Below are 288,358 nucleotides of genomic sequence, written 5' to 3'. Positions count from 1 at the left end.
CTCAGCAGACAACAAATTTAACCATTTTCCCTTAGTCTGAACTCCTCAGAAGGGACACTGGGAGGTAGTTTATCCTCACTCTCTTTCACACACACACACTCCAAAAAATAATTCAAGATGCACATATGTTCATTCTGCATGGTGAAAATGTGGTCTGGTTGAGCTGTTTGCTTCTTCATTTTCAGTACAAAAAGCTGATACATGATTTTTTCAAAGCAAGTCATGTTAACATCAGCAGCAGCAATAGCAGCATCAACTTTTGTTGAGTATGTAATATATGTCAGGTCCTGTTCTAATTGCTTTGCATGTCATTTAAACCTCACAACAATCCTTATAATGTAGATATGTTACTCTCCCCATTTCATTGAGAAGAAAGTTGAAGTGTACAGAAAGACTAAAGAACTTTTCTAGAGCAAACAAATGTGTAGAGAAATCCTTTCTCCTAACTTGAATGCTGCTAGTTATTGTTACCTAATGTGTCTTGGTTAAACCTAGAGGGAAAGGGGTGGAGGACATTGGTACAGGGTGATTTTCTCTCCCTTTTGTTAGTCCACTGCCCATAAGATTATATTTTATCTGGAAAGTGATAGCATCCAAAGGCATGAGAACTTAAGAGTTATTATTACCTAGGCTTTATTGTCAGAGCTACATGTGAGTTGAAAACATTTGCACATCCTACACCTGGCTTTTAGATATGTTCTTCCACAGATGACTCTCTGTGTGTATAATGGTTGTTTCATCTGTTGAAATATGATCCAATAATCATGATCCCTGTCCTACCATCAATCATGAGTCCTGCTTTTGAAGCACCTTCTATCCAGAAAAATGGTAAAGAAGGAACATTTTGAACAAATTGACAGCATCCTCAGAGAGTAAGCATGATGGAAAGTTTAGTAGGTCACCTGTTTGGAAGGATAGTGACCAGGGAGAATTTGTAGTAACTTGTGGCTCCATTGACGAAGTCAATTTCAAGAGCCATGTGAAACCAAAGAAAGACTGAAGAGAATATAGTGGGGTTTTCTTCTCCCTTTCCTTCCACCACCCTTTTCAAGTCTAAACTTGAACCTCTTGTCCACCGACTAGCATCACTTTTGCCATAGCCCTCAGTGATGCTGATGGAGAAATGCAGATTAAGCATATGATGGCTTTCAGTGAATAAGAAGTTAATGAACAATGGACTAAAGTAGATTTATTATTATTCTACAGTAGACATTATTATTATAGCAATGGAAGAACTCCTATCATTGATGTAAAGGCAGTCACCACCAGAAGTTCTAAGAAATGGGAAAGGGAAGAATAGGTGTCATATGGGGGCATTTTGGAGACATTAAAGTTGTCCTGCATAACACAGCAGTGATGGATACAGGTCATTGTATATTTTGTCATAACTTACAAAATTGTGTGGGAAAAAGTATAAACTGTAATGTAAACGTAGTCCATGGTTAGTAGCAATGATTCAATATGTGTTCATCAATTATAACAAAGGTACCACACTAATGAAAGATGTCATTAATGTGGAAAAGTGTGGGAGGTGGAGGGAGTGGGACATACGGGAATCCCTTGTATTTTTTATGTAACATTTCTGTAAGTAAAACTTCTTTAAAAATAAAAATAAATTAATTTTTTTAAAAACAAGCTAATGTGAAAGCAGAAGAAATATAGGCAAAGGCAGAAGAAGAGTTTAACATCAAAAAAGGTCATCTTGTGCAAACCCAAAGACAGAGGATTATGAAATACTATGAGAAGAAAGAAAACTAGATTGAGCAGCACAGGAAAATTCAGATGTCCAATTGGATGAATCACGCATGACTTAAAGTACCCAGAACCAGAGAAGACCTTATCACAGACCTACTAAATGAAGCAAATCAGAGACTCAGCAAGGTGGTAAAAGATACACCAGGTGCTAACTGTAGTTGGGTGGAGTGGTCTATCAGGGTTTGTACCAGTTGCTGAAGCCCTCAATGATTATTCATTGTAGGAAACAGGATTGCCCTCTGTTAAAGGCTGCAGTGAAATAAGTAATTCCTATGTACAAAATCACCACTAAAGATATCTTTATGCTCAAATTGATCAAGAGGTCTACCTACCTGAGGATATAGCCAGTGGTTTTAAGATCTATAATAGAGATTGTAAAATAAAGGTTTTGAATATTCTAGAAAGCCAACTATATCTTATAGCCTAGCAGATGATGTCTGAAGTATGGGGAGACTTGTTTGGTACAAATGCCAAATGGAAGTTTTTGGACTAAGCCTTTCTACTGGATCATATGAATGTATCTGATATTTGAAGAAATAAAATCAGCTAAATAAACCCCTCTTTGATTTTCTAGTATTGTTCTGTACATATCAGTGGAATGTCCTTCTTTAGCTAATGCCCTTGGCCTAAATGTAAACAGAGGGAGGAAATTTCCCATAAAATGATCAGGAGCCTGCTTCTAGTTCACTTAAAAGTAATACAACTCTCAGTTTGTTCTAGCATAAAGGGATCAGATAATGGTTGCACAAAAATCCCTGAGTATTCCACTATTCTCTAGCTCTTTAATCTTGCCTAAAGAGTGATGTGTCTGGTATTCTCTGCTTTAAGTCTAAAACAAATGTGGGGCATGAATTCCTTCCAGGTTTTGTTGCTCCACTGTTAACTGTTTGGTCCTAGAAGTTTTCTTCATCAGTAAATGTGATTTAAAATCTAAGCAGTGAAAAGCTTTGTTTATTTTTAAACAAAAGAATTTGGGGGGAAGGGAGAAAAAAAGAAAATATGGCAAGCAAAGTTGTGAAAAAAATCTTGATATCAAGAATGTAAATGATGTGGGCTATGGGCAAGAGGCTCTTTGTCTCTTTGGAGATAACTTTAACCTGAGCTGTCTGTCCTGACTTGTGGGTGTGCGATGGTGAGAGGCTGCAGCCCTGCCCTTGGTAACCATGGCAATGACTCCAGTCCCAGGAAACAGTTTATCAGTGCAAACTCTATAAACTTTAAAAATTCAGGGAAAATGCAAACCAAATGTGCTAAAATCTTATCTAGAATGTGTAAAGTCCATGCTAAAAGCTCACCTAGGATGTGGAAGATAATATGCTAATTCAAGCCTATTGAGAACTGAAACAAAAGGACCATTTGGCCTTTCCACTCTGTATAAAAGGAACTCAAAAATCTTGTTCCAGGGTTTGAAACAGAGAGCTCCCGAGTCCGGCTGGCCATCAATAAATCATTTTCCCTTCCCCAAATCATTCTTGACTCCTGGCCTTTCTATAAGCAAATAATTGAACCTCTCTCAAATTCTACAACATTTTTGGGGGCTTGTCCAGGATTGCAAATGAAGGCCAGAGACAGTAGCATTTTGCTGCCCCTTGCAAGTTCCCAAGGAATCTGGGAGGACTCAGGTGAAACCCAAATCTGGGTGCCCCTGGATTAAGTTTAATCCAGAAAAGATGTGGGCTCCACCAGAATCTTCCCAACAAAAATTGAGGGCAATGGAAGGTCTGAAGAGAAAGATTCTGGGAATGAAAAAGAACTCCAAACATGAAAGAAGGTAAGACTCCCCAAGTGAGCACAGTCTGGAGAACCCTAGCTTAAATTGCTAGGAAGGGAGGCTGATCACCTCCCAGGAGAACCCTAGTAGCCCCAGAAAATTCAGGGGAAGCCGTTGTCTCTAGGTCTGGAAAAAGGAGAAAAACTGGGAAAAAGCCTGGTGTTTTGGATTTGTCTAACTGTATGTTAGAATCTGATACTGGTCTTATATCCACCGAAGGAGTGGAGGCTTGATTATAATAGGAAGGACTGTTTATAGGTTCGAGTACTAATGCCTTGGAAATTGGTCTGGATTTTTTTAAAAAAACTTGGTTACAGGAATAGATTGGCTTTTCTAGTGAAGTTTGGTCTGGGTGTAAAGTTAAACAGTGAAAAAAGTCTAGGTGGAATCTTTTGTTATGGTGCTGAATTGTGAATGAATTGTCTTTATACCAGATGTTAATGTCAAGTGTTCTCTCTAAGGTTTGTGATGGCTGCAAGGGCAGCCATGCTGAAAAACATATGTAAAGAACTTATGGGTCAGATTAGTGACCCTTGTGCTTCTGTCTGTGTCAGCTCAACGCTGGTGTTGGAGTTGTACGGTTATGTAAAGTGGTGGAATTTAGTTAAGCTGGAACCCTCCCTTGCCATCGGCAAGGGGGTGAATTGATTATAGGGCAAAACTGTGGAGTCTGGATGTTTGCAGAGTCTGGATGTTTGTGCATGCTCTGCTGTCTCGTCTGAGTCTGCACCTTTTCCAGGGCTTGGAGGCCATCTGTGTCTGTGCCACACACCCGGGTGTGTTAGGGCTGCCCCAGTCAGGGTGACTGGGTCCCCAAGAGGGATGCCGAATTTGAGTAGGTTCTGTCTGCCCATTTTGGCAGAAAGCTGGAAAGGGGGGAGCATCTTGCCCCTTTCCAGTGAGTCCACACCTCCTATTCATAAGCCACATTCCTATTTGATTGTTGTGCACCTGACTGCCTGGAAGGGGAAGTTGAAGGGGTTGAAAAGCAGAATCAAAATAAATCCAGTAAAGTTCCCTCCCTAGGGTGTCAAGGTCAAAATACATTTTCATTCTGCTCAGGTTCTTTACTTTTCTGAATCTCTCTCTCTGTAAGACTGTAGAAATACTTTGGAATATTTTAGAACTGTAAACTCGTCTGAAGAAAGGAGACTATTGCTTGAAACAATAGACTTCTAATCACTTGATAGCCTTTTCAATGGTCTGGCTGGGAAATTCAGGGTTGTGAGACTACTGAGGAAAAAGAAGAAATGGAATGAAATGCCATTTTGAAATCTATATTTGGCTTTTGTCAGTTGCTGGCACCTAAGAATTCATGGTAAAAAGGTAAAAACGTAGTTTAAAATGAATCTTTAAATGCCAATACTCTCTTGCTGGTGAATTAAATGCACAACTTGCAGATGAGAATTTGTTCCATTACTAAGAAAAGGCAGGATTTCACAGAATTGTTACTAATAAAATTCTTGTAGCTTAATTTATAAAGGTATCCAATTCACCTAAAGGTTAAAAAATTAATAAAAAACTGTAACTAAGAGTTAAGATCATTTATAGATGCATTTATATTATAAAACAACAGAGAGATAATAACTGAAATTATAACTGGGTGAATTTAGCCTGAAACTATTACTGTAAGTGTAAATTCTAAACTAACCTTACCTTCGTTTATGGTTTCTTCAAGCCTAGCCTCACCCCTTGCCTTTGCCTATGGTTATTTCATAACATCTCCTGTCTTACTGGTGTTAGTAACCCTGCTTTCTCTCATGAATCCAAGTGTAAACTAAATTGCTGCCTGGTGGAATTCTTAGCCCTTGGTGTTAAACGACCACTGGAGTTTTATTATCTTCAAGGAATGGGGGGAAAAGGAAGTCTCCTGCCTTGACTGTCAGTGTTCTTAAAAGTGGCAATTCATGAGAGAAACCAGTCTCCTGGAGGCTTCAAATAGCCTCGGTAAATATACATAGAATTAATCTTGTTGCTTATCAAAATTCTGCTAAATTCAAGGTAAAATATAAGGTTCTGAAACAAAAGAAAATGGTGCTACAGCATTTGGAACATTTTGGTTACAAGCCATTAGTTAAGAAACAAAATTCTTGTGCAAAACTGCAGTCTTAGTGTAAATTAAGAAAAGTTTCAGGAGTCTTTGAAATGTTTTGCAGTCACACTTATTTTGTAAAAAATGGAAGTTTTAAGTAACTAAAGTTATGTTTTTGTGTTAAACTATTCATGTCTGCCTATTTGCTCAAATTGTTGAGGTTAAATATGCAGTTATATAAGTAATATATATATCTGGAACCCAAATTAAGCTAAGCAGTATATAAAATAATGCAAATTATAAGTAACATCAATGAGTTGTGTTTCTGTGTCTAACTATTTGTGCCTGCCCATTTGCTCAGTGTATGTCTTCATACATCAGGATGATAATATCAAATTAGCAAGTGAAAATTCCTAAGAGAGCTCTTTTAAAATTGTTAAAAATTAAATATGCAGTTATATATGTGAATAAATATTCCTGGAGCCCAAATTAGACTAAGCAGGATGAAAAAGTCATATGAAAATCTGATTATAGGAACTATTGGGAAAGGGCCTGCTCTTTGCAAGAGCTTTGAAGGCAAGACTAGGTGTGGCAGATTAAACCTATCTACTAGGCTTGGGAATTAAGAATCAGTTTGCCCTATAATTTCCGAGTTTAAATCTTTTGTCAGCCATAAAATAAAGGTAATTACTGGCTTTTTTGACAAATTTCAGTAAGTAAAGAAAAGTCTATAAAAACTATGGAGAGATCTTTCCTGGATTATGATTAAACAAATTAGGTAATTGTGTTGTGTTTTGAAACCTGGTAGTCAGTATGCTTTTAAAAATTATTCATTTTCATAACTTAAACAAAAAAATTTTTTTAGCTTCCTGTAAAGAAAAAAGAACATTTCTTGCATAAACTATAATGGTTTCAATTTTATTTAGCTTGAGTGTAATCTCCCATAGTTAACTCATAAACTAAATTAACATTATATGTACAAAATCTTTAGAGTAATAAAAATTGAAAGTTTATGTTAATAAAATTAAGCTAAAGAAAAGATTGTAGATATGCTCTCTTAAGTAAATAAAGTAAATTTCTTTGGTTAGTAATTGTAATTTAATAAGTTTATTTAGGCGGCTGACTTGGCCCAGTGGTTAGGGCATCCGTCTACCACATGGGAGGTCCATGCTTCAAACCCTGGGCCCCTTGACACATGTGGAGCTGGCCCATATGCAGTGCTGATGCATGCAAGGAGTGCCGTGCCATGCAGGGGCATCCCCATGTAGGGGTGCCCCATGCACAAGGAGTGTGCCCCATAAGGAGAGCTGCCCAGTGCAAAAAAATGTGCAGCCTGCCCAGGAATGGTGCCGCACACATGGAGAGCTGACACAAGATGACACAACAAAAAGAAACAGAGATTCTCGTGCTGCTGACAACAACAAAGGTGGACAAAGAAGACACAGCAAGTAGACATAGAGAACAGACAACCAGGGCGGAAGGGGAGAGAAATAAATAAATAAATAAATCTTTTAAAAAATAAGTTTATTTAAACATAAGGTAACTAGTCAATATGGTTGTAGTCAATTTTAAAGAGTTTGTAAAATATCTTCCAAACTGAAAATATTTGAATAGTTTTAGTTCTAGAAGTCATTGTTAACTAAAATCTTGGATTGGTATTGGTGGCAAAGAATAACTCTTGATAATAAAACCTGTTTGAAGGCCATTGCAAGGTGCATATTTAAGTAAGTGGTAATAAAAAGTTTTCTTGATTCTATTGGGAATCTTTTGTTTTAAAATTAACAATGAAATATAGTTTTTTCCCTCTATTACTGAAGTAAAATACCTCCTATTATCTTAATGGTAAAATTGGATAAGTAAACAGTCAATTGATATATGATGTGTTGCATTAAATTGTTTAAAATATATATAAAAACAAGGAATAAACTTTAACATTGTCAAACTCTTTTGCGCATTCAAACCAGCCCTTGACTAAATTACAGGTTGCCTCTCCATGTCAGTTATTGGCTAGGCTAGTCACTGACCTGTCAATTAGAAATATTTGATATATCAGGCTATGGGTATGCTCCTGAAGTCGATGGAGACTACATTGCAGTTTCAAGCTCCTGCAGCAGCCAATGATGAATCGTTACAGCCAAGTGAACAATGGATATCATCTCCAGACTGGCACTGTTCCATAGTGCCAGAGAGCAGTATGCACCAGGCTGGTAGAATACTGGAAACTCTCTCTAGGATCAACGATGCTGCGACTTGCTCACTGTGAAGAACATGCTAAGTGGAGCCACAATACCAGGATACTGTAGGTAAAACTTAAACACAATTGGCATTATGGCCTGCTCCCATGGAGAGATAACATGTAAAGTATTACAATCCTGAAATTTAAAACTATAAATTGCAACTCAGAATCCTAATACATTAATTAATATTAAAGTTCTGTACTTTTATCCTTACTATATATATGCCTAATAATTATAATGTTATCTTTTCTATTCTGGATCAGGTACAAAAGTATATTAGACATGTTAAATTCCTGGTATCTTTATTTTCTAAATAATTAATAAACATGTCTATAAAATAAGGTAATGGTCTTAGCCAGGCCCAGCCAACTTACTATTCTAGTGTACTCTACTGTGTAGCAAAAATGAGGCTTGCTTGCTAATAATGGGTCACCTATTAAACAGCCAAAATTATCAGAAATTGTACAATTTAAACTAAAATGTAAAAAAAAAACCTTTATTCTGTAGTTCTGATCCACTCTCACAGCTGAAAACTAAGAAAATTTCCATCTTAGTGCACTAATCCTGAATGAAACTAACTGTCCAAAAGGTGCCAGTTCACCAGGAGAATCTAACAAAACACATGAGTGCCAATTATTAAACAGCCTGAAATGCATCTTCAAAACAAAGCTAAGTATCTATGGCAATTTATCTATAAAAATAACTTAGAGAGAGAATATATATATATATACTGTTCCCATCAGCTTTTAAAAAGGGGTGCCATCTTTATAAGCACCTAAGCTTGTCTACCTCTCTAATCCAACGTCCTCTTTTAAAAATGGGTATTCCAAATTTTATATTAAGTTTGTTTCTTTCAGAATGAACATCTTATTAGCCATATGAAAACTTCATCAAACTTCGTACAGTTAAAATAAAATAAGAGTTTTACAACTTGTTAGCCAATGACTACAGCCCATGGCCAGCAGGAAGCAGTTACAGAAAAGTGATCATCTCCCTTCAGCACCCCTTTAAGATTAAAGGTGTAAATTCTTTTAGGGTAAAACAAAATTAATAGATGGATCTGGATCCTAACTGAAAATCCACGTGAGCGCCGGTGGCCCCAGGATGACTGCAGGGGGCGCCCCGCTCCAGGATTCTGCTGTCCAGAATGAAAACTTCTAAACTTCTAAAAACAAAATCCTGGATGCTACACTAATAATTGATAAGTAACATAATCAATCAAAACAACACAAACAGCCATCCACCTCATAGTTCCAACAATAATTATGCCAAAGCCTAGCAAGTTAAGCTTTGGCATAAGGGGGGAAATGATGTGGGCTGTGGGTGGGAGGCTCTTTGCCTCTTTGGAGATAACCTTAACCTAAGCTGTCTGTCCTGACTTGTGGGTGTGCGATGGTGAGAGGCTGCAGCCCTGCCCTTGGTAACTATGGCAATGACTCCAGTCCCAGGAAACAGTTTATCAATGCAAACTCTATAAACTTTAAATATTCAGGGAAAATGCAAACCAAATGTGCTAAAAGCTTATCTAGAATGTATGAAGTCCATGCTGTAAGGTCACCTAGGATGTGGAAGATATATGCTAATTCAAGCCTATTGAGAACTGAAACAAAAGGATCATTTGGTCTTTCCTCTTTATAAAAGGAACTCAAAAATCTTGTTCCACGGGGCTTAGGTTTGAAACAGAAAGTTCCCAAGTCCAGCCGGCCATCAATAAATCATTTATCCTTCCCAAAATCATTCCTGAGTTCTGGCCTTTCTATACGCAAATAATTGAACCTCTCTCAAATTCTACATTAGAGGGAAGGCTTGGAAGAGGAAATTAAAAGACTGGGAGAGTATTCAGAGGAGAACATATGTATCTCTGAATTCATGGGATATGCAGGACCTTATATTTATGAAAGAGAGAAGACTGACAGAAAATGATAAACAATTAAGAAACAATTATTTTCCTCAGACTGGGATGTTTTATAGTTGAAAGACACTAATGTGGCTCTTTGGTCTGAATTAATCAATTATATTATTGCCTTTGAATTCCTCTCCTTGTAGGTAAACGACAGCTTGTTATATAAAAAACAGCTGCATTTTACCCATACTTTCCATATATCAAATTCTGGCTAAGCCCTTTACTTGTATTATCTCATGTTTTCCTAAAAACAATTCTACAAAGTACAATCCCTAAATAATGGAAAAATTGAGCCCTGTGGAGATATTGACATGTCTGCTTGACTCCAAAGCACATATGATTTCCCAGTCTTGTTATATTTACCAATGTACAAATCTTTTCATCCTTTAACTTAAGAAACTAGTATGACTGGTAGGCGGGTAACACTCTGATGAGTCTGCTTACAAAGGTTCTTTGTAGTCATTCTATGATTCCTCCTGACTCTATTATGAAATTCACAAAAAATCTGAATGGATATTGTCATTTTTCTCTCCCCACATTAAATTTCTTGCCTGGTTGACCCTGAAGGAGCAATACTGACTGTTTTTACTTATCATTTCTCTCAGTAGAAAAACATCTGAATAGCAAATCAGTAAACACACCAAAAACAGGAAGAGGGAAGGGAAGCAAAATATACTTTTCAACTATTAAGTCCTACTAGGCACTTTATACATGAATTTACCCATGGTTCCAAATTAACTACAAAATAATATATAAGCACAGATCCACAATATCTGAGAGCTACACAGCCCCAGGTAATATCAACAACATAGGGTAAAAATTTACTTTTCTTCTAAGGTACAAAGCTGCAACGTTCTTTTTAAAAATCCTTTTTTTTAAATAGGAGGCCCTCGTGGAGGCAGAATCCCTAGGGTTCCACCACTTAGATCCTATTTTTAAATTTTTTTAAGGCCTTTACAGCAGGCACCAGTGAGAATTACAGCATGTTTTTAAATTTTGCTAAAATACACATGACATAAAATTTATCATAAATGAAATTTAGTACATTACAGTGTTGAATAACTATCACCATGATCCAGTTTTAGAACATTTTCATCATCCCAAAGAAAACTCCATACCAATTAAGCAGTCACTCCCTATTCTGTCCTCTCTCTAGGCCTTGGCAACCACTAACCTGCATTCTGTCTCTATAGATTTATGTATTCTGTTTATTTCATATAAATGCAATCATAATGTATGTGACTTCAATCACATAGAATAATGTTTTTGAGGTTCATCCATGTTGTAGGATGTATCAGTACTTCATTCCTTTTTATGGGGGAATAATATTCCATTGTATGGGCATACTACTTTTTAAAAATATACTCATCAGTTGATGGACACTTAAGTTGTTTTCACTTTTTGGCAACTATGACTAATGTTGCTATGATCATTTTGATACAAATTGAAACAACTGTGTTCAATTCTTTGGGGTATATTCCCAAGAGTTATGACATATATTAAAAGGTATTTTCCTTGTCCATCTTGCTGGGAAACTGGATAAGTTTCTGTAACATCTCACCTTCTGGATAGTTACCATTACGGCTCCAATGGGATAATCCAGCACATCTTTTAAGAAGGTAATCTATAAGTCACAGTTTAAAGCAATATTAAAACTATGACTATCAATATCCAATACCTTCTAAATGTTATTCTGGTCTTACCAGTTCCATGAAACTTCTTCCCATAGTAGTAGCATATACCCCACTTATAGACAGACTATTTTTTTTCTTTTTCTTTTTCTTATTTTTTAAAATATTACATTAAAAAAATATGAGGTCCCATTCAAACCCACCCCCCACTCCCCCCACAGCAACACTCTCTCCCATCATCATGACACATCCATTGCACCCAGTAAGTACATCTCTGAGCATCACTGCACCCCATAGTCAATGGTCCACATCATAGCCCACACTCTCCCACATTCCATCCAGTGAGCCCTGGGGGGATCTACAATGTCCCATAATTGACCGTGAAGTACCATCCAGGACAACTCCACGTCGCGAAAACGCCTCCCCATCTCATCTCTTCCTCCCATTCCCCGCACCCAGCAGCCACCATGGTCACCCTTCCCACACCAATGCCACATTTTCTCTGTGGACATTGGATTGGTTGTGTCCATTGCACATCTATGTCAAGTGGGGGCTTAGATTCCACATGGATACTGGATACACTCCTCCTGCTTTCAGTTGTAGACACTCTAGGCTCCATGGTGTGGTGGTTGACCTTCTTCAACTCCATGTTAGCTGAGCGGGGTAAGTCCAATAAATCAGAGTGTAGGAGCTGAAGTCTGTTGAGGCTCTGGGCCTGGGTATCATATTGTCAGTTCAGAAATTCAAATCCCCTAAATATATCTTAAACCCCAGCACCAACTACAATTCCAGTAAAGTAGTATGCAAGTCTTGTGAAAAGAGATCCCCTCTGAGTCCAGTCCCATCACGCAGAAACACCAGCTCCAAAGAAGGGCCATCTGCCATGGCAGTGAAACCCATCTGCAATGACCATAGAACCCGTGGGTCTCTTTATCCCTCAAAAGAACCAATACCTGGGGTTGTATCTACTTTATCTGTCTCTTAGACTCTGCTCAGTTGTGCATAAGGGCATTCCTTCTGACAGCCTCCAGACTCTTTTTTAGAGACTCGTAGCCTTATAAACTCATTTCTCCTTTCCATTTCCCCCTTACATTAGGTCAAGCAGCATTTTGAAGTCATGTTATTATATGTAGACAGGGATATTCTGCTGATCCGCATTGAACCTTTAATTCAAGGTCATTTTCTAGTTGCATCTTCAGCTGGTATGTGGTAGTGATCCCTCGGTGCCAGGGAGGCTCATCCCCAGGTGTCATGTCCCACACTGGGGGGAATGCACTGCATCTACATGCTGAGTTTGGCTTTGAGAGTGGCCACATTTGAGTAACATGAAGGCTGTCAGGAGGAAACTCCCAGGCACAATGCTACTCTAAGCCTTGTTCTTATTGCAGGTGTATAGGCTCACAAGCATAGCCATTAGTAGCAGGAGCCCACTGTTGGGCCCTCATTCCTTTCTGGTTCTTACCATTGCACCAGGGGGACTGCTGCTGCTCCCCCAGGGACCACGACAGAGACCCCCCGGGCAGTAACCCAGTACCCCCCCAGCTGTTTTTTTTAATTGTTTCCACTATTAGTATATCTAAACATTACTAAGTACCCTGGACATATGCCCTGTATAACTCCCTGTCAACCATATGTAGCCTGTCAATAACATCCCATATCAGTATTCCTCCGCCGCCATTGTTGAACCACTCTGTGATCCAAAACTTCCTGTAAAGTGAATCCCAATATAATGTCAGTTTCCCTTACTAATAAAATGGAATATAGCGATGAGTTTAAAGGTTAGATCTAGAGTACATATTGATTTGGAAAAATTTCTACATCCTATCTTTTTCTTTTCTTTTTTTTCTAATTATTGAGCTTCTCTTCACAAGAGTCTTAGATCACAGTAATTCATACATACAATATACAGTACTCCCACAGATCCACCATATAACCTTTTCCCTTTCACAGCGATAATCTTTTAACTTATTCATATCATATTTCCTGAAACTGATGTACAGATTCCAAAACAATAGCTTTCAAACAAGGTGACATCTGTGCTTACAATGTGGTCCATACTTTAGGATGTAGTTTTCTAAATTTTTTGGTTATCCTATGTTTTGCATTATGGTTTACATTATTAGTCTGTCGTCCCCTATATGTTTTTGGTGTAATATTACATGTTTTATATTCATCCTCGTGTACTCTCGTGAAACTCCTCTCTTGCCCCCACATTTACCTTGGTTCCATCCATTCAACATCCATTTTCCCCTCCCCTTGGGGCCCACAGCGCCAGCCAATCTCCATTTCCCCGAGAAGCCACGTCCAGAGATACTTGCAGCAGTGTTCAGGGCCTGACTTTCTCAACTGCCCTAATGCCCTGGGAGCCACCCTTTCTCACGAGAGATACAGTTCTCTCTATTTAATGGCATTAGTCCTCCCCAGGATGTGGGTCCACCCCAACTCTCACTTCTTGGGTCTCTACCTAATGGTACAACCCACCCTGGCAAAATGAGCCTTCAGCTATTCCCCCGGTAGACTGACTATTTTTATTCAAATATATCATACATGCATGCCTATCATTTCAGACCAGAAGCTATTCCTTCCAGGGCCAGTGCTGTGACTGTAATTTCTCATACGCCCTCAGCTGTACATAGATTAGTGTCTTGCACAAAATATTAGATAAGAATGTAAATTCCTGTCTTGGCTTCATAACTCACCAGCTGTGTTACCTTGAGCAAATTTTTAGTTTAAGATGGCTATGTCTTGATTTCCTCATTCATAAACTAGGGATAATAATAGTACCTATATCATCAGGTTATTGCATGGATCAAATGACTAAATATATATATATAAGGCATTTAGAATAGCACCTGACACATGATAAGTGCTCAAAAATATTTGCTATTAGTATTATTATTAATAGTAGTAGTCTTTAGGGTTAGATAGAACTAGGTTCAAATGCCTTCTTTGTCACCTACTAATTCTACCTGTATCTCCCATGTCTGTGTTATGTCATTGTCAACTCTCTCAAACTCAGGTGGAAAATTCAGTTCAACTTAGGACCCTTCCTCTAATTCTGTACAAATTGACATCCCAGCACTGCTGGAAGGTGAGAAAATTAAAGCATCTAGGGCACAAACTTTCAGGAGGTACTCACTCTTATGGTTGTGCAAGTCCAGGGCTGGTGGTCCTTGAGAGTGAGTGCCTCGGAGAATTTATACTCTAGGTTCCTCACTTGCCTTACCCTAGCCCTGAGTTTGCATCCCAGTGTCATAGTAGTGGTGGCTCCCTATATTCAGCCCCTTTCCTAACTATGATGCTAAGCCAAGAAGCTACTTAAAATCTGGGTTAGCTAATTATTAGCTATTACTTGAGGCAGGTTGATAAACTATGAGCCTCACTTTCCTCCTTTGAAAGGAAGGTGCCTGATACATAGTGCTCAATAAATGGTGTTAATGATGCTATTATTGTCATTGAAATTTCTAAGAATACATTTCTTGCTCACATCTTCAGTGTTTCCTCACTTCTGTCCTGCTCCTCTGCTTACTTCTTGGTATCTTTTTTATGCTAGACACATATATTTGTGGCTCTTGTAAAATGGAGAGCTGTGGCTAAAAGGCCTAAGAAACTTCATCTAGAAATGTGAGACATTTCAGGCCTGGCCCTTACTTGTTAAGCAGTAAAAGGGAACCTGTGTGTATTCCCTATCCACCAAATGCTTTCCTTTGCTTAGCGGGCAAAGTCTGCCTCCACCTCTTCATAAAGATAGTCTGCTCTTCTATGATTGCATTGGCTTACTGGCTGTCTCCATATCACGGACATCTTTTCAATGTACAGATTTGGCCTGGAATGGACTTCAGATCCGTAATTATGGGACTAGTGATAATACAAACATAGGAATTCGCCACTCTCCACCCACAACTTTGCCCCAACACACACATACACCAATTCTTTGTGTGCCTGGAACTACAATATAACCCCCTGAAAATTCCAGTGGAAATAGTTCCTAGGCTGGATGCTTCAATCCTCCCACCTTGTGTTAGTGGCATATGGATTAGGCTTTTATTTTAATTTTGAATAAGAGAAGATAGAGACTGAGATGAGGAAAGGTAAGATGTAGAATGGATATTATCTGATGCTAAAAATGGATTGTAAATGAGAGAGAGAGAGAGAGAGAGAGAGAGAGAGAGAGAGAGAGAGAGAGAGAGAGAGAGAGATATGCCAGGGGGCAAGGCCAGGTAGTACCAATGAAGAAAGGGAAACTCCACTGTGGCAGGCATAAGGGTAAATCTGCTAAATTGTCAGCTCTTTCAGAGCCTGGAAGGCAGTCCTACTTACATAACTCAAGACTATGCTGGTTCACCGTGCATTATTTCTGGAGTTTTCTAAGATATCTTAAAGGCCACATCACAAACCTGCTGCAGGTTTATCTCAGTTGATGTCAGTTATGGGTGCTGAATCAAATGGAGATATAAGAGAGGTAACGCATCCCTGACCACTGCTCTTTCTTACAGGTTTTACTTTGAGGACATGGATTTTGATCCTGCTCCCATAAAGATAATGAAATAAAGAATGGAACTATAAGGGAAGTTAATAGGGAGGGAGGGGTCCTGAGTCAAATTACAATTTGTCTCAATATCCTCTGAGTTCTCCAAATGGGATCACCTAACTCTTGATTATTTTGGACAAACTAAGAGGGCAAAGAAGGTGGAGGAAAGATAGAACTTAGATATCACTGGAACCAAGTTGTTATCCATCCATCCTGGACCTCCTCTTGATGACACTGGTAGAAAACAGGAAGTACATGCCAGCTTGACCAGTCTGAGAGGCTCACTCCTTCTCTTGTGCCTTGTCCCATGTCTGCAGCCTCTTGTTAATGCCCATTCCTCAAAGTACAAGGGCCTTCCAAGGACATGAATCTCAGTGTTTATCCCATACTTGGGGTGACTATGTAGAACAGGCAGAGTCAGAGGAGAATTGCAGCAGGCCAAGGGTGAGTGGGGGAGAAATGTAAGATAAATAACTACCCTAAATCTTCCAAATCCTCCTGCTTTTCTATCTTCCTCTCCCTCTCCCTCTCTTCTCTCTCCTTTCTCTTTTTACATATAGTACACACAGTTAGATTATTTACAATCCTTGGTTTATGGTACATTATCATCACTGACATAATAGTACCCTTATTTCTTTATTTACAAGCCCAATATTGTTTGATTTATGTTTTAAATGTAACATTCCTTGTAATCTATTAACTTTAATTAAAAAAAAATAAACAAGCCCAATATAATGAATATGTAAAAAACTATCACTAATGAAAGAACTTGAGCATTCCCAACAAACTTAGTCTACTTGTGTGCTCTTACTCTGTCTTATCCTCTTGCCTCTTTTTTTGCCAGAGGTAACAAATACCTTTCACTCTGTGTTTATTATTTCTATGATATATTTTCATTTTACTACTTAGGTATGTATGCACCAGCACTTTGGTCACCCAACCATGTACCTAGCTGTATGAACAGAGGCAGATTTTTAAATGTATTTTAGTTTTAGTTTCATTTTCCAAGTAAGAATAAGAATAAGAATCTTAGAGTGTTATTGGGAGGATTCAGTGACTTAATGCATATACAGCACTTAAAGAAACACTTGGCCTATTAAGTGTAGTGGTACTACTACACTGCTTTACCCTCTGTTCCTTGGAATACCCCTTTCTTTCTTTGCCAGCTCATATACCACCTTCTCCAGGAAGACTGTCCTAATTCCCACAGTTGAAACCAGTTATTAAGTTTCTCTACATTCCCACTATACCTATTCGTATCTTCATTCTGGTGCATGTTTTGAATCTGTGCTAGTAACAAATACGATTGTTTTAAAAGAGTGATTCTTAATATTATCGACTTATTAAAATCATCTGGGAAATTTTTAAGAGTCCTGATCCAAGCCTTGTGGGCTAGACCAATCAAATGAGAATTTCAGACATCAGTATTTTTCAAAGCTCTCCGGGTGATTCTAATATGCAGCAAAGGTTAAGAACTATGATTCAGAGCAGGAGTGGGAAAACTATGGCTCACAAGTCAAATCCAGCCCACTGCCTGATTTTGAAAAATAGTTTTATTAGAACATAGCTGCATAAATTTATTTATACATTGACTATGGATAATATCACATTACAATGGCAGAGTTAAGTAGTTATGACAGATACCATATGGTCATCAAAGCGCAAAACTTTTACTATCTGTATCATTATAAAAAAGTTTCTTAATCCCCGCTTTAGAGGATAATCTTTCTGAATATAGGGACTGTATTAGTTACCCAAAAGAGATGCTGACGCAAAGTACCAGAAATCTGTTGGCTTTTATAAAGGGTATTTATCTAGTGTAAAATCTTACAGTTACAAGGCCCTGAAGAGTCTAAATCAAGGTACCATAAGAAGTATTTCCTCACCAAATGTCTGTTGCCACATGTTGAAGTAAGATGGCAGGTAATGTATGTGAGGGTTCAGCCTTCCTCTTCCTCTTAAGGCTCCATGAGCCCAGCTTCTTCCAGTCTTGTCTGTAGGCTGGAGGATTCGTTTCTCAACTGCTCTGATATCTTCACAAGGTCATCTGTAGACTATCAGGCAAATGGCTCATCTCTCTTCGAAGGATCAAAATTCATTCATCTTCCATACCTGTGGAGCTCTCTCTATTCCTCTGTGCATTTCTTCTTCTGAGTATCTTGTCTACTTCTGTGTTCTTCTTGATTGAATGTCCATTTATATAGCCCACAATGGGGGCAGGACACAAACTGAGTTGCCCTAATGATGTGGTCAAATCAAAATCCTAATCTCAACATAATTTAATTTAATCAAAGGCATCTCAGCTGAATCTAATATAGTAATAAGGTATCACACCCAGAAGAACAGACCTGTTTACAAATATAATCCAATATCTCTTTTGGAATTCATAAGTAATATCAAACTTCTAAAAGGACCATGTCTTATTCATCTGCACATTCCCTACATGTGTTTTGTATAGTTGCTTAATATGTGCTCAAAGAATAGATCAAAGTCAGGTGGAAAATCCTATCTGCTGAAATTCAAGTCTGAAGTTTGTTTTTCCACTAGTGCTGAAAACAATCAGAATTTTGAAGTGCATGAATTCCATTCTATTCATTGGTAAGGAGAAAATGACCTAGAGAGGGCACTGGAAACAAGAAGTTAGGAAAAGTAGTTTGTCTAGCTCCCTGCATTGATTCTCAGAGCAAAGCACTGGCTTCCTGACCACTGTAATCTGGCTCTCTTCTCTTTCAAGATATATAATTGGCTTCCATACCTCCCAAGTCCCTCCAGTTTGAAAAACACTTGAACTAGGTGACCTTTGTAAATTTCTTCTATATTTTACACTTGCATTTCTTCTGTCTTCCTCTTAATGAGTAATGCTTTAAATATTTATGGCACAATGGTTCAAAGAAGAGACTTTACCCCCTCTTGATGTAGAGGAGAACTGGACATAACCATCCCAGGATCCACAGGATGGAGGAATAGAGTATGGATTAGAGTGGACTTACTAGTGTTCTGCTGGGGAACTATTGTGATTAGTAAGGGAAGAAATTGTAGTAGTGATGTGGAGAGGGTGGCCACAGTGGCTGCTGATGGTAGGGAGACAGAAGAAGAGATATAGTGTGGGGGCATTTTCAGGATTTGAAGTTGTCCTGGATGGTGTTGCAGGGACAGATGCTGGACATTGTGTGTCCTGCCATGGCCCACTGGGTGGACTGGGGGAGAGTGTGGACTACAATGTGGACCACTGTCCATGTGGTGCAGCGGTGCTCCAGAAAGTATTTGCCAGGTGCAGTGGATGTGCCGCGATGATGGAAGAGGTTGTTGATGTGGGAGGGGTGGGGTGGGTGGGGTGGGAAGTATATGGGGACCTCATATTTTTTAAATGTAACATTAAAAGAAAATAAAGAAGAAAAAAATTAAATTAAAATAAGAAGAGGCTTTAGAGTCAGTCAAATATGGATGTGAATCTTGGCTGTATGGCCATGGTCATACTGCTTGATAGCTCTGAACCTTTGTGTCTGCATGCACAAAATGGGCATAACACTACATATCTCATAGTGTTGTTCAAGGTAGCAAATGAGATAATGCATGTAAAACACATTACTGAGGAAATAACAGGCACTCAAAAAAAGGTACCTATTAACGTCTTCATCATAGCTATCATAGTAATCAAAGTTTTCATATTCCATAACATGTTATAAATTCCTTAAAGGTAGGAGCCATGTTCTAGCTATTTCTGAACCTCCACCAGACCTGGCATATAGAGGATTCTCAATATGTATTGTTTGCTTAAATAGTATCCTAGCCATCACTCCATGTAAAACTCATGGCAGGGATGCAGATGACAAGATCTATCCCCTCTCACACTCTCTGCTGCCTGTATCCCAAGGCATCCGGCGTTAATCAAGGTCATATATCAAAAATAGGCACTGACATATGTGGTGATTTAACCAATCTCTCGACCATCAAAAATTAATTAGTCTAAATTTTCCAAATGAATATTAACTTTATTAAAATTCCGACCTTGTGACAAATACACAGTGTATTTGTCTTCCACAAGAAAGGAATTGACACTATAGTGGTATTTCCAAGACGCTTGTCTCAACAAGTCTAAATTGCTAATAAAGAAATCTACAGGGATGTGAAAGGACTGACTCCCAGTCTTTGAAAGGAAAAGAGAACAAAAAGGCATCTTGAAGCTGGAAACCATTTTTCCTGTTTCAATACTGAAGTGTGCTCAGGGACTGCTTTGTCAGCCTGGGAATACTGCACTGTGTTTTAGAAATGTAACTGTTTATATTAATAAAATGACACTGTTCAGAGGCTCCCCAGCCAGAAGGACTAGAGTTGGCTATTTTCTACCAATTTATTTAAAATTACCCTCAGGAGGATAAATGCGGTAGACACCTCAGCCCCTGAGAGATCACTGTGGGAGCAGAGTCAATATCTTTGTCAGTTCAACAGCAATCAGCTCTAAATCCAAGGCCCTGATTAAAGGTCAGGTCTCTGGGTACTCAAGATCAACAATAAAACCCTCCCGTTTCATGCCAACTTTACTTAAATAACATGCACATACACTTTTCCTATCCCCCTTGATCCCTCCACCTTTTTTATACTTTTACCACTTATAACTTTGTGCATTGTCTATCCAAAATCATAGATTTATAATAACTCTTCCTTCATGCTTTGGCATTTTAGCACCTATATGAAGTAAGAATGGAGTTATGTAACAAACAATATACTACCATTGTACAGGCATCTAAAATTATCCATATGATGACTTTTACCTTAAGTTTTCTTATTTATGTTGCTCTGAACTGCTTTCTAGTGTTTTTTCCTTTCAGTCTGAAGAACCCCTTTCAGCATAACTTGTAGGACAAGTCTCATGACAACAAACTCCTTCAGCTTTTGTTTATCTGAAAATTCCAATCTTTTCCCTCATTTTTGAAAGGCAGTCTCTCCATATATAAAATTTTGGATTTGAAATGTTTTCCTTTAGGTACTTTAAGTATTTCAACTCACTGTCTCCTCGCCTCCATGGTTTTTGAAGAGAAATTGGCACTTAATCTAATTAGGACTCCCTGGCACACAAACATATTGCTTTTCTTTTACAGCTTTCAGAATTCTCTCCTTTCCTATGTGTTCAACAGTTTGTCCAGTATGTATTGGAGCATGTTTCTCTTCAAGTTTATCCTTTTTGTTGCTCTCTGGGATTCTTATAAGTGCCTATCCAAGACATTGGTTAAGTTTCTGGTTTTCTTTCATTATTACTTTGATGTGTCTTTCTCTCTTCTCCTTGTAGAACTCCCATAATTCTTATGTAGGTATACCAGATCATATCCTACAGGTCTCTTTGTCTATTTTTGCTTCTTATAATTATTTTTCTTTCTGCTCCTCAGCCTGACTCATTTAAGTAGTCTCCTCTTTGAATTCACTGATTCTTTCTTCTGCCAGATTCAATATGCTATTGATACCTTCCTTGGAATCTGATCTTCAGCTCCAGTAGATTTGTTTGGTTCCTTTAAAAATAACTTTATATTTTTATTGAGAATCTTTTATTGTTCATTAATTTTTTTCTTATATCCTTTAGTTATTTCTCTGTATTTCCCTTCATCTTCTTGAACATATTGAAGATTATTTTTTAATAATTTTGTTTGGTATGTCCACAGGATGTTATTCTTCATTGGTGTTTTCTGGACTTTTATCCCTTTCCTTTGGGTAGCCATGATTACCTGTTTCTCTGTTTGTCTTGTAATATTTTGTTCAGCAGTTTACATTTTAATATTTTAAAATGTTATCTCTGGGATTTATTCCCTGAGATGTCTGTTTCTTGAGTTTGCATCCAGCTAGTGATATGATATTTTCTTGAATGTCAGGAACAAAGTAAACCAAGCAAACCTAAGCAAAAGAGCACCTTTCATTGTCTTTGCAAATTGGCATTGCATTGGCTGGTGCACTCCTTCAGAGATCAGCCATCCTATCAAGAGGGGCAGTCCACAGGGAATGTTATGTACAGGGTCCTCACTGTCTTTTCTGGGCCTGTGTCTTGTACTGGACTGGTGTTTTCTAGAGGCCTTAAGAATTCCCTGTTTACAGGAATTTGAATACTCTTTCTATTCCCTAGGAAACAGACCTCCTCCCTCTTCCTGTTACATCATTGCAGGACTGAAAGTACATAAGTTCTTTGCTCTGTGTCACCCAACTCAGCTGTGACTTTCTGGGCTTTCACTGTACCAAGTTGCTTTGGCTTGGAAAGCAAGTTCTTGGAAAGGAGTCAGTCCAAATAGGAGTTTCCCAAAATCAGTATTTCCCAGCCAAAACAAGGCTATGGATTCACAAAAAGAGTGCTGGCTGGCTCCAAATTGCTCTGAAAAGAAGATGAAGAAGGGGCAAGGAAGGACGTCAGGAGACTCTCCCACAGCTCCTCAAAGCTTGCTTTCTTGATTCAGCACCTGCCCAGAAAATTCTGCCTTTCAACTCTCCTCTCTAGGTCTGAGGAAGCATACTGTCTGTAAGTCTATTCTGCCAAGTTTGTCCAGGGTGGGTTCAAGCAATGGATGTCCTCTGTGACAGATCCCCAGCAGTCTGAAGTAGGGAATCAAAAGCAGTGATCAGAATGTAGCCAGATTGCTCTAGGTTCTTGCCTATGTTACATAAATGAATTTAAGAACATGCTAGATTATACAAAGTAATTTCTCTGATGATGATGGAGTAAAACTGGAAACCAGAAAGGGCCAGAGAACCAGATTAGGCACGAAGATATGGAAGTTAAAAAACACACTCTTATACAAATGGCGGGTCAAGGAGGAAATTTCTAAAGAATTCAATAACTACATTGAAATGAAAGAAAATGACAGCAGAACATATCAAAACCTATGGGATGCAGCAACAGCTGTACTGAGAGAGAAATTCATTGCCATAAATGAATATATCAAACATGAAGAAAGAGATAAGATTGAAGAACTAATCATACACATGGAGGAATGGAGGAATTAGAAAAACAAACTAACTCCAAAAGAAGTAGAAAGAAGGAAATAACAAAGATTGAAGCAGAGCTAAATGAAATAGACAATAAGAAAGATTTAGAAAAATAAAAACCAAAAGCTGGTTCTTTGATAAGATCAATAAAATTGACAAACCCTTAGCTAGACTAATGAAGAAAAAAAAAGAGAAAATGTGCAAATACACAAAATAAGAAGGAAGGAAGGAAGAGGTTAACACCACTGACCACACATAAATAAAAAGTATCATAAGAGTATACTTTGAAAAATTATATGCCAAAAAGAAGGGTAATTACTAGGAAATGGAAAAATTCTTTGAAACACACAAGTAACCTATATTGACAAAACAAGAAATTGATGAACCCAGCAGAATAATCACAAGTAAAGAGATATAATTAGTCATCAAAAACCTCCCAAATAAGAAGAACCCAGGACTAAATAGCTTCACAAGTGGATTCTACCAAATATTCCAGAAAGAACTATCACCAATCCTGCTTAAACTTTTCCAAAGAATAGAAATAGAAGGAACATTGTCTAACTCAGTCTATGATGCCAAAATTATCCTAATACCAAAGTCAAACAAACACACCACAAGAAAGGAAAATTACAAACCAATCTCACTAATGAAACTAGATGTTAAAATTCTCAACAAAATAATTGCTAATCATATTCAACAACACATCAAATGAATTATACACAATGACCAAGTGGGTTTCTTCCTGTGTATGGAAGGCTGGTTCAACATAAGAAATTTAATCCATGTAATACACCACATAAACAGGTTGAAAGAAAAAAAAATCACATAATCTTCTCAATAGACACAGTAAAACATTCAACAAATTAGAGCACACTTTCCTTATAAAAACACTGCAATTGCTAGGAATAGAAGGAAACTTTCTGAACATGATAAAGGGTATATATGAAAAACCCATCACTAAAATCATATACAATGGTGAAATCCTAAAAGCATTCCCTCTAAGACTGGGAACAAGATAAGGATGCTCACTAACACTGTTCCTATTTAACATTGTGTTATAAGCACTTACTAGAGCACTGAGGTAAGAAAAAAATATAAAAGGCATCCAAATTTGAAAGGAAGAAGTAAAAATTTTACTACTTACGAATGACATGATCCTATACATAGAAAGCCCTGAGAAATCTACAACAAAAACTTATATATGAGTTCAGTGAAGTCGCAGGTTGTAAGATCAATGCACAAAAATCAGTAGCATTTCTGTATGCCAGTAATGAGGAATCTGAGGAGGAAATCAATAAAAAAAAATAACATTTACAATAGTCTAAAAAATAAAATCCCTAGCAATAAATTTAACTAAAGATGTAAATGACTTATACACTGAAAACTATACAACACTATTAAAGGAAATCAAAGAAGACTTAAATAAATGGAAGAATAGTCCCTGTTCATGGATAAGAAGAGTAAATATCATTAAGATGTCTATCCTACCCAATCTAATCTATAGATTTAATGCAATCCCAATAAAAATCAACACAGCATTTTTTTTACCAAATTGGAAACATTAATGATGAAATTTATTTGTAAGGGCAAGCAGCCCTGAATAGGCAAAGACATTGAAAAAGAAAAGTGAAATTGGAGGAATCACACTGATTTTAAAATGTACTACAGTGGTTAAAACTGCATCATATTCACACAAGGATAGACCTACCATCCAATGGAACCAAAATGAGAGTTCTGATATAGATCCTTGCATATACAGTCATCTGATATTCAACAAGGCAACCAAGCCCAATAAACTGGGAGAGACTGGCTTCTTCAACAAATGGTTCTTGGAGAACTGGATATCCAAATCTAAAATAATGAGAATGGAACATCATCTCAAACTTTATGCAAAAATCAACTCAAGGTGCATCAAAGATCTCAATATATGAGCTAAGACCATAAAGACCTTGGAAGATAATTTGGGGAAGCATCTACAGGATCTTGTAATAGGAAATAGCTTCATGAACTTCATACCCAAAGAACAAACAGCAAAAGAAAAAATAGATAAATGGGACCTCCTCAAAATTAAAACCTTTTACACCTCAAAAGAGTTTGTCAAGAAAGTGAAAAGATAATCTACTCAATGGGAGAAAATATTTGGTAACTATATATCTGATAGGAGCCTAATATCCAGCATATGAAATGAAATCTTATATCTCAAAAATAAAAAGACAAACAACACATTTTTAAAATGTGCAAGTGATTTGAACAGATACTTCTCCAAAGAAGAAATACGACTGGCTAAAATGCACATAAAAAGAAGAACATCACTAGCTATTAGGGAGTTACTACATTGAGATTCCATCTTACACCCATTAGGCTGGTGGCCATTAAAAATACAGCAGACTCCAATTGTTGGAGAGGATATTGATGAATGGGAACCCTCGTCCACTGCTGGTGGGCATGTAGAATGATCCAGCCATTGTGTATGACAGTTTGGCTGTTCCATAGAAAACAAACTATAGGACTGATATGACCCAGCAATTCCACTGCTGGCTATATACCCAAAAGAAGTGAAAGCAAGGACATGAATGCCAGTAGTCACCAGTGTTCGTACTTGCATGATCCACCTTTGCCAAATTTGGAATCAGCCCAAATGCCCATTAACAGATGAATGGATAAACAAAATGTGGTATATATATATATATATATATATATATATATATATATATATATATATATATACAATGGAATATTATTCAGCTGTAAGAAGGAATACAGTACTAACATATGCGATAACATGGATAAACCTTGAGGACCTTTTGTTGAGTGAAGCGAGCCAGGCATTGAAAGACAAATATTACATAGCCTCTATGATATGAATTAAGCAACCTGAGCAGTTTCAGAGAGCTAGAGTCTGGAAGATAGGTTTACAGGAAATAGAAAGGGAGAAGAAGTTTGTTAGCCAACACCCATAAGGGTGAAATTTATGATAAGGTGGAAATGAGTAGTTGTGCAGTGAAGGGATATGACAGGGGTGTAGGGATACTATTGGATTGGATGATGCAACTTGACAGGGTGTAAGGTGTGGAGGAAGGTTGGGATGGTCCATGGAACTTGAGGGAAGGTTTGGGGAGAGAGCAGTTGAATACTGGGGAATTGCGGGTATGTGGTTGAAAATACAATGTTGAGAAGGCTCTTTTGGCACTATGACAAGGAAGAGTTACTGGTTTAGGGTGTTGGATGTAGGGGCATTTGGGAAAGGGCACACCTGGGCCAATCTTCTACAGAATGTGAGAGTGAACTTTTTATTATAGTGTGTCGTATGAGTGGGGGGAGATGCACATAAGGAGTGGTAAGTTGGCACTGGGGTTTCATGTATACCCAGGGGACCTGAATCTCTGGACTGACCATGTGATAGCCAGGTCCTGAGCCTCAACAGACTTGCAACTCCTACACTCTGATTTATTGGACTTTCCCCACTCAGCTAACATGGAGGTGAAGAAGGTCAACCACCACACCAGGGAGCCAAGAATGCCTACAACTGAAAGCAGGAGAATTGCTTCCACCATCCATGTGGAATCTAAGCTCCCTCTTGATATAGATGTGGAGTGAACACAACCATTCTAAGGTCCACAGGATGGAGGAATAGAGTATGGATTAGAGTGGACTTACTGATATTTTATTCATGAACCATTGTGATTAGTAATCGAAGAAAATGTGACATTGGTGTGGAAAAAGTGGCCATGGTGGCTGCTGCAGGTAGGAAGTGGGAGGAAGAGGTATATGTGGGGGCATTTTTGGTACTTGGAGTTGTACTGGGTGGTGCTGCAGGGACAGTTACCAGACATTGTATGTCCTCCCATGGCCCATTGGGTGGACTGTGGGAGAGTGTGGGCTATGGTGTGGACCATCCACCATGTGGTGCAGCAGTGCTCAGAGATGTATTCACCAAGTGCAATGAATGTCTCATAATGATGGAGGAGATTGTTGTTATGGGGGGGAGGAGTGGGGTGAGGGGGATGGGGGGTATATGGGGACCTCATATTTTTTGAATGTAGCATTTAAAAAAATAAATAAAGACAAAAAAAAATAAAAAAAGAGTGGTAAGGAGTTGGACTCCCATCCTGGGGAGGTCGGGATGGTATCAAACAGAAGGGGGGGGTGTCTCTTGAGAGCATGTGCAGTTCCTAACAGTGGATGACAGACTAGTGTGTCAAATCCTCAGTGTTGTTGCAAGTATCTATGAATCTTGTCCTCCAAGGAGTAAAGCCTCTTGGTCGCTGTGGGCTGTGTGTGGAGGGGAAGGGTGGAATAGAATAGATGGAAGAGGGGGTATTTAGGGGGCAGTGGAAGTGTTCTACATGATCTTGCATGATGGATACAGGCCATGTTAAATTTCATTAAAAATTTATAAAAGTGTATGGGCTAAAATGCAAACCATAATGTAAACCATTAACAATGGTTAGTATCTATGTTTCAGTATTTGTGCATCAGTTGTAACAAATGTATCATCCACATGTAGAAAGATTATTAATACAGGAAAGGGAGAAAGGGGGGAAGATGTTGGGTATATGGACATCCCCTATATTCTGTATGTGACTTTACTGTGACCTAAAACTTTTTTGAAGACAACAGAAAAAAAGTACAACATTGAGAAAGAAAAGGAATAAAATGCCACTATACATACATGACAACAGATATTACAGAGATGAAAGGCAAAAGGTGAAAAAAATTTTAAAATATTTTTCATTATTTTTTTACTTTATTCTAGGATGTCCTTTTTTTTATCTGTCATTCTTTTTTCATTTTTATAATCTTTTTTAAAGATACATAGATCACATAAAATGTTACATTAAAAAATATAAGGTTTCCATATACTCCCCACTCCTCCCACATTGTCAACTTCTTTCATTAGTGTGGTAGACTCATTGCATTTGATTAGTACATTTTGGAACATTGCTACATAGCACGGATTATAGTTTATGTTGTAGTTTACACTCTCTCCAAGTCCATTCAGTGGGTTATGATAGGATATATAATATATTCCAATGTTTTACTTTATTTTAGTTTTAGTTTTCCTAAATTATTATATATTTTATTTCTTATGTTTAAACCTATCATTATTATTTCATTTTCCTATTAATTCTCTTTGGTAGTATTATTGGCTTCATTTTTGAAAAATTTTGGATCACAGAAAGTGTACAACTATGGCATGGAAGGATCATTGTTGTGGGCTGTCAGTGATGGGAGTTTTATTGGAGGAATTGCATCTGGGCATACATATAAGGTATATAAATATGTTCAAATATTCATGGTGCTTTGCCACAGTGAGTAGAGATTCACACAACAACAGAAATAATATTGAATTACCGTCCTGGGGAGTGCTACCACATTCTCCAATAGAATAGCAACAATCCTCCAAGGACAGGTTTAATGACTAGTGAAGAAGGATGGTCCAGTGATGGACCCTTGATAGTGACTACTATGCTCTTTGCTCTTGAAATTGTAACTTATCCTAGTGTTTTAGGGTGCCTAGTGTTATAGGGTGCCTAAGAGTTACCTCCTAAGAGCCTCCATGTTGCCCAAATGGGGCCTGTCTCCTACCAAACTCAGCAAATAAATGCATTACTTTTCTCCTAGCATGGGGCATAAGCCACCCTGGCACCAAGGGCTGGTGATGCAACTGCAAAAAGTCCTTGCATAAAAGTGGGAAAGGGTAAAGATAAATGAGTTTATATAGGTAAGAGACTCCAAAGTGAGTCAGGAGGTCATCAGAGAGGTAACACTTATGAGCATCTCAGCAGGTTTTCATAGGCTGCCAAAGTAGGTACTACCCCAAATAGTGGGATTTCTGAGGGATCTGGAGGCACCCAGGCCCTACAGTCATGGCAGATAACTCTGGAGTTTGCTACCTTGGCAGTGGGCCCTACTTTGGAGTTTGTGCTCCTGAGTGTGACAGAGTTGGACTCAGATGTGACTTCTCTACACATGCCTCTTCTGTCCCTTTTATTTGAACCTATACTTGGTGCTGGAGTTGGTAGGTATTCATCCAAGATACTTGAATCTCTGGGTTGTCCATGTGCCAGCTGGGCTCAGAGCCTCAGCAGAGTTGCAACACTTACTCTCCAGTTCATTGGACTCACCCAGAACAATCAACAAGGTGGTGAGGATGGACAACCACCACACCAAGGAACCAAAAGTGTCTAGAACTGCAAGCAAGAGAATACCATCCATCAGCCATATGGGATCAAAGACCCTTCTCAATTATAGATAGAGTGGGATTCACCAGCCCAGAATCCTCAGGATTGGGGAATAAAATATGGAATAGAATGAGCTTACTGGTATTCTACTATAGATTTATTGTGATTCTAGCAATTGAAGAAATTAAATCATTCATGTGGAGACAGTAGTCACTGGTGGTGGTGAAGGCAGAGAAAGAGAAAAAGAGTTGTAATATGGGGAGATTTTCAGGGCTTGAAATTGTTCTGAATAACATTGCAATGACAGATACAAGTCTTTGTATATTCTGCCATAACCTACAGAATTGAGTGGGAGAGAGTGTAAATTACAATGTAATCTATAATCCATGCTTAGTGGCAATGCTCCAAAATGTGTTCATCGATTGCAATGAATGTACCACACTAATGAAAGAAGTTGTTAATATGGGGAAATGTGGGAGGTGTGGGGTGTTGGGCATATGGGAATCCCTTATATTATATTTTTTATGTAACATTTTCTGTCATCTAAGTATCTTATAAATATAAATAAAATTATATTTAAAACAAAAAAGTGAATATATTGGTTTAGTCAGGTCGGTAGTTTATTAAGAAAATGGGAGAAGAGAAGAGAAATGGGGGAAAATAACAGATTAGGATCCCTGCATGTAGGTGTAGGCTGCTCCAGGCAGAGCTATACATTTGGCTTGTGTGGTTACTTTTTAAAGCATTAATTATTCCTGGGGAAGAGGTCTCAGTTGTTTGGTGTTTGGTGTTTTGGTTGATTATCACACCCATCAGTTCCCCAGGTGGGGCCCAATGATAAGGTCCCTTGAGAGTATCTGGGGATTTTCCTTGACCCTGGACAAAATCTCATTCTAAATGGGGTTCTCTTGGCCAGGTCCTTCCAGGAACCTCCTTGGTGGCAATCTTTCTCTCAGGGGGTTCCCAGGTGAGATTCCATTGCCATGTGTTTCATTGCTATGATTTTCTGCCAGGTTTTAGACTAATCTCCCCATTCCCTAAACTAACCTTCCTCAAGAGATCAGGCCATACACCCCTAAATCTTGGGTAACTAGGTCCTTATGTCCCACTCTTGCACCAGCAAGTTGTGTCATTACATCACTACTGTTTCCTGTGTGTTTAGACAATGGGCAAATGTAACTGCTGACCAGAGAGGGAAATTCACTGATATTTACTGCAGTATACCAACATCTTCTTCCTATTCTTACCTGGATGCTGACAGAGATCTAGTTGGACTCAGACAGTTCCTCCCTGAACTGTTTTGATGGAAGAATTGGCTCTTGGAGTTTCCTGTTTTTGTCATCTTCTTTATGTTCTCTTAATTTTAATTTTTGATTTGTTATTTATAAGCAAAGTCTGATGCAACAATGATTCATATGTTGTGGACTTAGAGCATCAGCTCACTCATGCTGTCTCCTCCCATGACATTCCCACCTCCCTGGAATAGGTTCTTGACTGCCCACACTCTTACACCCTAGTGTGCCACACTATGCCTGGCCCTTTTTTTTCCCACCACTTAATAGTGAATATTGCCTCCTTCTGACTCCAGTGGGGGTATGACAGGGGCATGTGGAAGGTTAGAGACAGTGGTATACACCCTGCAGTATCTCAGAGAAGGGCATCCCACCTTGAGGTGGCAATACCATGGCATGTTTGGTAGGCGACTCAACAGGGGCAAGTCTTTCTCCTACCCAGATACACAGAACATCCTGGCTTAACGTTCTGCAATCCCTTGAGGTTTACTATCCACTGCACATATGGGGTATATTGGAAGGGTAGCTTCGATTTTGTAAAATATATACATACTGTATTAGTCAACTAAAAGAGTGCTGATGCAAAATTCCAGAAATCTTTTGACTTTTATAAATGGTATTTATTGAGGTGTCTGGACATCGATTTGGAGGGAAGGTAACAGAGAGGATTCGTCTGTGAAATATACACGGAGATCCCAGCTACCTGCAGAGGATTCCCTTCTTGGGTAGGCGGAGACGAGGCATCTAGCCCCGCTCGGTGGGGCTGAGCCAGGCCGGGCCGGGCCGCGGTAGCGTTTGGAGCCGGGCGGGGCCGGTGCAGGCCCCGGCTGCGGGCCGTGGTAGCGCTTGGAGCCGGGCGGGGCCGGTGCAGGCCCCGGCTGCGGGCCGAGGTAGCGCTTGGAGCCGGGCGGGGCCGGTGCAGGCCCCGGCTGCGGGCCGCGGTAGCGCTTGGAGCCGGGCGGGGCCGGTGCAGGCCCCGGCTGCGGGCCGCGGTAGCGCTTGGAGCCGGGCGGGGCCGGTGCAGGCCCCGGCTGCGGGCCGCGGTAGCGCTTGGAGCCGGGCGGGGCCGGTGCAGGCCCCGGCTGCGGGCCGCGGTAGCGCTTGGAGCCGGGCGGGGCCGGTGCAGGCCCCGGCTGCGGGCCGCGGAAGCGCTTGGAGCCGGGCGGGGCCGGTTCAGGCCCCGGCTGCGGGCCGCGGTAGCGTTTGGAGCCGGGCGGGCCCGGGTCAGGCCGCGGCGGGTACGGAGCCGGGCAGGGCCGGTCCAGGCCGCGGTGGCGGGAGGTGGATGCCGGAGCCGGCTGGGCCGCTGTAGCGAGCGGAGCTGGGCGGAGCCAGGCCAGGCCAAGGCGGCGTGAGGAGCCGGGCAGAGCCGGTCCAAGCCTCCGCGGCGGGCGGAGCCGGGCCTGCGGAGGGGTTTCTGTTTTTTTTTGGTTTTTTTTGTTTGTTTGTTTGTTTGTTTGTTTTTTTTAATTTTACTTAAATTTTTTTTTTTGTTTTTTTTTTTGAGCATCTGCAGTACTGGGGAGTTCGTGGGCCCTGGGCGGCCTATTGGGGGTTTGTGGGAAGGGAGGTGCTTGCAGACCCATTTGGGCAGACAGACGGGGGGGTTTTAGGGCAAAGCGGGGGGAAGTTGTTGTTTTAGATAGTGTTGCAATTGTGACACGTGTGTACCTGTATCTCTCTTCTCCCTATCCGTTCCCCACCGTTTGCCCATCCTCTTTTTCTTTCTTCCTTTCTTCTTGCCTTTCTTTTTTCTCTATTATAATTAGTTTGTTTTTTTTTGTTTGTTTTTTTTTTCGGTTTTCTCTTTCCCTCTTGTCCCTCATCTTCCACTTATTTTTACTTTAATTCAAGTATACAATAGGTGCTACAGGGAACACCTCACATTTGCTGGGTTTTCCCATCCTCCACTGCCTCATTTCTGTGTGAACTGATTTAGGCTACCTACACTATCCCCCTTCCCCTGCATCTTGATATCCACTATCATCTACTGTCTCTCCTATATTCCACCCCCCACCTCCCGTTCTTTGATCCACAAAGTGTCTAACTCTTAATTTCTAATACCTTTGTTCTGTTTTCTGTCTATTATCCACTCTTGAAACTATTACCTTTCTTTTCTTTTTCCCTCTCTCATGAAAACAATAGCTGTGTAGTTCATACCATATTCCTACCAAATTCAGTCATCAACTTCATAAAAGGTACTCTACCTACAGCTATAACTCTATACAATCTACATGAATCTAACCTCCATCCTTCCAGATCTCATATTCCTGCTTTATTAACATACATCACCAAAACAACTTTACACTTTTCCCTTGCTTACACAATTGCCTTTCCCCAACACTAATACTTTCCTCTAAAGTGAACTTAACCAACAACAAGTAACTAGAATAAGAAGAAAAAAGTGACAAAGAGAAGATATAACACCTGTGCAAAAATAACAACTAATTAACCTCCAAGAGCAGACAAAGAAGCTAAGGAACTGATTAAATTCGTCAAAATAAAGAGATGACCAGAAAGCAACAAAAATCTACGAACCAAACCAATAATCAGGAAAACATGGCTGAATCCAATCAACAAACCAATAATCACGAAGGGGAGCAAAACTTGGCACAAGCAATGAAAGATCTCAGAACATTTATCACCGACAAATTTGATGCAGTAATGAAAGAGGTTAACAACATGAAGACATCACTTGGAGGGGAAATTGCAGACATACGCAAAAACATAACAGATATGATGGGAATGAACACCACAGTTCAAGAAATCAAAAATACACTTGCAGCAAATATTAGCAGACTAGAAGAGACAGAGCAGAGAATTAGTGATGTGGAAGACAGTACATCAGAAATCAAACAGATAGTAGAAGGGGTCAATAAGAAGATAGAAAAAATCCAATTAGGATTTAGGGACCTGAATGACAATGCAAAACGCTCAAACATACGTATTATAGGCATTCCAGAAGGTGAAGAGAAGGGAAAGGGGTCAGAAAGAGTGTTGCAGGAAATAATGACTGAAAACTTCCCAAATCTACTGAAAGAGACAGATGTACATATCCAAGAAGCACAGTGCACTCCACAAGTCATAAACCCCAACAGGCCCACCCCAAGACATATACTTGTCAAATTATCCAATGCTCAAGACAAAGAGAAGATCCTAAAAGCAGCAAGAGAAAAGAAAACCATCACATACAAGGGAAGCTCAATTAGATTAAGTGCTGATTTCTCTTCTGAAACCATGGAGGCAAGAAGACAGTGGTATGATATAGTCAAGGTACTAAAGGAAAAAAATTTCCAACCAAGAATACTCTATCCAGCTAAACTAGCATTCAAACATGATGGAGAGTTCAAAATATTCGCAGACAAACAGAAACTGAAAGAGTATACCAACAAGAAACCTCCCCTTCAAGAAATTCTAAAGGGAGTTCTGCAGGAAGAAAGGAAAAAACAGGAAAGGCAAAGTTGGAGGAGAGTATAAGACCAACAACAACAACAAAAAAGACAAAAAAAAATATACAAACAAAATATGACAAACACAAATCCAATCAAAATATGGCTAACACAAATAATTCCTTGATAGTAATAACACTGAATGTCAATGGATTAAACTCACCTATCAAAAGATTCAGACTGGGACACTGGATAAGGAAATATGACCCATCCATATGCTGTCTACAAGAGACACATCTTAGACCCAGAGACGCATGGAGATTGAAAGTGAAAGGCTGGAAAACAATCATACAAGCTAACAATAACCAAAAAAAGGCAGGAGTAGCTATATTAATATCAGACAAAATAGACTTTAAATATGAAACAATTGTGAGAGACAAAGAAGGATACTACATTTTAGTCAAAGGGAAAATCTGTCAAGAAGATCGAACAATCATAAATATCTATGCCCCTAACAAGGGTGCCTCTAAATACGTCAGGCAAACGCTGGAAAAACTAAGTGAAAGAATAGATACATCTACAATTATAGTGGGGGATTTTAATACACCACTATCAATTCTGGACAGAACATCTCAAAAGAGAATCACCAAAGAAACAAAACATCTGAATAGTATATTAGAGGAGCTCGATCTAATAGACATATATAGATCGCTACACCCAAACACAGCAGGATATACATTTTTCTCAAGCGCACATGGATCATTCTCCAAGATAGATCATATGCTAGGCCACAAAGAAAGGCTGAACGAATTCAGAAAGATTGAAATCATACAAAACATTATCTCTGACCACAGTGGAGTCAAGCTGGAGATTTGCAAGGGAAAGAAGCCCAGATTTCACACCACGATTTGGAAATTAAACAACACACTCTTAGAAAAACAGTGGGTCAAAGAGGAAATCTCAAAAGAAATCAATGACTACCTTGAAACAAATGATAATGATAACACAACATACCAAAATTTATGGGATGCAGCAAAAGCAGTACTGAGAGGGAAGTTTATAGCCATAAATTCATATATCAAAAAAGAAGAAAGAGCAAAAATTGAAGAACTAACTGCACATTTGAAGGAATTAGAAAAACAACAACAAAGTAACCCAACAGGAAGAAGAAGGAAGGAAATAACAAAGATAAGAGCAGAACTAAATGAAATAGAAAATAAGAAAGCACTTGAACAGATAAACAAGACCAAGAGCTGGTTTTTTGAGAAGATTAACAAAATTGACAAACCTTTAGCAACACTAACAAAGAAAAAAAGAGAGAAGATGCAAATACACAAAATAAGAAATGAGAAAGGCGATATCACCACTGACCCCACAGAAATAAAGACTATCATAAGAGGATATTTTGAAAAACTATATTCCAACAAAAATGACAATCTAGAGGAAATGGACAAATTCCTAGAAACACATAAACAGCCCATATTGACAAAAGAAGAAATTGATGATCTTAACAAACCAATCACAAGCAGAGAGATAGAATCAGTTATTAAAAATCTCCCAACTAAGAAGAGCCCAGGGCCAGATGGCTTCACAGGTGAATTCTATAAAACATTCCGGAAAGAACTGACACCAATCCTGCTGAAACTATTCCAAACCATCGAAACAGAAAGAACATTACCCAACTCCTTCTATGATGCCAACATTACCCTAGTACCAAAGCCAAACAAAGACATCACAAGAAAGGAAAATTACAGACCAATTTCTCTAATGAACCTAGACGCAAAAATACTTAACAAAATACTTGCTAATCGTATTCAACAACACATTAAACGAATTATACACCACGACCAAGTGGGATTCATCCCAGGTATGCAAGGATGGTTCAACATAAGAAAATCAATCAACGTAATACACCATATAAACAGATTGAAGGAAAAAAATCACATGATTATATCTATTGATGCAGAAAAAGCATTTGACAAAATACAGCACCCTTTCTTGATAAAAACACTCCAAATGATTGGAATACAAGGAAATTTTTTGAACATGATAAAGAGTATATATGAAAAACCTAAAGCCAATATTGTTTACAATGGAGAAATCCTAGACTCCTTCCCTCTAAACTCAGGAACAAGACAAGGATGCCCACTGTCGCCGCTCCTATTTAACATTGTCTTAGAAGTACTTGCTCGAGCACTGAGGCAAGAACCAGAAATAAAAGGCATTCAAATTGGAAAGGAAGAAGTCAAAATTTCATTATTTGCAGATGACATGATCCTATACATAGAAAACCCTGAGAGATCTACAACGAAGATTCTAGAACTCATAAATGAGTTTAGTAAAGTCGCAGGTTATAAGATCAATGCGCAAAAATCAGTAGCATTTCTGTACACCAATAATGAGCAAGATCAGGAGGAAATCAAGAAACAAATACCATTCACAATAGTAAATAAAAAAATCAAATACTTAGGAATAAATTTAACTAAAGAGGTAAAGAACTTATACACTGAGAACTATACAAGATTGTTCAAGGAAATCAAAGAAGACCTAAATAAATGGAAGACTATTCCTTGTTCATGGATAGGAAGACTGAACATTATTAAGATGTCTATCCTACCAAAATTGATCTACACATTCAATGCAATCCCAATAAAAATCAATGCAGCCTTCTTTAAGGAACTAGAAAAACTAACTATGAAATTTATTTGGAAAGGAAAGAGACCCCGAATAGCCAAAGACATACTGAAAAAGAAAAACGAAATTGGAGGAATCACACTACCTGACTTCAAAACATACTATAAAGCTACGGTGGTGAAAACAGCATGGTATTGGCATAAGGAGAGACATATAGACCAATGGAATCGAATTGAAAGCTCTGATATAGAACCTCACATATACAACCACATAATATTCGATAAAGCCACCAAACCCTCTCAACTGGGAGAGAGTGGCCTATTCAACAAATGGTGTCTGGAGAACTGGATAGCCATATGTAGAAGAATGAAAGAGGATTACCATCTCACACCTTATACAAAGATCAACTCAAGATGGATCAAAGACCTAAATATAAAAGCCAAGACCATAAAAACCTTAGAAAGCAGTGTAGGGAAACATCTACAGGACCTTGTAATAGGTAATGGATTTATGAATATCTCACCAAAAGCACGAGCAGCAAAAGAACTAATAGATAAATGGGACTTCCTCAAAATTAAAGCCTTCTGCACCTCAAAGGAGTTTGTCAAGAAAGTAAAAAGGGAGCCCACACAGTGGGAGAAAATATTTGGCAATCAGATATCTGATAAGAAACTTATAACTTGCATATATAAAGAACTCCTACATCTTGAAAATAAAAAGATAAACAATCCATTTAAAAAATGGGAAAAAGACTTAAACAGACACTTCTCCGAAGAAGAAATACAAATGGCAAGAAAGCACATGAAAAAATGTTCCAAATCTCTAGCTATCAGGGAAATGCAAATCAAAACCACAATGAGATACCATCTTACACCCATAAGGCAGCTATGAAAAAAACAGAAGAATACAAGTGCTGGAGAGGATGTGAAGGAAGGGGAACACTCATCCACTGCTGGTGGGAATGCAGAAGGATCCAACCATTCTGGAGAACAGTATGGCGGTTTCTCAAAAATCTAGCCATAGATTTGCCATATGACCCAGCAATACCACTGCTGGGAATATACCCAGCAGAACTGAAAACAAGAACACAAACCAATATATGTACACCAATGTTCATAGCAGCATTGTTCACTATTGCCAAAAGTTGGAATCAACCCAAATGCCCATCAACAGACGAGTGGATCAATAAAATGTGGTATATACACACAATGGAATACTACTCGGCTGTAAGAACAAACACACTACAAACACATGTGATAACATGGATGAATCTTGAGAACCTTATGTTGAGTGAAGCAACCCAGACATTGAAGGACAAATACTACATGACCTCAATGATATGAAATAAACAAGCTGCCCTAGATAGCAAGAGACTGAACGATAGGCTTGCAGGAAATTGGAGGGTGGAGGAAGGATATGAGCCGATGTCTGCAGGGGTGGAATTTAAGACGAGATGGTGGTAAGTATGAACACAAAGAAGAGATAAAAGGGGGGCAAGGGGTTGCCTTTGCTTGGGGCTTTGCGGGTTTGAGGGTGGCTGGGGAGGGACGGGTGGGTAACGTTGCCCAAAAGTGGGGGGAGGGAGGGGTAGCATACGAACCAGGAGAGGGTCAGGTGTTGGTGGAGAGTAAAATGCCGAGAAAATCATATCAAAATATAATAAAGAGGGTTACCTGTTTAGAATGCTCGGAGGGGAGGGTCTGATGCAGGACGGGCTCCTGGGGAATGTCTAAATGCTCATTCTGCCAGAGTGGGTGACACCATGGGGTAGAAACCCAAGTAGTGAGAGTGGGGGTGGACCCATATCCTGGGGAGGACTAATGCCATCCAATAGAGGGAACTGTATCCCTCGAGAGAAAGGGTGGCTCCCAGGGCATTGGGGCAGTTGAGCAAGTTAGGCCCTGAACACTATTCCATCTATCTCTGGAAGTGGCTCCTCAGGAAACGGAGGTTGGCTATCACTGAGGGCACTAAGGTGGAAGGGAAAATGGACGTTAAATGTGTGGAACCAAAGTAAATGGGGGGTAAGAGAGGAGTTTCTTGAGAGTACACAAGGATGGATATAAAACATGTAATATTACACCATAACATATAGGAGATGACGGACTGATAATGTAAACCATAATGTAAAACATAGGATAACTAAAAATGTAAAGAACTGTGTATCCTAAAGTATGCACCATAATGTAAATACAGATGTCACCTTGTTAGAAAGCTAATGTCTCAGACTCTGTACATCACTTTAAGTAAATATGATATGAATAGGGCGTAAGAGTATCACTGTGGAAGGGAAAAGGTTTTCTGGTGGATATGTGGGAGTGCTGTATATTATATATATACATTGCTGTGGTCTAGGACTCCTGTGAAGAAAAGCTGAATAATTAGGGGGGGGGGGAAAAGAAAAAAATAGGATGTGGAATTTTTTCAAGTCAACATTCTTTATCTAAGTTCTTTATCTAACTTTATCCAAGTTCTTTATCTATCCTTTAAACTCATTGCTATATGCCATTCCCTAGTAAGGGACCATGACATTATATTGGGCTTCAAATTTCGGGGAGTTCTGGATCACAGAGTGTTTCAACAATGGCAATGGAGGGATACTGGTATGGGATACCAATGACAGATGATATATGACTGACAGGGAGCTGTACAGAACATATGTCCAGGGTGCATGGTAATGTTTGGATATACTCATAGTGGCAACAATTAAAAACCACAGTAGGGGGGGTACTGGGTTCCCGGCCAGTGGTGCTCTGTCGTGGTCCCTAGGGGAGCAGCGACAGTCTCCCAGGTACAGTGGTGGGGACCGGGAGGGAGTGAGGGTTCAACAGTGAGCCCCTGATACTAATGACTATGCTTGTGAGCTGATAAACCCAAAATAATAACAAGGCCTAGAGCAACTTTGTGCCTGGGAATTTCCTTCTATCAGCCTTCATGTTACTCAAATGTGGCCAGTCTCGAAGCCAAACTCAGCATGTAAATGCAATGCCTTCCCCCCAGCGTGGGACATGACACCCGGGGATGAGCCTCCCTGGCAACGAGGGACCACTATCAACTACCAACTGATGATGCAACTGGAAAATGACCTTATACGGAAGGTTCAAAGCGGATCAGCAGAATATCCATGTCTACATAAAATACCATGACTTTAAAATGCTGTTTGACCTAAAGTAAGGGGGAAATGGAAAGGAGAAATGAGTTTATATGGCTACGAGTTTCTAAAAAAGAGTCTGGAGGCTGGCAGAAGGTTTGCCCTCATGCACAACTGAGCAGAGTCAGAGAGACAGATAAAGCAGATACAACCCCCAGATATTGGTTCCTTTGAGGGCTAAAGAGACCCATGGGAGTTATGGTCATGGCTGATGGGGTTAACTACCAGGGCAGATGGCCCCTCTTTGGAAATGGTGTTTATGTGTGATGAATCTGGACTCAGATGGGATCTCCCTTCATAAGACTTTCATGCTAATGTGCTGGAGGTGCAGTTAATGTTGGGGTTTAAGATATATTTAGGGGATTTGAATCTCTGGACTGACAATGTGATAGCCAGATCCTGAGCCTCAACAGACTCCAGCACCTACAATCTGATTTATTGGACTTACCACACTCAGCTAAGATGGAGGTGAAGAAGGACAACCACCACACCATGGAGCCTAGAGTGATTACAACTGAAAATGGGAGGATTGCATCCAGCATCCAGGTGGAATCTGAGCCTCCTCTTGACATAAAGGTGCAATGGACACAACCAATCCAGTGTCCACATAGAAGAGGTGGCATTGGATTGGGAAAAGTGGACATAATGGACAAAGGGTATGGGGAAAGGCAGGAAGAGATGAGAGGTGGAGGCATCTTCGGGACATGGAGCTGCCCTGGATGGTGCTTCAGAGGTAATCACCGGACATTGTAAATCCTCACAGGGCCTACATGATGGAATAGAGGAGAGTATGGGACATGATGTGAACCAATGTATATGAGGTGCAGAGGTGCCCAAAGATGTACTTACCAAATCCAATGGATGTGTCATGATGATGGGAACGAGTGTTGTTGGGGGGGGGGGAGAGGGGGGGTGGGGGGGGTGGGGTTGAATGGGACCTCACATATATATTTTTAATGTAATATTATTACAAAGTCAATAAAAAATAAAAAAATTAAAAAAAAAAAAACAAAAAAAAAAAAAATAGTATTTATTTGCGGTAGAAGCTTAGAGTCACAAGGCCAAAAGGAGTGGTACTTCCCCCACCAAAGTCTATTAACACATGTTGGAACAAGATGGCTGCCAGTCTTTGTGAGGGTTCAGGCTTCCTCTTCTTACTAAGGCTCCTAAGGTTCTGCAGTCCCAGCTTCTTCTGATCTCAGCTGTAGGCTAGCATAAGGCTTGTCTCTCTCCCTGGAACTCCTTTTTTTGCAGGTTTTCTCAGCTGTTAAGGGTTCTGGTCAATTCAGCTACAAACTGTCAGGTGAATGGCCTGGCTATCTCCCCAGGGCTCAAGTGTAGAAAACTATGCTTCTGTGTTCTACTTCTCCATGTTTTTACTTCCCTGTCTTTGATTGAGCATCCATTTATATAGCACAAAAAGAGGGGTGGAGGATCAAACCAAGTCACCCTATTGACTTGGTCAAATAAAAGCCCTAATCTCGATTTAATAAAGTAAAAGTGAAACCTCTGAATTGAATACAAACTATTATGCCCAGAAGAACAGACCAGTTTACAAACACAAATCCAATATTTATTTTTGTAGTACATAAAAAATAGCAAACTGCCACATGTAATAAGAAACAAACACCAGAGTATGAGAGAAGAAGGGAGAACAATTAGGGATCACAGGACCTGAGAAACAATATAGTGGTGAAACATAGTGTCTAGTTCTGTAGATTTTTCTTTTTGCTTCCTATATCCATGATTTCGTCCTAAAGAAGACAGCAATTTGGAAGCAAAAACCCTGAAAAGCCAACAGACACAGACAAAACAAGGGGAAACAAAATCCTAGAACCTCTAGCCAAAGGAACAGGAAAGAGGTAACATAGTAAAATATAAAACTTTTAGACAATAACTTTTCTACTCCTGCTAAATATGACAGAAAATACTATGTCCTCACCTACAGCCATAGCAGCAAAGACCAAGAGAGGAGTAATGCCAGGAAATGTGGAGAGTGGAGAGCCTAGACTTCCACTCAAAACCAGCAGTAATTAGACCCTCCTTCTCCCCATTAGGGTGCTGTCAGAGAAGGTCATAAGCCAGGGCATTTTCTACTACTCAGTGGTTACAAATTCCCCCCCCCCCCCATCAGTGTCAGTGTCAATCTTCCCTCTCCCAATCTGGGTAGTGTTAGCAGAAGCCTAGTGGGAAGACTGAACTCCTTCACATGCCCAGTACTTATGAGGCAACCTCCTCTCAAGGATGGATTAAAAGAGCAAACCTGGACGTTTACCCCTACCTGACTATTATGGAACAGCACCCTAATTCCCCATTGATGCAGTACCTGAGAAGGCCTGCCGAAAAGGAAGATTCTAACAGGGTCAAGACAATCCCAGCATAATACCTAAAAATGTTCCAAGATCATTTGTCCTACCAAGATCCAAGAAAATCTCAAATAGAAAGAGAAAAAAATCATTTGTTGCCAATATTGAGAATCTAAAGGATTTTAAAGCAGCCACCATAAAAGTGGATCAACCATACAAATATGCTTGAAACAGATGAAAAAAATAGAAAAAGCAAAGAAATAGAAAGTCTTAGCAATGAAAGAGAAGATATAAACAAGATCAAGTTGGATATTTTAGATCTAAATAGTCACTAACCCATATAGAAAAGTTGGACTCAACAGCATTATGGAAGGAAGAGAAGGAAAAAAAAATCAGTGAACCAGAAGACAGAACAGCAATTACCCCACCTGAACAAAAGTAAAACATATAATGAAGAAGAATGAACTACTGAGCCTCAGCAAAGTGTGGGACTATAATAAAATGTCTAACATTCATGTAATCAGAGTTCCTGAAATGTAGGAGAAAGAGGCAGGACTGAAAAAATAATTGAAGGAACAATGACTGAAAGCTTCCCCAAATTTGTCAAGGACATGAATGTACAGGTTCAAGGGCCAAGTTACCTTCACCAGGAAGTCCCAAGAAACAAACACAGGGCTTCACATATGGTAGATGGGAGCCTAACCATTTGAGCCACTTACACTTCCCCTAATTATCTTTTCTTAAAAAATATATTTGAAAAAATGTCTGGCTAAATGAAGTTCTTTTCTAGAAGCTTTTTATTTTTAATAGATTTTCTTTTTATTTTCTTCTTTATTTTTTAAAATGTTACACTGAAAATGTATGAGGTCCCCACAACCTCTTTCATCATCATGGCACATTCATTGCAATTGGTGAATACATTTTGGAGCACTGCTGCAACACATGGAGAGTGCTTTACATTTTAGTTTACACTTTGCCCCAGGCCACCCAGTGGGCCATGGCAGGACATACAATGTCCAGCATCTGTCCCTACAGTACTAATCAGGACAAATACAAGTCCTGAATATGCCCCCACATCATATCTCTTCTTCCATCTCCCTACCCTCAGCAGCTACTGTGGCCACTTTCTCCACATAAATGCTACAATTTCTTCCCTTACTAATCACAATAGTTCCATAGTAGAATATTAGTAAGTCCACTCTAATCCATTCTTTATTCCTCCATCTTGTGGACTCTGGGATGGTTATGTCAACTCCACCTCTATAAAGAGAGGTGCTTAGATTCCATATGCATGATGGATGCAGTTCTCCTGCTTGCAGTTGTAGGCACTCTTGGCTCCCTGGTGTGGTGGTTTACCTTTTTCACCTCCCTGTTAACTGGCCAGGGTAAGTCCAATAAACAAGAGGATGGGAGTTGCAAGTCTGCTGAGGCTCAGGGACTGGCTGTCACATGGAAAGTCCAGAGATACAGTTCTCCTGAGTATACATTAATCCAAGTGTCAACCACAGGTCGAGTAAAAGTAACAGAAGAGGCATGTGTAGAAAAGTCATACGTGAGTCCAACACCATCACACTCAGGAACAGAAACTCCAAAGTAGGGCCAACTGACATGACACTGAGCTCCAGAGCCATCTGCCATGACTGTAGAACCTGTGGGTCTCTGTAGCCCTCAGGAGAACCAGCACCTGGGCTTCTATCTACTTTGGCTGTCTCTGTCACCCTGCTGAGGCATGCATAAGCATTTCCCCTCTCAAGACCTCCCAACTCTTTGGAAGTGTTCCAGAGGATCATGCAAAGATGGATAAGGGATATGTTAATTTACACCAAAAATGTGTAAAAGTCTATAGGCTAAAATGTAAATCATAATGTAAAACATAAGATAACTAAAAATTTAGAAAATTGTATAGTCTACAATATAAACCACAATGTAAATGCAAGTGCAACCTTGTTTGAAAGCTATTGTCTCAATAACTGTACATCAGTTGAAGTAAATATAGTATGAATATTTAAAAAGATTATTGCTGGGGAAGGGACAAAGTGTCTGATGTTGGACTTGTGGGAGTACTACATATTGCATATGTGAATTACTGTGATCTAAATCTTTTGTAAAGACAAGCTTAATAATTAAAAAAAAAAAGAAAAAGAAAGGACGTAGACACTGAGGAAGAGATGGAAGAAGTTACCTTGCCAATGTGCATACAGAGCAACAGTTACAGAAGAGATGGAAGGCAAAACATCAAAAACAACGCTTTTTCATTTTTAAATTTTTTGATACCCCAATTTTTTACTTTAATTTTTCTAAATTAGTACGTATTCTATATCTAACCACTAAACCCATAACTATATTCCATTTTACTATTATTGGCACCTGGCAATATATTGGGCTTCATTTTCAGGAAGGTTTTGGACCACAAAGGGGTTTGATGGTGGTGATGGGGGAAGAATATTGGTGTGGGGTGTTATTGGTGGAGGGCGCATGGTTGGGAGGGAATTCTCCAGGGAATATGTGTGGGGTGCATAAAATGTTTGGATATTTTCATAGTGATTACAGTTGGGAATGACAGCTGGGGAGTGCTGAGTTCCTGGTGAGGGGAGCTCTGTCACTTCCCCTAATGGAACAGCAACAATCCCCCAAGTGCAGTGGCTAAGACCAGTAAGGAACGATGGTCCAACAATGAGCCCTTGATACTAATGACTATGTTTGTGAGCCAGTGTGCCTGAAATAAGAACTAGGCCTAGAGCTGCAGGGTGCCTAAGATTTACCTCCTGAGAGCCTCTGTGTTGCTCAAATGTGGCAGTCTTGAAGTCAAACTCAGCATGTCAATGCATTTCCTTCCACCCAGCATGGGACTTGACTCTGGGGATGAGCCTCCCTGGCACTGATGGATTACTACCAAGTACCAGCTGGTGATGTGACTGGAGAAAAACCTTGAATAAAAGGGTCAACTCAGATCAGCAGAATATCTCAGGTTACATGTAATATCAGGAGTTAAAAATGCTTTTTGACCTTGAAATAAAGGGGGAACTGGAAAGGACAAATGAGTTCAGATAGCTATGAGTCTCCAAAAAAGAGTCGGGAGGTCATCTGAGGGGTGGCCCTTATGCACACCTCAGCAGAGTCCCAGAGACAGCTAAAGTAGATACAACCCCAAGTATTGGTTCTTCTGAGGGCTACAGAGACCCACAGGTTCTATGGTCATGGCAGATGGAGTTCAGTGCCATGTCAGTTGACCCTACTTTGGAGTTTGTGCTCCTGAGTGTGATGGAGTTGGACTCAGATGTGATCTTTGTTCACAAGCCTCTCCTGTTACTTTTACTGGACCTGTGGTTGGTGCCAGGGGTTAGTGTAAACTCAGGGGACATGAATCTCTGGGCTGTCCACGTGATAGCCAGGCCATGAGCCTCTGGTTTATTGGACTTATCCCAGCCAGCTAACATGGAGGTGAAGAAGGTCAACCACCACACCAGGGAGCCAAGAGTGCCTAAAACTGGAAACAGGAGAATTGCATTCATCATCCAAGTGGAATCTAGGCACCCTCTCAATACCGAGTGGACATAACTATCCCAGGGTCCACAGAAAGGAGGAATAGAGTATGGAATAAAGTGGACTCACTGGAGTTCTGCTGGCGAACTATTGTGCTTAGTAAGGGAAGAAATTGTAGCATTGATGTGGAGAAAGTGGCCACGGTGGCTGCTGATGTTTGGGAGAGGGAAAAAGAGATATGGTGTGGGGGCATTTTCAGGATTTGGAGTTGTCCTGGGTGGTGCTGCAGGGATGGATGCTGTATGTTGTGTGTCCTGCCATGTCCCACTGAGTGGACTGGGTGAGAGTTTGGACTACAATGTCCATGTGGTGCAGCAGTTCTCCAGAATGTATTTGCCAGGTGCAGTGGATGTGCCACGATGATGGAAGAGGTTGTTGATGTGGGAGGGATGGGGTGGGTGAGGTGGGGGGTATATGGGGACCTCATATTTTTTTAATGTAACATTTCAAAGCAAATAAAGAAAAAACGAAAGAGTGAGAACAAGGAAAAGACACAGATTGGTTGAATGTATAAAAGGACATGATCTAACTTGACGCTGGTTAGGAGAGACTCATCTTAAACACAAGGACATGGATAGGTTAAAAGTGAAAGGTTGGAAAAAGATATTCTATGCAAATAGAAGGACTGAATTAGCTTTATTTTTATCAGAAAAATTGACTTTAAATGCATAATTGTTATTTATAAGAGGCAGTGAAAGTCACTATATATTCATAAAGGGGCAAACTACCAGAAGAAATAATAATAAATACTTATTTACTAAAGTTGGAGGCAACTAATATATGAGGCAATTACTGGCAAAACTGAAGGGAGACAGACATCTCAAGCACAATAAACGTAGATTCTAATACATCACTTTCATCAATAGATAAAACATATAAACAAAAGATCAATAAGAACACAGGGAAAAGACAAATGGAACCTTCTCAAAAAAAGAATGTGTCCATCAAAGGAATTCTTAGATAAAATGAAAAGACAACCTACTCAACAGAATACAATATTGGAAACCACATATTCAATAAGAGTTTCATATACAGAATATATAAAGAAATCCTACAACTCCACAATAAAATGACAACCCAATTAAAATGGGCAAAATATTTTAATAAACATTTCTCCAAAGAGGAAATACAAATGAATTAAAAATTTATGAAAATACACTCAACTTCATTAGCTATTAGGGAATTCACATAAAAACTACAAAGACACAATATTCCTAGCAGCATTACTGACAATTGTGAAAAGATAAAAGCCATCCAAGTGTCCATCAACCAGTAGATGGATAAACACAATGTGGTATACACATATGATGGAATAATATTCAGCAGTACAAAGGAAATAATTCCTGATGCAGGTGATAAACATTGATGAACTTTGGGGACATTATGTTGAGTGAAATAAGTCAGACACAAAAGGACAAATATTATGTGACCTCACTGTTAAGAACTAATAATATAAGCAAACTTGTAGAGTTAGAGTCTAGAATATAGTTTACCAGGAGATAGACTGGGGTTAGAGACAGGGGAATTGATGCTTACATTGTGTAGAATTTTTATTAAGGCTGTTGGTAAAAATTGGCAAATGGACAGTGGTGATGGAAGTATGTTATTATGAGTGTAATTAACACTTATACTTAACTATACATTTGAATGTGGTTATAAAAGGACATTTTAGGATGTATACATTATTAGAATAAAAATTAAAATATAAGGCATAGGACAGTATAACACCATGAACCCTATTGTAAACTATTGATTATAGCTAATATTATGTCAGGAATGTTCTTTCATGAATTACAACAAATATGCATAATTAATACAAGATGGTAATAATAAGGTGGTTTATGGCAAAATGTACCTAATGTAAATAATTGATAATAATTGGAATGATTTTAATAATCAATTCTAACAAAAGTAAAGTTTAAAAATAATACAGTTATACAAAAAAGTGCTATCATCATTTGTAACAAATTTTCCACACTCAATGCAAGGTGTTTGTTGTGAGGTGTTGTATGGGAATTGTATATATTATAAATGATTGTTTTGTAAATGCACAACTTCTCTAATAAAAAATATATTTTATTGTAAAAGAAAACTTTTCTGAAGACAAACTTAACTAAAAAAATGGAATGGTGTAGACACTGAGTAATAAATGGAAGAAATTTTCTTGCCACTGTACGTGCAGGGCAACACCTATAGAAGTGATGAAAGGCAAAATGTCAAAAGCAAAACTTTTTCAATTTTTCATTTTTTTGATACCCCAATTTACTTTTAATTTATTTAATTTTTCTAAATTACAATGTATTTTATATCTAACCTTTAAAGTCTTCACTATATTCCATTTTTTTCTTAGTGGAACCTGGCAATATATTAGGCTTCATTTTTAAACAGTTTTGGACCACAGAAAGATTCAACTATGGCAGGGGAGGAACACAGGTGTGGGGTGTTATTGATAGGGGGCACAGGGCTGAGAGGGAGTTCTCCAGGGCATTTATACAGGGTACATAAAAATATTTGGATATTTTCATAGTGGTTTCAGTTAAAAATGACAACGAAGGGAGTGCTGAGTTCCTAGCCAGGGGAGCTCTATCACATTCCTCAATGGAACAGCAACAATCTCCCAAGTGCAATGGCAAAGACCAATAAAGATGGATGGTCCAACAATGAGTTCTTGATACTGATGGCTGTGATTATGAGCCTGTGCACCTGAAATATGAACTAGGCCTAGAGCTGCAGGGTGCCTAAGAGTTATCCCCTGAAAGCCTCCATGTTGCCCAAATGTGGTCACTCTCTAAGCAAAATTCAGCATGTAAATGGATTACCTCCCCCCAGCATGGGACATGACTCCTGGGGATGAGCCTCTCTGGTGCTGAGGGATTACTACCAAGCACCAACTGATGATGTAACTAGAAATAGTCCTTCAATAAAAGCATCAACTCAGACCAGCAGAATATCAGCCTATATGTAATATCAGGAGTAAAAAATTGTTTTATGACTTTGGATAAAAGGGGGAAATGGAAATGACAAATGAGTTTATATGGCTATGAGTCTCTAAATAAAGTTCTTGAAGAGAAAGTAAATTATAAAATAAGGACTCAATATTAGTAAGGAAGAAATATTATACAACATGGGAGAGTAAATTTATCATTTCAGCTATATTGATCACAGTGAGAGAAGTATCTCTTCTTTAGAGAAGAATGCCAAGTAATACATGTAGAAGGAATAATAACATTAGAAAGTCAGCATTTTATTACTGTTAGTATAACAACAAATGCAAGCATGAATCATCATTGGAAGCTAAAACCATTGGATAAAAAGTGGTTGGGAATAGACAGTCAAATGGTCTTAGGATCAGAACCCACAGTTTAACTTTAATTATAAAGAGGAAGATTTTACCTTTACAGTGTAGATATCTGGTGCACTTCAACTTAACCATAGAATCAAACCCAGCATTACCAATATAGGAAGAAACTGATATCAGAGGACTGTTGACATAAAACAGTGGAAAATCCACAACATCAACTATGTAGTAGCATTTTTATTTTTAATTTTTGCATTTATGCTTTTTGAAATATTTTTATTTTATCTGTTCAATATATAGTATTCTTTCTCAAAATATTTAATGTAAATCTAATCATGGAGAAAATACCAGAAAAGTTTAGATTATGGGATATTCTGCATGACAACTGACCTGGACTTTTGAAACTATCAAAGTTATGAAAACAAGCTAGTATCCAAAAAGCACAGGGCTATTTGAAACTAAAAGGAATAATGAGACTTAACTCAAATGCAATGGGTGGTCTTTTACTGACCCTTAAATCATTTAAAAAAAGATATTAAAGAAAATTTTGGAAGAAATGGGAAAATTTTAAAAATGGACAGGATAATAGATGATAATATTGAACTACTTGTACATTTCCTAAGTGTGATAATGATCCTGTAACCATATAGAATAATTCATTATTCTTCAAAGATACTTGCTGAAGTGTTTAGAACTGAAATATCATAATGCTTAAAACTTGTGAAGAAAGAGTGAGTGAATTCAAGCATATGCAAGAGAACATGCATATATGGCAAAAATGATAAAATAGGAAGTTCTGGGAAAATGGCATCAGAGCAGGCAGGCAGAGCACAATTTTCTCAAAAAAATAAGGGAGATAAGGCCAAAAGCTGTTTGAGAAACCTGCTTTCGGGGTCAGCAGACCAGAACAATGCTGTGCAATTCCCAGGAGTGTGAGGGAAAGAGAGATGAAGAACCTAAAACAGAAACATGAGTTACCAAAAACCCATGGCAATTGCAAAGGGGTCCCATCCCCAACCTTCAAGATATTTAGCCTGAATAAAAACCCTGGCTCACTGCACCCCACTGGAGAGGGAAGCAGACATCTTCCTCCCTTTCAGCTGTTTCAAGTAAAGAGGGAGAGTGAATCAGAGGGTTTCTTTTCAGTGAATTCACCCAACAAAGCCTGCATTGAATTTCTGCATTGGCCAGATCAGAAACACTGGAAAGTGGAGGTTGAAAGAAAGACCTCTGTGGAAAGGTTACCTCTTGAGCACTATCTGCTGGTTGGCCAGGATCACAAGGAAAAAACTGCTTTTAGTTCTTGCATTATCCCCATTCCTTGATGAAAATCTGTACCCCATTTTTGAGTCTGTGCCCCAATTTTGATAACATAATCTGCTAAATTTTAAAATTTAGAATATGCAGAAACAAATATCAAAGAAGAGCTGTGGAAAAAAAAACACTAGTCAAGAGAGGGAAACTGACCATCAGAGTAAATTCACCAACATATTCAGATGTCTAGATATTGGGAAAAAATTAAAGGCCATACTAGAAAACAGGAAGAGATAGGCCAGTCAAAGAAACAAACTACATATCCTGACAGGAAATAGGTACAAGAAAACTAATCAATGATAATCACACAGTTTTCTTAAATTAATTCAAAGAATTGAAAGAAAATATGACTAAAGAGATAGAGGATATTAAGAAGATACTGGGTGAGGATAAAGAATAATGTGAAAGCCTGCAAAGAAAAGGAATAGAGCTTATGGGATTGAAAGAAACAATGGATGAAAATAAAAATGCATTAGAGGCATATAAAATCAGATTTGAATTGCTTGAACACAGAATTAGTTATTCTGGGGACAGAACATTTGAACTGGAAAATGAAGGAGAACAAAAACAGAAAAGAATGGAAAAAAATGGAACAAGGTATCAAGGAAGTGAATGATAAGGTGAAATAAATGCAAATATACGTTAATGATATCCCAAAAGGAGAAATGAATGGAAAGGTACAGAAAGAATATGTGACGGAACAATGAGCAAAATCTTCCCAACCCTTATGAAAGACATAAATATTCATATCCAAGAAGGGGAATAGATGTAAATCAAGTGGGTGAGTGCCTGCTTCCCATGTACATGGTCCCAGGATTGATCCCTGGTACTTCTTAAAAACAAACAAATGAAAATTCAACTCTCATTGGGGAGCAGATGCAGCTCAGTCTTTGAGTGCCTACTTCCCATAATAAGATCCTGGGTTCATTATCCAATAACTCCTGAAAAAATAGCCAACAAGGATAACACACCCCAAACAGAATAAATATGAGTAGACCTATGCTGAAACACCTAATCTTCAGAAAGACAAATATCAGAGATAAAATGACAATTTTGAAAGCAGCAAGAGAAAAGCAAAGGGTCAAATACAAAGGAATCTCAATAAGATTAACTGCTGACCTCACATCAAAAACGGTGGAGGTAAGAAAGTGGTATGATATATTTAAGGAATGAAAGAGAAAAACTGCCAACCAAGAATTCTATATCTGGCAAAACTTTCCTTCAAATAGAGGGTGTACTTAAAGTCTTCACAGATGAACAAAAACAGTGAGTTACCAAAAGGTCAGAATTACAAGAGATACTAAAGGGAATGCTGCAGCCTGAAAGGAAAAAACAATGGTGAGACACAGAAAAATGTATAAATGAAGATTATTAGGAAGCATAAATTATTAGGTAAAAAGACATAAAATAGTAAGATATGACAAAGGAAAGACAAAGACAAAATGGATGAAGTAATGCCTTTACAATAATAATTTTGTACAATAATCACTAGAAATCCCCAATCAAAAGACATAGACTGATATAATTGATTTAAAAATAAGTCACCTATATTTTGTCTACAAGGGACTCACCTAAAGTTAAGGACAAAACTATGTTGAAAATGAAAGGTTGGAAAGAGATAATCTATATAAAGTGTAGTCAAAAAATAGCTGGAGTAGAGATAGTTATATCACACAAAATAGATTTTAAAGGTAAAACTGTTATAAGGGATGAATAATGTCATTATATATTAATGAAATGGGTAATTCACCAAGTAGAAATAACTATGATAAATATTTATGCACCTAAACTGGATGCCCTATGATACATGAGCATACAGTGAAAAAACGGAAGGAAGAAATAAATATCTCTACAATAACAGGTGGAGACTTCAATACAATTGTCTCAATACTGGATGGAACATGAAGACAGAGGGTAAATAAACAGAGCTCAAATAATAAGATAAATGACCTAGATCTAACTGACATTTATAAAACATTACATCTCAAAACAGCAGGTTATACACTCTTTTTTATTCTTTTAATTTTTATTTTTTAAAGATACGTAGATTACATAAATGATACATAGAAAAATACATGGGGTTCCCATATGCCCTACTCCCCACACTTTCTTTCTCACATTAACAACATCCCTCATTAATGTGGTACATTCACTGCAATTGACACACCCATTTTGGAGCATTACCACTAAGTATGGATTACAGTTTACATTGTAGTTTACACTCTCCCATACAATTTTCTTAAATTATGACAACATGTATAATGGCCTCTGCCTGTCATTGCAGTGTCATTCAGGACAATTCCCAAGTATTGAAAATGCCCCTATATTATACCTGTTTCCTTTTTCACTGCCCTCAGGACCTCCAGTGGCCAAAGCGTCCACATCAGTGATATAGTTGTTGTTTTTTTTCCATTGCATAACAGTCTATAGTAGAATACCAGTAAGTCTAATTTAGTTCACAGTTTGTTCCACAATTCTGAGGATTCTGGGATGGTAATGTCCACTCCACCTCTAATTGAGAGGGGGCTTCTATTCCATAGAGCTGATAGAAGGATCTGTCTTGCTTGCAGTTGTAGATGCTCTCAGTTCCATGGTATGGTGACTGTCCATCAACACTCTTTGTTAGTTGTCCTGGGAGAGACAAATTAACCAGAGTAGGTATTGCAACTCCCATGAGATTCAGGGTCCATTTGGCACATAGAAAGCACAAATATTTAAGGTTTTTGGATGTACATCTACCAACTTTAGTACTAATTATAGATTCAAATAGAGGGACAAAAAAGCCATGTGTAGGGAAACCACAACCAAGTCCAAGTCTGTCACACTGAGGAGCATAAATTCCAAAGTAGAGCCTACTGGCAAGGCACTTAACTCCTGAGCTATCTGCTCTGACTATAGTGTCTGGATGCCTCCAGAGTACTCAGGAACCCTGTTATTTGGGGTAAAATCTACTTTGGTTTTCAATGAGATCCTGCTGAGACATGTGTAAGCATAACCTCTGGCATGACCCCCTGACTCACTTTGAAGTCTCTTAGCCATAAAAACTCCTTTGTCTTTACTTTCCCCCCCTTTTGGTCAAGGTCTTTTTGCAAATGCATTGCTAGTTGGTGATTGGTTCTAATCCTTCAGTGCCAAGAAGGCTCAACCCCAGGAGCCATGTCCCATAGTGGGGAGAAGATAATGTATTTCTATTGAGCTCAACTTAGAGATAGGCCACACTATAATACTAGCCTAAGTTTCAGTTTCAGGAGTTAAGGTTCATAAGCACAGTCATCGCTATCAAGGGGTCATCAATGGACCTTTAACCTTCACCAGTCATTGCCCCTGTACTCAGGGGATTCTTGCTTTTCCAATAGAGAATGTGGCAGAACTCCCTATGATAGGAATTTTTTGTTCTTTCAGTTATTGTGTGAATCTACACTAACCTTAATAATGCTCCATGAACATTTGAACACATTTATGTGTCTTATATGTATGATCAGGTGAGTTTCCTCCCATGTATCCCACATCAGTGATACCCACACCAATGATCCTCCCCTGCCACAGTTGTAACCCATCTGTGATCCAAAATCCTTCAAAAATGAAGCTAATAAAATAGAAAAATAAACTTAATAAGAAAATGAAATAATAATGATAGTTTCAAAAATAAGTAAAAAATACAAGAAAAATGTTAAAAGGAAAATTTTTTTTAAAATCTGGGTAATAGAAATAATGAAAAAATATTTTTAAAGTTTTGTGACATTGTGCCTTTCATCAATGTTAGATCTATATTCTTGTATGTACTGTGACATTTTCTTCCATTTATTACTCCAGTGTCTTACTTTTTTCAGTTTGTTCTCAAAGAAGTTTTAGATTACAGGAAAGTCACATACCAAGTACAATGAACTCCCATATACCCAAAATCCTCCCCCTTTCCCCTTTTCCCCTATTAATAACATTGTGTATGTGGATAGTATGCTTGTTACAACTGATGTACAAATATTGAAACATAGCTACTAACCATGATCAATGGTTTACATTATGGACCATACACTTTTACAATTTTTGATGAATTTTAACATGGCCTGTATTCATCACAGAAGATCAAGTAGAACACTTCCATTGCCCAAAGCCCCTTTTTCCATCTATTCCATTCCTCCTTCCCTCTCCTCTGAGGATGCAAGGCAATCATCAGGTTTCACTCCTTGAAGGAAAAGATAATAATTACTTGCAACAGCACAGAGGGCTTGACACTCTGGCCTGTCCTCCCCAATTAGGCACCACCCATGCCCTTGAAAGAACCCCTCCGTTCTATTTGAGAACATCACAGGCCTCCCTACGATGGGAGTCCACCACCTTCCTGCTCACTTTGTATGTCTTCACTCTGATATAACACACTTTGACAGGCAGAACACTGACATGCCCTAGAAGCCTGCCCCAGGTGCACCCTGCCCTGAAGGCCCCCACATCCAACAACCTAAACCAGTAACCTTCCCCTGTCATATTTACCAAAAAAGCATTCCCAACCTTGTAGTTTCAACCACATACCCACCAATCCCCAGTGTTAATCTGCTCCCTCACCCTACCATCCCCCCAGTTCCATGTACAGTCCATCCCCAAATCCCCACCCTACAACCCTGAAAAACCAGCACCACCCAACCCAATATTATCACTGCACCACTGTCATGCCCTTTATCTACACAACTACACAATTAAAGTTTATCATAAATTTCGTTCATATGAGCATTGGCTCACAACCTTCTTCCTCTTTGTATTTCCTGTAAACCTAACTTCCTGACTCTAGCTCTATGAATCTACTCAATTTACTTAATTCATATCAGTGATGTCATGTAATATTTTTCCTTTAGTACCTGGCTTGCTTCACTCAACATAAGGTCCTCAAGATTCATTCATGTTATCCATTGTGTTAATACTGTATTCCTTCTTAGAGCTGAGTAATATTCCATTGTATGTATATACCACAATTTATTTATCCATTCATCCGTTGAGGGGTCTTTAGGTTGATTCAAACTTTTGGCAGCAGAGAGCAATGCCCCTATGAACATTGGTGTCTGTATATTTGTTCATGCCCTTGCTTTTAGTTCTCTGGGCATAAACCCAGGTGTGAAATTGCTGTGTCATATGGCAGTACTATAGTGAGTTTTCTGAGGAACCACCATAATGTCCTCCACAATGGTTGCAGCATTATACATTCACAACAGCAGTGGATGAGGGTTCCCATTCCTCCATATCCTCTCCAACATTTGTAGCCCTTTGTTTTTTTAATAGTTAATGGATGTATCTCGTAGTTTTAAATTGCATTTCCCTAATAGCTAGTGATCTTGAGCATCTTTTCATGTGCATTTTAGTCATTTGTATTTCTTCTTTAGAGAAGTGTGTTTTCAAATCCCTTAACCATTTTTATGTGGATTGTTTGTCTTTTTATTTTTGAGCTGTAAGATATCTTTATATATGCTGGATATTAGGCCCCTATCAGATATAAGGTTACCAAATATTTTCTCTGATTGAGTAGGCTCCCTTTTCACTTTCTTGAGAAACTTCTTTGAGGTGCAAAAGTTTTTAATTTTGAGTTTTAATTTTGAGAATTTTATTTGTTTTTCTTTCATTGCTCGTGCTTTGGTTGTAAAGATCATGAAACCATTTCCTGCAACAGTATCCTGTAGATGCTTCCCTATATTACCTTGATATTTGATCTATCTTGAGTTACTTTTTATATCAGATGTGAAATGTTATTCTTCTCTCATTCTTTTGGATATAGATACCACGTTCTCCAAGCATCATTGGTTGTAAGAGGGCTTTCTCTCCCAGTTGAATGGGCTTAGTGGCCTTGTTGAATATCAGTTGATTGTATATGTAAGAATATATATCACTCTGAATTCAGTTACATTCATCAGTATGTCTATCCTTGTGCCAATACCATGCATTTTTTAACCACTGTAGTTTGGTAGTATATTTTTTAAAAAGAGTTATTTTTTCATCCCCCCCCTTCCCTTCCTCCCATCTTGCTGTTTTTGCTGTCTGTGTTGTCTTCTCTTCTCATTTTCTCTCCTCTGGGATTCACTGGGATTTGATTCTGGAAACCTCTGATGGGGAGAGAGATTCCTGTCAATTGTGACACCTCAGTTCCTGGTTTCTGCTGTGTTAACCTTGACTCTCCCCTTCTCTCTCTTTTGATGCATCATCATCTTGCTGCGTGACTCACTTGCATGGGGCACTGGCTCACCACATGGGAACTTGTGTGGGCACTCATGCGGGCAGTGGCTTGCCATGCAGGCATACTTTCTCTTCTTTTTTACCAGGAGGCCCCAGGAATCAAACCCAGGTCCTTCCATATGGTAGGAGGAAGCTCTATCATTTGAGCCACATCTGCTTCCCTGTAGTAGGTTTTAAAGTCAGGTAGTGTGTACAAATACTTACCCCCAACTTATCATAGATTTCACCCATGTAGGTGTCAGCTCACAAATTTTCTCCAATTTCATTTTTCTTTGCAATCTGTCTTTTGTTTTTCAAGGCTTCTGACCCCTCCAAATAAATTTCATAGTTAGTTTATCCAATTCAGTAAAACAAAAATTGCTGTGGTGATTTTTATTGGGGTTGCCTTAAATTTGTAGATCAGTTTGGGTGGGATAGATATCTTAATGATGTTTAATTTTCTTATCCATGAACAAGGAATATTATTTCATTTATTTAGGTCTTCTTTGATTTCCTTAACAATATTGTGTGGTTTTCTACACACAAAACATTTACATCTTTAGTTAAATTTATTCCTAGGTATTTCCTTCATTTAGTTTCTATTGTAAATGGGATATTTTTCTTGATTTCTTCCTCAGATTGTTCATTATTTGTGGGCAGAAATGCTACTGATTTTGCACATTTTTGATCTTATAAAATGTGACTTTACTGAAATCATTTATAAGCTCTAGAAGCTTTGTTGTAGCTTTCTTGGGACTTTCTAGGTATAGGATCATGTCATCTGCAAATAGTGAAATTTGTACTTCTGCCTTTTCTAATTTGGATACCTTTTATATCTTTTTCTTGCCTAAGTTCTTGCACAAGTACTTTTAACACAATGTTAAAAAGAAGTGGTGAAAACAGGTGTCTTTGTCTTGTTCCAGGTCTTAGAGGGAAAGCTTTTATGACTTCACCATTGTATATGTTGTTAGGTGTGGGTTTTCCATACATGCTTTTTCATCATGTTGAGGAAGTTTCCTTTTATTCCTACAATTTGTAATATTTTTATCAGGAAATGTTGCCGAATTTTGTCAAATGATTTTTCTGCATCAATGGAGATGATCATGAAATTTTTTTCTTTTGATCTGTTAATGTGGTGTATTACATTGATTGCTTTTTTATGATGAACCATCCTTGCATAACTGAGATGAAACACACTTGGTCATGGTGCATAATTCTTTGATGTGTTGTTGGAAATGATTAGTAAGTATTTTGTTGAGATTTTATCATCTATATTCATTAGAAATATTAGTCTATAGTCTTCTCTTTTTTGTGGTGTCTTTGTTTGGCTTTGGTATTAGGATGATCTTGGCATCATAGAATGAGCTAGGCAATGTTCCCTTCACTTGTACTTTTTGGAAGCATTTAAGCAGGATTGGTGTTTGTTCTTTGCATAATGTTTGGTAGAATTCACCTGTGAAGCCATCTAGTCCTTGGCTCTTAGGTAGGAAGATTTCGATGGCTACTTCTATCTTGTTCCTTATAATTTGTCTGTTAAGTTCATCAGTTTCTCTTTTGTCAGTGTAGGCTGCTTGTGTGTTCCTAGAAATTTGTCCATTTCCTCTAAATTATCCATCTTGTAGGCATATAATTTTTCAAAGTATTCTCTTGTGATATTCTTTATTTCTGTGGTTTCAGTGGTGTTATACCATTCCTCATTTCTTATGTTACGTATTTGCATCCTCTCTTTTTTTCTTCGTTAGTCTAGCTAAGGATTTGTCCATTTTATTTTCTCTAAGAACCACATTTTTTTTTAAAATTTTTTTTATTGCTTTCTTATTGTGGATTTTCTTTTAGTTCTGCTCTAACCTTAGTAATTTCTTTCTTTCTACTTCGTTTTGCATTATTTTGTTTTTTCTAATTGCTCCAGGTGTGAGGTTAGGTATATTGTTTTAGCTCTTCTTTTTAATTTAGGTATTTAGGGCTAAGAATTTCCCTCTCAGTAGATCTCTTGCTGCATCTCATAGGTTTTGATATGCTTTGTCATCATTTTCATTCATTTCAGGGTAACTACAGATTTCTTTTGAGATTTTCTCCTTGACCCACTGTTTGTCTAAGAATGTATTGATTAACTCCCTTATCTTTGTGCCTAATATGGTTCTATGTCTTTTACTGATTTCCAGCTTCATTCAATTGTAGGCAGAGAAATTACTTTGTGTTATTTCAACTTTTTTCATTCATTCAGAGTTGTTCTGTGGCCTATCATGTGATCTATCTTAGAAAATGATCCATGTCCACTTGAGAAAAAATTTTATCCTGCTTTATTTGGGAGTAATGAAATGTAAATGTTTATTAGTTCCAGATGCTCTAATGTATTATTCAAAGTCTTTATTTCTTTATTGAATCTCAGTCATGATGTTCTGTCTAATGTCAATAATTGTATACTGTAATCTCCCAATATAATTGTACAGACATCTATTTCTCCACTTAGTATTTAAAGTGTCTGCCTCATATATTTTGAAGAACCCTGGTTAGGTGCATAAAAGTTTATGATTGCTCTCTTTTCTTGATAAATTACCCCTTTTATTAATATACAGTGTGTTTCTTTATGTCTTACAATAGTTTTGCATTTAAAGTATATTTTGTCCAATGTAAGTATAGCTACTCCTGTGGGGTATTTGTTGTTGTTGTTGTTGTTGTTGTTATTTGCTTGTAAAATTATTTTCCACCCACTCACTTTCAACCACCTTGCATCCCTGGGTTTAGGTGGGTTTCTTGTAGACTGCATGTAGATGGTTCATATTTCTTTATCCATTCTGCCGATCTGTGTCTCTCAACTGGTGAGTTTGATCAATTAACATTCAATGTTAATTCTGTCAAGCAATTACTTACATTAGCCATATTTTCCTCTTTTTTTTTGTTTATGTATACCATATGTTGACTTTATTTCTCTTTTAATCATTTTAGTTGTTCTTACACTCTCCTCCAACTCTCTCTATAGTACTTTTTTCTTTTCAACCTACAGAACTCCCTTTAGTGATTCTTGAAGGGCAAGTGTTCACGGGCATACTCTCTTAAATTCTGTTTATCTGTGAATATTTAAACTTTCCCATATTTTTGAATGCCAGGTTTTCTGAATAAAGAATTATTGACCAAAGTTTTATTTTTCTTTTAGTACCTTAATTATATCATACAGTTGCGTTCTTGCCTCCATGGTTTCAGATGAGATATCAACACTTAATCTTATTGAACTTCCTTTGTATGTGATGGCTCTCTTTTCTCTTGCTGCTTGCAGTATTCTCTCTTTGTCTAGAGCGTTGGGCAATTTGATAAGTACCTGTCTTGGAGTAGACCTTTTAGGATTTATACTGTTTGCGGTGTGCTGCATTTCCTGGACATGTACATCCATCTACCTCAATTGGTTGGAAAATTTTCAGCCATTATTTCCTCCAACACTCCTTCTGTCCCCTTTGCTTCTCTTCTCCCTCTGGGATGCCTGTAATGTGTATGATTGTGAGCTTCATGTTGTCATTCAAATCCCTAAGTTCCTGAGGAATTTTTTCTATCTTTTATCTAGCTGTTCTACTCTCTGTTTAATTTCAGATGTACTGTCTTCCATAATGCTAATAACTTCCCCTGCCTGTTCAAATCTGCTGTTATGTGCTTCCAGGGTATTTTTGATTTCTTACATTGCAGCATTCATCACCATCATATCTGTGATCTTTTTATGTATGCTTACAATTTCTTCAGTGTATTCTCCCAGTGTCTTCTTAATATCCATAATCTTTTCATTTACCTCATTAAGTTAATTCATGATATTTGTTTGGACATCTCTGATTAGTTCTTCCATGTTCTGCCTCTACTCCTGGGTTTTAATTTGTCCATTTTACTGGACCATGCCCTTCTGTTTCTTACTATGGCTTGTAATTTTTTTATTTGTGTAGGCTTCTGCTTATCTTGAAGTATTTATTCAATTGATTAGCTTCTCTCTCTTTTCTATGGCTTTATTTTGTTGTTTGTGTGTGTGTGGTAAGATTTCATCTTGACACTTTGTTCTGCTTATTCTATTTACTTGTTGTAGTCTATGTTCCCTTGAAAAAATTTGGTACCAGAGAAAAGGAAATAGGAAGAGAAAAAGAATAATAGTAAAAGATAAGATAGGAACCCTGCAAGAACTAGGAAATTGAATCCTTAACATGTGTAAGAAGCACAGAGAGATAATATTAGATAAGTGGAATAGAAATCCTGAAACAAGAAGGAGAATAGGGAAAAATATATAGAATGAATTACAAGGCTGGAATGATGAGAAGAGGGGAAAAGAAAAAAGAAAAGAGAAAGAACAAAAGAAGTTTAAAAAAAGAAAACAGGGAAAAAAGAAAGAGAGATTAAAACAAGACAAATTGAAGACCAAACCAAAGAAAGTTAGAAAGAAATAAAAACTATAGAAAATGGAAGATATAAAAAAGTAGAGAAAAGAAATAGCATAGGTGGAGAAAATGGTAAATGGAAGATGAAAAGAAAAGATCAAACAAATAGAGAAACAAAAAAGGGGACAACAACCACCTAGAAACAAGACAGCAACAATTCACTTAAAAAGAGGAGATAAAATGAAAAAAAGATTAAAAAAACAAAAACAAATACAAACAAGGAAAAACAGCTTTTTCTCTCTTAGATCTTTTTAGACCCTAAGGATCTTCTCATGCTGCTGGGGTTCATCTATCGATCACCCAGCAGCCTGCCTCTGCAGGTTTTGAAACAAGTTTTAGTGTATAAAGTAAAGAAAATTTAAATGGAAACTTTTTTGTTTTTTTTAAAAAAGTAGGATCTCCAAGAAAAGCTAAAACAAAGAGAATGTCTACATGTTCCCTTGTCATAAAGTTTCAGCTGGATCCGGTGGATCACTTTTCTACGTGCCAGGAATTGAACCTCTTTTATATGAGGGAGGAAAATTTCCACTGAGCTAATGTTTTTCCTTAAGTTAATTTGCCTTTTGGAAGGCTATCTGCCCCTTTTCCCTTGGGCAGGTTAGATTCTCTGCAGTCCACTGGAGACCTGCTGATCAGCATCCTGTCTCTTCCTCCTCTCTGGTGTAATTCATCTCTGTGCCTATGAAGTTGGGCTTGATAGTCTGCCTATGGAGATACACTTCCCCTCTCCCTGTAGAGTCGGGATCCCTTCTGATAGTCAAGGGTGGCCCTGATGGTTAAATTCACCTCAAATAAACAACTCTCCACAGTCCCAGATCTCTCTTCCTCCCAGGGAATCTGCTGTCACACTCCGTTCAGAAAAGGGAGCCAGTGGCTCCACCCGTGCTATCTACAATGAGGAAGGGCTATATGTGCCACTTCCAGCCACAGGGGTGCATGACCCACAATTTTCCCCTGGCTTTCCTACCTGTCCAGTACCCTCCTAGATGACTCAGAGAACCTTCCCATTCAAGGTATACCCAAAGGAGCTGGAGGGGAGGAAGACCTATGCACTCTCTCTTCAATTAGATAAAATTCACCAAAAGTTCTACCCTCACCTAATATCTCAGAAATGGGGGAGAGGAGCCCTTCTCAGCAGGCAGGGAAGATGGAGTAACTCATAGCCCTTTTTCATTTCAGCATCTTAATTTCTTTGTACCTCATTCTCCTGAGACCCTTGAAGCAGTGTCCTTGTCCACTGTACTCCAAAGCCAGTCCCCAAGGCAGCCTCAGGCTTCCCCTCCATTATTTTAGAGAGACCTGTGTCCTATGCCTAACCCATCAGCCATGTTCCCACAATCCCGATATACATCCTTTTCAAGCAGGCACAGATCTTTCTCCAGGGTGCACCATATGTTGCAGCACAAGACAGGTGTCAAATTTTAAAATATTGAAATTGTACAAAAAATTTTCTCTGATCATATTGAAATGAAGCTAGAAATCAATAATGTTCATAAAAAGGGAAACATAAATATATGCAGGTTAATAAGTTGAAGAAATCACACTGTTAAATAATCAGTGGGTCAATGAAGAAATTGCAGTACAATTCAGTAAATTTCTTGAGAAGAATGAAAATGAGAGCACAACACATCAACACCTATGAGACACTATGAAGGCATTAATGAGAGGGAAAATTATAGCCATCAATGTTTATATTTAAAAAGAATAAAGAACTAAAATTAAAGATATATCTGTACACCTAGAGGAACTAGTAAAATATTGGCGAACTATTCACAAACAAAGCCAAAGGAAAGAAATAGTGAAGATCAGAGCAGAAATAAATGAAATTGAGAACAAAAACAAGAGAATTACCAAAATGAAAAGTTGGTTCTTTAAGAAGATCAACAAAATCAATAAATCCTTAGCTAGATTTACAAAGAAAAATAAAAAGAAAGAAGATGTAAATAAATAAAATCAGAAAAGAGAGCTGAGGCATTACTACTGACTCTGCAAAAGTAAGAGAGATAATAAGGAGATACTATGAAAAACTGTATGCAAAAAAAATAAACAATGTAGACCAGATAGACAAATTCCTAGAAACATATGAACCACCTATACTGATCCTAGATTAAATAGAAGGTTTCATCAAACCAATCACAATTAAAGAGATTGAAACTATCCTCAAAAACCTCTCAAAGATGATAATCCCATTATCAGATGGTTTCACAGGTGGATTCTACCAGTCATTCAAAGATGATATAATACCAATTTTGCTCACAATCTACCAAAAAATTGAAACTCAAAGAATGCTACCAAACTCATTCTATGAAGCTAACATGACCTTAATACTAAAACCAGATAAAGGTACTCTAAAAAGGAAAATTACGCACCAATAACTCTAAACAGTATATATGCAAAAACTCTCAACAAAATAATTGTAAACTGAATCCAAAAGTACAATGAAAGAATTACATACCACTCTCCAGTGTGGTTTATCTCAGGTATGAGTGGGTGGTTCAAACAGGAAAATCAATTAGTGTAATAAACCACATTAATAAATTGAAGAACAAAAACCACATGATCCTCTCAAATGATGCAGAAAAGACAACTGACAAAATACATCATCATTTCCTGATAAAAACCCACCAAAAATCAGAATAGAAGGAAGCTTTCTCAATATGGAAAATTGCATATATGTAAAGCCTACAGGCAACACTGTACTCAAAAGTGAAAGAATGAAAGCTTTCCCACTGAGATTAGGAATAAGACAAAAATGCCCACTGTCACCATTTCTATTCAGTATTGTGCTAGAGGTTTATTATAGGTTGAGCAATTAGGGTAAATAAAGAAATAAAAGATACGCGAAAAGAAAATGAAGAATTAAAACTTTCACTATTCTCTGATATGATCCTATACCTAGAATCTTCTGAAAAATCCACAATGAAGTTACTAGAACTAATAGGTGAGTTCACCAAAATGGCAGGATACAAGATTAATATGCAAAAATCAATAATGTTTCTATACACTAATGAAGTGCAATCTGAGGAGGAATCCAGAAAAAATATTCCATATATAATAGCAACAAAAATAATCAAATATGTAGGAAAAAATTAGGATATATAGGACCTGTTTTCAGAAAACTACAAAACATTGCTAAAAGAAACAAAAGAAAATTTAAATAAACAGAAGTACATTCTGTGTTCATGGACTGGAAGATTAAGTATCATTAAAATGATAATTCTACCCAAACGAATTTACAGACACCACATAAACCCAACAAAAATTCCAATAGCAGGAGTGGGGTATATGGGAACCTCATGTTTCTTTTTGAAGATTTATTTTTATTTATTTCTCTCCCCTTCCCACCTCCCCCGATGTCTGTTCTCTGTGTCTAGTTGCTGCATCTTCTTTGTCTGCTTCTGTTGTCAGTGGCACAAGAATCTGTGTTTCTTTTTGCTGAGTCATCTTGTTGTGTCAGTTCTCTGTGTGTGCGGCACCATTCCTGGGCAGGCTGAACTTTCTTTCGCACTGGGTGGCTCTCCTTATGGGGCACACTCCTTGCACGTGGGGCTCCCCTAACCTGGGACACCCCTGCGTAGCAGGGCACTCATTGTGCGCATCAGCACTGCACATAGGCAAGCTCCACAAGGGTCAAGGAGGCCCAGGGTTTGAACCGCAGACCTCCCATGTGGTAGACGGATGCCCTAACCACTGGGCCAAGTCCGCCGCCTCATATTTTTTAATGTAACATTTTGTTTGATCTATGTATCTTAAAAAAAAATCCCTCATCCAAAAAAATAAACAAACAAACAAATAAATAAATGCCAATAGACTTTTTTTTTTTTAGGTAGAAAAGGAAAATCCAATTATTAAATTTATTTTGAAGTGTAAGGGTCCCCTAATAGCCAGAAATGTTTTAATAAAGTAGAATGAAGTTGGAGAACTCTCACTTCCTTATTTTAAAGCATATTACTTAGCTACAGAAATAAAAACAGCATGACACTGGCCTAAATTCAGATGGATTTATAAAATGACCCAAATTGAGAAGTCTGAAATAGATGCTCATATCTATGATCAAGTGACTTTGACAAGGCTGTCAAGTTCTCTCAGCTGCAGTAGAACAGTCTATTAAACAAATGGTGCTGGGAGAACTGTATATCCAAATAAAAGAAAGAGGACCCCTACCTCACATCTTATACAAAAATTAACTGATCTTAAAATGAAGCAAGGACTTAAATATGAAAAGAACAGCCATGAAACTCCTAGAAGAAAATGTGGGAAAACATCTTTAAGACCTTGTGGTAGGTGGAATTTTCTTAAACCTTACACTTAACACACTAACAACAAAAGAAAAAAAAATTGATAAATGGGACCCCCTCAAAATCAAATAATTTTGTACATCCAAGGTCTTTTTCAAAAGGATGGAAAGGCAGCCCACTCAAAGGGAAAAAATATTTGGAAATAATATATCCAATAATGGCTTATTAGCCATGATATATAAAGATACACTACAACTCAATATTTAAAAGGTGAACTACCAGATTTTAAAATGGGTAAAAGAATTAAGAAGTCATTTGTCCAAAGAGGAAATACAAATGGTGAAAAAACATATGAAAATATGTTCAACATCACTAGTATTTATGGAAATGCAAATCAAAGCTACAATGTGAAATCATTTCACACATATTTGAATCACCACTATTAAAAAATTAGAAAACTACAAGTGTTGGAGAGGTTGTGGAGAGATAGGAATATTTATTCACTTTTGGTGGGAATGTAGAATGGTACAGCCACTGTGAGGGACTCTTTCACACTTCCTAAGGGAGTTGAATATAGACTTGCTATTTGACCTGGCCATACCACTACTAGGTATAGACCCAGAAGAACTGAGAACAGTGACACAAACAGACATCTGCACACAGATGTTCACAGTGGCATTATTCACAATTGTTAAAAGATAGAAACAACTCAGGTGTCCATCAGCCAGTGAATGGATAAAGAACCTGTGTTGTATACACATGATGGAATATTATACAGCTGTAAGAAGAAATGAAGTTGTGAAGCATATGACAGCATGAATGAACCTAGAGGACATTATGTTGCATGAAGCAAGCCAGACACAAAAGGACAAATGCTGTATGATAGTGCTATTATGATTTAAATATATTGTGCAAACCCATGGAGTTATTAGAATAAGTTACTAGAAATTAGAATGATGGTAGAGAATGGAAAGCCGAAGGTTAATCTGTGCAGAGTTAGTAAAAAGATAGTTTGTAAAGCTTTGGAAATTAATAGAAATGTTGACAACACATCATAGCGTTTGTAACTAGCAGAGCTATTATATTGGTATGGCAGTGAATGGAAATTGAAATGGAAAGTGTAAGATGATGTATATTACTAGAAGGAAAGCTAAAAAATGTAACATGAAACTGTATAACAGTGAAATCTCATGTGAAATACAAATATGGGTAATATTGCATATGTAAGACAGTACAGAATATAGATACAAATAAACTAGAGATATGAAAATAGAAGAATAGATACGTACAGTAAGGGAAACCACAAGATTAAGTGGTGATGAGATTTTTTGTTTGTTGTTTTTTAGTGTTAGTATTGTGATAATGAAAATGCTCTAACAATGATGGAAGTGATGAATGCATAATGATGCAATTATAGCAAATACCATTGATTCTACCTTTTGGATGGATTTATGCCTTATCAATATATATCAATAAAAAAGATTTGTTAAAAATGATAAAATTGTTGAATCTGCATAAAGCTTATTTTAGGTTGAAAATTGTCACTCATGAAGATACGTTCAAGTACTAATCCCCAGTATCTATGATTATGATGTTATTTGGAAAATAGATTTTTCCTGATATAATTAAGGATTTTTATATAATATCACATTGGATGTATAATGAGCCCTACACCCATGACTAGTGTCCTTACAAGAGGAGGAGAGGGCTCAAATGGAGGAAGACCATATGAAGATGAAGTAAGATTTGTTCAGCCACAAACCAAGGAATGCCAGGAACCATCAGCAACTGGAAGAATCAAGGAAGAATTTTCCCTTTGAACCTTCAGAGTAAGTGTGGCCCTGATGAAACATTTTATTTTCTGTTTTTTAATAACATATGTTTATTTGTTTTTAAAAGATACATAGATCACATAAAATGTTACATTTAAAACTATAGGGGGTTCCCACATGTCCCACTCCTCACAACCCCCACTTTTCCCACATCAACAACTTCTTTCATTAGTGTGGAACATTCACTGCACTTGATAAACATCTTTTGGAGCATTGTTACATAGCATGGATTATAGTTTACATTGTAGTCTACACTCTCTCCCAGTCCATTCAATGGGTGATGGCAGGATATATAATATCCTGCATCTGTCCCTGCAATATCATTCAGGACAATTCCAAGTCCAGATGAAACTTTGATATGCACTTCTGTTCTCAAGAACTGTGAGAGAATAAATTCCTGTTGTTTTAAGCCAAAAGGTTTGTGGTTATTGGTTATGGCAGTCCCAGGAAACTAATACAAGTGTCAAGAGTTTCCATTGTTCTTTCAATTTTTTGTAGGCTTGAAATTTTTTAAAATAAAATAAATTGGGGGAAACAGACTTGGCCCAGTGGTTAGGGCGTTCGTCTACCACATGGGAAGTCCACGGTTCAAACCCTGGGCCTCCTTGACACGTGTGGAGCTGACCCAAGCGCAGTGCTGATGTGTACAAGGAGTGCCATGCCACGCAGGGGTGTCCTCCGCATAGGGGAGTCCCACGTGCAAGGAGTGCACCCCATAAGGAGAGCTGCCCAGCATGAAAGAAAGTGCAGCCTGCCCAAGAATGACACCACACACATGGAGAGTTGACACAACAAGATGACTCAGCAAAAAGAAACACAGATTCCCATGCTGCTGACAATAACAGAAGTGGACAAAGTAGAAGACGCAGCAAATAGAGTACAGACAACTGGGGGGTAGGGGAAATAAAATATAAATAAATAAATCTCTTAAAAATAAATTAAATAAATTGGGAAAAACATACTATGAAAGGTCAAGAGAGAGACTGCAGATGAAAGAAAATTTCGCATTTTAGTACCTTTAACAGCACTTTCATCTTGCTTTTTAAAGAAGAGGCTCTGCATCTTCATTTTGCATTCCTCACAAATTATGTAGCCAATACTACTGGTCAGTGGGCTGTGGTGTTAGGATGGATCTCTTTATACTTCTGTATGTGGTCTGTATTGGCTAGCACAGACATTATTATGTTAGTACAATGGCTAAGGGCTGCAGGGGAAGTGGGAAAAGCTTGATAGAGGATCTTGAGGAACTTGTGAGTTTAAATTAAGTTTGGAATCAAATAAAATATCCTCTTGTATTGCATGATTTGTCTGGTTCTTGTCTCCTGAAACACACTGTTTGAGCTTTAGGTCCCAAGACCTTGCTTTCTATTTTTTTTTTTTTGACTCCCTTACACCTCAAGGTACAGTGCTAGGCACAGGTTTGGTTAGGTGTTTAATGATAACTTGAATTGGAAATGTGGTTGGCTGCAGGGTGCATAGGGAACATAAGAAACAGAGTAAATTTGAGTGTCTTTAATAACCTAAATTTCCTTGGCACTAAAATGAAACAGAAGCACATCCTGAAATTGAGTCCCTTGTCCTTGGGGATTAGGTAAAGGAAGAGAAGTACAAATGCATCTCTAGGTGGGAAAGAGAGAAACTGTATGTTTTAGTTCACTATTGACATCTGTCCACATGTAGCCTCCAAGTGGGGCCACCTCTGCAATAGCCCCAGTAGTGGATGAAAGCAGATTCCATGATGGGGGACTGGGAGTATGATGAAAATAATCTATTCTGTGTATCAAATTAAATACTCATTCTCATCCAAAGATTTTTGTGCTGTTCTTTCTATCACATCTTACACGGTGTGGAACTATGTATATTTCAACAAGTCCTCTAAATATAGCTCTCAAATATCTGTAGTACATATTCTGCCATTATTTTTTTAATTTAGCAAATATATAATACTTATTATGTACCCAGCAGTATACTAAGTTCTTAATAAATGTTAATCCCTTTGGTTTTCATCACAAAGAGGTTAACCAAATGAGGAAAGGTCATCCAGCCAATGAGAGGTAAAGATGGTATTTGAATCCAGACTGTCTGCCTACAGAGTCCTTGTTCTTGGCTGCTACACTTTGCTGACTTGCCATGTATTTATGATGGCTTTTGACCCTAAAATTCATCTGTGTTTGAAGCTAGTTAGTCATGTTTGCTAAGAAAATCCTTTCATAAAGAAAGTCACATTAGAGATAATTTTTGTATTTTGAAACCCAAAGAGCCCTAATACAATGATTTTCCCTGTAGAAATGGCATTTTCCATAGGGCAGATGTGCAGGTATTGATGATGGGAAAGGTCCTGAGTCACAATCTGCCCCCTAAACCTAAGCAGCTATCTCACGATTTGCTTACTAACAAATGACAGAATTTATGGTCTAGAATTTTTTGGATTAGACTGATTCTGCTAAGTAGGTCAAGGGAAAGCTCATCAATCTAAGAGGCAATAAAGATTCTCCTGGCAGAGATGATGGAATTAACTTATTAGAATGATGACGGAAGAGGTATATAGCACATATGATCATTGTTCTTTTTTCAATGTAGCTTAAATGTGGGAACAATTTTATAAAAATTTTATAAAATCCTACATAATGGGTCTTTTATAAAAGGATTTTATTAGCTCACATGACTAAACTACTTCAGACAGAGCTAGAATAAGGGGATCAAGAAACCATCACCAAGATATGGTTTCTTCTTTCCAACCCCTAAGCTCTGCCTTCTTTGGATATCTCCATTCTTAGATGGGCATTCTTACCCAAAAGATGACTGTTCAGCAACAATCAACAATAATTCTTCTAAATCCCATTTAACAGAAAAAATTAAGTGAGAGTACTTGACCCAACATTCTCAATATAGCCATAAAATTAACTCTTATTGGATTATTTTAGGACATATGCCCACCCCTGGAGCAGACAGAGTAGCCAGGAAAGGCTGTGTTTATTGGCTTAGGCCTGAGTTCCAGGGCTGGAGGAAAAATGTGCCCCCAGAAAGATGGATGGAAATGGAGAAGAATCTGGATCTGCATTTAAAATTTAGGGACCTTTGCATAACTGGAAAGTTTCCTGAGAAGGCAAACATCAAATGCTCCCAACAACCATACCTGGTCAATCTATTAGAGTTGTTTGCTGCTGAATATATGCGTTTTGCTAAAGAAGTAAAATAACATTTATTTAGTCTGTGAGAAATGTCCTTGGCAAACCTCTATATGGAAAACTACGTCATTGCATTATTTTATAATCTATATAGAACTAATTTAGAAGAGTAAACAAAGAATGTGGATAAGCAGACCATCTAAGAGGAGTAATATAAATAGTGAGATGACCCAGGGTTTGGTCTGATGTAATACATTAATATGTTGTGGATCAAGGGTCATTAAGCTTTTTCTTTTTTTTAATAAATTTTTTTATTCTTTAAAGATAAATTGAACATACAAAATGTTAAATTAAAAGTATGAAAAGATCCCATATACCCCAATTCCCCACCCACCCACTCCTCCCACATCACCAAATTCTTTCATCAGTGTGGCACATTCATTGCATTTGATGAATACCATTTGGAGCACTGCTACACAGCATGGATTATAGTTTATGCTATAGTTTGCACTCTCTCCCATTCCATTCAGTGGGTTACGGCAGGATATATAATTTCCTGCTTCTGTCATGGCAATATCATTCAGGACAACGCCTAATATGTGATATGCCCCCATATTACACCTCTTCTTCCCTCTCCCTGCCCTCAGCAACTCCCATAGCCACTGTCTACACATCAATGATATAGTTTCTTCCAATGCAAGAGTCACAATAATTCTGTAGTAGAATACCAGTAAGTCCACTCTAATCCATATGGTATTCCTCCATGCTGAGGACACTGGAAAGGTGATGCCAACTCTGCCTCTAACTCGAGAGGAGCCTAGATCCCACTTGACTGATGGATGGAATTCTGCTACTTGCAGTTATAGACTCTCTCAGTTCCTTGGTGTGGTGAATGACCATTCCCACCTTCTTCTGGGTCCAAATCTCCAACAGGGAGGGTGTCATTCGAGAGCATGGGTGGCTCCCAATTGAGAAGGACAGACTAGTGTTTCAAGCACTCAGTATTGTTGCAAGTATCAAGCAATCTTGTCCTTCAAGCATTTAAGTATGCCTGTCACTGTGGAATCTGAGGGGAGAGGGTGAAAAGAAAAGAACAGTTGGAAGTAGGGGTAACTAGGGGGCAATGGAGGTGTTATACATGATCCTGCAACAATGGATACAGGCCATGTTAAACTACAAAAAAATTTATAAAATTGTATAGTCTAAAATGTAAACCATAATGGAACCATGGTTAGTAGCTATGTTTCAATATCTGTACATCAGTTGCAGAAAATGTAACATCCACATGTAAAAAGATCACTGCTGGGGAAGGTAGAAAAGGGTTTGATGTTGGGTATATGGGAATCCCCTATATTGTATATGTGACTTTACTGTAATCTAAAACTTTTTTGAAAACATAAAATAAAATAATATAGACACTGAGGAAGAAATGGAAGAGATTGCCTTGCCACTATACATACAGGGCAACATGTATTACAGTGATGAAAGGCAAAACATCAAAAAAATTTATGATATTTTTCATTTTTTAATACCACAATTTAATTTTTACTTTAGCTTTTCTAAATCATAACGTATTCAATTTCTAATCTTTAAACCTATCATTACTATTTAATTTTCCTATTAATTTAATTTAGCTATATATCAGCCTTCATTTTTTAAGAAGTTTTGGATGACAGAGGGGTTCAAATATCGCAGTGGAGGAGCGCTGAAGAGCATGTCATTGATGGGGTATGCATGGATGGGAGGGAGCTCTCCAGGGCATGCATATAGGGTATATAATTATGTTCAGATGTTCATTGGGTATTGACATAATGGGTAGAGCTTCACTTGACAATTGTGTTAGCACTGAGTTCCCACTCTAGGGAACTCTGTCATAATGCCCAGTGGAGCAGCAACAATCTCCTAAGTGCAAGGGCAAAGACCAGTGAAGAAGGAAGGTCCAATGATGGGATCTTTATACCGATGACTATGCTTAGGGAGTCCATATACTTGGTGTCTCCATCCTGCAACACACTTTCTGACGGACATGTATACAAAGCACTTTTTTGTTGAACTCAGTTACCCGCTGGGGTAAGGACGACAGAGATAAACACACTCCAGAAACCGGTTCAAGACACGAATATACTTTATTGTGCAGCATCAGCAGCTTATATAGAATGAATGGTGGGGTGTCGGTTAGCTATTGGCACTAGCGCAGTGTAGCTTGTGTGTAATTTTTTAATTGGATAGTCTGCTAACAGACTGAGGCAGGAGGGTGGCGCTTGATCGCTTCCACTCTCTGCCGGTGTGCCATCTTTAGGGTGTGCTTTGGGATGTTAATAATTGGGTGAGGTTGAGGAATTGTTGGTTCCAGGGGCTGAGTAGATGGGTTTTGAGTTGCTGCCAGGCAAGTGAAACATTAGTAACAGGAATTGGGGTAACGCATATGGATGGAACCCGCTGGTTGCAGTGGGTATGAGTAAACTGCCAAAGCATATATGTTTCTTCTTCTAAGAGATCTATTTGTTGCTGGAGGTTAAGTAAGGCACCATGGATATGATTAATAATGAGAGACTGTATGTCAAACGTGGTGGCTATTTTTTCAGCTAGCTGGTTTAGAGTGGTTGCAATGTCATTGGTTTGGAGGAAGGCTGCCACGCCTGTGACTATGCTGGCTAGGCTGGTGATGGTGGCCATAATTACAGCGACAACAAGGCCAATGGCTCTTCTGGAGTGGATTTGTTTGTGAGTTATGATATTAAAGGGACCTTCCCAGTCAGTAGCATTTATAGGCACCCACAGTAATGTGGGGATGTGCACGGGGATAGCATAGGGGAATGCTGAGCTGTTCCAGTAGTTGGTGATATCGCAGTTGCTGGAGGAGTTATAGCACTGAAAGGATTCATTGGTGCTAACAATAAACAGAAAAGATAGGGTGAAGCTTACTAGCATAGTATAATGCGAGTGTTTATGGCTAATTATGTTAAGATTTCCCTCCCAAGTTCCATTCAAAGCCTTATTTAATGTTTTCCATGTTCCGTTGGTTAAGGTAGAGTTTATAGTGATGAAGGGACGCAAGTCCATGCAGGCATTTTCACCACAAAGTGTCCATCATCCAAAAATTGTTCTTAGTACTAATCGAGGATTGCGACTCGCATAGGGTAGCGTGTCTCTCTTTATGTCTGGGCCTGTGGCCCAGAGAGTTGGTGTAATTTTGCTGTATGGAGGTTTCATGGGGATGCAATTGGCCCAGGGTGGAAGCTCAGATACTTTGGTGGAAGGAATTCTGTGGAATTGGTATGGGCAATACCCAATGCGGGCTGAGTGACCTTGATGTGCTGGAATGGCGGTTGGTCCAGTTCATATTGGTGACAGGAAAATGAACGGTGAGACTAATAAAAGAGCCATTTTGTTCATTATAGCTTCTTTTGCTATTTTTATTTTCTACAAAGTCCCCAAGAGAGATGGATAGAAGTTGAACCCAGTCTTTATCTCTTTTGGTGGTTCTGTTTTGCATGGTAAACTTGAGGAGATGTTCTAAAGAGCTGTTCAGTGAACCGTTCCATTTTTTCGATATTACAGGTTTGCTGAGACATGGCAAGCCCAGGGTGCAGTCAGTGGCAAATGCAGCTGGAAACTGTGGAGCATCTGTGTCTATGGGCATGAGAAGATGCGGATGTCGTACTGCAGTCCAAAGTTGCTGCCCGTGAGCTTGACTTGAGTTAGTTGATATGATGGCACACTTAAGCAGGAATAGTTGGCCAGGTGAGCATGGGCTAGGAACAATTTCTTGGGCTTGTTGGCAGAGCGTTTTAATATCTCCCCAGGTAATAGGATGTGCCGGTGACCCTCGAACTTGCCGTCGACGTGGTCGTCTCATTGGGCCGCCTCCGCTGGATTGGTCATAAATGGAGAGGTGTGCAATTTCTTCACGGGTTTCACGTACAGCTGGTGATTCCATCCATGGTGCTGGAACAGGAGGCACTGTTATTGTAGCCATTGGGGCACTGATCGGCTGGGATGGGTTAGACGAGTATGCTGGGCAGCCAAATGGATTGTTCTGCATTTTCTGGAAAAACACAAGCAAACCCTCGCCCTTGTGTTAAGAGGGGATGAGGTCCTTTCCATAGGTTGGATAGGGGGTCTTTCCAGTGCACTAACGGTAAAGGGGTGGGGGCTGTGCACAAACCTCCCCCATGTATTGCAGCCAGAGAGAGACCCGTAGAGTTGAAAGAAAAATAATTCATTGTTATTAGAGCTTCAGTGAGTATGCTATTTGTTGGTATTTTTCCTGAGTATTCCTCTTTTTGTTTTTTAATTTGGTTTTTGAGAGTAGTGTTGGTGTGCTCTACAATGGCCTGGCCCTGTGGGTTTTAGGGAATGCCAGTGGTGTGTATGATATGCCATTGAGTGCAAAATTGTTGAAACGTAGAAGACGTGTAACAAGGGCCATTGTCTGTTTTAATGGTACATGGCACAACCATGTGTAAAATAGCTTGTAGGATTGCAGTAATGGCATGTCGTGCACGTTCACCCACGAGAGCGGTGGCATAGGTGTAATGAGAAAATGTATCTATTATTACATGCACATATTTTTGCTTACCAAAAAATGGGATGTGTGTGATATCTACTTGCCAGATAGCATTGGGGCATAATCCTAGAGGATTTACTCCTTGGGGCTGGAGCGGTCCAAGTGGTAGTAAGGGACCGCAGGTACTGCATGTACATGTTAGATGTTTACATTGTTGTTGTGTTAAGGACGGGAATAGGCAGTGGAGTGATTGGGCTGACATTTGGAATTTAGAGTGTAGTATGCACGCTTGATCAATGAGGGAGGTAGCAAGTATGAGAATGGCATCTGCTTGTTGATTACCATGCATAAGGTGTCCAGGGAGGTTAGTGTGTGCTGGAATATGTTGTATGTACCAGGGATATTTTCTATTTTCTAGCAGCATTTGTGTGAAGCATAATGTATTATCTAATGGTGTGTTTTTAACATTTAAGACAGCAAGGGGCAACGCGTGTACAATTTGCACTGCATAGGCACTGTCAGTGAATATATTTAATGGAATGTTTTGGTTGTGGAAAAAGGCGAGACAGATTGCGAACAGCTCGCCATGCTGTATTGAGCCATTGTGAGGACTTTAATTTATTTTGTCAGGTTGGCCTTTTTGTTTTAAAAGTGTGACACTGTGGGTTTTATTAGTGTCTGTGAACATTATTGGAGCTTCTGGGATAGGTTTGGAACATGACATAGTGAACCGTCGATTTGTACATGGCAATAAGTCAAGGCCAACAAGTTTATGTTTGGGGAGATGGTTATCTAATTGCCCTGTAAAATTTTGTAATAGAAGTTGCATTTCTAGATTGGTTTGAATGAGGTGTTCGATGTGTTCTTGTGTGAAAGGGAGAATAATGGAATCTGGCTCTATGCCATATAGGCATTTTGCAGTGGCTCATAATTTTCTGCCTAACATACAGATTGCTGTGATGTGCAATGTTACTTTGCCTAGACGACTTTATGATAGATGAACCCAGTATAAAGGCTCTTCTTGGTAGAAGACTCCAGTTGGTGTTCCTCTAGTGGCTAATACAATGGCTGATAATGATAGTGAGGGATTATATTGAGCCAATTTCATATGTTGTAATTGCGAATTGAATTCTCGCAAGCATGCTGTAGCATCAGGAGTAAGAGTTCTTATACTAGTTGGGTTACTGTTCCCCTCAAGGAGGTTGAAGAGAGGCTTTAGCTGGTGAGATGTGATAGATAGGTGTGGCTGAAGCCAATTGATATCTCCACAAAGCTTTTGCAGCTCGGCAAGTGAGCACGTAGTGGGAATATGAATGGTTGGAGCAATGGGTTGTATTTTTTCATATATTTGATACCCTAAGAAACTAAACGGAGGTACGGTTTGAATTTTTTCAGGAGCAATTTGAAGTCCTAATTGTTCTAAATTATTTAGGAGGGATTTAAAACATGCAAATAAATGGTTTTTATTTGTATGAACTATAAGGATATCATCCATATAATGGATGATTTGACAGTACTGTTGTAAGGGAAGAGTGGCATGCCCTACATAATATTGACAAATAGTGGGGCTGTTTTTCATTCCTTGTGGTAAAACTGTCCATTGATAACACTGAGTTGGTAATGCATTATTAATGGCAGGAACTGTAAAGGCCAAGTAAGGTCTGTCTTTGGGGTGTAAAGGAATGGAAAAGAAACAATCTTTTATGTCTGTGATGAAGATATAACTTCCTTGACGAATGGCTGATGGATGCGGGAGCCCTGGTTGTAGGGAGCCCATTTTTGTCATATTGTTATTAATGGCATGTAGATCGTGCAGGAACTGCCATTTGCCAGTAGTCTTTTTTTGTATAACAAATACAAGAGAATTGTGTGGGCTATTGGTAGGCTCTGCTTTTGCTCTAGTTGCTGTTCTACAAGGTGCTTTAAATGCATTAATTTTTCTCGAGGCAATGGCCACTGATCCACCCATATAGGATTTTGCGTATCCCATTGGAGAGGGATAGGCTTTGGTTTTTTAACATTAAATAAGGGTGGAGCAGTGGCTTCTAGATTTGGGGAGAGTGATCTGTGGTTAATATTGCCCCCAGTTGTGGCAGTATGTCACATCCCCATAGGGTGTTTTGTAGGTTAGGAAGAACTAGCAGGTTGAAGGTGCCAGTATGGCCATCTTGATCTTCCCATTTAAGGGGAGTGCTTACTTGCTTAGGGTTTTTAAACCTTCTACTCGTTGTATGATGGGTCCTAGGACTAGGGGCCATTCGGGTTTGACATCTTTTGCACTCAAGACTGAGATGTCTGCCCTGGTGTCAAGTTGTCCAGTGATTTCTTTTCCTTGTATATTTAATGTAAGCCATGCTTTGTTTTGAGTTATGGGAATGGTCCAATACATTCTGGGATGACTGTCCTCTCTTACTGGCAGGGCTGAGAGGTGCCCCTCTGGGAGTTTAAAGGTAGCAAGAGCTTGCCCATTATATCAGTTTTTGATCTACAGTCTCGTTTCCAATGAAACCCTTTTTTGCAATGCGGACATTTTGTGGAAGGCCGCTTTGCTGGGTTTAATGTAGCTGCTTTTTGTCTGGGCAATCTTTGGCAAAATGCCCCGGAACTTGACAGTTAAAGCATGACCGGACTTTGACATTACAGCTATATTGAGATGCTGAGCTAAAGCCTCAGCTAAGACATTAGCCAAAGCCGATCCTATGTCACCACAAGCAAGAGCCCAATCTTCTGGGGTACCATTTCACAAGGGAACTATTGCCCCCTGGCATTCACCATTAGCACCTTCCCATATCAAGTTTGAAATTAAAGCTTCTGTGGCAGCCGCATGAGTTACTTTCCTCTCTACTGCTTCTTTTACCCTTCCATAAAGGTCTGAAATACCCTCATTAGCTCCCTGTATTAGTTTTGCCATTTGTATTGGCTTCCCTTGGGGGTTTATTTGTTGGAATGCCCTTTGTGCACAAAGGTGGCATTGGTCAAAGTATTGCGCGTGTCCGGCGGTTTGTGCAGCCAGAGAAGCATATTGCCCCTCCCCTTGTAATGCCTCAGACGGAATTTGCACATTATTAGCGGCATTACATGTTCCTAATATTTCCGCTTCATCATAATATAGGGCTTTCCAATGTATATAGTCTCCAGTAGGCAATATAGCCCTTGCTAGATTTTTCCAATCTGTGGGGCAATTTAAATTCACACTAATGTTTTCTAGTAACATTTGTGCATAAGGACTATTAAGTCCATCCTCTTGTACTGCCTTTCTGAGCGTGCTAATAGTTTTCTGATCAGGGGGGTACCATGTGGCGGGTCTAGTTGCAGTGGGATTTGGGTTGACAGGATATATTTGCGGCCATGGAGCAACATTAGGATTTTTGTTATGGATGTCACAGAGTTGAGTGTAGAAGGCAAGCCAAGGCTTGGCTTTACCGGATCTAAGGGGTGGTCTTGCGGTGAGACCGCCATGGCTGCAGGGGGCACTGAGGGATGCCCTTCTGCAAGATCTATGAAGGGCTTTTGCAAAGGGAAATTTTGTAAAGGGAGATTTTCTATATTACTTGTTTCACTTAAAGGAGATTATTTCTCTTTCTCCTGTGATGAAAGAGGGGAAGTTTCTGTTAAGGAGGAAGCAGGATCTTGAGAAGAAGAAACTGTCTTAGTGGGAGAAGGGGGAGCAGGGAAGTCCCCACAAGCAGGTGTCTCTTAAATCAGCCTGAAAATGATGTAGAGATTGGTAGAGAGGTGGGGGTTCCTCCTTAACATCTGGGGGATAGGAAGACAGTAGGGGGCTAGTCTCCACTGCGATGATATCCAGCAGTAGGGGATCCAGTTCATCCGGCGGTGCACCCATTAGGCAAGCATGGATCACCAAGAGGGCTGGAATTAGCCCCAGGGGAAAGATTTCCCTTCATGGAATTTAGCGGATTGCACTCATTTCAGCAACTTTTCCCATGTTTGTGTATCCCAAAGAGATGCGGTGGATAGCCAGGAATTAAATCTTACAATAATATCCCAATATTGATTGAGCTCCTTTTCTGACACTTTTATTCATCTGCTTGCCAGGAGAGCATGGAGCGCCCTAGCTTGGGGGGTCCCTGTGGAGAATGGCAGATTACCCATGGCGAGGGTCACTCACCTGATTTGTACGCTTGGCATCGATGCAGCAGGTCCCTGTTCGGGGCGCCACTTGTTGATCTTGGTTACCCACTGGGGTGAGGACGATGGAGATAAACACACTCTAGACCGGTTCAAGACACGAATATACTTTATTGCGCAGCCTCAGTGGCTTATATAGAACGAATGGCGGGGTGTCGCTTAGGTATTGGCGTTAGCGCAGTGTAGCTTGTGTGTAATTTTTTAATTGGATAGTCTGCTAACAGACGGAGGCAGGAGGGTGGCGCTTGATTGCTTGCGCTCTCTGCCGGTGAGCCATCTTTAGGGTGTGCCCTAAAGCATGTACGCCTGAGAGTTCGCTCATTTGGCAATGTGCAGCACAGCGAGACTGAAGGTTTCAGCAGCTTTACCCACACCTTTTTATAAAACAAGGTATTATCTTTTATAGTTATTTTTCCAGTAATGAATACAAAAGGATCCCTGACACATGCTTTCAAGTGATAGGTTTGATTTAATTGTAGATATTGACTTGTTTGAGTGTAATTACCAATCTGTTAATAAGTAAGGGCAATTCCAAGAAATGCTTTCCACTAGTTTTTATGTATATTAAGATTATAGGTGTCATTAATCCAAGGGGTTGGTAACCATTTTCCTTTACATTTCCAAATAGTAAAGTTGTTAGTATATACCACTTGTTCACCCAAGAATAGAGATTCTGAAAAAAGATATTTCATATTACTAACTCTTTGACCCTTGTTGTTAAGTCCTTACCATATTAATCTGCCGTTATATTCTTTGGGGGTCTCCATAGGAGCACTTTCCCACACTATTCCATGAGAATCATTAAAAACGACAGATCCTCTTCCTATATGGCATTCCTGGTATCCCTCTTTCTCTTCAGATTCTCTTGGTGGACAATTATAACTTTGCTTTATAGTTACAAAAGAATTATATGAGGGAAACAAAGTTATTAATAATTTGGTACCATTATTTTTCATGATAACCACAGTCCGATTTTTTGTTTGCATGCAAGGGGAACTTTTTCCAATACATAATGGTCTATGATCAAAAGGAAGAGTAAGATTATAAATTTCTTTCCCTTCTTCCTCAGGTTTTAAGGGTATTTCTGTCATCTATAGGCCCAGGAAACACATGTGTTTTATTCAAAACTGTAGGAAATGATGGGTCTCTCCATGTTACAGCACGTATTAGAGGTGGGTTAGGAATATATGCCAAATAAGTAGGATTTTAACCTGTATGACCCAGAGTTACCATTAATATGATCAGAGGAGAAATCATTGTTAACATTCTCTTTCTTCTCCTCTATATGCGGTTTAATCCATCGAGGTAGCAGCCAAATTTGTTCTCCATCTTCTGTCACGACAAGAGCATATCCTCACCCCCATATATTAACCTTTCCCTTTTGCCAAGTGTTAATTAGTACATCTTTCTAATATATTGGCTGATTCAGCTGAGTCACACAATACCTTTTCTTTACTGTTATTCAATGCATTATGCCCTTCAGCAGGCATTATTGAATCATAAACATTAAGGAAATTTAAAGTGAATAAAGCTTTTGCCAATTGGTCCTTTGGTACTACAATGCCATCATCCTTTCTGTCTTGCTTTTAGTATTTGCAATCCACACCTGGATAGGGATGGCAGTCTCTAGAGTGACCAAACACTATTGAGTTAAGTCTTTCACTTTAAGCAGGGCCTCTCATGCGGCACACAGTTGCTTTTTTGTATTTTGCTTTTGGCCTCTTTTCAGAATTGTGATTAAAACCCAAGGGTTACTTGTTTAGAATTTTGCTTTTGTCACAAAATCCACCCAAAGCCAATATTGGTGCTTGCTACATCCAATTCATAGGCTAAGTTAATGCCCACAATTTACTTTCCTTTTATTATTATTTAAAGCAGCTTGCTGGAGGTTTTCCTATTTCCATGAAGGACTTTTACCAATTAATAAATACAATGGTTTTAATATTTGAGCTAAATGAGGGATGAAAGATTTTTAGCACTTCAACAATATTACAATATTACAAACTATTAACATGAGAAGACATTGCACTCCATTAACTACAACAGAGGGCATAGTTTTATCCCACCCAACCAAACCACATTTAGGAATTTGACAGAGCAGCAGGGATTTTGTAGCCTGTCCCAATTGTTTGCCTAGTTCAGGCTCTTAAGATAAGATACTATTGTCTCTGATGTTTCTTTTCATTCTGAAAAAAAGGATTACTGGTTACCATAATGTTATCAGTAGAATTTCAGCCAAAAATTTTTTCTACTCAGCTTGATTATTATCACCATGCCAGGACAGATGGTTGGGCTATGCTCACAGCCTTGGGGAAGCACAGCAAAAGTCCATTGTTGGATTTTTCATAGGTAGGAGAATGCAGGCTGGCTTGACTTGCCTAAGGAAATACTAAAGGAAGTCTTAGCAAGTTTTAAAACAAAGTGATAGTAACATAGCTGGACATTAACTTCTTGCAACAAACTAGCAATATTTGGGATTGCTGCATACTACAGTGTTGTTACTGTAATTTATGGTGAGAGGTTGTTTCTGTGACACATACTTTTTTATTAATTAAAATAAAATTAACCATATTGTACATTTGCTTAATATTATGTTGAAATATTGGTAAAATTATACACTTGTAAGCATTCATATGAACCTTTTACTCATACAACTTTAACAGAGGGTTAAAAAATTCTGTTAATTTTATAACACTTTTAAACACTTTCCATTCAACTTATAACATTTTAAATGAACTCAACTATTTTATTACCTTAATTTTTCATTCAAGATAAAAAAAAAACAATTTTTTTGTAACCAGTTTGAAATAGAAAGCTACTTTTTAGGATTTGATTTTGAGAAAGCAGGTTTGAACACTATTTTCCTTTAAAAGACATAAGACTTTTCCTTCTTGGAATGTAAGGGTAAGGGCCACATTGGGAAAATAGGAATAGAGCTACATTGGGAAAATAGGAATTGCAAGTGCCTGGGAAAATAGGAATTGCAAGTGCCTTCAGATAAAATTTTTAAAGCTTCCCAGCTGATAAGAAGGGAGGAAGCAGCTGCAGAGGAACCAGTTGATAAAACGGGAGCTTCCCACCTGATAAGGGAAGAAGCAGCTGCAGAGGAATTGGTAGATAAAATGGAACCTTGCACATAGGAAGGGGTTTTACAAAGGCAGATATTCTATTCTCTGCTAACTGCTTACCAGTAGACCCCCTTCTTAAAAGACTATATATATACCCCTTCCCCTAGACTTGGGGCTGCTCTCTCCTCTGTGCAGGTAGAGGCAGATGCCGTGCAGCTAATAGAGGCTCTCTAATTGGCTTCCAACCCTGAGTTTGAGTGTGATCGTTATCTGTGAGCTACAACAGGAACACTGAAGAAATGATGAGGTTAAAGCACAAAAACCTTTTTTGATAAAACAGGCTTTCTTTGTATACTGATTATTCAGGAAACTTTTACCAAAACAGACTAATGACTTGAGAGACTTTGAGAAAGAACTAAGTTTTTAACTTTGATACATACTACTTGATAATAAATCTTTAAAAACTTTATAGATAGAGCCATCAAATTTTATTTAACTTTAATCATAAAAATTTCTTTTCCACAAACCTTCTACACCTTCAGTACTCACCTAGGTTTTGTCCCACACTCTACTCTTTCCCAATAATCATTTTATCTTAGGACAAAATCATCTCCTGTTTCCTTAACAATAAAAACACATTCCATATATCCCATATACTAAGTTACCAGGCAAACGTCTTACAACATATAACTGCCATCAACACTAAACAAGCATGTTAAAATAATAAACTTTTCTTCACGTTAAATACTTAGTGGCATGCAATACCAGGAACAGTCTGCTAGAAGCAAGTTGGCAGGTGAGGCTGACTGCCAACAAGTTTTACTGTTATAAAATTACATTTTACTATTATTATTATCAATTCAGGTTTTGTTAAATAATGACTTTTTGGAATTTCCATTTAAATACCTTAATTTAAACAATGCTTCATTAAACTTCTTATAATTATTTATAACCATATAGAATATAATTATATTATTTTAAGACAAATTTTACCTTCACAGAACACATTTTCTTACCCAACGTTACTACAATACCCTTTATAACTTACCACATGCATTCAAGTTCTGTTCTGCAAGTTTTTTTCTGATTTTATGAAGACCAGCTGTCTTATTTTAGGACAAAATACATTTTTTTAAACAAACTTATCAACTTTTAATTAACACTTCTACAAAATTTTACCTTTAAAAATATTTATTCAAGTTTTCTGTTCTTTATTTTGTGAGGAAAAATAAACTTCTTTTCAATTTAGGCAAGAACCATTTTTTATGAAGAGACATAGCAATTTCATTAATTGAGACATAATTTTTATCATTGCTGAGATCTTATTCACCTTTAAATTTATGTATTAATGTAAGCACTTATTTAATATTTGGCCATTTGAATAGAGCTCTTTTAAAAAATTTATTTATAAATTTATATTACCATCCTGAGGTATCAAAATATACACTGACATTGAACAACCAGACAAAAACACAAAACAATTAAACACACCAATATAAACATAAAGTTTACAATTGACTCATCATCAATGCTTTTGTATTAAAGCAAACAATTCTAGTAACTTTTTACAGGCACCACATTAACTTTCAATAAAATTTTTAACACTTGCGAATATGCTTCCACACATCCCATTTGATTACCCATTACCCTGATGACTTCGGGGAAATGTTACTTACTTAATCTTGAAGACTCGAGTCACACTGCTTTGGATGTCATTCACGACCCTCATAGGAGTCCTTTCCACGGTTCCTGATACTGATTTGGAAGACTCAATGACTTCTTCGGGTCCCACGTTGGGTGACAGATGTTGGAGATTTGGACCCGAAGGGTATCGGGAATGAAAAAAAGAGAAAAAGGAGAGTGAAAGAAAGAGAAAGAAAATAAGAAAGAAAAAGAAAGAAAGAATGAGAGAGCTAGGATCAGGGGGTCTGTGAGTAGAGACTCATCAGACAACTTTATTGTTTACAAGGGACTCTCTATATACCCCAGTCTACAGGACAACAAGCAGCAATATGCAGTTATCTATCAGCATTACTCATAGTCCAAGGAATTTTAAAAAAACCTTATCTCAAGGTACAAAGTCTAAGTGTTCTATTTACTACAAAAGGTATGTGCTCATCTTTTCTTTCAGCCTTTAACAGCTTCATCCCATTTGCCAGGAACTCTTAATTACTGCATTCCTTAGGTTGCGAGCTGGAGACAGCAGTCTCTCCTTGTGAGGCCACTGTGCCTCAGTTTCCAACAACTCCCCTCTGTTTGAGAATAGCAGGCCTCACCAGGATAGGGATATAACACCTTCTTGATCATTTTATGGGTTTCTGCCCACTGACATAACACACTGTGGCATGATGAGCACTCACACACTCCTTAGATGCCTGCCCCATGTACATCCTGTGACAAATGCCACCTATCAAACACCTTAAAGGTCTGGATAAGAAATACTTTTGATTTTGTGGACCAAATGTGTCAAAGCATAAAAGCAAGTTAGTGCCTGCCTAATATTAAAGTTGTAAAAAAAAAAAAAAAGTTTAGAAGGATCATGTATACAGATTCTAACCTAGGGCCCAAACTACAACTGGGGAAGACAGTGTTGGGCTGCTAATGAGTCTCTGGCAAGGACTAATAAATATAAACATCTCTCTATTCTCAAAGTCTATAAAATACATTGTTTAAATATCTTGACTTGAAATGATAGCTATTCCTCTCCTCTCTCTTTCCTTCTCCTTATTCATCTATCTCCTTATTTATTTGTATCTTCTCTTGTCAGAAAATTAATTATAAGTGTCTCATAAAAATACACATAATAAAAGCAAGAAACCATGGAATTAAAATGCATAAGAACAATCAGTCAAAGGGGGAAATATATGTAGGAAATTAAGTTGGAATGAGAACTAAGGTTTTGATGCAAAATTCAAGCCCAGAACTATATTATGTTTGCTAGATTTAGATAATAAATTTACTTCTAAGCTTTTTAGTAAATGGTATATAAATGAAAGGGCTCAATGCCTGACACATAATTCGTGGTTAATTAAAGACAGCTATTATTATTATTATTGCTATTATTATTAAGATGAGCCAATGAGGAAAACCTCATGAGGCATTTGTCTGAGAAGGAAGAAAAGATGAGCTTTAATCTAGATTTAAGGACAACCATATATTACAAAGTATTCAAATTACATTTTTAAGGTAATGAGCTTTATGACATAAATTATGACTCAGGAAAAGAGAATTGTAGCTTTCAGGGAAGAGCAAATAGTGATTCTTCTCTCAATATACTGATAAATTCCAAAAAGGCAATAAAATTTTTTTATAGTATGACCATTAAAAAGGCATTAGAAATAAAAGAAGAAAGTTATCTTCTTTCTTCAAATGCATTATGTGTCCACAAGTGGAATTCTAGCTCCATGACTTCTTAGAGGGATACTTCTTAAACTCTTTTAAGTTTACAGTTTTTTGACCTGTAAAATGGAAATGCTAATAGTACCTTTCTCATGGGACTATTGCAAAGGTTAAGCACTTAAAGCAGTTAGCCTAGTCCTTGGCATATAGTAAGTGCTCAGTGACTGTTATTATTTGAAACCTCTAAAATCATGAGACTATCAATGTCAACACAGACTTTTTTTCAGATACAGGAACATTTGAATGTTGAATAAATGCCTTTAAACTATACAGAGGTGAAGTTAATGCAAGTAAAGGGAAGTCTAATTTTAATGATATATAGTAAATATATGGTTTCCATTGTTCCATAAGGTAGTATAGACAATAAACAAATAGGTTTTAAAAATAACTCATAGATTATAGAATCATCATAGGTAATTAAGAAAACTGGATACATGACAGCTAATGTGAAAGAGAATTTTCATGGCTAATGCAAAAGAGAACTAAATTACCTTCCCACAAGTCTCAAATTCAGATTACTGGGCTGGAAGTTCCCTTAGGTTGTTATAGCTGGGACAGTTCTCAAGTTGAAATAGCTTACTCACTTCCATCTGGATTAATGAAACCCTTATTTTCATTTCAATTTTCCCATGATGATGCCAGATAACTATATCAAAAAACTTGACAGAAAATTATTATATATCAGAGAACACAGTTATTCTGTTCTCTTTGATTTGTACAACTACTGTTAATATCACTGAACTATTGTTCAAAAAAACTCAATAGCATGCAGAACAATTCCAATATCCCCAAAAAGTGGAGCAAAGTATAAATTATAATGTAAACTATAGACCATGGTTAGTAACAAGGCTTCCATATGTGTTCATCAATTGTAAAAAATGTAGTTAATGGGGAAATATATGGGAGGGGAGGGGGTAGAGCTTATGTAAATCCCTATATATATTTTTAGGCACTGGGGCTGGGACTTGAACTCTGGACCTCTAATGTGGGAAGCCAGAGCTCAACCACTGAGCCACATTGACTCGCCCCTCTTATATTTTTTATGTGACATTTATGTAAACTAAAACTTATTTTAAAAAATGGAGCTAAATAAAATACATGATTTTAAAGGCAAGAAAGGCTCAATAGCTTTGCATGAATAGCTAAAGATACATGAAACTTTTGTTATAACCATAAGTTTTTGTTAGAATTCTGATTCAACAATCAAGATCCTACCCAATTATTATTGTTATAATAATAATGGTAATAATAATAGCTGTCATTTATTAACCCAATTTCACAGACACATTATATTTTTAGATATATCAAGGAATTTTCCCATGTCTTTAGAAACAAATGAAATTTCAAAGTCCTGAAGACAACAATTTGCTCTGTGCATCCCCTTATAAACTGCTATCCAGAACATAAATTTTGGTCAGTCACTATGTGAATACATGTTCTTAGAATGGCTTCTCTGAACTGAATGGCCTTGGGAGATGTAATTGGCTCAGTCAGGATAGTATGTGGATTAAAGTTTTTCCCCTGTCTATCAAAGATCAAGAGAATATGGCATCAAAAGGACATGGTTTCAAATCCTTGATCTGCCACTTAGCTGTGTGACTTTAGAGCACATAAGTTAACTGCATTGATCCTACATTACATCATTTTTCAAATTGTATTTATAATACTTACTTCATAAAGTTGTGGTGAGCATTAAATGCCAGAAATGGACATTCCATTATTTTAGTAATTTTCTAGTTAAGTGAATATCATTAACAAATTAAAACACTCAGCACAATGCCTGGGTTAAAGTAGGTATTCACGGACTATCCATACATGCTCCTCCACTACGTTACTCTGAAGCAAATGGAATTGGTTAAATACAGTCATAACTGGCTAATCTGTGCGGGCAGATAAGAGAACCATAGCCAAGTAGAGTTAGTATTACAAATCAATGGGAGTGGTGGAGCAAGATTGCATCTGAATGAGTGCACCCTCATCATCTCTCCTGCGAAAAACTGGCTGAATGGGAACAGAATCCTGCCTGAGTGAGCAGTTTGGGGAACCCAAAAAGAAGAAAGTTTCTGGACATTGACATGGACAGAGCATGAAAAAGGGAGTGCTTGCTTAAGTTGCTGCAAGCAGTGTTTCTTTTTTGCTCTACTTCCTCATCCTCTATTTCCCCTTTTCTGTGTGTACACATTTTGGCTACCAACGCTCTCTCTTCCTTTAACATCTATCTATCTTCCATCATCTATTGTTTCTCTTATATTCCACCTCTTTTTAGCACCCAATTTTTCTGACTTTATTTCTAATACATCTATTCTATTTTCTCTCTTTTATTCACTCTTCATGTTATGGTCCTTTCTTTTCTCTTTTCCTCTCTCCTGACCACACTGGCCTTTTAATTCATACTACATTAGTCTCCATATTCAGTTTACCATCTCATTGTATGTACTTAACATTTTTTTTATAACTCTACACAGTTACATGAGTTTAATATCCATTCTCCTAGGTCTCACATGGTTCTTCTGTTAACATTCACTATCAATACTACTATTATAATTTTTCTTTTCTTCACTCTTTTGCTTTCACCTGCCCAAATATTTTCCTTCAAGGGAACTTAGACAAAAACAAGGAAATAGAATAAGAAGAATAAAGTGTCAAAGAGAAGACTTAACACACACACACAAACAGCACCTAAATAAACCCCAAGACTAGACAGAGAAGCTAATCAACTAAACAAATCCATCAATGTAAAATGATGACTAGACAGCAACAAAAAATTACAAACCAAACCAATAATCAGGAAAACATGCCCCAATCCAATGAAGAAACTAAAAACCAGGAAGAGGAGCAGAACATTGAACAACAAATCAAAGCTCTCAAAACATATATCATGAATCAATTTAATGAAGTGAAGGGAGAGAATAAGGATATTAAGAAAACACTTAGCATACAGAAGAAATTGTAAACATACACAAAGAGATAATGAATATGATGGTGATGAGGGGCACAATCCAAGAAATCAAAAAGTACATTCTCAGCAAAGAACAGCAGATTTGAAGAGGCAGAGGGAAGAATTAGTGACATGGAAGACAGTACATCTGAGATCAAACAGATACAAGAATTGATCAATAATAAGAAGAGAAAATCCAGCAGGGACTTAAGGACCTGAATAACAATGCAAAACATCCAATCAAATGCATTATATGAATCCCGGAAGTAGAAGAGAAGGGAAAGGGACAGAACGGGGGTTGGAGGAAATAATAGCAGAAAATTTCCCAAACGTATTGAGGGAGATGGAAGTACAAGTCCAAGAGGCAAAATGTACCCCCAAACAACATAAATCATGACAGACCTACCAAAGGCATATACTTGTCAAATTATCCAAAGCTCAAGACAAAGAGAAAATACTGAAGGCAGCAAGAGAAAAGACAACCATCACATACAAGGGAAGCTAAGTAAGATTAATTGTTGATTTCTCATCTGAAACAATGGAGCCAAGAAGGCAGTGGTATGAAATAATCACGCTACTAAAAGAAAAAAAAATCCAGCCAAGAATAGTCTATCCAGCAAAGCTGGCATTCAAAAATGATGGAGAGTTCAAAATACTCACTGATAAACAGAAACTAAGAGAAAATGCCAACAAGAAATCTGCCCTTCAAAAAAAAATAAAAGGAGTTCTGCAGAAGGAAAGAAAAACACAAGAGAGAAAGAGTTGGATGACAGTGGAGTAACAACTAAAAAGACAAAAAGAGAAAAAAAAAACACCAACATGCAACATATACTAATCCAAAGAATATATGGCTAATGAAAGTAATTACTTGAGAGTAATAATACTGAATGTCAATGGATTGAACTCACCTGTTAAGAGACACACATTAGAAGAATGGTTAAGAAAATATGACCCATCAATATGCTGCATACAAGAAACCCATTTTAGACCAAGGTATTCAAGGAGGTTGAAAGCAAACTGCTGGAAAACAATGTTACAGGCAAACAATAACCAAGAAAGGGCAGGAGTAGTTATATTAATATCAGATCAAATAGACTTTAAATGCAAAACTATTATGAGAGACAAAGATAGACACTACATATTAGTAAAAGAAGTAAACTTTCAAGAAGAAAGAACAATCATAGTCATTTATGTTCCCAGCCAGAGTGCCTCAAATATGTGAGACAAACACTGGAAAAACTAAGTGAAGGAATACATGTCTCTACAATTATAGTGGGGGATGTCAATATACTGCTATCATCATTGGACAGAATATCTCAACAGAGAATCTATAAAGAAACAAAGGTTTTGCACAATATATTAGAGGATATGGAACTAATAGACATATACAGAACACTGTGTCCAAATACAGTAGGATATACATTCTTCTCAAGCACACATGGATCATTATCCAAGATAGACCATATGCTAGGCCATAGAGAAAGTCTCAATGAACTCAAAAAGACTGAAATCATACGAAAAATTTATCTGACCAAAGTGGAATAAAACTTGAAATCTGCAAGGGCCAGAGATCCAGATTAGACACCAAGATATGGAATTTAAACAACACACTATTAGACAAACAGTGGGGCAAGGAGGAAATCTCAAAAGAAATCAGTAACTACCTTGAATCTAAAGAAAATAACCACACATCAAAACTTATGTGACATAGCAAAAACTGTACTGAGAGGGAAATTCATAATCATAAATTCATATATCAAAAAATAAGAAAAAGCTAAAATTGAAGACCTGATTGCACACTTTGAAGAATTATTAAAAAAACAAACAAACAGAAATTAACCCCAAAGGAAGAAGAAAGAAAGAAACAACAAAGATCAGAGCAGAAGTAAATGAAATAAAAAATTAGAAAGTGGTAGAAAAATTAAACAAAACAAAGATCTGGTTCTTTGAGAAGATCAATGAAACCGACATGCCTGTAGCTACACTAACAAAGAAAAAAAGAAAGAAGATGCAAATAAAAAAAAATAAGAAAAGAGAAAGGGGATATCATCACTGACCCCCCTGAAATAAGGCTATCATAAGCAGATACTTTTAAAAACTATATGCCAACAAGGACAATTTAGAGGAAATGGACAAATTCCTAGAAACACATAAGCAGTCTACTTTGATGAAAGAAGAAATTGATGATCTCAAAAAACAATCACAAGTAAATACACAGAATCAGTCAGTAAAAGCCACACAATGAGGCAAAGAAAATGTGGCATTGGTGTGGAGAAAGTGGTCATGGTGGCTGCTGGGGCTAGGGAGTGGGAGGATGAGACGTGATGAGGGGGCATTTTTGGGGATTGGAGTGGTCCTGGGTGGTGCTGCAGGGACAGTTACTGGACACTATATGTCCTCCCATGGCCCACTGGGTGGACTGTGGAAGAGTGTGGGCTATGGTGTGGACCATTGACCATGAGGTGCAGCAGTGCTCAGAGATGAATTCACCAAGTGCAATGAATGTCTCATGATGATGGAGGAGGTTGTTGTTATGGGGGGAGGAGTGGGGTGAGGGGGTTGGGGGGTATATGGGGACATCATATTTTTTAATGTAACATTAAAAATATAAATAAAGACCAAAAAAAAAAAAGAACACACACACACACACAACGAAGAAGAGCCCTGGGCCAGATGACTTCACAGTTGAATTCTACCAAATTTTACTGAAAGAACTAACACCAAATTTGCTTAAACTCATTCAAAATATCAAAATAAAAGGAACATTGCCTAACTCATTCTATGATGCCAAAATTACCCTAATACAAAACCCAAACAAAGATACCACAGGAAAGGAAAATTACAGGCCAATCTCTGTTTGGACCAAGGTGTAAAAATCCTCAACAAAAGACTTGCTAATCATATTCAACAACACATTAAACAAATTATACATCAGGTTTTATTCCTGGTATGCAAGGATGGTTCAAAATAAGAAAACCCTTTATTGTAATACACCACATAAAGGGATCAAAGGGAAAATAATCACATGATCATATATATAGATGCATAAAAATCTTTTGACAATATGCAGCACACTTTCTTAAAAAAAACACTGCAAAAGATATGAATAGAAGGAAACCTTTTGAACATGATAAAGAGTATATATGAAAACCCACAGCTAATATCAGTATTATTTACAATGGTGAAGTCATAAGCCTTTCCCTCTAAGATCAGGAACAAGATGAGGATGCCTATCATCACCCCTCCTATTTAACACTGTGTTAGAAATACTTGCTTATGCACTGTGGCAAGAATCACATATAAAAGGCACCCAAATTTGAAAGAAAGAAGTAAAAATTTCACTATTTGCAGACATGATTCTATACATAGAAAGCCCTGAGAAATCTACAACAAGATTCTAGAACTTATAAATTAGTTCAGTAAAGTTGCACAAAATCTGTAGCTTTTCTGAACTCTAATAATGAACAATTTGAGGAGGAAATCAAGACAGAAAGACCATTTACAATAATAAATTAAAAAGTCAAATACCTAGGAATTAATTTAACTAAAGGTATAAAAGACTTATATACAGAAAACTACACAACATGATTGAAGGAAATCAAAGAAGACTTAAATAAATGGAAGAATATTCCCTGTTCATGGAGAGGAAGACTATTATTAAAATATCTATCCTAAACAATCTGATCTACAAATTTAATGTAATCCCAACAAAGATCAACACAGCATTTTTTAATGAACTAGAGAAACTAATTATGAAATTTATTTGGAAAGGAAAGAGGCCCTGACAAGCCAAAGACGTATTGAAAAAGAAAAACGAAATTGGAGGACTCACACTACCTGATTTCAAAACATACTACAAAGCTACAGTGCTGCAAATGGCATGGTATTGGCACAAGGGTAGACATACTGATCATTGGAACCTAAATGAGTGTTTTGATATAGAACCTCAAATATACAGTAATCTGATATTTGAGAAGGCCACTAAGCCTACTCAACTGGGACAGAATGTCCTCTTCAACAAATGGTGCTTGCGGAACTGGATATCCATATACAAAAGAATGAAAGAGGATTACCATCTTACACCTTATACAAAAATCAACTCAGGATGGATCAAAGACCTAAATGTAAGAACCAACACTATAAAGACCTTAGAAAACAATGTAGGAAAGCATCTACAGGACCTTGTAATAAGAAACACCTTCATGAAATTCCCACCCAATGCATGAGTATCAAAAGATGAAATAGATAAATGTGACTTCCTAAAAATTAAAGCCTTTTGCACCTCAAATAGATTTGTCAAGAAAGTTAAAAAAACAGCCTACCAATGGGAGAAAATGTTTGGTAAACATATACCTGACAGGAGATTAATATCCTGCATATATAAAGAAATCCTATATCTCAAAAATCAAAAGACAAAATACCCATTTTAAAAATGGGCAAGAGATTTGAACAGATGCTTCTCCAAAGAGGAAATACAAATGGCTAAAAAGCACATGAAAAGATGTTTAACATCACTAGCTATTAGGGAAATGGAAATGAAAACTACAATGAGATATCATCTTACTCTCATTAGACTAGTGTCTATTGAAAAAAAAAACATAAGTCTACAAGTGTTGGAGAGGATGTGGAGGAATGGGAACACTCATTCACTGCTGCTGGGAATGCAGGAGGATCCAGTCACTCTGGAGGAGAGTTTTGTGGTTTCTCAAAAAAACTACCTACAGATTTTCCATATGACCCAGCAATTCCACTGCTGGGTATATATCCAGAAGAACTGAAAACAAGGACACAAACTCATATAAACACATAAATGTTCATAGTGGCATTATTCACTATTGCCAAAAGGTAGAATCAACCCAAATGCCCATCAACAGATGAATGGATAAACAAAATGTGGCATATACATAAAATGGAACACTACTCAGCTATAAGAAGGAATACAGTACAAACAAATGGGATAACGTGGATGAATCTTGAGGACCTTATGTTGATTGAAGCAAGCCATGCATTGAAGGACAAATGCTACATGAAGTTTCTGATATGAAATAAGCAAACCAAGCTTTCTCAGAAAGAAAGAGACTTTGTGATAGGTTTACAGGAAATAGAGTGGTGAAAGAAAGGTTGTGAGCTGATGCCCACATGGGTGAAATCTTTGATAAAATGGAGGTAATTAGTTATACAGGGAAGGGATAAGATGGGGGGATAAGGATTCTATTGGTTGGGGCTTTGCAGGCTTGAGAGGAGCTAGGGTTGGGATGATGGGTCAGATGGCCCAAGGAATTGGGGGGAGGATTGGGGGGAACATGATAGATTTTTGGGTATGTGGTTGAAACAATAATGTTGAGAAAACTCTTTAGAAAATATAATAAGGGGGAAGCAGCTGTGGCTCAATCAGATAAACTCCTGTCTCATATGGGAGGCCCTCAGTTCACATCCTTGCACTTCCTTGTGAATGCAGGCTTGCCCACATGCTGTGGAGTACTGCCTGGCCTGCAGACTCTGGGGAGCATCATTCGGCCTGCAAGGACTGTGGAGCACCGTCTGATTCACAGGTGCTATGGAGCACTGTCTGGGCCACAGATGCCATGGAGAGCTGACTCAGCAAAAAAAAAAAAAAGGTGATGCAACAAAAGAAGGGAGACAAGCAAGAACACAGAAGAGCTGACAGTGAATGAACACAGAGAACAGACAGCAAGCAAGCTGCAAGGGAGGAGGGGAAAATAAATAAATACAGACACAGAAGAAGGTACAGCAAAATGGAGACAGAGAGCAGACAACGCACAGAAACGCAAAAGAGGGGATAAAAATTTTAAAAATATATAATAAGGAAGGCTTGGGTTCCCTGTTTCAGGTGCTTAATGGGGGGCATCTGGCAGTGGGGCAGGCTTCTAGGGAATGCATGAGTGCTCATCTTCTCATAGCATGTTAATATCATTGGGTGGAGACCCATACAATGAGCAGGAAGTTGTACCAACATCCTGGGGGGGCCTGATGTTCTCAAAAAGAGGTAATTGTGTCTCTCAAAAGAATTGTTGGCTCCCAGTGGCGGAGAACAGTCTAGTGTGTCAACCACTCAGCATTGTTAAAAATATCTGTGACTCTGGTCTTTCAAGCAGTGAAGCTTGGTTGTCACTGTGGGCCCTGAGGGGAGGTGGAAGGCGGAATAGAATAAATGGAAGCACAGTAACTGAGAGGCAATGGAAGTATTCTACAAGATCATGCAATGATGGATATAGGACATGTTAAATTTCACCAAAAATGTCTATACGCTAAAATGTAAACTATAATGTAAACCATAATGTAAATAAAAATTTAGAAAATTGTACACTTGTAAACCAAAATGGAATCACGTTTGATAGCTATGTTTCAATATCTGTACATCAGCTGCAGCAAATATAACATGAACATGTAAAATGATCATTGCTGGGAAAGGGGCAAAAAGGTTTGATGTTGGATATATGGGAGTCCTCTGTATTGTATATGTGACTTTACTGTTATCTAAACCTTTTTTGAAGACAAAATTAAAATTTAGATAAAAAATGAATGTCAACACTGAGGAAGATATGAGAGAAATTTCCTTTCCACTGTACATATGGGGCAATGCCTATTACAGTGATGAAAGGCAAAACATAAAAAAATTAAGTTTTATGGTATTTTTCATTTTTTAGTACCATAATTTATTTTAACTTTGTTTTAGCTTTTATAAGTTAGTATGTATTCTAGTTCTAATCTTTAAACCTACCGTTACTATTTCATTTTCCTATTAATTGAATTTGGCAATATGATAGGCTTCAGTTTTTAAGTAGTGTTGGACCACAGAGAGATTCAACTATGGCAGGGGAGGAGCACTGCTGTAGGGTGTTATTGATGGGGGACACATGGTTGGGAGGGAGTTCTCCAGGGCATGTATATAAGTATATAAAAATGTGCAAATATTCTTTGGGTATTTTCTTAGTAGTTACAGTTACAGATGACAACTGAGAGAATGCTGAGTTCCCAGCCAGAGGAGCTCTGTCATATTCCCCAATGGAATGGCAACAATCCCCCAAGTGCAAGGGCAAGGATTAGTGAAGAATGATGGTCCAATGATGAACCCTTGATACTTATAATTTTGCTTATGAGTCTGTGTTACTGAAATTTCAACTGGCCTAGAGCTGCAGGGTGCCTAAGAGTTACCCTCTGAGGTCCTCCATGTTGCTCAAATATGGCCAGTCTCTAAGTCAAGTTCAGCATGTAAATGCATTACATTCCCCCATTGTGGGACATGACTCCCATGGATGATCCTCCCTGGCTCTGAGGGATTACTACCAATCACTAGTTGGTGATGCAACTAGAAAAATATCTTGAATAAAAGGGGGATAATGGTAAAGACAATTGAGTTTATATGGCTAAGAATCTTCAAAAAAGAGTCAAGGTTCATGAGAGGGGTTTTATTAATGAATGTCTCAGCAGGATCCAAGAGTCAGCCAAATTATATACAACCTCATGTACTGCTGCTCCTGAGGACTACAAAGACACACAGGTTCTACAGTCATGGCAGATGGCTCTGGAGTTCAATGCCTTGTCATTGGGTCTTACTTTGTAATTTGTGCTCATGAGTGTGATGGAGTTGGACTCAGATGTGACCTTTCTATACATCCTTCTTCTGTCACTTTTAGTGAAACTATGACTGATGCTGTGGTTGGTGTATACTCAGGGGACTTGAATCTCTGGATTTTCTATGTGCTGGCTGGGTCCTGAACCTCAGCAGATTTGTACCTCCTACTCTCCAGTTCATTGGTCTTACCCAGGTTAGCTAACGGGGAGTTGAAAGTGGTCAATCACCACAACAGGGAACCAAGAGTGCCTACAACTGCAAGCAGGAGAGTCACATCGATCAGCCATGTGGGATCTAGGCCCCCTATTGATTTGTAGGTGGACTGGATGTCACCATCCGAAGGTCCACAGGATGGAGGAATGTAATGTGGATAGGAATGGACTTGCTAGTATTCTTCTGTAGAGCTGTTGTGACTCTGGCAGTTGAAGAAATTGTGTCATTAGTGTGGAGAGGGTGGTCCTGGTGGTGAGGGCAGGGAGATGAAAGAAGAGATGTGCTGTGGGGGTATTTTTGGGACTTGGAGTTGTCCCAAATGACATTGCAGGGACAGATGCTGGACATTATATATCCTACTATAATCCACTGAGTGTACTGATGGAGAGTCTAAACCACAATGTAAACTATAATCCCTGCAGTTCAGCAGTACTCCAAATGTATTCACCAAATGCAATAAATGTGTCACAATGCTGAAAGAGGTTGTTGATGTGGGAGGAGTGAGGTGGGATGAGGTGTGGGGTATATGGGAACCTCTTATGTTTCTTAATGTAACTTTATTTGTGATTCATATATCTTTTTTTAAAAAGGCAAGTCTTTTTTTGTAAATTCAAAAAAAAAAAAAAAGAAATCAATGAGCAGGAAGGAAGTTCAAATGACCCAAGAATCAATTCCAATACCAGGAGTTGTTACAAATAATTTAGTGTATGAAATGCTCAAAGCTATAGTGGAGGTCAGTGACTGGATATCACTGAGTTGTCTCTTTTGGGCATAATATCTGACTTTGTAGACATTTATTCCTTTTCTTATATATCCACAAAATCAGATTTTATGACCAAAAAGTATGACTCTTTGGGACTTAGGTACAGCTGAAATTCTACATGGTCCTCCCCTAGGTTTTTCTGAAGTTAATGGAGTTGGTAGAATACAGTCATAATTGCCTAGACAATTGTAGACAGATAAGAGAACCATAGTCATGTAGAGTCAGTACTAGAAATCATTGAACAGGAAGCAGATTCAAATGGACCCAACATTCAAATCCAATATGAGGAGATGATACAAAGAATTTAGTCCACAAAGTTCTCAAAGCTATTAGTGGAGATCCGTGACTGGACATCATGGTCTGGGTATCAAGATACATTCACTAAAATAGTTCTACTGACTGCTTAATCATGTAACTCACTCCTAGGACATTTGCTTTTCAAATATAGCAATGATTCTGGCCTCAAGGGAGTTTGATGGTTCATATAATTATATTCCCTTGAATGTTTTCCCATTCTCTTGGTCAAGTGAAGTATGGAGCTTCATTGGAGGCAGTGAAACATGGCCACCAATGTAGGGTGTTGTACAGATTTAATACAAGCGTCCAGAACCCTCTCAAGGGCTTGAGGTGTTAGATGTTGCCAAGATACTGGTAGAAATTCTATATATCCTAGATCTTCTATTTTTCTTCAGAAATTTTTATGGTAGCCAAGCTGTTGGATTGTATTACTTAGGGCACATGAAGTCCTTGATAGGAAATATCTCAAAGAGGGGCCTGCTCAAATGGGAAGTGATACTGGTAGAAATTCTATATATCCTAGATCTTCTATTTTTCTTCAGAAATTTTTATTGTAGCCAAGCTGTTGGATTGTATTACTTAGGGCACATGAAGTCCTTGATAGGAAATATCTCAAAGAGGGGCCTGCTCAAATGGGAGGTGAATGGAAGGTACCATAGTATTACCTGTTCTGGGACACTATGAAGTCTGAAGATTTCTTAGTGGAAGAAGCTAATATGTTTGCAAATAGAGAATACAAACAGGAAATAAAGTGATGCATCTTTGTGAAGAAGGCCACAATTATAAATTGTGACCCTAGGATTAGGAAATACTGATGGTTATGCCAACTCACTTCTGTTGCTGTTCCAGGATATAAAGAATTGGTAAGGAAAGTGATTGGAGGCCACTAGGTTAGTCCTTTATTTAAAATTGATCTTGACAGCTCAGATTACCTACACATAATCCCAGTCACTACAAGCTGAAACAGATCTTCCTGGAAGAGGATCTCATATAATCTCAGCACCTCAGAGGGGATTCCTTGGAAAAACTGAAATGTGTACTCAGGTTTTCCTTTTGTGGGGGCATGTGGAGTAAGGAGGAAGCAAGGCAAGCAGTTGATAAAGGGAACTCTTGTGGATGCAAATAAAGGGTGGCACTGTGGTTAGCAAGAACTGTTTGGTGAAAAGGGTCTGTTTTTAAATGCTATAGGATGAGGGAAGTAAGGTCCTAGTTGAGCTTAAGTGTTGTCAATATTAGTACAACTCTGCAAGGACAAGGACAAAGTGCAATGGCATTTCATGTTCTGAGAGACATTGATGGCTGCTTTGGATTGTGGAATGACTGCTCATTCTTCAGGAGATCTCTGATGGGGACATACATCATTACAAATATGCAAGTAACAGAGGACTGGTAATAACCAGAAAACACTGATCATCATTGGCTCATTGGATATCCTTAACATTTTAGGGAGTTGTGCCTTTCCAGTACAGTGTTACTTTAGTTCAGAAGCATAAGGAATCCATACACAGAACTAATGTGTGCCAAGGGCCTCCTGACAAAAGAAAACTCCCACCTCTTGAATTTTGTGCACAGGTGATATTCATGTATGTGTCCCAGGATTTTTCAGATGTGATGACTTAGAAAATTGTCTGCCAGTCATTGCTTTTCAAGATCTTCAACCATAGGAGTTCCCCTAGAGGTGGCCCATAAGAGTAGAGCTCAACAACAGTGATTAGTATTCCTTAATATTGAGCACATTGAGGGCCAAAGAATCGGGAAATATGGCAGGCCCTTCCCCTCAGTGTTTAGGTGATATTTATTTGTCCAGGTTCCCTATCAAAGGAAGGAAGAGCATGTTGTAGAGTAATTACTATGGGATACTTACTTCTTCCAACTCTCGCTAAATACTTGTCAGAGATTTCTATCCTAGCCCATCTTGACGTGGCTCTGAGACATGTTGGAAACTTAAGGAGAGTTGTTGTGGAAGAGGAGAATAAGCTGAAATTGGTAGGGATAGGGTGAAGAATGCAGCTGAATGAAGGGATAGTCTTCAAGGAAGGGACCCACCAATTCCAAGCACAGTGTTCAAAGGGTCATAGTGAACTCGTGTCCAATTTGGTTTGTTGATAACCAAGAGGTTTGTTGTATAGGGTAAACAGAAATCTTTAAATGACAGTAAAATACATAGTTGTGGGGAAGAGTGGTACATTTGTGGTTCCCGAAAGGCTGGTTTGGGTTGAAGCTAGACTGCTGCCAGCAGGTGGGATTAAACAGAACAAGACATACACCCTAGAAGGGAAAGTTTGAGAAGATATGGGAAAGGCATTAGGACTTCAGAAAAGGATCCCAAACCAACAGGAAATTAGGATGTGAACCAAGAAACGTTAGGGTGAAAGGCCTGGGCTCAATTTTTTTTTTTTTTTTATGATTAATGACCAGTTATATGGACCATTCTTTATTTTTTTTCTTTTTTGTCTTTATTTATTTTTTTAATATTACATTCAAAAGTATGGGGTCCCCATATACCCCCCACCTCCCTCACCCCACTCCTCCCTCCATAGCAACAATCTCCTCCATCATCATGAGACATTCATTGCATTTGGTGAATACATCTCTGAGCACCACTGCACATCATGGTCAATGATCCACATCATAGGCCACACTCTCCCATGTTCCACCCAATGGGCCATGGGAGGACATACAATGTCCAGTTACTGTCCCTGCAGCATCACCCAGGACAACTCCAAGTCCCAAAAACGCCTCCACATCTCATCTCTTCCTCCCATTCCCCACCGCCAGCAGCCACCATAGCCTCAATTCTAGGCACAGAAGATGTAGGATATGGGCCAAAAAACTCAACCCAGATCCCATTCATTGGTGGGGAAGGAGTTACTAATGCATTGTTAGGCTTGTTTTCATTGGATAGACTGACAAAATTTTGCCTACAGACATCCTATACTTTTGGCGCATTGGTACCAATGGCAGAGAGTGCCCATGAAGTGTTTTCAACATTGTGGGGTTAGGATTAGTGTAAGGGGTTAGCTATTTCCAACAACCTAAGGTCTGTTTTTTTTTTTTTAATTCTGAGATGCACATGAGTTCATGACTATCTGTAAAGTAGTATCTGGATTTTAAAAGTTGGTGCAGGATATAAATTAGTAAGGCTGGTAGTGATAGGAATGCAAGTTTGAAAAGTGACTTTTCTGGACTCCACTTACTAGCAAGCTGAGTTATTTAGCTTTGATGGAGCTCAAGAATGCTTGGTGAAGCAATCTCTTGTGAATTGGTCAGCCCGGCTACAGTATAAGCACAACTGCATTTTTTGCTGGTGGGCTCACTTGGCTGTGGTGAGAGGCAACTGGCCTTCCTGCAACAATATAGTTTATTCCTTTGGTGGTGTACTTGTAGGGCTGGAGAAGTATTGGTGGTAGATCAGGAAAGTCAATTGTGGGAGCTGGATCTCTGAGTGTAGAAGCTGTGGCCTGTCACTATGTTTCTTGTTCAACTGAATGCACTGAATGATCAGATCTGGAAGTTGTCCAAATGTGTACCACTCATTTTGTCACAGATTGGACCAACCAGTACCTCTCAGAACTGATTTCTCATAGTGGTTTCAAATTTTCAGCAAGGAACTCGAAAAAGTAACATACTGCAGAGATGAGTCATCACCTTTGTCAATCTTAGTACTTACTAAATGGAACATTTCCTATTTTGGGGGCTTACCAAATGACTGGTGAAAATCAAGAATGAAGTTAACATATTGCTTCACCAGTATACTCTCTGGTCAGGTCCAGATAAGTCCCCACAACTCTTCAACTCCTGAGATAGGTAATCAAAAATAACTTTACCTGGACATCATCTGTAGGACTGGGGATCTTGAGAACTGTCAAGTAAGTAGTGCCTGGAATGCCTACTGAGAAATGGGCATGGTCATCATGAAACTGAGTAAGATGCTCAAGTGAGAAGGGTACTGGCATCATTGGAGTGGCCAGGACTGGCAGGACTTGGCTGCTTGGGGCAATATTCTCCTCAATCTGGTGCCGCACTTGTGGCTATAGAATCAGATTCTCTGCCAGATGGAGAAATGCTCTAATTGCAAGGTAGAAGGTGATTCTGTGTACTTCTCTATTATATCTCTTTGAAGCAGGAGGCACTTAGTAGAATTAGGTACTGGAGACCAATGGGCAGGCAGTAAGTTTGCTCTGTGATTAGAGAGGAAGAATAATTGGCAAGTAGCCAAAGAGTGATGACAAGAAGTCAAAAGGGAATGCTAAGAGCTGTGTAGGACAGATTCCAAATATAACTGTTCACTACTCAGTGGTGCCATGAAAAAGAGAATGCCAATTTTTCTGCACATTCAAAGGAAATAAATGACCTTAGAATACAAAGAGGAATTGGAATTAAAAAGATAAATACAAGAGTCATAGTGAGTTCTCTCTTCCCCTCCTATTTCTTGTAATGCAGGGTAAACTCGACTGTAGAATAAGCCTTTGGTTCTAAAGTGGACTTTTTCACCAGAGAATCAAATAACTTTACAGTCCAAAATGATCTTAGAGATCATCCAGGCCAAACTCCTGAGTTCACAAATGAGAAAATAGAAACCCAGAAAGGTGAAGATACGTGTCCAAGGTTACATAGCTAGTCAATACAAGAGCTGGCATGCTCAACAGGGTTGCTGTCCAAAATAGCACTTCCTCCAGGGCCATAAATATGTTAATTTGCATATGTTTCTTGGGCATGATGGCTGTTCATGGCCCTTGCAACTCATAATGTAATATACAAACCAGCAGTATTGACAGTACCAGGAATGTTAGAAATGTAGACTCTCAGGTCCCACCCTAGACCTACTAAATCAGAATGCACACTTTAACAAGAATTCCCAGGTAATTCATATGTATATAAAGTTGGAGAAGCACTGCTCTAAAAAGCACTTACTCTGAATTGGAATAATCACTATTTGGGCTTGACTTTTTTTTTTACTCTATTTTCTTTTAATGTCACATTAAAAAAATATGAGTTCCCCATATACTCCCCACCCCCCTCACCCCACTCCTCCCACATCAACAACCTCTTTCCTCATCGTGGGACATTCAATGCATTTGGTGAATACATTTTGGAGCACTGCTGTACCACATGGATAGTGGTTTACATTGTAGTTTACACTCTTCCCAGCCCACCCACTGGGCCATGGCAGGTCATACAATGTCCAGCATCTGTCCTGTAGTACCACACAGGACAAGTCCAAGTCCTGAAAATGCCCCCGCATCACATCTCTTCTTCCCTCTCCCTACCCTCAGCAGCTACCATGTCCACTTTCTCAACATCAATGCTACAATTTCTTCCTTTACTAATCACAACAGTTCCATACTACAATGTCAGTAAGTCCACTCTGGTCCCTACCCTATTCCTCCATCTGTGGACCTTGGGATGGTTATGTCCACTCCACCTCTGTATCGAGAGGGGACTTAGATTCCACATGGATGATGTGTGCAACTCTTCTGCTTGCAGTTGTAGGCACTCTTAGCTCCCTGATGTCATGGTTGACCTTGTTCACCTCCCTGTTAGCTGGCCTGGATAAGTCCAATAAACTAGTGGGTAGGAGTTGCAAATATGCTGAGGCTCAAGTCCTAGTTGTCACATGGACAGTCCAGAGATTCAGGTCTCCTGAGTATACACCAACCCAAGCATCAACCACTGGTCCAGTAAAAGTGACAGAAGAGGCATGTGTAGAAAGGTGTTATCTGAGTCCAACTGAATCACACTCAGGAAAACAAACTCCAAAGTAGGGCCAACTGACATGGCCCTGAACTACAGAGCCATCTGCCATGACCATAGAACCTGTCTCTGTAGCCCTCAGGAGAACCAGTACCTGGGGTTGCATCTACTTTGGTTGTCTCTGGGACTGAGGTGTGTGTAAGCACAACCCCTCTGATGACCTCCTGATTTTTTTTTGGAGACTCAGCCATATAAACTCATTTGTCCTTTCCATGTCCCCCTTTTATTCAAGACCAAAGAGCAGTTTTTAACACCTGATATTACATGTAGGCTGAGAAATTCTGCTGGTCTGAGTTGACCCTTTTATTCAAGGTCTCTTTCCAGTTACATCATCAGCTGCTGTTTGGTAGTAGTCCCTTGAAACTGGGGAGGCTCGTTCCTGGGAATCATGTACCACACTGGGGGGGGGGGGGGGGAGAAGATATGCATTTACATACTGAGTTTGGCTTAGAGAGTGGCCACCTTTGAGCAATACAGAGGCTCTCAGGCGGTAACTCTTAAGCACACGGCAGGTCTAGGCCTAGTGCATATTTCAGTGGCACAGGCTCATAAGCATAGTCATCAGTATCAGGGGCTCATTTGTTGTGGAAAACTGGCTTACCTGTTTGTTATTGTAAATGTTACACCTGTTAAATGTAGCCATTGTTAGATGTTGCAGTTGTTCCCTGTTATTGTAAATGATGTCACAGTTCAGATAGCAAACAGCTGCTTAGGAGTTTCCCAATAAATGTGATGGGAAAACTAGGGTTGAGGCTCTCAGTTCCAGAAGCTGTGAGTCCCCTGGCCCCAGGTTTGTCTCCCCTCTTTTGTCTCTACCTTTATTTCTGCATTGCCTTCCCTTTGAGCTAACCTATTGTGAGCTGAATGCAGCACTCATTGTTGGACCATCCTTCTTTACTGGTTTAAGATGCTTAAGGGGGGCATCTGACACAGGGAAGGTTTCTAGGGAGTGTGTGAGTGCTCATCTTGTCATAGTGGGTTATATCAGTGGGTGGAGACCCATACAATGAAAGTGAAGGTATACCCACATCCTGGGGGGGACTGATGTTCTCAAACAGAGGGACTTCTATCACTCAAGAGAATTGGGGGCTCCCAATGGGTTAGGATAGTCAAGTATGTCAAGCCCTCAATATTGTGGCAAGTATCTGTGAGTATGGCCCTTCAAGTAATAAAGATTATTTGTCAATGTGGGTCCTGAGGAGAGGGGGAGAGAGGTATTGAATAAATGGAAACAGTGTAACTGTGGGGCAATGGAAGTGTTCAACATGATCATGCAATGATGGATATAGGGTATGTTAAATTACAACAAAAATGTATAAAAGTCATAGGTTAAAATGTAAACCATAATGTGAAACATAAGATAACTAAAAATTTAGAAAATTGTATAGTCTAAAATATAAACCATAATGTAAACCAAAATGGAACCATGTTTGAAAGCTGTGCTTCAATATTTGTACATCAGCTGCAGCACATGTAATATGAACATGTAAAAAGATCATTGCTGGGGAAGAGACAAAGGGTTTGATGTTCAATATGTGGGAGTACCATATATTGTATATGTGAATTACTGTGATCTAAAACTTTTGTGAAGACAAGCTTAATAATTAGACAAACAAAAGAAAGAATATAGGCACTGAGGAAGAAATGAAAGAATTGCCTTGCCACTGTACATACAGGGTAAAACCTATTGCAATGATGAAAGGCAAAATGTCAAAAACAAAGCTTTTTCAACTATGGCATAGGAAGAACACTGGTGTGGGGTGTTATTGATGGGGGGGTACATGGTTGGAAGTGAGTTCTCCAGGGCTTGTATACAGGGTACATAAAAATGTTTGGATATGTTCATAGTAGTTACAGTTAAAAAATGACAACTGAGGGAGTGCAGAGTTCCTATCCAGGGGAGCTCTATCACATTCCCCAGTGGAATAGCAACAATTCCCCAAGTGCAGTGGATTTGACTCTTAATGCCCCAAGACTAGCCTGCTTTGCTTTGTAGATCTGATTGGTATGATTGTAGTTAATCCATTTTGGGGAGGTTTCCTATTCCTTATCTGAGGTCACATTTGAGTGCCATAGAGATGATTAAGACCTCACAGGCAAGATGAAGAGGTGAGCTGGAGAATCTAATGAACAGAAAATTCTTAAGAATGGAATATTCTTAAAGGTATAAAGATCAAACAGTTAACAGACCTCTCTGCACAGGTAACAAGAATAAAACAAGTGAAAGTTAAAAACAAATCCCAAACATATGGCATATCAATTTAAGCATTCTGTAGTGCAACTCTTCTCATTGCCCTTTCCTTGTGTAGCATACTGTTTTAAATACATTTAAATTGGCTACTGGCAAAACAAAATTTGTATAATTAAACCTTTAAAAAATGAATGATTTGATTCCACAGTTTTAATCTAGAGGATCTCTAGACTAATGGAAGAAATTAATGGAAGACAGCAGTAGTATCAGATTGGGGCCAGAAGATCTTATCCAAACACTATTACTAATCAGTTGAATGACCTTGATGAAACCATTTGGGTTTCACTTTCCTAATTTATCTAAAGGGAATGACTTATCTATCACAGAGAGTTGTTGTGAACATCAATGAAATAAAAGGTAGATAATGTGAGAAGCAAAAATGAGATATATGCTTCCAAATGTTTTCCAATGCAACTGATTAATGCCAATGGTGAGCTCATAGCGTATTGTCAAAGTAAGGATATACTGCTTCTCTTCCTTTCTTCCCAGCAATCCCTCTTCCAGTCTCCTGATCTACCTTCCAGACATCTTCCACTTCTCAGATGTCAATCCACAAATTCTTTCTTACAGGCTGTGATGGTTTGAAGTTTGATGGAACCCAGAAAATCATGTTCTTATAAAGAATCCATTACAGTGGGTGTGTATCTATTGTAGGTGATAATTTTTGACAAGAATACTTCAGTTAAGGGTCTTTATATTAGGTTACTTCATTAAGATGAGGAGCAGGGAATGCCTTGATCCTCTTACTGGAGTCCTTATTAGAAAATATAACTCAGAGAGTAGGAGAGAGAAAGCTACGGAAGCCAGAAGCTGAAGGCAATGAAACCCAGAAGAGAAAGAAGAGACAAGTAGATGCCACCATATGCCCTGCCATGTCACAGCGGAGTCCAGGATTGCCAGAAGCCTGTCTTCAGGGAGAGAGCATTGCCTGATGATGCCTTAATTTGAACATTTCCCAGCCTCAGAACTGTAAGCTTGTAAGCTACTATATCTCCATTGTAAAAGTCAATCCATTTCTGGTATATTGGTTTCAGTATCCTAGCAGACTAAAACACAAGCCCAGCTATGTGTCAACTGATAGGTAAGATGTTAGTTTATCAGAGTTGAGGATTACCCTACATTTTACTCAAACTTTAGTGTGCACAACAATAGCTTAGGTTCTATTGTTCTCTAGATATTCTGATTCATTAGGAATAGGGAGGAGCCCAGGAATTTCAAAAATGTTTATAATTGTTCTTTCTTCTTGAAAGATTACCATTTTTACTAATATGTAGTATCCATCTTTGTCTCTCACAATAGTTTTGCACTCAACGTCTATTTTGTCGAATATTAGTTAGCTACTCTTGTCATTTTTTGGTTATTGTTTGCTTGTTAGATTGTTTTCCAGCCATTTACTTTCAACCTCCTTGAACCCCTGGGTCTAAAGTGGATTTCTTGTAGACAGCATATCAATGGGTCATATTTCTTTATCTGTTCTGCCAATCAGTTTTTCTTGACAGGTGAGTTTAATCCATAAACATTCAGTGTTATTACTCTCAAGGAATGACTTACATTAGCCATATTTTCTTTGGAATGTGTATGTCATACACTGTTTTCATTTCTTTTTGTCTTTTTAATTGTTCTTACATCTCCTCCAACACTGTCTTTCCTGTCTTTTTCTTTACACCAGTAGAACTCCATTTAGTATTTCATGAAATGCAAGTTTCTTATTGGTATAGTCTCTTAGTTTCTGTTTATCTGTGAATATTTTGAACTCTTCTATTGCAGGGACAGATGCAGGACATTATATAACCTTTCATAACACACTGGATGGACGGGAGAAAGTGTAAACTACAACATAAACTATAACCAGTGCTGTGTAGCAATGTTCCAAATTATGTACTCATGAAATGCAATGAATGTACCACACTAATGAAAGAAGTTGTCAATGTGAGAAGAGTGAGGGGTGTGGGGAGTGCAGTATATGGGAACCTCATATTTTTTTATGTAAAATTTTGTGTGATCTATGTATCTCTTAAAATAAGGTAATAAAAAATGAAAAAAAAACAGGAACTTCAGTTGATTTCTGATGCACATTGTTTCTGTGAGAAAATCCGTCAAGATGGACCTCAAGGAATACAGCCAACCATATTAGTAGCATCATAGAAGAGTAGGGATGAGGCAAGAACAAAACAGGAGGAAGGAAGTTGTCTTCAAGTCATATATAATAGGCAGTAGTCTATTGTATCTACCAATAAAGCCCACAAGGGTTCACACAGTCCTTTACAACTACTCATCTCTCCCAGGCAGTAGAGTACAAGAGCTAAGCATGTAGGTTCTAGAGTCAAATTGACCTGATTCCAAATCATGAATTAACCAAAAACTGCATGATTCTGTGCAAGTTATCTAACCTCTCTGAGAATCAGTTATCAAAATTTGAAATCAAGATATTATAATAAGTATTTTATATGTTAAAAAGATTAAATTAAGTGACAGGAATTTAGCACAACTTCATACAGACGGCAAGTTAGCTATCATTAATCTAGATCTGAAGACTATTATGTGACTGTGTTTTAGAATTCAGGATGTAGGTTTTTTTTGCATCTTAGAAAGTATAACATATAACATGGAGTATATATTTATCTTACAAGACCACAGCGGCATCTGAAGAATCATTACATAATTAATCTAGTAATATTCCTTCAGGAAAAAAATGTATGAACTTATATACTAAAAGGGACAAAGACTAAGTTCATGTATGTTCAGGTCATGTTTGGCACCAAGTGAGTTATTTAACAAACTTAATTAAAAAAACAGCTTATATTTTACAGAGCTTTTTTATTTCAGAAATGAAGAAAAGGGATTATGGATCTGTACCAATCTCTTCCTTTGACTGGGAAGGTGGGTTTATAATATTTCATTCCCTGTTCCTACATTTGGCCCTATCTCTCTACCTTCAGAAGTTCTAGAATTTTTGAAGAGGTCTCCATTTTCTTCACAGAGTTATGTATTTAAGGTGGCACAGCATTTACTTTTCTTAATCATGTAGCATGGGTGAAACACTTGCTAAAATTATAAGGATTAGCCCAAATGCAAACCATACAAGGGCACTGGTGTCAACAGAGATTGCTTAATCCTTCAAAGAAAACCTGCTGTGCCATACCATTTTGCAAACTGCTCTCTATTTTGGATTTAAGGGTCAATGGCTTTCTACTGGATGATCCAGAGGATCCTGGGTCAGAGCCTGCCAGTTTGAAGGAGCTCCATACCATAGCCTTGAGGAGATGAAGGAAAGACAGAGCTAGAAGCACCAATGCATTGGCTTGGGTGTCAGACTGGTGAGCCTGGACCAAGTCAGACACAAAACTGCATGTGTTTTAGGCTTTTTAAAAAATATTATTTAAAAATACATAAATCATACAAAATGTTACCTTAAAGAATATGAGGTTCCTATATATCCGACTCCCCACAACCCCCACTCCTCCCACATTGACAACTTCTTTCATTAGTGTGGTACATCCATTGCATTTGATGAGTACATTTTGGAGCATTGTGACACAGGATGGATTATAGCCTATGCTGTAGTTTGCACTCTTTCCCATTCCATTCAGTGGGATATGGAAGGATATATAATGTCCTGCATCTGTTCCTGCAATATCATTGAGGACATCTCCAAGTTCCGAAAATGCCCCAATATTGCACCTCTTTTTCCCGTTTCCTGCCTTCAGCAACTCCCGCAGCCACCATCTCCACATCAATGATATAATTTCTTCCATTTCTAGAGTAACAATAATTTTAAAGTAAAATACCAGTAAATCCACTCTAATTCATATTTTATTCCTCAATCCTGAGGACCCAGGGATGGCGATGTCCATTCCACCTCTAAATTGAGAGGGGTCTTAGGTCCCATATGGATGAAGGATGGAATTCTCCTGCTTGCAGCTGTAGACTCTCTTGGTTACCAAGTGTGATGGTTGAACATCCTCACCTCCCTGTTAGATGACCTAGTTAAATCCAATGAACTGGAAAGAGCTTATGCATATCTAACAGGATCTCAGAGACAGCCAAAGTACATACAACCCAGGTAGTGGTGCTTCTGAGGACCACAATGACATCCAGGTCCTACAGTCATGACAGATGACTCTGGAGTTCAGTACCTTGCCCATGGGCCCTACTTTGGAATTTGTGCTCCTGTGATGGAGTTGGAATCAGATGTGACCTCTCTATGCATGCCTCTTCTGTCACTTTTACTGAACTTGTGGTTGGTGCTGTGCTGGGGTTGCTATATGCTCAGGAGACTTGAATCTCTGGGCTGTTTATGCTTTTACTTGCATGGTATGTGTTCCAATTACAAAAACAAAAGAAAATGTATTCTGTAAGCTATTTCAGGCTACTATTATGCCTATGTTTAGCTCAAAACCATAGGTATCATTTTTTCAAGACATAAAACTACTCCACTCCATAGTCTCCTAAGGTCCCGTTTGGAGAAGGGGCTGCAGTGCTTGATAATTATAAGAGATATTTAAGATCTTACACTGTTTCATTTTCAATCTGTTCTCCAAAACCCAAGAGAGGAGAAGTTTTGACCTAGGTTCAAGCAAACATCTAGAGCAGTTACACTGTCACTCTTGAATTCCAGAACTTACAATGAATGCTAAGGTTAAAGAACCTAAACTGAGATATAAATAACTGTTGAGGGGAATAATGTTTGTACTTGTCTGGAGACTTAGGTGTGATCCTAGCTCTTCCACCATCTAGAGTATCAACATTGGACAAGTCTTTCCCTTTGTCTGGGCTTTGTTTTCTTTGTATATGCAAAGAAGAAATTGGGCTTCTCAAAATTTGGCTCACGTAAAATCTTCTGATTCAGTAGGAAGGGCAGAAATCAGAAATTACTGACCAGAAACCAGAAATTACTGGCACCTGAGGCAATTCTGATATAAGAGACCTGTAGACAATGACTACACAGAACTACAAAGAGCTCCAACAATTATCAGAGGTTTTAAAATGTCAATTTACATCAGAATTCCCTGGAAATTTAACATACAGTTACATGGGTTTTACCTCTAGAGAGTGTGATTCAGCCCAAATGTGATGAGGCTAGATAATCTGCATTTTAATCAATTCTGCAGATGAAATTAATGTAGAAAGTTCCCTGACAACACTTTTAAGAAACTCTAGGTTGAACACTCTCAAAAGGACTTTTCAGTTTGAGATTTATTTTCATTTTTGAAATTGGAAAATATGTGGGCCCAAAAGCAATCCCTGAAGTGAAGTGATATATGGAATGCTTCCTTCCAAGGCTGTTCCTGAAACTCCATGTTCCCTGCAAACAATGGGCTGAATGCGGGTCTGGTAATGCATGTGGCATATAGCTGACTTGGGGGCAAGAAAGAGAGTGGCAATTGAGCTGATTGTTCTCTCAGGGCTCTGTGGTCTCTGCTGGGAGATGTGCACTGTTTTGCTCTGTTCTGCCTGTGAATTTGGTGGAAAAGTTATCCCCATCTCCCCATATTAGATGAGGTCAATTTGGTCATTGCTAGAACTCAGATCTCACATCTTTTTAGCAACAATATTACTCCTGCCTCAGATAGAAACATGACCTTGTTTTTTTATGGAGTGTTACAAACTCTCTTCAAGCATCCCCTGTTACAGTATCCTTGTTTCCCTTCCTAATATCAATTAGCCACACTTGCTCCAGAAAACTACCCACTCTATGGGCCAATTTAACATTTCTCCTAAGCCATTTCCCAGTCTCCTCCTTCACCTACCCTTTCTTATCTCCTTGCTGCCACATCACATACCTGAATGTCACCAGCCTGAGTCATGGCTCATAATGTTTTCCAAGAAGTTAGCCATATGACCCATTTGCACCATTCTTTTCTCTCAATCTTGCAGAGAAGAGGAATAAAGTAATGGGTGAGCTTTGTTAGGGAGGCAAGGATCTGGAGACTGGGCACAGGCAAGATGATCAGTCACTGGGTAGGCATCACGTCACTGGGTTTGAACATACATAAAAGCAATACATGGAACCATGGAGAAATTCGAAAGACAAACATTGCCTTTCTGCTGTACGTGTCAATTTAATTAAGACCCTGAAGAGAGTCTACGGTATATAGGAGGTGAAATGACCACAATGGATTCCACTATGCTCTGGAAGTTTGTGATTTCCTGAAGATCAAGTGTTTTGCTACTCAGTTCACAAGAGATTTTCTGACATATGACATATACCATTTGCAGCAGGATTGGGTCTAAGTCTCATTTCCAACCTATAAGTGCTGGGCACATAGTGGGCCTCTGATACATAACAAATATAGAAATTTACATTTGTATTTGGTAAGAATGGAAAAGGCTAGTTTTGTTTTCACTCAGCTGTATCAGACTTCTTGTGGTTCTTTGGGGATAATAATAGTTATAATATCCTGAGTACCTAATTTATTCCAGTTTAAAATACTCTAATTAGTACTACCTGCCTGCAGGTCTATTTAAAAGGATTCTGTCTTCTGGCTGGCCTCATTTTTACAATGCTTTGAGGGAATGCCAATGTCTTTGACAGGCACTGGAGGCATAAATAACAATATGCTGAACATACCTTTACCACCTCTCTAGCAGACCACATAATAGTCATGGCAGCCTGATGAAGTAGGTATAAGGTTTGCATTTTACATATAAAGAAACAAAGCCTCCATCTCTAATTCCAAGCATTAAATAATGGTAACTCTTGCCTTCTAGTCCTCTCCATGCTCTTCTTAAAAACTGGTTCTATTTTCTCCCTATGCCTAGCTCAAGTTCGAAATTCTCCATGCATCTTTCTCTGACAATTTGGGTCTCCTCTAACTTCTCTATTTTGTGAGCTGTGGAAAGACACCTGATGTGTTAAGAAGAGCATGAGCTTTCAAACAAGGCCTTGTTTCAACTACCAGTCTCATAATTGCTGGTTGTTTTTTTTTTCTTTTTTTTATTGACTTTTTAATAATATTACATTAAAAAATATATATATATATGAGGTCCCATTCAACCCCACCACCCCCACCCCACCTCTCCCCACCCCCCAGCAACACTCATTCCCATCATCATGACACATACATTGCATTTGGTAAGTACATCTTTGGGCACCTCTGCACCTCATGGTCAATGGTCAACATCATGGCCCATACTCTCCCCCATTCCATCCAGTGGGCCCTGTGAGGATTTACAATGTCTGGTGATTGCCCCTGAAGCACCATCCAGGGCAGCTCCATGTCCCAAAGACGCCCCCACCTCTCATCTCTTCCTGCCTTTCCCCATACCCATCAGCCACCATGTCCACTTTTCCCAATCCAATGCCACCTTTTCTATGTGGACATTGGATTGGTTGTGTCCATTGCACCTTTATGTCAAGAGGAGGCTCAGATTCCACATGGATGCTGGATGCAATCCTCCCACTTTCAGTTGTAATCACTCTAGGTTCCATGGTGTGGTGGTTGTCCTTCTTCAACTCCACCTTAGCTGAGTGTGGTGAGTCCAATGAATCAGATTGTAGGTGCTGGAGTCTGTTGAGGCTCAGGACCTGGCTATCACATTGTCAGTCCAGAGATTCAAACCCCCTAAATATATCTTAAACCCCGACACTAACTGCACCTCCAGCACATTAGCATGAAAGTCTTATGAAGGGAGATCCCATCTGAGTCCAGATTCATCACACATAAACACCATTTCCAAAGAGGGGCCATCTGACCTGGTAGTTAACTCCATCGGCCATGACCATAACTCCCATGGGTCTCTTTAGCCCTCAAAGGAACCAATATCTGGGGGTTGTATCTGCTTTATCTGTCTCTCAGACTCTGCTCAGTTGTGCATAAGGGCAATCCTTCTGACAGCCTCCAGACTCTTTTTTAGAGACTCGTAGCCATATAAACTCATTTCTCCTTTCCATTTCCCCCTTACATTAGGTCAAACAGCATTTTAAAGTCATGTTATTTTATGTAGACAGGGATCCGCGTTGAACCTTCCATATAAGGTCATTTTCCAGTTGCATCATCAGTTGGTAGTTGATAGTGGTCCCTCGGTGCCAGGGAGGCTCATCCCCGGGTGTCATGTCCCTCGCTGGGGGGAAGGCATTGCATTTACATGCTGAGTTTGGCTTCGAGACTGGCCACATTTGAGTAACATGAAGGCTGACAGGAGGAAATTCCCAGGCACAATGCTGCTCTAGGCCTTGTTCTTATTTTAGGCTTATCAGCTCACAAGCATAGTCATTAGCATCAGGGGCTCACTGTTGAACCCTCACTCCCTCTCGGTCCCCGCCACTGCACCTGGGAGACTGTCGCTGCTCCCCTAGGGACCACGACAGAGCACCACTAAGACCATTGATGTATTTCTAAATGTTTATGGCTTTCATGTGCCATATCTTTAAAGGAGTTTTTAAAATTAATTTATTGAAGTATATCACTCATACATAAACATATATAAACAATAAGTGTATAATAATAGTTGTGAACAGTCAGAGTTGATGGACCCGAAGTGTATCGGGAATGAAAGACAAAGAGAGACTGGGATCAGGGGTTCTGAGAGCATTGAAGCCTCAAGCTTATCAGACGACTTTATTGATTACAAGGGGCTCTTTATATACAACAGTGTACATGTCTACAAACAGGACCACTACAGCCTACGTGCCAATAAGCACAGACCTAGCACAAACATAGCCTACGTGACATTAAGGAGCAACACGTATTAACTATCAGCATTACCTATAGTCTAAGGAATTTTAGAAAAAAATCTTATCTCAAGGTACAAAGTCTAAGTGTTCTATTCTTTACAAAAGGTATGAGCTCATCTTTTCTTTCAGCTTTTAACAGCTTCAGTCCATTTGCTGGGAACTCCCAATCACTGCATTCCTTAGGTTGCAAGCATAGTCATGGAGACAGCACTAGCATGGAGACAGCACGTCTCTCCTTGAGAGGCCACTGTGCCTCAGTTTCCAACAGTGAACTTACAAAACAAACATATATAACATCATACAGGACTCTCATAATTCACCCTACCACCAATAACTTGCATTGTTGATAAACCTTTTGAACTAATGATTAAATAGCAAGGTCAAAATATTACTACTAACCAAGGTATTTTTCCCCCAAACAACCCTATTATTATCTTTATATCATTTATATATGAACATACATAAACAAGTGTGTAGTAAAAGTTGTGAACTTACAAAGCAAACATGCATAACATCATACAGAGGTAACATACAACAACCCCCCAGCAACGCCTTGCATTGTAATGAGATATTTGTTACAAATTATGAAAGAATATTGTCAAAATCTTACTAGTAATCATAGTCCTTATCATACATTTGGTGCGTTTTTCCCCCAACCCACCCTATTATTATTTTTTAAATAAATTTTTTTATGACAGAAGTTGTGAACTTATAAAATAATCATGCACATGTGCAGAATTCCCTAACAACACCCGTCCATCAACACACCACATTGTGATGGAACATTTACTACAGATAAGATAATATCTGATTGTTAGCATGTCCATAGTGTATATTTGGCTCATATTTTCCATACTGCCTCATTATCAACATAGTACATCTTTCACACAGATGCAAGAATATTTTATTATCTCTACTAACCACAGTCCATAGGTCACTCCAGCTGTATTTTTCCCATGCTTCTCCACATTCCCAACACCCTGCAGTAGTGATGTACATTTGTTCTAGCTCACAATCTCATCCACCTCTTGGTTTACTGTGCTATTCATTTCCTAGATTATTCTCTAGCATTCTCTCAGTCGGCATTTAAATACCTAGACTACCATTTATAAACTAGCTGTTACTCAGTATGTGTTAACCATCCACTCTATATATTTACAAATTTTTACAGTAAAGCTAATTGAAAGTTCTACGTATATTAAACATCAGTAGTACACTCAGACCTCCCATTATCTTCTTTAAGAATCCACCACCTACCACTTGGCCTTGAAGATATTTTCCAATAGTTTCTTCTAGATGTTTTATGGTTCTTGCTTTTGTTTTTAAGTTTTTCATCCATTTTGAGTTAATTTTTGGATAAGATGTGAGATAGGGATCCTCTTTCCTTCTTTCAGCTACGGATATCCAATTCTTTCAGCATCACTTTTTAAATGGATTGCTCTGTCCACGCTGTGCTAAGTTTGACAGGTGAGTAAAAAATCACTTGACCATAATTGTGAGGGTCTGTTTCTGAACCATAAATTTGGTTCCATTGATCTATGTGTCTGTCTTTAGGCCACTACCATACTCTTTTTATGTTTAAAACTAGGTAATATGATTTAAAGTATGGAGATGAGGCTTTGCTTTTCCTTTTTATGATGTTCCTTGGCTATTTAGGACCCCTTACAACTCCAAGTAATTTTTTTTTATTGACTTTGTAATAATATTACATTAAAAATATATATGTGAGGTCCCATTCAACCCCATCCCCCCACCCCCCCTCTCCCCCCCCCCCCCCAACAACACTCGTTCCCATCATCATGACACATCCATTGGATTTGGTAAGTACATCTTTGGGCACCTCTGCACCTCATATACATTGGTTCACATCATAGCCCATACTCTCCTCCATTCCATCCAGTGGGCCCTGTGAGGATTTACAATGTCCGGTGATTGCCTCTGAAGTACCATCCAGGGCAGCTCCATGTCCCAAAGACGCCTCCACCTCTCATCTCTTCCTGCCTTTCCCCATACCCTTCGTCCACTATGTCCACTTTTCCCATTCCAATGCCACCTCTTCTATGTGGACATTAGATTGGTTGTGTCCATTGCACCTCTATGTCAAGAGGAGGCTCAGATTCCACCTGGATGCTGGATGCAATCCTCCCATTTTCAGTTGTAATCACTCTAGGCTCCATGGTGTGGTGGTTGTCCTTCTTCAACTCCATCTTAGCTGAGTGTGGTAAGTCCAATAAATCAGATTGTAGGTGCTGGAGTCTGTTGAGGCTCAGGATCTGGCTATCACATTGTCAGTCCAGAGATTCAAATCCCCTAAATATATTCCAAGTAAATTTGATGACCTTGTTTTAATTTTTTTTAAAATGCTGGTGGAATTTTTTATCGGGATTGCATTAAATCTGTATATTATTTCGAGTAGAACTGACATCTTAGCAATATTTAGTCTTCTAATTGATGAGGATGGAATATTCTTCCAGTTATTTAGAACTTTTTGATTTCTTTTAACACTGAGTTATAGTTTTATGAATACAAGTGCTTTACATCCTTGGTTAAGTTTATTCCTGACTAATTGAGTTTTATTGGTCATATTTTATTTTCACCACTCTTTTGACACTTTAGTTACTTTTATTGATATAATATTCTTTACTAGACTCTCTTCCAGGCCTCTCTCTCCTGTCTTTTCTTTGCAGGCTCCAGTAAACCCTTTAATATTTCCTGAAATTCTGGTCCCTTGCTTAGAATTTCTCTCAGTTTCTGTTTATCTCTAAATACTTTACTTTCACCCTCATTTTTGAAGATATTTGGCTGGAAGTTTTTCTTTTGTAGTATCTTAAATATATAAGACCACTGACTTCTTGCCTCCATGGTTCTGAGTGAGAAATGAGCACTTAATCATATTGGATATCCCTTATATGTTATGCAATACTTTTCTCTTGCTGTTCTCAGAATTTTCTCTTTGTCTTTGGCATTTGACATTCTGATGAGTGTGTGTCTCAGAGTTGATCTATTCAGATTTTTTGGATGGGAGGACATAGTGCTTCTTGAACATGGGTACCTATGTCCTTCAATAGGGTTGGGAAGTTTTCTACCATTATTTCTTCAAATATTCCTTCTCTTCCTTTTCCCTTCTCTTCTCCTCCTGGGACACCCATGACACATATGTTTGCATGCCTTTTGCTGTCATTTAGTTTCCTGAGAACTTGTTCAATTTTTTCCATTCTTTTCTTCATATGTTCTTTTTTTGTGTTCACTTTCAGGGGCCATTTCATTAAACTCACCAATAATTTCTTCTACCTCCTCAAATATGCTATTATAGGATTCCAATGTTTTTTTAAAAATTTCATTTATTGCAACTTTCATCCCCATAAGAAGTGCTATTTTTAAATGTATGCTTCCAAATTCTTCTTTATGCTCATCCTGTGTCTTGTTAATACCCTTAATCCCTTTAGCCATCTCATTGAATTTATTAAGGAGATTTGTTTGAACATCTATGATTAGTAGTCTCAACTCCTTTAATGTCATCTGGAGGCTTATCTTGTTCCTTTAACTGGGCCAGAGCTTCCTGTTTCTCGGTATGGATTGTAATTTTTTGTTGGTGTCTTGGCATCTGGCTTACTAGAGTATTTATTCTGGGTGCAATTTTTCTCTTTAGTTTAGGGCTTTCTGCCCTTTCTCCATTGCTGGTTGTGCAGTAGGAGCCAAGCATTTAGTTGATGCTGTAAGCCGTGGAGCCTCAAGCTTCCCTCATTGTGCCAGGGACCAATGAAGCTTCTTCCAACTTTCTCCTTTGCAGGGGTAGGGACAGAGTCACAGCTGTGTGGGATAATTCCAGTCATACTGGCCTAGAATGTAGTTGCCCAAAGAGACGAATGAGGCTTCACACCCCTCTCTCTCCTTCCTGGGGCAGGGATAGAGCTGCAGGTGTGGGCAGTAATCTATGCAGTGTGGGTCCAAGATGACAGCAGTTGCCCCTCTAGACTTCTGATTTTCATTCTCTGCAGACAAATGTACCTGAAGTTACTGGATAGGCTGGTGCAGGGACTGCCAGCCTCCTCCCTGCCAGAGGTGGGGCTGAAGCTTGGTCTAGGGCTGCAGGTCAATCTGGGTGAATGTAACTGGTTCCTACAGTCACCGTGATATTTGGTCAATCCAACTTCCCCTCATCCTGGGGGGAGTCAAAATGGCAGACACAGGCCTCTTTCTAACTTGGACAGATTCACACCCCAGCTGTTCCCAGTGTTATATCTTAGCCAGCCAAGTCTACCAATCAGTAGCTGAAATTGGTGGCCAACTGTCTCCTCCTCCCCTGATTCTGGGAAATGGAGCTTCCAATTCCAGCCACAGAATAGCTCCTGGGGTGGTTTGTGCCACTAGAGTAGGATAATAACCAGCCTCTGTGGCTTGGCTGGTAATTTCCCATAGAGGCTGGTTCAGGTGCCCACAACTTCCTCCCTGCTGGAGGAGGGGCTGGGCCCTAGGCTGGAGCTGCAATCTGATCTGGATGGAAAGAAGCCAGTCCCATCCAGCACTGTGATTTTCAGTCTTCCCTTCTTCCCCTTATGCTATGCATGGAGTTAAGATGGCGGCTCCTGGCCCCTTTCTGACGTGGACAGGCTCAAACTTTAGCTGTTCTCAGTATTATACTCTAGCCCACTGAATTTACTCATCAGTAGCTGAAATTGATGCCCAACCATCTCTTCCTCCCCCGTTTTGGGGAAGTGGAGCTTTCAATTCCAGCCACAGAACCTCTCCTGAGGCAGCTTGTGCCTCCAGCGAAGGATGGGCACCAGCCTCCAGGGTGTAGAGCACTCTACTTATGAGTCTTCTCAGCAGATGGATACTCTCTTCCTTTCGTTCCTTCAAGGAGGTTGCAGGATGCTCTTCTGGCCTCCTGGAGCCCCCAAACAGGTGCTTAAGCTAGCTCCAGAGAGCTCTGCATGTTTACTAACTACCCTATAGCAGGAGCTGACTCTAGAAGCTCCTTACTCCACTGCCATCTTGCTGGTACTCCTCTGTAAAGAATTTTAATGACATCTGCTTTATAGGTATATTAGGAGTATTCAATGTGGTTACATATAAAGTACCAGCACATACAAACTGTTATTTTCATTCTTTCTAATGTATTTGTCGTCCGAATCATATAAACCAGTTTGTAGTTATATCTTCTGTCCTCTGATGTTTTCTTTAAATCTTGTCTTCCCACTTAAATTGCAAACTCCCTCCAGGGGTAAGCATCTATGCCTTCAATCCCTGTGGTACATTTCACAGGGCTGATCACATGGGTTTTACATAAACCTGTGTTGATGAATACACTGAGGTGATAAGGGTTAAAGGAAGTACAAGAAGAATACCTCCTGGCAATCTGAAGTTACAATTCTGATAAGGAAAATAAGACCTAAATTCCAGTCATGAAAACATGTTTAACTAGAAGGAAGCCTCGTAAGCAAGCATGGAAATGGAGTCTCAGTGGAAGTGGTCTGAGATTAAAGGAAGGACATTGTTACCAACAATTTTTGGCTTTTCTGTTCCCTATCCTCCTTCCCCAATTAAGCCCTATAAATTCCGTCATCTTGGTTTTTGCAATCTAAAACCAATGATGAGGACAGATGAAGACTTTTGTACTGCTCCTAAGTTCATGAAAACTATCTATGAACAACATTAATATGGATGTTGCCATATATCCACACAATATGAGATGAAATAGTTTTAATTGGGACCTTCTCAACAAATCTTGGCTGAGCCACCACCACACTCATCTAATCAATATATGAAGAATTTGAACAACATCCAAAAAGGAATGTTTAAGTTTCTATACCTTTAAATGTCACCCACTGTATACAGATATTTAAACCTCAAAAAAAAAAAACACAAAAAACAAACACCACTTCCATGTTAAATGTTAGCTTCAATCTTGACTATAATTTTGCTGTTTGCCAGACCAGAAAACAAGGACCTTGAGATGTTAAGTCAAGTCAAGGAACAGGATGAAGTTAATTTATGGATAACAAATACGAAGTATCGAACAACCTCTCATGTGGGATAATTATTCTCATATTCTCAGAGACAAGGAAGGATCTATCTAAAGATGTAATGGAGGGCACAAAGATGAAATTAGTGTCTCCATGAAATATTTTATGAGTTCTACATCCCTGGAGGAATTTCAGCACTTGGAGAGAATTTATAGTGGAGACACCAAGAATCAGATAAAAGAGAAGTATTATAGAGATGACTGAATCCTTTCAAACCCATATATTTTGTAACTTGCCTAAGCACACACCTAAAAAGTGGGAGAGTACACTAGTTGTTATTTGTATGCAATTTAGAATCCTCAGATACACAGCCAACCTGAACCATACCCACCTATACCATCTACGTGATGTCCCCTATTTCTGAGGAGGGGGTATCAGTGAATAAAAGGCAGTAATTCCTGTTAACCAAATTTCAAGATTTTGCTAGGTTTCTCCATCAATTTTCAATGCCTTCATTTCAAAGAGTCCATGCTGTTTCAAGTAAACAATTAATTGAAGAGTGGAAAAATTCTGAACTGTAGATCACAAATAGTGATTAAATAAACACTTTCAATTTAAGATGAAAAGTATTCTCTTGCATTTGTGCTCCCTGCTGTCTCTTTCACCTTTAATTTATTAAGTACAACTCACTTAGCACTGAATACCACTTGCAACTGATGATCTGAAATAGCTTAGTCCATTTAGATTGAATCATTTTTCCACTGCCAGGCCCCTGTGGTGCACAGGCAACCTGCAGCTCTGCTCATGGTAGAGAAAACTTACTATAAGCATCTGTATTTGTCAGTCAAAGGGGTGCTGATGGCAAGTACCAGAACTGTGTTGGTTTTTATAAAGAATATTTATTTTGGGTAGAAGCTTACAGTCACAAGGTCTTAAATAATCCAACTCAAGGTAACATAAGAGGTACTTTCTCACCCAAAGTCTGTTGCCACTTGTTAATGCAAGATGGTGAGCAATGTCTGCAAAGGCTCAACCTTCCTTCTGGCTCTTAAGGCTCCACGGTCCCATCTTCTTCTGATCTCAGCTTTAGACTGGCATAAGGCTTATCTCTCTCCCCAGAGCTGGTATCTTTCCAAGCTTGGCTGCTCTGTGCTCTTCATAAGGTCAGCCGTAGACTCTCAGGCTCATCTCTCTTCCTGGGACCTCTACCTTTTCTAATGAGCTATCTCTCTTCCTCTGTGTTCTTCTCTGTGTGAAAGTATGTTTTATTCAGTCCACCAAGGGGGTGGGGACTCAACCCTGCATACCCTAATGACATGGTGGAATCAAAGCCTTAATCTTAACATAATTTAATCAAAGACATCTCAGCTGAACCTAATATAATCAAAGGGTATCATGCCTAGAGGAACAGATCTGTTTAAAAGCATAATTATCTTTTTTGGAATTCATAAATATATCAATCTGCTACAGAAACTTTGTACATATTATCATATACAATCACAAGCAAGAACTTCCTAAACAGCTTCAAGGTAGAGAAAATGTCCAACTTTGCCATGAAGAATTTTAGGCATCAGAAATGGAAAATGATTCATGTCATTTTTAGGGCTCTCTCGACTGAGGTCCAATCCCAAATCCTTCTCAGTTAATCTTTCTATACTTGTGATGATTAGGTCAATGTGTCAGCTGGCCAAACAATGTGTTCAGTTGTTTGGAAAAGCAAGCCCTGGGCTAACTGCAATGCAAAGGCATTTCCTAGACTTTAATCATCACTTAGTTGATTGCACCTATCCCAGATTATATCTACAATCAACTGAGGAGGTTGCCTTTGGCAATGAGTGACTTCTCATCCAATCAGTTGAAGACCTTAAAAAGGAGAAATTATTCAGCATTCAGGAGGAGAATTCTCATCTCTATTTGAGACAGCCAGTTTCTCATGGGGAACTCATTAAGAACCTTCATCAGAGTTCCTGGATTCCAGACTGTCCTACAGAACTTGGACTCAGGCACCCCATGGTGACATAAGATAATTTTATAAAATCTCATATTATTTACAGATATTTCTTCTTGGAATTGTTTCCTTAGAGAATTTTAAGTAACACAGCTGGGTACTGGGAGTGGTTCATGAGAAAAAAAAATCTTAAAAATGGGATTTATGAATTGGTTCTGAGGATTTCGCAATAGTTTTCTACTCTTATTCAAAGTGACAAATGGCTCTGTTTCTGATAATCAAGAGGCCACTGATAGTCCATGGCATGAACTGGAACAGAGATGTGCAAAACATCACTACTGGATAGGACTACATCTATACTTGTAAGAGGAAAGACTGTGAGGGAGAGGGGCACAATGATGGCAGAGTAAAGACCTCCAAGAGTCTGCTCATTCTACAAGGCAGTTAGTAATCACCCAGAGCTATCTAAATCACTTATTTGTGAAGCCCAAGAGACCATAATAGCATGCTGCAACATCCCTGGAAGAACAGAAGGAGGAAACTTCACATATGCAGTGCAGATTCATGACTAGGGCACTCTGTTATGGAGGCTGGTTTCTATCCCATGCTGATGGCACAATCTGCCTCCAGAGCTATTACCTGGATTGAGTTTGAAGCTCCATTTCCCAAAAACTGAGGAAGAAGAGACAGTCAAGTACAGACTTCAGTTACTGATTAGTAAATTCAGGTGACTAAATCCCAATCCTAAGAACACTAAAGTTTGAAACTACCCAAGTTGGGAAAAGGCTTGTAGCCTCCATTTTAACTCCTACCCTGATATGAGGGGAAGCAGAGCTGATTGAAAATCACCATTATCATAGGGACTGGCTTCTTTCCAGCCAGGTCAGATTACTACTCTAGTCTAGGCCCCAGCCCCAACTCCCAAAAGGGAGAAAATTGGAGGTACCTGCACCAGCCTCTCCAGGCATCTGTAGTCAATTTCAGCCCACAAGGACTATATTGTTGAGCACCCACTTGGCTACACCCCCATCCCCAATAGGAAAGAAGTGGGGGCAGTGTTTCCTCAACCTCTTCAGGCAACTGCAGGCACTTTCAACCTGCATGGACTAGATTGTTGTGTGCCTGTGACTTCATCCCCACCCCTGATAGGACAAGAGGTTGGAGAGTGCTCCTTCAAACTCTCCGGGCAACTGAAACCCCTTTTGTCTCACATGGAGTAGAATGTTGGACACATCTTTGACTCTATTCCCACACGTGACAGAGCAGGAGGATGGATAGTGCTTCCTGAGCCTCTCCCGGCAAATACAGTCATGTTTGGCCTGCACAGGCTAGATTATTGGTCACATCTGTGGCTACATCTGCACCCCTAAAAGGACAGTAGGGACGATTGGTATTGCCTCAGCTTCTCTGGGCAACTATAGTTACTTTCAGGCTACACGAACTACATTGTTGGGTACAGTTGTGGCTCCAACCTTACCCCTGACAGTAAGAAAAAGGCAGTGTTCCTTCAGCCTTTCAGGGTAACTGCAGTCACTTTGAAGTTGCATAGACAAGATTTTTGCACACCCCTGAGGCTCCATCCCAGTCTCAGACATGAGAGGTCTTTCCAGACAACTACAGATGGTCTTGGCCTTCACAGCTTAGATTACTGCACACAGTGTTGACTCTATCCCTACCCTTGGCAGGGGAGAAGTGTGGGAGAAATATCATTGGTTCCTGGGGCAATGAAGGTAGCTTCAGCCTTTATGACACATAATACCAACTGTATCCTGGGCTCCTACTCCAGAAACAGAAAGGGAAAAAAGGCAAAAAATAGATAAAAAAGAACTGAAAAACATGATCCACTAAAAACCTCCAAATTAAGCTGCAGCACATATCAAAGAAGGCTGTAGCACAAAGCCAATCAAATAGAAATCCCCAGATGAAAGAGAGAAACTGAGACAAAAATAAATACCTCTGGTAAATCAGATGCTGAGACATCATCAAAAAAAATGACAATCCATATGAAGAAAAAGGAAGATACAGCTCTCTCAATGGAACAAACTAAGCCTACAGATGACATAAAGGAGTTGAGACAACTGATCACAGATGTTAAAACATATCTCCTTAATAAATTAAATGAGATGGCAAAAGATATAATGGATACTAAGAAGACACTTTGTGAAGGCAGAGAAGAATTTGAAGGAATACATAGAAAAATAACAAATCTTATGAGGATTAAAGGCACAATAAATGAAATAAAAAATACACAGGATATTCCACCAAAATTGATATACAGATTCAAAGCAATCCTGATAAAAATTCCACCAGATTTTTAAAAATATTTTTATTTGTCTTTTAAAAAAGATACATATATGACAAAAAGTTACATTAAAAAATATGGGTTTCCCATATACCCCACAACCCCTTTCCTCCCACACCAACCTCTTTCATCATTGTGGCACATTCATTGCATTTACTGGATATATTTTGGAGCACTGCTGCACTGCATGGATTATAGTTTACATTGTAGTTTACACTATCTCCCAGTCCATTCAGTGAATTATGGCAGGATATAAAATTCCAGCACCTGTCCCTGCAACATCATTTAGGACAACTCCAAGTCCCAAAAATAACACCACATCATATTTCTTCTTCCCTCTGCCTGTCCTTGGCAACTACCATGACCACATTCTCCACACCAATGATTAGTTTCTTCCATTCTTAATCACAATAGGAGATTTAAATCGTATTACCGAAAGTTACCTGTTTAAAATACTTAAAGGGGATAATCTGATGCAGGACAGAATCCTAGGGAATATGTGAAAGCTCATTTTGCCAGAGTGGTTATATTATTGGGTAGAGACCCACATAATGAGAGTGAATGTATACCTACATCCTGGGGAGGACTGATGCCATCAAATAGAGGGAACTGTATCTCTCAAGAGAAATGGTGGCTCCCAGAGCATTAGGGCAGTTGAGCATGTCAAGCCCTCAACACTGCTGCAAGTATCTCTGAACATGGCTCCTCAAGAAATGAAGATTGACTGTCACTGTGGACCCTAAGGGGAGGGGGAAATAGGTATTGAATAGATGGAAGCAATGTAACTGTGTGGGCAATAGAAGTGTTCCACAAGAGTATGCAAGGACGGATATAGGACATGTAAAATTACACCAAAAATATATAGGGGCTTATAGGCTAAAATGTAAATCATAATGTAAAACATAAGATAACTAAAAATTTAGAAATTTGTATAGTCTAAAATATAAACCACAATGTAAACACAAATGTTACCTTGTTTGAGAGCTATTGTCTCAATATCTGTACATCAGTTTCAGTAATTATGATATGAATATGTTAAAAGATTATTGCTTTGGAAGGGAAAAGTTTTATGTTGGAATGTGGGAGTACTGTATATTATATATATGAATTACTGTGATCTAAAACTCTGTGAAGATAAGCTTAATAATTAGAAAAAAGAAAAGAAAAAGGTAGGATGTAGAATTTTTCCAAATTAATGTGTATTCTGTGTCTAACCTTTAAACTCATCACTATATTTCATTTTACTATTAAGGGAATCTGGCAATATATTGGGCTTCACTTTTCAGGAAGTCTTGGATCACAGAGAGGTTCAACAATGGCAGCAGAGGAATACTGGTGTGGGATGTTATTGACAGGGAACACATGGGTGGCAGGGAGTTCTACAGGACATATATTCAGGGTACATAAAAATATTTGGATATTCTCATAGTGGAAACAATTAAAAACAACAACTGAGGGAATGCTGTGTTTTTAGCCAGGGGAGCTCTATCACAGTCCCTAAAGAAACAGCAACAATTCCCCAAGTGCAATGGCAAAGACCAAAAAAGAATGAAGGTCCAACAATGAGCCCCTGATACTAATGACTATGCTTGTGAGCCTGTGCACCTGAAATAAGAACAAGGCCTAGAGCAGTAGTGTGCCTAAGAGTTACCTCTTGAGAGCCTCTGTGTTGCTCAAATGTGGCCAGTCTTGAAGCCAAACTCAGCATGTAAATTCGATGCTTTCCCCCCAGTGTGGGACATGCCTCCCAGGCATGAGCCTCCCTGGCACCGAGGGCTTACTACCAAGTACAAGCTGATGATGTAACTAGAAAGTGACCTTGAATAAAAGGTTCAACTCGGACTAGCAGAATATCTCTGTCTACATATAATAACAGGAGTTAAAAATGCTTTTTGACCTAAATCGAGGGGGAAATGGAAAGGACAAATGAGTTTATATGGCTATGAGTCTCTAAAAAAGAGCCAGGAGGTTATCAGAGGAGTTGCCCTTAGGCACACCTGAGCAGAGTCCCAGAGACACATAAAGTAGATACAACCCCAGGTATTGGTTCTCCTGAGGGCTACAGAGACCCATAGGTTTTAAGGTCATGGCAGATGGAGCTCACTGCCATGTCAGTAAGCCCTTGTTTGGAGTTGGTGTTCCTGTGTGATGGAGCTGGACTCAGATGTGATCTCTTTTCACAACCCTTTCCTGTTACTTTACCAGAATTGTAGTTGGTGCTGGGGTTTAATATATACCCAGGGAATCTGAATTTCTGGACTGACCATATGACAGCCAGGCCCTGAGTCTCAACAGACTTCGGCTCCTACACTCTGGTTTATTGGACTTACCCCACTCAGCTAACATGGAGTTGAAGAATGTCAACCACCACACCATGGAGCCAAGAGTGCCTACAACTGAAAGCAGGAGGATTGCATCCAGCATCCATGTGGAATCTAAGCCCCCTCTTGACATAAATGTGGAATGGACACAACCAATCCAAGGTCCACAGGATGGAGGAATAGAATATGGATTAGAGTGGACTTACTGATATTCTATTCATGAACTCTTGTGATTAGTAATCAAAGAAAATATGGTATTGGTGGGGAGAAAGTGGCCATGGTGGCTGCTGGGTGTGGGAAATGGGAGGAAGAGATGAGATGTGGAGGCATTTTTGGGATTGGAGTTGTCTTGGGTGGTGCTTCAGGGACAATTACCGGACAATGTAGGTCCTCCCATGACCCACTGGATGGAACGTGGGAGAGTGTGGGCTATGATATGGACCACTGACCATGAGGTGCAGCAATGCTTAGAGATGTATTCACCAAATGCAATAAATGTCTCATGATGATGGAGGAGAATATTTCTATAGGGGGAGTAGTGGGGTGAGGGGGTTGGGGGTGTATGGGGACCTTATACTTTTTGAATGGAATATTTTAAAAAATGAATAAAGATAAAAAATAAATAAATCATATTACCTAGCTACAGTGGTAAAAATAGCATGGTATTGGCATAAAGATTGACACACCAGGAAGATTATGAGGAGATGGTGATGGACCAATAGGCAGAACTTAATGCTTTCACAAAAACAATAGAGCAAGAGCCAAAAGCTGTCCAAGGGACCTGCTTTGCGGGTCAGAAGACCAAGACAGTGCTATAGAGCTCCCAGGAGGGTGAGGGACAGAGAGATGAAGAAGTCAAAATAACAAATGTGAGTTTCCAAGACCCTGTGGCAGCAGGCAGCAGGGAAGGGCTCCCCTTCTCCCACCAAGATATTAAGCTGGGGTAGAACTGCTTGCTTACTGCATCCTACTGAGAGGGGAAGACATAACTTCCTCCCTATCAGCTGTTTAAATGGAAGAAAAAGGTGGATTCAGGGGGTTTTCTTAAGTGAATTCAGCCAGGAGAGCCTCCTTTGAGTCTCTGCTTTAAAGATTCAACACAGGACATGAAAGCACAGACTGAAACACATCCCTGGAAGGAGTGTCAAGAAGTTTCACATGCGTGCTGGTTTGGAAATTGCATGGACAAAAATAGAACTCTGTTTCCTACCACTGATAAAAAGTCTTTGCCCTATTAGTGAGATCCTGACCTGATTCTGATAACTTAAGTCAGGAAATTTTAAAAACTTATAATAAGTTGAACCAAGTATCAAAGAAGTACTGTGGGGGTAAAAAAAACAGGCAAAAGAAAGAAATTGGCCATTATAATAAAAATAAATTATAATAAACATAATAAGAAAATTAACAGACATTATGGGATAAATAAATATCCCAAATTATTATAAATTTATAATAAAAATAAATTATAATAAACATAATAAGAATGGAAGATGCATTAGCCAGCAAAAATGGTTCTGATGCAAAATACCAGAAATCTGCTGGGTGTTATATAGGGTATTTATTTGGAGTAGAAGCTTACAGTTATAAGGCCATGAAGCATAAGTTACTTCCCTCACCAAAATCTATTTCCATGTGTAGGAGCAAGATGGCTGCTGATGTTTGTGAGGGTTCAGGCTTTCTTGGTTCCTCTGGGCTCAACTACTCTGTTTCCTCCACAAGTCAGCTGTTGACTATCAAGTGAATCACTCTATCTCTTTTCCTGGGGCTCTAGCTTCAGCATCAAACTCCAAAAACAGAGATCCTCAACTTTGTTTTTTGCTATGCCTTTTATCTGTGAGTCTCCACATGGGTGGGGACTCAATGCGTGAATCATAACTCAATCATGACCAGGTTCAGATCAGATTACAAGCATAATCCAATATTTCTTTTTGGAATTCATCAATTATATTAAACTGCTATAGATGAGGTTAAAAATACATTAGATGTAACATTCATTGTGATCTATTAATTTAAAAAAATTTAAAAATACATTGAAAAAAATACATTAGAAGAGAACCAGCAAGATGGTGACAGAGTAAGGAGCTCCTAGGGTCAGCTCCTGCTTCTGGGAAGTTGGTGAACACCCAGAGCTATCTTGCACTAGCTTAAGCACCTGTTTGGGGGCTCCTGGAGACCAGAAGGACATCTTCCAACATACTTGAGGGAATGGAAGGATGAGACTGCCCATCTTCAGAGAAGATTTATAACTAGAGCATTCCACATCACAGAGGCCAGTGCCAATCCTCCATTGGAGGCACAAGCCACTTCAGGAGCTGTTCTGCAGTTGGAATTGAAAGTTTCACTTCCCAAAAATGGGGGAGGAATAGACGGTTGGGGACCAACTTCAGCTATTGATGAATAAATTCAATGGGTTAAAGTATAATCTTGAGAACTGCTAAAGTTGAACCTGTCCAAGCCAGAAAGAGACTGGTAGCTACCATTTTAATTCTGCACCTGGTGTGGGGGGAAGCAGGGAGGACTGAAAATCACAGTACTGTATTGTACTGGCTTTGTTCCATCCAGATCAGAATGCAGCTCTAGTGTAAACCCTAACCCTACCTCTGGCAGGGAGGAAGTTGGGGGGAAATGCAGCAGCCTCTCCAGGAAATTACTGGGCAAGCCGTGGAGGCCTGTGGTCATCCTACTTTGGCAGCCCAGGCTGTCCCAGGATCTCTTCTGTGGCTGGAATTTCAAGTTCCATTTCTCAAAAACAGGAGAGGAGGAGACAGTTTGCCACCAATTTCAGCTACTGATTGGTAGATTTGGCTGGCTAGAGTATAATGCTAAGAGCAGCTGAAGTTTGAACTTGTCCAGGTGACAAAGAGGGTGGTAGCTACCATTTTCACTCTGCCTCCAGCAAGTGGGGAAGCCAGGCTAACTGAAAATCACATGGATGGTAGGAACCAGTTTCTTTCACTCGGATCACATATAGCCCTGGACCAGACATCAGCTGCACCTCTGGCAGGGAAGAGGATGGCCAGCCCTGAAACAGCCTATCCAGGTAACTGCAGGTACATTTGGATGGCACAGACTGAATAATCAGAAGTCTATCAGGGCAACTTCAGTCATCTTGGATCCGCACTGCATAGATTGCTGCCCACACCTGCAGCTCAATCCCCATGCTAGGCAGGGGGAAAAGGGATGTGAAGCTTCATTAGTCTCTCTGGATGACTAGAGACTAGGCCTGCTGAAATTAGATTATTCCACACAGCTGTGACTCTCTCCTTACCCTTGGCAAAGGAGAAAGTTGGGACAAGATTCACAGGTCCCTAGAATAATGAGGGAAACTTGAGCCTCCACAGCTTATAGCACCAACAATATCCTTTGTTTCTACTGCACAATCATCAAGGGTGAAACAGCAGGAAGCTCTAAACTGAAGAGAAAAACTGCACCCAGAATAAATACTCAATAAGTCAGGTGCCAAGGTACCAACCAAAAATTACAATCCATAAAAGAAACAGGAAGATATGGTCCAGTTAAAGAAACAAGATAAGCCTCCAGATGACATAATGGAGTGGAGACAAGTAATCATAGATGTTCAAACAAATCTCCTTAATAAATTCAATGAGATGGCTAAAGGGATTAAGGATATTAAGAAGATATTGGAGGTGCACAAAGAAGAATTTGAAAGCATACATAGAAATACAGCACATCTTATGGGAATGAAAGTTGCAATAAATGAAACTAAAAACACACTGGAATCATACAATAGTAGATTTGAGGAGGTAGAAGAAAGGATTGGTGAGCTTGAAGAAATGGCCTCTGAAAATGAACATACAAAAGAACAGATGAAGAAAAGAATGGAAAAAACTGAACAAGGTTTCAATGAACTAAATGACAGCAAAAGACATGCAAACATATGAGTCATGGGTGCCCCAGAAGAAGAGAAGGGAAAAGGAGTAGAAGGAATATTTGAAGAAATAATGGTAGAAAATTCCCCAACCGTATAGAAGGACATAGATATCCATGCCCAAGAAGCAAAACATATTCCCATCTGAAAAAAAATCCAAATAGACCAAATACGAGATACATACTAACCAGAATGTCAAATGCCAAAGAAAAAGAGTGAATTATGAGAACAGCAAAAGAAAAGCAATGCATAATATATTAGGGATACCCAATAAGATCAAGTGCTGATTTCTCACCAGAAACCATGAATGCAAGAAGACAGTGGTGTGATATATTTAAGATAAGAAAAACTTCCAAACTTCCAGGCAAAGAATCTTTTTTCCTCTTTTTTTAAATTAAATTGTCTTTTAAAAAAGGATATATAGATCACAAAAAATGTTACATTAAATAATATGAGACTTCCACATACCACAAACCCTAACCTTCCACTCCTCCTATGTCAACAACCTCTCTCATCATTGTGACACATTCATTGCATTTGGTGAATACGATTTGGAGCACTGCTGCACCATGTGGATTATAGTTTACATTGTAGTTCACACTGACCCCCAGTATTTTCAGTGGGTTATGGTTGGATATGTAATATCCAGCATCTGTCCCTGCAATATCATTTAAGACATCTCCAAGAATCTTATATCCAGCAAGATTGTTTTTTAAAAATGAGGGCAAGTTTAAAATATTCACACAGAAACTGAGAAAATTTCTAACCGAGAGACCAGATTTTCAGGAAATTCTAAAGGGCGTGCTAGAGCCTGAAAAGAAAAGGGAGGAGAGAGAAGCCTAGAAGAGAACCCTGAAATGAAAATTATATCAATAAAAGTAACTAAAAGTATCAAAAGGTGGTGAAAATAAAATATGACAGATAAAACTCAAATAGGAATAAACCTAACCAACAATGTAATTCAGTTGTATTCAGAAAACTGCAACCCAATTTAACATCAAAAAAATAAATAAAGACAGAAAAAAAAGATTTTTAGAGGGTATCCCAAGGCTTAGATTGGAATGTTAGAATGCATTTACCATGTAAGATCTGCTCACTCACCCTAGGAATGTCCAGAGGACAAATCTTTCACCAGGACTGTGAGGAATAAATTTGTGAAACTATCTCCATCTTTTCTGAAGTTCTCTGTGGTTGCTCTTCTCTGTAAGTCATATATTACCTTGTGAAGTGCTGTAACTGCACTGGGATCCTTAAACACAATGGGAAGATCAGATCCTAGATGGGCAGAAGCCTAATGACAGCTCTTAATGGCCAAAGGCAATGTGAGCATGATTACCACAATGAAAAGCAAACTCAAAGCAGCAATCAAAATAGTCCAAGTCACAGAGACCTATGGCATTGGCTATCTGATCATGGAGTATCTAGAAGTAAAATAGATGAGCAGTCTACTAAATTCCTACTTGGTCTGTATAAACAGAAGTGTTCTAGGTCATATGAACAAAGGCTAAATTGAATTATAGAAAGAGAATGTCACATCATCTTAATCAATTTCCAGACTTGAGACAGTTTACAGATTCAGAGCTCCTTGAGTTAGGAAAAGGTCAGGTCCTTGGGAAAGGACACTATTACACTGCCAAAAGTCATAATGTTAATCTTCCTCTCAGCCTTCCTCAAAGAGACCTAAGCCCTTTTACTGTGGTAATTGTGCATTGGGGAAAAAGAAATGAATAGACATTTTAGGAATTATTAGACACTGGCCCATAAGTTCACATTAATTCCAGGATCCAAAACATCATTGTGGCCCAGCTTTCAGAGTAGCAGCTTATGGAGGTCAAGTGATTGATGAAATTTTTTTTTTTTTTTCCTTCGGTTTTACTTTTATTTTATTTTTTTATTTTTTATTGAATTTGTAATAATATTACATTAAAAATATATATGTGAGGTCCCATTCAACCCCACCCCCCCACCCCCCCTCTCCCCCCCCCCCCAACAACACTCGTTCCCATCATCATGACACATCCATTGGATTTGGTAAGTACATCTTTGGGCACCTCTGCACCTCATATACATTGGTTCACATCATGGCCCATACTCTCCTCTATTCCATCATGTAGGCCCTGTGAGGATTTACAATGTCCGGTGATTACCTCTGAAGCACCATCCAGGGCAGCTCCATGTCCCGAAGACGCCTCCACCTCTCATCTCTTCCTGCCTTTCCCCATACCCTTTGTCCATTATGTCCACTTTTCCCAATCCAATGCCACCTCTTCTATGTGGACACTGGATTGGTTGTGTCCATTGCACCTTTATGTCAAGAGGAGGCTCAGATTCCACCTGGATGCTGGATGCAATCCTCCCATTTTCAGTTGTAATCACTCTAGGCTCCATGGTGTGGTGGTTGTCCTTCTTCACCTCCATCTTAGCTGAGTGTGGTAAGTCCAATAAATCAGATTGTAGGTGCTGGAGTCTGTTGAGGCTCAGGATCTGGCTATCACATTGTCAGTCCAGAGATTCAAATCCCCTAAATATATCTTAAACCCCAACATTAACTGCACCTCCAGCACATTAGCATGAAAGTCTTATGAAGGGAGATCCCATCTGAGTCCAGATTCATCACACATAAACACCATTTCCAAAGAGGGGCCATCTGCCCTGGTAGTTAACCCCATCGGCCATGACCATAACTCCCATGGGTCTCTTTAGCCCTCAAAGGAACCAATGTGATTGATGAAATTTAAGCTCACATTCATCTCACAGTTGGTCCAGTGTGTCTCTGGACTCATTCTGTGGCTATATTCCTAGTTCTGGGATACATAATTTGCATAGACATATTCAGCAACTGGCATGAACCCCACATTGGTTCCCTCACTTGTGGTGTGAGTGCTATTATGGTAGGAAAGGCCAAGTGGAAGCCACTAGAACTTCCCATACCTAGCAAAAGTTTAAATAAAAAGCAATACTGGATTCCTGCAGGGATCACAGGGAACAGTGCCACTATCAAGGAATTGAAGGATGCAGAGCTGGAGATTCCCATTCCATCCCCATTCAAATCTCTTCTGTTTGGCTTGTGCAGAAATACGGATCTTGGAGGATGAGGTGGATTATTGTAAACTTAACCAGGAGGTGACCTCAATTGCAGTTGCTATTCCAGATGTGGTACCACTGCTTGAGCAAATCACCACATTTCCTGGTATCTTGTATGCAGCTATCGATCTGGAAAATATTTTTTTTCTCAATTTCTGCTAGTAAGGACAACAACCAGGACAGTTTTCTTTTAGCTAACAAAGTCAGCAATATTCCTTCACAGTCCTACCACAGGGGTATTTCAAATCCCCAGCCTTAGGTCACTATATTGTCCACAGGGACCTTGATCATCTCTTTCTCTCCCACAAGACATCAAACTGATCCATTATATTGATGATAGCATGTTGATTGGACCTATTGAGTAAGACATAGCAAATACTTTATACTTATTCGTAAGGTTTTTGAAATATTGTGATGTAATGAGTGTATTTTGCATATGTAAAGAACATGTCTTTTTGGATTCAGAGGGAAGAGTGTGGCAGTTTGAATTTGATGAATCCCCCAAAATAATTATGTTTTTGAAGTAAACCATTCTTCTGGATGTGAGGCCCTTTGCATTAGATTTGATTAAGGGACCTTGATTAGACCACTTGATTAGATTTTTTTTTTTACTATGTCAGTGAGGCATGACATGTTGGGCCCCTGCCCTTTTGATGAGGCTTATATAAATTGAGATCACATAGAGAGACACAGAAAATGAAAGCCACCATTTTTATCCTGCCTTATGAGAGAGGAATGCTATCAGCCGAAGCCGAAGGACAAAGTCCCCAAGAGGCTGGTCCCAAGGAGCAGGTTAAGGCTGAAGAAACAAGCCATATGCCTGATAACTCACAGATTAGCTTGACAAGAAAGCAGAGCAGCCAAGCTTGAGAGAGGAGGCCTAGAAATAGAAAAGTCCTGTGCCTGGTTGCCCACAGCTGAACCCTGGGAGACAGTTAGCTTTGATGTGAATGCAGGGATGTAGGCAGAGATCAACTTCCATCTTGCCTTATCATGTGGAAGTTTGTCATGATCACCAGGGGCTGACTTTGGTGAGAAAACATCTTTGATGATGCCTTAATTTTGGAGATTTCCATAACCTTGGAAGTGTAAGCTTTCACACAAATAAATTTCTCATTTTATAAGCCAAACCTTTTCTTGTACTTTGCATTGGCAGCCTTGTGGCAAACTAAGAGAAGAGGATTGTGGGAAGATGACAGAATAGGGGCCTCCAGGACTCAGTTTTTCCTCAAGAACAACTATTAAACAGGCAGAAACTGGATGAATCAACTCCTTTGAAACTCTGGAGGTCAGAAAAACACTGTACAATATCCAGAGAAGAATACGAGCAAGATGCTGAAAAATTACAGCAAACTGAAGTAAAACTGCTCCCACCTTGTGGTGGTTACTGGCACCTGTCCCCATTCTCACACCAGTCAACCATGAGGTTCAGTCTTTGGCTAGCTTACTGGTGACAGAAAGGGACATAAAATCCTCTTCCCCAAGAATAGTGGTGGGCATATCTGATAATTAATCATGGTTTTTGATTAAAGAATTTGGATTGCTGAGGGCCCACCTCTGAGGGAAGTCAGTGTTTCAATCTACCTGAAAAAAAAAGACAAAGGATACCATTGTATCAATCCATAACATACAGGGGCAGTGGTGGTAGAGACTTAAGGATGCTGTGAGTCATAAAGTTTGAGACAGACAGTTAGTGGAAGGGCTGCATATACTGGGCAAACCAAGAAGCTCAGGTTATGGGGAGCAAGAGAAGAAACACTTGGTGCCCTTATAATTTCCCCCTCAGGGCTCTGTGGAGACCATCTCTGTCCCATTGTAGTTCTTGGTCATGTTTTAGCTGGGAAAGCTAAAGCCTTGAGAATGTCCTCTCCAGCATGCTTCTTCTCCCAGAATTTACTCTCCAGGAAAAATCAGCTTAAGCCAATGAATACAAGGCAAGAAACTATAGGTATGGAGATAGTTGGGCAAAAGGTTGTCAGCTACAAACACCTGGGAGAGAGAGGTCTGTCTACTGGGAAATAGAGGGAAAAGCAAAATTTCTGTAAACAGAGGATCTCAAAAATAAATAACAAGCAAATCCAAAAAGACAGGGAAAACACTGTGCACAGCAATCACCTTGAACAGAACTTCCTGATAGGACAGCTCAAACTATCACCAGCTGACTACAAAACCAACCAAGAAACAGACATATCAGGAAATAAATGCCAGAAGTAATATTTTAAAACATTAAAAATATACAATGTGCAAAAAAAGAATACAAAACAAAGAATCAGGAAATTATAGCCCAGGCACAGCAAAATGATAAAAATCCAGAAAACACCATCGAAGAAGACCAGAATGAGGGCATACAGAAAAAATCTTTTAAAAAATAATCTCCAATATGTTCAAGGAGATGAAGGAAAATAGAGGAAAAAACACACAAAAGATATCAGGAAAACAATGAATAAGCAATATGAGAATCTTAGTAAAACAATAGAAATTTTAGAAAGGAACCAAACAGAACTACTAAAATTGAAGACCACAGTAAATGAAATGAAAAATTCATAGCAGGGAGAAAACCAAGAAGATGTTGTCAGAGTAAGGAGCTCCAAGAGTCAGCTCATCCTATAAGGCAGTTTGCAATCACCCAGAGCTGTCTAAAACACCTGGTTCAGGGCTTCAGGAGACCAGAAGAGAATCCTGCAACATCCTTAAAAGAATGGAAAGAGAAGCTTGCCCACATACAGAGAAGTTTCATGAGTAGAGCACTCCACTCCACAGAGGCTGGTGCCCATACTGCACTGGTGGTGCAAGCCAACTTAGGAGATATTCCATGGCTGAAATTGGAAGCTCCATTTCCCAAAACCAGGGGTAGAAGAGACAGTTGGGCACTAACTTCATCTACTGGTTAGTAAATTTGGTTGGCTTAAGGATAATCCTAAGAATAGCTGAAGTTTGAACCTGTCCAAGTCAGAAAGAGGCCAGCAGCTGCGATTTTAACTCTATGCCAAGCATGAGGGGAAGTGACTGAAAATCACAGGAATGGTACCGACTGGCTTCTTTCCATCCACATCTGATTGCAGGACTACCCTAAGCCCCAGCCTCATCTCTGGTAGGGAGGAAGCTGGGGAAAACTTTGCCAGCCTTTCTGGGAAACTGCCAGCCATGCTGTGAAGGCCAGTGCTCATCTTACTCTGGCAATATAAGCTGCCCCAGGAGCTAGTCTGTGGCTGGAGTTGGAAACTTCATTTCCCAGAATCACTGGAGGAAGAACCACTGACCTCAGCTACAGATTCCTAAATTTGGCTGGCGAAAGTGCAATCCTAAGAACAGCTAAAGTTTGAATCTCTCCAAGTCAGAAAAAGACCAGTAGCCACCATTTTTATTCTATCCACAGGCATGAGGGGAAGCAGGGCTGATTTAAAGTTATAGTGATGTTAAAGACATGTTTCTTTCCACCCATATCAGGCTGCATCCCTAGCCTAGGCCCCAGCCCTGCCTCTGGCAGAGAGGAGCAAGCTGCTGGAACCTGCACCAGCCTCTGCAGGTAATTGCAGGTTCATTCAGCCAGCACAGATTGAAAAATCAGACATCTAAAACTCCATCCCTCACTCCAATAAGATGGAAGAAGTGCTATGTGTACTCAGTGTCTCTGGATAACTGCAGGTACTTTCAGCCCACAGAAACTTGTTTGTTGAGTGTCTTCAATTCCATTGCTACCCTTCCAACCCCATAAAATAGGAGGGGGCTGGAGTTTCTTCAGCCTCTCTGGGAAACCACAGATGTTTTCAACCCACACAGACTGGAAACTCAGGCACTTGTAGCTACATTCCTGCCTCCCAAAATGATAATAGGGGAGCTGTGATTCCTCAGACTCTCTGGGTAACTGCAGGTCCTTTTAGCCCATGCAGACTGAATAGTTAGATACCTATAGCTCCATCCCTACTAGGTAGAAGAAAAGCTGTGTTTCTTTTGACAGGCATTTCTGAGCTGCATGGCCTGGACTGGTGAGTATCTGTGGATCCACCCCCCCACACACATGCAATAGGAGAGGAGAACCTGGTGTTTCCTAAGCTCTTCTGGACAATGGCAGGTACTTTCAGCCTACAGAGTCTGAACTGTTGGATGCCTATGGATGCAGCCTCAACCGTCAATAAGATAGGAAGGGACTGGTGTTTCCTCAGCCTTCCCAGGCAATAGCAGGCACTTTTGGCATGCATGGACTGGACTGTTGGGTGCCTGTAGATCCACCCCACGCCATAATAGGATAGGAGGGGGTTAGTATATCTTCAGCCTCTCTGGACAATGACAGGTACTCTCAGCCTACAGGGACTGAACAAACTGTTGCCTGTGGATTCACCCCCAAACACCCAATAGAATAAGAGGGAGCAGATGTTTCCTCAACCTCTCTGGGCAATGGTGGGTACTTTCAGCCTACATGGGTGGAGTGAACCACTGGATGTCAGTGGTGCAATTAACATCCATAAAGGTCAGAAGGTACAGTACTCCCTCAGCCTCCCAGGGCAAATGCAGGTGCATTCAGTCCACATGAATTAGACTGTTGGGCAGTCCAGAGGGCCCATCCCTACCCTGGAATTGAGGGGAGGACCAGTGATATGTCAGCCTACCTGGGCAACTGTGGTCATTTTGTACCTTCATGGCATAGATTATTCCTGACAGCTGCAGCTCTATCCCTGCCCCAGGCAGGGGAGGAAGGAGTGTGAAGCTTCATCAGTCCCTCTGAACAGCTACACAACTTCTTGGCCTGCATAACTTGGATTATTACAAACAGCTGCAGCTCTGTTCCTACCCTCTGACAAAGGAGAAATGTGGGAGAATCTCCACTGGTACCTGACACAGTGCAGACAGCTTCAGCCTCCACAACATACAGCACTAACCACATCCTCAACTCCTACTACAAAACCAGCAAGAGAGAAAAGGGAAAAAAATCCCTAAACTGAAGAGAGAACCTGCACCCAGAATAAACACATCTAGTAAGGCAGATGCCAAGACACCAACAAAATATTACAATCCATACCAAGGAACAGGAAGATATGGCCCACTTAAAGGAACATGATAAGCCTCCAAAGCCTCCAGATGGCATAAAGGAGTTGAGACAACTAATCATAGATGTTCAAACAAATCTCCCTAGTAAATTCAATGAGATGGCTAAAAAGATTAAGAATATTAAGAAGACAGTGAGTGAGCACAAGGAATTTGAAAGCATATATATAAAATTAGCAGATTTTATGGGAATGAAAGATGCTATAAAGAAAATTAAAAATACACTGGTGTCATATAATAGCAGCTTTGGGGAGGCAGAAAAAAGAATCATTGAGCTAAAAAACATAGCCACCCAGCCCGTTTTACCTAAATGCCCTGGGATAGGAAAAATTGATCTGGGAGAAGGTGGAGTCAAGCAGTCAACTAGTCCTATGCAAACCTCCTGGGGGAGAGAGGCAATAGGAAGTGCTTGGTAGGCCTCCAAGAGCATATTTAGAGTCCCCAGCAAGGTGTGGGCGCTACCTCTTAAAAATACTGTGAGCCATTGTTTTCTGTGTTGAGTTGGTTCACAAGGGACACATTTGAGTCCCAGAGGGGAGCTCTCACATGGGCTTCCTGCTGCCCTGGGAGAGATGGAAGTGAGGAAGGAAGGAAGAGGGAAGGACAGATTCCTAATCAATTTGTTCATTCACAAAGAATTGATATTGCTCCAGGAAGGGGACTCTTTTTGAGGAGCATGTAGACTCAAAAGGAGGATTTTTTTTATTGACTTTGTAATAATATTACATTAAAAATATATATATATATGAGGTCCCATTCAACCCCACCACCCCCACCCCACCTCTCCCCCCCCCCCCCCCCAGCAACACTCATTCCCATCATCATGACACATCCATTGCATTTGGTAAGTACATCTTTGGGCACCTCTGCACCTCATGGTCAATGGTCCACATCATGGCCCATACTCTCCCCCATTCCATCCAGTGGGCCCTGTGAGGATTTACAATGTCCAGTGACTGCCCCTGAAGCACCATCCAGGGCAGCTCCATGTCCCAAAGACTCCTCCACTTCTCATCTCCTCCCGCCTTTCCCCATACCCATCAGCCACCATGTCCACTTTCCCACTCCAATGCCACCTTTTCTATGTGGACACTGGATTGGTTGTGTCCATTGCACCTCTATGTCAAGAGGAGGCTCAGATTCCACATGGATGCTGGATGCAATCCTCCCACTTTCAGTTGTAATCACTCTAGGCTCCATGGTGTGGTGGTTGTCCCTCTTCAATTCCATCTTAGCTGAGTGTGGTGAGTCCAATGAATCAGACTGTAGGTGCTGGAGTCTGCTGAGGCTCAGGACCTGGCCATCACACTGTCAGTCCAGAGATTCAAATCCCCCAAATATATCCCAAACCCCAACACCAACTGCACCCAAAAGGAGGATTTGATTCAGTGGAGGAGTTTCAGCCTTGAATATGCAAGGTCTCTGGTTCAGTTCCCAGCTCCTTTTAGAGTAGTGATCCACTGGAATATTAAACATCTGGCTGATACTTTGAGACAGGGAAACATAGCCATTATTCTTGTAATAGCTTCTCTTGGATCTCTTATTTTTTGTAAAAAGAAAGAGAAATACTTTTGTTACAAAATGTGGCTTGGTTTACTCACTAAAACTCTCTTCAAGGACTGCATTGAGAATGATGAAGGGTGATTGATTGGTAAACAGGAGCAGCTTGATAAGACCACAGGGTTGTGGGAGGGAAGCCTGATTTTTCTTAATGTTTGGTTGACTTCTTGCTTGAGGGCTTGTCTGGTTTTTTTGTTTGTTTATTTTCTTGCCTTTCCTTCCTCTTTATCCCCCCATCATTTTTTTTTTCTTTTTTTCTGTTAGGTACTGCTGGCAGGTTTCTCTTTAGCTGTGCTTCCTTATCCTTGATTTTCTCTTTTCTGTGTGTACTGATTTTGGCTACTAATACTATCTCTTTTCCTTCCTACATCTTTCTATCTTCCCCCATCTTTTGTTGCTCTTATAATCCACCTCTTTTTTATAGCCCCCAATCTTTCTGTCTTTTTATTTCTAACACTTCTACTCTGTTTTGTATCATTTATTCACTCTTTATATTATTGTCCTTTCTTTTCTCTTTCCCTTTTTCCTGATCACACCAGCCTTTTAATTCATACTATATTCTTCTCCATATTCAGCTTCCCATTTCATTGTAGGTCCTCCACTTTTTTATTCCTATAATCCTAAACTGCTTACATGAATTTAATATTCATTCTCCTAGGTCTTATAAGTTATTCTGCTATCATTTACTACAAATACTACTATTATGTTTTTTTCTTTTCTTGCCTCTTTTGCTTTTCATGACCATAATATTTTTCTTTCAAGGGAACTTAGACCAACACAAGGAAATAAAATAACAAGAACAAAGTGTCAAAGGGAAAACAACACACATGAAAAAAACCAGCATTTAAATAAAAACCAAGGCTAGTCAGAGAACCTAAGCAACTGAACAAATGCATCAAGATAAAATAAGTACCACACAGTAATGGAAAATTACAAACCATACAAATAATCAGGAAAACAGCCCAATCCAATGAACAAGCTAAAAACCAGGAAGAGGAGCAGAACATCAAACAACCAAACAAAGCTATCCAAACAAATATCATGGACTAATTTAATGATGTGAAGGAAAAGATTAAGGGTATTATGAAAACACTTGGAGAGCATACCGAAGAACTTGTAAACATAAACAAAGAGATAACGGACATAATGGTCATGAATGGTACAAACCAAGAAATCAAAAATACAGTGTCAGCAAGGGAAAGCAAATTTGAAGAGGCAGAGTAAAGAATTAGTGAAGTGGAAGACAGTACATATGAAATCAAACATATAGCAGAGTTGATCAATAAAAAGATAGAAAAAATCCAAAAGGGACTTAGGGATCTAAATGAAAATGCAAAATGCACAAACATATGCATTATAGGCATCCCAGAAGGAGAAGAGAAGGGAAAAGAGACAGGAGGGACATTGGAGGAAATAATGGCTGGAAACTTCTCAAATGTATTGAGGGAGATGGATGTACAAGTCCAGGAAGTGCAATGCACCCCAAACAGTATAAATCTCAGCAGGCCTACCCCAAAACATATACTTGTCAAATTATCTGATGTTCAACACAAAGAGAAAATACTGAAGGCAGCAAGATAAAAAAGAACCATCACCTACAAGGGAAGTTCAATTAGATTATATGCTGATTTCTCATCTGAAACCATGGAGGCAAGAAGGCAGTGGTATAACATAGTCAAGGTACTAAAATAAAAAAAAAATTCCAGCCAAGAATACTCTATCAAACAAAGTTGGCTTTCAAAAATGTCAGAGTTCAAAATATTCACAAATAAAAAGAAATTAAGAGAGTATGCTAATAAGAAACCTGCCTTTCAAGAAATACTAAAGGGAGTTCTACAGGAGGAAAGAAAAAAAACAGAGACAGAGTTGGAAGAGAGTTTAAGAACAACTATACAGACAAAAAGGAAATAAAAACAACTTATGATATACACATATCCAAAGAAAATATGGCTAATGTAAGCAATTCCTTGAGAGCAATATTCCTTGATTAGCAATAGGCTAATGTAAGCAATTCCTTGATAGCAATGCCAATGGGTTAAACTCACTTGTCAAGAGGCACAGATCAGCAGAATGTATAAGGAAATAAGACCCATCTATATGCTGACTATAAGTAACCCACCTTAGACACAGGGTTTCAAGGAGGTTGAAAGGGAATGGCTGGATAACAATCTTACAAGCAAACAATATTAGTAAAATGGGTAAACTTTCAAGAAAAAAGAACAATCATAAAAATTTATGTACCTAACCAGGGCACCTCAAAATATGTGAGGCAAACAGTGGAAAAACTAAGTGAAGAAACAGATGCCTCTATGTGGGGGACTGTAATACACCATTATCGCCATTAGAAAAAAAAAACATCTCAACTGAGAATCATTAAAGAAACAAAGACTTTGAATACTATATTAGAGGATCTGGACCTAATAGACATATACAGAACAATACACCCAAATATACAGGATAAACATTCTTCTCAACCAAACATGGACCATTCTCCAAGATAGACCACATGCTAGGCCACAGAGAAAGTCTCAATGAATTCAGAAAGATTGAAATCATATACAATAATTTTTCTAACCACAGTGGAATGAAGGTGGAAATCTGCAAAGGCCAGAGACCCAGATTAGGCACAAGGATATGGAATTTAAGCAACACACTCTTAGACAAACAGTGGGTCAAGGAGGTAGTCTCAAAAGAAATCAGTAACTACCTTGAAATTAATGAAATGACAACACATTATGTCTCCAAATGTTTCTGAGAATGGAAGTGGACAATATTGAAATGGTGTGACTTCTGACATTTCCCTTCTCTACCTTCCCTTTTGGCCTAACTTCTGGTCACCGTCAGTCCTTAATGCCTTAGTACCAAAAATAGCCAAAAATAATTTCCCCACTAGAGTAAGCTGAATGTTTCCCTCTCCCAGTGTGGCCAATTTGTTGTATATTCCCCAATTACAAAGTTCTAAGAGTGAAATTTCAGCCAAAACAATAGTCAACAAATAAAATATTTTGGCTAGATTTTTTTGCCTGCCACCATTCACATTAGACATAGCACCTAGCGTATCCTCCAGTCTGCTTTCTGTCTAAAAATAAAGCCTTGAGAGAAGTAAAAGAAAGAGAAAGCAAAGCTTCCCAATATGTTTTCCAAAGCCGGGCAATGATGAGTACCAATAAACTCCTTTTGCTTTCCACATCACATCTGCAAAGATTTGACTATAAAATGTTTTCAATCTGCCAACCTGTTTTTGTATACTATGCCCCTAAGCCCTGATATGGTACTGTATGTTTTTAGAATATTGCTTACATCAACCTCAGGTTTTTCATATATTCTACAGTTGTGATGTGTATTTTCTTCAACTTCACACTCTACGTGTCTGTCAGATTTTCAAGAGTTCCTGTCTTATATATGGATATTTCAATGTGAAAGAAATTGATTGTGACTTGCCACCAGGCCTTGGGGATTCAGCCTGCAGGGAGAACATTCAGAGGTGTGTTAGAGTAACATCTTCCAAAGCCATGTGATTTTCTTCTTCATAAAAAGTAAAATAAAAGAAAGAATGAAATTATATCAAAGAGATGTTCATTTAGATATGGGGATTAACTTGTGCTACCTGAGTAAATGATAAATGGAATCAGTATTCCCAGGGATGGCCCAACCAGCAGCCATCAAATGAGTTTGAGGTGACCTATTGTGGGCACAGCACACAAGATCAATGATCTCAGATTTGTTTTTCACAGATATTGATTACTGTATATAGAACAATTGTGTTCTTCTTCCTTCCATTCTTTTTGCTGCCCACATGGCTCTTAATCATTCTCATACATAAATGTCCTTCCAAAGGATATTGGCAGATATATTTTTTATAATCATGACAGAAATATCTAGCATATCAGCCATGTCACTTTATAATATGAAGGCCCTTTTTTCTATGCCATTCCTGGAAAATGGTTGAGGCCTAGAGAAAGAAAGTCATTGACTCTGAGTGATTTCAGGAGAAAACAGTGGAGCTCTTAACTCTTTACTGAGAGCCCAGATTTCAACAGTTCTAGAAGCCAAGCTTTTGAGTAAGTTAGTGAGAGTTGGCCATCACTGAAGTAAATAAAGGAATGCTGAAAATTGGCCATAACCTTCATCATTGACATAGAGTGTTTTGGTAGCTAGATTGCATTTGACTCTCTATACAACATACCTTTCATTACTGGCATAGGTAATTGTAAAACTGCAAAAAATCCTCATGGCTATATCAGTATTGGCTCAAGAACTGGTGTGAGCCAACTGATTTTTAACAAGGGTTCCATGTATGTGCAATGGGTAAAGAATAGTCACTTCAATAAATGGTGTTGTGGAAGCTGGACATCCACAAGAAAAGGAATGAAGTTGGAATTTGGACCCATACCACACAAATAACAGAAAATGGATCAATAACATAAATATTATAGTTAAAATCATAAAACTCTTAGAAGATAACATAGGGGCAAAGCTTCATTCCCCTGGATTCTGCAATGAATTCTTAGATATGACATTAAAAGCAGGTGCAACAAAATAAACAGTAAATAAATTCAGGCTCAACAAAATTAGAAACTCTTGTGAATGAAAGGACATTATCCAGAAAGTCAAAGGACAACCTACAAAATGGGAGAAATTATTTGGAAATCATGTATCTAACAAGGGTTTAAAATATAGAATATATAAACAACATTTACAACTCATGAGCAAAAAGATGAACAACCCGATTAATAAATGGTCAAAGGACTTAGACATTTTACAAAAGAAGGTATACAAATAGCCAATAATGGAAAGATGTTCAACATCATTAGCCATTAGATAAATGAAATTCAAAACGACTATGAGATACTACTTTACATCCACTAGGATGGCTATTATTAAAGTTAAAAAAAACAAAACAAAACAGAAAGTAGCAAATGTTGAAGAGGATACAGGGAAATTGAAATCCTTATACATAGCTGGTGGGAATGTAAAATGATGCATTCCTCCCAGCGAGGGACATGACTCCCAGGGATGAGCCTCCCTGGCACCGAGGGATCACTACCAAGTATCAGGTGATGATGTAACTAGAAAATGACCTTGAATAAAAGATTCAACTCGGACCAGCAGAATATCTCTGTCAACATATAATAACAGGAGTTAAAAATGCTTTTTGACTTAAATTGAGGGGGAAATGGAAAGGACAAGTGAGTTTATATGGCTATGAGTCTCTAAAAAAGAGCCAGGAGGTTATCAGAGGGGTCGCCCTTATGCACACCTGAGCAGAGTCCCAGAGACACATAAAGTAGATACAACCCCAGGTATTGGTTCTTCTGAGGGCTACAGAGACCCACAGGTTTTATGGTCATGGCAGATGGAGTTCACTGCCATGTCAGTAAGCCCTTGTTTGGAGTTGGTGTTTCTGTGTGATGGTGCTGGACTCAGATGTGATCTCTTTTTACAAGCCTTTCCTGTTACTTTACCAGAATTGTAGTTGGTGCTGGGATTTAATATATACCCAGGGGATCTGAATCTCTGGACTGACCATATGACAGCCAGGCCCTGAGCCTCAACAGACTTTGGCTCCTACACTCCGGTTATTGGACTTACCCCACTCAACTAACATGGAGTTGAAGAATGTCAACCACCACACCATGGAGCCAAGAGTGCCTACAACTGAAAGCAGGAAGATTGCATCCAGCATCCATGTGAAATGTAAGCCCCTCTTGACATAAATGTGGAATGGACACAACCAATCCAAGGTCCACAGGATGGAGGAATAGAATATGGATTAGAGTGGACTTACTGATATTCTATTCATGAACTCTTGTAATTAGTAATCAAAGAAAATATGGCATTGGTGTGGAGAAAGTGGCCATGGTGGCTGTTGGGTGTGGGGAATGGGAGGAAGGGATGAGATGTGGGGACATTTTTGGGATTTGGAGTTGTCCTGGGTGGTACTGCAGGGACAATTACTGGACATTGTAGGTCCTCCCATGGCCCACTGAATGGAACGTGGGAGAGTGTGGGCTATGATGTAGACCATTGACCATGAGGTACAGCAATGCTCAGAGATGTATTCACCAAATGCAATGAATGTGTTCATGATGATGGAGGAGAAGGTTGCTATGGGGGGATTAGTGGGGTGAGGGGGTTGGGGAGTGTATGGGGACCTCATATTTTTTGAATGTAATATTTTAAAAAATGAATTAAAAATCTTTTAGGCAAAAAAATTAATAATAATAATACTTTGACTTCTGAAAAAAATTAAAAAAAAATAAAATAAAATGGTGCAGCCATTGTAGAAAGCAATATGATGTTTCTTCAAAACATTAAATATTGAATTACCGTATGACCTGGCAATTCCACTCCTAGGTATACTCCCAAAGAACTTAAAAACAGGAACTAAAACAGATACTTGTACACCATAGTTCTTATTAGCATTATTCACAATAGTCAAGAGGTGGAAACAATCCAAATATCCACCAACTAATGAATGTATGAACAAAATATGGTATATACACACTGTGGATTATTTGGTTCCCTAAGAAAAAATGAAGTTCTGAGACATGCTACAATATGGATGTGCCTTGAAATCATTATGTTGAGTATAATAAGCCACACACATAAGGATACATACTGTATGATTTCACTTATATGACATATCTATAAATCACAAATTGATAGAGATTGTAAGTAGATTAAAGGTTGCCAGGAGATGAGAAGATGGGGAACAGTAGTTGTTGCTCAGTGGGTATAGAGTATTAAATAAAGTATGACCTGACAGATGAGAGACCTGGCCTGGATAGGGCACCCAGGCCTCCTCAGGCTGCCATGGGTTGAGCAAGTGATAAATAAGGCCACCATCCCCGATGGGAGACCATGGTGCTAGTGATACTGGTTGCAGAACTCCTGAGGGGGTTTGTCCAGGCCTACAGCCAGCTGTGGAAGACCCACTTTTGAGGAAAGCATGAGCAAGCTCTGAAAAGCTTCCAGGCACTGGGAAAGGGGAGAGTGGTATAATATTTGTCTCATAGGCAGCATGTTACAGATTTTCACCCATGCGAACAAGGATGCAATCTAAAAGACAATTTCAAACAATTTACAAATAAGCTTTATTGATTTTTGTATTACTTTTCTTTTTCATTGATGTTTATGACTGAATGTGGTTATGTCTGGCCTGAAAATTCACTCCGTGCTGGAGATGAATCTCAGAATAAAGCCAGATGCTAGTTCAATGTGTGGCCAAGGCCTGCCTTTGACATGGAAAGTTTAAGTGAAATAAATAAAGAATAAAGAACCTGTGTGATCTGAGGTCTACTGATGAGGACCATAAGGACATGGAGCTGTGAGACTGTGGCGAAAGCCTGGTTTGGGACTGCTATGGATACTGACTCTGCCAGAGTTCATTATTTTAAATCTTAATAGCTTCCCTGATTTCCCAAGTGATAACTTTGCTGGTTCAGGATTCATAGTCTCATTTTCCCACACACAGGCCTAACCATGTAAGGAAGGGGGGGGGGGGCATGAAATGTAGGCTTTAAATTCAGTTCAAATGAATAGTTTCTCTGTTTTCTTCAGCAGATTAGTTAGGAAGTATGCATACATCTTTTGCTTCAAGCTTTGGTTATCTAGTACGGCAACTGGCTAATCATGACTTAAAAGAAATTCACTCCTTTTTGACCCCATAGGAAATCTCTAGCATCCAGAGACATGACCCCAATTCAACAAAGATGATTAGGAGCTTTACAAAGACAACAAGCACATTTGAAAAAGACCTTGAAAATGGGTATTCAACTGTGGTAGACCCATGACTTTTGTACCACATTGTACATTGGGCACTGAGCCCCAACCTCAACAATGTACCCTCAGAACAATGTTAGAAGGAACCAAATGTCTGATAAATATGGATTACAAATAGAAGCAACATGTAACAAGAGCAGCAGCAGTGACAACAATCAACAGAGTACCTATTTTGGACTAAACACTACACTTGAACTTTTACATCTGTAATTTCATTTAATAATGAAAACAACCTAAATAAGGCATTATTATTTTAATTTTAGACATATAGAAACGAGCTTAAAAATTTAGGTGGCTAGCCCAACACCCTATAACTAGTAAATGACAATGACACGTTTCAAACCCATGTCTATCTGACTAGAAAGCCCAGTCCTCTTAGATAATTTTGCTGGAATGCCTGGTACAGATGAACTCGTAACATTTGAACATATTACATTACATGAACATATTATATTGGGAAACATATAAAGTCCAGAGAAGAATCAACTTCTTAAATGGCTGATTCCATAGAATTCCTGACTTGCCCCTCTGTATTTATCCATTCATTTTCTGCCATTCTTCTACATCTTGTCTTTTTCCTCATAGCAAAGGTGTAGAAGTTGGGATGGCTGAGTTAGGAAATTAAGCAGACGCTAATGGCCAATGTAAATTTGAAGTATTTTCTATGGATTTTGTTAATTATCTCCATGTACCTCCATTGATATGTGAAAGACACTGTTCCTATTCTATAGATGGCATACTCAAAGGATAGAGTATCCATAGTGGAACCCATGTATCCTCAACCCTAGTCAAATATTAATTATTTACTAGGCTTTACTGTAGTTGTCATAGGGGCTACCAGTTCACTGTAGCCTCTGTCTGGTGAGGAAATGGCCCATAAAGAATTAATGCCTGGTGTCTGGCTCAAAGCTAGGTCTAGCAGCCTGGTGGGACACATTTAAAGTTATGCTGAACAACAGAGCTTGGGTTATAGTTCTCAAGTCTGGGGAAGCCAGTGGAAATTTACTCCATAAGTTCCAAAATGAAAAAAAAAAAAAAACTTCCTCCTTCAAAAATGACTTATCAAGGACTAACAGGGAATCCTTTGATTATTCCACATCTCCCATTGATTTATATAAATATACATGTAGAACAGAACAACAAATCATATTTATTTTCAGATAACATTGTTCTGAGTTCATGAGGAGACTGGTAGTTTTGTGAAACCTATTGAGTTTTCCTAAAATAACAAGATTTAGTCTAGAACACCTATGACCACAGATGAGGAGATGAGAACCTGGCACTGTCAATTACAGAGAATATTTCTTTTTCATTTTGAAAGGGAGGTTGAAAGCTTTATTCCAAATATCTATGCCTTCCACATCCTATCCATCCCACCTCAGCTTCACATTTCCTCATTAATTAGCCCTAGCAAATCAGTTTTGATAAAGAGGAAACGGAATAAAATTCATTTCAAAGAAGAAACCTCTAGTATGATATTTATAATAAAATAATATATGGAAGTATGGAAAGTTTGTATATGACATCTGATAAATATCTTTTTTGAAGGACTAAAAGAGAGAAATAAGGCATGTGCATCTGGGTTTAATAACAAGGAATTATCATATCCTTAATTAAAAATGCAAGAATAGACACAACCATTCCAGGGTCCACAGGATGGAGGAATAGAGCATGGATTAGAGTGGACTTACTGATATTCTATTCATGAACTATTGTGATTAGTAATCAAAGAAAATGTAGCATTGATGTGGAGAGTGTGGCCATGGTAGCTGCTGAGGGTAGGGAGTGGGAAGAAGATATGTGATGTGGGGGAATTTTCAGGACTTGGAATTGTCCTGGGTGGTACTGCAGGGACAGTTACCAGACATTGTATGTCCTCCCATGGCCCACTGGGTGGACTGGGGAAGAGTGTAAACTATATTGTGGACCATTGACCATGTGGTGCAGCAGTCCTCAGAGATGTATTCACCAAGTGCAATGAATGTCCTATGACAATGGAGGAGGTTGTTTTTATGGGATAAGTGGGGTGAGAGGGGTGGGGGTATGTGGGGATCTCATTTTTTTAATGTAACATTAAAATATAAATAAAGAGAAAAAAAGAAAAGGAAGTTTAAAGCAATCTTTGTTTAGGCATTGTTAATAGTTTCAAGATAATATTATTTGAATTATTTTAGATTCTTCTGAGCCCCTCTTTACACTGAGTTTTCCTTCAGCCCCCTCTCTGGCAACTTCTGAACTTTCCACTTCCCTGCTATCTCAATCTCTCCTACTAAAAATGAGCTAAACTACAAGGGAAGCCAATTACTTTAAATGTGTCTTAAGGGTATGAGGGTTGTTAGCAGTCACTTCCTTCACGTATTTGTTTTTTTTGCAAAATATATTTTCCTATAAAGAAAAAAATCTCCCAAGAGACTGTAATGTTATTTCATAAAACTCTCAAGGATTTAAGCATAGAAATTACACAAAAGTTATAACATAAATTATGAACAACCACAAAGGCTTCAAACATGTGGAATTGTCTACTTGGGGAAAAAAAACAAACAAATGAGTATACCATTGACATTCAATCTGAGTATGCTCTGAAGAAGAACTCAAACATATGCAACATATGCAAGGTGATATGAGAGTAATAGGATTCATGACAGTATTGGTGGTGGAGCAGCAGGCCAGTTTTGTGTTGGCTTTACATGGGGTCTCACTAAGCTGGTGTAGAAGAGATCCATGGTGAAGCTGGAGGGACCAGTATATGAGAATAACTTTGCTTCCAAACTCCCAGGTGTATTTTTGCCCATCCACCTCATACATGGGAGAGAAAACAAAACAACAACTAAAACAACAACAATAAAAAACATAAAAAGCCACTGTCTCAAGTAGACATGAATGACATAATGCTCTCAACCTGCTGCTTATATGGAGACATTTTATTTAATTTCTATCCTGCCTGCCTCAGATTTGTAGCAGAACTATGCATGTGGAAGATCTGTGTCCTGGGCAGTGATCCAAAAAGGTCATTAATTGCAACGCTAGATGTAGCAGCTGCCAAAAGATTTATTTTCAACCTCTTTGCACAATAATAATCAGGCTTTATATTATCAATGAGAGCTGTGCAATGTCTATGAACTTTTCTATAACTCATAGTTTAGAAGGTAATTCAGATTGAGTGTACCTAGATCAAAGAGAATCTTTAAATGGAAATAATTCTGTCAAAGCCAGGATTCCCTAAGGATATTAGCAAAGTCTATGAATCTGCTGCATTGTAAATAGCATATTTATTAAACGTTTCTGATCAACACCCTTTGCAACATGTTCTGGGGATTTTATAACCGCACTTGAGCTAATTTATGTTCTTCCATTTATATTAAATCTAGAGATATCAAATTCCAACTGCAAAGAACTCTCCTTTTAAATTTATATGGAATAATTTTTTTCTTTTATTCTTTTTTAAATTAAATTCTCTTTTTTAAAGATACATAGATAACAAAAAAGTTACCTTAAAAAATGAGGTTCCTACATACCCCACCGCCCACCCCCCCACTCCTCCCACTCCTCCCATATCAACAACCTCTTTCATCATTGTGGCACATTCATTGTGTGTAGTGAATACATGTTGGAGCATTGCTGCACTACATGGATTATAGTTTACACTCTTCCCCAGTCCTTTCAGTGGGCTATGGCAGGATATATAATGTCCTGCATCTGTCCCTGCAATATCATTTAGGACAACTCCAAGTCCCAAAAATGCCCCCACATCTCATCTCTTACTTCTCCCTGTCCTCAGCAACTCCCATGCCACTTTGTCTACATCAATGATACAATTTCCTCCATTACTAGTCACAACAGTTCTATAGTAGAATACCAGTGATTTCACTCTAATCCATATTTTATTCCTCCAACCTGTGGATCCTGGTTGGTGATGTCCAGTCCACCTCTATATTGAGAAGAGGCTTATAATTAATCCATAAGGGGACTTTGCAAAATTATCCCAGATACTGAGGGCATGAAATAAACTAAGGTTCAGCTATAGGGACTGTGCATCCAGTTTTGGATGTGGAACTTGCCAGAGAGCAAAAACACGGGAAGGTACAAACCAAGTGAGTCAAGACAAGGGTGTGGCTTTTAGAATATTAGATGGGGGAGTGTGTGTGGATAAAGCACACAGTACCAGAGCCCAGAGAGCATGTCAGTTAACAAATTCACTAGCTGGAATCAAATAGAGATTTGAAGTAAGTGTTGATAAGATATTTGCTGTGTTTTTCAAAATGTTTACATTTATTCATAGCAAGATCATTTAAAAATAATGTAAGGAGGGAACCAAGAATGCCTACAATCAGGAGAATAACATCCATCAGCCATTGGGATCTAAGTCCCCTCTCGATTTAGAGGTAGAACGGACATCACCATCCCAGGGTCTGCAGGATGAGGGAATAAAATATGGATTAGAGTGGACTTACTGGTATTCTGCTATAGAATTATTGTGACTAGTAATGGAATAAATTATAACATTGATGTGGAGAAAGTGGACACAGTAGTTGCTGAGGGCAGGGAGAGGGAAGAGATGTGATGTGGGGGCATTTTTGGGACTCAAGGTTGTCCTAAATGATATTGCAGGGACAGATGCAGGACATTATATATCCTGCCATAGCCCACTGAAATGTACTGGGGGAGAGTGTAAACTACAATGTAAACTATAAATCATGTGGTGCGGCAGTGCTCCAAAATGTATTCACCAAATGTAATGAATGTACCACAATGATGAAAGAGGTTGTCGATGTGGGAGGAGTGGGGTGAGGTTGGTGTGGGGTATATGGGAACCTCTTATATTTTCTAATGTAACATTTTTTTGTGCTCTAAAATAATAATAATAATATATATAATGGGTAGCCAAAAAAAAAGAAAAGGAAGTTCCTGAGGCATCTTTAAGGAGTCCTAAGAAACTGAAAATTACAGTTTGAAAGCCACTGTGCTAAATGACCAAAGGCATCTTTGGGAGGTTGTGTTATCAAACAGATTCTAAGAACTTCTGTTTTCCTTTCTTTCAAGGAACGACCACTAGCTTGAGCTCATAACTAGGAACTGGGGCTAGGTCAGTAAATTGCTCTACTTTCATTAATCTGTGATCCATACCAATTGATCAACTCTAGTCATCTATACTGTAATCACCAAACACATGGAGAATGAGCAAGTCAATTCATTCTATTGTTACTTTCAGAAAAGGTTTTATTTTCTTTACTGGAGATGTTGTGGGTTTACAGAAAAATTATGTATAAAATACAGGACTCACATATACCAGTCTATTATTAACACCTTGCATTGTTATGGAAAATTTATTACAATTGATAATAGCACATTTTTATAGTTCTATTATTAATTACAGCTGATGGTTTAAATTAGGGTTCACTGGAAAAGGGTTTTTATTTTTTTTTCAGTTTCTTTTTTATTTTTTTTGTCTTTATTTATTTTTTTCATGTTACAGTCAAAAAATATAAGGTCCCCATATACCCCCCAACCCCCTTCACCTCACTCCTCCCCCATAACAACAACCTCCTCCATCATCATGAGACATTCATTGCACTTGGTGACTACATCTCTGAGCACCGCTGCACCTCATGGTCAATGGTCCACACCATAGCCCACACTCTCCCACAGTCCACCCAGTGGGCCATGGGAGGACACACAATGTCCTGTAACTGTCACCGCAGCACCACCCAGGACAACTCCAAGTCCCAAAAATGCCCCCGCCTCACATCACTTCCTCCCACTCCCTAACCCCAGCAGCCACCATGGCCACTCTCTCCACACCAATGCCACATTTTCCTCGATTACTAATCACAATAGTTCATGAATAGAATATCAGTAAGTCCACTCTAATCCATACTCTATTCCTCCATCCTGTGGAACTTAGAATGGTTGTGTCCACTCCACATCTATATCAAGAGGGGGCTTAGATTCCACATGGATGCTGGATGCAATTCTCCTGCTTTCAGCTGTAGGCACTCTTGGATCCCTGGTGTGGTGGTTGACCTTTTTCACCTCCATGTTAGCTGAGTGGGGTAAGTCCCATAAACCAAAGTGTAGGAGTTGCAAGTCTGTTGAGACTCAGGGCCTGGCTATCACATGGTCAGTCCAGAGACTCAGGTTCCCTGGGTATACACTAAACCCCTGCACCAACTACAGTTCTGGTAAAAGTAACAGGAGAGGCTTGTGGACAAAGATCACATCTGAGTCCAGCTCCATCACACAGAAACCCAAACTCCAAAGTAGGGCCAAATGACATGGCACTGAACTCCATCTGCCATGACCATAGAACCTGTGGGTCTCTGTAGCCTTCAGAAGAACCAATACCTGGGGTTGTATCTACTTTATGTGTCTCTGGGACTCTGCTGAGTTGTGCATATGGGCAACCCCTCTGATAACCTCGTGGTTCTTTTTGGAGACTCATAGCCATATAAACTCATTTGTCCTTTCCATTTTCCCCTTTTATTCAGGTCAAAAAGCATTTTTAACTCCTGGTATTACATATAGACTGAGATATTCTGCTGGCCCGAGTTGACCAGGAAAAGGGTTTTTAATGCAGTATCGATTTCCACTCAGGCTTGTTGTTTTGGGAGAGATTATGAAAGTGCTTTGTAAATGACAAAATGTTGTAAAATACTCAAAGTAATAAATTTGTTATATTACTATTCTATTGGATAAAATTGTTTCTGACATTGATATATCCATGTATTTAATAATTTGGGAAGTAAAAAATGGTGTTCAATTTGTTTATTCTATGCATTAACTTATTTTAATATTTGTTTAATTTAATTAAGTTTTACTACTAATTAACAAGAATTCCCAATGCTTCCAGAGAAAATGCTAATCACTAAATAAGACGAAGTCATTGAACTCAGGGAGTTTATGGAGTGGTAGTCAAGATCAGACTCACACACAAACAGAAATGAAGGAGTGTGTGTAACCAAATTCCAAATGGAAGAACATTGTCAACTATGTGTAATACAGACAGGATTTGCTCCAGAAGAGGAGTTCTCATTTCATTCAAAATATCATATTCACCTTCATTGTGGATGATGGTGATAGAAAGATGTATATTCTTTCTTGTACACATCAAAGTTCCATTTGCTCAGTTTTGTTGGAGATTGAGGTATCTCAGTCTAACAAATGTCCCAGTTACAATAGAAAACTGTACCAGTCCTTTCTATAAATCCCCACATGCCAAAAATCAAAGAAATGCTTTTTTAACAGTTTGTGATAATTCAAAAGGCACTCCATCAGCTGGAAATGCACTGGGATTATTAAGATACAAATTAATTATGATTTGAAAGGACTAGGGAGAAATTCTGTTCATTTACACTCTCTGGCTTAAATTCTAGGTCATCAATTCTTTATATCTGTACAAAATTTTATAATTTTTAAATACTTTCATATATATCCTCACACTTTTTTTTCTCATGGGAACCTAATGAAATAGGTGGAATACGTGTTAATAATCCTAGTGATGGATTCAGTTCTAGAATACCAACTTTACTGATTATCTACCTTGTGCCAATTACAGTTCTGGTGATGTAAAACAGTATACGATAGGGGCCTTTTTAAAAAGAATCTCAAAATGTCACGGGGATTGCTAAAACATATACAGCTGTTGATAATACTAATATATCACTTACATTGTAATTAAAAGTACAATGGAAATACAAAGAAGGAGATTTAATCCTGTCTGGATAAAGAAAGGGGAGTGCTTCACAATAGTGGTGAAATTCTAACTGGCCCTGATGGGTAAATAAGATTTTTACAAGGTAGAAAAGAGGGAAAGGGCATACTAAGTAGAAGGATCAGAATTAAGCAAATTAGGAAAGATGTGGAAGTGTCTGATGAAATCTGGGGCTGGTGAAGAATCTCTTAGTCCTTGTGTTTTCAGGCATAGGGTACGTGGCAGGGAGTGGTGGGAAATTAATCTAGAAAGATAGACTTGAGATAAGTCAAAAAGGATCTTCTTGAATATCATGCTAAAGAGCACAGAATAATAACTACTTTCACTTTTAGTACTTCCTATGTGCCAGGAAATGTGTTACATGTTTTAAATATGCAATCCCATTTTCTCCTCACAAAGACTGCACAAGATCAGTATTGTTTCTGTCTGTTTTATATTTGGTTCAGAAATAAATGGTGAAAATGGGATAGAAATCAATTTTGTTTGATATGATAGCCCATGCTCTTAACCACTCTGCCACAATGCCTAACATACTACTTCCCTGTTGGCAGGACACCTCTCCCTTCCTGCCAAGTCCAAAGAATACTTCTACCTTATTTCCCCAGTTACAGCTCCATCCTTTTACTCTTTCATATTAAAATCTTCTTGACATAAAAAATGAGATAGAAGTAGCTGCTGGTGACTACTTCCTTAGTTCACCTGTTCCAAATGGAGGGATGTGTTGGGTAACATTAGGGATAAGCTTGTCTCACAAGCCTTCATACTTTCAGGCCCTTTCTGATCTGAATACACTTGTCCTTGGTTAATCAAGGTCATCTACCAATTATTTTGCTGGAAAAAATTCCCCTGTCTATACCATATCCATTGGATGAATTATCTAAAATTATATGGACCGTTCTGTGGGAGGGGTGATTTAACAGGGTTATTCCATGTCTGAAGCCTTTCTTAGAATTTTAGGGAGATTCATCAAGAACGTCAGAAGGAAGAAACATCACAGTCAACTACCCACTCTCCTAGTGATAGCTAGCTCTTCCCAGAGAGGAAATTTCCCATTTCTAGGTGCGTATGTAATTTTCTCTGCTTTGGAGCACAACCATATAATTCTAGGGAAGCTGACATTTTATTCTGTAATAGGGTAAGGACATTAGTTTGGTGATTTTCATTTGCCAGAAGCTTATTTCCTTTCATAGCATACCGTAGAGTAGGCTGCATCTGTTCTGATTTCCTAGAGCTTCACCATGCCCTGGGGAGTATTTACAAAGATGATGGGTCTCAAACTCTAAAATCATCCCCAAGGCCCTCTCTTGTTACAGCGAGGATCTTAGCACACTTACCTGTTCAGAGAGGGTACATATGTCACCTGATTAGGGCCACTGATTAATATACTTGAATAAACATAACTTACTTTATATAAAGTTTGATATCATTCCAAGTATCTTCATGTTTTCTTTCCCTTTCGCCTTCTAAAGTAAACATGGTAAATACCATTGTTTTTCAATATTTGAGGAAACTAAAATCTAGAATTTGCTATTCTTTAATTGAAATCCAGTTTAAATTGGAGACATATTAGAACTCAGGTCTCGACATTATCAGCATTGTGGAGTCTCTACCCTATTACATTATTTGAAAAATGCACAAATAGGTTGTTACCATTTCCCTGGTCACTCTAATATTTGCATGCTATTTTTTCCCTTCATCACTGATGAACCCCTGAGAAGTTCTCAGAGTTCTGGCTCAGAATTTGTGCCACTTTAAGCTGACAACACACTTGGAGAAGCCGTAGAAGAGTTGTTCCAGGATTCTGGATTCAGGATGTACAAACCTGGTTCACAGTCTCAGTGTTGTTAGACTAAGCATTGTTAAGTGAGTGACCTCTGCACAATAATAGCCAATTCATCCATAAAGAACATTCAACCATTCCTTATAATGTTGCAGGCAGAATGCTGTGGGTTTTACAGGGATTATTTCATTTATTCTTCTAAATCCCTTATAAAGTAGGCACCATTTTTATCCGTATGTTAGGCTTTTAACCACTTGTCTGCTGCCACAACAGGATTCCAATATTAGAGACTTACAGGATTTGTGACGATGAGAACTATTGAGTTGATTTTTTTCACATATAATTCACACCATACTGTTCATTCATTTAAAGCAAACAATTCAGTGATTTTTACTATATTCACAGAGTTGAGCAACAGTGACCATAAACAATTTTAGAATGTTTATTCACCTCCCAAAGAAACTGACCTCTCTATTTTGTTGTTTGTTTTATTTTAATTTATTCAAGAGTTACAACTGGCCTGATTTTAAATCTTTACTGGTCAAAAATCTAGAACAAGGGTACATACAAAAATGCTGCAGGGACCAAGCAGATAACATCAGAAAGTGACCCGGCATTAAGTCTGATGGGAATCATGGCAAATTCAAAAGAACCTGCCCTGTGTAAAGGTTCAACTGAGCATGTTGGAATGTGGACCCAATGCTAACAGATCTTTTCATTTAAAAAATTAAGCCATAAATATAGACATTTATATGGCACTCACTGATTTTTATAGGAATTAAATGAGACACTATGCGTGCTAAATGAAGAATTATGTAGGCTGGATTCAAATCTTGTGTCACTAATTTATGACTTCTGCATTCTAGAAAAAGAAACTGTCCAAGTTTCAGTTTTCTTGCACTATCCTACTCTAACTCTAACCCATATATCCAACTGAAATTTAAATTTGCTAACCTCAAATTTTTGGTTTGGGTATAGTTTTGCCCTAAGTTAAGGAGATGGACTGGATGGTTTCTTATGATGCCACAAAAACAACCTTTTCTTCATATAGGTCGATCTTAGATACGTGTTCACCTCCCTGAAAGGAGGCCTGAATGCCTTTTGTGACTTTCAAGAGAGACTGAATCAGGAAGATCCATATTGTTGGGGCCCCAACCTGATATGGAGACTCAAAATCTCCCTAGGAGTCAATATGAAGCAAAGTGCTTCAAGCTTTCTAAGTCCCTGATTGTATCTTTAATATCAAGACAATTTGGCTTTTCACAGAGCAAACACCACTGATCTGTACCTTTTTACTTATTATCACACTGTATATCATGTGCTATCACATGCCTTTCACCATCAGGAATAATTATAAGCACTGCACTTATATGAATACTCCCCTCAAAGGTTGTGTTAAGGACTATAAATAGTATGCACCAAAATCCAAGGATGGTGTGTGGCCTTTGGCAGGTACTCATTAAAAAAAAGTACTGATCGTGATTCTTCTAGGGTTTTGAGAGTAAACAGATTTCTGGTGAGTGTAAAAAATGCAACACTTGGCCATTCTCCCTTTCCAGAATCAGAAATGCAATGTTTCTGTAATGCTTCAGTCTATTTTTAGAAATATGTACATAAGTATAAACTTTCCCAGCTTGGTCTTGCATGGCACATATACCCTTTTTCTATGCACATTGAAGAATGCATAGATGAAATTAGAATATAACCAATGTCATGGATGTTTGTAATGCTAAGCTCATCAGATAGAAGGGAACACTAACCTGGCACTGAACTCTATTGTGCCACTGCATTTCCTGGCAAGTCAAATACAATTGTTTTTCCTCCAGGTATTCCTCATAGGCATCATGTTTCCAATAATAAAAGCTGCAATTTTAAACAAGGCATATTTTTAGTTCCTACATTCAATGTTGAATGGATTGAAATGAGATAAGTAAGGAGGTATAGTAGAAGAGTGGCCTTGGAAACCAAACCTAGGTTCAAACCGTAGCCCTGCAATTTTCTAACTGTGACCTTGGGCAGATTAGTCAAAATCTCTGAGCCTCCATTTCTTCATCAACAAAATAATAACACTAGCTATTTCATAGGGTTATTATGAGCATCAAATGAAACATTTAAAGTATGAAGGTGTCTATCACAGAGGAGTGGTTGTTTTTTATTATCATAAATATATATTTCTGGAAAGTGATTTGGTTTAAGATACAGAAGAGTTTAACACTAGTCCAGCATATGATCCAGTAATTTCTAAGGTACATACCCAATAATAATTTGAGGTTTATACCCATTCCCAGGTACATAACCAATTGTATATTATTCATGATAGTTAAGAAGAATCACATGTCCATTAACCAAAAAAAAATGAATAAATAAATTACTGTATAGTCCCATAATGCAATATTATGCAGCAATTAAAATGAATTATCTATAGGAGTGACCCATAAAAATGGGAACATAAGACATTCCCTGGAAAAGTCTCCACTCAGAAACAACTAATGTAAGGACAAATCCCACTTGCTTGTAACTCTGGAGGATAATACAGGCTGAACAATGACTCCATAAATGCTAAATCAAAGAAAAATAAAAAATACCACAAAAATGTAGGAGATCTATGCCCTGTACCTGCCTGTCTAGACTCCTTACCCTTACTCAATCCCACATAGTTAATATTCACACAGTACCAACATAACCCAGGAATCTGCCACACCAAAACCTGTTTCTGATTGCTGGATCACCTAAATGAAAAAAAGTGACTGTGAACATTGATGCCCATTTGGCTTCCCAGGGAGGGATACATTAACAGGAAAGTAAGTGGAGGCAAAAAGCCTCATGAAAATAAAGGAAAAACTGAACTCCGTAAGAAAAGACAAATCCCAAAACTGAAAAGAGTAATGAAAATGGAGGGGGTACTAAGTGCAGGAGATAAGTTAAACAAATCAGGGTGTCTAGGGAATTAATTCTGTACAAAAACAAACAGAACATATCATGGTCCTGAGAGAAGAAACAGAGGAAAGCAAGGTCTCTCCTGGTGGTGAAACAATTGTACATAAAAGGGCAATCTTTAAAGCAGTACCAAATGTCCAGGGCAAGAAACAAGTCCTGAAGACTGAAGAAAATCTGAAAACATGTGCCCCCTGTCAATAACACCGCACACCAGTGTTCCTCCCCTGCCATAGTTGAACCTCTCTGTAGTTCAAAACTTTTTTAAAAAGGAGGCCTAATAGGCGGTGGACTTGGCCCAGTGCTTAGGGCATCCGTCCACCACATGGGAGGTCCGCAGTTCAAACCCAGGGCCTCCTTGACCCATGTGCAGTTGGCCCATGTGCAGGGCTGATGCACACAAGGAGTGCCCTGCCATGCAGGGGAGCCCCACGTGCAAGGAGTGCGCCCCGTAAGGAGAGCTGCCCAGTGTGAAAGAAAGTTCAGCCGGCCCAGGAATGGCACTGCACACACGGAGAGCTGACACAACAAGATGACGCAACAAAAAGAAACACAGATTCCCGTGCCGCTGATAAACAACAGAAGCGGACAAAGAAGACGCAGCAAACAGACACAGAGAACAGACAACCAGGGTGGGGGAAGGGGAGAGAAATAAATAAATAAATCTTAAAAAAAAATGTCATGCCTTTAAAAAAAAATGGAAGCCTAATATATTGCCAGGTTCCATTAATAGTAAAATGGAATATAGTGATGTGTTTAAAGGTTAGATATAGAATACATAGTAATTTAAAAATATTAAATAAAGGAAAAATAAATTGGGGTATCAAAAAATGAAAAAATGAAAATGCTTTGTTTTTGACATTTTGCCTTTCATCACTGTTATAGGTGTTGCCCTGTATGTGCAGTGGTATGGCAGTTTCTTCCATTCATTTCTTCCTCAGTGTCTACATCCTTTCTCTCTTTTTTTTTTTCAGCTGCTGATGGTAGGGAGAGAGTGAAGAAGAGATATGATGTGGGGGAATTTTCAGGACTTGAAGTTTTCCTGGGTGATGCTGCAGGGACAGATGCTGGACGTTGTTTGTCCTGCCATGGCCCACTGGGTAGAGTGGGGGAGAGTGTAGACTATAATGTAGACCACTATCCATGTGGTGCAGCAGTATTCACCAGGTGCAGTGAATGTACCACGTTGATGGAAGAGGTTGTTGATGTGGGAGGAGTGGAGTGGGGTGTATATGGGGACCTCATATTTTTGAATGAAACATTTTAAAAAATTAAGGAAAAAAAGAAAGTGAAAAAATCAGAGAAAGTTCTAAAAGTTGCTAAAGAAAAAGAGATGGCAGTTTGAAGATAAAAATAAGAAATAAAAAAAACAATACCATAAGAGGATACTTTGAAAAACTATATGCCAACAAGAAGGAAAATTTAGAGGAAACGGACCAATTCCTAGAAATACACAAGCAGCCTACATTGTTGAAAGAAGAAACTGATGATCTCAATAAACCAATCATGAGTAAAGAGATAGAATCAGTCATTGAAAACTTCCTAACTAAGAAAAGCCACGGGACAGATGACTTCACAGGTGAATTCTACAAAACATTCCGGAAAGAACTAACACCAAACTTGGTTAACTTTTCCAAAAAAAATCAAAAGAGAAAGAACATTGCTTAACTTATCCTGTGATGCCAACTTTACCCTAATACCATAACCAAAAAAGACACTACAAGAAAGGAAAATTCCAGACCAAACTTTCTAATGAACTTGGATGCTAAAATCCTCAACAAAATACTTGCTAATCATATTCAACAACAAATCATAGCAGCATTATTCACTATTGCCAAAAGTTGGAATCAACCCAAATGCCCATCAACAGATGAATGGATAAATAAAATGTGGAATGTGCATACAGTGGAATACTACTTAGCTCTCAAAAGTAATACAGTACTAACACATGGGATAATATGAATGAATCTTGAGGACCTTATGTTGAGTGAAGCAAGTCAGATGTTGAAGAATAAATACTACATGACCCCTCTGATATGAATTAAGCAAATCAATCTGTCTCAGAGAGATAGAGACTGGAAGATAGGGTTACAGAAAATGTGGGGGAGAGGAAGTTTGTGAGCAATTATACTTGGTTTCACTGTGGGCCCTGAGGGTAGGGGGAGAGTGGAATAGAATAGTTGGAAGAGGGGATAACTGGTGGGCAATGAAAGTATTCTGTATGATCTCTGTTTATTTATCCTCTATCCAGATCCAACACTGAGAGTGTTCTATTGAAGTCACCAACTATTATTTTAGAGATATCTGTTTCTCCCTGCAATTTTGCCAGTTTTTGTCTCATGTATCTTGGGGCCCTCAGGTCAGGTGCATAACTATTTAGTAAGGTTATTTCTTCTTGGTGAATTTCTCCTTTTATTAATATATAATAACATTTTTCATCCCTTATACCTGTTTTGCTTTGAAAATCTATTTTGTCTGATATTAGTATCACTACTCTTGCTCTTCTTTGATTACTATTTACATGGAATAACTTTTTCCATCCTTTCATTGTCAATCTGGTTGTGTCCTTAAGTCTTAGTTGAGTCTCTTGTTTTTTTATGCATTCTATCAGTCTGTCTTTTGACTGGTGAGTTCAAGCCATTAATATTCAATGTTTTTACTGTAACATCGTTACTTCATCCATTTTTTTCCTTTGGCTTTCTGTTGTCATATTGTAGTATTGTCTGTCTTTTTACCCTTTAATTTACCTTTCTTAATAATCTTCATTTCTCCACTCTTCTCTGAGTCATTTGTCCTTGCTTTTCCATTCAGGCTGAAGCACCCCCTTTAGTATCTCTTGTAATTCTGGTGTTTTTTTAACATACTCTCTCTGTTTTTGTTTGTCTGTGAAAACTTTAAACTTACCCTCATTTATTAAGGACAGTTTTGCTAGACAGAGAATTCTTGGCTGGCAGTTTTCCTCTTTCAGTACCTTAAATACATCATACCAATTTCTTCTCACCTCCATGGTTTCTGAAGAGAGTTCTGTACTTAATCATATTAAGGTTTCCTTTATCTGATGCCTTTCTCTTTTTTTTGCTGATTTCAGATTTCTCTCATTATCTCTGACATACTCATTTTTAATAATAGGGTTAGGCAGTTTTTGGTCATTATTTCTGAAAATACTCCTTATACCCCTTTTCCATTCTCTTCTCCTTCTGGGACATCAATAATGCACATGTTTGCGCTTTTGACATTGTGATTCATTTCCCTGAGACCCTGTTCCATTTTTTTCCATTCTCTTCTCCTTCTTCTCTCCTGTCTTTTCCTGTTTGGATGTTCTGTCTTCAAAATAACAAATTCTGTTTTCAAGCAATTAAAATCTGCTCTTCTGTGCCCCTAATGTATTTTTTTTAACAAGATGACTTTTTAAAAATTTATATGTTTACTTTATTTTTCTTTATTTATCCCCCATCCTCCAGACTGTACTCTTGTCTGTCTGCTTATTGTTTGCTTTTCATCTCCAGGAGGCACTTCGAACTGAACACAGGACCTCCCACATAAGAGGCAAATGACCAATGGCTTGAGCCACATCTGTTTTCTGTGGGCTGTGGTGTCTGCTGGCTTGCTGCATCTGCTCATTTTGGCAGAAGCAGTGCCTAGCTTTTGGTGGCACAGAAAGAATCTAGCTTGTTGAGTCAGTGGTAGAGGCATCTAGCTTATTGTGGCAGGGGTGACTTCTAGTTCATTACATGGGGCAGCATCTGCTAATCTTCTAAGAGACACTGGTACAGTAACCCAGAACCTCCCATGTGATAGGCAGGTACCCAACTTGTTGAGTCACATCTGCTTCCCTCTAATGTATTTTTAATTTCATCTATTTTGTCTTTCATTCCCATAAGCTCTGTTACTATTCTTTGCAGACTTTCAAGTTGTTCTTTATGCTTACCCAGTATCTTCTTAATGTCCTTGATATCTTAGTAATATTTTCCTTCAGTTTTTTAATTGATTTAGGAGAGTAGTGTGATTATTCATTAATTGTCTTAAATCCAGTTTCTCTTCAGGATATTTAGTTTGTTCCTTTGGCTGGGTCATCTCTTCCTGTTTTCTAATATGGGTTGTAATTTTTTTACTGATGTCTAGGCATCTGAATAGGTTCATGAATTTGCTTTGATGACCCCTTCTCTCTCTTGCCTAATTTTTTACAGCTCTTCTTTGGTATTTGGTTCAATTTATTCTAAGTCTTTAAAATTGCCCAGTTTAAGTTATCAAAATTGAACAAAGGACTCATAAATTTTCTCCACGAGTATGAACTAAAAGAGACTTGACAGAAGTTTATTTTCTCACTTAAGATTTCCAGACAGGCCAGCTGATGGTGCACATTATGGCACCTTTCCAGAGAAGTGTTTCTTATTTTTTTTTGGAAATGATTTTTTAAAAATTGTTACATTAAAAAAATATGAGGTCCCCATATACCACCACCACCCTCAACCCACTCCTCCCTCCATAACAATAACGTCCACAGTCATGATGAGACATTAAATGCATTTGGTGAATACATCTCTGAGCAACAAAGCACCACATGGCCAATGGTCCACATCATAGCCCACACTCTCCCACAGTCCACCCAGTGGGCCATTGGAGGACACACAATATCCAGTAACTGTCCCTGCAGCACTACTCAGGACAACTCCAAGTCCGGAAAATGCCCCACATAACATCACTTTCCTCCACTCATTTCCCCCAGCAGCCACCATGGCCACTTTCTCCACACCAATGCCACAGTTTCTTCAATTACTAATCACAATAGTTCATGAATAGAATATCAGTAAGTCCACTCTAATCCATACTCTATTCCTCCATCCTGTGGAACTTAGAATGGTTGTGTCCACTCCACATCTATATCAAAAGGGGGATTAGATTCCACATGGATGCTGGATGTAATTCTCCTGCTTTCAGTTGTAGGCACTCTTGGCTCCCTGGTGTGGTAGTTGACCTTCTTCACCTCCATGATAGTTGAGTGGGGTAAGTCCAATTAACCAGAGTGTAGGAGTTGCAAGTCTGTTGAGGCTCAGGACCTGGCTATCACAAGATCAGTCCAGAGATTCAGGTCCCCTGGGTATACACTAAACTCCAGCACCAACTACAGTTCCAGTAAATGTAACAGGAGAGGCTTGTGGACAAGATCCCATATAAGTCCAGCTCCTTCACACAGAAACACCAACGCCAAAGACGGGAAAACTGACATGGCACTGAACTCCATCTGCCATGACCATAGAACCTGTGGGTCTCTGTAGCCCTCATTAGAACCAATACCTAGGGTTGTATCTACTTTAACTGTCTCTGGGACTGTGCTCAGGTGTGCATAAGGGCAACCCCTCTGATAACCTCCAAGCTCTTTTTGGAGACTCAAAGTCATAAAAACTCATTTGTCCTTTCCATTTCCCCCTTTTATTCAGGTCAAAAAGCATTTTTAACTCCTGGTATTAGATGTAGATTGAGATATTCTGCTGGTCCGAGTTGACCCTTTTATTCAAAGCCATTTTCTAGTTACATCATCAGCTGGTATTTGGTAGTAATACCTGGGTGCCAGGGAGGCTCATTCCTGGGAGACATGTCCCATGCTGGGGGGAAGGCAGCACATTTACATGCTGAGTTTGGCTTTGAGACTGGCAACATTTGAGCAACATGGAGGCTCTCAGGAGGTAACTCTTAGGCACCCTGCAGCTCTAGGCCTTGCTCTTATTTTAGGTGCACAGTCTCACAAGCATAGTCATTAGTATCAAGGGCTCATTGTTGGACCTACTTCCTTTTTTGGTCTTTGGTATTGCACTTGGAGAATTGTTGCTGTTCCTTTAGGGACTGTGATAGAGCTCCACTGGCTAGGAATTCAGCACTCCCTCAGTTGTTTTTAATTTTAACCATTATGGAAATATCCAAACATTTTTATGTACCCTGGATATATGCCCTGGAGGACACCCTGTCAACCATGTGTTGACTGTCAATAACATCCCACACAAATATTACACCCCTGCCAATGTTGAACCTCTCTGTGATCCAAATCTTCAAAAGTGAAGCCCCAATATATTTCCAGGTTCCATTAATAGTAAAATGAATATAGTGATGAGCTTAAAGGTTAGATATAGAATACATATTAATTTAGAAAAATTAAGGTAAAATTAAATTTGGGTATCAAAAAATTTGAAAATGCAAAAGCTTTGTTTTTGATGTCTTGCCTTCCATCACTTCAGTAAGTGTTGCCCTGTATGCAAATTGGCAAGGCAATTACTTCTGTCTTTTCCTTAGTGTCTATGTCCTATCTTTTTCTTTTTTTCCTAATTATTAAGCTTATCTTCATAAAAGTTTTAGACCACAGTAATTCATAAATACAATATACAGTACTCCCACATATCCAACATAAAACTCTTTTCCCTTCCACAGCAATAATCTTTTTACAAATTTATACTATATTTACTGAAACTGATGTACAGATAGTGAGACAATAGCTTTCAAAAAAGGTTACATTTGGGTTTACATTGTGGTTTATATTTTAGACTACACAAATTTCTAAATTTTTAGTTATCTTATGTTTTACATTATGATTTACATTTTAGCCTATCAGTCCCTATATATTTTTGGTGTAATTTAACATGTCTTATATCCATCCTTGCGTACTCTTGTGGAACACTTCTATTGCCCACACAGTTACATTTGTGCCATCTATTCAGTACCTCTTTCCCCCTTCGCCTTAGGGTCCACAGTGACAGTCAATCTTCATTGCTTGAAGGGCCATGTTCAGAGATACTTGCAGCAGTGTTGAGGGCTTGACATGCTCAACTGCCTTAATACATTCGGAGCCACCATATCTCTCGAGAGATACAATTCCCTCTATTTGAGAACATCAGTCCTCCCCAGGATATGGGTATATCTTCACTCTTACTATATGGTCTCTATCCAATGATATAACTATGTCAAAATGAGCATTCACTTACTCCCTAGGAGCCTGTCCTGCTTCGGATTATCCCCTTTAAGCATCTTAAACAGGTAACCTTCCTTATTATATTTTTGAAAAAGTTTTCCCAGCATTATACTCTCAACCAAATACCCAACAATCTCCTATGTTCATATGTTGTCCCACGCTCCCACCAATTTCTTGGGCAATATTACCCATCCTCCCATCCCTAGCCCCGCTCAAGCCTGCAAAGCCCCACCCAAAGGTAACCCTATTTCCCTATTTTATCCCTTCCTTGTACAAAGACTTCCTGTTTATCATAGATTTCACCCATGTAGGTGTCAGCATATATCCTTCCTCTACCCTCCATTTTCCTTAACTATTATCCAGTCTCTAACTCTCTGAGGCAGCTTGGTTTACCTATTTCATATCTTTGAGGTCATGTAGTATTTGTTCTTCAATGCCTGGGATGCTTCACTCAAAATAAGATTATCAAGAATCATCCATGTTATCACATGTGTTTGTAGTGTATTCATTTTTAAAGCTGAGTAGTATTCCATTGTATGTATATACCACATTTTATTTATTCATTTTTCTCTCGATGGGCATTTGGGTTGATTCCAACTTTTGGCAATAGTGAACAATGCTGCTATGAATATTCGTGTGCATATATCGGTTTGTGTCCTTTCTTCAGATCTACAGGTTCTATACCCAGCAGTGGAATTGCTGGGTCATATGACAAAACTATAGCTAGTTTTTTGAGAAACCACCAAACTGTCCTCCAGAATGGCTCGATCCTTCTGCATTTTCACCAGCAATGGATGAGTGTTCCCATTCCTCCACATCCTCTCCAGCAATTGTATTTTTCTGTTTTTTTTTCATAGCTGCCAATGTTAAGGGAGTAAGATGTTATCTTATTGTAGTTTTGATTTTCATGTCCCTAATAGCTAGAGATTTTAGCATTTTTTCATCTGCTTTTTAGCCATTTGTATTTCTTCTTTGGAGAAGTGTCTGTTTAAATCTTTTTCCCATTTTTAAAATTAGTTGTTTTTTTTTAATTTTCCAGATATAGTTCTTTATATATGCAGATTATAAGTCTCCTATCAGATATATGGTTACCAAATATTTTCTCCCATTGTGTAAGCTCTCTTTTCACTTTCTTGATAAACTCCTTTGAGGTGCAGAAGGCTTTAATTTTGAGGAGGTCCCATTTATCTATTTGTTCTTTTGCTACTCGTGCTTTTGGTGTGAAGTTCATGAAGCTGTTTCCTAATACAAGGTCTTTTATATGATTCCCTGCACTGCTTTCCAAATTCTTTATGGCCTTGGCTCTTATGTTTAGGTCTTTGATCCATCTTGAGTTGATTTTTGTATAAGGTGTGAGATGGTAATCCACTTTCATTCTTTTCCATATGGATATCCAGTTCTCCAGGCACCATTTTTCAAAGAGGCCATTCTCTCCCAGTTGAGAGGTTTTGGTGGCTTTATCGAATATTATATGACTATATATATGAGGATCTATGTCAAAACTCTCAATTCAGTTCCATTGGTCTGTGTGTCTGTCCTTATGCCAATACCATGCTGTTTTCACTACTGTAGCTTTGTAGTATGTTTTGAAGTCAGGTAGTGTGATTCCTCCAATTTTGTTTTTCTTTTTCAATATGTCTTTGGCTATTCAGGGCTTCTTTCCTTTCCAAATAAATTTCATAGCTAGTTTTTCTAATCCTTAAAGAAGGCTGTGTTGATTTTTATTGGGATTGCATTGAATGTGTAGATCAGTTTTGGTAGGATAGACATCTTAATAATACTTAGTCTTCATATCCATGAACAGGGAATATTCTTCCATTTATTTAGGTCTTCTTTGATTTCCTTGAGCAGTCTTGTGTATTTTTCTGTTTGTAAGTTTTTTACATCTTTAGTTAAATTTATTCCTATGATTTGATTTTTTATTGACTATTGTATATGGTATTTGTTTCTTGATTTCCTCCTGAGCTTACTCATTACTGATGTAAAGCATTGCTCCTGATTTTTGTGCATTGTTCTTATAACTTGCAACTTTACTAACCTCATTCATGAGTTCTAGAAGCTTTGTTGTAGACTTTTCAGGGTTTTCTATGTATAGGATCATGTCATCTGTAAACAATGAAATTTTGACTTCTTCCTTTCCAATTTGAATGCCTTTTATATCTGGATCTTGCCTTAGTTCTCAAGCAAGTACTTCTAAGACAAAGTAAAATAGAAGAGGTGATAGTGGGCATACTCGTCTTGTTCTTGATCATAGAGGGAAAGATTTTAGGATTTCACCATTGTAAACGATGTTGACAGTGGGTTTTTCATTTACACTCTTTATCATGTTTAGAAAATTTCCTTGTATTCCAATCTATTGCAGTGTTTTTATCAATAAATTGTGCTATGTTTTGTCGAATGCTTTTTCTGCATCTTTAGATATAATCATGTCATTTTTTTCCTTCAATATGTTTATATGGTGTATTACATTGATTGATTTTCTTATGTTGAAACATTCTTGCATACCTGGAACGAAACCCACTTGGTCATGGTGTATAATTTGTTTAATGTGTTGTTGAATACAGTTAGCAAGTATTTTGATGAGGAAATTTGCATCTAGGTTCATTAGAGAAATTTGTCTGTAATTTTTCTTTCTTTTGCTGTCTTTGTTTGGCTTTGGTACTAGAGTAATTTTGGGATCATAGAATAAGTTAGGTAATGTTCCTTCTGTTTCAATTTTTTGGAAGAGTTTCAACAAGCTTGGCATTATTTTTTTCCAGAATGTTTTGTAGAAATCACCTGTGAAGCCGTCTGGCCCTAGGGATCTTCTTAGTTGGGAGGTTTTTAATGACTGATTCTATCCCTTACGTGTGATTGGTTTGTTGAGATCATCAATTTTTTCTTTCATCAATATAAGCTGCTTGTATGTTTCTAGGAATTTGTCCATTTCCTCTGAATTGTCATCTTTGTTGGAATATAGTTTTTCAAAGTATCCTCCTACGTTTGTCTTTATTTCTGTGGCGTCAGTTGTGACATCTCCTTTTTCATTTCTTATTTTGCGTATTTTCATCTTCTCTTTTTTTTTCTTTGTTGGTCTAGCTAAGGGTTTGTCAATGTTATTGATCTTCTCAAAGAACCAACTCTTGGTTTTGTTTATCTTTTCATGTCCTTTCTTATTTTCTATATCTTTTAGTTCTGCTCTTATCTTTGTTATTTTTTTCTTCTTTCTGTGGGGTTTCATTGTTTTATTTTTACTTATTCCTCCAAATGTGCAGTTAGTTCTTCATTTTTGTTCTTTCTTTTTTTTTTTTGATGTATGAATTTATGGCTAAAAATTTCCCTCTCAGTACTCTTTTGCTGTGTCCTATAAATTTTGGTAGGTTGTGTTATCATTTTCATTATTTTCAAGGTAATTATTTATTTATTTTGAGATTTCCTCTTTGACCCACTGTTTTTCTAAGAGTGTGCTGTTTAATTTCCATATCTTGTTGTGTAATCTGGGCCCCTGGCCCTTGCAGATTTCCAGCTTCACTCCACTCTGGTCAGAGATAATATTTTGTAAGATTTCAATCTTTCTGAAATTATTGAGCCTTTCTTTGTGGCCTAGCATGTGGTCTACCTTGGAGAATGATCCATGTGCTCTTGAGAAAAATGTATATCCTGGTGTATTCCTGTGTAGTGATCTATATATGTCTATAAGATCCAGCTCCTCTAATATACTGTTCAAAATTTTTGTTTCTTTAGTGATTCTCCTTTGAGATGTTCTGTCCAAAGTTGATAGTGGTGTATTAAAGTCTCCCATTATAATTGTAGAGGCATCTATTCCTTCATCTAGTTTTTCCAGTGTTTGCCTCACCTATTTGGAGGCACCCTTGTTAGGAGCATAAATAATTATGACTGTTCATTCTTCTTGAGAGATTTTCCCTTTCACTAATATGTAGTATCCATCTTTGTCTCTCACAATTGTTTCACATTTGAAGTCTATTTTGCCTGATATTAATATAGCTACTCCTGCCATTTTTTTGGTTATTGTTTGCTTGTAGGATTGTTTTCCAGCTATTCACTTTCAACCTCCATGAAGCCCTGGGTCTAAGATGTGTTTCTTGTAGACAGCATTTGGTTGGGCCATATTTCCTTACCCAATCTTCCAGTGTGATTCATTTGACTGGCGAGTTTAATCCATTGACATTCATGGTTAATACTTCTAAGGAATTATTTATGTTAGTCATATTTGTTTTGGACTTGTATCTGTCATATTTCGTGGGTTTTTTTCTTCTCTTTTTGTCTTTTTTGTTGCTCTTACACTCTCTTCCATCTCTGCCTCTCCTGTTTTTTTCTTTCTTCCTGCCAAACTCCCTTTAGGATTTCTTGAAGGGAAGGGTTCATGTTGGCATACTCTTTTAATTTCTGTTTATCTGTGAGTATTATGAACTCTCCATCATTTTTGAATGCTAGTTTAGCTAGATAGAGTGTTTCTTGGTTGGAAATTTTTTCTGTTAGTACCTTGACTACATCATACCACTGCCTTCTTGCCTCCATGGTTTCAAATGAGAAATCAGCACTTAATCTTTTGGAGCCTCCCTTGAATGTGCTGGTTCTCTTTTCTCTTGCAGCTTTTGGAATTTTTTCTCTTCATCTTGAGCATTAGATAATTTGACAAGTATATGTCTTGGTGTGGGCCCTGTTGGGATTTATGGTATTTGGGGTGAGTTGTACTTCCTGGACATGTACATCCATCTCTCTTATTAGATTGGGAAGTTTTCAGCCATTATTTCCTCCAACACCCCTTCTCTCCCCTTTCCCTTCTCTTCTCCTTCTGGGACGCCTATAATATATATGTTTGTACATTTTGCATTGTCATTCATGTCTTAAGTCCTGATTTTTTCTATCTTTCATCGTTCAGTTCTACTATCTGTTTGATTTCAGATGTACTGTCTTCCACATCACTAATTCTCTCCTCTGCCTCTTCTAATCTGCTACTGTTTGCTGAGAGTGTATTTTTTGATTTCTTGAACTGTGGTTTTCATCACCATCATATCTGTTATCTTTTTGTACATGTCTGCAATTTTCTCTCCAAGTATTTTCTTCATATTTTTAATCTCTTCTTTTACTTCATTAAGCTGGTCTCTAATATATGTTTTGAGATCTTTTTATTATTTGTCAGATGTTCTGCTCCCCTTCCTGTTTTTAGTTTGTTCATTGGGTTTTGCCCATGTTTTTCCTGATTATTCATTTGCTTTGTAGTTTTTTGTTGCTGTCTGGTCATCATTTTATCTTGACAGGTTTAATCAGTTCCTTAGCTTCTTTGTCTAGTCTTGGGGATTAATTAGCTGTTGTTAATGCATGTTATGTCTTCTCTTTGTCACTTTGTTGTTATTATTCTATTTTCTTGTTGCTGGCTAAGTTCAACTTTGAAGGAAATTATTAGGGCAGAGTAAGCAAAATGATTAAGAATAGAAAATGTTTAAAGTAGTATTGGTAATAAATGTTAACAGAGCAACAATGTGAGATCTAGGAGAATGGATATTAGACTCATATAAGTTGTATAGAGTTATAGCAGTAAGTAGATTACCTATAATGAGACAGTCAACTGACTATGGGGAGGAATATAGTATAAATTAAAAGGCCAGTCCTTTCATGAAGAGGGAAAGAGAAAAGAAAGAAAATAATATCAAGAGTAGATAAAAGACAGAAAACAGAACAAAGGTGTAAGAAATAAAAAGTCAGAAAATTTGGGGGCCACAAAAAAGGAGGTAGAATGTAAGAGAAACAGTAAATGATGGAGGAAAGAAAGATGTGGGGGAAAGGGCATAGTGTAGGTGACCAACATCAATACACACAGAAAAGAGGAAATGGTGGTTGAGGAAACACAGCAAGTGTGAAGCGCTCCCTGTAGCACCTATTATATAAAGAAAATAGAAGGAAAAAAGAAGAAAAAGCGAGAAGGGAAAAAAAGAGAAGAGAAAAAGGTGGGGCAAAGAAAACGGGGGGGTGGGGAACCAGCAAGAAAAGAAAAAGAGAAAAAAACTAAATAAATGAAAAAGGACCTTGGTAGATAAAATGGGAGAAAAGACCAGGAGGCAATGCAATATTAGCAACCACGACAAAAAAAATAATACCAACGTTTCAAGCTAGGAATCCTCTTTGAAGTTAAATAATACACTTAGGGATCTGACCTTCCCCTGCTTCTCCTTTTCTCACTTCTCTCTCTTCCAGAGCAGCAGGGAAAGCTGCCTGAGAGGTCCGGTAGGAGATTTGGGTAGGTCCTTTTGTTGAACCAACTCAACACAGAAGACTATAACTCTTTATTTCCAGCGTGAGAGCACCTACACCTCACCAGAAACCCCAAATATTCAACTGGAACCTTGGCTAGCACCTCCTACAGTCCCTACCCCTTAGGTGTGCTAGGAGAAGTCTAACTGATTTTCTGACTCCACCTTCTCCCATACCAAGTTTCCTATCCCAGGATGTTTAGGTAAATTGGGCTTTCTCAGCTGATTCGCCTCTCCTTTCTTCCCAGACTTTCCCCAAGTCAGCTGGTACACTCCTCCAAGTTCAAGGAGAGAGAAAAACAACAACAACAACAACAACACAAAACACTGAGGGCTAGAGTAATCAAGGATCTCAGACAGACCTCAGGGCATGGTGGATTCCGAGGATGGGAAGTCCGTGAAATTGCAGGCTGAAGGTGTGTGAGTCTCTGGAGCATGGGCCACCAGGGTTCAGGGGACACAGATCTGGGAACCACACATGCAGTTAACACAGGACCTGGGAACACCACAGCCCAACCAAGCCTTCAGGGACCACAGTGGCTGGGCTGCCAGCCCTAGCAGAAATATTTCTTTCAATCTCTGCTTTCCTGTGTTTTGGTTTGGCCAGTGGGTGTGATTCAAAGCATGCACTTATGGCTGAATTCACTGAAGAAAACACCCCCAACTCACCCTCCCTTTTCCCTTTTAACAGCTGTTAGAAAAGAAGATGTCTCTTCCTCTCTCAGTCAGCTTCAGTGATCCAGGGGTTTTATCCCAGTTAATATCTAGGGGGTGTGGGAAGGGAGGCTTCCCAACCACCATGGGAGGTTGGTAACACATGTTTGTTGTTTCAGGTCCTTTGTCTCTGTGTCCCTTGCCTGCTTAGGAATTGCATAGTATTGTCATGTTCTGCTGACCCTCAGAGCCAGGTCTTGGATAGATTTTGGCTCTGTGTTCATTTGAGAGAGATTTGATCCCTGCCTGCCTATTCTGGCACCATCTTCCAGAACTCTCTGTTTGTTTGTTTGTTTGTTTTTTAAATAGCAGCAGATTTAATAGGTGTAAGATAATATCTTATTATAGTTTTCATTTATATTTCCCTAATAGAGAGTGATGTTGGGCATCTTTTCATGTGCTTTTTAACCACTTGCATTTCCTCTTTGGAAAATGTCTATTCAAATATCTTGCCCATTTTTAAAAAGGATCTTAACAACAGGAACTTACTCACACATGGTTTTGAGGCAAGGAGAAGTCCAAAATCTAGGCATCACCAAGGTTAGAGCATTCTCCCCATGGAATGTGGCCTTTTGGAGCTGTCTCCTGGTGATCCTTTGGTCCCTTGGCTTTTATATCACATGGTGATGGACATAGTATTGTCTTATCTTTTCTCTTCCTGGTTATATTGATTTCAAATTTCTTCTCCTCCACATGGCTTTCTCTTCATAAACTCTCCAGTAATAGTATTAAGTCCCAACCTCATTCAGTTAGTCTATGCCTTAACTAAATATAGCATCTTCTAAAGGTCCTATTTAAAATGAATCACAACCTCAGGAATGGATTAAATTAAGAATATTTTTTCTGGGGTACATAATTAAACTTTCGAGCAGGTGCAAGCCAAAAGTAGACTTTTGGTGCACTACAGCCCACTCAGAGATTACTCTGAAAGTCAGAATTAAGGGTTAATTCTCCCAGTGGGAAGGTCTTTGGGTGGTGCACCAAGTCACCCACTTTTTTTTGAAAGAGAAATGGCCTGCATTCAAAATATATACCTCATACCAGGGGTGAATGTTTTGGAAAAACTGAAAGATAGGGCATATGAGGGTCTAATAAAGAGGCATGTGATGGACATAAGATTTTGTGGTTAGATCTTATAGCATTGAGCACCAAGTGTGAAGATCAGTGAATCACATGTTATAGCCCACCAAAGAGCATATGCAATTGAAGAGGCCCTAACAAACAAGTAGATAATAGAAGGTTGACATCAAACAACCCTCTTATTTATAATCCCAGTGTTAGTACAATGGGAACATGAATTGGGATATCTATGGCAGCAGGTATATAACATTTCCATGGGCATTCCCACTTACCAAAGCTGATGTAGCTGCTACCCCTGATGAATGTCCAACCAGCCAGCAATAGAGACTAAGGCTGAGTCTCCAATATGGGCTTCATCCTTCCAGCCAGCCTCTTGGTGGCAAAATGATTATATAAAACTACTTCAATCCTAGTGTGGCAGTGATTCATATTAATCTGAACTGAAACATATCCTAAGTATGGGTGAGCCTTACCCATATAAAGAACCTCAGGTATTATCATTATCTGATATCTTTCAGAATGTTTGATCCATGAATCTATAGCCTGATACCATTACATCAGACCAAGGAACTTATTTTATAGAAAAGAGCTACAGAAGTGGGGCACATGACTATGGGAATCTTTTGGTCCTATCACTTTCTCATTACTCAGAAGTTGCTGGTCTGATAGAATATTAGAGCAACCCTGTGAAAGTGCAACTAAAGTACAAGCTTGAAGATGATAGCTAAGGAGAATGGGGTGCCATCGTCCAGGTTTGCAATACACATTCTAAATCAATGACCACTATATGGCCACTGTGTCCTTAACAGATAAAGTACATGGGTCTTGGAAACAGAGGGTGAGTGTATTTAGTGGCTATGCTTACCATAACTCCAAATGATCCACCTTGAAAATGTGTACTTTCTGACCCTGCAAATATAGGCTCTGCAGACTTAGAGGTCTTGGTATCCACGAAGGGATCACTTCACCAGGGGGCATAAATGCTTCCCAGTACATTTCAGGCTCTTTAGGATTTTCATAACAATAGATAAAAAGGCAATGAAAAGAGTCACTGTTTTGGCAGGGGTAATTTACCCTGATCACCAAGAAGAAGTAGAGCTGTTGTTACACAGGGAAGAATATGTTTTACACCCAGACATCCACTAAGAGATCTTTTGCTGAATCATTGTCAATTTGATGGTAAACAGAAAATTGCATCACCCATAGCCTATGAAGGTCATAGTGAGGAGGGGCTCAGGCTGTTCATAGTTGAAGTTATGGGTCACTGCTTCAAATGAGTCCACTAAGACCATCAGAGGATTTACCTGAGGGAGAGGGGAATCTAGTAGATGAGAAAGAAACAAATAAATGATGGTGATTTGATATCAGGTGCAGTGGCAAGGACTGTATATTATCCCACAAGAGTCATCTTGCAAATTCCATAAAGGAATAAAAATACAAACTAGAATTCTTGTGGACTGAGACATCATTCCTCCAGCTACTAAGAGTAATGTCAGTTAAGTGTTCTCAGTAATGTACCTTTTTTTTCTTTTCTTTTGTTGTTTGTTTCTTTTTGCTTAAACAATAAGAATTTATTGGCTCACATTTTTGAAGGCTAAGAGAAGTCCAAAACTGAGACATCGACAAAGCAATGTTTTCTCCCCAAAGACTCTGGGCATCCCAGGGATGGCTGCTTGTGATCTTTGGACCTTGACATTTCTGTTATAAGGCAATGCACATGGTGGCATCTTCTCATTTCTCTTCCATGCTCCACTGACTTCCATGTCTGACTGCTTCCATGACTTCCCTTTCTGTGCTCAATTTTCTTTGCATATATAAGTCTTTAGCCATCTTGGATTAAGGTCCTCCATCACTCACTTTGGGCAAACCTTAACCAATACCACCATCAAAGGTCCTATTTACATAAATGGGTTCATACCCACAAGACCAGGGTTTTAAAACCTGAACATGCCTTTTGCAGTGGACAAGATTCAATCCCCCCCTTTTTTGTCTTTATTTTTTAATGTTATATTAAAAAATATGTGTTCTCCATATACCCCCAACCCCCTCACCCCACTCCTCTCCCCATAACAACAACCTCCACCATCATCATGAGACATTCATTGCACTTGGTGAATACATCTCTGAGTACCCCTGCACCCCATGGTCAATGGTCCACACCATAGCCCACACTCTCCCACGTTCCACCCAGTGGGCCATGAGAGGACATACAATGTCCTGTAACTGTCCCCACAGCACCACCCAGGACAACTCCATGTACTGAAAATGCCCCCACATCCCATTCCTCCCCCTGCCTACCCCCAGCAGCCACTATGGCCACTTTCTCCACACCATCCCCAACAAAATACAATGGAATATTATTCAGCCAGAAAGAGTGAAGTGCTGATATATGCTACAACATGGACAATCTTTGAAGACATCATGTTAAGTGAAATAAACCATACCATACCAAAAGGACAATATTATATGATTTCCTTTATATGAAATACTTAGAACAAGCAAATTCGTAGAGACAGAAAGCAGAATAGTGGTTACCATAGGTGGCAGAGTGGGCAAATATGGAGTTATTAATAAGTGAGTATGAGCTTTGATTTAGGATGATGAAAATAGTCTGGAAAAAGTGGTGACAGTTACACAGTATTGTTAATTTACTTAATGTCTAAGAATTGTCCACTTAAAATGGTTAAAATGATCTTTATGTTATGTATATTTTACCACAATTAAAACTAAATAAATTCTTAAACAAACAAAAAATCCCAAGAAAAAAAAACCCAGACCAGATGGCTTCACTAGAAAAGTTTACCAAATATTCCAAGAAGAATTAACACAAATCTTGCTCAAACTCTTTTAAAAAAAATTGAAGAGGGAACACTACCTAATGCATTCTATGAAGCCAGTCTCACCCTAATATCAGATAATAATAAAGATACTATAGATAATTATACCACAAGAAAATTACAGACCAATATCCTTTGTGAATAAGGTGAAAAAATCCTTAAAAAAAAAATACTAGCAAACCAAAACCAGCAGCATATTAAAAATAATTTACACCAAAATCAAGTGGGATTTATTCCAGGTATGCAAGAGTGGCTTGACATAGGACAATCAAATAATGTAATACACCACATTAATAGAATGAAGGGAAAAACCTACATGATCATCTCAATTGATGCAGAGCTGGCATTTGATAAAATCAAGCATCATTCTTAAGGAAATACTCTCAGAAAACTAGAAATAGAGGAAGCTTCCTCAATGTGATAAAGGGCATATATAAAAAACCCACAATTAACATCATATTCCAGGATAAAAGACGAAAGCCTTACCCCTAAAATCAGGAAAAAGAAAAGGATGCCTGCTGGAACCTCTATTATTCAACACTGGGCTGGAATTTCTAGTTAGAACAATTAGACAAGGAAAAGAAATAAAAGGAATCCAAATTGGAAAGGAAGAAGTAAAAAATTTCCATGTTTGCAGGTGACATGAACTTAATAAAGATTTAACAAAGTGGCTGTTTACAAGATCAACATGCAAAAATAAAGGGTGTATCCATACATAAGTAATGAACAATCTGAAGATGAATTTAAGAGAAAAATTCCATTTACGATAGCAACTAAAAGAATCAAATATCTAGGAATAAATTTAACCAAGGATGTAAAGGACTTGTAATTGGTAAACTACAAAACTGTGCAGACAGAAATCAAAAAGACCTAAATAAATATAATGACATACCGTGTTCATGGACTAGAAGACTAAATATTAAGATGTCAGTTATATCCAAAGCAAATTACATATTTAATGCAAAAACCCCAATCAAAATTCCAATAGCATTCTTTGTAGAAATGGAAAAGCTAGGGAGATGTGGCTCAAGCAGTTGATTGCCAGCTTCTTACATGGGAGGTCCCAGGTTTAGTTCCCAGCACATTACTTCTCATGTTCCTTCCAATAATTTCCTAGGAGCTACCCCTGCCAAAAAAAAAACTAAACAAAAACTGGACCTGACTGTCCAGCAGTTTGTGCAAGCCCACACTGCACTCATCCCCAGCTGGGAGCATGCTGGTAGTAGTTTGTAACTTTCCAGCTGGGAGGGCACCAGGTAGAGTTGCATAGCTTTCTGAGAATTTCCTTCCATTGAATAGATTAATTTTGGCTAAGGTTTTGCCCGAATTGTGTCCAATAACTTTTTCTCTTCCTTCCTTCCTTCCTTCCTTCCTTCCTTCCTTCCTTCCTTCCTTCCTTCCTTCCTTCCTTCCTTCCTTCCTTCCTTCCTTCCTTCCTTCCTTCCTTCCTCCCTCCCTCCCTCCCTCCTTCCCTTTCTTCCTTCTTTTCAAATATACAAATGTTATACAAAAAATATAGGGAAGGCAGGGAAAGATGGCTTCTAATTGAGCACACCTCATAATCTCTCCTGCAAAGGAGCAGCTGAGTAGTGTTGGAATCTTGTCAGGGCAGGCTGTTTCAGGGGCTTGCATGGCAGGAGGTATATGGACATAAATTTGGAGAGACTGTGACAGAAGTAGTGCTTGCTAAAGGTGGAACTGCAGGTATCTAGCACAGAGGTCAGAAGTTGTGGGGAGGCGGGACCATTCCCCTAGGGCTGGTGGACACAGTGTCCCCTGAAAACTGTTGGTAGTGCAGTGGCGTTCCCAAGCCCAGTGTTCCCCAGATGTGTGGTCCCCAGGTCCATGTCCACTAAGCCCCCATAGCCCACACTCCACAGACCCACATACCCTGAGTCTGGAATACCCTGGACTTCCCTTTCCTGAATCCAGCACTCCCTGAGGTTTGGAATTACCCTAGCCCTCTGGTTTTGGACTGAATCCATGAGTGGAAGGGGTTTGGTGGGAGATGCAGAAGGGTGAAATGAGTGTGGGTTCAATTTTCTGGTCCCCTCCCTTTGTTTTGTTTTGTTTTGTTTTGAGCTTGGAGGAGCTTACCAGCTGGCTTGGGAGCATACCAGCTGGCTTGGGGAAAGCCCAGGAAGAAAGGAGAGGCAAATCTGCTTAGTAAGCCCAATTTACTTAAATGCCCTGGGATAGAAAACTTGGTCTGGGAGAAGGTGGAGTCAGAAAATCAACTAGCCATCCTGTAGCACACCTAAGGGAGAGGGACTGTAGGATGTGCTTTCCAACCTTCCAATAGCATACTTGGGGGTCCTGGTGAGATGTGGGTGCTCTCTCTCTGGAAATTAAGAGTCATTGTTTTCTGTGCTGAGCTGGTTCACTAAGGACCCACTAGAATCTCCTACCGGACCCCTCACACAGCTTTTCTGCTGCCCTGGGAGAGAGAGAAGTGACAGTTAATTAACAGGTAACTTAATGAAAACATCTCAGCTGAATCTAATGCATTCATGCGTTCAAAGGGTTTCACTCCCAGAAGAACAGACCAGTTTAGAAACATCATCTTTCTTTTTGGGGAGGTTCACAAAATAATACCAAACTACTACACAGATTATTGAAGTTTAGTTTCTTAAATATCAAAGTGTAAAAAGCCAAAATTGTTTGCAAATTCATAAGTCTTGAAGAGACCTCTCAATTTATCTAGTCCAAATCCCTCATATGACCTAGTCTAGGGTTTCTCAATCTCAATGCTATTGACATTTTGAGTTGAATATTTCTTTGCTGAAGGGGAAAGAGCTACCCTATTCAATGCCCTTAGCACCATCCTTGGACTCTACCCACTAGATGTCAGTAGCACACCCCTCCCAGTCATGACATCCAAAATGTCTCCAGACGTTGTCAAATATCGTCTGGGTTAGTGTAAAATCACCCTTTATTGAGTTTCACTAATATGGCCAAAATTCTTAATTTTACAAATAAGGAAACTGGATTTTATTTTAAAGCTAATCTGTGGCTAATTCGGACTATCAAAGCAGATGGCACTATCACAATCTGCCCTTTGCCTATGCCAGAAAATCGGGCATTATAATTGATTCCTCTCTCACCATCACTAGACACAGCCAGTCATTCACAAAGTCCTATCAATACCATGTCCCAAATGTTTCTTAAGCCTACCTTCTCTCCATTAACACAGAAACTGTCTTAGAATAGACTCCCTTTTTCATTCAACTAGATCATTAGCCAACCACCTAACTACGCGGTCTCTAATTTTGCTCTCACACAATTTCTTCTCTACACTGTGGCCAGAATAATCCTTTACAATTTTTAAATCGATCCATGCTACTCAGTTATTTGAAATGCTTCAGTGGCTCACCATTGTCGTAATATGTCAAATACCTTCATCTGGCACTTATTTATCTTTCTCTTCAAATCATTTACAACTCCCCCCCCCCCCACCTCACTCACTACTGTGTAGCCACTGAACTATTAATACTTGCATTTCCACAAATATGCCCTAACTTTTCTTTTTCATTTTCAGTCTATCATACATACAGTGCCCTATTCATGGAACTCTCCACAGCTAGGAAGCCTTCCCTAAATATTCAGGTCCAGGTTAAGGGCCTCTCCTCTGTGGTCTCTTTGTTCACTCTTAATCCCCTTATCACTCTTCATTTTAGTTGCCTGTTCCCTTTTCAGCTTCTCCCACTAGATCATGAGCTCTCAGATGTCAGGGTCAATATCTTGTTCATTATTCAATCCACAGTGGTAGCAAATAGCAGAATTCTTAATGCAAATTTCATGAATGAAAAAATGAATGGGATATTTCAGTTTCATTGTTTTTCCCTGCTACAACATGCTGCCTCCCTTTAAATTAAAAAAAAAAATTGTAATATGCATCTCTGCTTACTTAAACCAAAGATATATAATATAATTTAAGTTTTTTTTTTCCTGGTGACTTGGTATCATCATTAAGCACTGACTCATTTTTTTAATGCAGTGATGCATTTAGGGCCTACTAGGACAAGTATGATTACTTGCCTTGGTGTCTATATGTCACAAACAGCTGTAGTTTCTTATTCTAAGGTCTTTTTTAATAAATAGTTTCTACTCTTTTTCATTTCTTGCAGCTATCGACATGACTGATACTAATAACCAGGGGATAGGGGTAGGGGAGTCCCATTCTCTGCCCCCTTTCTACTTGTCTGTTTCTAACCTTCTATAGATAGAGAAAGGAAATTCACAAATATGTTAGAACTGTATACTGAATAAGATTATATTGGCATTGACTGAGGATGGAGAGGTTTTCTTCCTGTGTAAATCATGACTGTTAGGACACGGAGCAGCTCTTTTCATCATTAGTAGTCCGTTATGGAATTTACCTGCTTCTTATCTGGGCTATGTGCTTCAGGGAACTTCTATGTCTAAGCATTTCCACTACTTCACAATAGCTGGGTATCTCATGACCTGTTTTGCTGGGGACAGAATTGTCCTCCAAAGATTTCATTTCAGGGCTGGTCTAAATAGTTTCAGATCTGGCCCCCAGCTTTGCAGGTTGCCCCTTTGAGTCTCAACCATGGAAAGATAATTGCATTTTTACTCTATTCCTATCAAGTACACACAGAAATAAAGTGGAGGTAATTATTTGCAAATGCTGCAAATGCAAACAGATTTGAAGTCTACAAAAGTTTGTGGAGTGTATATGAAAAAAAAAAAAAAAAAGGGGTAGCCTTTAAGAGAAGAATTTGGCAGGCAGGGGCAGATGAGGAATGTGTGTCAGACAGCCTGTGAAGGCACGTTAGCATATTGATGAAATAAGCCACTGAAAAAACAGATACTTAACTCTGGAGATCAGAAGAGTTGTAGGGGTGGAGAAGTTTAATCACATGAGTGTAAATTCTGCTGTCAATTTCAGTATCACACCCCATTCTTCCCCAGAGGCAGCTCCTGGATAGGGACGCTTTAAGAGCTTGTGGGCAGAAACATGACAATACATGAATCTGAGTTGTGATCTTGGCAGCATATGTCAAGTTTCTAGATAAAGATGATGACAATGATGATGATGGGATTATAATAATGATGGCCTTACCATTTGTAAATGTACAACTTTTCAGAATATATTCACATCCATTATTTCCTCTCTATCAAGGAAACCAAAGCACAGAAAAAATAGATAATATCATAAAGTTCCACACAGTCAGGAAAAAGGCAGAGCAGCCACTGTAGGAGATAGTTTGGCAGTTCCTCAGAAAGCTAAGTATGGAATTACTACATGACCCAGTGATCACTCTACTAGATATATACCCACAACAAATTGAAAACAGGGACTCGAACATATATTTGCACAAGAATGCTCATAGCAGCATTATTCAAGATTGTCAAAATATGGAAGCAACACAAGTATCCATAAACCAGGGAATGGATAAATGAAATGTGATGTATACATACAATGGATTATTATTAAGCCATAAAAAAATGAATTGCTGATATATGCGAGAACATGGATGAACCCTGAAGACATCATTCTGAGGTAAATAATCCAGACACAAAAGGACAAATATTGTATGATCTCACTGATTTGAAACAATTAGAACAAGCAAACTCATAGAGTCAGAATCTAGAATATACAATACCAGTAGACAGAGTGGGGATAGGCAATGGAAAGTTAAAGCTTAAAATGTATAAGAGGAAGCAGACTTGGCCTAATGGATAGGGCATCCACCTACCACATGGGAGATCTGTGGTTCAAACCCCGGGCCTCCTTGACCCATGTGGAGCTGGCCCATGTACAGTGCTGATGCATGCAAGGAGTGCCATGACATGCAGGGGTGTCCACGAGTAGGGGAGCCCCACGCGCAAGGAGTGCACCCCGTAAGGAGAGCCGCCCAGTGTGAAAGAAAGTTCACCCTGCCCAGGAATGGCACCAGACACACGGAGAGCTGACACAACAAGATGACGCAACAAAAATAAACACAGATTCCCATGCTGCTGACAACAGAAGCAGACAAAGAAGAACATGCAGCAAATGGACACAGAGCAGAAAACTGGGGCAGGCTGGGAAGACAGGAGAGAAATAAAATAAAAATGTATTGGGTCCCTCCATGAAATGATGAAATGAGAGAAATGATTTGATGATGGTGATAACGATAGCAACATTGTGAATTTGATGAACAGCACTGAAATATATAACTGAATGTTATTAAAAAGAGAAATGGTAGATTGCATATATGGTAATAGATTTATTTATTTTTATTCCATGGAATACAACACACAAACAATGAACCGTAATTTAAACCATGGGCTATAGTTAATAGTACAATTATAAAAATGTGCTTTCATCAATTGTAACAAATTTTCCACACCAATGCTAAGTGTTTGTGGTGCAGTGGTGGAAATCCTGTATTTTATGCGTTATTGTTTTGTAAATCCACGAACTTTCTAATAAATTAAAAATCATTTAAAAAGTATAAACACATTTACATCGCTCTTTCATGACCCTGAACTCTGACTCTTTCTCCAACCTAATCTCTCACCTCTCTGCCTTGCAACATATGTTCTAGCCACACTACTTTTCTTTGCAATTCCTTGGAAACACCAGCCTTTCTTTTGCCTCTGGACTTTTCTGCAAGATGTTTCTTCTGCCTGGAAGTCTTTTCTCAACTCCACCATAGCCCTTTGGCATACTTCTAGTGATGCTTCAGGCCTCAGCTTGGAAGTATTTTCCCCTTGGAAATTTTCGCTAACACTACCCAAGACTGGATAAAGCACCTTCTCCATATTCCTGCTACACAATTAACTACCCACCAGGTAAATCCCATTGTACTGATTGCAATTAGAGGTAAACTTTACCATACAGTATGCTCCATGAAGGGCTCTGTCTCTGTTGTACCGCTATGCCTAGCACAGTGCATGACTTACAGTCAGCATGCTGTATACACAATATGTTGTGTAATCGAATTAATATCAACAATGATTTGATCTCATAAAATAGTGTTGTGTCATAATGCATTCATGGTGATAGGATACTAGTCCATCCTCAGTTTATTATTTACCACAAAATAATCCAGAATTTGCTTACCTACTTCACACTCTTTTCCTGATCTCCTCTCCATTTTATTATTTATATTTCTTCTTTTTGCTCTTAACTTTCTTTTCTTTTCTTTTCCTTTTTTTAATTGATTTTGTAAAAATATTACATTAAAAAAAATATGAGGTCCCATTCAACCCCACCACCCCCTCCCCACCATCCCCCCCCCCCCCCAGCAACCCTCACTCCCATCATCATGACACATCCATTGCATTTGGTAAGCTCATCTCTGGGAATCTCTACACCTCATGGTCAATGGTCCACATCATAGCCCATACTCTCCCCCATTCCATCCAGTGGGCCCTGGGGGGATTTACAATGTCCGGTGATTGCCCCTGAAGAACCATCCAGGGCAACTCCAAGTCCCAAAGGCGCCTCCACCTCTCATCTCTTCCTGCCATTCCCCATAACCATCCGCCACCAAGTCCACTTTTCCCACTCCACTGCCACCTTTTCTCTGTGGACCTTGGATTGGTTGTGTCCGTTGCACCTCTATGTCAAGAGGGGGTTTAGATTCCACATGGATACTGGATGCAATCCTTCTGCTTTCAGTTGTAGGCACTCTAGGGTCCACGGTGTGGTGGTTGACATTCTTCAAATCCATGTTAGCTGAGTGGGGTAAGTCCAATAAATCAGAGTGTAGGATTTGAAGTCTGTTGAGGTTCAGGGCATGGCTATCATATTGTCAGTCCAGAGATTCAAATCCCCTAAATATATCTTAAACCCCAACATCAACTACAATTCCAGTAAAGTAGCATGAAAGTCTTGTGAAAAGAGATCCCATCTGAGTCCAGTTCCATCACACAGAAACACCAGCTCCAAAGAAGGGCCATCTGACACGGCAGTGAACCCCATCTGCCATGACCATAGAACCCGTGGGGTTCTTTAGCCCTCAAAAGAACCAATACCTGGGGTTGTAGCTACTTTATCTGTCTCTGAGACTCTGCTCAGATGTGCATAAGGGCAATCTTTCTGACAACCTCTGGACTCTTTTTTAGAGACTCGTAGCCATATAAACTCATTTCTCCTTTCCATTTCCCCCTTACTTTAGGTCAAACAGCATTTTTAACTCCTGTTATTATATGTAGACAGGGATATTCTGCTGGTCCGTGTTGAACCTTTAATTCAAGGTCCTTTTCTAGTTGCATCTTCAGCTGGTATTTGGTAGTGATCCCTCGGTCCCAGGGAGGCTCATCCCTGGGTGTCATGTCCCACACTGGGGGGAATGCACTGCATCTACATGCTGAGTTTGGCTTCGAGACTGGCCACATTTGAGTAACATGAAGGCTGTCAGGAGGAAACTCCCAGGCACAATGCTTCTCTAGGCCTTGTTTTTATTGCAGGCGTATAGGATCACAAGCAGAGTCATTAGTATCAGGAGACCACTGTTGGACTCTCATTCCTTCCTGGTTCTTACCGTTGCACCTGGGGGACTACCGCTGCTTCCCTAGGGACCATGGCAGAGCCCCCTGGGCCAGGAACCCAGTACCCCCACAGCTGTTGTTTTTGTTTCCACTATGAGTATATCTAAACATTACCATGCACCCTGGACATATGCCCTGTATAACTCCCTGTCAACCATATATAGCCTGTCAATAACATCCCATACCAGTATTCCTCTGCTGCCATTGTTGAACCACTGTGATCCAAAACTTCCTGTAAAGTGAATCCCAATATAATATCAGGTTCCTTTACTAGTAAAATGGAATATAGCAATGGGTTTAAAGTTTAGATCTAGAGTACATATTGATTTGGAAAAATTTCTACATCCTATCTTTTTCTTTTCTTTTTTCCTAATTATTGAGCTTCTCTTCACAAGAGTCTTAGATCACAGTAATTCATATATACAATATACAATACTCCCACACATCCATCATAAAACCTTTTCCCTTCCACAGCAATAATCTTTTAACTTATCCATATCATATTTACTGAAACTGATGTACAGACTCTGAAACAATAGCTTTCAAGCAAGGTGACATCTGTGTTTACAATGTGGTCCATACTTTAGGATATACAGTTTTCTAAATTCTTTAGTTATCCTATGTTTTACATTATGGTTTACATTATTAGTCTCTCGTCCCCTATATGTTTTTGGTGTAATATTACATGTTTTATATTCATCCTCGTGTACTCTCGCAAAACTCCTCTCTTGCCCCCACATTTACCTTGGTTCCATCCATTCAACATCCATTTTCCCCTCCCCTTGGGGCCCACAGCGACAGCCAATCTCCATTTCCCGAGGAGCCACGTCCAGAGATACTTGCAACAGTGTTCAGGGCCTGCCTTGCTCAACTGCCCTAATGCCCTGGGAACCACCCTTTCTCTCGAGAGATACAGTTCTCTCTATTTGATGGCATTAGTACTCCCCAGGATGTGGGTCCACCCCAACTCTCACTTTTTGGGTCTCTACCCAATGGTACAACCCACCCTGGCAAAATGAGCATTCAGACATTCCCCAGGAGTCCATCACGCATCAGACCATCCCCTCTGAGCATCCTAAACAGGTAACCCTCCTAATTATATTTTGACACGATTTTCTCAGCATTTTACTCTGAACCAACACCTGACACTCTCCTATGTTTGTATGTTGCCCTTCCCTCCCCCCAATTTTTTGGGCAATATTACCCATCCACCCATCCCAAGCGCCCCTCAAACCGGCAAAGCCTCACCCAAAGGCAACCCCTTGCCCCCATTTTATCTCTTCTTTGTGCTCATATTTAGCACCAGCTCATCATAGATTCCACCCCTGCAGACGTCAGCTCACATCCTTCCTCCAACCCCCGATTTCCTGTAAGCCTATTTTCCAGTCTCTAGCTCTCTGAGGCAGCTTGCTTATTTCATATCATTGAGGTCATGTAGTATTTGTCCTTCAATGCCTGGGTTGCTTCACTCAACATAAGGTTCTCAAGATTCATCCATGTTATCACGTGTGTTTGTAGTGTATTTATTCTTACAGCCGAGTATTATTCCATTGTGTGTATATAAAACCTTTTATTGATCCACTCATCTGCTGATGGGCATTTGGGTTGATTCCAACTTTTGGCAATAGTGAACAATGCTGCTATGAACATTGGTGTACATATATCAGTTTGTGTCCTTGTTTTCAGTTATGCTGGGTATATACCCAGCAGTGGTATTGCTGGGTCATATGGCAAATCTATGGTTAGTTTTTTGAGAAACCGCCAAACTGTCCTCCAGAATGATTGGATCCTTCTCCATTCCCATCAGCAGTGTATGAGTGTTCCCCTTTCTTCACATCCTTCCCAGCATTTGTATTCTTTTGTTTTTTTCATAGCTGCCAATCTTATGGGAGTAAGATGGTATCTCATTGTAGTTTTGATTTGCATTTCCCTGATAGCTAGAGATTTGGAGCATTTTTTCATGTACTTTTTAGCCATTTGTATTTCTTCTTTGGAGAAGTGTCTGTTTAATTCTTTTTTCCATTTTTTAAATGGGTTGTTTATCTTTTTATTTTCAAGATATAGGAGTTCTTTATATATGCAAGTTATAAGTCTCTTATCAGATATATGGTTGCCAAATATATTCTCCCACTGTGTGGGTTCCCTTTTTACTTTCTTGACAAACTCCTTTGAGGTGCAAAAGGCTTTAATTTTGAGGAAGTCCCATTTATCTATTTGTTCTTTTGCTGCTCGTGCTTTTGGTGTGATATTCATGAAGCCATTTCCTATTACAAGGTGCTGTAGATATTTCCCTACACTGCTTTCCAAGATCTTTATGGTCTTGGCTCTTATATTTAGGTCTTTGATTCATCATGAGTTGATCTTTGTATAAGGTGTGAGATGGTAATCCTCTTTCATTCTTCTACATATGGCTATCCAGTTCACCAGGCACCATTTGTTGAATAGGCCATCTCTCCCAATTGAGAGGGTTTGGTGGCTTTATCAAATATTATATGGCTATATATATGAGGTTCTATATCAGAAATTTCAATTCAATTCCATTGGTCTGTGCATCTCTCCTTATGCCAATACCATGCTGTTTTCACTACTGTAGCTTTGTAGTATGTTTTGAAGTCAGGAAGTGTGATTCCTCCAATTTCGTTTTTCTTTTTCAATACGTCTTTGCATATTCCGGACCTCTTTCTTTTCCAAATAAATTTCATAGTTAGTTTTTCTAGTTCCTTAAAGAAGGCTGTGTTGATTTTTATTGGGATTGCATTGAATGTGTAGATCAGTTTTGGTAGGATAGACATCTTAATGATAATATTCAGTCTTCCTATCCATGAACAAGTAATATTCTTCCATTTATTTAGGTCTTCTTTGATTTTCTTGAACAGTCTTGTATAGTTCTCAGTGTATAAGTTTTTTACCTCTGTAGTTAAATTTATTCCTAAATGTTTGATTTTTTTATTTACTATTGTGAATGATATTTGTTTCTTGATTTCCTCCTGATCTTGCTAATTATTGGTGTATAGAAATGCTACTGATTTTTGTGCATTGATCTTATAACGTGGCACTTTACTAAACTCATTTATGAGTTCTAAAAGCTTTGTTGTAGATCTCTCAGGGTTTTCTATGTATAGGATCATGTCATCTGCAAATAATGGAATCTTGACTTCTTCCTTTCCAATTTGAATGCCTTTTATATCTGTTTCTTGCCTCAGTGCTCGAGCAAGTACTTCTAAGACAATGTTAAATAGGAGCGGAGACAGTGGGCATCCTTGTCTTGCTCCTGAGTTTAGAGGGAAGGATTTTAGGATTTCTCCATTGTAAACAATGTTGGCTGTAGGTTTTTCATATATACTCTTTATCCTGTTCAAAAAATTTCCTTGTATTTGGATCTTTTGGAGTGTTTTTATCAAGAAAGGGTGCTGTATTTTGTCAAATGCTTTTTCTGCATCAATAGATATAATCATGTGATTTTTTTCCTTCAATCTGTTTATATGGTGTATTACATTGTTTGATTTCCTTATGTTGAACCATCCTTGCATACCTGGAATGAATCCCACTTGATCGTGGTGTATAATTCATTTAATGTGATGTGGAATACGATTAGCAAGTATTTTGTTAAGTATTTTTGCATCCAGGATCATTAGAGAATTGGTCTGTAATTTTCCTTTCTTGTGGTGTCTTTGTTTGGCTTTGGTACTAGGGCAATGTTGGCATCATAGAAGGAGTTTGGCAATGTTCCTTCTGTTTCAATTTTTTGGAATAGTTTCAGCAGGATTGGTGTTAGTTGTTTCCAGAATGTTTTGTAGAATTCACCTGTGAAGCCGTCAGGTGCTGGGCTCTTCTTAGTTGGAAGATTTTTAATGACTGATTCTATGTCTTTGCTTGTGATTGGTTTGTTAAGATCATCAATTTCTTCTTTCGTCACTATGGGCTGCTTATGTGTTTCAAGGAATTTGTCCATTTCCTCTGAATTGTCATTTTTGTTGGAATATAGTTTTTCAAAGTATCCTATTATGATAGTCCTTATTTCTGTGGGGTCAGTGGTGATATCGCCTTTCTCATTTCTTATTTTGTGTATTTGCATTTTCTCTCTTTTTTTCTTTGTTATTCTCACTAAAGGTTTCTCAATTTTGTTGATCTTCTCAAAAAAAAACAGCTCTTAATCTTATTTATCTTTTCAAGTGCTTTCTTATTTTCTATTTCATTTAGTTCTGCTCTTATCTTTGTTATTTCCTTCCTTCTTCTTCCTGTTGGGTTACTTTGTTGTTGTTTTTCTAATTCCTTCAAATGTGCAGTTAGTTCTTCAATTCTCGCTCTTTCTTCTTTTTTGATATATGAATTTATGGCTATAAATTTCCCTCTCAGTACTGCTTTTGCTGCATCCCATAAGTTTTGGTATGTTGTGTTATCATTATCATTTGTTTCAAGGTAGTCATTGATTTCTATTGAGATTTCCTCTTTGACCCACTATTTTTCTAAGAGTGTGCTGTTTCATTTCTAAATTGTGGTGTGAAATCTGGGCCTCTGTCCCTTGCAAATTTCCAGCTACACTCCACTGTGGTCAGAGATATTGTTTTGTATGATTTCGATCTTTCTGAATTCATTAAGCCTTTCTTTGTGGCCTAGAATATGGTCTATCTTGTAGAATGTTCCATGTGCACTTGAGAAAAACGTATATCCTGCTGTGTTTGGTTGTAATGATCTATATATGTCTATTAGATCCAGCTCCTCTAATATACTGTTCAAATTTTTTGTTTCTTTAGTGATTCTCTTTTGAGATGTTCTGTCCACAGTTGATAGTGGTGTATTAAAATCCCCCACTATAATTGTAAATGCATCTATTTTTTCACTTAGTTTTTCCAGCATTTGCCTCAAGTATTTAGAGGCACCCTTGTTAGGACCATAAATATTTATGATCGTTCGATCTTCTTGACAGATTGTCCCTTTCACTAAAATATAGTATCCTTCTTTGTCTCTCACAAATGTTTCACATTTAAAGTCTATTTTGTCTGACATTAATATAGCTACTCCTGCCTTTTTTTGGTTATTGTTTGCTTGTATGATTGTTTTCCAGCCATTCACTTTCAATCTCCATGCGTCTCTGTGTCTAAGATGTGTCTCTTGTAGACAGCATACGGATGGGTCATATTTCCTTATCCAATGTCCCAGTCTCAATCTTTTGATAGGTGAATTTAATCCATTGACATTCAGTGTTATTACTTTCAAGGAATTATTTCTGTTAGCCATATTTTGATTGGTCTTGTGTTTGTCATATTTTGTTTGTATTTTTTTTCCTTCTATTTTTGTCTTTTTTTTTTTGCTCTTACACTCTCCTACAGCTCTGCCTGTCCTGTTTTTTCCTTTCTTCCTGCAGACCTCCCTTTAGAATTTTTTGAAGGGGAGGTTTCTTGTTGGTATACTCTTTCAGTTTCTGTTTATCTGCAAATATTTTGAACTCTCCATCATTTTTGAATGCTAGTTTAGCTGGATAGAGTATTCTTGGTTGGAAATTTTTTTCCTTTAGTACCTTAACTATATCATACCACTGCCTTCTTGCCTCCATGGTTTCAGATGAGAAATCAGCACTTAATCTTATGGAGCTTCCCTTGTATATGATGGTTTTCTTTTCTCTTGCTGCTTTTAGAATTTTCTCTTTGCCTTGAGCATTGGATAATTTGACAAGTATATGTCTTGGGGTGGGCCTGTTGGGGTTTATGACCAGTGGAGTGCACTCTGATTCTTGGATATGTACATCTGTCTCTTTCTGTAGATTTGGGAAGTTTTCAGCCATTATTTCCTGCAACACTCCTTCTGACCCCTTTCCCTTCTCTTCTCCTTCTGGAATGCCTATAATATATATGTTTGAGCGTTTTGCATTATCATTCAGGTCCCTAAGTCCTAGTGGATTTTTTCTATCTTTTTATTGACCAATTCTACTATTTGTTTGATTTCTGATGTACTGTCTATCACATCGCTAATTCTCTGCTCTGCCTCTTTTAGTCTGCTGATATTTGCTGCGAGTGTATTTTTGATTTCTTGAACTGTGGTGTTTATTTCCATCATATCTATTATCTTTTTGCATATGTCTACAATTTCCCCTCCATGTGTTATCTTCATATTGTTAACCTCTTTCATTACTTCATCAAATTTGTCGATGATAAATGTTCTGAGATCTTTCATTTCTTGTGCGAAGTTCTGCTCCCCTTCCTGATTTTTAGTTTGTTGATTGAATTCAGCCATGTTTTCCTGATTACTGGTTTGGTTTGCACATTTTTGTTGCTGTCTGGTCATCATTTTATCTTGACGTGTTTAATCAGTTCCTTAGCTGCTTTGTCTAGTCTTGGAGATTAATTAGCTGTTGTTTTTGCATAAGTGTTATATCTTCTCTTTGTCACTTTGTTCTTCTTATTATAATTTCTTATTGCTGGTTAAGTTCACTTTAAAGGAAAGTATTAGTGCTGGGGAAAGGCAATTGTGTAAGCAAGGAAAAAGTGTAAAGTAGTATTTGTGATATATGTTAACAAAGCAACAATATTAGATCTGGGAGGATGGAGGTTAGACTCATGTAAATTGTGTAGAGTTATAGCAGTAGGTAGAATACCTATAATGAGGTAGACGACTGAATATAGGAGGAATATGGTATGAACTACAAGCTATTGTTTTCTTGAGAGAGGGAAAGAGAAAAGAAAGGTAATTGTTTCAAGAGTGGATACCAGACAGAAAACAAAACAAAGGTCTTAGAAATTAAGAGTTAGATACTTTGTGTATCAAAGAAAGGGTGGTGGAATATAGGAGAGATAGTAAATTATGGAGGATATCAAGATGTAGGGGAAAAGGGATAGTGCAGATAGCCAAAATCTATTCACACAGAAATGAGACAGTGCAGGATGAAGAAACCCAGCAAATGTGAGGTGTTTCCTGCAGCACCTATTGTATTGTTAAGATAAAATAGAATAAGAAGAAGATGGGGGACAAGAGAGAGAGAAAAAGAAAGACTTTGGGGGATACATTGGGAGAAAAGACTAGGGGATAATGCAATGTTAGCAATCAGAACATTTAAAAAATAAAATAAAAAATAAAATAGAATAAAAATAAAAACAAAACAAACAAAAAAGAAAAAATGCAAACGTTGAGGCCTAGGACATTCAAGGACCTCAGATGGACCTCAGGGCGTAATGGATTCAGGGATGGAAAGTCTGAGATATTGAGGACTCAAGAGGTGTGAGTCTCTGCGGTGTGGGCCACCAGGGTTTAGGGGACTCAGACCTGGCAACCTCAAGTCCAGTTAACAGGAATCCTGTGAGCACCACAATGCATCACAGCCTTCAGGGATCCCCGCAGCTGGGTGCCAGCCCTATGGGTAAGATCACATCCTCAAGCTCTATCCTGTGTTCTGTACCCCACAATTCACTCACTCATTGGGGTCTATTCTGTGGATATATCACCAAGTGACTTCAGGACCCTCCCACCCTGTGATCCCCCGGAACAGCCACCTGGTGGCACCTCTAGGCTGCAGCCAATTTAATGATGCAGATTAATAGCCAGGTCCGCGGGAGGGTCTCCAGCCGGAAATGCTAATAACAGAGTCCAAACCCAAAATTCCCACGCTTCACAAAATATTCCCCTAATCAGCTTCCAAACGTCTCCCACCCTGCCAGACCCTGGTGGCGTCTCTTTATTGCTATCACTTTATGTCCACTGTAGATCGGCAGTCAGGTTTTGGGGGGGTGTGGCTCTAGGCAGAAGCGCTATTGTTTGTGTCCGCAATCAAAAATTCCCCCCCGCTTTGCCATAAAACTCCTGTTTGTCTCCCCAAATTGGTCTGCAAGCACCTCCTGTCCTATTAACTCCCCAATAGGCCACTCAGGGCTTATGAATTCCCCAGTACTGCAGAGCCTCAAAAAAAAAAAATGCCGCAGCTCCGCCCACCCAAGGAGCAATCTTTCCGCACGCAGCCGGGACCTCCGTGTATATTTTATAGACATATTTTCTCTGTTACCTTCCCACCAAATTGATGTCCAGATACCTCCTGACCTGCAAAAATCCTCAAACAGCCTGGTCCCAAAGAGCCTCCAACGCTGCCCAGCCACTTCTTTACTGGAGATATTATCACATAAGCTCCACTCAGCCACCATCTTGCCCCACCTTCCAATTTGCTTTCCCCTTAATTCCTTTCAAAGTAAGGTCTTAAAGTTGTGACTGACATTTTTCTCACAATGAGTCCTCTCAGGACACTGGGTAGCCTGTAAGTCTGTCAACATTTCTTTTGACTGTCAGCGGTGCAGGAAGAGTGTGCCCCTCTGTGACCATGGAGGGTGCTGTGCACGAGGAGTGCCCCTTCCTCTCAGCCCAGGGCTCAGCCAAGCCCGCTGGCCCTAACCTCTCCACAGGAAGCTGCAATACTTTCTACCCCTTTCAGGGCTGTAGACTTCCTTCCTCTCTCTGAAGCTCTGTCAGGATTGTCTCCAACAAGAGTCCTGAACCACAAAAGCCCGACAAAACACCCGGCTTCCAGCTGGCAGCCCACAGTGAGTGGGAGGTCTGCTCAAACACGTCTCCTGAACGTCCCCTGAGAGGATACGATGAATAACAGGGACAGCGCAGGAACCCAAAGTCCTCCGCTCACATTAGGGAAGAAAGCCCTCGAAGCACCACCACGCAGTCCCCTGCAGCCCCCCACAGCCCCATGTAGCCCCCACGGGAATAGGGGCTCTCTCCACCCGCACACTGCTGAGCAGCCCTGGTTCAAGAAGCTCCCCGTGTCCCCGCGAGAATGAGGCCTTCCACGTACTCTCCTGTTTTTTTGTTTATTATAATGATTAAGCAAAGGCTATTACTACTCAAAATAATAATAATAAAACAAAAAGCCAACAAGAAAATTCCTCATCTCTCAATCTCTTTGTGTTTTCCCTGCTGTGCATATCTACTATTTCTGGCTATTCTTGGCACTACTATTATTTGTTTACTAACTGGATTTATTGAAATGTATTCACATACCATATGATCTATCCAAAGTGTATAATCAATAGCTTTTAGTATATCACAATGTTCCATATTCTCCATCTAAAAAATGTTAGGAAAATTTCATTACTCCAAAAGGAAAGACTCTACACCCCTTAAAATTACTTCCCCAGCCATACATAACCACTAATCTCCTTTCATTTTTATAAATTGATTTATAATTACATTTTATATAAATGGGATCATACAATATGTAGCACACTGTGTATGATCTCATTCAATTAGCATAATTTTTTGTTTGATAACAGTTTTAGGATTATCCTGTGTTTGTTCACTTTCAAAGAAAAAAATGGTCTTATGTGTGTTATTTTACCCATATTCATATTTCACAATATATCTATTTCACATAATATATTTAGTTCATAGGAGCACAGTCATGCAGTATTTGTCCTTTTCTGTCTGGCTTGCTTCATTCAACATAATGGGAAGACTAAATATCATTAAAATGTCAATTCTACTAAAATTGATTTACAGATTCAATGCAATCCTAATAAAAATCCCAACAGCTTTTTTTCAGAAATCAAAAAGCCAGTAATTAAGTTTCCTCAATATTTCTATAAGCATAGAATGATAACATGCCGCAAAATTTCTGAGAGCAATTGCAATGATGGAACTCACTTGCCATGATAGTCCCCTGAACTAAATACCGAAGGAAACTGTTGAATTGGGTTTAGGAAAGGAAATCAAAGAACAGGAGGCAGATGTATATAAAAATAGAGTATGAGGATGAAAGAAGGAGGACAAAAAGGGCAAAGACCTGTCAAATGAATATGAACATTAGCCAAAGTAAATAATCAACACTCCATGTATTTTGCTCTGCAATAATTCCACTTAGCACTGCTTAGGTATAGGTCTTTTGCTAAAAAAAAAAAAAAAAAAAAAAGACAATGTTTGACAAGGCTCTTTGTTACTTTAGGTTTTAAAAGTTTCTTGTTATCCATGTTCTATTCTCTTACACTTTAAAAATTCTAAAGAGTATATCCTTTGTGTAAAACTGTTTACTATGGATTTGGGCCTTGTCTCATTAATGGAAACTAGCACCTGAGACCTGGGAAATGGAAGGGGAATTAAATCAGGAACATTAGAAAATCCTTGTGAAGATGGCACCAAAGTAGGTAGGCATAGTGTGACCCTCTCACAATAAATGAGTGAAGAGAGGGGAAGAGATCTATCTTAAGGAGCTGCTATGGATATATATATAGAACTGGAAGGTAATCTGAGATATCCAAGAAGTTACTAGAAAGATAAAGAAGCCAAAGGAAAGCCAGAAAATAGACAATAGCAAGGAAATAGAAAAAGAGGAACAAAGTGTCAAAGTGAAACCTTACTACACACACAAAAGCAACAACAAAATAAAACCATAGAGTAAAAAGAGAAGCTAATCAATTGAATAAACCCATCAAGATAAACAGAGGTCTAGAACTAAACAACAAAAAATTATAAGCCTTACTAAAGAAAAGAAAACACGGTACAGTTCAATGAGAGAACTAAAAAAAAGGAGGATATACAGAACATGGAACAACTAATCAGAGATGTCCAAACAAATATCATTAATCAACTTAATTAAGTGAAGGGAGAGATTAATGCTTTTAAATGGGAACTTCTTATATTTTTAATGTAACATTTTGTGTGATCTACGTATCTAAAAGATAATTTTATAAAAAGGAAAAAAGAAGACACTGGAAGAATACATGGAATAAATTATAAACATACATACAAAGGTAACGGATATGAATGTGATAAAAGGAGCAATCAAAAAAATAAAAAATACACTGGAAGCACATAATAGCAGATTTTTACAGGCAGAGGAAAGAATCAGAGATGTGTAAGACAGTATATCTGAAATCAGACAAATAGTAGAACAGATAGATAAAAAGAAAAAATCAGCAGGGACTTAGGGATTTGAATGACAACAAAAAACACAAACATGCATTATAGGTATCTCAGAGGGAGAAGAGAATGGAAAGGGAGCAGAAGGAGTGTTGGAGGAAATAATGGCTGAAAATTTCCCAGCTTTTTTGAGGAACATGGATGCACATGTCCAGGAAGTGAACACACAACAAACAATATAAATCCTAAGAGGTCAACTCCAAAACATATACTGGTCAAATTGCCCAATGCTCAAGACAGAGAATCCTGAAAGCAGCAAGAGAAAGAAGATTCATTACATAAAAGGGAAGTTCAATAAGATTAACAGCTGATTTGTCAACTGAAACCCCGGAGGCAAGAAGACAGTGGTATGGCATAGTAGGTACTAAAAAAAAAAGAAAAGAAAAGAAAAGAAAAAAACCCAACTGCTTCCCAAGAACTCTCTATCCAGAAAAATCTAGCATTCAAAAATGACGGAGAGTTCACAATATTCACAGATAAACAGAAATTAAGAAAGTTTGTCAATAAGCAACCTATCCTTCAAAAAATACTAAGGGGGATTTTGCACTGAAAGAAAAAAAAATAGAGAGTTGGAGGACAGTGTAAGAACAAATAAATGATAAAAAGATAAATAAAAATAACATATGACATAAATGAACCTAAAGAAAATATAGCTAATGTAAGTAATTCCTTGACTTTAATAACATTGATTCTAACGGATTAAAATCTCTAGTCAATAGATACAGATTGACAGAATGGATAAGGAAACATGACCCATCTATATATGTTATCTACAAGAAACCCAAGGGATGCAAGGAGCCTGAAAGTGAATGGCTGGAAAACAATTTTACATGAAACAATAACCATAAAAAAGGAAGAGTAACTATAATATCAGGAAAAAAAGACTTTAAAAACAAAATTATTGGAAGAGACAAAGAAGGCCACTATATATCAATAAAAGAGAAAATCAATCGAGAATAAAGAACAATAATAAACAATTAAGCACCTAAACAGGGAACTTCAAAATACCTGAGGGAAACATTGGAAAACCTAAGTAGAGAAATAAATGCCTCTACAATTATAGTGGGGGGTTTTAATACACCATTATCACCATTAGACAGAACATCTTAACGGAATCAATAAAGAATCTAGACCTTGAATAATATATTAGAGGATCTGGATGTACTTACAGAACATTACACCCAAATACAAGGAGATATACATTCTTCTTGAGGGCACATGGGTCATTCTCCAGGATAGACCACATGCTAGGCCACAGAACAGCTCTCAATGAATCCAGAAAGAATTCAATTATACAAAGTATTTTCTCTGACCACAATGGAATGAAGCTGGAAATAAGTAAGGGGAAGAGAATCAGATTAGATTACACACAATATATGGAAGTTAAACAACACACTCTTAGGCAATCAGTGGGTCAAGGAGGAAATCTCAAAAGAAATCAGTAACTACCTTGAAACAAATGAAAATGACAACACAACATATCAAAACCTGTGGGATGCAGCAAGAGCTATATTGAGAGGGAAATTCATGGCCATAAAATGTTATACTAAAAAAAAAAGAAGAAAAAGCTAAAATCAGAAACCTAACTGCACACTTGGAGGAAGTAGAAAAAGAATAACAAACTAACCCCAAATTAGAACAAGGAAATAAAGATTAGAGCAAAGATAAATGAAACTGAAAGTATGAAAGCACTGAAAAAATAAACAAAACCAAAAGCTGGTTCTTCGAGAAGATTTAAAAAATTAACCAACCATTAGCTAGACTAACAGAAAAAAAAAAGACATAAGATGCATATACATAAAATAAGAAATGAGGTAGGGGGATATCACCACTGACCCCATAGATAAAAAGAGAATCATAAAAGGATACTTTGAAAAATTGTATACCAATAAGATGGATAATTAAGAGGAAATAGACAAATTCCTAGAAACAAATAAGCAGCCTGCAATGATGAAAGAAGAATTTGAGGAAATAACAGACCAATGACAAGTATCCAGATTGAATTAGTCATCAAAAACCGCCCAACTAAAAGAGTCCAGGACCAGATGTTTTCACAGGTTACTTCTACCAAATATTCCAGAAAGAACTAACACCAATCCTGTTTAAATTCTTCCAAAAAACAGAAGTGGAGGAAACATAGCCTAACTCATTCTATGATGCCAACATCTCCCTAATGCCAAAGTCACACAAAGATGCCACAAGAAAGGAAAACTATAGATCAATCTCTCTAATGAACCTAGATGCTAAAACCCTAAACAAAATACTTACTAATTGTGTTCAATAACACATCAAATAAAGTATACACAATGACCAAGTGAGTTTCATCTCTGGTATGCAAGGATGTTTCAACATGAGAAAATTAATCAATGTAATATACCACATAAACAGATTGAATGAACAAAATCACAGGATCATCTCTATAGATACAAGGAAAATATTCAACAAAAAACATTTTCCTGATAAAAACACTTCCAAAGATAGGAATAGAAGAAAATTTCCTCAAAATGATGAAGGTATGTATGAAGAACCCACAGCTAACATCATATTCAATGGGAAAATCCTAAACCTTTCCCTCTGGGAACTGGAACAAGACAAGGATGCCCACTTTCACCATTCTTATTTGACATTGTGTTAGAAGTACTTGCTTGAGCACTTAGGCAAGCAAGGGATATAAAAGGCATCCAAATTAGAAAGGAAGAAGTAAAATTTTCACTATTTGCAAATGACATGATCCTATACTTGGAAAACCATGAGATGTGTACAACACAGCCTCAGGAGCTTATAAATGAGTTCAGTAAAGTGGAAGCTTATAAAATTAATTTGCAAAAATGAGTAGCATTATTGCACAATAATGAACAATTTGAGGAGGAAATCAAGAAAAAAATCCCATTTTCAATAGCAATTAAATGGTTCAAATACCTAGGAATAAATTTAACTAAAGGTGTAAGTGACTTGTACACATAAACTACACAATGTAAAGGAAATCAAAGAAGACTTCAACAAATGGAAGAATGTTCCCTGTTCATGGGTTGGGAGACTAATCATTAAATGTCTATTGTACCCAAACTCATTTACTGATTTAATGCAATCCTAATAAAAATTACCACAGCCTTTTTTATTGAATTGGAAAAGCTAACTCTGACATTTACTTGGAAGGGCAAGAGGCCCCAAATAGCCAAAGACCTATTGAAAAAGATAAATGAAATTGGTGGAATCATACTACCTGACTTTAAAATATTCTATAAAGCTACAGTAGTCAAAACTGCATGGTACTGGCACAAGCATAGACATACTGACCAATGGAACTGAATTGAGAGTTCTGATATACATCACTACATATTCAGTCAACTGATATTTGAGAAGGTCTCCAAGGCCACTCAACTGGAAAAGAATGACATCTTCAAAAAATGGTGCTTGGAGAAATGGATATCCATATCCAAAAGAGTGAGAGAATAATATCACCTCATACAATTTAAAAAATTAACTCAAGGCAGATCAAAGGTCTAAATATAAGAGCCAAGACCATCTAGATCTTGGAAGATAATGTAGGGAAGCATCTACAGGATAATATATTAGGAAAAGCTTTCATGAACTTTACACCCAAAGCACGAGCAATGAAAGAAAAAATATATAAATGAGACCTCCTCAAAATTAAAAACTTTTTCACCTCAAAGGGGTTTGTCAATAAAGCAAAAAGCCATCCTACTCAATGGGAGAAAATATTTGATAACCATATATCTGATAAGGACATAATATCCAACATATATAAATAAATCTTACACCTCCAAAATAAAAAGACAAACAGTCCATTTAAAAAATGGGCAAGAAATTTGAATAGACACTTAGCCAAAAATGTAAAACAATGGCTAAAAAGCACATGAAAGATACTCAACATCACTAACTCTTAAGGAAATGCAAATCAAAACCACAATGAGATATCCTCTTACACCCATTAGACTGGCTGCTATTAAACAAACAGAGGACTACAAGGGTTTGAGAGGACAAGGAGGAATGGGAACCCTTATCCACTACTAGTGGGAATGTAGAATTGTGTGGCAATTGTGGAGGACAGTTTGGAAATTCCTCTGGAAACTAACTATAGAACTGCCATATAATCCAGCAATCCCACTGCTGTGTATATACCTAGAAGATTTGAAAGCAGGGACAAGGATGGATATATGCATGCCAATGTTCATAGCAGAAGTATTCACTATTGCCAAAATTTGGAAAAAAACTCAAATGTCCATCAACAGATGAATGGATAAACAAATTTTGGTAAATAGATACAATGGAATATTACTCAACTGTGAGAAGGAATGTAATATTAGCATAAAGGATAACACAGATGAAGCTTGAGGACCTTATGTTGAGTGAAGCAAGCCAGGCCTTGAAGGATACTGATATGAATTTTTAAAATTGAGCAGAATCACAGAGATAGAGTCTGGAAGATAAATTTACAGGAGACAGAAAGGGAGAAGAAGGTTGTGAGTCAATGCCTGTATTAGTCAGCCAAAGGGGTGCTGATGCAAAATACCAGAAATACGCTGGCTTTTATAAAGGATATTTATTTGGTATAGAAACTTAGATTTATCAGGCTATAAAGCATAAGTTACTTCCCTCACCAAAGTCTGTTGCCACATGTTGGAGCAAGAAGGCTGCCAATGTCTGCCAAGGGATCAGACTTCCTCGGTTCCTCTTTTCCAGGGGCTTATTTCTCTCCAGGCTTAGCTCCTCTGCTTGCTCCATAAGGTCAACTGTAGACTATCAGGCGTATGGCTCATCTCTTCCTGGGACCTCTTCCATGTCTAATCAAGCCTTCTCTCTTCTCCTCTGTGTGCTTACATTTTGGGTTCCAGCAAAAAACTCCAAACTCCCTTCTCTGTGGTGCAGTTTCTACTGTTGTGGCCCAATCAAAGCATCAATCACTAAGTAATCAAGCAAAAGCAAAACCTCTGAATCCAATGTAATCTGATATGCCTGGAGTGACAGAGCAGTTTACAACCATAATCCAATATCTATTTTTGGAATTCATAAACAATATCAAACTGCTATAATGTCGATATGGGAAAAATCTATGATAATGTAGAAGTGTGTAGTTATGCAGCAGATGGGCATAATTGAGGTTCAGTGATGCTATTGGGCAGGGCAGTGAAGGTCTGTGAGGGGCATAGTGTGAGGACCAGTGGGTTGTACAGACACACGGAATAGAGGGAAGTTTGGGGGAGGGAGCAGGTGAAATATCAGGATTAACAGGTATGTGATGTAAACTACAAAATTCTGAATGTTCTTTTGGTAAATAGACAGTTTAAGGTATTGGATGTGGAGGCTTGTGGTACAGAGTGCACCTGAAACAGGCTTCCAGGGAGTGAGTAGTGTTGACCTTGTCATAATGTGTTGTATCAGGGGGTGGAGACTCATATAAAGAGCTGGAAGGTGTTGGAATCCCATGCCGGGGACTCCTGCTATGATCTCAAATGGAGGGACAGGAGTTTCTTGAGAACATAGGCGTGCCTAAGAGGGGAAGTCAGGCCAGTATGACAAGCCCTCAATGTTGTTACAAGTAAGTATGAACACCATCCTTCGATGAGTTAAAATTGGTGGTTCCCATGGGTCCCCAGGGGAAGGAAAGGGAGAGAGAGAATAGATGGAATGTGGGGCATTTTTGGGGTGATGGAAATGTTCTAAGGGATCTTTCAATGATGGATACAGACTATGTTAAACTTCACTAAAATCTATAAATGGGTACAGTCCAAAATGTAAGCCATAATGCAAATCATTGACCATGGTTAGTTGCAATGATTCAATATTTGTATGTCAATTATAACAAATGTACCATACACATGTACTATATTATTAATGGTAGAAAGGGGAAAAGGGGGAGGTTGGGAGTATAGGAATCACCTATATTCTGCATGTGAATTTTCTGTAACTTAAAGCTTCTTTGAAGACAAAATGAAGAACTAACACACTGGGGGAATAAATGGAAGAAAATATCACTGTACATACAAGATGAAAGATCTTATAGTGATTAAAGATATAATGCCAAGGTAACATTTTGTGTGATCTATGTATCTTTAAAAAAAAACAATTAAAATACTTGCTAAATGTTTTTAATATATTTTTATTATTGCAAACTTATTAAAAATTGTATTTTACTCATTATTTTTTAAACTATCATTATTGTATCATTCTCCTATTGATATATTTGGTTATTTTGTTGGCTCCAATTTTAAAGACTTTTGGATCAGAGAACGGCTACAGCTATGACAGGGGAGGATCACTAGTGTGGAGCAACAGTGATGAACAGGGAAGATGTTCACCTGAAGCACAGCAGTAAGGCATATGAATGTGTCAAAGTGTTCGTGGGCATTGTCACAGTGGGTGGAGTTCAACACAATAACCAAAAGAATATCTAATTCCCATCTTGGGGATCTCTGCAACATTCTCTAATGGGACAGCAAGAATCCCATAAGTACAGGGGCAGTGACTAGTGAAGGAGGCCCTTAATAGTGATGACTGTACTTACGAATCTTTACTTTTGAAATTGAAACACAGTCTAGTATTATATGGTGCCTAAAATTACCTCCTGAGAGTCCTCATGTTGCTTAAATGTGGCTTCTTTCTAAGTCAAACTCAGCATATAAATGCACTAACTTCCCCCCAGCATGGAACATATCTCTCAGAGATGAACCTCCCTGGCACCAAGAGACCACTACCAGTCACCAACTAGCAATAGAGCTGTAAAAAAAAAACCTTGACTAAAAAAGGGAAAGGCTAAGAGACTTCAAAGTGAGTCAGGAAGTCATTTCAGAGGTTATGCTTAGGCAAATCTCAGCAGGATCTCATTTACTGCCAAAGTAAATATTGCCTCATATAGCAGGGTTCCTGATGCTTCTGGAGACATCCCAGACACTACAGGCAGGTCAGACAGCTCAGGAGTTTGGTGCCAAGTCAGTGAGCCCTACTTTGGAATTATGCTCCCCAGTGTGACAGAGTTGGACTCAGTGGTGGTTTCCTTACACACGCCCCTTCTGTCCCTTCTATTTGAACAGATAGTTAGTACTAGATTTGAAAGGTGTATGTCCAAGAGACTTAAATATTTGGACTGTCCATGCACCAGTTGAGCCCTGAATCTCAACAGATTTGCAACACCTACTCTCCAGTTCATTGGACTCACCAAGGACAACTAACAAGGAGATCTCAAGGAACAGAGAATGTCTGCAAGGAACAGAGAATGCCTGCAACTGCAATCAAGGTAGTCCCATCCATCTGCCCCATGGGATCTAAGCCCCCTCCCAATTAGATGCAAAATGGACATCACTATCAAAGAATCCTCAGGATTGGAGGATGAATGATGGACTAGAGTAGACTTACTCTTATTCTACTATTATTGTGATTTTAGCAATGGAAGAACTTTTATCATTGGTGTGAAGGCAGTGACCACTGGAGGTTCTGAGGGAAGGGAAAGGGAAAAACAGCTGTAATTTGGGGGTATTTTCTCATTCCAATGACAGATACAGGCCATTATATATCTTGTAATGACTTACAAAAATGTGTGGGAGAGAGTGTAAACTACAGTGTAAACTATAATCTAAACTTACTGGCAATACTTTAAAATGTGTTCATCAATTGTAACAAATGTACCACACTAATAAAGGATGTTGTTAATATGGGAAAATATAGGAGAGCTAGGAGTGGGGCATATGGGAATCCCTTATATTTTTATGTAGCATTTATGTAATCTAAGTATCTTTAAACATAAAAATAACAAGTATATTAAAAAGAAAGAAAATCCCTGTGTTCCAAACGCACAGCTTAATTTAAAAGGCATGGGGCAAGGAGATGGAGTCAGTATTGAAAAAGTCAAAGGATAGAGAGGATCAGTCATAGAACTATATCTGTAAAAGATGAGCAATGAGTCAAGGATGGAAATATGTAAGAAGACAGAATGAGGTTCAGACAGTGATGTTTAGACATTGATGCTAAATATACAGTCCATGTGAAAAAGTGGTAAAAAAAAGGACATTTATATGAGCAATATTTCCTTTTTGCAATACTATTATATGATTATTGTGTAAAAGCAAGAGCCTCTGGGCATTTTCATGTTCCTACAAGAAGTTCCCTCTGATTTAGTAAATTACTACTCTCATCTGAAATAGGGTAGCTTTCAATATATGCATTTGTCTTTCCACACTTATAAATTGCCTCCATCCCAACTATCCATACTTTCACTACTAAGAAAATACATACATGTTCCCTCTACAAACCTCTGATTCTGATGTATGCCAAGGGAATGGAAATAAACAGATGCATAAGACAAAAAAAAAAAACTCACAGTAAGGTAAATCAACTGAAAACAAAAGCACAGTTAGATGTTGCTGCCCTCACAACTATTTCCCAAACCTACCTTCCATAGATTTATAATAGAACATTGAAAGGAACATTTCCTGTTGTCTCAGAATTTTGGCTGGTGCCCTAAACCTCAGAATACTAGACAACAATTATCCCCAAATTAAAAAGAGACGCTCCTTGACAATTCCCTGTTGGATTCACAAATAGATGGCCAAATTGGTCCTTCAATGCTTTCTGCCACAACCTTGTCCAACCTATATAAGTAGATAATTAGACATTATTTGGGAAGAGTCATTGAGCTAGAAGATTTTTTGGACAAATGGGAAGAGATGTGCTCTACATCAGCAAACATGTGAGGGTGGTCTCAGCGGAACGACCCACTAAGGATGAGGTGCCTACAAGCAGACTGAAACCTCAGTCTTCAACTCAACTGCAGGAACTTATGGGCCCATTTTGTTATGGACATTGGGAGTTAAGGGTGATTAGAGTTCTTGGAAAAAACTAACATGGATATTTTGAGGTCTGGATGTAAAAACTTTCTGTTTTCCACTGACACAGTTCTGAAAGGGAGAGGGGGAAGCTGCCTACAAACAGCAAGTTAAAGATAGGGAGCAGCAGTAGTGCATATCTACATTCCTGTGGCAATGGTGATCCAAATGAATACAGTGGCATCAAACCATCTTGATGAGACCCAGCTCAAACAGACTTCCTGCCAAGACAAGTGTATGTCAGGAGGAAGAAATTGGTACCTGGATCACAAGCAGTGAGATGCAGCATACACTGCATGCATCAGGGAACTGTATGAGGTTGTGGCAACTAAGAAAGTTGTTTCAGAGAACCCCCAAACATGTTTCATTAAAGTGCTTGTATTTCAATGCCTGTCATAATGGTCAACCAGTGTTAAACAAGAGAGAACTACCAGAAGCATCAATTAAATAAAAATATTTCTTGTCTCTTTTTATTTAGCCCCAAGCAGGAGAAGAATGAAAGAACAAAGAGTACAAATGGTATTGAAAATAGAGAGATAATGGAAGAAAATGTAGCATTAAAGTGGAGAAAGTGGTCATGGTATCTGCTGAGGTTAGGGAGAGGGAAGAAGACATATGATGTGGGGGCATTTTCAGGACTTGGAGTTGTCCTGGGTGGTACTGCAGGGAAAGTTGCTTGACCTTGTAGGTCCTGCCATGGCCCACAGGGTGGACTGGGTGAGAGTGTAAACTACAATGTAAAACACTATCCACGTGGTGCAGCAGTGCTCCAAAATGTATTCACTAAATGCAATGAATGTGTTATGATGATGAAAGAGGCTGTTGATGTGGAGGAGTGGGGTGAAAGGGGTGGGGGCTATATGGGGACCTCATACTTTTTTAATGTAACATTAAAAAAAATAAAAATAAAAATAGAGATATAAAACCTCCTCCTTCCTAACTGCAGATCCTTGAACTGAGGAAAGGAAGAAGATATGAAGTTTTGATTTAACTCTTTTGGGTATTTTATTAACTTAAAAAGTCTTAATATTCAAAATGAAGTTATCCTACCTGAAATAAGAAGAAGACCTACAGCTGCAGGGTGCCTAAGAGTTATCTCCTGAGAGCCTCTGTGTTGCTCAAGTATGGCCAGTCTCAAAGCCAAACTCAGCATGTTAAAGTGTTGCCTTCACCCCAGCATGGGACATGACTCCTGGGGTGAGCCTCCCTGGCACCGAGGGATTACTACCAAGTACAAGCTGATGATGTAACTAGAAAATGAGCTTGAATAAAAGGGTCAACTCAGACCAGTAGAATATCTCAGTCTACATATAATACCAGGAGTTAAAAATGCTTTTTGACCTGAATAAAAGGGGGAAATTGAAAGGACAAATGAGTTTTTATGGCTATGAGTCTCCAAAAAGAGCCGGGAGGTTATCAGAGGGGTTGCCCTTATGCACACCTGAGCAGAGTCCCAGAGACAGATAAAGTAGATACAACCCCAGGTATTGGCTCTTCTGAGGGCTACAGAGACCCACAGATTCTATGGTCATGGCAGATGGAGTTCAGTGCCATGTCATTTGGCCCCAATTTGGAGTTTGTGTTTCTGTGTGATGGAGCTGGACTCAGATGTGATCTTTGTCCACAAGCCTCTCCTGTTACTTTTACCAGAACTGTAGTTGGTGCTGGAGTTTAGTGTATACCCAGGGGACCTGAATCTTTGGACTGACCATGTGATAGTCAGGCCCTGAGCCTCAACAGACTTGCAACTCCTACACCCTGGTTTATTGGACTTACCCCACTCAGCTAACATGGATGTGAAGAAGGTCAAACATCACACCAGGGAGCCAAGAGTGCCTACAACTGAAAGCAGGAGAATTGCATCCGGTATCCATGTGGAATCTAAGCCCCCTCTTGATATAGTTGTGGAGTGGACACAACCATTCCAAGATCCACAGGATGGAGGAATAGAGTATGGATTAGAGCTGACTTACTGATATTCTATTCATGAACTATTGTGATTAGTAATCAAAGAACATGTGGTATTGGTGTGGAGAAAGTGGCCATAGTGGCTGCTGGCAGGTAGGGAGTTGGAGGAAGAGATGTGATGTCTGGGCATTTTTGAGACTTGGAGTTGTCCTGGGTGGTGCTGCAGGGACAGTTACCAGACATTGTACTTCCTCCCATGGCCCACTGGGTGACCTGTGGGAGAGTGTGGGCTCTGGTGTGGACCATTGACCATGAGGTGCAGCAGTGCTCAGAGACGTATTCACCAAATGCAATGAATGTCTCATGATGATCAAGGAGGTTGTTGTTATGGGGGGAAGTGTGGGATGAGGGGGATGGGGGGTATATGGGGACCTCATATTTTTTTAATGTAACATTAAAAAGATAAAGACAAAAAGAAGAAAATTGGGGAAAAAATGGAGCTATCCTTATAACTGAAAATACCTGAAATTCTATACAATCTTCCCACATGTCACTGTGGGACAAAGGGGGAGAGCCTCAATACAATAACTTAAGACAATAAATTATGGAAAAAATAAAGCTTTTTCCTGCTCATACCTTTTCTAGTTCAGATTAATGTTTACTAAATAATTGGTTAGAGTCTAATCATCCTCAGAGGAAAAAAAGGTATTTCTCTTATGTAACTAAATGGTATAGATCTGTAGGTTTTGTGTTTTGTAAGCCTATTGCTTTCATTAGCTAAAATAGACATTTGTTGTTTGTTGTCATAGCAGACATATTCAATTCTGACAGCAGTAATGCAATAACTTCCCTTTATGGAATTCACGCTGCTTTGATCTTGTCAATACAGATTCAGTGTGCTTGTTCCACACCAACTTCAGAGGTGGGCACTACTTGGCCTAAAGGAATTAGCAAATCTCATCTCTATGACCAAAGTGATTTGTTTAGGAATGGGCAGTTGATTTAATTCATGCCAATGAAAGCGAATAGGATTAGTGTAGAAACTACTGGAAGAGATGTTATGTCTTCATATAGTGAGAGTGTGAGGTCTGGAATTGCAGCAGTTTAGAACTGGAAAATAACTACTATGTGGAATCAGAGGATGAAGCCTACACTGCAGAAAACAGAGTAGAGAAATATAATGAGTCTGGGATGTCTGTAACATTGTTTGACCTATTGCTAGCAGAGCAGCCATTATGCCCTGCCACGTGCCTGATTACCCACACCTGAGCTTGGAAAGAAAGCATCTTTAGGTGATACAGCCATTTGCCTGATGAAGTACAGTTACAAGTTGATGACATAGCATCTCTTGATTGTGCCTGGATTTGGCCATTTCCATGGTCTCAAACTGTAAATTTTTAACCTAATAAATTTTCATAATAAAAGCCAAACCATTTCTGGTACTAAAACACCCCCCTATATTCCCTTTATCATATAAATTGTTTTGAGTTAAGTTTTCAATCACTTAAAACAGAGTTCTAATGGATCCATTAGTTCCATCTTAATTTCATTCCAGGAATTGGGTCAATTGCCTTTGATCATGTTATATCTGCCACTGGTAACCTAAAGTCTGATTCGGTGTTTCAAAGTCACATCCTGGGATTGGTTGAAAGTGAATTTGAATGATTCCATGGAAACTAATTCCTATAACTACAAAGGAAAATTTAAAGTCTATGTCCCATGCTCAAGGCAAATAAATAGAATTTATTGATTTTATAAACAAAAATCTAACTACTTTCTCTTCCTTTGGTGTCTTGGACATGAGATCAGTTCATGTATAAATGTTTGTCTTGATTCTTCCTAGTGCTTACAATCTGGACATCTGATGTTAGATAATATGTCAATGTTTGACAACCCTTTAGCAAGCCTGTCTAGTACAACTCCTTTAATTTATACATGGAAAAATAGAGGTCCAAAGGGAGGGTGACTAACCCACAGAGTTAGTTTAGAGTCAAACATCACATACTGATTATATCTGTTTTGTTTGAATAGCCATGTACAATTCGGGGCTGTTTGTACAGCTATATAAAAGCTCCTTGATTATATAGGTAAGATACTAGAAAAGTTTCTATCAATGCTGCATGCTTGTTGTTTTAACCTATATACTGCCCTTGTAGCTGGCTAATGGTTTGAGTACAGTGCATGTGAGTTCAAAAGCACTGTTTTAATACTGTATATGCCATGCAGGAGGGCATTAGTTACTTTCAATTGCTCAACATATTTTCTGATTAAAGATCCTGCCTTTTCCTTTTGGCTAATTCATCACTCCCAGGTCCAGGAATGGGCAAGTGATGTAACATTGATGAATAAAAGCATCATACCCTCCTGGCTGCAGTAATTAGTTTGGGAGAAAGAAGATTACTTAAACTAACTGAATCAGAGAAACTCCCGGGACACTTGTGGGAATTATTAAGGATGAGGAGCTTGTTTTTCTTTCTGGAATGCTTCAGCTAGAAGAATGTAAGATTAGGGATGCTGAAGGTCTTCTTCACCACATTTTTTTGGAGTGGATTCTAGCACCAAGGAAATCAGACCTGGGACCTGATAGATATTTCTAAGAATATCATTTGAACGCCCCATTCCAGTCAGCTCTACTGAAACTATTAAATGCATTACCTGATACATCCATCTTTTTTCATTAAACTAGATTGAACTGTTCTTTTGGTCACCAAAAGATCCTTGACTAATGCAGACTGTAAGCTTTTATTTCTCTCATATCCATAAATGGCATGTATAGTGTACATAAGTCAGGTTGCCACCTGGTCAAAACCTCCTTCTTTGAAATTGTCCACCATAGAACAAGTCCCTGAAAAAAGGATAAATATATGTAGTTATATTTTATATTGGGTGAATATCTGACCCAGCACTTTCCAATGTATAAACTAGTCCAAGACAATCACATAGTTTTCTCCCTGCAACTGAGGTTCCAGTGACTGAATAAGTTACCTATAAGATCATCTAACATTGGGCGAGAATTTGTGCCATGGCAAGGTAATATTGCTTATAAGTCAAAGTGATGGGAAAGCAGGAAAACCATGAACTAATATAAAAAGCTAATTAGCAGAGAGAAACAGTAGAATAGAGCACATATATACACAAAGAAGAGACCATGCAGCATCAAAAGAAAATGAAAAATAAAAGAGCTGCCTGGTGACTTTCTATATAAAACTTGGTAATACTTATAATTAATCTCTTTGAGGAGTTTCCTTTATCCTTCTTTTTCTTTTAAAATCGGAGACTGGATTTATTAATTCCAGTATATTGATACATATTACTGTTAAAACAAACATGGATGAATGTCAGCAATCTAATAATAAAAGAAAAATGTAAGACAAACAACATTATACACATCATCCCTCCAAACTCAGGTCTTTTATTTGCTTGCCTTCCTTAGACCCAATGTTCTTTTTTCATCCACCCCATCTGATGGTTTGAAACAATCCATTTCCAAACTACCATCTCCCTTTCTTTTACCTCACTAATTCTACTTCTCCCTCTTAGGATTTTTCAAATATCAGTGAGACAGAAATTCATTTCGCTATTCATTACTCATCTAGGGTCATTTTATACAGTCTGAAATCCATTATCTACCATTAAAAATACTCCCTTGCTAATATTTTTTTACTATATTTCCATTACTCTCCCTTGTTCTTATTCACTGTCAAAAATCTGTACCTGGTTAAATTCAACTATGCATTTATTTATATCTATACCTGAGCAAAACATTGTGGGAGAAAAATCATACAACTCTTCTGAATGGATAAATTTCATGATACAAATTTTAATTTGGCACATAACATTTAAAGTTATTGCTAGGAAATTTACTTTTCCACCCTCCAGCATGTGCAGTTCACATCTTCCCTCTTATCAAACACTGCATTTCTCCTTAGGACTTCTCTACATATTTCTTAGAGAAAATAGAATCAGCAGAGAGGAACTATCTGATTTTAAAATCCCAGCAACTCCAGCATAGGTGTGATCCTACCCACACACTGCCCTCCCTTCTATCTCAGCTTAAATGTAAATCTTGAATCTGCACTCACTCATTGGAAACTTTTGTTTGTTTATTTCATCTTCACAATGAAATTCTCCTTACCATTTCCTCTTTCTCTCCCATATCATTCATATCTATTATTCTAACTTTCATATACACATTGTCATACAATTATTTCCTAATACTATCTACTTTAAAAACCACTTAGCCACTTTTATCTGTGTCTCTTGGACTTTCCACCATGTTTTCCTGCTCCTCAAAACAAAACACTTAAAATGAATTATCTATGCCTTCTGTCGCTATTTCCTTCAGTTGACTTCAATCATGCTATTTTTCCACACTGTTCAACTGAAATGGCTGTTTTCAATAACAATAGGGTCCTGAATTCCTGGCAAAACAGAATTCATTTCAGTTCTCTCTCTTTTTTTCTTTCAGCCATAATTGGCAAAGGTCACCACATCTTCTAATTGAAATATTTTCTCCTCTAAGCATCAGTGGCAATATAGTTTCATGATTTTCTTTTTTTTACTATCATTGAATTTTTTTTTTTTGCTTTTGAAAGGATATTCATTTGGTGTAGAACCTTTCAGTTACCAGACGATAAAGCAGAAGTTACTTCCCTCTTCAAAGTCTGCTGGAGCAAGATGGCTGACAAGATCTTCCAAAAGTTCATGCCTCCTGGGCTGCTTTTTTCTGGAAGTTTGTTTCTCTCTGGGCTCAGCTGCCCTGCTCTCTCCACAAGGCCAACTGTAGATTATCAGGCAACTGGATATGTCTCGCTCCCCAGGGCTTAATTTTCTCTAGGCTCAGCTGCTCGTCTCCTATGTGTTCTTATTTCCTGGACTCCAACTAATTCTTCTACCACATCATTTTCTCTGTGTGTCCCCACCTACCAAAGGCAAAGGGACTCAATATCCTATTGATGTGCCCCAATCAAAGTTCTAATCATAATTTAATCATGCACAGAGAGAAAAGACTACTATACAAACATAATCCAATATTTCTTTCTGGAATTCATCAATAATATCAAACTGCTACAGGGTTTTAATTTCCCACTATGTTCCATCTCTGGGTAATAAATGAGCTGGATAAAGTTTTGGGAGCAGGACAATGGCAAATCCAGCAGTTTGTCAATGCATGAATAGCTAGTTCAGTTAATATGTGTATAGATTGGATCTGTGTCAATATCCTCTATCCTTCTCATATAATTCCCCTTTGTGATTTGAACTAACCTAAGTGTGTCTCTATTATTTGCAAACAACTTTCACCTACTTATCCCAACACTACATCAAAGGATGAAGAAGGCTCATTATAAATCTACCCAGACTAGAAGAAATACAGAAGATTATGGGTTGCTCTGTAGCATGAATTTTGAACATAAAGGAGACCACCAGCTATGTCTCAATTCCTTCACTCTCAGTATGGAGACTGAAAGAGATATAGTGGTTTCCTTGTGCATAAATACTGGAATGATCTCTCCCACAAGTGTTTATATTAATAACAATCCTGCATATCAATAAATGAACTCTGTGTCTATTCAGAAGACTTCTGTGGTAACATTAATCTGAAAATGAGTGCCCCAAAATGTGATATTATTCTTTTTCTGGTCTGTTCTCCAAGCTATTCAGAATAAGAAGGTCAAAATGCTCCCCTGGAAAAGAAAATACCCAAAGATGAAAGGCATGATATCACCACATGACCAAAGAAGGAAAGTACCTTCTGCAGAATTCAGGTTTCTCAACCAACTCAAGGTCATCTCTTCCAGGATGCTGAACAAATACCCAATTAGTTCTTAGAATGATCCCACCCAGTGTGGGATAAAAACCTAAATATCATGGAGTCCTTCCTTCATCTTGCCCAAAGTCCCTCCTTAATTCTTTACTGATATGGATCATTGGGCCACTGAGAAATTATTTGGAAATTAAGAAGATTTAAGGCATGGAGGATTCCTCAGTAGCTCAATTCTTAGAGAAGTAGCATGGGCTTAAAAACGTAAATTTGGTTGGCAAGAAAAGAAAAGTTTCTAGCCTTTCCCCTTGACGCAATGCTTACTCAAATTAAACATCACCCTCAAACTAAGAGAAGGTGAGCTAAAAAGAGGGAGAGAAAAAAAGGAAGGGAGGAAGAAGAAGTAATGAGGAAAGGAAAACAACTCTACGTTCATTATTTCTTCTTCCTTCCTTTCCTTTTTTTAAAGATTTATTTTATTTATTTCTCTCCCCTCCCCTCCCCCCCAACCCAGTTGTCTGTTCTCTGTGTCCATTTTGCTGCGTGTTCTTCTTTTTGTCCGCTTCTGTTGTTGTCAGCGGCACAGGAATCTGTGTTTCTTTTTGTTGTTGTTGTTGTGTCATTTTGCTGCATCAGCTCTCTGTGTGTGTGGCACCATTCCTGGGCAGGCTGCACTTTCTTTCGCACAGGGTGGCTCTCCTTACAGGGCACACTCCTTGCACGTGGGGCTCCCCTATGCAGGGGAAACCCCTGCATGGCACGGCACTCCTTGCGTGCATCAGCACTGCGTGTGGACCAGCTCCACATGGGTCAAGGAGGCCGGAGGTTTGAACCGCGGACCTCCCATGTGGTAGACAAATGCCCTATCCACTGGCTCAAGTCTGCTTCCCTTCCTTCCTTTCCTTTTGTTTTCTCCCTCCTTTTAGCCTACCTTCTATTTCTTTGAGGGTGGTATTTTGTTTTATATCATTAAAATGAGTTAGCAGTCATTTAAAATGCCTACTCTGCCAAAGTTACATAAAAAGTAATAATAATTCAAAGCTTCATTAAAACAATTTAGATGGATGCAATTCTCCCGCTTGCCCACGTGGAATCTAAGCCCCATCTCAATATAGAAGTGGAGGGGACATAACCATCCCAGTGTCCACAGGATGGAGGAATAGAATATGGATTAGACTGGACTTACTGGTATTCGATTATGGATTTTTTGTGATTAGTAATGGAAGAAATTGTAGCATTGATGTGGAGAAAGTGGCCACTGTAGCTGCTGATGGTAGGGAGAGGGAAGAAGAGATATGAAATGGGGGCATTTTCAGGACTTGGAGTTGTCCTGGGTGGTACTGCAGGGACAGATGCTGGTCATTTTATGTCCTGCCATGGCCCACTGGGTAGACTGGGGGAGAGTGTAAACTACAGTGTAAATCATTATCCATGTGGTGCAGCAGTGCTCCAAAATGTATTCACCAAATGCAATGAATGTGCCACAATGATGAAAGAGATTGCTGATGTGGGAGGAGTGGGGTGTGTGTGTGGGGTATAAGGGAACCTCTAATCACAAAAGATCCATAATCGAATACCAGTAAGTCCAGTCTCGATCCTGTAGAACCTGGGATGGTGATTTCCACTCCACCTCTAAATGAGGAGGGGGTGTTGATCATGCATGGCTTATGGATGCTTCCCCTGCTTGCAGTTGTAGGCACTCTCGGTTTTCTGGTGTGGTGGTTGACCATTCTAGCCACGCTGTCAGCTGACCTGGGTAAGTCCAATGAACCAGAGAGTAGGTGTTGCAATTTTGCTGAGGCTCAGGGCCCAGTTGGCACATAGACAGTCCCAAAATTCAAGTCTTTTGAGCCTAGAGAAACCCAAGTGTCAACCACAGTTTCCGTAAAAGTGACAAAAGAGGCATGGTAGAGAGGCCACATCTGAGTCTAACTCCATCACATTCAGCACAAGTTCCAAAGTAGGGTCCACTGGCAAGGCACTGAACTCCAGAGCCATCTGTCATCACAATAGAACTTGTGTGTCTCCATAGCCATCAGGAGCACCAGTAGCTGGGGTTTTATCTACTTAAGTAATCCCTGGGGTCCTACTGAGATGTGCATAAGCAAGAACCCGCTGATGACCTCCCAACACATTTTGAAGTCACTTAATCATATAAACTCATTTCTCTTTACCATTTTCCCCTTTTATTAAAGGTCTTTTTCTAGTTGCATGAAGAGCTGGTGATTGGTAGTAATCCCTTGGCTCCAGAGAGTCTCATCCCTGGGAGTCATGTCCCACACTGGGGGGAAGTAATGCATTTACATGTCAAGTTTGGCTTAGAGATTGGCCACATTTGAGCAACATGGAGGCTCTCATTAGACAGGTCGTGAACTCATAAAACAATCATGTACATGTGCAGAATTCCCCAAAACACCCCACCACAGACAAGACACAACATGATCTACTTTCTAAATTTAATCTACGTACAACTAGCCAGTGTCCAGATTGACACAAATAGCACTGAAAACTTTCTGTATCAGCCTTCCAAGGTGGTGAAGAAGTCCAGACATTCACAACAGAGACACTTTATGTAGGTTGGCTGGTGGTTTAGATAGATTCAGAAATGCCATGCGTCTGATTGATTGATTGGGTACAGGAACTTCTTTTTCTGTAGCTCTTCACTCTGACATAACTCCTGGGAAATTTTGAATCAGAGTGAAATGGTTCTGGGCAGGAATGTCAACCTATCCTTTCTATGTTCCCTGTTGATCAATGGGATACATAACAAGTGCTACAGATTATGAGATAATATCATCAATGACCACTAACTATGGTCCACAGCATATATCTGGTATATTTTTTTCCATATCGCCCCATTATTAACACAGTAAATCTTTGGCATTGATGCAAGAACATTACAGTATTGCTGTTAACTAAAATCCATAAGTTATATTAATTACATTTTCCCCATGCCTCTCCACATCTTATCATTTTGCAATAATGTGTACATTTGTCTTGGTTCACAGAAGGACAATCCTGTATTTGTGCTATGAACCACAATCTTCATCCTCCTCTGGGTTCACTGTTATTTTGTCCCTAGATTATTTTCTAGCTTTCTTTCAATTGACATTTACATCACTAGACTATGCTTTTCAGGCACAATCCCTTTATAAACTAGCTACATTTGTTGTACACACTATAGTAGGTAACCATGGATTCTATACATTTCCACATTTACAGTCAAGTTACATGTCTACACATATTAAGCATCAGTATACCTTCTCAGTCCTTCTCTTATCTCCTAATAACCTGTACACTGGGTTTTAACTCCATGTGCTTATGCTTCTTATTCATTTCATATTAATGAAATCATGCAATATTTGTCCTTTTTTGTCTGGCTTATTTCACTTAACATAATGTCTTGAAGGTTCATCCATATTATCACATGCCCCCAATTTCATTTCTTCTTACAACAGCGTAGTATTCTATCATATGTATATCCCACATTTTGTTTATCCATTCATTGGTTGATGGACACTTGGGTTGTATCTATCTTTTGGCATTTGTGAATAACATGACTACGAACATTAGTGTGTAAATATTTGTTCCTGCCAGTTTTCAGTTCTTCTGGATATATTCCTAGTAGAGGAATTGCTGTATTATATGGCAATTCTATATTTAGTTTCCTGAAGAACCGCCAAACTGTCTTCCACAGAAGCTGCATCATTTTACATTCCCACCAACAGTGAAGGAGTGTTCCTATTTCTCCCCATCCTCTCCAGCACTTACTGTTTTGTTGTGTGTTTTCAATAAAGGCCATTCTATGTGATGTGAGATCATATATCATTGTCATTTTGATTTAAATTTCCCTAATAAACTAGTGATGTTGAACAGTTTTCATGTGTTTTTTGGCCATTTGTAAGTCCTCTTTGGAGAAATGTCTATTTAAATATTTTCTCTATTTTTAAATTAGATTGCTTGCTTTTTCACTACTGAGTTGTATGATCTCTTTAAATAGAATGGAAATCAGACCCTTAACAGATATGTGGTTTCTAAATATTTTCTCACATTGAGTGGGCTGCATCTTCACCTTCTTGGTGAAGTCCTTTGCATCACAGAAGTTTTTAAGTTTGAGGATGTCCCCTTCATCCATGTTTTCTTCTGTTGCTCATGCTTTCCATGTGAGGTTTAAAAAACCACCACCTACCTCCAGGTCATGAAGATGGTTCCCTACAGATACTTCTAGGAGTTTTTTGGTTGTAGATTTTATATTTAGGTGTTTGATCCATTTTGAATTAATTTTTGTATAAGGTATGAGATAGGGTTCTCTTTCCTTTGGCTATGGATATCCAATTCTCCAGCACTATTTGTTGAATAGACTGTTCTGCCCCATCTGGGTGGTTTTGACAGCTATGGACTTGGAATTGTACTAAATGACATTGCAAAAATAGATACAAGCCGTTATATATCCTGCCATAACCTAGAGAATTGAGTGGGAAATTGTGTAAACTACAACATAAGTTATAATCCATGCTTAGTGGCAATAAACCAAATGTGTTCATCAATTGCCATGGATGTGTCACACTAATGAAAGAAGTTGTTAATGTGTGAAAGGGTGGAAGGTGTGTGGAGTGGGGCATATGGGAATCCCTCATATTTTTGTTTGTAACATGTTGTGTAATCTAAGTATATTTTAAAAATAAAAATTTATTTAAAAAATTACTTGACCATAGATGTGTGAGTCTCTCTGAAAAATCAATTTGGTTCCATTGGTCTATGTTTCTCTCTTCTCTTTATGCCAGTACCATTCTGTTTTTACCACTGTAGCTAGGTAATATGATTTAAAGTCCAGAAGTGCTAGTACTTCAACTTCTCTTTTCCTTTTTAAGATACTTCTGGCTACTTGGAGCCCCTTTAACATGCAAATGAATTGGATAAATGTATTTTCCATTTCTTTAAAATATGCTAGTGGAATTTTTATTGGAATTGAATTGAATCTGCATATCAATTTAGATAAAGTGGATGTAATGTTATTTCATATTCCATTCCATGAGCATGGTATATTTTTCCATTTATTTAGTTCTTTTCTAAATTTATTTAGCAACACATTGTAGTTTTCTGAATACAAGTGTTTTACACCCTTGGTTAAATCAATTCTTAAATATTTGATTATTTAGTCACTATGGTAAATGGAATATTTTTTCCTGACTTCCTCCTCAGATTGTGCATTATTTGTGTATAGAAACTCTACTGATTTTTGCATATTAATCTTGTATCCTGCCACTGCTTAAATAATTTATGTGCCCTAGCAGCTTTGTTGTCAGTTTTGGGGGACTTTCTAAGCAAAGGATCATATAATTTGCAAATTGCAAAAGTTTTTACTTCTTCATTGCCAATTTGGATGTTTTTATTTCTTTTTCTTGCCTGATTGCTCTAGCTAGAACCTCTAGCTATATATTGAACAATTGTGATGACAGTGGGCATTCTTGTCTTGTTCCCAATCTCAACAGGAAAGCTTTCTGTCTTTCACCATTTAGTACAATGTTAGCTGAGGTTTTCATATACAGCCTTTTTCAAATTAAGAAAATTTCCTTCAATTCCTAAATTTGTAATATTTTTAGCAAGAAATGATGCTGTATGTTGTAAAATGCCATTTCTGTTTCAATTGATAGAATCACAGGATTTTTCTTCTTTCATTTATTAATGTGGTCCAATTGATTAAATTTCTTGTTTTCAAGCATACTTGCATGCCTGGGATAAAACACACTTGATCATTATATATAATTCTTGAAATGCATTGTTGGATTTGATTAACAAGTATTTTTTTGAGGATATTTCCATCTGAATTCATTAGGGAAATCAGTCTCTAATTTTCCTTTTTCATAATATATTTTTCTGTCTTTGGTATTAGGGTCTTATTGGCTTCATAGAATGAGGTTGGTAGCATTCTTTCTTGTTCAATATTTTGTTACATTTTGTGTTAAATTGGTATTAAATCTTCTTTGAATGCTTAGTATAATTCACCTGTGAAACCATTTGTCCCTGGGCTTTTCATTTGGCAAGTTATTAGATGACTCTTTCAATCTCTTAACTTGTGCTTGGTTTGTTGAGGTCTTTAATTTATTTGAGGGACTGTTTTAGGTTGTTCATATAGTCCTAGGAATTTTTCATTTCATCTACATTATCTAGTTTGTTAGCACACAGTTGTTTAAGTATCCTCTTATGAGCTCTTTTATTTCTGTGGTGTCAGTAATAATGTCACCATTTCAATTTTATTTTATTTATTTGCATCTTCTCTCTTTTTTCTTTGTCTGTCTAGCAAAGGCTTTATCAATTATGTTAATATTCTCCAAGAACCAACTTTTGTTTTGTTTTTTTCCTGTCAGTTTTTTTTTTGCAGTATTAAATATATCGTATTACTACCTTCTTGTCTTCATGGTTTCCCATGATAAATCAGTACTTAATTTTATTTGGTATTGCTTGTATGAGATGCACCATTTTTCTCTTGCTGCTCTTAGAATTGTTTCTTTTTATTTGGCATTTGATATTCTGATTAGTAAGAGTCTCAGAGTAGGTCTATTTGGATTTTTTGGATGAGATTATATTGTGCTTCTTGGACATGAACATCTGTGTCCTTCAATAAAGTTGGGAAATATACAATCATTATTTCTTCAAATATTCCTTATGACCCTTTTAACTTCTCTTCTCTTTCTGGGATTCCCATGGAATGTATGTTTGTGTGATTCTTGCTATACTTTAGTTCCCTGAGACCCTGCTCAATTTTTTATATTATTTTCTTCATCTGTTCTTTTGTACCTTCAATTTTGTTGGTCATGTCTTCAAGTTCAATGTTCCTTTCTTCTGCGTCCTCAAATCTGCTGTTATATGCCTCCAGTTTATTTTTAATTTAATTTCCATAATATCTGATATTTTTCTGTGTATGCTTTCAAATTATTCCTTGTGCTCACCCAGTGAAATAAGGGGAGCTTCGGGTTGATATCAGAATGCATTATATATCCTTTATAGTTTACTTAATATAAAGGTTTAAACAGAACATCATGATTAAAAAATAATGCAGTATTTGAGAATATCCAAGATTTTCTAGCATGGAATGGCAGGCTGCCCTCTTCCTCCAGAAACTGAAGGAAGTTAAGCAGGTTTACCTGGCAGAAGGGAAGCCATAGGACTGCAGGGCATTTGGAGAGGGTAGCTAAAGAGAAGGAACCCAGTTGGTTCTGAGAAAGGGAAGCCATAAGATATAGGACACTCAGTCTAGCACACAGTCAATTCAAAGGGAGAGGGCTGCCAAGGAAGTGACTTGGCTGAAAGTCCAGTGCTCAGTTGGCTCTGAGAGTGATGAAAGCCTCTGGGTGACCAGGGGTGTGTCCTGATTCCCAGCAGGTATTTGAGGCAGGGGAGCTGTGGGGCTAACAGGTGTAAGACTGGCACAGAGCAAAGCCAGGGGGAGAGATGTGTAGGGCACAGGGTGATAGGGAAGTTGGACCAGGAAAAACAAAAGAAATAGGCCAACTACTGCTGACATGACTGCAAGAGAGGGGAGGATGGGGTTGATTAGGCAGGCTGTCCCACCCACCCACTGTGGGAGGGAAAGAAATTCTATTAGTGAGAGGGTAAGTTGACAGACCCTAAAATCCTGGGAAAGAGGAATACAGGAGAGGCAACTGGCAAGACATCAGAAGCCCAACTGGCCTGAGGGAAAAGTGGGTGGACAGAGGCAGACAACAAGCCTCCAAAAATCTAACTGGTGGGGTAGGTGTAGCTTAGTGGTTGAATGCCTGATTCACATGTGTGAGGTCTTCGGTTTAATCCCTGGTACCTGCTTGTAAATAAAGTGGCTAACTTTGCTGAGGGATAGTGCATGGGTAGAGGAAACCCAGGAGCTCTCAGGTGTCAGGAGTTGAAGAACAAGGAGCCTTGTAACAGGGAACTTAGACTTAGTTGTTTTAGGATTTTTGATTTGTTATTTTATATTTTATATTTTTTCCCTAATTTTTCTCTACACCTAGGTACCTTATTTATGGCTGGCTGGCTGCAGCATAACCTGAGATGGTTGCTAGTAGCCTGAGAGGGAAGCCTGTTTATTCTGCTTTTTTCCCTCTGTTACTTTTTTCTTCTTTGTCCAGTTTTTTTCTCCTTAGTTTCTTTATTTCTTTTCTTTATTTCTTTTTTCCTTTTCTGCTGCTTTTATTTCATTCCATTTTCTCTTGTTTGGTCTTCATTTTCTTTCTCCCCTTCTCATCTTCAGGTTGATATCAGAATGCATTATTTTTTTCCTGTTTCTTTTTTATTTAATGTTTTTAAATCTTATTACTTTTCATTTTTTTTACCTATTACATATTTTTCCTGGTTCTTTTAAGTTTCCTTTTCCATCTTATTATCTTTATTCTCTTCTTTCTTTCATTTTCTATAGTTTTAATATTTTTAGGGAACACAGATAATTACAAGGATATAGAATAAGTGAAAGCATCTGTCTAAGAGGACAAAATGAAATGAAACCTTAGAGTAGAAAGAGAGGCTAACCAACTGAATAAGCCCATCAAGATAAACAGATGTCTAGATACAAGCAAGAAATTACAAGCCATACTAAGAAACAGGAAGAAATGTCCCAGTCTAAAAAACAAACTAAAAAACAGGTGAGGATAGATACTGTGGAACAACTAATCAAGGATGGCCAAACAAATCTAATGAATCAACTTAATGAGGTGAAGGAAGAGATAAAAAATATTAAGAAACATTGGAGGAACATACAGAACAATTGAATACATACATAAAATGATAACAGATCTGATGGTGATGAAAAGCACAATGCAAGAATTTTAAAAATATGCTGAAAGCACATACCAACAGATTTCAATAAGCAGAGGAAAGAATTGGTGATGTCAAAAACAGAACAGCCAAAACTGAACAAAGAGCAAAACAAGAAGACAAAAAGATAGAAAAATTTCAGAAGGGTCTAAGGAATTGGATGACAACATGAAATGCACAAACATATGGATAATAGGCATCCCAGAGGGAGAAGAGAATGGAAAGGGGGCAGAAGGAGTTTTGGAAGAAATAATGGCTGAAAATTTCCCAACTCTTTTGAGAGACAAGGATGTACATGTCCAAGAAGTGCAGCACACTACAAACAGTGTAAATTCCAACACGTCTGACTTGAGACACATACTCATTACACTCTCAAATGTAAAAGACAAATAGAATTGTGAAAGCAGCAAGAGAAAAGAGATAGATCACTTATAATGGAAGCTTGACAAGATTAAGCACTGATTTATGATCTGAATCCATGGAGGCAAGAAGCAGTGATATATATATGGGGGACGACAGACTAATAATGTAAACCATAAGGCAAAACATAGGATAACTAAAAAATTTAGAAAACTGTACAACCTAAAGTATGGACCACATAGTAAGCACAGATATCATCTTGTTTGAAAGCTATTGTCTCGGAATCTGTACATCAGTTTCAGGAAATATGATACGAACAAGTTAAAAGATTATCGCTGTGGAAGGGAAAAGGTGTTATGGTGAATCTGGGGAAGTACTGTATATTGTATATATGAATTTCGGTGATCTAAGACTCTTGTGGAGCTGACATTATGTTGGGATTCACTTTACAGGAAGTTTTGGATCACAGAGTGGTTCAACAATGGCAGCGGAGGAATACTGATATAGGATGTTATTGACAGGATATACATGGTTGACAGGGAGTTATACAGGGCATATGCCCAGGGTATATAGTAATGTCTAGATATACTCATAGTGGAAACAATTAAAAACAACAGCTGTGGGGGTACTGGGCCCCTGGCCGGGAGGTCACTGTCGTGGACCCTGGGGGAGCAGCGGCAGTCCCCCAGGTGCAATGGCAAGAACCAGGAAGGAAGGAGGGCCCAACAGTGGGCTCCTGATACTAATGGCTATGCTTTTGAGCCTATACGCCTGCAATAAGAATAAGGCCTAGAGTAGCACTGTGCCTGGGAGTTTCCTCCTGACAGTCTTCATGTTACTCAAATGTGACCACTCGCACAGCCAAACTCAGCATGTAGATGCAGTGCATTCCCCCCAGCGTGGGACATGACACCCGGGGATGAGCCTCCCTGGCACCGAGGGATCACTACCACATACCAGCTGAAGATGCAACTAGAAAAGGACCTTGAATTAAAGGTTCAACACGGATCAGCAGAATATCCCTGTCTACATATAATAACATGACTTCAAAATGCTGTTTGACCTAAAATAAGGGGGAAATGGAAAGGAGAAATGAGATTATAAGGCTATGAGTCTCTAAAAAAGAGTCTGGAGGTTGTCAGAAGGAATGCCCTTATGCACAACTGAGCAGAGTCTGAGAGACAGATAAAGTAGATACAACCACAGGTATTGGTTCTTTTGAGGAATAAAGAGACCCACGGGTTCTATGGTCATGGCAGATGGGGTTCACTGCCATGGCAGATGGCCCTTCTTTGGAGCTGGTGTTTCTGCGTGATGGAATTGGACTCAGAGGGGATCTCTTTTCACTAGACTTGCATGCTACTTTATTAGAATTGTAGTTGGTGCTGGGGTTTTAGATATATTTAGGGGATTTGAATCTCTGGACTGATAATATGACACCCAGGCCCAGAGCGTCAACAGACTTCAACTCCTACACTTTGATTTATTGGATTTACCCCACTCAGCTAACATCGAGTTGAAAAAGGTCAACCACCACACCATGGAGCCTAGAGTGTCTACAACTGAAAGCAGGAGGAGTGCATCCAGTATCCATGTGGAATCTAAGCCCCCACTTGACATAGATGTGCAATGGACACAACCAATCCAATGTCCACAGAGAAAATGTGGAATGGGTATGGGAAGGGTAGCCATGGTGGCTGCTGGGTTTGGGGAATGGGAGGAATAGATGAGATGTGGAGGCGTTTTCGGGACGAGGAGATGTCCTGGGTGGTGCTTCACGGACAATTACGGGACATTGTAGATCCCCCCAGCGCCCACTGGATGGAACATGGGAGAGTGTGGGCTATGATGTGGACCATTGACTATGGGGTGCAGTGATGCTCAGAGATGTACTTACCAGGTGTAATGGATGTGTCATGATGATGGGAGAGAGTGTTGCTGTGGGAGGAATGGGGGGTGGGGGTGGTGGGGTTGAATGGGACCTCATATTTTTTGCATGTAATTTTTAAAAATAAATAAATAATTTAAAAAAAAGAAGCAGTGATATGACATAGTTAATGTGCTAAAAGAAGACTACCAGCCAAGAATTCTGTATCTAGAAAAGCTGAAAATCAAAACTGATGGACAGCTCAAAATATTCACAGATAAGAAGTTAAGTGCATTTGTCAACAAGAGCCCTGTCCCTCAAGAAATAATAAAGAGAGAGCTGCCGGTTGAAAGATAAACATAGGAGAGAGGGTTGGAGCAGAGTGTAGAAATGAAAATTATTAGTAAGAATAAATAAAAGGATAAAGAGGAATAAAAATATGACATATATAAAACTAAAGAAAAATGACTAATATAAAAAATGCTTGGGGCGGCGGACTTGGCCCAGTGGTTAGGGCATCCGTCTACCACATGGGAGGTCTGCGGTTCAAACCCCGGGCCTCCTTGACGCACGTAGAGCTGGCCCATGCGCTGTGCTGATGTGCACAAGGAGTGCCCTGCCACGCAGGGGTGTCCACCACATAGGGGAGCCCCACGTGCAAGGGGCACACCCCATAAGGAGAGCCGCCCAGCGTGAAAGAAAGTGCAGACTGCCCAGGAATGGTGCCACACACACGGAGAGTTGACACACAAGATGATGCAACAAAAAGAAACACAGATTCCTGTGCTGCTGACAAACACAGAAGCAGACAAAGAAGATGCAGCAAACGGACAAAGAGAACAGACAACTGGGGTGGGGGGGTAAGGGGAGAGAAATAAATAAATAAATCTTTTAAAAAATGCCTAGAAAGTAATAACATTCACTGTTGATGGTTTAAACTCTCCAATCTGCCAATCAAAAGACACAGATTGGTAGATTGGGTAAAGAAATATGACCCATCTATAAACTGTATACAATAAATTCACCTTAACACAGAGATGCAAAGAGTTTGCAAGTGAAATGTTGGAAAACCATTTTACATGCAAAAAATAACAAGAAAAGAATGGTGGTAGCTATACTAATATCAGACAATATAGACTTTAAATGCAAAATTATTATAAGTGACAAAGGAGGACACTATATATTAATAAAAGAGATAATCTATTAAGAAGAAAGAACAATTACCAACATTTATGCACTTAACAAGGGTGCCCAAAAATACATGAGGCAAACACTGGAAAAATTAAGTGAAGGAATAGATGCCTCTACAATTACAGTGGGGGACTTTAATACACCATTATTACCATTAAACAGAACACCATGACAGAGGATTAATAAAGAAATAGAGACATTTAATAATACATTAGAGGATCTAGACCTAATAGACATATACAGAATATTACACCCTAATACAACAGGATAAAAATTCTTCTCAAGCACACATGGATCATTCTCCAGGATAGACCATGTGCTAGGTCACAGAAAAAGTCTCAGTGAATTGAGAAAGATTGAAATTACAGGGAGGCGGGGCAAGATGTCATCTGAGTGAGTGCACCTTACCTTCTCTCCTGCGAAGAGGCAGCTGAGTGGGGTTGGAGTCTTGCTGGAGTGGGCTGTCTTGGGGGCTTGCAGGATGGAGGGTATGTGGACATCGATTTGGCAGAGGTGGTGCCTGCTAAAGATAGAAACGCGGTTTACAAGAACAGAGGTCAGAAGCTGTGGACTGGCGGGACCCTTCCCCCTGGGGCTGGCAGTAGCGGAGTTTCCTGGGATGTGTTAGTTGTGCAGTGGGTTCCTGGGCCCTGGGGTCCTCGGATGCGTGGTCCCCAGGTCCGTGTCCCCTGAGTCCCTGTAGCTCATGTGCCCTGACCTATGTAACCTGGGTCTGCAGAGTCCCGGACTTCCCTTTCCCAAGTCCAGTGCTCCCGGAAGTCCGGGATTGCCATAGCCCTCCAGTTTTTCACTGATTCCGTGGGTGGGAAGGATTCTGTGGGGGGTGCAATAGGGGGGCCTGGCTAGTGTGGGTTTGATTTCCTCGTGTTTCCCCACTTTTTTTTCTTTTCTTTTTTTCTTTTTTTGACTTGGAGGAGCATACCAGCTGGCTTGGGGAGAGTCTGGGAAGAGAAGAGTGTGGAATCTGCTGAAAAAGCACAACTCACCTAAATACCCTGGGATAGGAAACTTGGCCTGGGAGAAGGTGGAGTCAGAGAATCAATAAGCCTTCTCATAGCACACCTAAAGGAGAGGGACTGTAGGAGGTGCTTTCCAAGCCTCCAATGGCATACTCGGGGTTCCTGGTGAGGTGTGGATGATCTCTCTCTGGAAATTAAGTGTCATTGTTTTCTGTGCAGAGCTGATTCAACAAGGACCCACTTGAATCTCCTACTGGACCTCTCAGGCAGCTTTCCTGCTGCCTGGGAGAGAGGAAAGTGAGGAAGGGAGAAAAGGCGGAACGTCAGATCCCTAAGCATTTTGTTTAACTAACAAACAGGATTCCTTGCTTGAAACTTTCCCTAACATTTGGTGGCTTTTTTCCTTGTTTTTCCTTCCTCTTTATCCCCCCAAGACCCTTTTTGCTTTCTTTCTCTTTCTCTTTTTCTTTTTCCTGCTTACTTCCCCACTCCCTTTTGTCCCTTTTCTTTTCTTTTTTTATTTATCTGCTTTCTTATTCTTCTTATATTAGGTGCTGCAGGGAGAGCTCCACATTTGCTGTATTTCTCATTCTCCATTTACACTTTTCTGTGTGTATTGATTTTGGCCACCAACACTATTCCCTTTCCTCTACATTTTTCTATCCTCCATCATTGATTGTTTCTCTTAATTACACCTTTCTTTGTTTGCCCCCCTCATTTTTTTGATTTTTTATTACTAATACCTTTTGCTCTCATTTTCTGCCTTATATTCACTCTTTATATTATTGTCCTCTCTTTTCTCTTTTGCTCTCTCCTGAACACACAGGCCTTTTAACACTGTATTCTTCCCCATATTCAGATTTTTACATATTCTACTTTTCTTACTGTTATAACTTTACATGCCTTACATGAGTCTAATATCCATTCTCCTATATCTCACATAGTTCCTCTGTTAATATTTACTATCAATACTACTATTATTCATTTTCTTTGCTCACTCCTTTTGCTTTCTCTGGCCTTAATATATTCCTTCAAGGGAACTTAGCCAACAGTAAGGAAATAGAATAAGAAGAACAAAGTGACAAAGAGAAGACTTTGCACACACACAAAAACAACAGCTAATTAAACTCCAAACTAGACAAAGAAGCTAAGCAACAAACTAAACCCATCAAGATAAAATGATGACCAGACAGCAACAAAAAACTACAAACCAAACCAAAAATCAGGAAAATATGACCCAATCCAATGAATAAACTAAACACCAGGAAGAGGAGCAGAACATCAAAAAAGTAATTAAAGAACTCGAAACCTATACTAAGGACCAATTTGATGAGATGAAGGAAGAGATTAAGAATATGAAGAAAAAAATGGAGAGAATACAGAAGAAATTGAAATCATATGCAGAAAGATAATGGATATGATGGTAGTGAACAGCACAATTCAAGAAATCAAAAATACACTCTCAGCAATTAACAGCAGATGCAAAGAGGCAGAGGAGAGATTAAGTGATGTGGAAGACAATACATCTGAAATCAAACAGATAGTCGAACTGGTCCATAAAAAGGTAGAAAAAATCCAGCTTAGGTAATGAATGACAATGCAAAACATGAAAACATACATATTATAGGCATCCCAGAAGGAGAAGGGAAGGGAAAGGGGACAGAAGGGATGTTGAAAGAAACGGTGGCTGAAAACTTCCCAAACCTATTGAGAGAGGTGGATGTACATGTCCAGAAAGCACAATGCACCCCAAACACCATAAATCCCAACAGGCCTACCCCAAGACATATACTTGTCAAGATATCCAAACTAAAGACAAAGAGAAAATACTAAAAGCTGCAAGAGAAACAGAACCATCACATAAAAGGGAAGCTCTATAAGATTAAGTGCTGATTTCTCATCTGAAATCATAGAGGCAAGAAGGCAGCGGTATGACTTAGTCAAGGAGCTCAAAGAAAAATATTTCCAACTAAGAATACTCTACCCAGCTAAGCTAGCATTCAAAAATGATGGAGAGTTCAAAATATTCACAGATAAATAGAAACTAAGAGAGTATGCCAACAAGAATCCTGCCTGTCAAGAATTAATAAAAGGAGTTCTGCAGGAAGAAAGAAAAAAACAAGAGAGACAGACTTGAAGGAGAATGTAAGAACAACTAAAAAGACAAAAACAGAAAAAGGAAATCAAACAGAATATAACAAACACAAATCCAAAGAAAATATGGCTAATATAGTAATTCCTTGAAAGTAATGACACTGAAAGTCAATGAATTAAACTCACCTGTCAAAAGATTCAAACTGGAAGATTGGATAAGGAAATATGATCCATCTATATGCTGTCTGCAAGAAACACATCTTAGACCCAGGGATTCAAGGAGGTTGAAAGTGAAGAGCTGGGAAAAAATCTTACAAGCAAACAATAACCAAAAAAGGGCAGGAGTAGCTATATTAATATCAGACAAAATAGATTTTAAATGCAAAACAATTGTGAGAGACAAAGATGGACACTACATATTCATGAAAGGGATAATCTTTGAAGAAGAAAGAATGGTCATAAATATTTTATGCTCCTAACAGGGTTTCCTCCAAATACATGAGGCAAACATTGGAAAAACTAAGTGAAGGAATAGATGCCTCTACAATTATAGAGGGGGAATTTAATATACCACTATCAACTTTGGAAAGAACATCTCAAAAGAGAATCAAAATAGAAACAAAGAATTTGAACAATATATTAGAGGAGTTGGACCTAATCAACATATATAGAATATTACACCCAAATACAGTAGGATAGACATTCTTCTCAAGTGCACATGGATCATTCTGCAAGATAGACCACATGCTAGACCACAGAAAAAGTCTCAATGAACTCAGAAAGATAGAAATCATACAAAATAATATCTCTGAACACAGTGGAGAGAAGCTGGAAATCTGAAAGGGCCAGAGGCTCAGACTTGGCACCAAGATTTGGAAGTTAAACAACACATTCTTAGAAAAACAATGGGTCAAAGAGGAAATCTCAAAAGAAATTAATAACTACCTTGAAACTAATGAAAATGAAAATACAATATACCCAAACTTATGGGATGAAGCAGAAGCAGTACTGAGAGGGAAATTTATAGCCATAAATTCATGCATCAAAAAAGAAGAAAGAGCTAAAGTTGAAGAACTAAATGCACACTAAGAGGAATTAATTAATAAACAACAAACTAACCCCAAAGGAAGAAGAAAGAAAGAAGTAACAGAGATAAGAGCAGAAGTAAATGAAATAGAAAATAAGAAAGCACTTGAAAAAATAAAAACCAAGAGCTGGTTCTTTGAGACAATCAATAAAATTGACAAACCCTTAGCTACATTAACAAAGAAAAAAAGAGAGACGTTGCAAATACACAAAATAAGAAATGAGAATGAAGTTATCATCACTGATGCCACAGAAATAAAGACTATCATAAGAGAATACTTTGAACAACTATATTCCAACAAAAACAGCAATTTAGAGGAAATGGACAAATTCCTAGAAATATATAAACAACCTGCATTGATAAAAGAATTTGAAAATCTCAACAAACAAATCACAAGCAAAGACAAATAATCAGACATTAAAAACCTCCCAACTAAAAAGAACCATGGGCCAGACGACATCACAGGTCAATTCTACAAACATTCTGGAAAGAATTAACACCAGTCTTGCTTAAAATTTTCCAAAAAATTGAAACAGAAGGAACACTGTCTAACTCATTCTGTGATGCCAAAATTACTCTAGTACCAAAGCCAAACAAAGACACCACAAGAAAGGAAAGTTACAGACCTATCTCTCTAATGAACCTTGACTTGAAAATCTTCAACAAAATACTTGCTAATCATATTCAACAACACATTAAACAAATGGTACACCATGACCAAGTGGGGTTCATTCCTGATATGAAAGGATGGTTCAACATAAGAAAATCAATTAATATAATACACCACATAAACAGATTGAAGGGAAAAATCACATGATAATATCTATAGATGCAGCAAAAGCATTGGACAAAATACAGCACCCTTTCTTGATAAAAACTCTGCAAAAGATTGGAATAGAAGGAAACTTTCTTAACACAATAAAGAGTATTTATAAAAAACCCACAGCCAACATCATTTACAATGTTGAAATCCTAAACTCTTTCCCTTTAAGATCAGGAACAAGACAAGGATGCCCACTATCACACCTCCTATTTAACATAGACTTAGAAGGACTTGCTTGAGCACTGAGGCAAGAACCAGACATAAAAGGCATACAAATTGGAAGGGAAGAAGTCAAAATTTCACTATTTGCAGATGATATGTTCCCATATATAGAAAACCCTGAGAAGTCTACAACAAAGCTTCTAGAACTTAGAAAGAGTTCAGTAAAGTCACAGGGTATGAGATAAATGCAAAAAAAAAAATCAGTAGCATTTCTGTACACCAATAATGAGCAATCTGAGGAGGAAATCAGGAATCAAATACCATTGACAATAGTAAGTTAAAAAAAATCAAATACCTAGGAATAAATTTAAAAAGATGTAAAAGACGTATACACAGAAAACTACACAATACTGTTCAAGGAAATCAAAGAAGACCTGAATAAATGGAAGAATATTACCTTTTCATGGATAGGAAGACTAAATATTATTAATATGTCTATCCTACCAAAACCGATCTACACATTCAATGCGATCACAATAAAATAAACACATCATTCTTTAATGAACTGAAGAAACTATGAAATTGGAGGAATCTCACTACCTGATATCAAAACATACTACAAAGCTACAGTAGTGAAAAAGGCATGGTATTGGCACAAGGATAGACACACTGGCCAGTGGAACTCAAATGAGAGTTCTGGCATAGATCAATATATATACAGCCATAAGATATTTGACAAGGCCCCCAGACCCTACCAAGTGGGAGAGAATGGCCTTTTCAACAAATGGTGCCTGGACAACTGGATATCCATATGTAAAAAAATGAAAGTGGATTACCAACTTACACCTTATATAAAAATCAACTCAAGATGGATCAAAGACCTAAATATAAGACCCAAGTCCATAAAGACCTTGGAAAGCAAAGTAGGGAAGCATCTACAGGAACTTGTAATAGGAAATGGCTTCATGAACTTCACACCTAAAGCATAAGCAGCAAAAGAACAAATAGAGAAATGGGACTCCCTCAAAATGAAAGCCTTCTGTACCTCAAAGGAGTTTGTCAGGAAAGTGAAAAGAGAGCCTACACAATGGGAGAACATATTTGGTAACCATATATCTGATAGACTTATAACCTGCATATATAAAGAACTTTTATATCTCGAAAATAAAAAGACAAATAAGACATTTAAAAAATGGGAAAAAGATTTAAACAGACACTTCTCCAAAGAAGAAATACAAATGGCTAAAAAGCCCATGAAAAAATTGCTCCAAATCTCTACTATTAGGGACATGCAAATCAAAACTACAATGAGATACCATCTTAGTCCCATAAGATTGGCAGCTATGAAAAAAACAGAAAACTACAAATGCTGGAGAGACTGTGGAGGAATGGGAACACTCATCCACTGCTGGTGGGAATGTAGAAGGATCCAGCCATTCTGGAGGACAGTTTGGCTGTTTCTCAGAAACTAGCTATAGATTTGCCATATGACCCAGCAATTGCACTGCTGGATATATATCAAGAAGATCTGAAAACAAGGACACAAACTGATATATGTATACCAATGCTCATAGCAGAACTATTCACTATTGCCAAAAGTTGGAAACAACCCAAATGCCCATCAACAGATGAATGGATAAATAAAATGTGGTATATACATACAATGGAATACTACTCAACGATAAGAACAAAAACAATACAAACACATGTGATAACTTGGATGACTCTTGAGAACCTTATGTTTAGTGAAGCAACCCAGGCTTTGAAGGACAAATAGTACATGACCTCTCGGGTATGAAATAAGTCAACCAAGTTGTCTCAGAGAGCTAGAGACTGGATGAGCAACTTTAAGGTATTTGGAGGGTAGAGGAATGTTGTGAGCTGACGACTTGGGTGAAATCTATGATCAGCTGGAGGTAAGTATTTGTACAGGGAAGGAATAAAATGGGGGCATAGGGAAAACTTAGGTTGTGGTTGTGTGGGCTTTAGGGGCACTAGGGATGGGAGGATGGATCAGATTGTCCAAGAAATTGGGGAGAGTGTGAAGGGAACATTTGATCATGGGAGATTGTCAGGTATGTGGTTGAAATTGTGATGCAGAGGAAACTCTTCAGAGAATGTAATATGGAAGGTTACCTATTTGGGAATCTAAGGGAGCGGGGTGCATCTGACACAGGGCAAGCTTCTGGGGAGTGTGTGAGTGCTCATTTTGTCATAATGGGTGATATCATTCGGTGGAGACCCATACAATGAGAGTGAAGGTATACCCACATCCTGGGGAGTACTGATGTTCTCAAATAGAGGGAATTTTATCTGTTGAGAGTATCAGTGGCTCCCAATGGGTTAGCGCAATCAAATATGTCAAGCCCTCAACATTTTTGTAAGTATCTCTGAATATGGTCCCAGCAAATATAATATGAATATGTATAAAGATCACTGATGGGGAAGGGACAAAGAGTTTGATGTTGGATGTTTGGGAGTACCGTATATTGTATATGTGAATTATTGTGACCTAAAACTTAAGTCAAGAGAAACTTAATAATCTGGAAAAAATAAAGAAAGAAAAGCAGTAGACACTGAGGAAGAAAAGGAAGAAATTGCCTTGCCCCTGTACATACAGGGCAACACCTGTAGCAGTGATGAAAGGCAAAATATCAAAAACAAAGATTTTTCTTTTGCACATTTCTTTGATACCCCAATATATTTTACTTTATTTAATTTTTCTAAATTTCTGTTCTATATTCTATATCTAACCTTAAACCCATCACTATATTCCATTTTTCTATTAAGGCAACCTGGCAATATATTGGGCTTCCTTTTTGAAGACTTTTTGGACTACAGAGAGGTTCAACTATAGTGGGGAAGGAGCACTTGTGTGGGTTGTCATTGGCGGGGGGCACATGGTTGGGAAGGAGTTCTTCAGGGCATGTATACAGGGTACATAGAAAGGTTTGAATATTTTCATAGTGGTTTCAGTTGAAAATGACATATGAGAGGGTGCTGAATTCCTGAGCAGGGATCTCTATCACATTCCCCAATAGAACAACAACAATCCCCCAAGTGCAATGGCAAAGACCAAAAAGATGAATGGTCCAACAATGAGCCCTTGATACTGATGGCTCCAATTTTGAACCTATGTGCCTGAAATATGAACTAGGCCTATAGCTGTGGGGTGCCTAAGAGTTACATCCTGAGAGCCTCCATGTTGCCCAAATGTGGCCACTCTCTAAGCCAAACTCAGCATATAGTTGCATTGCCTTCCCCCTAGCATGGAACATGACTCCTGGGGATGAGCCTTTCTAGCACAGAGGGATTACTACCAAGCACAGCTGATGATGTAACTACAAAAAGTCCATGAACAAAGAGGTCAACTCAGACCGGCAAAATATCTCAGCCTACATATAATATGAGGTGTTAAAAACTGCTTTTTGACTTTGGATAAAAAGAGGGAAATGGAAAGGACAAGTGAGTTTATATGGCTAAGAGTCTCCAAAAAAGTGTATGGAGGTCATCATGGAGTGATGCTTATGCATGTCTCAGCAGGGTACCAGAGACAGCCAAAGTAGATGGAAACCCAGGTGCTGGTTCTCCTGAGGGCTGCAGTGACCCACAGGTTCTTTGGTCAAGGCAGATGGCTCTGGAGTTCAGGGCCATGTCAGTGTGCCCTACTTTGGAGTTTGTGTTCCTGAGTGTGATAGAGTTGGACTCAGATATAACCTTTCTACACATGCCTCTTCTGTCACTTTTACTGGACCTGTGTTTGGCATATGGGTTGGTGTATACTCATGAGACCTGAATCTCTGAACTGTCCATGTGACGGCCAGGCCCTGTGCCTCAGCAGACTTGCAGCTCCTACCTTCTGGTTTCCTGGACTTACCCTGGCCAGCTGACAGGGAGGTGAAGAGGGTCCACCACCACACCAGGGAGCCAAGAGTATCCACAGCTGCAAGCAGGAGAATTGCATTCATCATTCATGTGGAATCTAAACCCCCTTTTGATGTAGAGGGGGACTGGACATAGCCATCTCAGGTCTACTAGATGGAGGAATAGAGTATGGATTTGAGTGGTCTTACTGGTGTTCTGCTGGGGAACTATTGTGATTAGTAAGGGAAGAAACTGTATTAGTGATGTGGAGAGGGTGGCCACGGTGGCTGCTGATGGTCTGGAGAGGAAAGAAGAGATATGGTTTAGGGGCATTTTCAGGGTTTGGAGTTGTCCTAGGTGGTGCTGCAGGGGCAGATGCTGGAAGTTGTGTGTCCTCTCGTGGCCTACTGGGTGGACTGGGAAAGAGTGTGGACTACAATATGGACCACTGTCCTTGTGCTGCAGCAGTTCTCCAGAATGTATTCGCCAGGTGCAGTGGATGTGCCACAATGTTGGAAGAGTTTGTTGATGTGGGAGGGGTGGCGTGGGTGGGGTGGGGATTATATGGGACCTCGTATTTTTTTAATGTAATATTTAAAAGAAAATAAAGAAGAAGAAAAAATGGGAAAAAAAAGATATTACATGGCATCATTTATTTCTCCAAAATGGAATAAATCTGGAAAATAATAAGGGACATGGAACAAGAATAGGCACAAATATATGGAAGTTGAACAACACAATCTGAAACTACATTGAAGAAATCACATTGAAATGACTGGAAATGAGAATATCACTTATCAAAACCTATGAGATGCAGCTAAAGCAGTGCTGAGATGGAAATGTAAAGGCATAAATGCTTACATTAAATAAGAAGAAAGAGTTAAAATATTTAACTTTACACCTGAAGAAACTAGAAAAAGAACAACATATAATCCCAACACAAGCAGAAGGAAGGAAATAACAAAGATTACAGCAGAAATAAATGAAATTGAAAATGAAAACCTCTTAAAATACTTACCTGGCAGGGGAGATACCCTGATCACGAAGGTAGTTTTCCCAGGCTGAGACTTAGCCATTACACTTCAGATGTGGTGACCCCTGTAATTTCCCCAAATGTGGGAAACTCGGCTGCATAATTTGTGGTAGGGGGGACGGTATTTGTGCTCTCTCCCAGTAACAAAAAAAAAGCTAGTAAAATGTGACAAAACTAAAAGCTAGTTCTTTGAGAGGATTAATAAATTGACAAATCCTTAGCCAGACTAATAAAGAAAAAAAGAGAAGATGCAAAAATAATAATAAAATATACAAGAAGGGGTTTATTACCATTGTTCCCACAGAAATAAAGAGTATCATAAGAGGATACTTGGAAAAATTGTATGCCAACAAGATGGATAACTTAGGTGAAATGGACAATTTCTACAAACACACACAACCTACATTGATGAAGGAAGAAATTGATGAACTCAACAGACCAATCACAAGTAACAAGATGGAATTAGTCATCAAAAACTGCCCAACTAAGAAGAGCCAATGACCAGATGGCTTCACAGGTGAATTCTACCAAACATTCTGGAAAGAACTGTTATGAATCCTGCTTAAGTTCTTCCAAAAAATATTAATGGGGGGAACATTGCCTAACTCATTCTATGATGCCAACATCACCCTAATAACAAAGCCACACAAAGACACCACAAGAAAGCAAATGACAATATATCCTAGGAAATGACTGGGCTTATTCTTATTCACAGGTTCTCTTACAAGGGAATAAATAATTATGAATCTCATTGAAAGATGCACCTGAATCTCATCTTAAATGAGAAGTTCTTGCTCCAAATATGTCAATGGGTCATATTCTATCAAACCAGTAAGGTGTTTCATGCTGTCCAATTTGCAGGAGTTATGGTCCAAGAAAGGCCAGTGGCACACAAGGATGGTAAATTTGTGCAAACCTAACATTGGGTTTGTTTGTAGGCATGGGTTACTGCCAAAGCCCACTTTAGAAAGGTATTGGCTAGGACACTACAGGTGAAAAGAAAGATATTCATGGGAAACAATAAGTGGCAGATCATGCTGGTCTAACAGTATGCAAGCAATATTTCCATTAGTAGATAACAAAGAACCAGGTAAGGAAGTGCTATGAGGAGGCTTTGCATTCCATACATTTCTCCTTTTAAATTATCTGAATTTCTATAGTCACCTCAGAAACTATTTTAGGCATAAGGAGAGTCCACATAAAAACACATAGGGTCCCAGGTATTTGCTGTAATGTTTGGTTGCCTTTTTACCTTCACCTGTGAGCTTTCAGGGAACCAATGGGGAGACCTTCCTGTTTGGAGTTATCCAGGACTTCTTTTGAGTCTGAGACTTTCAAACTGGACTTCATGACCATGATCTTTAGCAGGCTTTATTCTGATGATCTGCATTCTTGTATCCTATATTAACTACCTCACTTAAATCCTCAGATAGTTTGCACACTTATTCTTAATGGGGAGCTGAAGGGCAATGGCCATTCTTCTGTAGCTGCTTCTTGCTGGTTAGGGGCAGTAGTCCCTGCCTGACAAGTTGTGAAACTCTCTGCCTATTTTACTAAGCTTGAGTGAAAGTGGGTCCATCACTATGGTTGGAAGAGGATGAGGATGAAATCCCCACATGACTAATACCTTGTTCTGGACTGCATTGGTATTGGAAGAAGTAAATTTGGCTAAAATTGGAAGATATATGGTCCTAACAAAAGGATAAAGAAAATGGTGATAATTGGCCCCAAAACTGAGGTCGGTCATGACATATGGGACCATGGGTATGAAAAAGGACAGGTGCCTTCAGAAGCTACATCCCCCCAAAGATGATGGATTATGCTGTTGGTTAACTCTAGGGAGAGATTATGGAAGGCATGCTGGGTTTGGTATAACTGCCATCCCCAGGTTCCATGGTGGTGGTTATGCCTAGGAGAACTAGGGTAAATATGAAAAGAGGCACTGCCCTAGACATAAACTCACAAAGACAGTATAGTTAACAAGTTAAGCATATGGCAAGAAATATAAAGAAAATAATTAAAAGAGCCATTCTTTTATCTTATAGGCACATTCATTAATTACTCGGAAAATGAATTAAGTTTTAACATGTTTAATATTCTTCTGTATATGATCTAGAAGACAAGAGATATTATATTCATGAGATATATAGATACAGCACTTAATACTATTCAATACATTAATCAAAGCACAAGTTCCTCTTTGAGCTGCAGTTAATAGATATAACTTCCATATTTGCCATAGCATAACTGTTGTCTCTCCATGGGAGCAGGCCATAATGTCTATTGTGTCTGTTTAGGTTCTAATCACATTACTCTGGTAATTATTGCTCCACTTGGTATATTCTTCACACAACATGCTGTAGTACCACTGGACCTTGGAAGGGTGCTCCAGCATTTCACCGGCCTGGTGAATAGTGGCATTCAGCACCATGAAAGAGAGTCAGCTTGGAGGCAGTACCCATTGTAAATCTGGCCATATCAAGCCATTGCTGGCTGCCACAGGAGTCTGAAACAGGAATGTTTTCCCATCCACTTCAGGGCATGTCCAGAGATGTGATAGGTCATTTTATTATTTTGGAAGTCATAGTGCCCAACATAGCCAATAACGCAAATGAAGAGGCACATGAAAAGCACAGGGGGCCTAGTCTGACTGCACAGAAAACTTGACAATACTGAAGTCTGCCACTTCTGATTTTGATATGCTTTCTAAATACTTCCAATGCAATTTTTAACATATTAAATTAACAACTATTTTTAGTACTTTACTTTTAGCTTTCACACTTTTGCCATGGTTACATTAATTAGTGGGTATTTTACTTTAGCAGTATAGGAAAAACTTTATTATTTTGTGAAAATCTAAGATTCTCGATGGAATTAAGATTATTTCCACTTACCACCAGTTTAATATGCAGATTGAATGATGTCTGATAGATTTTGCTCTTATTGTTACTTTTGGTTATCAATATTAATATAGGTTTCTAATTAATTATTCCTTCGTGGAATTATCCATTTAAATATTTGTATTTAGAAAATGCTTTTGCAAACTTCTTATAACCATAAGTTACTTTAAGCTTTAAATAAGCCTAGCAAATTACATTAGAAAACAATGACATTTACTTTTATCAACTTTAGTTTTGTTTTACATTCCTCATTTGGTTCTGTGAAAACTAGTCATTTCACTTTAGGACAGATGTATATAGCATGAAAAATTAACTTAAAATTTTCATCATCTTAAAGATTTAATAGATATAATGCTAGAGCTCCCCTGACTAGGAACTCAGCACTCCCTCGGCTGCCATTTGTAACTATACTATGAAAATACACAGGGAGTATCCGAACGTTTTCATATACTCTATATACATGCCGTTGGGAACTCTTTTCCAACTGTGTGTCCCCCATCAATAATATCACACACTAGTGTTTCTCCCCTTCCATAGTTGAACCCATCTGTGGTCCAAAATTTCTTTAAAAATGAAGACTAATATATTGCCAAATTCACATAGTAGGAAAATGATATAGTAATGATAGTTTAAAGATTAGAAATAGAATACATACAATTTAGAAAAACTAAAATAAAGTAAAAAATAAATTGAGTTATGAAAAGTTGAAAAATATCATAGAACTTTTTTTTTGACATTTTGCCTTTCATCACTGTAATAAGTGTTGCCTTTTATGTACAGTGACAAGGCAATTTCTTTCAATCCTTCCTAGGTGTTTACACCCTTTTCTTTTTTTAATTTTTAATTTTGTCTTCAAAAAAGATTTAAATCACAGTAAAGTCACATATACAATGTAGAGGACTCCCATATAGCCAACATCAAACCCTTTTCTCCCTTCTCCAGCAAAGATCTTTTTACATCTTCATGTTATATTTGCTGTAGCTGATGTACAGATATTGAAACACAGCTATTAAATGTGGTTCCATTTTGGTTTACATTATGTTTTATATATTATACTGTACACTTTTCTAAATTTTTAGTTATATTATGGTTTACATTATGGTTTACATTTTAGACTACATACCTTTATAAATTTTTGGCAAAATTTAACATGTTAAATTTAGAATGTTGCCCTGCTTTCATCTCTTCTATTCCTCTCTCCCCCTCCTGTCAGGGCCCACAGTGACAACCAAGCTTCACTGCTTGAAGGGCCAGATTCACAAATATTTACAACAATGCTGAGGGCCTGACACACTAGACTGTCCTCCCCCATTGGGAGCCACCAATTCTCTCAAGAGTCATCCTTCCCTATGTTTGAGAAGATCAAGCCTCTCCAGGATAGGGGTACACCTTCTGACCCCTTGTATGTGTCTCCAACCCATTATATACTACACTATGACAAGAGGAGCAATCACTGCCTAGAAGCCTGCCCTTGTGCCAGATGCTTCCCATTAAACACCTTAAGCAAGTAAATCTTCCTTATTATATTTTATAAAGAGTTTTCTCAACATTATACTTTCAAACACATACCAGACAATCTCCCATGTTGATCTAATTCCCCCAAACATCCACTCAATTCCTTGGGCCATCTGACCCATTCTTCCAGCCCTAGCCCCACTCAAGCTTGCAATCCCATGCTAATGGTATCCCTATGCCTGTCTTATCCCTTCCCTGTACAACTGTTTACCTAAAATTTATCATAGATTTCACCCTTGTAGGCATCAGCTCAAAACCTGTCAATGCCCCCCAATTACCTGTAAGCCTATCATCCAGTATCTAGCTATCTGAGACAACTTGTGTGGCTTATTTCATATCAGAGAGGTCATGTAGTAATTGTTCTTCAATATCAGGCTTCCTTCACTCAACATAAGGTCCTTAAGATTTATTGGTGCTATCCCGTGTGTTTCTACTGTTTTCCCTCTTGCAGCTTAGTAGTATTCCATTGTAAGTATATACCACATTTTATTTATTCATTCATCTGTTGATAGGCATTTGAGTTGATTCCAACTTTTGGCAATAGTGAATAATTCCACTATGAACATTGGTGTTCATATATTTGTTTGTGTCCTTATTTTCAGTTCTTCTGGGTATATACCCAGCATGGCAAATATATAGTTAGATTTTTGAGGAACCAACAACCTGTCCTCCAGAATGGCTGGATCCTACTGCATTCCCACCAGCAGAGGATGAGGGTTCCCATTCCTCCACATCCTCTCCAACACCTACAGTCTTCTGGTTTTTTAATATCCACCAGTCTATTGGGAGCAAGTTGGCATCTCATTACATTATTGATTTGCATTTCCCTAATAGCAAGTAATTTTGAGCATCTATTCATATGCATTTTAGCCATTTGTATTTCTTTGGAGAAGCATCTGTTCAAATACTTTGCCCATTTTTAATGGGTTGTTTGTCTTTTTATTTAGGAGTTACAGAATTTCTTTATATATGCAGGTTATTACTCTCCTATCAGATATAAAGTTAACAAATATTTTGGGGTGTTGAAGGAAATGCTGGCTGAAAACTTCCCAAACCTATTGAGGGAGATGGATGTACATGTCCAGGAAGCACAACACACCCCAAACAGCATAAATCCCAACAGGCCTACCCCAAGACAAATACTTGTCAAATTATCCAATGTGCAAGAAAAGAGAAAATACTAAAAGCAGCAAGAGAAAAGAGAACCATCACAAACAAGGGAGGCTCCACAAGATTAAGTGCTGATTTCTCATCTGAAAACACGAAGGCAAGAATGCAGAGGTATGACATAGTCAAGGTACTAAAAGAAAAGAATTTCCAAGGAAAACATACTCTATTCAGAAAAGCTAGCTCTCAAAAATGATGGAGTATTCAAAATACTCATGGATAAACAGAAACTAAGAGAGTATTCTTAAAAGAAACCTGCTCTTCAAGAAATACTAAAGGGAGTTCTGCAGGAAGAAGCAAAAAAAGAAAAAATAGGAGAGACAGAGTTGGAGGGGAGTGTAAGAACAACAAAAACTGCAAAAAGAGAACAAAAATTAAATAATATATGACAAACACAAATTGAAACACAATATAACTAATATACATAATTCCTGAAAGTAATAACACTGAATGTCAATGGATTAAACTATCCTCTTAAGAGACAGAGATTGGAAGACTGGATATGGAAATATGACCCAACTATATGCTGCCTACAAGAAATACATCTTAGATCCAGGGATTCAAGGAGATTGAAAGGGAATGGCTGGAAAACAATCTTACAGGCAAACAATAATTTAAAAAGGGCAAGAGTAGCTTTATTAACATCAGACAAAATAGACTTTAATTGCAAAACTATTGTGAGAGGCAAAGATGGACACTACATATTAATGAAAGGGATTATCATTCAAGAAGAAAGAATAATCATAAAAATTATTCCCCTAACAAGAGTGCCTCCAAATATGGGAAGTAAGCACTGGAGAAACTAAATGAAGGAATCAATGCCTCTGCAATTATAGTGGGGGGTTTTAAGACACCATTACCACCATTGGACAGAACATCTCAAAAGAGAATCAATAAAGAAACAAAAATTTTGAACAACATATTAGAGGATATGGACCTAATAGACATATACAGAACATTATACCCAAATACTGCAGGATATACATTCTTCTCAAGTGCACATGGATCGTTCTCCAAGATAGACCACATGCTTGGACATAAAGAATGTTTCAATGAATTCTGAAAGATTGAAATAAAACAAAATAAATTCTTGGACCACAGTGGAATTATGCTGGAAATCTGCAAGGGCTAGAGACACAGATTTCACACCAAAATATGGAAATTAAACAACACACTATTAGAAAAACAGTGGGTCAGGAAGGAAATCTCAACAGAAGTCAGTAACTACCTTGAAAATAATGAAAATGATAACACAACATATCAAAACTTATGGGATGCAGCAAAAGCTGTACTGAGAGGTAAATTCATAGCTATAAATTCATATATCAAAAAAGAGGAAAGAGCTTAAATCGAAGAACTAACTGTGCACTTGGAGGAATTCGTAAAAACGACAACAAAATAACCCAAAGAAAGAAGAAAGAAAGAGAAAAAACAAAGTTCAAACAGAACTGAAAGAAATGGAAAATAAGAAATTGCTCAAAAAAATAAATGAAATGAAGAGCTGGTTCTTTGAGAAGATCAATATGTTGTACAGACTATTAGCTATACTAACAAAGAAAAAAGAGAGAAGATGCAAATAAACAAAATAAGAAATGAGAAAGGGGATATCACAACTGACCCTACTGAAATAAAGACTATCATAAGAGGATACTTTGAAAACTGATATTCCACCAAGAACAACAATTTAGAAGAAAAATTGGACAAATTCCTAGTAACACATAAGCAGTTTACATTGATGAAAGAGAAATGAATGATCTCAACAAACCAATTACAAAGAAAGAAATAGAATCAGTCATTAAAAACATCACAATAAGAAAAGCCCTGGTCAGACAGATTCACAAGTGAATTCTGCAAAACAGTCCAGAAAGAACTAACACCAATCTTGCTTAACCTCTTTCAAAAAATGAAAATAGAAGGAACATTGCCTAACAATTTATGATGCCAACATTACCGTAATACCAAAGCCAAAAAAGGAAAACTACAGACCAATCTCTCTAATGATTTAGATGTGAAAATCCTCAACAAAATACTTGCTAATCATATTCAACAACACATTAAATGAATTATACACGATGCCCAAGTGGGTTTCATTTTTGCTATGCAAGGATGTTTCAACATAAGAAAATCAATTAATGTAATATAGCATGTAAACATATCAAAAGAAAAAAATCACATGATCATATCTATAGATGCAGAAAAAGCATTTGACAAAATACAGCACACTTTCTTGATAAAAAAAAAACACTGCAAAAGAAAGGAATAGAAGGAAACTTTCTGAAGATGATAAAGGTATATGTGAAAAAACCCCAGCTAAGAGAATTTACAATGGTGAAATCCTAAAATCTTTCCCTCTAAGATCAGGAACAAGACAAGGATGCTCATTATCACCCATTCTACTTAACATTGTTTTAGAAGTACTTGCTGTAGCACTGAGGCAAAAACCAGATAGAAACGGGATCCAAATAGGAAAGGAAGAAGTCAAAATTTCACTATTTGCAGATGGCATGATCCTATAAAAAGAAAGCCCAGAGAAGTCAACCACAAAGCTACAGATATGAAAGGAGCATGGTATTGGCACAAGGATAGATACACTGACCAATGGAACCAAAATGAGAGTTCTGATAAAGATCCTCATATATACACTCATCTGATATTTGACAAGGCCACTAAGCCCACTCAACTAGGAGAGAATGGCCTCTTTACCAAATCGTGCTTGGAGAATTGGATATCCATATGCAAATGAAGGAAAGAGGATACCACTTCACACCTTATACAAAAATCAACTCAAGATGAATCAAGGACCTAAATGTAAGAGCCCAAACCACAAAGGCCTTGAAAAACAATGTAGGAAAGCATCTTCATGTCCTTCTAATAGGAATTGGCTTCATGAAATACACACCCAAAGCACAAGCAGCAAAAGAACAAATAGATAAATGGGACTTCCCCAAAATTAAAGCATTTTGTACCACAAAGGAGTTTTTCAAGGAAGTTAAAAGAGAGCCTACCCAATGGGAGAAAATATTTGGTAGCCATATATCTGATAGGGGACTTATATTCTGCATATATAAAGAACTCCTATATCTCAAAAATAAAAAGCAAAACAATCCATTTTAAAAAATGGGAAAAAGTTTTGTACAGATGCTTCTCCAAAGAAGAAATACAAATGGCTTAAAAGCACATGAAATACTGCTCAAAATCACTACCTATTAAGGAAATGCAAATCCAAACTACAATGTGATACCATCTTAATCCATTAAAACTAGCAGCTATCAAAAAAACAGAAGACTACAAGTGCTGGAGAGGATGTGGAGGAATGGGAACACTCATCCACTTATGGTGGCAATGCAGAAGGATCCAGCCATTCTGGAGGACATTTTCATGGTTTTTCAAAATGTTAGCTATAGATTTGTCATAGCAATTCCACTACTGGGTATATATTCAGAAGAACTGAAAATAAGGACACAAACCAATATATGCACACCAATGTTCATAGGAGCACTATTCACTAATGCCAAATTTGGAATCAACCCAAATGCCCATTAATATTTGGGTTGATTACAACTTTTGGAATGGATTAAAAAAATGTGGTATATACATACAATGAGATACTACTCAACTATAAGAAGGAATAAAGTATAAACACATGTGATAATGTAGATGAATCTTGAGAACCTTATGTTAAGTGAAGCAAGCCAGGCATTGAAAGACAAATACTACATGACCTCTCTGATATGAAACAAGCAAATCAAGCTGTCTCAGAGAGCTAGAGACTGGAAGATAGTCTTAAAGGAATTGGGGGGAGAGGAAGGTTGTGAGCTGACACTTACATTGGTGAAGTCTATGATAAGCTGGAGTTACAATTACAAATGACAACTGAGTGAGTGCTGAGTTCCTAGCCAGGGGAACTCTATCACATTCCCCAAGGGAACAACAACAATCCCCCAAGTGCAATGGCAAAGAACAATGAAGAAGAAAGCGCCAATGATGAGTTCTTGATACTGATGACTATGTTTATGAGCCTATGTGGCTGAAATATGAACTAGGCCTAGAGATGCAGGGTGCCTAAGAGTTACCTCCTAAGAACCTCCATGTTACTGAAATGTGGTGACTCTCTAATTCAAACTCAGCATGTAAGTACATTACCTTCCCCTCATTGTGTACAGGACTGCCAGGGATGAACCTCCCTGGTGCTGAGGGATTACTACCAATCACTAACTGGTGATGCAAAAAGACAGAGACCATGAATAAAAGAGTCAATTCAAACCGGTAGAATATCTCAGCCTAATTACAGGATTATGTGTAATAAACTGCTTTTTGACATTGAATAAAAGGGGGAAATGGTAAAGACAAATGTGTTTATATAGCTAAGAGTCTTCAAACAAAAGTTGGGAGGTCATTAGTGAGGTTGCACTTATGGACACTTCATCATGATCCCAGAGACAGTCAAAGTAGATACAACCCCAGGTACTGGTGCTCATGAGAGCTATGGAGACACACAGGTTCTATGGTCATGGCATATGACTCTGTAGTTCAGTACTCTTTCAGTGAGCCCTACTTTGGAATTCATGTTTCTGAGTTTGATGGAGTTGGGCTCAGATGTGACCTTTCTACACATGCCTCTTATGTCACTTTTACTTGACCTGTGGTCAGCGCTAGGGTTAGTGTATACTGAAAATACTTGAATCTCTTGATTTTCCATGTGCCAGCTGGGCCCTGAGCCTCAGCAGAGTTTCAGCTCCTAATCTCTGGTTCGTTGGACTTACCCAGGTCAGCTAACAGGAAGGTAAAATTGGTCAAGCACCACACCAGGAGCCAAGAGTGCCTGCAACTGCAAGCAGGAGAATTGCATCCATCAACCATGTGTGATTGAAGCCCCCTCTTGATATAGATATGAACTGGACACAACCATTCCAAGGTCCACAGGATGGAGGAATAGAGTATGGATTAGAGTGGACTTACTGATATTCTATTCATGAACTTTTGTGATTAGTAATCGAAGAAAATGTGGCATTGATTTGGAGAAAGTGGCCATGGTGGCTGCTGAGAGTAGGAAGTGGGAGGAAGAGATTAGATGTGGGGGATTTTTTGGGACTTGGAGTTGTCCTGGGTGGTGCTGCAGGGACAGTTACCAGACATTGTATGTCCTCCCATGGCCCACTGGGTGGACTGTGGGAGAGTGTGGGCTATAATGTGGACCACTGACCATGAGGTGCAGCAGTGCTCAGAGATGTATTCACCAAATGCAATGAATGTCTCATGATGATGGAGGAGGTTGTTGTTATGGGGGGAGGAGTGGGGTAAGGGGGTGGGGGGTATATGGGGACCTCATTTTTTTTAATGTAATATTAAAAAAATAAAGACAAAAAAAGTAAAAAAAAATAAAAAAGAAATGGGGTGTACCTCATCATCCTAGGCTCCACAGGATCAGGAAATAAAATGTATATTAGAGTGGAATCACTGATATTCCACTGTAGAACTTTGGTGACTGGTAATGGAAGAAATTGCAGCATTTATGTGGAGAAAGTGGCCACTGTAGTTGCTGAGGGCAAGAAGGATGAAGAGATGTGTTGTGAGGGCATTTTTGGGACTTGGAGTTGTCCTAAATCATATTGCAGTGACAGATGGTGGATATTATGTATCCTGCCATATCCAACTGAATGTACTGGGGGAGAGTATACACTACAATGTAAACTATTATCCATGTGGTGCAGCAGTGCTCCAAAATACATTCACCAAGTGCAATGAATGTGCCACAATGATGAAATGTTGATGTGGGAGGAGTGGGGTGAAGGGAGTTGGAGGGTATATGGGAACCTCATATTTTTTAATGAAACATTTTTGTGATCTATGTATCTTGAAAAAATACAATTAAAAATGATGGGGGTAGGGAGTGGTGATTCAGTTATACAGGAACCACTTATAAAAAGAGCATACTACAAAGCTATAGTGGACAAATCTGCATGGTGTTGACACAAAGGAAGACATACTGATAAAGGGAACCGAATTGAGGATTCTCATATACCTCCTTGCATATATATTTAACTGATACTCAACAAGGTGACCATGACACTCAAGTGAGATAAAATTTCCTCTTCAACAAATGGTGCTGGAAGAACTGGACAACCATTTCCAAAGAATGACAGAGGATCACCATCTCACACCCTATACGAAAAATAACTCAGGATGGATAAAAGACCGAAATGTTAGATCCAAGACCATAAAGATCCTTGAAGATAATGTAGGGAAGCATCTACAAGATCTTGCAATAGAAAATCATTTCATGAAATTTACACACATAACACAAGCAATGAAAGAAAAAATAGAGAAATGAAAATTCTACAAAATTAAAAGGTTTGCTCTTCAAAGGAGTTTTTCAAGAAAGGGAAAATTTAAGACACTTTTCCAAAAAGAAAATACAAATGGCTAAAAAGCACATAAAAAGATGTTCAACATCACTAGCTCTTAAGAAAATGCAAATCAAAACTGCAATCAGATATCTTTTTTTAATAAAAATGATTTTAGATTTATTTATTTTTATTTCTCTTCCCTTTTCCCCCTAGTTGTCTGCTTTCTGTATCCATTCGCTGTGTGTTCTTCTGTGTCTGCCTGTATTCTTGTCAGTGGCACCTGGAATCTGTGTCTCATTTTGTTGCATCATCTGGCTTCATCAGCTCTGTGTGTGTGCAGCACCATTCCTGGGCAGGCTGCACTTTTTTCACACTAGTTAAACCTACTAGACTGGCAGCTATTGAAAAGCAGTGAACTACAAGTTTTGGAGAGTGTGCGGAAGAAAGATCACATTCATCCTCTGCTGGTGGGAATTTAGAATGGTGCAGTCATTTTGGAGGAAGTTTTGGCAGTTCCTCAGGAAGTGAACTATAGAATTGCCATACAATCCAGCAATCTCACTGCTGAGTATATACCCAGAATTGAAAGCCAGGACACAAACAGATATATGTTTACTCATGTTCATAACTGCATTATTCACTATTTCCAGAAAATTGAAGCAAACCCAGTGTCTATCAACAGATGAATGGATAAGCAAATTGTGATATATATGTACAATTGAATATTATGCAACCATTAGAAGAAATGAAGCATTGATACATGCCACAATATGCATGAATCTGGGAGAATTTGTGTTTAGTGAGGTAAGCCAGTCACTAAAGGACAAATATTGCATGACCTCACTAATATAATCTAAATGAGACGAGAAGACAAAAGAGAAACAGATACAGAAGATCACACAGCGAATGGACAGAGACAGCAAGAAAAAAAAACAAAAAGCAGCAGGGCGGGATGGAGCGGGAGGAAGTGGGAGGGGCAAAAAAGAGGCAGAAAGATAATAGAGTGTGGTGATCTGATGCTCAATTTGGCCAGAAGGTATATTAACATGCAAAAGGGTGATTTAGCAGTGGATCGGGGTGATGGGGGTGCAGGGATGTGATGTGATTGGGGTCAACAGTGCTGGAAGTGAGTGTGAGCAGTGTGGATATGAGAGTTGGGTTGGCTATCTGCGGGCAGCGGCGGGCCTCCGGGAGGGTCGGCGGTTGGCCGGGCGGGCTCTCCGGACGGGAATGCGGGCAGCGGCGGGCCTCCGGGAGGGTCGGCGGTTGGCCGGGTGGGCTCTCCGGACGGGGGCTGCCTCACGGTCGAAGGAGAGGAGGGGGTTCGGCACGAAGCCGTTGGGCCCTCGCTCTCTCCGCTCAGGCACGGGGGACGCGCGGTGCAAGCAAGAACACCACGGAGACAAGGTCTGGGCACAAGTCTGCTTTATTGTTGAAGGGGACATGGTTTTATAGGGTCTAGGGATACGTAAAGGGACTTGATTTTGGTGCTGGCGGGTGCTGTTGCTTGCGTAGACGGTTACTGGACAGTAGGCGGTTACTGGACAGTAGGCGGTTACTGGACAGTAAGCTGGCTAAGAGGTTAGAAGCAAGGGAGGGGAAGGGGAAAGTGTGGGCTGTCTAGATAACGGCTAGGCAGAAGACGGAGAAGGGGAGCAGGAGGGGCAGCGCCGGCTGCCAATACTGGGCGGGAAGGAGACGGGGACAGCTATCCACAGAACTGGGGCAAGAACTGGAGGAAGAATGAGGTGAACTGTGGGAATTTGTAGGTTTGTAATTGAAACTACAGTGGTGGACATGTTCTTTTGGCAAATATGGCAGAGGACAGTCAACAGTGGTGGGAGGATATGTGGGAAAGGGTGCACCCGGGGTTTGTTTCTTTGGAATATGAATGTGTTCATCTTGTCATAGGGTGTTATGTCAGTGGGTAGAGATGCAAACAATTAAAAAATATATATTAAACTCCCATCCTAAGAAGTCCTGCTATGTTCTCAATTAGAGGGGCAAGAAGTTCTTGAGTACATAAGCAGTGACTAATAAAAGAAAACAAAACAGCATGGCAGGTCTTCAATATTAATGGATATAACTACCAACCTTATTCTTGGAAAATTGCAACTTAGTGGTTACCATAGGTTCCGAGGAGAGGGGGAGGGCAGAATAGATGGAACATAGGGCTTTTGTAGGATATTAGAATTGTTCTTCATAATTTTGCAATGGCAGATTCAGGCCATTATACATTTTTTCAAAACCTATAAAAGTATACCATGCAACATTCACACCATAATGGAAACCATTCATCATGGTTAGTTGCAATCCTTCACTATTTGTTCATCAGCTGTGTCAAATGTATAATACTCATGTAAGATATTATTAATAGTGGAAAATGTGAGAAAGGGAGGTTGTGGGGTATATGGAAACCCTTCAATTTTCAATGTTATTTTTCTGTAACTTAAAGCTTCTTTGAAAATAAAGTGAAAAAAAAATAAGACACTGGGGTAACACAGAAAATTGTCAATATACATAAAAGATAACATATCTTTGGTAATGAAAGGCACAATGCAAAAAGATTTGTTGTTGTTTTGTCTTTGTTTTCAGGAAGGTTTTATACTACAGAAAAGTTACAATTATGGTAAGGGAGGAGCACTGGTTCAGAGTGTCAATGCTGGGGGATATATAGGAAAGGATGCACATGGGCATGCTTCTATGGAATATGAATATGTTCATGTGGTCATCGGGTGTTAACTCAGTGGGTGGAGACTCAAACGATAACCAAAAAAATATTACGTTCACATCCTGGGGAGTCCTGCTACATTCTCTAATAGAATGGTAAGAATCTCTAGAGTACATAATAATCAGTGCATAGTGAAAAAGACAGATCAATATGTCGGATCCTTGATGCTTATACTTATGAACCTTATTCTTGCAAAATTGAAATTTAGTCCAGTATTATATATTGCATAAGAGTTACCTCCTAAAAACCTCATTGTTACTTAAATGTGACCTGTCTCTCAGCAAAACTTATTATATGAGCTCATTGCCTTCCCCCTGGTGTGGGGCATTACTCCTGGGAATAGTTCTCCCTGGCACTGAAGGATTAATACCAAGCTCCAAATTGGATGCATTTGGAGAAAGACCTTGACCAAATGAGAGAAATACTAAATAAAAACGAGGTTTTTACAGCTAAGAGATTTCGAATTAAGTCGGGAGGTTATTCCAGAGGTTACACTTATGCATGGCTCAGGAGGATCTCACTGACTGCCACAATAAACAATTCCTCAAGCATGGGTTCTCCTGAGGGCTCTAGAGACATCTGGACAATATAGGTAAGGCCAGGAATTCAGCAACCTGTCAGTGAAACTTGCCTTGGAATATATGATAATCTATGTCTCCAATTTATCAGAGTTACACTTATTTATAAATTTTCTTACACATGGTGCCTTAGCCCCTTTTATTTCAACCTATAATTAGCACTATACCCATTAAATATATGTGCCAGAGACTTAAATCTTCATTTTCTTCATATTCCAGTTGAGCCCTGAATATCAGTAAACAGAGTTGCAGCCAACATTTACTCTCCAGTTCATCATACTTGCCCAGGACATCTAACAAAAAAGATGATGGATAACATTCACCCCCAAAAAACAGAGAGTATCTACAACTGCAAGCAAAACAATTTCAGCAATCTGCTCCATGGGATCTAAGCCTGTTCTCAATTTGAAGTAAAGTGTACATCACCATTCCAAAATCCTCAAGATTGAGGAATGACCGAACATAAGAGAGGAATGCAATGTGTATCAAAGTATTATTTTTTTAGTATTGGAAGAACTTGTAGCATTGATATAAAGACAATTGTTACCAGAGATTCTGAGAAGAACAAGAAGGAAGAATAACTGTAACATTGGACATTTTTAGGACATTGGAAGTGTTTTTCATGATATTGCAATGACAGTTACAGGTTGTTATACATTTTGTTAAAAGGTATAAAATTGTGCAATGCAAAGTGTAAACCATTTAACTATGGTTAGTAGCAATGCTTCAATATTTGCTCTTCAACTGTAAAAATTATATCACACTAATGAAAGATGTTTTTAATAGGGGAAAATGTGAGAGTGGGAGAGGGTGTGTTATATGGGAATTTCCTATATTATCAATGTAAATTTTACATAATCTAAAACTTCTTTAAATATAAAGAAAATTTTTAAAAATAGTGTCATATTTAAGAGCATAGATTCTGGAGTCAAATACCTATGTTAAATCTCAGTTTTGTGCTTAGCAGCTGTGATAAACCTTCAGCAAATCACTCAACCTCCCTCAAATTCATCATTTGTAATATTGGAATAATAATAGATCCTATTCATAGGATTGTTGTGCAGATTAAACAAGTAAGTATATGTAAAGCTCTTATAAAAGTGTGCGATAGTAGTAAGAGCTACATGTGTTAGCTCGTCTTGCAAAAGTAGCAGCAGTAGCATTGAAAAATAACACAGGCAGTTATCTTCCCTCAGCATGTCCCCTAAACCCTCCAACATGCTATTAATATTTATTCAGGACAGTGACTTCACTGCAATTCTTTTCACCTTTAAACTTTTGTTCTTACTTTCTGTCCAAGGCCAAATAGGAAAAAAAAGACAAGAGTAGTAAGGATTTGGCACATGCATAGAAAGAATTTTGCCATATGGGACCTACTTTAAGACACAATCTCTAGAACCACAGTGCTTTCAAATATTGGGTCTGTCTGTAAAGTGGAAAAGTAACACTTTCTGATGGCAATAATCCAGTTAGAGTAGGTTTATGTTACTATCAGAGAGATACACTTAAGTGGCTTGCTCTTTCTCTGTGTTTTTCAGTTATTTATTTGTTGATTTTTGGTTTTTGTTTTGTGGACAAAAAGAAGACAATACTAAAGGAATAGCAAGGGCCACTTAAATTATCTGACATGAAAACGCAAACCAAGATTATACCTTTAATTAATTTTAACAATCAATGTACAATGATTACATCACCCCTCAAAGAGAGAGGATGAAATGCTGTAATTGCTGAAGGAATCAATTAAGAGTCAACTTTAAAAAGGTCCAGCACTAGAACTAATTGTGGGGGCATATATGATCAGAAATGGAGTATTTTAATAAGAATAGGAGACCAAAATTTTAAAAATATGGTCAAGTTCAGGATGAAACAAATGAGCAGAAGCTAAAATCAAGTGTTGAGGGATTTATAGAGAGTGTGTTAACTAAAGAGTTGTGTATCTCTGAGCAGTCTTCTGTTGAAAATAGTCATTTAGCTTCCTAGACAAATGGGATGTTGTTGGAATGCCAAGGAGTAAGACAGATATCCAAATCTACATTGTGTCTCTTGCTTCAATTAGATTAGAATCTTCTGGAGCATAGGAACTATATTCATTGTTTGCAATTGAACTGAGAAAATGATTGGTAATAGCAAATTTCTTTTTTTTTTAAGATACTGGGGACCAAGAATTGAACCCAGGACCTCGTATGTGGGAAACCAGTGCTCAACCACATTGGTTTCCTTGAGTTGGTTTTGTTGTTTGTCCTTCTAACTGTTGTTTACTTTTTGCTTTTTCAGAAGGCACTGAAGGCCAAACCTGAGACTTACCTTGTGGTAGGCAGGAGCTCAACCACTAGATCCACATTCATTCCCCAGTATTTTCCTTTATTTTAATCCCCCTCTTTGCAACTTTTTTTTTGCATGCTGTCTGCTCTCTGTGTCCATTCACTGTGTGTTCTTCTGTGTATGTATTTATTTTTTATTTACTTCCCCTCCCCCCATGTAGCTTGTTTGTTGTCTGCTCTCTGTGCCCATCACTGTGCTCTTCTGGTTTTGTTGTTGTTTTGTTTTGTTTTGGTTTTTTTGCTTGTCTCCTTTTTTCTGTTGCATCACCTTGCTGAGTCAGCTCTCCATGATGCTTGCGGGCTGGGTGGCTCTCATCAGGATGTCAGCAATCCTGCCTTCACAAGGAGGACCAAGGATGTGAACACAAGTCCTCCCATATGGGAGCCCAAATGATTGAGCCACAGCCGCTTCCCCCCAGTATTTTCTTTTATAACACAGTAAAATGAAAGAAGGTTAATGGAATGGTTACATGTAGGGATACTCTGATTTCATGTTTTGGTTATCAGAGTCTTTGGAGGTTATAAAAAAATCTGCCTTTAAAAAATTTTTGTTTAAAAATAATTTATTTTTTCCAAGTACAAAAATACAACATGCTTACTGTAGATAATTGGGAAAATAGAGAAAAAGAACAAAGGAAAAAAATTTTTTTTTCATTCAGACAATGCCACTATCAATATGTTCGTATATATAATCTTTCAGTTTTCTCGATGTAAGTATGTGAATAGGTATGTCACACACTTATACATATTTTTAGAAAAATTTAATAACATGATACACAAGTTTTTGGAACATGCCTTTTTATCCTAATATTATATAATGAATATTTTTCTTGTTTTGTTATTGTCATACAATATCCTTATACAAATCTTAATGCTAGAAAACTTTTTAAAATAGTTAACATCCTGTCTTATTCTTTTTAAACTTGTAATGCAGCAAACACCGGGTGAATGATGGACTGAGATTAACAGTACAAATAAGAGATCATTCTTTCATGTACAATAACAAATATAAAGTACATGGTGTTAATAATAGGATGTTTTGTGCGAATAATATACCAAATGTAAGCTATGGGCTATAGATAGCAATAATATTATGCTGATGTTCTTTCATCAGTTGTATGAAATGTGTCATAAGAATGTAAGTTATTGGTGTGGGTTAATGTATGGGAATCCTCTGTGATATGCATGATTATTTTGTAAAATCACAACTTTTCAAATTTAAAAAGTGTAGTGACTGCAATGCATGGGTCAGGAACTATTAAAAAACAGGACAAGCAAAGAAGGACCAGACCCATGACAATCTGAACTAATGGACCTGTGGCTTATAAGCTACTAATGGCCCACTGGGGACCCAGGACACACACCAAAGTAAGACTTAAGGGTGAAACTGGGAATACAACGTGGTGATCAGAACAAACAGAAAGAGCACAAATTTCCCAATTCCAGTACGTGGGCTGAAAGCCATACTTAGAGAGGTTGAAATTGATTACAGTCCTAACATAGAAGAGATATAGATCAGCGATCAGTGCCAGAAACCTAAATATGAACAGGAGGACAGCATATATTCTGAGTGAATGAATATAGATCTGGGTTGGTGTTTCAGCCTAGGATTAACAAATAGGGAACAGAGGGAGACTAGCAGAAGTACTCAGGATCTGGGTCAGGAAACAAATCAATACATATGTGTGCCAACCAATCCTAGGAAAAGGGCTGTCTAGATATTAGAAGCCTTATTGAGGGCAAATAAGAGTGCAGTAAGAACAACACATAATCAATGATTGCATACGAGGATGTCCTTACAGTTCTAACAGTGACCCCCAGAGAAATTCTATTTGCTCACTCTGGGCAACAGGCTTGAGATCATGAGTGGGACTATCAGCAATCACTGATGAAGAATGGACATAAGAGAGGGATGGGAGACCAGTCTGCAGGTAGCCTACATGCAGACAATCTCGTGCATGGTAAGTTTATCAAAAATCTTATGCAAATAGAAAATGACATTTTTGTGGGTAAACCAAAAAAAGAAATTGTGTATGATTCAACTCAAATAAATCCTTGGTAAAGAGATGACTATCAGGGTGAGGTGAGTTGTAATTATAGAATATGGATTAACTGAGGAGTTTAATTACTTAGTTTATAATTACATGTGGCTTTACTGTACACAAAAGCTGACTTTCAAACCAGGCATGTAATAGAAGTTCAGTAAATAATTGTTTAACTTATAAAAAACTGTTATGTCTAGCACTGGACTACTCAATGTGGAATCTATAAAACAAGAAATTGAAACTGCCCTTAAAAATGTTCATTCCCGAGGGTGGGGCAAGATGGTGGTTGAGTAAGGGCACCTGATAGTCTATCCTGGAAAAAACCGGCTGGGCAGAATTGGAAATTCTTCGGGACCAGGCTGTTTCAGGATTTTGCAGGGCAGGAGGTGTCTGGACATCGATTTTGGTTTCGGACACTGATACAGCACTTCTGGCTAGAGCCCCGCCCCCAAGGCCAGGCTGTGGATCTGCAGCGTCCTTAAATGGGTTGCAATGTAGAGGGGCCCCCAACTGGCTGTTTTGGGGGCTTGCAGGGCGGGAGGTGTCCTGAAGTCGAATTGGTGATACAGCCACAAAAGAGACCCTAGTGAAAGGGAGAATTGCGGGTTTCGGACACATAGGTCAGAGTTTGTGGATGTTACCTCTCCCATAGGGCTGGCACCCAGCTGCGGGGATCCCTGAAGGCTGTGTTGCACTGCGGTGCTCCCAGGCTCCCTGTTAACCAGATTTGATGTTGCAAGGTCTGAGTCCCCTAAACCCTGGTGGCCCACACCCCAGAGACTCACACCTCTTGAGTATGCAATATCACAGACTTTCCATCCCTGAATCCACCACGCCCTGAGGCCCATCTGAGGACCTCAAATATCCTAGCCCTTAACATTTGTGTTTTTTTTTAATTTTTAATTTTAATTTTTAATTTTTTATTGTCTTGGTTGCTAATTTTGCATTATTTCCTAGTCTTTTTTCCCATTGTATTCCCCAAGGGCTTTTTTTTTTCATTTATTTACGGGTTTTTTGTTGTTGATGTTGTTGGTGTTCTATATCTTCTTTTCTTTTCCTTACTTGTTCCCCTCCCTTTTCTTTACCCACTCCCACTTTTCTTTCTTTCTTCTCTCTCTTTTTTCTCTCTCTTTTCTCTTGTCCCTCATTTCCTTCTTATTTTATTTTATCTTAATTATACTATAGGTGCTGCAGGGAACACCTCACATTTGCTGGGTTTCCTCATCCTCCATTGCTTCATTTCTGTGTGAATTGATTTTGGCTACCTACACTATCCCATTTCCCCCACATCTTGATATCCTCCATCATCTACTGTCTCTCCTATATTCCACCTCCCTTTCTTTGATCCCCAAAGTGTCTCACTCTTAAATTCTAATACTTTTGCTTTGTTTTCTGTCTTTTATCCACTCTTGAAACTATTGCCTTTCTTTTCTCTTTCCCTCTATCACAAAAGCACTAACTTTTTAATTCATACCATATTCCTCCCATATTCAGTCGACTACCTCATTATAGGTACTCTACTTACTGCTATAACTCTACACAACTTACATGAATCTAATATCCCTCTTATCAGATCTTATACTGTTGCTCTGTTAACACTTATTACCAATACTACTTTACACATTTTCCTTTCTTACACAATTGACTGTCCCTGGTCCTAATACTTTCCTTCAATGTGAACTCAGCCAGCAATAAGAAATTAGAATAAGAACAAAGTGACAAAGAGAAGATAAAACATTTACACAAAAACAACAGCTAATTAAACCCCAAGACTAGACAAAGAAGTTAAGGAACTGATTAAACCCATCAAGATAAAATGATGACCAGACAGGAACAAAAATCTACAAACCAAACCAGTAATCAGGAAAACATGGCTGAATCCAATGAACAAACTAAAAACCAGGAAAGTGAGCAAAACTTCACACAGGTAATTAAAGATCTCAGAACATATATCACAGACAAATTTAATGAAGTAAAGGAAGAGGTTAACAATATGAAGACAACAATTGGAGGGGAAATTGCAGACATATGCAAAAAGATAACATATATGATGGGAATGAACACCACAGTTCAAGAAATCAAGAATACACTCGTAGCAAATAGCAGCAGATTAGAAGAGGCAGAGTAGAGAATTAGCGATGTGGAAGACAGTACATCAGAAATCAAACAGATAGTAGAATTGATCGAAAAAAGAAAAAATCAAGTTAGGACTTAGAGACCTGAATGACAATGCAAAACACATAAACATACATATTATAGGCATCCCAGAAGGTGAAGAGAAGGGAAAGGGATCAGAAGGAGTGTTGCAGGAAATAATGGCTGAAAACTTCCCAAATCTACTGAAAGAGACAGATGTACATATCCAAAAAACACAGCACACCCCAAACATCATAAACCCCAACAGTCCCACTTCAAGACATATACTTTTCAAATTATCCAACATTCAAGAAAAAGAGAAAATTCTAAAAGCAGCAAAAGATGAGAAAACCATCACATATAAGGGAAGCTCCAAAAGATTAAGTGCTGATTTCTCATCTGAAACAATGGAGGCAAGAAGGCAGTGGTGTGATATAGTCAAGGTACTAAAAGAAAAAAAATTAGAACCAAGAATACTCTATCCAGCTAAACTAGTATTAAAAAATGATGGAGAGTTAAAAATATTCACAGATAAACAGAAATTGAAAGAGTATGCCAACAAGAAACCTCCCCTTAAAGAAATTCTAAAGGGAGTTCTGCAGGAAGAAAGGAAAAAAATGGACAGACAGAGTTGGAGGAGAGTGTAAGAGCAACAAAAAGACAAAAAGAGAAGAAAACAAACAAACAAACAAAATATGACAAACAGATGTCCAATCAAAATATGGCTAACATAAATAATTCATTGGAAGTAATAACACTGAAAGTCAATGGATTAAACACACCTATCAAAAGATTCAGACTGGGACATTGGATAAGGAAATATAACCCATCTATACACTGTCTACAAGAGACACATCTTAGACCCAGATATTCATGGAGGCTGAAAGTGAATGGTTGGAAAATAATCTTACAAGCAAACAATAACCAAAAAAAGGTAGGAGTAGTTATATTAATATCAGACAAAATAGACTTTAAATGCGAAACAATTGTGAGAGACAAAGAAGGATATTACACATTAGTGAAAGAGACAATCTCTCAAGAAGAATGAACAATCATAAATATTTATGCTCCTAACAAGGGCACCTCTAAATACGTGAGGCAAAAAATGGAAAAACTAAGTGAAAGAATAGATGCATTTACAATTATAGTGGGGGATGTTAATACAACACTATCAAGTCTGGACAGAACATCTCAAAAGAGAATCACTAAAAAACAAAATATTTGAACATTATATTAGAGGAGCTGGATCTAATAGACATATACAGATCATTACAACCAAACCAGCTGGATATACATTTTTCTCAAGTGCACATGGAACATTCTCCAAGATAGACCATAGGCTAGCCCACAAAGAAAGGCTTAATGAATTCAGAAAGATCGAAATCATACAAAATAATACCTCTGACCACAGTGGAGTGAAGCTGGAAATCTGCAAGGGCCAGAGGCCCAGATTTCACACCAAGATATGGAAATTAAGCAGCACACTCTTAGAAAAACAGTGGGTCAAAGAGGAAATCTCAAAAGAAATCAATGAATACCTTGAAGCAAATGTTAATGAAAACACAACATAACAAAATTTATGGGATGCAGCAAAAGCAGTACTGAGAGGGAAATTTATAGCCATAAATTCATACATCAGAAAAGAAGAAAGAGCAAAAATTGAAGATCTAACTGCACATTTGGAGGAATTAAAAACAAAAACAAAAACAAAGTAATCCCACAGGAATAAGAAGGAAGGAAATAACAAAGATAAGAGTAGAACTAAATGAAATAGAAAATAAGAAAGCAGTTGAAAAGATAAACAAGACCAAGAGCTGGTTTTTTGAGAAGATCAATAAAATTGACAAATCTTTAGTGAGACTAACAAACAAAAAAAGAGAGAAGATGCAAATACACAAAATAAGAAATGAGAAAGGAGATATCACCACTGACCCCACAGAAATAAACACTATTATAAGAGGATAGCTTGAAAAATTATATTCCAACAAAACTGACAATTCTGAGGAAATGGACAAATTCCTAGAAACACATAAGCAGCCTATATTGACAAAAGAAGAAATTGATGATCAAAACAAACCGATCACAAGTAAAAAGATAGAATCTGTCATTAAGAATCTCCCAACTAAGAAGAGCCCAGGGCCAGACGCATTCACAGGTGAATTCTACAAAACATTCCGGAAAGAATTAACACCAATCCTGCTGAAACTCTTCCAAAAAATCGAAACAGAAGGAACATTGCCTAATTCCTTCTATGATGCCAACATTACCATAGTACCAAAGCCAAACAAAGACACCACAAGAAAGGAAAATTACAGACCTATTTCTCCAATGAACCTAGATGCAAAAATACTTAAAAAAATACTTGCTAGTCGTATTCAACAACACATTTAACGAATTATACATTACGACCAAGTCGGATTCATTCCAGGTATGCAAGGATGGTTCAACATAAAAAATCAATCAATGTAATACACCATATAAAGAGATTAAAGGAAAAAAAATGCATTATATCTATAGATGCAGGAAAAGCATTTGACAAAATACAGCACCCTTTCTTGATAAAAACACCCCAGAACAGCAGAATACAAGGAAATTTTTTTAACATGATAAAGATTATATATGAAAAACCCACAGTCAGCATCATTTACAATGGAGGAATCCTAAAACCTTTCCCTCTAAAGTCAGGAACAAGACAAGGATGCCCACTCTATGTCCTTCCAATTATCATTGTCTTAGAAGTACTTGCTCAAGCACTGAGGCAAGAACCAGATATGAAAGGCACTCAAATTGGAAAGGAAGAAGTCAAAATTTCATTATTTGCAGATGACATGATCCTATACATAGAAAACCCTGAAAGGTCTACAACAAAGTTTTTGAACTCATAAATGAGTTTAGTAAAGTCGCAGGTCATAAGATCAATGCGCAAAAATCAATAGCATTTCTGTACACCAATAATGAGCAAGATCAGGAGGAAATCAAGAAACAAATACCATTCACAATAGTAAATAAAAAAATCAAATATTTAAGAATAAATTTACCTAAAGATGTAAAAAACTTATACACCAGGAACTATACAAGACTGTACAAGGAAATCAAAGAAGGTCTAAATAAATGGAAGAATATTCCCTGTTCATGGATAGGAAGACTGATTATTATTAAGATGTCTATCCTACCAAAACTGATCTACACATTCAATGCAATCCCAATAAAAATCAACACAGCCTTCTTGAAATATATTTGGAAAGGAAAGAGGCCCTGAATAGCCAAAGACATATTGAAAAAGAAAAAAGAAATTGGAGGAATCACACTACCTTTCTTCAAAACTTACTACAAATCTACAATAGTGAAAACAGTATGGTATTGGCATAAGGAGAGACACACAGACCAATGGAATCGAATTGAAAGTTCTGTATAGAACCTCATATATATAGCCATATAATATTCGATAAATCCATCAAACCCTCTCAACTGGGAGAGAATGACCTATTCAACAAATGGTGCCTGGAGAACTAGATATCCATATGTAGAAGAATGAAAGAGGATTACCATCTCACACCTTATACAAAGATCAACTCAAGATGGATCAAGACCTAATATAAGAGCCAAAACTTAAAGACCTTGGAAAGCAGTGTATGGAAACATGTACAAGACCTTGTAATAGGAAATGACTTCATGGACATGCCAAAAGCACGAGCAGCAAATGTCAAATAGATAAATGGTACTTCCTCAAAATTAAAACCTTCTGCATCTCAAAGGATTTTGTCAAGAAAGTAAACAGGGAGAAAATATTTGGCAACCTTATATCAGATAAGAGACTTATAACTTGCATATATAAAGAACTCCTATATTTTGAAAATAAAATGATAAACAAGCCATAAAAAATGGGAAAAAGTTTTAAACAGACACTTCTCCAAAGAAGAAATACAAATGGCTAAAAAGCACATGAAAAAATGCTCCAAATCTTTAGCTATCAGGGAAATGCAATTCAAAACTACAAAGAGATACCATCTTACTCCCATAAGATTGACAGCTATGAAAAAAACAGAAGAATTCATATGCTGGAAAGGATGTGAAGAAATGGGAACACTCATCCACTACTGGTGGGAATGCAGAAGGATCCAACCATTCTGGAGGACAGTTTGGCAGTTCCTCAAAAAACTAACCATAGATTTGCCATATGACCCAGCAATTCCACTGCTGGGTATATACCCAGCAGAACTGAAAACAAGGACACAAACCGATATATGCACACCAGTGTTCATAGCAGCATTGTTCACTATCACCAAACGTTGGAATTGACCCAAATGCCCATCAACAGATGAGTGGATCAATAAAATGTGGTATATACACACAATGGAATACTACTCGGCTGTAAGAACAAATACACTACAAACACACGTGATAACATGGATGAATCTTGAGAACCTTATGTTTAGTGAAGCAACCCAAGCATTGAAGGACAACTACTACATGACCTCAATGATATGAATTAAGCAAGCTGCCTCAGAGAGCTAGAGATTGGAAGATAGGCTTACAGGAAATCGGGGGTAGAGGAAGGATGTACGCTGTCATCTACATGGGTGAAATCTATGATAAGCTGGAGGTAAGTATGTGCATAAGGAAGGGATAAAATGGGGGCATAGGATTACCTTTGGGTGGGTCTTTGCGGGTTTGAGGGGGGCTAGGGTTGGGCGGATGGGTAATATTGCCCAAGAAATTGGGGGGAGGTTGCGGCAACATACGAACATAGGAGATTGTCGGGTGTTGGATTAAGAGTATAATGCTGAGAAAACCTTTTCAAAATATAATTAGGAAAGTTACCTGTTTAAGATACTCAAAGGGAATAATCTGACCAAGGACAGACTCCTAGGGAATATCTGAATGCTCATTTTGCCAGAGTGGGTTATACCATTGAGTAGAGACCCATAAAATGAGAGTGAAGCTAGACCCACATCCTGGGGAGGAATAATGCCATCAAATAGAGGGAACTGTATCTCTCAAGAGAAATTGTGGCTCCCAGGGCATTAGGGCAGTTGAGCTAGTCAAGCCCTCAATACTGTTGCAAGTATCTCTGAACATGGCTCCTCAAGAAATGTAGATTGACTGCCACTGTGGGACCGAAGGGGAGGTGGAAACAGATATTGAATAGATGGAACCAAAGTAACTGTGAAGGCAAAAGAAGTGTTTCACAAGGGTACACAAGGATGGATATCAGACATGTAATATTAAACCAAAAACATATAGGAGATGACAGACTAATAATGTAAAGCATAGGATAAGTAAAAAATTTAGAAAACTGTATAGCCTAAAGTATAAACCACAATGTAAACACAAAAGTTATCTTGTTTGAAAGCTATTGTCTCAATATCTGTACATCAGTTTCAGTAAATATGATATGAATAAGTTAAAAGATTATCACTGTGGAAGGGAAAAGGTTTTATAATGGATATGTGGGAGTACTGTATTTTGTATATATGAATTACTGTGATCTAAGGCTCTTGTGAAGAGAAGCTCAATAATTAGGAAAAAAGTAAAGAAAAAAATAGGAGATAGAATTTTTCCAAATCAATACTTATTCTGTATCTAACCTTTAAACTCATCGCTATAATCCATTTTACTATTAAGGTAATTTGGCATTATATTGGGCTTCACATTTCAGCAAGTTTTGGATCACAGAGTGGTTCAACAATGGCAGTGGAGAAATACCGGTACGGGATGTTATTGACAGGGAACATATGGTTGACAGGGAGTTATACAAGGCATGAGTCCAGAGTGCATGGAAATATTTGGATATACTCACAGTGGAAAAAATTAAAAACAACAGTTGGGGGGTACTGGTTTCCTGGCTGGTGGGGGCTCTGTCGTGGTCCCTAGGGGAGCAGCGGCAGTCCACCAGGTGCAACGGCAAGGACCAGGAAGGAACGAGGTTCCAACAGTGAGCCCCTGATACTAATGACTTTGCTTGTGAGCCTATACACCTGAAATAAGAACAAGGCCTAGAGCAGCCCTGTGCCTAGGAGTTCCCTCCTGACAGCCTCCGTGTTACTGAAATGTGGCCAGTCTCGAAGCCAAACTCAGCATGTAAATACAATGCCTTCCCCCCAGCGTGGGACATGACACCCGGGGATGAGCCTTCCTGGCACCGAGGGATCACTACCAAGTACCAGCTGATGACAGAACTAGAAAATGACCTTGAATTAAAGGTTCAACGCGGACCAGAAGAAAATCCCTGTCTACATATAATAACAGGAGTTTAAAATGCTGTTTGACCTAAAGTAAGGGGGAAATGGAAAGGACAAATGAGTTTATATGGCTATGAGTCTCTAAAAAAGAGTCTGGAGGTTGTCAGAAGGATTGTCCTTATGCACACCTGAGCAGAGTTTCAGAGACAGATAAAGTAGATACAACCCCAAGTACTGGTTCCTTTGAGGGCTAAAGATATCCACACATTCTATGGTCATGGCAAATGGGGTTCACTGCCATGTCAGTTGGCCCTTCTTTGGAGCTGGTGTTTCTGCGTGATGGAGCTGGACTCAGATGTGATCTCTTTTCACCAGCCATTCATGCTAATTTACTGGAATTGTAGTTGGTGCTGGGGTTTAAGATATATCTAGGGGATTTGAATCTCCAGACTGACAATATGATAGCCAGGCCCTGAGTCTCAACAGACTTCAGCTCCTACACTCTGATTTATTGGACTTACTCTACTCAGTTAACATGGAGTTGAAGAATGTGTACCACCACACCATGGAGCCTAGAGTGCCTACAACTGAAAGCAGGAGGATTTCTTCCAGTATCCATGTGGAATCTAAGCCCCCTCTTGACATAGATGTGGAATGGACACAACCAAACCAAGGTCCACAGGAAGGAGGAATACAGGAAGGATTAGAGTGGACTTCATGATATTCTATTCCTGAATTATTGTGGTTAATAATCGAGAAAATGTGGCATTGGTGTGTAAAAAGTGGCCATGGTGGCTGCTGGGTGTGGGGAATGGGAGTAAGAGATGAGATGTGGAGGCATTTTCGAGAGTTGGAGTTGTCCTGAGTGGTGCTGCAGGGACAATTACCGGACATTGTATATCCTCCCGTGGCCCAGTGGATGGAACGTGGGAGAGTGTGGGCTACGGTGTCGACCACAGGCCATGGGGTGCAGCGATGCCCAGAGATGTACTCACCAGATGCAATGGATGTGTCATGATGATGGGGGAGAATGTTACTGTGGGGGGGAGTGGTGTGGTGGGGGTGGTGGGGGTGATTCGGGACCTCATATTTTGAATGTAATATTTTTTAAAAAATGAATAAATTAAATAAAATTTAAAAAAAGAAAAAAACTATTTACAATAGTAAATAAACAAATCAAGTACCTAGGAATAAATGTAATTAAAGATGTTAAAGACTTATACACAGAATCTACACAACATTATTACAGGGAATCAAAGAAAACTTAAATTAATGAAAGAATATTCTCTGTTCATGGATAGGAAGACTAAATATCATTAAGATATCTCTCATTCTCAAATTGAATTACATATTTAATGCAATTCAAATTTTTAGAAAGCACAGCATTTTTAAATGAACTGTAAAAACTGACTATAAAATTTATTTGGAAGGGAATGAGGCTCCGAATAGCCAAAGATATATTGAAAAAGAAAAATGAAATTGGAGGAATCACACTACCTGACCTTCAAACATATAACAAAGCTATAGTGATAAAAAAGGCATCATATTGGCACAATATATATGGATGAATGGAAATGAATTGAGAGTTCTAATATAGATCCTCACATATACTGTCTTATGCTATTAGACAAGGCAACCAATTCCACTCTAACTGGGAGAGAATGGTCTTTTAAACAATGGTGCTTGGAGAACTGGATATCCATATGCAAAAGAATGAGAGAAAAATAACATCTCACACAGTTTATAAAAAATCAATTCAAGATGCATCAAAGATCTAAGTATAAGAGCCAAGACCATAAAGACCTTGGAAGATAATGTAGGGAGACATCTACAGGACCTTGTAATAGGGAGTGGCTTCATGATGTTCACACCCAAAGCATGAGCAATGAAAGAAAAAATAGATAAATGGGACCTCCTCAAAATTGAAGCCTTTTGCTCCTTAAAGGAGTTTATCATGAAAGTGAAAGGACAGCCTACTCAGTGGTATAAAATATTTGGTAACCATATATCAGATAGGAGCTAATATCCAGCATGTATAAAGAAATCCTATATCTCAAAAATAAAAGAAAAAACCCATTTTAAAAATGGGCATGAGATTTGAACAATTTCTTCCCCAAAGAAGAATTACAAATGGCTAAAAAAACATATGAAATGATGATCAACATCACTAGCTATTAGAGAAATGCAGATCAAAACTACAATGAGATACTATCTTACACCCATTAGACCGGTGACTTAAAAAAAAAAATAGAAGACTACAAATTTTGGAGATGACGTGGATGAATGGGAACACTCTTCCTCTGCTGGTGGGAATGTAGAAGGGTCCAGACATTGTGGAGGACAGTTTGAGTGTTCCTCAGAAAACTAGCTATAGATTTCCCATGTGACCCAGCAAATATACAGCTGGGTATATACCCAGAAGAACTGAATACAAGGACATGAATTGATTTATGCACACCAATGTTCATAGTGACATTATTCACTTTGTCAAAAGTCAAAATCAACCCAAATACCCATCAATAGATGAATGGATAAACAAAATGTAGTATATACATACAATGGAATAGTACTTAGCTGTAAAAAGGAATACAGTCCTAACACATGGGATAATATGGATGAATCTTTAGGACCTTATGTTGAGTGAAGGAAGCCAGGCACTGATGGAAAAATACTTCATGACATCTCTGAAATGAATTAAGCAAACCAAGCTGTCTCAGAGAGCTAGAGACTGAAGATAGGTTTACAGAGAATAGAGGGGAGAGGAAGGTTGTGAACCAACGCCCACATGGGTGAAAATCTATGATAAAGTGAAGATAAGTTGATGTGCAGTGAAGCGATAAGACAAGGAAATAGGGACACTATTGGGTGGGGTTTGGCAGACTTGAGGGGGTCCTCACTTGGGAGGATGGGTCAAAGGGTCCAAGGAATGGGGGAGAGTGTTAGGGGGAGGAAGTGAGTGTGGGAGATTGTTGGGTGTGTGTTTGAAGCCATAATGATGAGAAAATTCTTTAGAAAATATAATAAGGAAGTGTTACTCATTTAAGGTGTCAGGTGGGGGCATTTGGCACAGGGCTCACCTTGGGCAGGCTTCCAGGGAGTGAGTGCTCATCTTGTCATAGTGTGTTATATCAGTTGGTAGAGACCCATAAAATGCTCAAGAGAGTGTTATACCTCCATGCTGGGTAGGCCTGATATCCTCAAACAGAGGGGATGATGTCTCCCAAGAACATGGGTAAGAACCAATGGTGGAGGACAGACTAATGTGTCAAGCTCTCAGCACTGTTGGAAGTATCTGGATCTTATCTTTCAAGCAATGAAACTTGGTTGTCATCAGGGCCCCTAGGGAAGAGGAGGAGAGGAATAGAATAGATGGAAGAGGGGGTAACATGGGGGCAATGGAAGTTTTCTGCATGATCCTGCAATGATAGATACAGGCCATGTTAAAATTCACCCAAAATTGAGTGCTGAATTCCTAGAGAGGGGAGCTCTATCATAGTCCCTAAAGGAACAACAACCCCCCAAGTGCAACGGCAAAGACCAAAAAAGAAGGAAGGTCCAACAATGAGCCCTTGATACTAATGACTATGCTTGTAAGCCTGCGCACCTAAAATAAGAACAAGGTCTAGAGCTGCAGGATGCCTAAGAGTTACCCCCTGACAGCCTCCGTGTTGCTCAAATGTGGTCAGGCTCGAAACAAAACTCAGCATGTAAATGTGTTGCCTTCCCCCAGCATGGGAAATGACTCTCAGGGATGAGCATCCCAGTTGCAGAGGCATTATTACCAACTACCAGCTGATGATGTAATTAGAAAATGACCTTGAATAAAAGGGTCAACTCGGACCAGCAGAATACCTGTCTACACATAACAGCAGGAGTTAAAAATGCTTTTTGACCTGAATAAAATGGGGAAATGGAAAGGACAAATGAGTTTACATGGCTATGAGTCTCCAAAAAGAGCCAGCAGGTTATTAGAAGGGTTGCCCTTATGCACGTCTCAGCAGAGTCCCAGAGACAGATAAAGTAGATACAACCCGAGGTATTGGTTCTTCTGAGGGCTATAGAGACCCACAGGTTCTATGGTCATGGCCAATGGAGTTCAGTGCCGTGTCAGTCGGCCCTACTTTGGAGTTTGTGTTTCTGTGCAATGGAGCTGGACTCAGAAGTGATCATTGTCCACAAGCCTCTCCGGTTATTTTTACTGGATCTGTAGTTGGTGCTGGGGTTTAGTGAATACCCAGGGGACCTGAATCTCTGGACTGATCTTGTGATAGCCAGGCCCTGAGCCTTAACAGACTTGCAACTCCTACACTCTGGTTTATTGGACCTAACCCACTCAGGTAACATGGAGGTGAAGAAGGTCAACCACCACACCAGGAAGCCAACAGTGCCTACAACTGAACGCAGGAGAATTGCATCCATCATCCATGTGGAATTTAAGCCCCCTCTTGACATAGATGTGGAGTAGACACAACCATTCTAAGATCCACAGGATGGAGGAATCGAGTATGGATTAGAGTGGACTTACTGATATTCTATTCATGAACTCTTGTGATTAGTAATCAAAGAAAATGTGGTGTGAAGAAAGTGATCATGGTGGCTGCTGAGGGTAGGGAGTGGGAGGAAGAGATGTGTTGTGGGGGCATTTTCAGGACTTGGAGTTGTCCCAGGTGGTGCTGCAGGGACAGTTACCGGACATTGTATGTCCTCCCATGGCCCACTGTGGGGACTGTGGGAGAGTGGGGGCTATGGTGTGGACAATTGACCATGAGGTGCAGTGGATGTATTCACCAAGTGCAATGAATGTCTCATGATGATGAAGGAGGTTGTTGTTATGGGTGGAGGAGTGGGGTAATGGGGGGGTGGTTTTTGAATGTAACAATAAGAAAATAAAGACAAAAATTAAAATAAAATAAATTTCACCCGAAATTTATAAAAGTGTATAGTATAAAATGTAAACCACAATGTAAACAATAATGTAACCAAAAAATTTATGAAAGTGGGCAGTCTAAATATAAACCATAATGAGGTCATGTTCAGTAGCTATATTTTAATATCTGTACATCAGTTGCAGAATATATAACATCCATATATAAAAAGATCATTGCTGTGAAAGGGGGAAAAGGGTTTATGGAAGTCCCCTATATTCTAATGTCACCTAAAAGTTTTTTGAAGACATATTAAAAAAAATGTAAACTATAATCCATGCGGTGCAGCAGTGCTCCGAAATGTAATCACCAAATTCAATGAATGTGCCACAATGATGAAAGAGGTTGTTGATGTGGACGTAGTGGGGTGGTGGGGTGTGGGATATATGGGAACCTCTTATATTTTTAATGTAACATTTGTTTGTGATCCATGTTTAAAAAAAAGACAATTAAAAATAAATAAATAAATAAATAAGTAAGTAAATAAGTGGGGGGAAAAAGGATGTAGACACTGAGGATAAAATGGAAAAGATTGCCTTGCCACTGTACATACAGGACAACAGCTATTACAGTGATGAAAGGCAAAATGTCAAAAAGATTTTTATGACATTTTTCATTTTTTAATACCCCAATTGATTTTTTACTTTATTTTGTTTTTTCTAAATTCGATTGTATTCTTTTTCCCATTTTTAAACCTATCATTGGTATTTCATTTTCCTATTAATTGAATTTTCCAATAGTCTTCATTTTTTAAGAAGTTTGATCACAGAGGGGTTCAACTAAGCCAGGGGATGAGCACTGATGTAAGTATTGACATAGTGGATGGAGTTTCACATTACAACTCAGGGACTGCTGAGTTCCCATTCCTGGGAACTCTATCACACTCCCCATTGGAGCAGCAAAAAGCACCCAAGTGCAAGGGCAGGCACCAATGAAGAAGGATGGATCAATGATGGGCCCTTGATACTGATGACTGTGTTTATGAACCCGTTTGCTTGAAATTTCAACTAGGCCAAGACTGGCAGGCTGCCTAAGATTTACCTCCAGAGAGCTGCCATGTTGTTCAAACCCAGCTATTCTGTAAGCCAAACTCGGCATATAAATGCATTATCTTTCTCCTAGCATGAGACATGACTCCCAGGTATGGGCCTCTCTGTTGCAGAGAGATTACTACCAATCACTAGCTGGTGATGCAACTAGAAAGAGTCATTGCATAAAAAGGAGAAATGGTAAAGACAAATAAGTTCCTATTGCTATGAGACTTCAAAATGAGTCATGAACTCATTAGAGGGGTCACACTTAGGCACATCTCAGCAGGATCTCAGAGACAGCCAAAGTAGATATAACCCCAGGTAGTGTTGCTCCTGAGGACTACAGAGACACCCAGGTCCTAAGGTCATGAGCTATGGCTCCGGAGTTCAACGTCTTTTCAGTGGGCCCTACTTTGGAACTTGTCCTCCTGAGTGTGATGGAGCTGGATTCAGATGTGACCTCCCTAAACATGCCTCTTCTGTCACTATTACTGAATCTGCTGGTGGTGCTGGGGTTGGCACCTGCTCAGGAGACTTGAATCTCTGGACTGGCCATGTGCAAGCTGGGCCTGGAACCTCAGAAAATTTGTGAAATGTACTCTCCAGTTCATTGGACTTACCCAGGTCAGCTAACAGGGAAGTGAGTAGGGTCAACCACCACACCAGGGAACCCAGAAAGTCTACAAATGCAAGCAGGAGAATCTAATCCAACATCCATGTGGAATATAAGCCCCCTCTAGATAGAGAGGTGGAGTGGACATCACCATCCCAGGGTCCTCAGCATGGAGGAATAAAATATGGATTAGAGTGGACTTACTGGTATTCTACTATAGAACTATTGTGATTCTAGCAATGGAAGAAATTGTAGCACTAATATGGAGACAGTGGCCATGGGAGTTGCTGATGGCAGGGAGAGAGAAGGAAAGGTGTGATAAGTGTGTATTTTTGGAACCTGTAGTTGTCCTGAATTATATTACAGTGACAGATGCAGGACATTATATATCCTGTCATAACCCACTGAATGGACTGGGAGAGAGTGTAAACTACAATATAAACTATAACCCATGTGGTGTAGCAGTGTTCCAAAATGTGTTCATCAAATGCAAAGAATGTGCCACATTGATGAAACAGGTTTTAGATGTGGGAGGAGAGGGGGAGAGGTGTGGGATTATAAGGGAACCTCTTGTATTTATAATGTAACATTTTGTGTGATGTATGTATCTTTAAAAAAGATAATAAAGAAAAAAAAGAACTGTGGCATTTGGAGATTAAGAACTGGATCATGTTTAGTCACTAGGTTAAATGTTAAGCTCACATTTGAGCTCAGATAGACTGGGTGCAGAGTTCATGTTCTCCTTCACCATTCTATGCTATGACTGTTTTTCTACAAAAGTATGCAAAAGTATAATCCATTTATTCATTATACTTTTTAAAAAATTAACAAAAATAACTGTGTTTGTAACAGGTGAACATTGCTGGCAGACATTCTGTACCGATACTGAAAGAAGACAGTATTATGTTGGAAATACCAGGTAAACCTTTTCAAACATACATGTATGATCTTATTTACAGAAAAAAAAGCAACTTTGTAAAAGAAAGAAAGATATATTTAGTGATTTGAGGTGGATAGGGACAGAGACTGTATTAGGTAAATGTTGCCGTGGTGTTAGAAATGGTTTCAGGATTGCTATAAAGGAAGTGGCCACCAGAGGATTTGAGGGGACAGAGAAGGAAGAATAGGTTTAACAAGGGATATTGTTTTGTAAGATATTGCAATAATAGATAGAGGTCATTATATGTTTTTGTCAAAACCTATAAAATTGAGAATTACAAATTGTAAACTGTAATGTAAATTATAGATGATGGTTACTAGTAATGCTTCAATATGTGCTCATCAATTTTAAAAAAGTACCACACTAATGAAATAAATTAATGTGGGAAAATACGAAAAGGGGAGAGGGTAGGATATATGGGAATCCCAATAAATTTAATGTAGCATTAATGTAATCTATATCTTCTTTACAAAATAAAATAAAAATGAAATTTTAAAAAGCCTAATTGCATATATGGTTTCCAAATATTTACACTTTCTTTATAACGTCCCTTGATGTAGAAAAGTTTTTAACTGTGATCAAGTCCCATTTATTTATTTTTCCTTTGTGGTTTGTGCTTTTGGTATAAGGCTTTAGAAACCACTGCCTGGGGTGCGGGGCAAGATGGTGTCTGAGTGAGTGCACCTTATAGTCTCTCCTACAAAGAAGCGGCTCGGCAGCATTGGAAATTCTTCAGGACCAGGCTGTTTTAGGATTTTGCAGGGCAGGAGGTGTCTTGACATTGATTTGGTGGGACGGTGACAGAGAAGATTCGTGTAAAAGGTAGAATTGAGGCTCTCTTACACGGAGATAGGGGCTGCGTGCAGGACGCTCCCCCCTGGGGTGGGCGGTGCTGCAGTGGTGATTCCTGGAGGCTCTGCAGTGCTAGGGAATTCATAAGCCCTTAGCGGTCTATTCAGGAGCTTGCAGGGCAGGCGGTCTTTGGAAACTGATTAGGTGAGACAGAGACAGAGTTTTTGTGAGGCATGGAATTTTGGGTTTCTGACATGGATATGAGCACTTCTAGCTAGAGCCCCACCCCCTAGGCCTAGCTGCTGATCTGCAGTGGTCCTTAAATTGGTCGCAATAAAGAGGCATCACCAGTAGGTTGTTTCGGGGGCTTGCAGGGAGGGAGGTGGCTGGAAGCCGATTAGGTGAAACAGATGGAGGAATCTTTTGTGAGGCAGGGAATTTTGGATTTCTGACATGGAGTTCAGCACTTCCAGCTAAAGCCCCGCCCCCTAGGCCGGACTGCCAATCTACAGTGGTCCTTAAATCCGTTGCAATAAAGAGGGGCCCCCAGCAGGCTGTTTTGGGGGCTTGCAGGGTGGGAGGTGTCCTGAAGTCGAATTGGTGACACAGTGACAGAAGAGACTCTTGTGAGGGGGGAAATTTGGGTTTCTGACACAGAGGTCAGAGTTTGGGGATGTGGCCCCCCTCATAGGCCTGGCACCCAGCTGCAGGGATCCCTGAAGGCTGTGTTGCACTGCGATGCTCCCAAGCTCCCTGTTAATTAGATTTGAGGTTGCCAGGTCTGTGTCCCCTAAACCCTGGTGGCCCACACCAGAGAGACTCAAATCTCTTGAGTCTGCAATATCACAGACTTCCCATCCCTGAATCCATCACGCCCTGAGGTCCATCTGAGGTCCTTGATTGTCTAAGCCCTCGACGTTTGTGGTTTGTGTGGTTTTTTTTTTTCTCTCTCTTTCTTTTTTCTCTTTTTCTTTAATTTTCTTTTTTATTGTCCAGGTTGCTAATATTGCATAATCTCCTAGTCTTTTCTCCCATTGTATCCCCCAAGGTCTTTTTTCATTTATTAAGGATTTTTGTCTTTCTCTTTCTTCTTTTCTTTTTCTTGTGTGATTCCCTCCCTTGTCTTTGACCACACCCCCTTTTTTCCTTCTCTTTTTTTTCTTTTCCCTCTTTTTCTTCTTATTATATTTTATCTTAACTATATAATATTTGCTGCAGGGAACAACTCACATTTTCTGGGTTTCCTCATCCTCCATTTCCTCATTTCTATGTGAATTGATTTTGGCCACCTACACTATCCCTTTTCCCCCACATCTTGATATCCTCCATCATCTACTGTCTCTACTATATACCATCTCCCTTTCTTTGGTCCCCCAAATGTCTAAATTTTAATTTCTAATACCTTTGCTTTGTTTTCTGTCTTTTATCCACTCTTGATACTATTGTCTTTCTTTTCTCTTTCCCTTTCTCATGAAAACACTGACTTTTTAATTCATACCATATTCCTCCCATATTCAGTCGACAACCTCATTATAGGCACTCTTCTTACTGCTATAAGTCTACAAAACTTACATGAGTCTAATACCCATCATCCTAGATCTCATATTGTTGCTCTGATAACATTTATTACCGATACTACTTTACACATTTTCCTTTTTTACACAGTTGCCTATCCCTGGCCCTAATACTTTCCTTCAAAGTGAACTCAGCCAGCAACAAGAAATTAGAATAAGAAGAACAAAGGGACAAGAAAAGATATAACACTTATGCAAGAACAACAGCTAATTAATCCCCAAGACTTGACAAAGAAACTAAGGAACTGATAAAACTCGTCAAGATAAAATGATGACCAGACAGCAACAAAAACTACAAACCAAACCAGTAATCAGGAAAACATGGCTGAATCCAATGAACAAATTAAAAACCAGGACGGGGAACAGAACTTCGCAGAAATAATTAAAGATCTTGGAACATATATCAGAGACAAACTTTATGAAGTAAAGGAAGAGTTAAACAATATGAAGAAAACACTTGGAGAGGAATTGCAGACATACGCAAAAAGATAACAGATATGATGGGAATGAACACCACGGTTCAAGAAATCAAAAATACACTCGCAGCAAATAGCAGCAGATTAGAACTGGCAGAGCAGAGAATTAGCAATGTGGAAGACAGTACATTGGAAATCAAACAGATAGTAGAATTGATTGATAAAAAGATAGAAAAAATCCAGCTAGGACTTAGGGACCTGAATGACCATGCAAAATGAACAAACATATGTATTATAGGCATCCCAGAAGGAGAAGACAAGGGAAAGGGGTCAGAAGGGGTGTTGCAGGAAATAATGGCTGAAAAATTCCAAATCTACTGAGAGACACAGATGTACATATCGAAGAAGCACAATGCACCCTAAACATCATAAACCCCAACAGGCCCACCCCAAGACATATACTTGTCAAATTATCCAATATTCAAGACAGAAAATTCTAAAAGCACCTAGAGAAAAGAAAACCATCACATACAAGGGAGGATCCATAAGATTAACTGCTGATTTCTCATCTGAAACCATGGAGGCAAGAAGGCGGTAGTATGATATAGTGAAGGTATTAAAAGAAAAAAATTTCCAACCAAGAAAACTCTACCCAGCTAAAATAGCATTCAAAAATGATGGGAAGTTCAAAATATTCACAGATAAACAGAAATTGAAAGAGTATGCCAACAAGAAGCCTCCCCTACAAGAAATTCTAAAGGGAGTTCTGCAGGAAGAAAGGAAAAAACAGGACAGGCAGAGCTGTAGGAGAGTGTAAGAGCAATAAAAAAGAAAAAAGAGAAGGAAAAAAGCAAACAAAATATGACAAACACAAGACCAATCAAAATATAGCTAACATAAATAATTCCTTGAAAGTAATAACACTGAATGTCAACGGATTAAACTCACCTATCAAAAGATTCAGACTGGGACATTGGATAAGGAAATATGACCCATCTATATGCTGTCTACAAGAGACACATCTTAGACCCAGAAACTCATGGAGGCTGAAAGTGAATGGTTGGAAAACAATCTTACAAGCAAACAATAATCAAAAAAAGGCAAGAGTAGCTATAAAATATCAGACAAATTAGATTTAAATGTGAAACAATTGTGAGAGACAAAGAAGGATACTACATCTCAGTGAAAGGGACAATCTCTCAAGAAGAACGAACAATCATAAATATTTATGCTCCTAAGAAGGGCACCTTTAAATATGTAAGGCAAATGCTGGAAAAACTAAGTGAAAGTATAAATGCACCTACAATTATAAGATCAATGCGCAAAAATCAGTAGCATTTCTGTACACGAATAATGAGCAACATCAGGAGGAAATCAAGAAACAAATACCATTTACAATAGTAAATAAAAAAATCAAATATTTAGGAATAAATTTAACTAAAGATTTAAAAAACTTACACACTGAGAACTACACAAGACAGCTCAAGGAAATAAAAGAAGACCTAAATAAATGGAAGAATATTCCCTATTCATGGATACAAAGAGTAAATATTATTAAGATGTCTATGCTACCAAAATTGATCTACACATTCAATGCAATCCCAATAAAAATCAACACAGCATTATTTAAGGAACTGAAAAACTGACTATGAAATTTATTTGGAAAGGAAATATGCCCTGAATAGCCAAAGACATATTGAAAAAGAAAAATGAAATTGGAGGAATCACACTCCCTGACTTCAAAACATACTACAAAGCTACAGGAGTGAAAACAGCATGGCATTGGCACAAGGAAAGACACAGAGACCAATGGAATCTAATTGAAAGTTCTGATATAGAACCTCATATATATAGCCATAGAATATTTGATAAAGCCACCAAACCCTCTCAACTGGGAAAGAATAGCCTATTCAACAAATGGTGTCTAGAGAACTGGATATCCGTATGTAGAAGAATGAATGAGGATTACCATCTCACACCTTATACAAAGATCAACTCAAGATGGATCAAAGACCTAAGTATAAGAGCCAAGACCATAAAGACCTTGGAAAGCAGTGTAGGGAAACATCTACAAGACCTTGTAATAGGAAATGACTTCATGAACATCACACAAAAAGCACGAGCAGCAAAAGAACAAACAGATAAATGGGACTTCCTCAAAATTAAAGCCTTCTGCACCTCAAAGGAGTTTGTCAAGAAAGAAAACAGGGAGCCTACACAATGGGAGAAAATATTTGGCAACCATATATCGGATAAAAGACATACCTTGCATATATAAAGAACTCCTATATTTTGAAAATAAAAAGATAAACAACCCATTTAAAAAATGGGAAAAAGATTTAAACAGACACTTCTCCAAAGAAGAAATACAAATGGCTAAAAAGCACATGAAAAAATGCTCCAAACCTTTAGCTATCAGGGAAATGCAAATCAAAACTACAAAGAGATACCTTCTTACTCCCATAAGAGTGGCAGCTATGAAAAAAACAGAAGAATACAAATGCTGGAGAGGATGTGAAGAAAGGGGAACACTCATCCACTGCTGGTGGTAATGCAGAAGGATCCAACCATTCTGGCAGACAGTTTGGCAGTTTCTCAAAAAATTAACCATAGATTTGCCATATGATCCAGCAATTCCACTGCTGGGTATATACCCAGCAGAACTGAAAACAAGGACACAAACCGATATATGCACACGAATGTTCATAGCAGCATTGTTCACTATGGGCAAAAGTTGGAATCAACCCAAATGCCCATCAAAAGATGAGTGGATCAATAAAATGTGATATATTCATACAATGGAATACTACTCGGCTTTAAGAACAAATCTACTACAAACACCCGTGACAACATGGATGAATCTTGAGAACCTTATGTTGAGGGAAGCAACCTAGGCATTGAAGGACAAATATTACATGACCTCAATGATATGGAATAAGTAAACCAAGCGCCCTCAGAGAGCTAGTGACTGAAAGATAGGCTTACAGAAAATCAGGGGGTAGAGGAAGGATGTAAGCTGTCATCTACATAGGTGAAATCTATGATAAGCTGGAGGTAAGTATATGTACAAGGAAGAGATATAATGGGGGCATAAGGTTACCTTTGGGTGGGGCTTTGGGGGTTTGAGGGGGTCTAGGGATGGGCGGATGGGTAATATTGCCCAATAAATTGGGGGGAGGGTGGGGCAACATACAGTCATAGGAGATTGTCAGGTGTTGGTTGAGAGAATAATGCTGAGAAAACCTTTTCAAAATATAATTAGGAATGTTACCTGTTTAAGATACTCAAAGGAGATAATCTGATGCAGGACAGCCTCCTAGGGAATATCTGAATGCTCATTTTGCCACAGCGGGTTTTACCATTGGGTCGAGATCCATATAATGAGAGTGAAGGTAGACCCACATCCTGGGGAGGACAAATGCTATCAAATAGAGGGAACTGTATCTCTCAAGAGAAAGGGTGGCTCCCAGGGCATTAGGGCAGTTGAGCAAGTCAAGCCCTCAACACTGTTGCAAGTATCTCTGAACATGGCTCCTCAAGAAATATAGATTGACTGCCACTGTGGGCCCCAAGGGGAGGGGGAAATAGATATTGAATAGATGGAACCAAAGTAAATGTGAGAGCAATAGAAGTGTTTCACAAGGATACACAAAGATGGATATAAAACATGTAATATTACACCAAAAACATATAGGGGATGACAGAATAATAATGTAAACAATAATGTAAAACATAGGATAACTAAAACTTTAGAAAATTGTATAGCCTAAAGTATAAACCACAAAGTAAACACAAATGTTACCTTGTATGAAAGTTGTTGTCTCAATATCTGTACACCAGTTTCAGTAAATATGGTATGAATAAGTTATAAGATTATCGCTGTGGAAGGGAAAAGGTTTTATGTTGGATATGTGGGAGTTCTGTATATTGTATATATGAATTACTATGATCTATAGCTCTTGTGAAGAGAAGCTCAATAATTAGGAAAAAATAAAAGAAAAAGATAGGATGTAGAATTTTTCCAAATCAATATCTATTCTATATCTAACCTTTAAATTCATCACTATATTCCATTTTACTATTAAGGGAACCTGCCATTACATTGGGCTTCACTTTTCAGGAAGTTTTGGATCACAGAGTTGTTCAACAATGGCAGCAGAGGAATACTGGTATGGGATGTTATTGACAGGGGACATATGGTTGACAGGGAGTTATACAGGGCATGTGTCCGGGGTGCATAGAAATGTTTGGATATAGTGATAGTGGAAACAATTAAAAACAACAGCTGGGGAGCGCTGGGTTCCTGGCTGGGGGTGTTCTGTTGTGGTCCCTAGGGGAGTAGCGGCAGTCCCCCGGGTGCAAGGGCAAGGACCAGACAGGAATGATGGTCCAACCGTGAGCCCCTGATTCTAATGACTATGCTTGTAAGCCTATACACCTGAAATAAGAACAAGGCCTAGAGCAGCACTGTGCCTAAGAGTTCCCTCCGTGTTACTAAAATGTGGCCAGTGTCGAAGCCAAACTCAGCATGTAAATGCAATGCTTTCCCCCCAACGTGGGACATGACTCCTGGGGATGAGCCTCGCTTGTGCCAAGGGATCAATACCAAGTACCAGCTGATGACATAACTAGAAAATTACCTTGAACTAAAGGTTCAACGTGGACCAGCAGAATATCCCTGTCTACATATAATAACAGGAGTTAAAAATGTTTTTTTTACCTAAATTAAGGGGGAATTGGAAAGGACAAATGAGTTTATATGGCTATGAGTCTCTATAAAAGAGTCTGGAGATTGTCAGAAGGATTGCCCTTATGCACAAGTGAGCAGGGTCTCACAGAGAGATAAAGTAGATACAACCCCAGGTATTGGTTCTTTTGAGGACTAAAGAGACCCACAGGTTTTATGGCCATGGCAGATGGAGTTCACTGCCATGTCAGTTGGCCCTTCTTTGGAGTTGGTGTTTCTGGGTGATGGAGCTGGACTCAGATGTGATCTCTTTTCACAAACCTTTCATGCTACTTTACTGGAACTGTAGTTGGTTCTGGGGTTTAAGATATATCTCGGGGATCTGAATCTCTGGACTGACAATATGATAGCCAGGCCCTGAGCCTCAACAGACTTAAGCTCCTATACTCTGGTTTATTGGACTTACCCCACTCAGCTAATATGGAGTTGAAGAATGTCAGCCACCATACCATGGAGCCTAGAGTGCCTACAACTGAAAGCAGGAGGATTGCATCCATTATCCATGTGGAATCTAAACCCGCCCTTGACATAGATGTGGAATGGACACAACCAAGTCAAGGTCCACAGGAAGGAGGAATACAGTAAGGATTAGAGTGGACTTACTGGTATTCTATTCATGAATTATTGTGGTTAGTAATCGAGAAAAGGTGGCATTGGTGCGGAAAAAGTGGCCATGGTGGCTGACGGGTGCGAGGAATGGTAGGAGGAGATGAGATGTGGAGGCATTCTCAGGACTTGGTGTTGTCCTGAGTAGTACTGCAGGAACAATTACCGGACATTGTACATTCTCCTATGGCCCACTGGATGGAACGTGGGAGAGTATGGGCTATGATGTGGACCATTGACCATGGGGTGCAGCGATGCCCAGAGATGTACTCGCCAGGTGCAGTGGATGTGTCATGATGATGGGGGAGATTGTTGCTGTGGGGGGAGTGGTGGGGTAGGGGCAGTGGGGGTGAATGGGGACCTCATATTTTTTGAATGTAGTATTTTTTAATAAATGAATAAAAAATGTGGAAAAATGTGGTATATTCATACAATGGAATATTATGCAGTCATGAAAAGAAATGCAAATTTGATACATGCATTGTGATGATTTGAAACTGTATGTGCCTCAGAAAAAGAAGTTCTTAAAAGCAATCCATTCCAATGGATGCATACTCATAGTAAGTAGCACCTTTTGATGAGGTTCATTCAGTTACGGTGTGACCCATCTGAATCAGGGTGGAACTTACTCCTATTTCTGCAGTCCTTTCTAAACAGAACACATTATGGAGAGAAAAAAGCCATGGTAGGAAGAAGCTGGAGTCATCAAACCTAGAAAAAGAAGAGACCAGGAGAAACCACCATGTGCCTTGCCATTTGCAGCGGAGCCAAGAATCACTGTAGTAGTCTTAAAGAAGAAATCATAGCCTTGATGGATTACATGAGTTGAACATATTCTTGTACTATAATCATGAACAAATAAATTCCCATTGTTTAAGCTAAACCCATTTCATGATATTTGCTCTAAGCAGTCAGGAAAATAAAATAGATTTTTATACCAGGATAGTGGAGTGCTGCTATTGGAAGCTCTAAAAATGGCATTGGAATTGAGTAATGGTTAGAGGCTCATGCAACTGTGCAGCACTTGCTAGAAAAATTTTAAAGATTACTTTCTTTTTTTTTTTTTAACCTTTAAGGCCCTTTTATTCTACATTTTAAAAATGTCCTTCAAGTTTCTCTAGAAACAAAGTATTGACAATGTTTTTTCTCTAATAAACCCTAGATCTTGGATGTAGTTAAAAGATTTATGGAAAATGATTTTGGAATATGGTTCTAAGAATATAAGATGTTGATTTAAAATATGGGAATATATGGTGACATGAAAATTATTTCTGTACATGAAATATTTTGATTTATTTGGTAGATTTTCTTGCTCCAGAAGTTATATTTAAAAGTAACAAATATGGGGAGTGAATGTAGCTCAAGTGTTTAAGCATCTGCTTCCCATGTATAAGGTCCTGGGTTCAATTTCCAGAAACACCTTTAAAAAAAGTAAATTCAGCTTTTTTTCAGTGGGGGTTCCTAGGAGTCCATTTAGAGGATTTTTCTTATAAGATTAATAACAGCTGACAGTTTTAAGTAAGGCAAACCAACAACCTATACTCATAAGAATATTAGTGAATGGAATTTATATCATAACAGTTTTAAATTTTAAAATTTTCATTATTTTCTCTTTTTTACCTTTATTTGTATTTCTCATTTACTCCTATAATGCCAGTGAGAAATAGGAAATGGACAATTAATATTTTAACAATTCTGTCATGCCCCAGGATACAATGCAAATCATTGATTATTGATAGTTGTCTGTGGATCTTCAGATTTTTTTTTCAAATTCTACTCAATTTATTCATTTTTAAAAAGATATTACATTAAAAAAATTATGAGGTCCCCATTCGCCCCCACCGCCCCCACCCCACCACTCCCTCCCAATAACACTCTCTCCCATCATCATTTCACATCCATTGCATCTGGTGAGTACATCTCTGGGTATCGCTGCACTCCATGTCCCCTGTTCCACACCATAGCCCACACTTTCCCACGTTCCATCCAGTAGGAGCTGAAGTCTGTTGAGGTCATGTCCCTAGAGAACAGTGTCCATGTGAGGGTTTAACTGAATATGAATCCAGTTAGACAGACATTCCAGGGCAAGTCAGGACTTTCAGTGTAGTTACTCAGGAAAAAAACTGTGAAAAGTCTTGTTTGATGGATTCAACCCTGTTTACTACATGCAGACCAACAAAATTTTTTGCAAGATCTGTGTAAGTGGAACCACTGCCAGCCTGGATTAAAAGGGAGACATTGAAAACTAAAGTCACTTCAACAGCAGAACCATGGAAGCTGAGTTCTGGACCAAACACAATTCAGGCCAAGAGTGTGGACACACCATGTGTGCAGAAAACATGCATCTGCCATAGCGTTGGAGAGGGCAGGCCTTCCAGCCCATTGTTCAGGAAAAGTGCTACCACCCCAGTGTTCTCGGAAGTTGGAACCTATGTCCCAAGATTGCTGACAGCTTAGATGTCATCTCAATGGTGGAGAAGGTGGTGCCTTTACCACCAGTATTTGGGGAAAGCATTTTCACTTCACATGCACTTGGAAGGGTTGGGCTCCACTCCATCAGGCCCATAGAACAAGACATCCTTCCATAGAGGACTCTCAGAGTATGCCCTTCAGGGTTTCATAATTGCTTGGAAACTCTAATCCCTATTTTCCTTCCAACTTCTCCCTATAGGAAGGGAATGTTTATGCTATGCTGGTCTCTCATTGTACACTGGAAGCAGATAACTTTTTAATTAGGATTCCCAGGTCAACTGAAAGAGGGGAACTGTGCCACAGGACAGACCACACCTATAACCAATTCTGATGAGACTTTGTAATAAGCATTGTTTCTGAAATGATTTAAGGTCTTTGGGATATTGGGATGGAATAAATGTATTTCACATATGGGGAGAACATGTCTTTAGCAGATCCAGAGGACAGACTGTGGTGGTGCAATGCTATATGTGCCCCTGAAAAACATTCTTAAATCTAATTCACTCCTGTGGGTGTAAGCCCACTGTAAGTAGGGATTTTTGTTAAGGTTACTTCATTTAGGGTGTCACCAACATCAATCAGGATGGGTATTAATAACCAGAATGAATACAGAGAGAGAGAGAAAATCATGGAAGCAAAAAGTTGAAATCAACAAAAACTGGAAGAAAAGGGAGAGACCAGCAGATGCCACCATGTGCCATGTGGTAGAGGAGTCAATGATTGCCAGAAGCTGCTCTTCGGGAAGAAAGAATCACCTTGATGATGCCTTGATTCAGACATTTTTCTGAACTCTAAACATGAGTGAATAAGTTCCCATTGTTTAAGCAAACTCATTTCATGGTATTTGTTTTGAGCAGTCTAGGGAACTAAAACATGAGACAGTGTGGATCAAGCTTGAAGACATGATAAATGAAATAAACCAGACACGGAAAGGACAAATGTTGTATTATTTCATGGATATGAAAGAAGAATAAGCAAACTTAGAGTCAGAATCTAGAATATGGGATACCAGAGGATGAGGTGTGGAGAGGGAATGGGAAATTGTGGCTTAAAATGTACACGGCTCTTATTTGGAAATGATATGTTTTGGTGGTGGATGGTGGTGATGGTGTCACAACATTGTGAAGGTAATTAAGAGCCCTGAAATAGCCATCTGACTGTCGTTAGAAGAAGAAATGTAAAGTTCTGTATATGATTAAAAAAATAAAACTTTTACAAAACTCCAGGGAACTGCACTACATAATCAACAAACCCAACCTTAAACCATAGACTATAGTTAATAGTACAATTATGAAAATGTCCTCTCATCAATTGTAATATATTTTCCACACCAACTCTTGGTGTTAATATTTGGATGGTACGTGGGAATCTAGTATATCATGTATGATTGCTCTGTAAACCCACAACTTCTCTCAGAAAGAAAAAAAAGTATTATTGACATCTGATAAAAGAAAAATTTGTAATGAAAAAAATATTAATTTTAAAAGTAGCCCCAATAGGATGATCATGTATTTTTTATATATTTTTAAATTAAATTGTCTATTTGTTTGAAGATACATCGATCACAGAAAATGTTGCATTAAAAAGTGCAAGAGCTTCCCATAACCCACCCCCCCACACACACACACACTTCTCCCATACCAGCAACCTCTTCCATCATCGTGGCACGTTCATTGAATTTGGTGAGTGCATTTTGGAGCACTGCTGCACCACATGAATAGTGGTTTACATTGTAGTTTATACTCTCCCCCAGTACCTTCAGTGGGTTATGGCCCATGGGTTCCTGGCTTCCTCCTTCAAGATAGTCCCTCACCCACTTCGTGCTTTGGCCCTTGTCTCCAAAATATTTGCAGACTCAAGCTGGAACCACCTTGCATGCTCTTCTCTGTCTTCCTCCCTTGATGATGTCATGGGGTCCAGAACAGATCACACGCACTTGTAAATAAACCAGCCTAAGGGACAATGGGGCAGAGTGTGGGAGTAGGTAAGGATGTGGGGGACATCATTTGCTGTATCCCATGACATGAGCAGCCCCATGAAGCTTTTGTGTAGGTCTTTTATGTGGTGCAGTAAACTCACTCTGGCCCAAACAGACTCCCAGGACTGATAGTTTCTGAAGTTCTGCAGATAAAAGGCAAAACACAATAGTGATGCTTTGTAGCATGATTTTCAGGCTTCAGAGACTATCTTTCAGCTTTCCCCAAAGCAAGAGTTCTTTACAGATATATGTGCACTCTTTCTCCTCCCACCAGGAAGAAGTCCAAGGAGTTTTCACCCTCTCTTTGGACCTCAATGTTGAGCTCCACCAACACTGTGCACCCCCAGAGCTACTCCTCACTGCAGGTGAGCAGAGGACTGCCACCACATAAATACAGGGGTGGGCATATGCAGCCTCATGGCCTCAAGGACAAGCTTCAAGCAATGCTCTGAATGGCTGGACTACTGAGATTAAGCATGTTTAGGGGGCCCAAGAGTGTTACTTAAACTCAACCATGTGTTATGGAGAAGAGAGGAAAAATAAAGTGGGAGGCACATGATTTGTCACTGTGGCCATGTATGTGTGTGAGAGAGAAACTGTGACAGAAGTGTGTGTAATGGAGTCACAGGTCACAGATACCCTTCAGCACAGTGTGCTGGCCAATGCCCTGGCTTTGGAAGGCTCCACACATCAAGGGGTAGATGGGTTACATGACAAGGACACAGGAGTCTAAGAGGTGGATCTAGGGCTGTTTTCTCCATGATCTTTTCAATTTTTCTGTGTTTGAAATTTTCCATAATGAAATGATAGGGGAATACCTGTGTGTGGAAAGCAGATGGGTAGTAAAGACAGTGTATGTGAATGTGAACCGTTGAAATTTAAGGCATGGGGTGTGACCAGGTGCCCCACAGAGGGACAAATGAGAAGGGCCCCAGGTGGAACCCCAGACAGGGTGATGGTTAGGGTAGGAGAAGCAGATGACAGTAGAGACCTGGGGAGAGGACAGCAGACAGTTACCTCAGGCCTAAGGTTTCACGGGAGACCCAGGTCTAGGTGCTCCCTCTGAAGTGATCTCTTGGCCAGGCTGAGGCTGCAGATCTTGAACAAGATTCCCTTCCAGCACTGGGGCCTGGGTGTAGCTTCTCCAGCAACAGATCTGAATACTTCTGAATCATGAAATCATGTATCTCTTTATTTTGGACCTCTTTTAATTTTCCTTAATAAAGTATTACCTTTTAAAAAAATGCCACTGCCTAACACAGGTCTTGAAAATATTTCCCTATATTTTCTAGTTGTTTTATAATTTTGGTCTTATATTTAGGTTCTTGATCAATGTTGAGCTAATTCTTGTATATGGTGTGTGGTAAGATACTGCCTTCATTCTTTTGCACATGGATATCCATTTCTCCCAGAACCATTTATTGAAGAGACTATTCTTTCTCAACTGTGTGAACTGGCACCCTCATCAAAGACCAATAGGTCAAAGGAGTGGCAGGTTATTGCTCAACTCTCATTTCAAATCCATTATATTCTGTGTCTGTTGCTGTTCCAGGACAATGCTCTTTTGATTACTATAACTTTGTAATAAGTTTTAAAATTGGTGTTATTCTTTTCAAGATGTTTTTAGGTATTTGGTGTCTCTTACCCTTCCATATGAATTTTATGAATGGCTTTTCAATTTCTGCAAAGAATTTTGTTAGAATTTTGTTGTTATTGCATTGAATCTGTAAAACAATTTGGGTAGAATTGATATCTTAAAAATATTTAGTCTTCCAAACCATGAACACAAAAAGTTCTTTCATTTATTGAGGATTTATAAAGTTCCTTCAGCAATGTTTAGCATTTTTTCCATGTAAAAATCTTTTACATCCTTGAGTAGATTTATGCCTATATATTTGATTCTTTTAGTTGCTATTTTAAATGGAAAATTTTATTGATTTCCTATTTGGATTATTCATTACTAATATACAGAAACATTTCTTATTTTATGCTGAACTTATACCCCATTACTTTACTGAATTTATTAGCTCTTATTTGCTTTGTTGTGAAGATTTTTTTTTTCTTTCCAGAATTCTCTATTTAGGACCATGGCATCTGCAATTAGGGCAAGTTTTAATTTTTCCTCTCCTGTTTGCGGTCCTTTTATTTCTTTGACTTTCTAATTGCTATGGCTAGAACTCTATTACAATGCTGAATAACAGTGGTGACAGTGGGCATTCTTGTCTTGTTCTGTCTTAGGAGAAATGGTTCAGTCTTTCATCATAAAGTGTTATGTTAGCTGTTCGTTTTTCACATACATCCTTAACATCATAAGAATGTTTCCTTTCATTCCTAGTTTTCTAAGAGTTTTTAGCAGAAAATGCTGTTAAAATTTGTCAAATTACTTTTTGGCATCAATTGAGATAATCAAGTAATATTTTCCCTTCTGTTCTATTAAAGTGGTTAATTACATTAATTCATGTTCTTATGTTGAGCCACAGTTCCATACCTGAGATAAATCCCACTTGATCATGGTGTATAATTCTTTTAATGTGTTGTTGGATTTGAATTGCCAGTATTTTGTTGAGGATTTTTCCATCTATATTCATAAGGTATGATGGACTGTAATAGCCTTTTCTTGTGGTATCTGGCTTTGGTATTTGGATTATACCCCTCATAGAATGAATTGGAAGAGTTTGAGCAGGACTGGAGTTAACACTTCTTTGAATGTTGGATATTAGTGACCATTGAAGCCATCTGGTCCTGAGACTTTCATTGTTAGAAGGTCTTGATCACTTATTCAATCTCTTCTCTTGTTATTGTCTGTTTAGATATTATATGTCTTCTTGAATCACAAATTTGAGTGCTTCTAGGACTTTTTCTACTTTTTTGAGGTTATCTTATTTATTGGCATACAATTCTTCATAGTATCCTCTTTAATCCTTTTTATGTCTGTGGGGTCAATGGTAATCTCTCCCTTTTCATCTTCCATTCCTTATTTTTTTTTACATCTTTTCTTATTAAAGTTAAGAGATCACAAAGAATGTTACATTAAAAAACATAAGACGTTTCCATATAACCCACTCTCCACACCCCACCCCATCATTTTTATAAATTGTATTTTTGAAAATATATACATCAAAAAAATTTACATTAAAAAGCATAAGAGGTTCCTGTATACCCCCCAACCCCTCACTCCACTCCTGCCACACTAACAACCTCCCCCATCTTTGTGGCATACTCATCGCACTCATTGAACACATTTTGGAGCATTGCTGCACCATATGGATAATAGTTTGCCCTGTAGTTCACAATCTCCCCCAGGACATTAAGTGGGTTATGGCAGAATATATAAAGCCCAGCATCTGACCCTGCAATATCATTTAGGACAACTCCAAGACCCAAAATTGCTCCCCATCCCATCTCTTCTTCCCTCTCCCTGCCCTCAGCAACTACTGTGGCCACTTCATCCACCTCAATGCTACAATTTCTTCTTTTACTAGTTGCAATAGTTTTATAGTAGAATATGAGTAACTCCACTCTAATCCATATTTTATGCCTCCATTCTGTGGACCCTGGGATGGTGAAGTCCACTCCACTTCTATATCAAGAGGGGGCTTAGATTCCACATACATGATGGATGCAATTCTTCTGGTTGCTGGTGTAGGCGCTCTTGATTCCCTGGTTTGTTGGTTGATCATATTCACCTCTCTGTTATCTGACCTGGTTAAGTCCAACAAACCAGAGAGTAGGAGGTGCGACTCTGCTGAGACTCAGGGTCCAGCTGGCACATGGTCAGTCCAGAGATTCAGTCCCCTGAGGATAAACCATTCTCCAGCTTATCTTAGACTTCACCCTTGTAGGTATTAGCTTTCATCCTTCCTTTCACCCCCAAATTGCTTTAAGCCTATCTTCTAGTCTCTAGCTCTCTGAGACAGCTTGGTTTGTTTGTTTCATATGAGAGAAATCAAGTAGCATTTCTCCTTCAATGCCTGGCTTGCTTGACTCAACCTAAGGTCCTCAAGATTCATTCATGTTATGACAAGTGTTTGTACTGTATTCCTTCTCATAACTGAGTAGTATTCCATTGTATGTATTTACCATATTTTATTTATCCATTCACCTGTTCATGGGTATTTGGGTTGCTTACAAAATTTGGCAATAGTGAATAATGTTGCTATGAATATTGGTATGCATATATTGGTTTGTGTCTTTATTTTCAGTTTTTCTGGGTATATAAAGAGCAGTGGAATTGCTGAGTCGTACGGCAAGTCTATCTAACTTTTTGAGAAACCACCAAACTGTCCTCCAGAATGGCTGGATTTTTCTGCATTCCCGCCAGCAGTGGATGAGTGTTCCCATTCCTCCACATCCTCTCCAACACTTGTAGACTTCTGTTTTGTTTTTTTTTAATACTTGACAGTCTTATGGGAGTAAGATGGTATCACATTCTAGTTTTTATTTGCATTTCCCTAATATCTAGTGATTTGAGAATTTTTTCGTGTGCTTTTTAGCCATTTGTATTTATTCTTTGGAGAAGGTGCTGTTCAAATCTTTTTCCCATTTTTTAAATGGATTGTTTGTCTTTTTTTCTTTTTGAGATATTGGAGTTCTTTATATATGCAGGATATAAGTCTTCTATCAAATATATGATTACCAAATATTATC

The 288,358-nt window shown here is 38.7% G+C and overlaps 1 protein-coding gene, 1 non-coding gene and 1 pseudogene across 2 annotated transcripts; 2 read left to right on the top strand and 1 right to left on the bottom strand.

The window, feature by feature from the left end:
* The first annotated feature begins 825 nt into the window (after positions 1-825).
* LOC101416856 (V-type proton ATPase subunit E 1 pseudogene) lies at positions 826-2,182 on the top strand (annotated as a pseudogene).
* Positions 2,183-99,861: 97,679 nt separating this feature from the next.
* Positions 99,862-217,561, bottom strand: RTL4 (retrotransposon Gag like 4). The gene is given in 5 exon segments (XM_071212978.1): positions 99,862-100,425; positions 100,428-100,483; positions 100,486-100,731; positions 100,734-100,814; positions 217,477-217,561. Coding segments are annotated over 5 exon segments (1,032 nt in total).
* An 18,111-nt stretch (positions 217,562-235,672) lies between these two features.
* LOC111760672 (U1 spliceosomal RNA) lies at positions 235,673-235,835 on the top strand. Its single transcript, XR_002794292.1, has one exon. It is a non-coding gene; the product is annotated as a U1 spliceosomal RNA (small nuclear RNA).
* The last annotated feature ends 52,523 nt before the right edge of the window (positions 235,836-288,358 follow it).

Source organism: Dasypus novemcinctus, chromosome X (assembly GCF_030445035.2).
Source record: "Dasypus novemcinctus isolate mDasNov1 chromosome X, mDasNov1.1.hap2, whole genome shotgun sequence".
NCBI lineage: Eukaryota > Metazoa > Chordata > Mammalia > Cingulata > Dasypodidae > Dasypus > Dasypus novemcinctus.
Note: the sequence above shows the minus strand (reverse complement) of the source record. Positions and strands in the feature narration are given on the sequence as shown.